The sequence below is a fragment of the Anolis carolinensis genome, chromosome 4 (genome assembly GCF_035594765.1).
Source record: "Anolis carolinensis isolate JA03-04 chromosome 4, rAnoCar3.1.pri, whole genome shotgun sequence".
NCBI classification, from domain to species: Eukaryota; Metazoa; Chordata; class Lepidosauria; order Squamata; family Dactyloidae; genus Anolis; species Anolis carolinensis.
In genome coordinates, this window is record NC_085844.1 from 145,791,013 (window position 1) to 146,052,689 (window position 261,677).

General features: G+C 40.2%; 7 protein-coding genes and 1 long non-coding RNA gene across 13 annotated transcripts; 5 read left to right on the forward strand and 3 right to left on the reverse strand.

The window, feature by feature from the left end:
- Positions 1–2,619: 2,619 nt before the first annotated feature.
- Positions 2,620–125,887, forward strand: cdc14a (cell division cycle 14A). Of its 4 annotated transcripts, none has more exons than XM_062979530.1 (16): positions 2,620–2,946; positions 6,678–6,768; positions 18,308–18,383; positions 23,398–23,490; positions 31,923–32,002; positions 48,779–48,845; positions 49,978–50,040; positions 55,371–55,458; positions 57,056–57,286; positions 60,354–60,492; positions 63,904–64,063; positions 66,862–66,977; positions 68,253–68,300; positions 71,231–71,359; positions 113,605–113,700; positions 125,178–125,887. In XM_062979530.1, the coding sequence occupies exons 1-15, from the start codon at positions 2,817–2,819 to the stop codon at positions 113,672–113,674; spliced, it is 1,581 nt and encodes a 526-aa protein (XP_062835600.1). In that variant the 5' UTR covers positions 2,620–2,816; the 3' UTR covers positions 113,675–113,700; positions 125,178–125,887. The 4 variants fall into 4 exon arrangements, with proteins under 4 accessions (XP_062835600.1, XP_003220091.2, XP_062835599.1 ...); XM_003220043.4 differs by lacking the exons at positions 113,605–113,700; positions 125,178–125,887 and adding exons at positions 72,023–72,347; positions 78,145–80,414; XM_062979529.1 differs by lacking the exon at positions 125,178–125,887 and having other exon boundaries at positions 2,621–2,946; positions 113,605–113,782.
- On the forward strand, positions 87,148–93,070 carry gpr88 (G protein-coupled receptor 88). Its single transcript, XM_062979531.1, has one exon. It carries the CDS (start codon positions 88,247–88,249, stop codon positions 89,345–89,347), a length of 1,101 nt encoding a protein of 366 aa, XP_062835601.1. The 5' UTR covers positions 87,148–88,246; the 3' UTR covers positions 89,348–93,070.
- LOC134298651 (uncharacterized) lies at positions 115,634–130,149 on the reverse strand. The gene is made up of 3 exons (XR_010005747.1): positions 127,203–130,149; positions 125,224–125,354; positions 115,634–120,343 (listed from the first exon to the last, which is right to left on the reverse strand). It is a non-coding gene; the product is annotated as an uncharacterized LOC134298651 (long non-coding RNA).
- Positions 130,150–136,044: 5,895 nt separating this feature from the next.
- Positions 136,045–150,522, forward strand: vcam1 (vascular cell adhesion molecule 1). The gene is made up of 8 exons (XM_008109149.3): positions 136,045–136,402; positions 140,210–140,488; positions 141,512–141,832; positions 143,001–143,273; positions 144,611–144,868; positions 145,229–145,372; positions 146,872–147,117; positions 148,586–150,522. Exons 1-8 carry the CDS (start codon positions 136,351–136,353, stop codon positions 148,744–148,746), a joined length of 1,734 nt encoding a protein of 577 aa, XP_008107356.2. The 5' UTR covers positions 136,045–136,350; the 3' UTR covers positions 148,747–150,522.
- A 34,537-nt stretch (positions 150,523–185,059) lies between these two features.
- On the reverse strand, positions 185,060–198,113 carry rtca (RNA 3'-terminal phosphate cyclase). The gene is made up of 11 exons (XM_003220045.3): positions 197,723–198,113; positions 194,768–194,868; positions 194,221–194,364; positions 193,724–193,847; positions 191,413–191,471; positions 191,106–191,247; positions 189,473–189,597; positions 188,682–188,740; positions 187,907–188,001; positions 186,458–186,562; positions 185,060–185,536 (listed from the first exon to the last, which is right to left on the reverse strand). The coding sequence occupies exons 1-11, from the start codon at positions 197,984–197,986 to the stop codon at positions 185,438–185,440; spliced, it is 1,317 nt and encodes a 438-aa protein (XP_003220093.1). The 5' UTR covers positions 197,987–198,113; the 3' UTR covers positions 185,060–185,437.
- Positions 198,114–198,229: 116 nt separating this feature from the next.
- On the forward strand, positions 198,230–216,203 carry dbt (dihydrolipoamide branched chain transacylase E2). Its single transcript, XM_008109150.3, has 11 exons — positions 198,230–198,344; positions 201,958–202,081; positions 202,464–202,539; positions 203,732–203,913; positions 205,421–205,548; positions 206,769–207,012; positions 207,581–207,747; positions 209,080–209,157; positions 210,114–210,305; positions 210,826–210,897; positions 213,281–216,203. The coding sequence occupies exons 1-11, from the start codon at positions 198,291–198,293 to the stop codon at positions 213,446–213,448; spliced, it is 1,485 nt and encodes a 494-aa protein (XP_008107357.2). The 5' UTR covers positions 198,230–198,290; the 3' UTR covers positions 213,449–216,203.
- A 1,444-nt stretch (positions 216,204–217,647) lies between these two features.
- On the forward strand, positions 217,648–230,097 carry lrrc39 (leucine rich repeat containing 39). Its single transcript, XM_003220047.4, has 9 exons — positions 217,648–217,909; positions 218,150–218,397; positions 219,078–219,183; positions 223,462–223,618; positions 225,153–225,289; positions 225,476–225,621; positions 227,534–227,686; positions 228,213–228,352; positions 229,845–230,097. The coding sequence occupies exons 2-9, from the start codon at positions 218,273–218,275 to the stop codon at positions 229,901–229,903; spliced, it is 1,023 nt and encodes a 340-aa protein (XP_003220095.2). The 5' UTR covers positions 217,648–217,909; positions 218,150–218,272; the 3' UTR covers positions 229,904–230,097.
- Positions 229,653–242,988, reverse strand: trmt13 (tRNA methyltransferase 13 homolog). Of its 3 annotated transcripts, none has more exons than XM_016993111.2 (11): positions 242,729–242,983; positions 240,224–240,270; positions 240,061–240,151; positions 237,807–237,869; positions 236,718–236,790; positions 235,928–236,034; positions 235,203–235,370; positions 234,863–234,929; positions 233,270–233,344; positions 231,276–231,699; positions 229,653–230,381 (listed from the first exon to the last, which is right to left on the reverse strand). In XM_016993111.2, exons 1-11 carry the CDS (start codon positions 242,861–242,863, stop codon positions 230,207–230,209), a joined length of 1,425 nt encoding a protein of 474 aa, XP_016848600.2. In that variant the 5' UTR covers positions 242,864–242,983; the 3' UTR covers positions 229,653–230,206. The 3 variants fall into 3 exon arrangements, with proteins under 3 accessions (XP_016848600.2, XP_003220040.2, XP_016848601.2); XM_003219992.4 differs by having other exon boundaries at positions 240,061–240,127; positions 242,729–242,976; XM_016993112.2 differs by lacking the exon at positions 235,203–235,370 and having other exon boundaries at positions 242,729–242,988.
- Positions 242,989–261,677: the final 18,689 nt, after the last annotated feature.

Genomic DNA, 261,677 nt, shown 5'->3' on the forward strand with positions numbered 1-261,677 from the left:
TGAATGTAAGACCTATGAGTTCTGTGTGAGGATGTCATATTAAAAGATGAATGGATGGCCATCTGTTGGGGGTGCTTTGATTTTGCTTTCCCTGCATGGCAGCCATGTAACCCAGAATATCAAGGCAAAATGACCCATAATATGTGCTTTGAACTGGATTATCTGAGTCCACACTGCCATATATTCCAGTCCAAAGCAGATAATGTGGGATTTTATTCAGCTGTGTGGAAGGTGTCTCGGTGATGGCAAACTGGGAGGATGTGAAGCTGTTAACTTTGGCTAGCTCCAAAAGGAAGGACAAATGTTTTTGCTATATACTTTTAGAAACTTTCTTCTAGTTCCATCCCGCACCCCCCACTCTGCATCCCCCAAAGAGTGCTCTTAGGCCCCTTCTACACAGCTGCATAAAATCCACATTAAACAGGATTATATGTTAGTGTGGATTCAGGGTCCTTCCAGACAGCCATATAGCCCAAAATATCAAGGGAAATAATCCACAATATTTGCTTTGATCTGGGTTATCTAAGGCCCCTTCCACACAGCTGAATAAAATCCCACAATATCTGCTTTGAACTGGGATATATGTGGATTCAAATAGCCCAGTTCAAAGCAGATATTGTTGGATTTTCTGGCGTGATATTTTGGGTTATGTAGCTGTGGGAAGGGCCCTCAAATAACCTAGGCTGGATCTACACTGCAATATAAAATCTAGATTATCTGCTTTGAACTGGATTATATGGCACTGTAGACTCATATAATCCAGTTCAAAGCAGATATTGTGGATTGTCGGCCTTGATAGTCAGGGTCATATGGCTGTGTGGAAGGAGCCTTAATCTACACTGTCATATAATCCAGTTCAATGTGGATTTTATACAGCTGTGTGGAAGGGGTCCCACTCTGATTCTAGCCATCCTGTTTTATTGAAAGGAAACACTTTGGATAGTCAGGGGCCGTCCTTTGAAACCTCTGGAGGCTTGGCCTGAAGAAGAGGGGGGGGGGGGAATCCTGTGTGGAGACTGGCAGGTCCTTTTCCCCTCAGACTTTCCTCCAGAAGGAGGAGGGAGCACAGGCCTCTCTCTCAGGGCCCTTTCACACAGCTAACCCAGAATATCAAGGCAGATAATCCACAAAATCTGCTTTGAACTGGGTTATCTAAAAGCCCCTTCCACACGGCTGAATAAAATCCCACATTTTCTGCTTTGAACTGGGATATATGCCAGTATGGACACAGATAACCCAGTTCAAAGCGGACAATCTGGGATTTTCTGCCTTAATATTCTGGGTTATATGGCTGTGTGGAAGAGCCCCTAATGAATCTCACTTAGGCCTATTCCACACAGCTGAATAAAATCCCACATTATCTGCTTTGAACTATATATGCCAGTGTGGTCTCAGATAACCCAGTTCAAAGCAGATATTACAATATTTACAATATTTATATGGTGCACCTTACCCAGTCTACTTTTACAACCTCTCCATGTTTTAATCCATGTTTTTATTAGTTCTTGTGATTTGTTTTTATTGGCTAATGTTTAAATTTTTATAATTGTGCATGTCTTTTGTCTATTGTTGTTTTATATTGCTATTGTTTTTATTTGGGCTTGGCCCCATGTAAGCCGCCCTGAGTCCCCTTTGGGGAGATAGAGGCGGGGTATAAAAATAAAGTTACAGTAGAGTCTCACTTATCCAAGCCTCGCTTATCCAAATTTCTGGATTATCCAAGCCATTTTTGCAGTCAAGATTTTCAATATATCATATTTTGGTGCTAAATTCATAAATACAGTAATTACAACATAACATTACTGCATATTGAACTACTTTTTCTGTCAAATTTGTTGTATAACATGATGTTTGGGCCTAATTTGTAAAATCATAATCTAATTTGATGTTTAATAGCCTTTTCCTTAATCCCTCCTTATTATCCAAGATATTCGCTTATCCAAGCTTCTGCTGGCCCGTTTAGCTTGGATAAGTGAGACTCTACTGTATTATGATGATTATTATTGTATTGTGGGATTTTCTGCCTTGATATTCTAGATTTTATGACTGTGTGGAAGGGGTCATAGTTCAATGAGAGGTGTTGTTGGGTCCTTCAAGTTGTTTTGGACCTACAGCAACCCTACAGTGAATTTATCACAGGATTTGTTTTCCACAAGGTTTATTCAGAGGGAGGCTTGCACTGGATATATGCCAGTGTGAACCCAGGGCCCTTCCACACAGCCCTATATTCTAGGTAGAAAATCAAGGTAGATTTTCTATATCAAGATAGAAAATCCCACAATCTCTGCTTTCAACTGTGTTATCTGTGGGCCCTTCCACACAGCCCTATATCCCAGAATATCAAGGCAGAAAATCCCACATTATCTGAGTGTGGACTCAGATAACACACTTCAAAGCAGATACTGTGGGATTTCCTGCCTTGATAGTCTAGGTTATATTGCTGTGTGGGAGGGGCCTGTGTCTACACTGCCATATAATCCACTTCAGTGTGGATTTTATACAATTGTGTGGAAGGGGCCTCTCTCTCGACGGGACTCCTCCTCCTCCTCCCTGGGCTCTGTATGTAACAAAGCCCCAGCAACGCGGTTGCCATCGCCGCCGCTGCCTCCGCGGTGCCTGGTAACGGGCGGCGGGCCCTTTAAGGCGGGTGAGGGCGGGGCGGAGGCGAGGAGAGCCCTGCTGCTCCCGCTGCTTCTCCTCCTCCTCCCTCCGGCTCAGAAGCTTTCGCTCCCTTCCCCGGGCTGCCCCAGGAGGATGCGAAGGAGGCGGCGGCGGAGGGGGGGGAGGCAGACGCAGCAGCGGCGGCAGAGGCAGCCATGAGCGCGACGGCGGCGGAGGCGGCTTCCTCCCGCGCCTCCTCGCAGCTCCGCGCCCTCTTCCGCATGGAGCCCGCCCCGCTGTCCGCCGCCTCGGAGCAGCTGGTGGGAGCCTCCGAGCTCCTCAAAGGTGAGCAGGCGAGGGCGCGGGGAGAGAAAAACTTCCATTGAGTTCTCCTTCGGAGCCTCCCTCCCTCCCTCGAGGCACCTGCCCTCCTCCGCCTCCGGAGAGAGAAGTTTCAAAAGTTGCTCCAAGGGAGCCTCTCGAGTTTGGCTGCCTCCCTCTGCACCCCCTGGAGGGGCTCTTCCTATGCATTCTGTTATGCAAATACAGGCGGGCTGCCTGTCCCAAGTTACGAAAGAGATCCCTTCTGTACCTTGGGCCGTGAGTTGAATTTGTATACCAATCGGCTACAAACAGGCACCTTTTTAAAGTGTTATACCAGCCATTTGCATAAGACAAACGCACACACGCTTTGGATACCATAGGGAGGGATTAACTTTTGTTGTACGCAGGGATAGATGCTGTATGTGTATATGTTAAATGAGTTTGTCAAATGTTGTCAAACGCTTTCATGGCCAGAATCACTGGGTTGCTGTGAGTTTTCCGGGCAGTCTGACCATGTTCCAGAAGCATTCTCTCCTGACGTTTCGCCCACATCTATGGCAGGCATCCTCAGAGGTTGAGAGGTCTGTTGGAAACTAGGCAAGTGGGGTTTATATTTCTGTGGAAAATCCAGGTTGGACGAAAGAACTCTTGTCTGTTTGAAGCAGGTGTGAATGTTGCAATTGGCCACCTTGATTATTTATTTATTTATTTATTTACAGTATTTATATTCCGCCCTTCTCACCCCGAAGGGGACTCAGGGCGGATCACATCACACATATAAGGCAAACATTCAATGCCTAAACATAGAACAAAGACAAAGACAAACGCAGGCTCCGAGCTGGCCTCGAACTCATGACCTCTTGGTCAGAGTGATTTGTTGCAGCTGGCAGCTGGCTGCTCACCAGCCTGCGCCATAGCCCGGCTTGATTAGCATTGTAAGGTCTTGAAAATTAAAAGCCTGGCTGCTTCCTGCCTGGGGAAATCCTTTGTTGGGAGATGTAAGCTGGCTCTGATTGAGTCATGTCTGGAATTCCTCTGTTTTCTTTATTTACTGTCCTGATTTTAGAGTTGCTTGATACTGGTAGGGGTGGTCCAGTCCATGTTTTCAATCCTTCACATAATTTAAAAATTGCTTTTTAAAGTTATTCCCCCATTGTGCATGTTTTCTGTTAAACAGGAGCATGCTGATACTGATGTACTGATATGCAAGTATCACAGATACTTGTTCATTTTCATGGTTTCCACCTTTCTGCTGAAATTGTTCACATGTTTGCGGATTTCAATGGCGTCTCGCTGTAGTCTGACATGGTGGTTGTTAGAGTGGTCCAGTAAATAAACAACACTCTGAAAACAGGGGAATTCCAGACATGAATCAATCAGGGTCAGTTAATGCCTCCCACCAAAGGATTCCCTCAGGCAGGAAGCAGCCAGGCTTTGAAGCTGAAAGGCAACATTCACACTTGCCTGAAACAGACAAGAATTCTTTCTCCCACTCTGGACAGATATATAACCCCCCTTCCCTAGTTTCCAACAGACGTCACACCTCTGAGGATGCCCAGGAAATTCACAGCAACCCAGTGTGCATTCTGTTATTTAAATACAGGTAGTCCCCAAGTTACGAACTAGAACTGTAGCCATATACATACACACACAAACACACAGTTTGGATACCAAGGAGAAGGTTTAAGTTTTGTTATATTGTGGTTTGTGTGCTGTATGTGTATGTGTATGTGTTAAATGTGTTTGTCAAGTGTTTTGATACATCCAATGGGCTAATCAATGAAACATTCTATCAGTCAAGAGCATAGGGAAGTGTGGGAGAGGGAGATTATATGCATACAATGCAATTTGAACTGCATTATATGCATATAATTGCCCAAGGGTGAGAATTACAGACTGTTCTCGAGTTACAAACAAATGACTCACCGTTAAGAACAAGGGTGAGACAACAGGAAGTGAGAAATCTACCCCTAGGAAGAGAAATTCACTCCTGAAAGAGTTATCATTGGGAAAAGGTGTCTCCACTGAAGGTTTATCACCAATCCTTGTTACCATAACAAGCCAAATGTTTCAAATCCAATTATCACAGGGACAGAAAGTGAAGGGAAATCTTGTGAACAAGGGCCCAGACAGCAAGACAAACACTACAGGGATGTTAATCCTTCCCTATGCTATCCAAAGCTAGCTAACTATATATATATATATATATATATATATATATATATATATATATATATACATACATATATATACACACACACACACACACACACACACACACACATACATACACACACACACACACATACACACACACACAAATTCACCTGTTCTGACTTACATATAATTCAACTTAAGAACAAACCTACAAAACCTATCTTGTTTATAGCCTGTAATTCTCCCCATTGGCAGAATTATGTGCATACAATATAATTCTTCCTAAAAACACATACAATTATGTGTTTTTGCTATGTTGTAACCCGCCACGGGAAGAGCAGGTAAAAAAAACAAATTATTATTATTAATAATTGGGAAGTTTTGTTGGCACTTCTCTGAGTCTCATTGAAGTGAGGGAAGTGGAGAGATAAAGAAATAGAATAATACCACTATACATTTGGAAGAGTCCACAAGGGCCAGCCAGTCCAACCTCCTGCCATGTCAGAATACACAGTCAAAGCACTCCTGACAGATTATAATTATTATTGTTGGTGGTATTATTATTAATAATATTTAATAATAATATCATCATTTCTCCACTCCACATCTGTGCAGGGCCACAGAAATTCCTCTTGAATTGAATGAAAAACAGAGTGCATCTATACTGTAGAATGAATGCAGATTGATGCCACTGTCACTGTTGTCGCTCAGTGGCATGGGATCATTGTTTGTGTTAAAAGGTGTTTAGAAGAATGTTGGTGGTTTAGATTGTATCCACGCTGCTCCATGCCGTAGGATTCCAGGATTTGTAGTTTGGTGAGATTTGTAGTTTGCTTAGCCTTCTTGACAGAGAGCTCTGGTGCCATAGCAAACTACAACTTGCAGGGTTCTATAGCATTGGACCAAAGGCAGTTAAGTGGTGTCAAACTACTATAATGTTGTAGAAAGAGTTACATGACAACTCCTTCCTCACACCAAAAGTCCCGAGACTAAGGCCATATCTGTCCTGTAGAATGAATGTAGTTTGACACCACTTTACCTGGTCCAGTGCTAGAGAATTCTGGGAATTGTAGTTTTACAAAGTTTTTAGCCTTCTCTGAAAAAAGAGCTCTGGTCCTTCACCAAACTGCAATTCCCAGTATTCCATGGGATGGAGTAATGGTGGTTAGAGTGGAGTCAAACTGCATTCATTGCATCCTCAGTGTCTGTTTTCAAGAATTTTGCCTGGGAGATCACTATGCAGAGGGATCTTTTTCGCATGTTTGAGACCAAGAGAAAGAAGTTGAAACCAGGATACTAACTGAGAAGACAGCCTTTGAGACTGAAAAGAAAGAGCTTCTTTCTCTCAATATCAAAAGGTTGTTATAAGATCCATTTGCTTATAAGTACAGTATTGCTTTGCTTTCCAGTAAACTGTTGTGGTGAATTTGTCCTCTGTTCTTCTGATCACCTTTTGTTGGGACTTTCCAGCTTCAAACTGTATATTCTGGCCAGGGAGGGTACTGTAATAAATGGTATACTCAGGTTGAATTGTGAGAGATTACACAAGCAGCTCGTTGCCTCTCAAAACATCTCTCCCTTTTCCTCCTCCTCAGACCGACTTTATTTTGCTACTTTACGGAACAGACCCAAAAGCACAGTTAACACCCACTATTTCTGTACCGATGAGGAGCTGGTCTATGAAAAGTAAGTTCATTTCTCTGCCTTTTCCCTTGCCTGTTTGGGCTGCCTCCTTGCAATGCTTTTGCTTGCTTTCGTTTTCTCATTTGATGTGTGTGCTCTATTTTCCCCCTCTTCCTTTTCCGGGTATAATTGGTGTAAGTTGCTTCTTTCCTTCTCTTTCATATACAAACAACAAAAGGTCAAAGTGAGGTGAAATACTTTGATCATCACATGTATTGTTAAGATTCGAGGGTGGGTCAAAAGGTTTTGCCTCCTATGTCATCAAAACCTTATGAATGAACATATAACAGCAGAAATTGCTACAGATCATAGCCTGAACCATCCTCTACCCAAAACTACTGTTCAACATAGTCACCATCCATTTGTACACATTTGCGCCATCATTTAACCTAGCCATCAAAACCATTTTGGGAAAAAAGTGTTTTGCTTCGTGACCCATGATTTTAAAGCTGTTTTAGCGTAATTCAAGTCATTGAATCTGAAACCATATAGGTTATCTTTCAGAGGTTCAAACAGAAAGGGCCAAATCAAGGTTTTAAAAGAGCTTTTAAATCATGGGTCACAAAGCAAAACCCTGAAATTTTCCAAAATGGTTTTGATACCTGGGTTAAACCATGGTGCAAATGTGTACAAATGGATGGTGACTATGTTGAATGGTAGTTTTGTGTAGAGGAGAGTTCAGGCTATGATCTGTAGCAACTTTTGCTGTTATTATGTTCATTATGTTTTTATGACACAGGAGGCAAAACTTTTTGACCCACCCTCATATATATTATGTATGTGTCATTTATATAACTCTAGAACTTATCTTTATGACCAGTTTGTTTTTTAAAAGAAATATTATGTTTTTCTGTTCTTCCCTACCCAATCTTGATGTTTGTGAAATGGAGCCTACTGTTCAGTAACAATATAATTTTGTCAATTATAACAGATGGCTAGGTCTTTAAACAAACTCCGTTCACTCATCAGTTTTATATCTTTTAAAAAATTATTATTATGGTAATGATCATCATTATTATAAACGACAGTGTAAGTATACTGTGCCAAAATGCTTTTACACATATCTTTTATCTAGATTTTTTTTTACAGGAAGCTGTCATAGATCTATGACTCTATGAAGTGCGAGATAGTCGCATTACTGCTGGTTAATTGCAGCATTACACATATATTAGAATGGATTATCTCTGGATTATAGGAAGAGAGCTATTAAGTTAGCTTCAAAATGGCATTTTTAACTAAAATCATTATTTTATTAAGCAGCTGTTGCGGCTGAGATTTTTCTTGGTTAATGGTCTGTGGTTGCACCTGTCCTTTTACTTCCTGAGCAAAACAAAAAAACCAAAGCATCCATACAGAATGGAAGGATAATGTGTAGTCGAAGGCTTTCATGGCTGGAATCACTGGGTTGATGTGAGTTTTCCGGGCTGTATGGCCATGTACCAGAAGCATTCTGTCCTGACATTTCACCCACATCTATGGCAGGCATCCTCAGAGGTGTGAGGTCTGTTGGAAACTAGGCAAGTAGGGTTTATATATCTCTGGAAAGTCCAGGTTGGGAGAAAGAGCTCTTGTCTGTATGAGGCAAGTGTGAATGTTGCAATTGATCACCCTGATTAGCATTTAATGGCCTTGCAGATTCAAAGCCTGGCTGCTTCCTTCCTGAGGGAATCCTTTGTTGGGGGTGTTAGCTGGCCCTGATGGTTTCATGTCTGGAATTCCCCAGTTTTCTGAGTGTTGTTCTTTATTTACTGTCCTATAAAAATTCTAAAATCAGTACAATAAATAAAGAACAAGACTTTGAAAATGGGAATTTCAGGCATGAAACATCAGGGCCAGCTAACACCTCCCAAAAAAGGATTCCCTCAGGCAGGAAGCAGCCTTTGAATCTGCAAGGCTGTAAATTGTATCTTATACAAATTTATCTGGCAATAAGTCTCTTTGATCTCTATGGGTCTTACTTCTGAGTAGACAGGTACGGGACTGGACTTATGCCTACATGCAGCAATCTATATATATAAAAGAGTGATGGCATCACGGCGACCCACAAAACAACAAAACTACAGGCCCCCCAACCTCGAAATATGACAACACAACCCATCATCCACGCCTCTAGGTTGATACAACAAAAAAGAAAAATAAAGTCCTAATTAGAGAGAGAGGAATAATTGCTCTTATCCAATTTCTGCCAGTTAGAAGGCTAAGCTCCTCCAACTTGGTCTCCTAGCAACCCAATAAAAAATAATAAAAAACACTAAAAATAACTAAAAATAATACAAGAAAATAATAAAATATAATAAATAAAAATATAACTTACAAGAAAATTAATAAAAAATTGCAAATAACGTCAAATAAAAATTACACAACAATTTTTAACCAATACCACCACCACTTTGCCACAGCAACGCGTGGCTGGGCACAGCTAGTAATATAATAAAATATCAAACCTAATATTGTTAATATTGTGTTGTCAAAGGCCGGAATCACTGGATTGCTTTGAGTTTTCCAGGGTATATGGCCATGTTAGAGAAGCATTATCTCCTTATATTTCACCCACATCCTCAGAGATTGTGAGGTCTGTTGTTAACTAGGCAAGTGAGGTTTATATATCTGTGGAAAGTCCAGGATTGTCCTTAAACAGACAAGAGTTCTTTCACCCACCCTGGATTTTCCACAGACATATAAACCCCACTTGCCTAGTTTCCAGCAGACCTCACTTCTCTGAGGATGCATGCCATAGATGTGGGCAAAACGTCAGGAGAGACTGCTTCTAGAACATGGCCATACAGCCCAGAAAACTCACAGCAACCCAATGGAAGGATAGTTTGGGAGTTATTTTTAGAAAATAGTATTGTAATTTTTCTTTGATAGCAATCATTTAAGTTGCAGCACTGCACATCCATGCCTTGCAGTTCCCTTTTCCAAACACTTTATAGCCGTGGAATCTTGGCACAGGAGGACCATACTTAGTATGCAAAATCTAGGGCAAACAGAGGGGAGGGATTTGCAGTAAAGTTGTTTCTAATAATACTGCTGCAATAATAGCTTGAGTGTAGTTGGCTGGTCAACAGCACTGTGATCATGTTAACTAAAACTTGGAAAGAAGAATTTTAGCAAAGGAAATCTCAGAAATCTCTAGACTATTTGGCTCTCTTAAGAGTAGGAGCCATTGAATCGGTTTCAATTAAGTACAAATTCTTGGTGGTTAGTGGGATTTAGAATTCAATACATCTTGCTCAGAAGTAGATTTCAGTGTTATAAATTGGACTTATTCCCAATCAGAGATGTATAGAATTGCATCTTTGAAAAAATGATTGGTTATGGTTACTGTATATCTTAAACATGCCAAAGCTGGCATCAATGAAAAAGAGGTCTTTAAAAAAATAATTAAAAGAGCTCTTTGCATTTGTGCTCTGCTGTAGTGTATTACAATGTGGTTGTGTTAATTATCCTACATACCTTGATTGCTATTAAAATTATTTATGAAATTGCTTGGTTTAGTTTGCAGACATGATTAATAAAAATGGGTGTATACCACTTGCTAACAGTGAGCATATATCTATACAGTAGAATTAATGCAGTTTATTACAACTGCAAATGTCATTGCTCATTGCTATGGAATGATGGGAGTTATAATTTCCTCTTAAGAGAGACTTTGTTTTTTTTATAATAATATTTATTAAAACATTTGTTATATAGTACATCCTTTGTTATACAGCAGACCCATAATATTCAATATTCAATAGAATTCTACAATACATTTTTGCATCCACTGTTATTTTCATACATACATACATACATACATATATATATATATATATTCCATACCACCGTGCTCTCCTTCCCTCGAGCCATTTCTTTTATACATCATCTGTCCAAAATTTCATTTCCTCTTGTGGAGGTAATTTTCCATCCTTCTTTTTAAACCCTCTTTCAATAAATGTTCTCCATACATCATCAAAATCATTTTGTTTACGTATCCCTCTTTTAACTTTTAATTTACATGTCAGCTTTATCATTTATTGCCAATTTCCATACTTCCTTATACCACTCTTCTATGTGTGTATATATTTCCCTTTTCCAGTTCCTTGCTATCAGCAGTCTTACTGTTGTTAATAAATTTGATATTGCGTCTTTTCCCTCTTTTTTCAACTGTTTATTATTATGTAAAGATAATAAAGCTATACTAGGAGTTCTTTCTATTTTGATACTCATTATATCCTCTATCTCTTTAAATACCTTTCCCCAAATTTCACTTACATATTTACATTGCCACCACATATATATATATGTGCCCACTTCTTGACATCCTCTCCCACAATTTTTTTGAATAATTTTTGTTTATATTTTCTATTTTTATTGGTGTTAAATACCATTTCCATATCAATTATTATAATAATTTTCTTTAACCCATATCGATAAATTTTTCAAAAGTCTCTGTCTCCTTAACTGTGACCACTCCATTTCATTTATTCATTTAAGAGAGTCTTTGTATATTGTCACTCAGCAAAAGAGAAAGAAGGCAAATACTGTACAGGCAGTCAAAGTTACAAAGTAGGTTCTGTAGGTTTGTTCTTAAGTTGAATTTGTATGTAAATTGAAACAGGTACATTTTTAAAGTGTACCTCCAGGCAAACGTGTGTGTGTGTGCGCGCGCGTGTGTGTATGCTTTAGATAGCCTAGGGAAGAGTTTGTTTTGCTGTCTGTGCCACTGTTCAGAAGACTTCACTTTCTGTCACTGTGAGAATTGAATTTTGAAAAATCTGGCTTGTTGTGGAAACAAGGATTGGTGATAAAGCTTCAGTAGAGACACCTTTCCCCATGATAACTTTCTCTTCTGAGAGGTAGATTTCTCTCACTTCCTGTTATCTCACCCCTGTTCTTAACTATGAGTTATATGTAAGTCAGAGTATGCTGTGTATTACAACAACCATGCAAACATACCTGGAGAAATAGAGATGTGACAGAGTTGAGGATACAGAGTTTGGGTAGAGAATTTAAACACAAGAATGAAAGTTTGGAGAGACTGTCATAATTCTGTGGTACAAAGCATGCATAGTTGCATTACGGTGATAATGAAATGCTACTATAACACAATATAGTAACATTTCATTTTGTTTATATATGTGTGTGCTCAGAAAAATCCATAATGTGATACTGAATATGAAAGCTTTCCAAATCAATATTTTATTACACTTTTAGGCTGCATGGTTTTGAGGCATCATTTAGTTATGCTTGAATGTATTAATTGTTTATTATAGAATGTATTGGTTATATTTTCTGGAACCCAAGTGAAAACGGTGTGAAATAAAAATGGAAAAATTAACATACAATTACATTATTAAGCATATACAGAAGAAGATCTAGGAAAGGGACAATAGAAACATTGTCATGTTAATCACTCCTCAGTTCTGATTAATTGTTTAACAAACCTCATGAGACAAGCTTTTGGTATCTGAAGCTTTTTGAATATTAACAGAAATGAAACATACAAAGCATATTGATTTTGCCACCTCTGCCTCATAAAACAATATAGCTTTAATTCTTCTCTTGTTTAAAAGGCACTCGTTCTGTTAAATCATTCTTATGACTGAATCATTCTTAAGACTTTTAATGAGCTGCTTGAATGTTACATTAAGAGAACACAGTACCCCAGAATATTGACTGAACTTTTCAGTTTGCCAGATATTGACTAAGACAGAGTCTTGTTATTTTTATCCCACATTCCTTGATCTCTTTTGTTCTTTTTTGTATAGAAGTAATTGTGCTATCTAAACCACCAATAAGACTCCAGAATGCTTTTCTCGGTTATACAAGGATTACGTCTTTGGTTATCTATCCAGAAAATGCAGGTTTAAAACTTGCAGCTCTTAATTGTACTGTAATGTTGAAAATTTATGTAGTGATGTAAACTTTAGAAATATTCTAGATTAAAATCCAAACCATAGTGTTATTCTTTGCTCTCATTATTGAACTTGGCATTGGTATGGCTACTATTTGCAAGTAGTTGATTGTTTCTATCATCCCAAGCATGGCTTAGTTTTGATTAAATTGTTGTCTGCCTTTAGAGATGCTGAGTGAGGCATAATTTGCAATGATTCAGAAATTTGGCTCACAGCAGAATTACAGTGGACTCTTAGTATTCACTCATAGTTTGGTGAACTTCCCATGGATAACAAAATCTCTAAATGTTCAAGTTCTATTATATACAATGGTATAGTAAAATGGTATTCCTTATGTAAAGTGACAAAATCAAGGTTTCCTTTTTGGATTTTTTTTTGGATTATCAAACCTTGAACAGCAGAATCCATGGATAATCCATATGTAATATGACTTTCGTAGATCCTACTGCAAACATAGAAAACATTCTGACATGTGTGTAGAAGCTTCCTGACAATACCATACCAAAGAACCTCCAATGCTGGAAAAATATTCATTCTAAATTCAGTGATCTGGAATCCTGAAAGCAGAAACAAGGTGACAGCAGAAGGAATGAGCAGAAAACTGAAATGTTTCATTTTTCTTTTGGTCTGTTACATGGCTGATTTGTTGCTCCTTGCTTTGTTGTTTTCTGTATTTTATGCCTGTATTTAACACTGGTAGACATTTTATTGTGTTTAATTGATATTTACATTAAATCATTGTACTTTGATATGAAATGTAAATGAACATTGCTATGTAGCTTCTGCCATCCTACTGCATATTTTAAAACTACATTTGAAGAGTTGTTTGCTGCAGTTTCATTTATCATATGGGCTGTTTTCTACACATGACAAAAAATGTTTTGTGACCGGAATTTGGTAATGGTCCTACCGATCTGCACTTGTTTTCTTCCTATATTTCCAGTTAAAGTAACTGCCTTTTTGGTAATAGGACTGCTTTGGTAACACAGGCTCCAGTTTGTACTGTGACTGCCATGTCTCAAATGCCAGCTATTTCAGCTCTTTACAGTAGCTGTGCCAAATCCAATTAAATATTTTATGTTTAAACATCGGAACCTATCATGCCAAGAAAAATGAATGAACGAGTATGTTGCCAAATGGAAATAAAAAGCTGAAGAGTCTTACTACTATATTTTAAGATAAACCTGTTGGAATTTTGAAAATGGTTCTTTATGTTAAGTTGAAAGATAGCTCAAATGTCTTTGCTCTGCTTCCTTCTTTAATGTTAACATAATAAAGATGGTGGAAAATAAAACTGAAAAGCGATTGGCAGATACAGGGCTGACTTAGACTTGTAACTAATTAATGAGTTGGGAACTAGTAATTGGCTTATTCTTCAAGAAGAATGCTAGCTCTTGTTCTATCCCTTGCAAGCAGAGCTAGGCTTGGCATATCACACTTGACTGCTTAATGCACAATGGGCGTTCATTTGTCCAACACATTTCTCTAGTTGGTTTAAGCTTGTTCCAGTTTGGGATAGCTGATGGTTGCCTTAACTCTTTGTTCCTCACTAAGAAAATAGTTTATTTTACATTTTCTCAACTATATCTTTTTGCTTCTATTTTCTGCACAGTCTCTCTAAAGAGCTACATGAGCTGCTTACCTGTGAAAGAGAGACACATATAACATTATTACCAATGACAGTTTTGGGACTAACTTACTATAATGTTGTGTCGTCACAGAGCAAACACCTGTATTACCAATAAGACTAGCTTCATGCAGTCAGGAGACATTTAAATATAATTTATAATGGTTGGGACAATAAACAATGCATGCCAGCTTGTTTGAGTCTTGCTAGTTTTGATTATAAAAACAAGAATTTTGTGACCATCCAGGTGTTGCTGGCCTGCAACTCACAGCTGCTCTAGCCAAATATAATGCTGAGAGTTGCAGTTCAGGAACACCTGAATGACCATCCCTAATCTAAATGATTTCTGTTTGGTGTTCTGCTCTGTAAGAGTTATTGAAAAGTGAAAGCAAGATTGACCTTGGCATCCATCAGTTTTCCTAGAGTTTGTGGCTTATTTTAAAGGATGAAATTCTTTTGTAATTCAGTACATTCTGGAGATTGGAATAGACTCCATCATGTCATGGACAGGCACAGAGTTTGTATCATCTCAAATACAGACACAGTGGGCAAAACAAAAAGACAGCGTTTACACATGCAGGGCACTGAGGTGGTATTCCTTTTGCTATAACTTTACATCTTGATTTTTCTCCAAAACTGGCAGTCAAGATGGCTTACTAATTAAAACAAAACAAACCAATACTGTTAAATCATTAAACGTAAATTTATTATATACCCTGACCTTTTCAAAGGATAGAATTCAAAGTAAATTTAAAATTCCAATAATGTTAAAATACACAATTAAATATTGTATTAGTTCAATTCCACCCGCCCAAACATCTCTAAAAATGGAGTACATATTAGATTCACAGGTGCTTTTTATATATAAAAATACTTTTTCTGTTGGTAGTAATTGATGGTGTCTTAGAATCAAATAAATGTATAATAAAACAATAAAAACAACATAGCACCCTCTTAAAACCCATTTCTTTACAAGTGTACAATTTCTAATTACTGTTAGAATCAATATTGCTTCACTTGCTGATAGAAGGACAGCAAGGAAGAGGGTCTTTTAAACCTCTTGGGAAGAGAGTTCCAGAGTATAAGGCAGCCGTGCAAAAATCTCAATCTTTTCTTTAAAAAAATACTACTGATAGAAAGCTGATAGATCACAAACCTCTAGACTGTCTTAGCTTTCTACTGAGAGGATCTGTTAATTTGAGAGCATTTTCATAAATAGAACTGCCTTCTGTCTGAAACAAATACCATCTCATGCCTGACGTGGTATGATACATTTCTCACCTTGGAAATCTACTTGATTTCCATCTCGTATGACTTCTCGTTGAGACTGGACTTAGTATTTCTGAATGTAAACGCAGATTAGGGAATTAGACTTGTATAGGTCACTACAACAGTTTATTGAATTTCATAGAGCTTGGAACATTTGGTTTAAAAATTAATTGGATGATAAACTTGAGTCCTGTCCCCTCATGAATTACAAAGCTCATAAAGCTGTTGCCTGGGACCGGTGGGAGCCCAACATGTCCAGGAAACGTTGTTCCAAAGCATGGGATATATACACTTGAAACCTCACTTATCTAAATATCTCTTTTCTTTCCATTATCCCCATAACATGCACCTCCCTCGCCATTCAATTGCCTTGTTTGTTAATGATTAATGTAAAGAATGATTTAGTGTATATCCATACTGCAGCAATAAGTGAGTTTATTTCTAGACTACAGCAGTAAGTGGATAGTTACAAAGATCAGTCAGTGAATTGAGAATGGAGAGTTTATAATATGAAATTTGAAAGTATGAGGATATGAAGATTTATTTTTTATTTTTTTGCAGAACTGAGTTTTTGCATCCTTTCTGTCTCTCTATTCCCAATCTGCATAGATCAGTGGAGGAACACTTGTTTTGCATATAGGGACCGAGGGAGTTCAGTTCAGTCTAATACAGCGGTTCTCAACCTGTGGGTCCCCAGGTGTTTTGGCCTACAATTCCCAGAAATCCCAGCCAGTTTACCAGCTGTTAGGATTTCTGGGAGTTGAAGGCCAAAACATCTGGGGACCCACAGGTTGAGAATCACTGGTCTAGTGTCTTTAGTTTAAACAAGTATCTAACAAGTTTACTTGGGGAAGGGAAGGAGTGGTTAAAAAGTAGAATGAGAGTAGTGAAGAGAGAGAAAGAAAACAAGAAAGAAACAAATAGGGATTTGAACTGAGATATCCTAAGTTCATAACATTGTATATGCAGGATTACAAAGTGATTCATTGCAGCTCACACCAAATAATATTAGCAATGCATTGCTGTGAATTTTCCAGGATGTATAACCATGTTCCAGAAGCATTCTCTCCTGACGTTTCGCCCACATCCATGGCAGGCATCCTCAGAGGTTGTGAGGTCTGTTAGAAACTAGGCAAGTGGTGGAATGTTCAGGGTGGGAGAAAGAACTTTTGTCTGTTTGAAGACACTCCTGGACTTCTCACAGATATATAAACCCCACTTGCCTAGTTTCCAACAGACCTCACTACCTCTGAGGATGCCTGCCATAGATGTTGGCGAAATACCAGGAGAGAATGTTTCTCGAAATCGGCCGTATAGCCCTGAAAACTCACAGCAACCCAGTGATTCCGGTCATGAAAATCTTCGACAAGATAATAACAATATTAGGTTTGGTATTTTATCATATTATTGCTGCACGTCAGGGATAAGTCCAGTCCCATTCCTGTCTACTCAGAAGTAAGGCCCACAGAGTTCAAGGAGACTTATTGCCAGATAAATCTGTATAGGATTCAGTTTACAACCTAAGATTCTTTTTCAGTTGGCACATCATCATTGTGTTTAGCTTCGGGATAACATGTAATCTTGTGTTTACTCAGTCAAATTTCATTTCTCCAATAGAATGTAAGGCAGATCTTCAAAAAAGCAAAATTGTCTCAGTTGATGAACAGAAAATGCATTAGTCATTCTCCATTGTCCTTCCATTATTTCTGTAACTTGTGAACTGACTGCCTGACCTTCTTGTGTGATATGTCCATGTATGTCCAAATGTAGTTTGTCTGGTTTGCACTTAGATGACAAGCATGAGATTCTGTCAGTTTTGTTTGAAAGTATAATACTGTATCAATCAACCTGGGAAAGGCAGAACTAATCTTGACAGTGGGTGCACCTACACTGCAGAATTAATTTAGTTTGACATCATTTTAACTACCATGGCATAATGCTGTGGAATAATGAGAGCTGTTTTATGAAGCACCAGCACTCTTTGGCAGAGAATACTAAAAACCTTGTCAAACCACAAATTCCAGGACTCCATAGCATTGAGCCTTGTGACCTCCAGCTGCATTAATTCTACAGTGTAGATGCACTCAGTGTTATATGCATATGTATGTTGAACACTTAAAAAAGCAGTAAAACATGCACATTTTTTCCTTATAAAGGGGATTTTTTTCTGGATCCTGAAAATGAGTTTGATTTTAATAAACCATTAAAATGTACCATATGTTCAGATGTACTTACTTTTGACTGTAGAAAAGTTGGGGTAAAAACTAAATTAGGTGTTATCTGGAATATAAATGCATCTAAACTCATAATGATATAGAGCTTATTTATATATATCAATGCAAAACTACCTGTAACTATATTGGCTGTGTGTGTCCTGTAAAGTTGTTCATAGCAGTCTATTACTTGCTCAGACAGGGCCATTGGATGTAATCACACCTGGTCCCACTGCTTATCTATGTGTAACAAGCACCATTTCTTTGTTAAAGTCTGCAACTAATTTATTTGCCTACAGTACCTTGAATTACAGAGCAATTTAGAGAGCAGAATTTAGTTTTGCATGGCTGTTGTAGTATCAGTATGTTCTGATTCTATTATGTGCTTCTATGTAAGTCATAGTGGGGATGTAGTTGCTCCCATTTGTAGGGGAGACTTGGGTTTTCAAATAGTAGGTTATAAAATATTTATCTAGTTTAACAAATGGCTTTAAACTACAAGTGTTTTGATAATTGGTGTATATTTCTTTTAGTTTTTATGCAGATTTTGGACCTTTAAACTTGGCTATGTTATATCGATTTTGCTGCAAGCTAAACAAGAAATTAAAGGTAAGAATTGTATATATCTCATAAATATAGTGTTGCTTTAAAAAAAGAATGCAATAGTTGTTCAGTTAGATACAGAATTCAGATTGAATATCCCTTATCCAAAAGTTTTGGGATGAGAAGTGTTTGGGATTTCAGATTTTGGAATGCCTATATTTTCATATATGTACATAATGTTTCACATCCATCTTATACACATAGCCTGAAAGTAGCTCTATACATAATATGTTTAATAATGTCTGGATAAGGGATGCTCAATGTGTAGATGATTCTGTAGGCGAACCTTTGGACTGATGTTACAGTTCTGATCCAGATGCCTAAAGCAAACTGCAGTAGAATAACCATGCCTTGATCTTTGCCCTAGAAACCATTGAACTTCAGTAGAGTGCCTCTACATTTGGATATTCTTTTTGTGTCTAATAGTCATTATCTTGGTCTAATCTGTTTTCTCGGAACTTCTTTTTTCAGTAGTAGCATCTTGTGGCTTTTAAATTCCACAAGTTCATTGGCTACCTTCCAGAAGTTGTCTTTCATGAACTGTTGTCATTTCAACCTCCTCAAACTCGCTGCTCCTTGTTTTGCCAATAACCCTATTGACTGGGCATAGTTGCCTAATGGCTTAGAAGCCATAGATACATATGGGTAGTATAGAAGCCATACTTTCCTATTACGCTTTTCTTACAGCCTCCCTAGCTTTTTTCTGGGAGTAAGAAGGCTCTCCAGAACAACTTGGGATGGGATATATAGAAGAAATGGGGTGACAGGTAAATCTCCAGCACCTTCCACTGGCAAAAGCTGAGTTAGTAATTTTTATTATCATTATGCACAAGGCTTGTGTATAAAGTGAACCTTCTCTTTATTTATTCACTTTCCCAGCATTCACTTAGGGAAAAACAATTTGAATCTAAAAAGCTTGCTTTGACTCCAGCTTTAGGGAATCTTTCAGAATTAGGGTTACAGTTGATGCGTATTTTGGACTTATTTTAGGAGTTGCTAGTCCTTTATACATCTCTAAATGTATTTAATGCTTTTCAAAATGTTGTGTTAGTTGCAGGATAAACATGGCAGCTAGTGATCTTATTTAATATATATGACTTAGTTGTTTTTCACCATGCAAGCTACATTTGAAGATATATGGACAGGAAATCAATTTACTTTTTTTTTTCATGCCAGGAGCGACTTGAGAAACTGCAGTCGCTTCTAGTGTGAGAGAATTGTCTGTCTGCAAGGACGTTGCTCAGGGGATTCCTGGATGTTTTGATGTTTTACTATCCTGTGGGATTGTAAAACATGGGGAGCTAGAGCTGACAGACAGGAGCTCACCCCGCTCTCCGGATTTGAACTGCCGACATTTTGGTCAGCAGTCCTGCCAGCACCAGGGTTTAAACCATTGCGCCATCAGGGGCTCCATCAATTTATTGAAAATCAACTATTTAGGATTGATTTTATATATGAACACACATACACACACAATTTTTGTTTTAGAAAATGCACAAATTTTGATGCACATTTCTGAACCCCCATTTAATTTTTAAAAACTTGAATTTTTCACTTACCTGTGTAATGTGAATTTCAATTTGTACTTGAAATAAATTAGCCATCGTGCCTTTTTATGGTTTCATTTTTTATTACCATAGCAATTGTGTTTTGAAAACTGCCTAATAGATAGATAGATAGATAGATAGATAGATAGATAGATATAGACAGACAGACAGACAGACAGACAGACAGACACATATACACTCACATGGCTGGAGTTACACTTAATATGTAACTATTCCAACTTACATACAAATTCAACTTCAGAACAAACCTGCAGAACTTACGTTGTTCGTAACTTGGGGGTTGTCTGTGTAAGAGTTACAATATAAAACAAGTGTGACTCAACATCTTGTGGGCCTTGTGACCCCCCCCCCCCCCATTTTGTATCCACAATAAATATTTCATCAAATCCTATTTTTAGCATTTTAATTTGATTTTTGGCAAAAAAAAACATAATCATAGCCTCCAATAACTTGCAGTGGTGCAATTTCCATCTAAATCAAGCCATCATCTTCATATATATTTCTTTGATTTTGTTTTTAAAAATGGCAGTGGGCTTGTGGGTCCCAACCCCTTTAATTTTTGGCAAAAAAGATGATCATAACCTCCAATAATTTCCAAGGATGCCATTCCCACCTAAATCAAGGCACCATCTTCTATATATTTAATTGATTGTTTATGTTTTTAAAAATGGAAATGGGCTTGTGGGTCCCAACAGTTGCTCACCTTGGTGTAGCTTCTCCAGTGATATTTTTCTTTAAAAAAAACTTTTTTCCATTGAACTTTCCCAGAACAGAGACTGCAAACTGAATGAATTGGTAATAGATTTGCAGATATCACATTATACCTAGCAGTGCATATTTGAAACAGAGGAAATGTGTATCTCTGTTCCTGCAGATACAAGGCAAGCTGCAACTCAATAGTGCTTTGGATAAAACACAGCTTTCATGGGTGCTTCAGAACAGAGATAGAGAGAATCATCATGATCTTTATATAGTAAATCTGGAGATTAAATTTTAAATGTTGTGAGAGCCAGCACGGCATAGCAGTTTGAAGGTTGGACTAGGACACATGGGTGCCAGGGTTCAAATCCCTACTCCACCATGGAAATCTGCTGGGTGACCTTGGGCCGGTCACAATCTCTCAGCCTCAGAGGAAGGTAAAGGCATCCCTTTGAACAAATCTTTTCAAGCAAACCTTATTACAGGTTTGCAGCTAGTGATCTTATTTAACACCATAAGCCAGAAACAGCTTGAAAGCACACAACAATAATTTCTAGGAGAGTAGCCATACATTTGTGTTGTTCAGAAGAGATTTGACACCCTGAATTCTCATAAATATATGGCAGTATGTGCTTACAAAGAACTGAGTCCACTGTGACAGTGTAACAATAATTGAACCTTAAATTAACAGATAGCTGCGGACTGTAGAGGCTAGGGATGAATTGGGTATACAGTTACTGTCAATTATTGAACAAAACTTATTGGCATCCATCAGTTTTAGCTATGGTTTAGTGTTATGATGACGAAGTACAGTGGGGCTTGACTGTGAGCTCCTTTTCTCTGCACAGAAACAAGGCGGAATGAGTAGTCATGGTTTCACTTTCCAGGCAGTGGGAACGGACTTTGGGCCATGGCTCGCCATTCAAGACTAGTCAAAGTAGAAAATGTTCCATCTGTGACCAGGGTGCCCTGTACAGTAGTGAAAACAGGCACTGTAATGAATTGGAAAGGGGAAATATTCAAGAGTATAGAGTCAGAGGATATGAGAACAGAGTGGGAAAGGAAGAAAACCAGGGAGGAAAGAATGAGGAAGGGATGAGAAGTAGGAGGAGACAGTCAAGCAGAAGGTAGGGAGCTGGGCTCCCGAAGGAATTCACAGAATACAGATCAAAAGCACTGCCAGTTGCATGAACGAGATGACATCTTCAGATATTAGAGCACACAGCTCAACAGCCGAAGAAGGGCAAAGCCTCAGAATATGACTGAGTCAAACCTCACCTGTCCTTGGTCAGGCCTGCCTCCAACTCCGGTATGAAGAGCCACTCTTATGCAGTCCACAGCACGGCTGCTAAAGAATCAACCACAGCTTAAGTGATGCCTTACATTATCATTACTAGGGCCAATTGAAAGAGCTGGACATTATTTTTAAAGACCTAGATGGCTTGAGACAGTCAATTCAGAGACTACATCCATCCATGTGAACCTGTCTAGCCATCAAGACTGGGTTTTGAGCCTCAGCTTATAGGGTTGCCAGTGAGGTTTGTCAGGTTAACATGGACAAGAGACAAGGCTTTCTTTATGTGGCAGCGGAACTCCTCTCTATAGGATATTTGTTTAGCTTTCTCTCTATCTGCTTTTATACAAATTTTGAAGATTTATTGATTTGTAGCTTTGGTCATTTGATGGTTTGTAATAGTTTTAATCTGTAAACATTCTTTACAGGGCCATATTGTTCTGAATGGTGATATGTAAATATCTTTAAATGAATGAATTGTGTTCTTCATTTGGAATTTTTCAGGAATGGAAGCACTCTATATGATCAGTTTAAACCTGTATTACAATGTTATGTAAGATAGAGCTAATCACATGTGGAGTGAGGTTTTGTTTGTTGTTGTTGTTGTTGTTTGTTTGTTTTTTGTCTAATAAATTAGTCACGTTCTCCATTTTGTTTTCTGGATCATTGGAAACAGTAGTTCCTCTCTGTGATGAACGCAGCATAGGCATCATTGCATAACAATTTCTAGGATTGGTATTAGTAACCCCTCCAAATGGTCTTGGACCTCACAGGGAAGGTTTAACAGTACTTGTCAGGACTGTTCCTGGTGATGTTGCTCAAAGCTATAGTCCAGTAACATCTGGAGTCCCAGAGGTTCCCCTCCTTTTTTCTGGAGGTTCAGATGATCCAGCCAGATCCAAGTCTTCTAGCTGCAAATAGCATGGTTACATTAAGACTTCAGTTTGAAAAGGGTGAATGTGTTTGAAGTTTCCTAGGGATCTTTAAAGAAGATTTAAGAACTTTTTACTTCTTTAAGCAGAAGGTTAGCTGTCATGCTCCCATGGGGTAGCTGTGGCAGCAGTCATTGGTTGTTATATTATTCTCTCTAAATGTTCACTTCAGGATAATTTAGGGCATTTAGTTTAATAGAGGCCTGCAGCTCATGGAAGAGCAGCCATAGGAATGTCAAATCCCTGTGGCTAAAGCAATGCCCAGGAAAGGGTGTTTCTGGAGAATATAAGAAGGATAAGCACACTGACAATGGAATTACTCTGTTCCCGGGTGATTACAGATCTCTTCTATCATGCTTTCTCTGCAGTGAGTTTGGTGAAGGAATGGGTTGACTTGAATGAACTATCAAGGCAGCAGATTCAGCTGATCTGGCAAAATTCAGCTGCCAGCATTTGATTCACTGGCTCTGTTTGTTTGTTTATTTGTTTTAATATTTTGCTAACACTCTCTTTCTCTTTTTAAACAGTCATTCAGCCTATCAAGAAAGAAAATAGTGTATTACACCAACTTTGACCAGCGGAAACGAGCAAACGCTGCATTTCTAATAGGTGCATATGCAGTAAGTATCAGTTGATATGTGCGTTTCTAGCAGGAATTGCTGACGTCTCATCCTTTGGCTAAGTATAGATGTTGCAGATGCTAAAATCTCATCTTGCTGGCGTTTTTCTATAATTCATTCCAATATTATTGTAAAGGCACCCGATCCTGTTTGATCTTGAAAGCTAAGCAGAGAAAAATATGGGTTGCTTTTAGTTGATTTTACAAAGTGATGCAAATTAACAATACAGTAGAGTCTCACTTATCCAACACTCGCTTATCCAACGTTCTGGATTATCCAACGCATTTTTGTAGTCAATGTTTTCAATATATCATATTTTGGTGCTAAATTCGTACATACAGTAATTACTATATAGCATTACTGTGTATTGAACTACTTTTTCTGTCAAATTTGTTGTATAACATGATGTTTTGGTGCTTAATTTGTAAAATCATAACCTAATTTAATGTTTAATAGGCTTTTCCTTAATGCCTCCTTATTATCCAACATATTCGCTTATCCAACATTCTGCCGGCCCGTTTACGTTGGATAAGTGAGACTCTACTGTAATTGTAAAAGTCTAAGAGTTAGATGCAAGAGCTAGCGTGGTATAGTGGTTTGGTTGTTGACACTGGGATTCTGATGACCTAGAGTGCGCCTACACTTTATAATTAATGCAGTTTGATACTTCTTTAATTGCCATGGCTCAGTGCAACAGAGTCATAGGTGTTGTATTTTTGGTGAGGCGGCAGCAGCACTATTTGTCAGAGAAGGTTAAAGACCTTGTAAAACTACAGCTCCCATGATTCTGTAGCATTAAGCCCTGCCAGTTAAAGTGTCAAACTAAAATGTGGATCCATCCCAAAATTAAATTCCTTGCTTGGCCATGGAGACCCACTGGCTGGCTTTGGGTAAGTACCATTCGCTCAGCCTCAAGAGAAGGCAAGGGTAAAACCCCTCAAAACAAATCCTGCTGATAAAACTCCATGATAATTTTGCCTTTGGGTTGCCACAATTCTGAAATAACCTTAAGGCACACAATAACAACAGTAAAGAATATGTGTGTGCCATAATATTAAAGAGAGCAGGAATGAAAACAGCCAAAGATCAATTAATATGGGTGTGTCTCATTCATGATTAGACGCTGCTAGGGATGAATAAGCCAAGCAACAACCAAATAAATACCCAAAGGGGAACACTTAGTTTCTATAAGGAATGAGCCACTCCCCGGATTTGCTGGAATCAATCTGTTCCAATTGGAATTTTCTTTTGAAACTTTTTGTTTGAATATGGTAACTATTAAAATATGGGTTGTTGTGCATTTTCCGGGCTGTATGGTCATGTTTCAGAATATGGCCATACAGCCTGGAAAATGCACAACAACCTAGTGATTCCGGCCATGAAAAGCTTCGACAACATATTAAAGTATGCAACAGAATTTGCCTGTGAGATTAAAATGTTCTCCACTAGTGTCTTGTCTTGTCTTTTAGCTGTTTAAAAGTCTGGTATATATGGACCCAGTTGCTTGTATTGAGATTTACTTGTTTGACTAAGAAAATAACAGAAAAATATTGGTGTAAAGGAGTCCATAGGCTTTGATTGGCCTGGGTAGTCAGCTGAAATCATAGAATCATAGAGTTGGAAGAGATCTTGTGAGTCATCCAGTCCAACCCCCTGCCAAGAAGCAGGAAAGTCACAAAGCCTCCAAAGAAGGAGCCGTCACCACACTCTGAGGCAGAGAATTCCACTACTGAACAGCTGGCACAGTTAGGAAGTTCTTCCTAATGTTCAGGTGGAATCTCCTTTCCTGTAATTTGAAGCTTGCCCACTCCTCCCTGTGACTTCCCCTCACATATTTATACAGGGCCATCATGTCTCCTCTCAGCCTTCTCTTCTGCAGGCTAACATGCCCAGCTCTTGAAGCCACTCCTCATAGGGCTTGTTCTCCAGACCCTTGATCATTTTAGTTGCCCTCTTCTGGACACATTCCAGCTTGTCAACATCTCCCTTAAATTGCAGCACCCAGAATTGGACACAGTATTTTTTGGAAAAGTATGAACTTGTTAGAAACCATAACCTTTTGGGAAAAGACATTCATAACCTTTTGGACACATAACCTTTTTGGAAAGGTATGACTTCCAGCGAAGAGCTGAAACTTGTTTGAGTGAATCTTCTCCTTAGTGGTAAATATCCACTAGTATTCATGCAAGGCAATGTGGCTTCAGTTATTAGACTGAACCTATTGTATCTGATCTGCTAGGAACAGAGATATGCAAATGTACAAAAATACATAGTGTTATTTCAGTTGCCCAAAAAACATCTACTCTCCCTTAAAACATCTTGGTTTAAATCATGCTCTCAAGAGACAAAAATAAAGTAGTCTTCATTAAAATAACATAGTTGGTTTACTTACAAACTTCATGTATTTAGCATACAGGTACATTGCTTATCAATCCAGTTACAAGTAAATTTTGAAGTAGTTTCTCTGAGCAAATAACAGGGCATCTTTCTTAGAATCAACGGTCCAAAGTCCAAAGCATTTCTCAGAGTCTAATAGAGTCTGCAGTCTGAGAGTCAAATGAAGTCTCTACTCTAATAGAGTCTGATGAAGTCTGTCTGTTCTAAAATGGAGTCTCAGGTCTGAATAGTCTCAGATCTGGGTCACATGGTCTGTAATCCCTCTCACAATATAGAGTTACGGTAAAATTGCATATATCAGTGCACACATATACAATACAGTAAGCAATCTGAATTATATACATAACAAATAACTAGTATAAGAGGCTTCTAGAAGGTTTCTGTTTCCAACACTACTCCAGGTGTAGTCTGATCAAGGCAGAATAGAGGAGTAGCATGACTTCCCTGGATCTAGACACTATACTCCTATTTAAGCAAGCCAAAATCCCATTCAGGTCACGATACGCTAGAAATCTACAACATCTTAACCTTGCATGGGGAAAATGTTATTAATGTATACATTAAAATAGTTAACAGAATCCAGTAGGGAACCTTTTATTCTCCTAGGATATTTTGTAGCAAACCTGAAAATCTGACATACTGAATTAGCAAACGTTTGGAATCTCCCTGAAACTGAACTTCAGGGTCTTTTTTAAAAACTGAGCTGGACAGGGATCATCCCATTTGTGCAGAATTTTGTTGATCTGTCGTTCATTTCTGAGATCTACCCCTAGATCATAGAGAGGCCCTCACCTCTTTCATTCTCGGGAGCAGGGGGGGGGGGGGAGTTCTCAAAAGATTTATGGACTCTGTTGATGTATATCAAGGTTGGGACATATTGTATAGCTGGTATTGTTTTGATTGAGATGGCATCAAGGTTCATTACTGAGCTTTGTTATGGGATTTCTGTGTCTATTAGGTAATTCCCAATTTACTCTTGTGTGTAAGGACAACATTGCCATTCAAAGCCTGAGAAAGAAAGGCTCATTTTCAAGGATGGATTGTAAATCCTTTAGCAGAATATACATGTTAAACTGAAGTGATATAATTCTTTTTTTCTGTTGGTATTGTCTGTATTAAGTGACTCCTAAGTATCTGGATTATTAATATAAGACTGGATTCCCAGTGAGGCAATTAGAGAAAATGCTCAGGATCCATGATGTCTAGGAGTTTCATGCTTCAGATGACACTTCACATACATATGTGGGCACAAACTACTAAAGTACTATTTTGTACTATAATGCTGTTAAAGAAACACCTGCTCCTAGTGAAAAGGCAACTGTTTATCTTTCCCCAGCCCCACATTCCCCAAGGCTGAGTAGCATTTGTTGCCTATATTGACTCTCATTTTCTAGATGAAGTGTAAATGAAGAGGCAAATGATGCATTAGGGTTGCTACTTCTGAGTCTCTAGCCTTTGTCATGCCAGCTGGGACAGAAACGGGAATGCCTTTCCTTGGACCTGAATGTGGCTGGTTTTAGCTGGAAGGAGAGCTGCTCTTCTTTTAGTAATACCAGCCCCACATTCCCCAAGGCTGAGTAGCATTTGTTGCCTATATTGACATGTGGATAAAGTGTGTCTTCTCTCTGGAAATGCTCTCACCCATCCTGAATTAACCTTGGGCTGTAAGCATATAATGTATCATGACTGTTTGGTTTAAAGAAAAGTGTGTTGCCCTTAAACCATTGTACAGTGATACCTAGCTGCATACACTTACATGTTGTATATCAGAGTTAAATTAATGGTATGGTGGAAGTACCATAAATTAAGTCCTAGTTCAGTTTCCTAAGGTCCTTCCTCTTACATGTCCAGCTGATTATGTTGTTGATTGTTCTCAAAAGGCATTATAAGACAAACTGAGGAAATGCTCTCTCGTAAGTCAGCTAGCAATAAATAAATATGTTGTGAAGCTACAGAGGTACAAGATAGCAGTAATATAGATCTGAAGATACTGCCTGGCCCAGATCTGAACTTATTGTGGTTTGAATCAGCCTTGCAATTCTCAGCAGCTCAGTGTGCTATAGTATCAACAAGCCACCTCTTTGGGTGGGAGCCCTTCTGTATCAAGCTTGCATATCCATGTCAAATAGCAATTTAGTGAGGTCTTTAGGGATTGCAACTTCCTCTGTAGTGCCCTGAAGATTTGTAGAGGTTATGGTTGCAGAAGTGTATTTATGGATCCTGCAGAAGTATGCCAATCTTGGAGATAAGAGAGCATCTACTACATACCAGTTTATAGACTTGGAGTTGCAGATGGAAGATTCTTAGCCAATGCTTCATTCTATCTAGTGTTTTCCCCATGAGTGCAAGGATAGTTGTGGAATTTGTCTCCTATTTTGTAATTTAACTACTTGATGACGACTTTAGTCTCCACTGTGTCAACTTTCCGGCTAAAATGTAGGTATTGTTTCTGAATTGTATGATGTTCTGTAAGGCTGAGATTATAAACAAGCAATGATGCTGCCTTTTTGGCAATTTCAGCCTGAATAAGACAATGGAAGCATTGTGTGTCTGTGTACACATGTGTGTGTGTTCTAAAATCCAATTACTATTGCAACAAGAGGTTCCATAATCCTTAAGCATCTAGAGGTTAGGGCACCAAAAGAGCAATTTTTGATTGACATAGTTATATTGTAGGTATTTTTAAAGCCAAGAAACAGTATGTCCAAACTGCTTGAAACTATCTTATATTTTCAGAGAGATGCAAAGACAAGATAATCCCTACCTGCAATTTTGCAGTCCATGGAGACATTGTTGTGGCTTCTTTTAACATGGATAAGTCTTGAAAGTTTTGTACCATTCTTTCCTTTTCCTTTTTAAAAAAAGTCAGGAGCATGTTCTCATTGGTATTTAAATGAGATTTGGAATCTAGACCCAGTCTGTGCTGTTCTTATTTTAAATTTTGAAGACTATCTGTAGGATTGGAGTTGAACTTGTTTATGTACCTGTGTATCTTTCAAGTCTTGGTGTTTTCTTAGCAAGATTTGTTCAGAAAAGGTTGTTTGTCGAAAAGGCTGAAAGAGTGTATCTTGTCCAAGGTCACCCATTGAACTTCCATGGCTGAGTAGTTGTAATCCAAAGCCCAAGTCAGTACACCACACTACCTTTCCAGCATTGCTATTTTTGTGTGCCTTGAAGTCATTTCTAGCATATGGTGACGTGAAGGAAAATCTATTAGGAGACATTCTTGGCAACATTTAACCAGGAGGGGTTTACTTTTGCTTTCATTTGAGGCGGAAATGTAACCAGTAAATTTCCTTTTGGAATAAAGCCCAGTCTCAATCCTTCTTCCTCATGCAGTAATGCTTGAGTATTAACTACAGTACTTGTATACAAACTAGACCGCTGAGCTTCTGAACTTGCTGACCAAAAGATCGGCGGTTTGAGTCTGGGGAGCGGAGTGAGCTCCCACTGTTAGCCCCGGCTTCTGCCAACCTAGCAGTTTGAAAACATGCAAATGTGAGTAGATCAATAGGTACCGCTCCAGCAGGAAGGTAATGGCGCTCCATGCAGTCATGCCGACCACATGATTTTGGAGGTGTCTACGGACAACGTCGACTCTTTGGCTTAGAAATGGAGATGAGCACCAACCCCCAGAATCAGACATGACTAGACTTAATGTCAGGGGAAAACCTTTACCTTTTCTTATACAGACTTAAGTGATCAGCCAGCACTTACATTTCCTTTCATGTGCTAGGCTTACTAGGCATTGTTTAAATAACAGTCTGCTTCTCTGATGTTCGTGTTGCACATGAAATGTTCCTGGGCATTGTTAGTTTAATGGGTTGTTTTTACACTCCTAAAGCTAAAATATTCATGTGTAAAATGAGACTGGACAAACACCAGATTACATTCCACAAATAGAATGTCCACTGGAAGCTTTGCACTCTAAATAGCCAAAGAATGTGACTTGCATATTTTTGTTCATAACCTGTTTTTCTCTGTTCCCTTACTTTATCTTGGGGTGGAAAACTACAAGAGTTTGAAGGTCTCTTGTATTTCACCCTGTGAAACCCTAAACACTCTCTTCATTGCCATTCCCTAATCCTCAAGTGCGGTCACTTCTGTAGTCCCCCTTGGAAGGGTGTTTTGTGGGGAAGCTTTTTAGCTTTTTATGCCTATTCCAGACCTTAAAAAATAGTGAGGGGAACAAAGGACCCCCAAATTCAGCGACATGGCCAGTAAAAAACCTTTACATCTTTAAATAGGAGTGAATATCCTAGGTCCCCTGGAAATGATAAAAACAGCTCTGTGAGGTATATGCTAAATGCCATGTTTTATTAGTATCAGTTGTGTTATACAAAATGAACATGAGGTCAACAGGGATTTTTTTAAAAAGAAAATTGTTCTCTTATTTTTGGAAAATTTCTTCTACCGGTAGTTCCTCCTTAAACTTGGTGTTCACCAAAATATACTAACATGTAACTCATGGAATCTTTAGTCTGCCCAGTTGGTATACCCTGAGATCTAGTTTCATCCAGGAATCATACTGTATAGATTTTCCAGAAAAATATAAGGACAGCAGTTTATTTCATTCATATAGCATCACTGGAAATACTACTGAGACTGTATTAAATGTTCTTCTGTAAACCCCACAGCAGCCTCATGAAATAATTTTGTTAGCTTCAGCAAAGAACTTTTTAGCAGCTACTCGCATCTAAAATAATGGCGGTGTTATATGTCCTAGAGCAGGGGTCCCTAAATTAAGGCCTGGGGGCCAGATGCAGCCCTCCAAGGTCATTTACCCGGCCCTAGCCATAAACTTTAGACAGGGTCGCCCTAAGTTTGAAAAGACTTGAAGACAAACAACAACAATAATCCTATTTAACTTGGCTATCTCATCAGCCAAAAGCAGGCCCACACTTCCCATTAAAATACTGGTAAGTTTATGTTAGTTATAATTGTTTATTATTTTAAATAATTGTATTGTTCTTTCAGATATGCGCAGTGTTCATAGAAATTTGTTCATTTTTTTAAGATATAGTCTCCACCACCCCCCCCCCCACCCCAATAGTCTGAAGGACCATGAGGCCCTTTGCTTCAAAAATGTGAGGATCCTTGTCCTACAGTGTGTAGAATGAGGCTCTGTTACAATATTGCTTTGGATCCTTTGTATGTTTTTTGTTGATATAGAATTTATGGGAAGAGATGAGAATGGCATCACTGATAGCTATACAAAAGAAAAGTAGTCAGTGAAGCTCTAATTGAAAAAGCAACATACACTGAAAGCAAAAATATCAAGGGATTTTAAGGAAATAATTGATGAGTGACATGCTCTGTCTAAGCCTTTCATTTCCTCCATTTGTTAAAAACAAACAAACCAGAAGGCGTGTTCTTTAAAATACCACTTGTCTCCCAAAATGCCTAAAATGTATGATGTCATTGAACTGGTTAGCATTTGTTATCTAATCATTCATGGAAATGGGAAGGAAGAGGGTGTTGCCATTTCCTTTTTTGTACAGCAACACCCTAACAATGTGACACAGATGGTCTGGGGACAGTTATGAGCAAGAATGGGTAGAGGATGATGGGAGAGAACATAATCTCTGAAGGCTGGATAAATGAGCAAGGATCAGAAGGTAGAACTAGTATGATGTGCTTTGGTTCTATTTGAGCAACCCCCCCTTTTTTGTTGGTTTTTGTTTGTGGGAAGAGCTCACAAATAATTGCTTTCATTCAAAACCGCAGAATTAGATGCTTAATGGATATTTAGAACAATGTGCATCAAAACACGATTTCATGGGAGGCAATTTGGTGGCTCTCATACTACCCTTAAATGTGACATGGACCTGAGTGCTTTCAGAATAATAGGATTTGTCTGTTCTACTGAAATGTAAAAACACTGCACAGCAAGGGCTAAAAAAATGGAATTTCCACAAATCCCAACTATTTTCAGTTTGCATCAAAGCATTATCTTGATATAAATATACTGTAAATATATATATATGTTTACTTTTCTAAGATGAGGTGTTGTTCCATGTTGTTTCTATTCATAGGTGATATACTTGAAGAAAACGCCCGAAGAAACTTATCGAATACTTTTGTCTGGATCCAATCCACCATATGTTCCATTTAGGTATGGCTTTAATTGCTAATGATAATTTTGTATAGTGCTTTCAAATGTTCAAAGTGTTTCACACACATCACCTGGTTATATTCAACACAGCAACATGTAAAGTATGATGACCTTCCTGGCAAGCTTATGACAGATGCAGTGTACATGCAGTCTAGAGATGGGTTAACACTCCTGTGGTGTTCATTTTGCTGCCTGTGCCCCAGTTCAGAAGATTTTACCTCACTTTCTGTACCTGTGATAATTGAACTTTTAAAAAATGGCTTGTGGAAATAAGGATTGATGCTAAAGCTTCAGTTGAGATACATTTTCCCCTTGATAATTCTTCCACAAGTGAATTTCCCTTTCGAAAGGTAGATTTCTCTCACTTCCTATTTTCCCACCTCTTAACTAGGAGTCGTTTATAAGTCAGATGTTTGTAACTTGAGGACTGCCTGTGCTTGAATATTAAACTTTCAGATTCATAGCATAATCTGATCACTACTGTGTTACACCAGGTTTCTTTGCTATTTAAGCAAATGATAGTTTTTTAAATGCAATGTGATTCTGAGTCCAGCAGAATCTGTTACTAAACTCTTCAATCAGCATGTCATGGATTGTGTTGTACACCTCTACTTCTGGTAACAGAGTGTTCCCAGACCATTCCTTGTGATTTAAATAGTATGTTTATATAATTTATTATTTCATTTTTGAGACATTATCATATAATATGTAGGCACTTTCAAACCCATGTTAATATTAAAATGAGTTTTTAAATTGAAATTAAAGTTCTTGAGATACTGAAATCAGTCCCTCAAATCAAATACTGTGTTTCTAAGGAATCACAGAAATGCTTTAATCTAGTTCCTAAGGTAAAGCTCATCAGAAAACATGCTAAAGTTTGCCTAATGTCTGGTTACAGTCTGAACCTTCTCCGTGATTAAGACATTAAGCAAATGACCACTCTTGTGTTGTTCATCCATTAACAGACAGGAGATTTATGTGGTAAGCTGCTACTGCTGAATGACACTTTCATACATGTTGATGTAATGGTTTGGGGCCAAATCTATTTTGTAAAGAAGACCTGGGTGTTGCTTTTCATGATAGCTTTGTTGGAAACAGATGTGTGAAGCATAGATACCAAATAATCAGGGATGAGGACAAAGTTAGATGATGTCGGGAGCTGTTTATATCTCCTAATCACAATGAGTTTGCATCTAGCTCCTGGACATTTAAGAAGCATACTGTGAAAGCTGGCATTTCACAATAATCCTATTCATTATTGAAAAATGTTTGCTGATTCAGTTGCTTAAAGATGCAGGCAAGAGGCCAAGGATCAAAACATTGTCAGGACTGCATTTTCATAGCTGTCAAGAGTTTCATGAGCTGTGGGCATCAAATATTTAAAACTTGAATGGCTTTTGAATGCTAGAAATCAAGACTGAAGGCAGTACTGTATATGCTTACTTGGTGGAACAAGTACCTAAAACAGGTGAATTCATACGTACAGTATATTTACTTACTTACCTTTTAGTTTAGCCTTTTGACTTTTACAGCCTAGCACTTTTCTTCTGAAACTGAATCATTCAGAATGTGGTTCTTGGAGACTGGTTTAAAGGGTTTGGCATGAAATGAAAGAAGGCCTTCACAACGTCTTTTGTTTTGCTGCTTGCTGTTTCTAGGAGCATGAACTCTTAGGACTGCTTTTAACCATCTTGGGAAGGACCCTGTGGGGCATACTTGGAGTAGGCCAAAATTTTCATGTTCTCATCCCCCCTCTCCCAGGTTTAGGGAGAGGTTAATACTAATACATTAAGGATAGTCAAATTGGATTTAACGAACCAGATAACGCATGGGACAGAATTATGCAGACAAAAAAGAAGACAATCTATACAATTTATAATATACTATTAGAGTGGTCAGCAGAGACGGAAGTAATTAAGAATTGCATGGTGAAGTGGGCCAGAAACATTGGACACTCAATTAATCTAGCGGATTGGGAACTAATTTGGAATAAAAAATAAAATATACCTGTGCTTCAGAATTAAAAGAAAATTGGCTTAAGATATTTCACCGTTGGTATATGCCCCCCCCCCCCCCCCAATTAGGTCAGATGTATAAAAATCACAACAACACATGTTGGAAATGCAAGGCACATGAAGGCTCTTTTTAATCATACTTGGTAGACCTGCGAAAAAACTAAGAAATATTGGAAAACAATTCATGAAGAGACTCAAACCATATTAAATAAGAAGTTTCCAAACAAGCCAGAATATTACCTATTAAGAATAACTGACACAGAGATGAACTTTGAAAAAAAGATAACATTTTATTTACGTATAGCACTACAGCGGCAAGAATAATCTTTGCTAAACAATGGAAATCTAATGAAGTACCTACAAAAGAACTTTGGTTACAGAAATTAATAGAAATACAAGAGATGGACAAATTAACTTTCCTACTGAAAGAGTCCAGAGGACAACATATCAGAGAGACAAATTGGGAAAAACTTGAAAATTATATTACAAAGAAATGAATGAAGAAACAAACTGGAAAACATTAACATCTCTAAACAGACAAAGGTAACCGTAAAGGAAGAGAATGGAAGAACTCAACTCCTCCCCTTTTCCTACACCCCCTTGGTGTCCCTTCCCTATTTCCTTTTCTCTACCAATTTCTCCCCTAATTTTCTCACACCTTTTCCCTCCCCAAAATCCCTTCCCGTCCCTATCCTTCCCAACCCTCCCTTTGTTACCCTATACCCCAGCTTTTAATGCATGTAACTGAAAATTCTTTAATAAAAATTTAAAAAATAAAAAATACTAAACTTGGTGATTACATATTCACATACATACAAGGATATACCAGTTTGCTTAATTGCTTCTCTTTCCAGTGAGCACAGTAGGTGAGACTGTAGTTTATTCTAATCTCTTTCTACATTGGTGAAGTAAATCCACATTCCTTCATTTGCCACATGGTTGTATTTACAGCTTTGCTGCTTTTCCTATGTAACAAAAATTGTCCTCCATTAGTTTTCCCATTCATTGTTAAACAACACAAAGTACAAATAAATAAGGGAAGAAAAAAAAAGGTTGTATTGGATGCCAGCCTATAAGACACATTTTGGTAAAAAGGGAAGGAGGGATCTGGGCTGCAGATCTGTATGAGCAGTTCAAAAAATTATATATTTCTCCTGTTGTTACAGTAGGCTAGACTAGTGGTTCTCAACCTGTGGGTCCCCAGGTGTTTTGGCCTACAACTCCCAGCCAGTTTACCAGCTGTTAGGATTTCTGGGAGTTGAAGGCCAAAACATCTGGGGACTCACAGGTTGAGAACCACTGGGTTAGACATTCCAACATGGAAAGGAAAGTGGCTTCCTCAATTCTTTGAAAGATTAGCAAGCAAGGACTTCGCTCTCCAATATAAATCTGTCTCTGGATGGCATGGAGGAAGAATTAATATACTCCTTAGTTAATTCTCTGTGTACCAGTTGATGACGCAGGAGATGTTGCAAGTTTTACACTTGTCTCTACAACTGTGAGAAAGAGGAACCTTAGTGAAAAAGCGACTATAGGATCAGAGATACATTTTTATTTGGGATGAGCTTTTTAAAAAATAGACATAGAGCAGTGGTTCTCAACCTGTGGCTCCCCAGATGTTTTGGCCTTCAACTCCTAGAAATCCTAACAGCTGGTAAACTGGCTGAGCTTTCTGGGAGTTGTAGGCCAAAACACCTGGGGACCCACAGGTTGAGAACCACTGGCATAGATGAATTATTAGACACAGAATATTTTGTGTGTAAAATATATACCAAACATTCCTTTGCTGCTCTATTATGTAATGGTCACATTCTTCATTGACAGATTGCATGTCTTATCCAGAATCTCTCTGGACAGAGATATTGTAAGCTTAATTGTTTGGGGTATATAGAGCATTCATTGCATACGGACATTGCTATAGATCCCAAGGTTTCAGTCAACTCACATAAACTGTTTTAGGATGTCATTGGAAGATATTTATGAAAAAAATTACATGTGTTATATTATGACTTTAGTCAATGAAAAATAGCTACACAACTATTTCTGTTGTTTATTTTTGTCTAAAGATTATTTGGTAGCTTTGTGTGTCTATACTTTTGTATTTTGCTTCTGAGTAGCAGCTGTCATGCCACATTAGATTTGAGGACAATAAAAACTCTGCTTCTACCACTTCAAAAGGCTACACAGAATATTTTTCAAATCGGGATTTGTAAAAAAAAAGTTGGCATTGTTGAAACTAATCCAAACAAACTTACTAAAATTAAAACAAATTCATTAGTAGCTACACAAAATATTCCCATATTGTAGTAATAATCAAAAACTAGTTCTTTTTTTTAAAAAAAAAAACTGCACTGAAATATAACTGCTTAAATCTGTTGTCTAAACCTATAAAGCAAAGAAGGCTGCTAGGTCTTCCAGACTAATTCCAAACTCTTAATGCTGTTACAGAAAAGACCCAATCCTAAGCTTATGCATCTTACAAAGCTGCCGGTCAAAATTGCTATGTGAATGACAGTCTCAATATATATATATATATACCGTATTTTTCGCTTTATAGGACGCACTTTTTTTCCCCAAAAAATAGAGGGGAAAAGTCAGTGCGTCTTATAAACGCAATGTGCCCATTCTCCCTTCCTGGATGCGTCGGCAGACGCATTCCTGGATGCGGCAGACGCATCCAGGCAGGGCCGGTCGGAGATAAATTTAAATATTAAGCGGGGGCGCTGAAAAGCGCCCCCCGCCGGCCCCGCCTCCTGTGCCCTGGCCCCGCCTCCCAACCAGCGTGCCCTGGCCCCGCCTCCCGCGCTGCGTGGGAGGCGGGGCCAGGGCACGCTGGGTGGAAGGCGGGGCCAGGGTTGGCCCCGCCTCCCATGCTATTCGCCCTGGCCCCGCCTCCCACGCAGCGTGGGAGGCGCGGCCAGGGTTGGAAAGAGGGAGGCTTCGCCGCCCGGGGAGGGGAGGAGGGATTTCCTCCTCCCCTCCCCGGGCGGCGAAAGAAGCAGGCTTCGCCGCCCGGGGAGGGAAGGAGGCGATCCCTCCTCCCCTCCCCGGGCGGCGAAAGAAGCAGGCTTCGCCGCCCGGGGGGGGAAGGAGGGATCGCCTCCTCCCCTCCCCGGGCGGCGAAAGAAGCAGGCTTCGCCGCCCGGGGAGGGAAGGAGGCGATCCCTCCTCCCCTCCCCGGCGGCGAAAGAAGCAGGCTTCGCCGCCCGGGGAGGGGAGGAGGGATCGCCTCCTCCCCTCCCCGGCGGCGAAAGAAGCAGGCTTCGCCGCCCGGGGAGGGAAGGAGGCGATCCCTCCTCCCCTCCCCGGGCGGCGAAAGAGGGAGCCACAAGGCCAGGGCGCACTGGTCGGGCGGCGGGGCACCGTCAGAGCGGTGCCCCGCCTCCCTCCCAGCCTGACGGCGCCCCCCGGGACCTGCGCCCGAGGCGGCGGCGTCACTGGCCTCTATGGTGGGGCCGGCCCTGGATCCAGGCAGAGAGAATGGGGCGCGCGCACGCACACATCGCCCCACATCGCTTCCTGAGGAGAGGGAAGCCTCTCTGTGTCTGTCCTTTTCCTTCAGCCTCAACTTAACCCTTGAAGAAGAAGGAGGAGAGGGAAACAACCCCAGCCTGAGCCTCCCTCTCCCTTCGCCTCAACTTTCCCCCTTCCTTGCTTCCTTTCTTTTCGGCTGCCAGACAATCTCCTCCGCGCTGCCCTCTCTCCTTCCCTTCTTTCTCTTTCTCCGGCTCCTCCCAAAGCGAGGAAGAACTCCCCCGAACTTAAGGACCTTCATTCATTTCGCCCGGACACAGAAAAAGGGAAGCCAAGGCATGGGGCGTGCGCACGCACACATCGCAGAGAGAATGGGGCGCGCAGAGAGAATGGCGCGCGCGCACGGCACACATCGCCCCATTCTCCCTTCCTGGATGCGTCTGCCGACACATCCAGGAAGGGAGAATGTGCCCATTCTCCCTGCCTGGACGCAGATCTGGATCTGCGTCCAGGCAGGGAGAATGGGGCGATGTGTGCCGTGCGCGCGCTCGCACGGCACACATCGCCCCATTTTGCCCTTAGTTCCTGGATGCGTCTTATCATCCGGTGCGTCCAATAAAGCGAAAAATACGGTAGATACACACACATTAGTGTTTGTTCGGATAGATCTGTTTTGATTTACTCAATGACCTGAAAAGTCTTAATCTGCTTATAAGTTCAGCCATCATTTCATTTAAGGACTGCAGAAGCAAAGTACTGCTGAAGTATAAGTATGGTGCTTGATCAGATATACCAGGCAGGCAGCTTCAAACCTCTATGCAGGGCGGAAAGTGAGGAGGGGGGCAAGTTAATACTGGCTGAAGAGATTAATATTACATTGATGGCAGTTACATTAGGTTCTTAGTCAAATCATTTTATCACAGCCAGACATTTTAGCTTCTAGGAGGATCTCCTTCAGTAGAATGTGGCTGAATTCATTTCACAGTGAAGAGCAATTCCCATTTCAAATGTTCAGGACCTTATGTTGCAGTTTCTGTATCTGAAAATGCATGATCCCAGTTTATCTACCAGCAGTATTTCTGTCAGTATTTCAGACATTGCAGTCTAGTGGCAGAAATGGTCATGGGGGCTACTTCATATGCATGGAAGGCTTGCCCTTCTTTGCTCTCTATATTTTACCATTTGTTGTCTTCAAATGGTGCCAGACCACAGCAACAAGCTAAGCAAATATTGATAGACATGAAGACTCTCCCTCCACAGGGGGAAAAAAGAATAATGTATGCAGCTGCCCTTCCTGCCCCATGTGTAGTCACTGAGTACTTAGAAAAGAAGAAAGCTATGCATTGTTTTAGTTTTTTATTCTGCATTTTCAGGCAAGTCTTCAAAATATGCCTTATGATAAAAATGTAAATGGCAATGCAGCCATTGAATAAATAGCATGTGATTAAAAGTGCATCTGTTGAAATTATATATAGGATAGTAAAATCAGTGTTAAAAGCTTTAGAGTTCACTGAAAGGGTATTAAAGAAGAGGCCAAATAGAGTCCATCGGGAGGAAGGTTTCTAAAGGTGTGTGACCACCATTGAAAAGTCGCTGTCTCTGGGATTTTTTGTTGTTGTTGTATTGACCGTAGCGTGTCCTAGAAATTATGTTTCTGAAAGCTAGTTAGAAGATAGCCAAAATTGTATTACAAGGTGAGTTAATTACTTAATATTGATTTTCTCCATAGGATGGGTGGGGAGCATGTTACTTCTCCCAGTTGACTGTACCAAGTTTAAACAAACTGGATCATAACTCTAGGTGAAAGTGTTCATGTACATGCCAACGGGCATGTTGGCTTTTTCTTCACATTTCATGAAATAAAGTGACATATTTTTCATAATTTTGTCATTAACTTTGTGCTTTTTTGGCAACAATGTTAAATCAAGAAGGCATCTTGACTACATAGATAAGATCATAAGTAGAATTTGTTACGTCCAAACTATGTCTAACTTGTTTATATTAAACCTTTTTCAAAATCAAAGTTTTTGTGTGAGCAGAGCCTTTTTCAGTTTAGCATTAAGTATGTGGCCAAACTGGAGAAAGAATGAGAAAATGTTTTAAAATAATCTTAACACTTCTTTCTCTTTGACTTGTTATACACTTCCAAATTCCCTGAACATAGACTGATGAGCAAACTAGATTTCAGTCATGATGGCAAAATATTATATACTATGTATATCCAAAATTGTGGTAGGGGATATTTAAGTATGCAGTGTGAATGGGTTACAGTTCCAATCACCACTGGCTGTTCCTTTTAGTGTTGTTGGAAATTGGAGTCCAACAATATTGAGCGAGTCTTACTGCCCCAAATCTTGTTGTAAAGATTGAATTAGTTTTTCAGTCACTTTTTAATGAATACCTGTGTTTCCAGGTTCATTGCTAGAAAGTTCCTCACTAACTTAAAACATATTCTATTGTATATTCCTTTCTAGTATAATGCGTAAATATTTCCTTTAATCATAGTAAATACAGTGATAAGGAGCCCTTAATAATGTGGAACATTTCAGTATTTTGGTGTAATTATCCTTCAATGAGGTTTTTGAATGATCTTTTTTTGTTTTGTTTTTTTGTTTCAAGGCTTCATTGTCTACATGCGAACATTCAGTTCTAGTGAGGTAATTTGACTCCCTCCTGGATGTAATGCTAGCAACCAGCCTGCTCTGCAAAAGAGGCTGTGAACAGAGGATTTGTACTGGGAAACAGGATGGCAACCTTGCCAGCCTTGTAGTTGTATTTCTGACACTTTTCAGTTCAGCGATATCCCCAGCTTTCAAAATGAGCAAGAAGCATCTTTGATACCTCTGTTCTCTCCATTAGATGATATTAAGAACGGCCTTATGCTGAATGGGATCACTTTCATCTCAGAAGGTTTATCTAATGATAGTTACATCTTCTCAATATGAAAATTCCCTCTGTGCTGTATACCAGACTGAAGGGATGCTATTTTACAATTCAGTTTCCCTTGGATAAAATGTACCGTTGTTAATGAGGAGTGCCAACAAAAACTGAAATACTGAATCATCAAATGGGGAAAAAACTTTACAAGTATTTCACTATACCTCCAATTATAATAATAATAATAATAATAATAATAATAATAATAATAATAATAATAAAGCTTTATTTGTATCCCACCACCATCTCCCTGAAAGGACTTGGGGTGGCTCACAGAAACTCAATAGTGCAACAATATACAAGTATAACAAAATACAAAAAGATAAAAAAATTAGTAACAATAAAATTAATCCAACCCTAGGAAGCATGCTATCCAAATACAGCAAAATAAGAATCTATCTGGATAATTACAAATGTAGTTTTAGCATTGCCCTTGTCATTAAAGACAACTATTTCTCTATATCCTTTTTTTCATATAATAATTCTAATATTTGGAAAATACTTTAAATCATTCTTCACTTAAATTGCTTTTATTGGGACGGTTTTTCCAATAATTCCTGGAAATATAATAATTTGTGTATTTTTAATGGCAGTAGTATATTCATTTCTTATTTCTAAAAGCAGAAGGGTAATAGGAAGAAAAACATTTAAATAATTCCTGTACATAAGGATCTAGTCTTCTACAATATTATAGAATACTTGTCCCGCAATTGTAGTTCCTTATTTACGTATCTGCCTACGTTGATATTTTCATTGTGGAAAGGCATAGATGTTGTAACCATAGTTCTGTTAATAATCTACTACAGAGACTTGCCAGAACTTGTTGGGCACTTAAGCAAAGGAAAATAACAATGGCCTCAAGGCTGTGACTCCTGGAAGAGCAAGTACATTTAAGCTTCCAGGAACGGGGGACATTCCATAATATCAGTTCTTTTATTGTGGTTTTAAAAGTTTGTCATGAACAAGTGACCGTGACTCAAAGCATCAAAGCGGATAAGGGTCTTCAGAGCTTTAGGGTAAATGCAGAGGGGCAGAGATGGTGTGTCTCCAAAAATCTTTCTACCAACAATCAGTATGAGGAAAACACCGAGATGAGAGTTATTCCAGGGACAACTTTAGCTTCAAACAGAGAACAACTTTACAGGGGTTTTTTTCACTCATGTATCCAGTTAAATTTGCTTAGTTTGGCATTTTTGTTACCTAAACTCCTAAATTTATAAACAATATTCAGTTGGCAGATCAACATCTGTATCCCCCCTTTATCATCTCTTAAGATTTCACAGTCCTGCCCCCGTCGCCACTCGCTGATCGCCATGGGACTTTTGTAGGTTTGTTTTTATTTTTGTTGGAAGACGCCTGTGCGTGATTTTTTTTAATGTGTGGAGGTCGGTGCACGGCCGGTCAACAAACAGTCTTCACAGAATGAGGTCCCAGCAGTGGTGTGGTTAACATAACTAGAGTGGCTTTTCAGTCTGTTGCAGCCTTCATCCGCCTTCACAGCCATTGTAACATGTACCATGTTATCCTCCGCCTGCTCCGCCGTTGAGGTCTTTGGGTCTTCGGATTATGCTTGGTCTGGAACCTCCCCTGTGGCCACTCCTGGGAGTGCATGACTCCAGTGGTTGTGCCCACAGGTTCATCGGAACACGCAAGCCCCCTCACCACGGCAAGGTGACAATCCATCGAGGGGAAATCTGGAAGCCCCTAGTCACAGACTGGCACATGGGCGGTGGATAGGGACTCAGTCGTTCTACCTCAAGGACCGAGGCAGTTGAGTAGTCCGGCAGCTGTATCCATGACTGAGCAGCCCTTTTTAGGATCCGCTCTGCTCACCCCACACGGAGAAGGGGCTAGAAAAGGTGCCCTAAACATAGTCTGCCTCTCTTACCCTGACTAGACTGCTGCATCCAGAGGGGTCACCACTCTGCGGCCAAAAAAGAAAAATGAACTTTGGAACATGGAACGTACGGACACTGTTGGATAACACTAACAGTGAACGCCCCGAACGCAGGACTGCTATCATTGCAAGGGAGCTGGGAGGCTTTAAGATCGACATAGCAGCACTTCAGGAGACCCAGAGAACAGGAGAGGGGCAGCTGAAGGAAGAAAAAGGAGGCTACACTTTCTTCTGGAAGGGACTGCCTGAAGAAGAGCAAAGAATACATGGAGTTGGCTTTGCTATTAGAAATGACCTGGTGAAGCACCTGACTGAAGCACCCACTGGCATCAATGAACGACTCTCAACCTTCCGAATTAACCTTGCCAAAAACCAACAGGCAACCATCATATGCCTATGCACCAACTCTAGATGCTGACAAAGACATCAAGGAAAATTTTTATTGTCAGTTGGACACCATCCTATCAGAGATACCTAAGAAGGACAAAATCATCCTCCTGGGGGACTTTAATGCCAGAGTCAGACGGGACTCTGACCTGTGGCCAGGGATCATAGGAAAACAGCAACTCGAATGGCATCTTGCTTCTCACCAAATGCGGAGAGCACAACCTTGTCATCACCAACACACTCTTCCGCCGGAAAAACAAGCTCAAGACATCATGGAAGCACCCCCGGTCAAAGCATTGGCACCTCTTGGACTATGTTATTACACGTGCCAGAGACCGCCATGATGTGCTTCTCACAAGAGCCATGACAGGTGCTGATGACTGCTGGACAGATCACAGGTTAATCCGATCCACGATGGCTATCAAGATCGTCCCCAAACGCAGACTCCAAAGAAGAAAAACAAGGCGCAAAATGAACACCCAAGCCCTTCAGGAGCCCTCCAAACAAACCCTTCTCCAAACAACACTCAAAGATCATCTACCCACAGAACACCTCGAAAATGTTGAGGAACATTGGAACAAACTGAAGACCTCCATCATCACAGCCTGCGAAGAAACCATTGGATACCAAACTAAGAAACATCAAGACTGGTTTGATGATAACGACAAAGAGATCCAACAGCTAATTGATAACAAAAGGAAAGCCTTCCAAACATGGCAGAGAGACACCAACTGTGCTGCCAAGAAAAAGATCTGTGCCAGTGCAAAAGCTGAGGTCCAAAGAAGGACCAGAGAACTCAAGAACATCTGGTGGACAAAGAAGGCTGAAGAAATCCAACACCTTGCAGATACCCATGACGCTCAGGGATTTTTCAAAGCCACAAAGATCATTTACAGACCAAGAAACCATGGCATACAGCCCCAACGCTCATCAGATGGAACCAAAATTCTGAAGGACAAAACATTAATTGCACTACGTTGGAAAGAGCACTACCAGAACCTGCTGAATCGCAGCTCCAATGTGGTCGAAGAGACCCTCTCACAAATCTCGCAACAACAAACCAGGGATGAGCTTGCAGCACTGCCTAGTTTGGAAGAAGTCAGCAATGCCATTGGCCAACAAAAAAACAACAAAGCCAGCGGACCTGATGGGATTCCTGCTGAAATCTTTAAAGCGGGTGGACCTGAGCTGATACAACAACTCCACCAGCTCATTGAAAAGGTGTGGATGACCGAGATAATCCCAGCAGACTTCAAGGATGCCACCATCATCACCCTTTTCAAGAAAGGGGATGAACAGACTGCAGGAACTATCGCGGTATCTCCCTTCTAACTTCTGCTGGGAAAATCCTTGCAAGAATCCTTGCAAACCGCCTTCTGCCTGTCTCAGAAGACACCCTCCCAGAATGGCTTCCGTCCCTCCAGAGGAACAATGGACATGATCTTCACTGCACGACAGCTCCAAGAAAAATGCAGGGAACAAAACCAACCTCTGTACATGGCATTCATTGACCTTGCAAAGGCATTCGACACAGTGAATCGCAGCGTTCTCTGGACCATCCTCCAAAAAATCGGGTGCCCTGACAAATTTGTGAACATCCTGCGGCTCCTCCATGATGACATAATGGCAACAGTCTTGGACAGCAACGGCTCCCAAAGTGACCCATTTAAGGTGGAATCAGGTGTCAAGCAGGGATGTTTTATTGCCCCTATCTTATTTTCCATCTTCAGCGCTATGATACTTCACCTTGTTGATGGGAAGCTTCCCACCGGTGTGGAAATCATCTATCGGACAGATGGCAAGCTATTTAACCTCAGCAGACTGAAAGCCAAAACCAAGGTCACCACATCTGTTATAGAACTCCAATATGCTGATGACAACGTAGTCTGTGCGCATTCAGAAGAAGACCTACAAGCCACTCTAAACACCTTCGCAGAAGCATACAAAAAGCTCAGCCTCTCACTGAACATCAAGAAAACCAAACTGTTCTTCCAACAGGCACCAGCTAATCCCTCTGCAAAGCCAGGAATACAGCTTAACGGTGTAACATTAGAAAATGTTGACCATTTCCGCTACCTTGGCAGCCACCTCTCCACAAAAGTCAACATCGACACTGAAATACAACACCGCCTGAGCTCTGCGAGTGAAGCATTTTTCCGTATGAAGCAGAGAGTGTTTGATGACCGGGACATCTGTAGAGATACAAAGGTGCTTGTTTATAAAGCCATTGTCCTCCCAACCCTGCTCTACGCCTGCGAAACGTGGACGGTCTACAGACATCACACCAAACTCCTGGAGCGTTTCCATCATCGTTGTCTCAAAAATCCTGCAAATCTCTTGGGAAGACAGGCGGACAAATGTCAGCGTGCTGGAAGAAGCAAAGACCACCAGTATTGAAGTGATGCTCCTACGCCATCAACTCCACTGGACTGGCCACGTTGTCCGAATGCCCGATCACCGTCTCCCAAAGCAGCTACTCTACTCCGAACTCAGGAACGGGAAACGTAATGTTGGTGGGCAGGAAAAGAGATTTAAAGATGGGCTTAAAGCCAACCTTAAAAACTGTGGCATAGACACTGAGAACTGGGAAGCCCTGACCCTTGAGCGCTCTAATTGGAGGTCAGCTGTGACCAGCAGTGATGCGGAGTTCGAAGAGGCACGAATGGAGGGCTTAAGGGAGAAACGTACCAAGAGGAAGGAGCGTCAAGCCAACCCTGACCGAGACCGCCTTCCACCTGGAAACCGATGTCCTCACTGTGGGAGAACATGCAGATCAAGAATAGGTCTCTTCAGCCACCTAAGAACCCACCCCCAAGACACCAGAGATGGAAGACAATCGTCCTCGAACTACGAGGGATCGCCTAAGTAAGCATCTCTTAAACCAGGATTTTCAGGAACTTTACAGCAGTGGGTTTCAACCTGTGAGTCCCCAGATGTTTTGGCCTTCAACTCCCAGAAATTCTAACAGCTGGTAAACTGGCTGGGATTTCTGGGAGTTGTAGGTCAAAACGCCTGGGGACCCACAGGTTAAGAACCACTGCTTTACAGAATATTCTTGTTTTGTGCCTTCTAACTGACTGATTTATGATTACCCTGTCCTAGGATTTTCTTGACAAGATTTATTACTATGACATTTGCTATCCTCTGAAGCTGAAAAAGTGTTGTCCGAGGTCACAACATGATTAAAGTTACCCAGTGGATTTCCATTGCTGAAAAGGGGTTTGAATCCTTGTCTTCAGAATCCTTGTCTAACACTCAAACCACTGCACCATGATGGCTCCAGAATAAACATGCCGCTGTATAAGTGTTCATATGGTTATTAGAGAAAATAATTAGTTAATGGAATTACATCCCTTTTATGGGAGTTCAATAAATCACATAGGAGCCCTCAGTGGTGCAGTGGGTTAAACCCTTGTGCTGGCAGGACTGCTGACCGAAAGATCGGCGGTTTGACTCCAGCGAGAGGGATGCTTCTGTCTGTCAGCTCCAGCGTTCCATGCGGAGACATTAGAGAAGCCTCCCACAAGATGGTAAAACATCCTAGCGTTCCCCTGGGCAACATCCTTGCAGAAGACCAATTCTCTCGCAAGGTCATGAAGAAAAAAATCACATAGGTGTTTTTGATCTACCTACATTTTCTTCTATAGATATTACTTATTCTAGACCTACAATCTCCTTACGGGGATTTGTTTTCATACTTATACCATAAAAGCTATTCGTTACACAGGGCACCTAAACAAAGGAAGGGCTAATGCTCCTTTGACCTCTTTGTGAGCTATACTCCCATAACATCATGTCTCCATTTTGAGAGAAACTTTAATGAAAGCAGAAATGTTTGGGGTTGTGGCTGTGTCTTCGTGTGTTTTTGTGTTTTTTTTTTTTTTGGGGGGGGGTGTCTATGTAGTTTTCAATTGCAAAGTGCTCAAATGTCATGTTTTCTTTTTTTTCTTTTTTTAAAAAAGGGTTTCAGGGGACTGTCACAATCAGTTTCTAACAAAAAGAATGGGTTTGGAGGGAGACCTGAATACAACTTCTGTATTTCTTTTCTTTGTACTATTCCATTGCCTACTTTTAAAAAAATATTTTATTTCTGCCTTTGAGCAACTAAATAATTGCTTGTAGGTTTTTCTAACGCTAGAAGTCTCTGTGTAGAGACTGTTGGAGAAAAAACTGTTATGTTCATCTTTCTGCAAGTTTGAGAAGTTGTCAGTAAGAATAAAGACTTATCCACTGACTATAAAATCTCATTCTACAATATAAAACATCGATTTGGCATCCAGGTAACAGTATTAGGTGACTGAATCAGACTTTTCAAGCAGAATGAATAAATGGCCATTGTTCCCACAGGAATGAAGGAAGACATGCAACTAGTAATGAAATTTCTGGAACAGTTTGAAAAACTTGATTTCTGGAGTTATGGAGGAAAATTGTCCCTTGTATTCTCGGGCAATTCGTAATTGCTTTATTGCAAGAAGTAAATAGTAGGAAATTACTTCATTTGGTTACGTTTTAACAGCAAGGGTACTATAAAAATATGACACAGCCTCAACCATTCTGGATTTTAGTGACACATACTAGTACTGTTGTTCTAAGGAAGTAGTGTTTTAAAAAGCCGGAAGTGCCTAAAGCAGTCCAGCCACCCCCTCCCAAAAACATAGCAAAATTGCCCCTTACATTCCCTAGAGGACATGGGGATGTGTATATAGGTTTAAGAAATAAAATTGTGGGGAGCATGGTTCCCCATCCCATATGGCCCACTATAGACCACACTTTGCAAACCCATTCTAGTCTGCTAAGAGTACTGTTTTTAAACATAGTTTTAATATTGGTGCATTTCAGCTGTGACTATAAGGTGCTTGGATAAGCATGAATCCCCAATAGAAATATCCAGAAGCACAAGACTTGCCTATTACATGAATAATAATAATAATAATAATAATAATAATAATAATTACATGAAAAGTTCAATTTCTTCTATTTCAGTACTCATAGGCTTAATCTGTAAAATAAAGAGAATTGTCATTTAGTTGAGAAGACATATGTCAATATGTATATGCAATACAAGGATGTTTATGTCAACATTTTCCTTTTTAATTTTAAGGTTTTAACATTCCTCTTTCAAAACATTTTGTTCAGCCCTGTCAAATCCCTTGTGGACTTACAGATGGTTTATACATTTTACAAATACATTGTTGAGGTTTATTTTTTTCCATATCTGAAAATTGAAAAAATTCCTCCTGCTTTTTGCTGAAATGTATATGTGTACACTGAAAACAGATACAGTGAAGACATCTGCCCTTGCGCTTTGCTATTCTGTTGCTGAGTACATATGCCTGTCATGGAATACATCTCACCACGTTAAAACTGTGGATGTGGCTCTTAATGAGACATGCCGCATAATCACAGGATGTCTACGCCCTACACCTCTGGAGAAATTATACTGTTTAGCCGGTATTGCACCACTTGATATCCGCCGGGAAGTAGTAACCAGCAATGAAAGGAACAAGACATTGACATCTCTGGCCCATCCTTTGTTCGGATATCAGCCAGCATGCCAATGCCCTTAAACCAAGAAACAGCTTCCTAGGGTCTACAGAGATACTCGCAGGAACACCTCAGCAAGCGAGAGTCCAAAAGTGGCAGGCTAAAACCTGGAACCTCAATCAGTGGCTGATACCAGATGAGAAATTCCCTCCTGGGCACACAGAAGACTGAGCGACTTGTTAGGCTCTGAAGAGACTGCACTCTGGCACCACAAGATGCAGGGCCAATCTTAAGAAATTGGGATATAGAGTCCACAACATGCGACTATAGAGAAAAGCAAACCACTGACAGCTTACTACAATGTAGTCTGAGCCCTGCCACACGCACAGTGGAGGACCTTCTTACAACAACACCAGAGGCACTCCAAGTGGCCTGCTTCTGGTCAAAGGAAATTTAGCATAATGCCAAGTTTTTAACTTTGTGTTTTTAAATACATTATAGCTGTATTCTCAATTTGCTTCTGAAACACTAAATAAACATGTATATTTTTAATTGAACTATGTGAATGTTTTCTATTTGCAGGGATGCCTCATTTGGAAACTGTACATACAATCTTACTATTTTGGATTGTCTACAAGGAATAAAAAAGGTAATTACTGTGGCAAGAATATAAAACAGATCGAAACTCACACACAAAAGCACTTCCAGAAGGTGGTAGTTTCCATTGAATGCTGTTCAACTGCTAATGACCATGCTATCCAATACCAAAACAATTATAATGATCATAACCCACAGAGGTAAACTTTCCTTCATAGAGCAATGAGATTTCTCTCACAGGGCCCTTCCACACAGCCCTATATCCCAGAATAACAAGGCAGAAAGTCCCACATTATCTGAGTGTGGACTCAGATAACCCAATTCAAAGCAGATATTGTGGAATTTATGCCTTGATATTCTGGGATATAGGGCTGTATGGCAGTGCCCCCAGTGAACAGTACTACTGATTTTGGAGGCTATTGGTTCTGATCTTGAGGGTGTGGCATTGCATTTCCTCATGGGAGCAGAATATACTTTGTATACTTAATTGACCTCATGTATCAGTCGACGACAGGTTTTGGGGTCAAAATAATAGATTTTGCTGTAGCCCATGGATAAGTTGAGGTTCCTTCTGAAAAGGGGGGAAAGCACTGATGCCACATCGGGGACAGTTACCCCTGGCTTCTACCATTTCCCTACCCAGGCATTTATAAAGGCCAGTAGAAGGGGTTGCTGCTGCTGTTATGTTCTTCCGAGATAGACTAAACTCTTGCCTTTTACCACTGCTCTGAGAACAGAATGATTCCTTTCTTGAACAGTATGCTTAGAGACCCATTGATAAATTAATCCACGTTTTGGGTTTTGGGTTTTTTTTTACTAAAACGTTTAGACTTATACCTAAGTATATAGGTCAACTGTGTTTTTCTTTTTGCCCCCATTTCTTACAAAACCTGTGTCTGAAATGATTGACATAATCACAGTTTTCTTCTCTTGCTTCTCCCCTTCAAGAAGAAGAATTAGCTAAACTTGTGAAGAGGGGCAGCAAATTTCAAAGGTTTTTAAACTAAGAAATATAAAGCAGAAAGCTTGATGTTTGGACAATTTTTTAATGGAAGCTGTTAAGAAAAGCTATTTTCAGATACATGTCTGCGTGAGCAGTTTAAGGCGGTTTCTGAGGATCAAAAATGGCAGGTGACTCTTTAAATGGTATTGCATGATTTTATGAAAATTTTATTTCTTTCTAGGCCTTACAGCATGGATTTGTGGACTTCAAGACATTTGATGCAGATGAGTATGAACACTATGAGGTTGGTGTATCTTTTTGCATTAATGTGCTTGCCTAAATTCAACATTGACATTTATTATACACAGCTGTATCTCTTTTGCTAAGTAGCTTGAACTTTTGCTAGACTGAAGATGTTATATAGTGTACATTGCCACTGCTATCTTTGTTGTCATGCAGTTTCTTTATAATAAAAGAACCAAAGCACAGTGATGTTTCAGAAGCTGATCATTTTATGTGATCAGATCAGGAGATAAATTGTTCATTTAATGCTGTAAATGTCCCTTTTGAAAAATAATATACTGCATATACTCAAGTATTAGCTGAGTTTCCAGCCCTTTTTAGGGCTGGAAAAGCCCCCCTCGGCTTATACTCGAGTGAGGGTCCTGGCCGGCTAATATTCGGGTCAACTTATACTCGAGTATATAGGTAATCAGAGTTGGATAGTCTTACATTATTAAAGTCTTATTATTATCTTAAATTACAGTTTTATGTAAATACTAGCGGTACCCTGCCACGCCTTGCTGTGGCCAGTTGGAATTGCACTGAATAGCCTTGCTGCTTCAAAGCCTGGCCGCTTTCTATATAGGGGCATCCTTCCTTGGGCAGGTTGAAGTGGAACAGAGTAGCCTCCTGGTTTCAAAACCTGAGGGCTTTCTACCTTGTGGAATTTTTGGTTGGCCAGGTTGAATAGAAATGAATAGTCTTGGTGCAGCAAGCATGAATGCTGCAATTAGTTACCTTGATTACCACTGATCTGCCCTTTTATTGTCACTATTGTCATTTATAGTACTTTATTGACTATGTCTATTATGTAACTATCTCCTCCCGATTTGACACATTCACCTTTCGGCCCAGACTTGTGTTTGATATACCTGTTTTAACATTTTATCTTGTAAGATTGTCCTTTTCGATTGTTTTACCGATATTGTTGTTTTATTGTTGTAAATTTGTGTTTTTGTTTTGATTTTATATTGTGATGTTGGGTAAGGCCCCATGTGAGCCGCCCTGAGTCCCTTCGGGGAGATGGGGTGGGGTACAAGAATAAATTATTATTATTATTATTGATTAGCATTGAATGGCCTTGCAGCTTCAAAGCCTGGCTGCTTCCTGCCTGAGGGAATGCTTTGTTGGGAGGTGTTAGCTGGCCCTGATTGTTTCCTGTCTGGAATTCCCCTGTCTTCTGAGTGTTGTTCTTTACTTACTGTCCTGATTTTAGAGATTATATTGTTCTGTATTATTATACCACAGTAATTATTACATATTATATTTATAATCTTATATTATCTGCTTAGAACAGGATTATATGAGGCCCCTTCTACACAATTGTATAAAATCCACTGAACTGGATTATATTGCAGTGTGGACTCAAGATAATCCAGTTCAAAGCAGATTATTCTGCCTTGGCATTCAGGGTTATATAGGTGTGTGGTAGGGCCCTGAGTCTACACTGTCATACAATCCAGTTCAAATCAGATAATCTGTATTTTATAGGCAGTGTGGAAGAGGCCTGATTGAAGAGGCCCTGGATGCCATTAAATGGCTAAGTGGGTTGCTAGGAAACAAAGTGGGTAGAGCTTACCCTTCTAACTGGCAGCAATGGGAAAAAACAGTTCTTCCTCTTCCTCTAAGTAGGACTACATGTTTCTTGTTTTTTTTAATTGAAAGACATATTTTGGATGACTATGTCTTTTGTGGCCAAATTTGGTGTGATTTAGTTCAGTGGCATTGTTGTTTACTCCAAAATAAAATAAACATAACATTTATATATATATAGATTCAAAAACATTTGACCTACTATGCTTCAATGTAATTTTATTGTTATCTATTTTTATTTTTGAAATTTACCAGTAACTATTTGAGTCAATAAGTTTTCCTAGTTTTTTGTGGTAAAATTAGGTACCTCGGCTTATATTCGGGTCGGCTTATATTCAATTATACAGTGCTCCCTCACTTATCACGGGGTTTACATTCCAGGACCACCCACAATAAGTGAAAATCTGCGAAGTATTTTAATTTTAATATTTATACATTATATTGAAGCCTTTCCTACCAGCACTGGCGGGCCCTTTGCTTCGTGCCCACCATGTTGCTCTGGCTGCCTCTGCTCTTGTAGCCAGGGAAGAAGGAAGGCTGCTCCACCTGGTAAGTGAGCGAACAAGGGAGGGTGAGTGAGAGAGTGAGGGTGGGTGGCAGGAGCCTGGAAGAGTGCTCCAGCCGGCCACGCTGGGAAAAAGTAGAAGACTCGGAAGAGGGGGCGGGACCCATGGAGCACTCAGCCCCCTCTTCCGAGTCCTCCACATTTCCCGGCATGGCCGGCTGGAGCAGCGACAGAAGGAACCTGGCCGCCTCTTCCAGGCTCCTGCCACCCACCCTCACTCTCTCACTCACCCTCCCTTGTTCGCTTGCTCACTTACCAGGTGGAGTGGCCTTTCTTCTTCCCTAGCTGCAGGAGCAGAGGCAGCCAGAGCAACATGGCAGACACAAAGCAAGGGGGCAGCAATGGGGTAAATAAATTAATAAATTAATAAATAAAAATTTCCTGCAAAAAAGCGAGTCCACCATAAGCGAAGTAGCGTGGGAACACTGTATATGGTATTAGGAATAAATGAACGAAAGATAAACTATCTTTGGGGTTGTTGTATGTCTTTCGGGCTGTGTGGCCATGTTCCAGAAGCATTCTCTCCTGACGTTTCGCCCACATCTATGGCAGGCATCCTCAGAGGTTGTGAGGTATACCTCACAACCTCTGAGGATGCCTGCCATAGATGTGGGCGAAACGTCAGGAGAGAATGCTTCTGGAACATGGCCACACAGCCCGAAAGACATACAACAACCCTGTGATCCCGGCCATGAAAGCCTTTGACAACACATTAAACTATCTTTGTTGGAAAAATGTATTTTTTGCACAGATGACTAGTACTAAGAAACCGTTTTGCTGATATCAAGCTTGTGACATCTGTCTTATTCCAAATTAAGAGTTGTTGCATTGCCTGGCATTTTGCATTTTTGTCTTTTTATTGAGCAGGTAATGTCACTTCCATTTAGTTTGCATGGTGTTCTATACATTCTACATGTGAAACGTCATTGTTTGAAGAGGCTGCTTGAAAATGTGTGTAGTGCAAGCCCAGTCACGTTTCCCTAGCAGTAAACTTAAATGGGTGGATTAACTAGTAATTACTGTACTATATGAAAGCCTTACACTGCATGTTAAATATTAACCTTTGTGGTAACTTGATTAAGAATCCAGAATTTAAAGGGATTTTTGTCCTTCGTTTTAATTTCGACCAAAATTGCTGGAAACAAATTGCTCATCTTTCCTGTGCAATCTTTTACTTTGCTTTAAAACTGTTGCCCTTTTCCCACCTCCATTCATGTACAAGCTAAGAATGACAATATCATTTCAGTCTTTTTAATTTTTTAAACATCAAGCTTCACCTCGTATCCAGACCAGAATTACACAACTGGAAAGCAAAGAGCTACTTCACACTTCTCAATCACTTGTTTTGACTATCAATCCACTATTGGCAGTCCAGTGAAAATACTGCCATAAGGGTACAATAGAAGGACTAAGTGGAAATGAAAACATAACTTGGTATCAAAACAGCTCCAGCATAACAGTGGCATTGTATTCCAAAAATATGATCTAACACCCAGCTACAGATCCTGCAATGTTTGCCTAATGTTTTAAAAGAAAATTAAAGCTCTTTTTAAAAAAAATCAAAGAAAGAAAGCAGTTAATGTTTCTTTTGTGAGGGAAAAAACACCCCATGATGTGTGCAACGAAAGAAAATAGAACCTCTTCATTTGGGCAGAATTCATAGATTTTTTGCAGTAGTTTGACATAGTTAGCTTTTCTACAAATGCATGGACTCTTTCATAAGAATATTCCAGTGCCCTTAACATGTTATAACGGCATAAAATAACTTAACCAAGTCACAATAAGTTATTATCCATGATAAGAGACTCTTCTTGCGACAGAAGGGGTCCAAAATAGGTTGAATTAATGAATTTATTTATTACAATCACAGACCAGATGTTTGCAACATAAAAACTTTAAAATCGGACGTCTTTGAAATATCAGAACCAGAAGGTCAACACATTAAAAGCAGAAAGTCCAAGATATACCACCAACGTAATCGATTTCCTATTTAAAACATATCCACACCAAGTCTAAAACATGGTTTTATACAAATCTAAGCAAAGTCTGAAGCTTGGTTTCCAAATGACACTTGATTAAAATCTGTGAAAATTGATATTAAAATGAGTAGGTCAAAACATTATCCACTAAAAATCAGCTGTAATCTGACTCCTTAATTAGGTTAAGCATTTGATAATTTCTGATCTTTCTTCATGTTAGAGTAAGCAAATTGGACCTCTGGTTGTTTTTGAAGTTGAATATATTTTTTAAAGTGAACAGCAATGCGAAGATGAAACAGCACAGAACAGATCTCTGAGTTCTTGATGCAGGAAAAATGGAACGATTCCTATTTCCTGGAAAAATTCTACAAATTCCTAAATGTATGCCAAAGGCTTAGATAAGCAGCATTTCATTTTTCACAATTCATATTTTGTTTGGGATTGCATATTTAGTGGAGCTACAATATACTAGCTTGATACATGTGTCTTCCAAAACACTATTGTTTGTATATTTTGTGTAACCGCATACATAACATTTCAGAAGTATGCACTTAAAAATTCACATGAATAAATCTTTAGTTCATAATTGTGTGTACTCAAAATATCTAAATCTAAAAACAAAACCATTACTTATGGGTGGGATCTGGTGCAGTTGCCATGTTCATGCTTGGAGAGTTCTAAGCAAAGAACAATCTATCTTGTAAAAGAATGCTTTTTCCATGAATGGAAAACTTATATTGGATCTCACCCAATCACTTCAGCTGGCACACATCTATTTTTCATAGTAGGTTGCTTGCTATAATAAGGGGATGATTCACGGGAGCAATAATTGGCCTGACAACAATTTTATTTGTGCAGGAAAAATTATATATCAAAACTAATTGGTCTTAATTTTGGCTTCCCTTAAAGATTATTTTTGCAAGCATTAATTATGTGGCAGACTACCATAGCCTTTTTCAGTATTGTAAATAAAGTAATTGTTTGCAGATAATTCAAGCACATTTTTTGGAGTCAGCAGAAATGTCTTGAATGTAAAGTTCCATCAAATTGGAGGGGGGGGGGATTCTAAAGGAGCTCTGGCCAAAAACCAGATTTGTATTATGTTAATACATTTTATGATCACGAAAACAGCATCCAATTTTTAAAATTGTTAAACACAGGTGTTTTTTTTACTTTTTTAAAAAAAGAAAACATTTTTGCTTTTATTTTTAATAGCGAGTAGAAAATGGTGACTTCAACTGGATTGTCCCAGGAAAATTTTTAGCATTTAGTGGACCACATCCAAAGACCAAGATTGAAAATGGTATGTATTTTTCTACCTTGCTTTGTTGGGTTATTTTTAAAAGTTTAATACGACTAGCTCTTGACTGGGATCACAAAAGCACATGCATTTAACCAGTCAGTTCATTATGCATGGGGTATATCTGGTCATATATGGGAATTCATTTATTTATGTTATGTTGGAAGTGGTTCTATTGAATTTGAAGTTTTGATACGTATATGAAGATGCCTTGCCTACAGAGCCCCTGGCTTGGGTACAGAAAACAGTCATTTGTGTCTATGTTTAAACATTTCACAAAGTCCAAAACTGAAATTGTTTTATGCATGCATCTTTCGGTAAGAACTTTTTACAAGGTTTGGATTATCCCAGTTCCATGTTTTTGGTAGGGGGTGAGATGAGGAGTAGGAATGGAAATTGTCCTGAGATGAAAAGAGCTTATAAATACATAGGAAAGTTAATGAATCCTCCAGTTTTGGTTCCTTAAACCTGTTGTTTACATTAAGTCTATATACAAGGTCTAAGTATGGGGTACCAGTGAAGACACATCTTTGCTCTGGGTGCATCTGAACGATTTGTCTCCCTAGAGAAACTATTTCAGTAAAAACTGGACACCTAAAAGGGCAAATCAAGATCTTTTTGAATGATCAAAATTTCTAATTGTGAAGAATTCTTGTACATATATGCAGTCTCCCAGCATCGGAAACATAATTGCGATCAAAAATGTTTCAAGTCCAGAAGTTTCAATTATTTCTTCAGTAGTCACTTATTCACAATTGTGAATATTTTTACTAAAGAAAAGTTTTTAAAGGCACATTTTTTCCAAACACAAGCCAAGTGGTCACTCATCCCTGTGAAACTTCTTAAAACAAAAGGTTGAGGAGCAATATAGAAAGTAAGATTAGGGAATAAGGTAGATCAGATAATGAGTCGGTCAGTGCTGGATGGACTTATACTCATTTTGAAAACACAAGTTCATGGTTTGGATATACTGTATTGCCTGATCTGACAGCAACGGCACTTACTTTAGTTGCATCCCGATGGGACAGGTCTTCAATCAACGAAAAGAAAAGATTTTGACCTTTTTATTACTGTTATTATTCCAGTACTTAGAATCATTCATGAGTTGTGGGTGTGATTACAATCTATTGTAATCTAGCTTTGCACTTCGCAAACTTTGGCAAACTTTTTAGTATTTCTATCTTTTTAAAGAATGTTGATTAAATGAGTAGTACAGTCATCCCACAACATTTGTAGTTTTGAAGATTTGATTACTCGTAGATTTGATTTAAAATGTTCTCGCTTGGTCCTTCAATGTAACTCTGTTGTCAGCTTTCTCCAGTCATACTGGAGGATCTCCAGATTTCTAGCTATAACAGCTCTCTGAGATTCTCTAGGTTCTCCAATGCAGTACTGTGGTAGAAGTTGACCATAGAGTTGTACTGGAAGACAAGGGTCTTGTACCCATATCCATAACCCTGTCAGACATGGGGAGCTGACTGTATGTTCATTCTTAAATAATACTATTTTAAAGTATGTTGCTGTAAATAATTTTTGTGAAAAGTTTATTTTCTGTAGGTTCTACTTAAACGCCCCATTATTCTTTCTCTCCTTGTTATAGGCTACCCTCTCCATGCACCTGAAGCTTATTTCCCATATTTCAGAAAACACAACGTAACAACAGTAATAAGACTCAATAAAAAGATTTATGAGGCAAAACGTTTCACAGACGGTGGGTTTGAGCACTATGACTTATTCTTCATTGATGGAAGCACGCCAAGTGACAGTATACTACGACAGTTCTTGAACATCTGTGAGGAAGCAGAAGGTGCCATTGCTGTTCATTGCAAAGGTACATTTTAAAAGCATGTGTGCTTGTTTAATGGGGAAGATGTAGCCAGTTTTGAAAATCACATTCCCAGATTTTAATGTTCTAAATGAAACTCTGAGTTTAGAGTGAATTTTTCTGTTGGTTCCTGTTACATTTTTAAAAAATACTTTTTATTTTAAAAACTTGTCAAAATTAAAATGGGTAAGAATTGTGTGTTGGGGGGGGGGAGGGAAAAGCAAGAAAAAAAGAGAAGGGAGAGGGAAAAGGACAGGAATTGGAGTAGTTTTGAGTCCTTTCAATCTTCTTCATTACTGCAGTGGATTATTCCTCTTTTTTAGTGTCCATTTCCTTGCTTCCCTTCTTTCTGTTACTTTCTCTGTGAGATCAAGTTTCTTAAAGTAGTAGGACTGGCTATATAATTATATCCCTTTACTCCAGTAACAAAAAGTCTTTGAACATTTTCCAATCCATTGCTTTTTCCAGTTTTCCTTCATGTTTTTTTTAAATAATTGTGTCATATTCAATAATTTATCCATATTCATTAGGTTCCTGTTACATTTTATGCAGATTCTTTTTTATTCCACTGTGTGATGCTATTGCTTCTCTCTTCTTTTAGTAATGATTTCATTTAGCTATTTTTTTAAAAAAAAGTATAAACATAGAACATAGCATCCTTCTGCTTGTGTGTTGACAGTGATTTTGCAGTTTCTCCATGATGCTCACCAGAGTTCCTATAAATAAGCAATTCATGCAAATGAAATAATCTCCTTTGAGATAGAAAAGTTTAGTGATTTCCTCTTTTTCCTTAGCAGGCCTTTCTTATTTGCAGAAATCATTTATCTTTTGTTAAATATTATGTGTTGCAATCCAGTAATGTTGTCGTGAAGGGTCCAGAGCCAATCTAGATTGTTGCCCACATTACATTCATTCTTATCTCTTTGCAAATGCTATAGAAAAAGTAAATGAATAAACATCCATATTTCCCCTGGAATAAGGGTGCATAGCAGGATGGGTGAATCCAGTCCTTGCCTACTCTTTTTCATATCCTGAAGCTAATTGTGAATAGGAGCACCTAAATAGCTATCTCAGTGATGAATGTTACTGCAGGTTAGGAGCAACTGAGATGTTGGGGAAGCTTTTACAGGAGTATTTGTACATGTATAATGCTTAGCCCTCTAATTGACATGACGTGGAGCCATTCGGGACAGAAATGTTAAGCATCTTTTAGGTGATGAGGGACAAACTGTTTCCATGTCAGCTTCCTGAGCTGATCATATTTCAGAAGACACATTTCATAGGAAGGTATTTCTCAAAATGCTAAGCTGGTTTGAAAAGGAATTATCTACTAACCAAGAACACCTTTTTGGAAAGAATACATACTGAACATGGAAATGGAATCAAAACTGATAAAGGAATGTACAAAATATCAGACACAACATAGACTTAGATAAATGGGGACTATGGGTTTAAAGAACACTTTGTGTTACAATCTTAGAGAAAATTGTTATGAAATGATTATAGGTGGTCCCTGACCACAGCAAAACTTGCCAAAATATATAAGGGAAGAAACAATAAGTAATGGAAATGTAAAGAAAAAGAACTTCTGCCAGATATGGTGGTCTTGAAAAAAGCAAGGTAATTCTGGGTCAAATTACAAAAACAACACATGAATTTTTTGAATCAAAGATACAAATTAAAGCTTGAATTGATTATATTGGAAATGCAAAATAAACAAAATAACTAAATGACAAAATACTGCACTAGGTGATAGTTGCAGCTCATTTGCTATGTGCACAACTTTGGAAGAAGATCATCCGACAATATAAGACTGGATTGTAAAAGTTTTTAGCGTCACAGAAGTGAATAAATTTGCAGTGATGAACAGAAAAAACACAAAAAGTTAAGCTGGTGAAAGAAACAGGAATAACAGTATTCAACAGTAAGATTAATACTGTGATAGCTGAATGTTACCTTGTTTTCGAGGAATTTTATGTTACTGCAACACTCAAAATTATGGCTTCCCTTCTGGATTTCAAGGAAAACATGGCCTTTCTACACAGAACATATAATGCAGTTCAAAGCTGGCTCAAGTGTGGGGTGTCCACGAAACCTATACCTCCCATGCATGCTGCAGCGCACATCAAACCAGAAACTGGGCAACAACAAAAAAATTAACCAGGAAGTTGGAATAAGTCAGACAATGTGCTGCAACTGACCATAGTATATCCTTGGCTCGAAACCAGAACCGGAAAATGCAGGGCACTTGTCAGGACACGGTTAGGGCTGAAGCACTTTTTAAAACACTAAAGCACAACGAACTGAAAGGTAGACACTCTCAGACAAGGACACATAGGTGGCTAATAACTCCCCCTGGAGAAGATATAGCATTATTCCCCTGGGAATTCTTGCTTTCCACTCCTTTGTTCTCATTTCCTGTACCCTGCCATGGTCCATGGTCCCAAACAGACATGGATATACGCATCAGTGCATCCCAGTGAGATTAGTACCACCAACTATCTTGGTGGAAGTTTCATTAGAAGTCCATCTCAGAAGATTTATTTTGAATAAATTTTGAATGAAAAAATAATACAGAAATGTAACTGATTAAATGTAAAATCAGCCCCCCTATCCTGTGACATGCTCAGGGTCCTGATTGTAGCAGCCAGTGAAGTGTGATACTTTTTATCCTGTATTTTGAAATTCTTGCATAATTAAAAATGATCCTACACGTTGAAAGGAAAAGAAGAAGTTAATAAATCGTTTCTGTGCCACACTTCGCATACAGTTCTACCCTGACATGTGTCTTCAGTTTTTCAACAAAGCAATGTGGTGGTGTTCAGCAAAACTAGGAGGTTATATGTTCTAAATTATCTGGCCAGGAATAGAAAGGCTACTAGAGGTTAAGACAGGCATTAGCAAGGCTCTGAGGGATATAGCAGGATGTTTGCACTGTGATAGACCCATGAGGCTTAAAATACACTCCGCTGGTGTTCTTTTTGTAAAACATGATACAAGGAAACAATTTTATGAAATATTTATCAGTATATCTATGCTTAATTTTTCGTCTTCCCCCTCCCTCTTATTTCAGCTGGGCTAGGAAGAACAGGAACACTGATAGCCTGTTATATAATGAAACATTATAGATTTACACATTCTGAAGCCATTGCTTGGATACGAATGTGCCGGCCAGGTTCTATTATTGGACCCCAGCAGCACTTTCTGGAAGAGTAAGTACAACACTTGTGATTCGCCATTTGTTTTTCATATAGAAAGTCTCTTATTGCAGCCAGGTTCTATGGTGGCTTTCCTGGAGTTTTCCAGGGTTTAATTGTGTATACAGTTTCCAGTTTAAAATTTCTTGAAATCGGAGTGTTGCAACTGTATATTTTCAGCTGTTTAATTTAAGGTGACTCAATATATAAACTAAATATGCCTTCTCTCTGTAATTTGTAAAGTGAATGTTGATGCCATCTGGCTATTAGTTCCAGCTCAAGCTGAAGTATAGGAAAGCTGACAGCAATACAATGAGACCTATCGAAAGACATAACTTCCTCACTGTGCCACCTTGACCCTTCATGTAGCTGGGTGAATCTACCCACAAGTGCTGAAAGATGGTTTTGTTGAGGAAAGTTACTATACAGAAAAACCTATAGACTGGAGCCATGTAAATGTGTACTCGCACTTCCCCTTCAGGTCCTTGGGATCAATAATATTTGATATGCACATTTTGAGCACAGTTCTACCATTCTGCTTTGAAAACTTGCACCATCTATCTATTCATGTTCAATGAGTCCATTTTAATTAAATGAAGCACAGTTGTTGCAATAACTGAAAAAGTATTCAACTTGAAGAAAAAAATTATTCAAAATGAAGGTAATACAAAGTCTACTAAACAGTGGTTTTTCAGTACTTGTGTAGTGACTCCTTCTAGATATTGTGACAGTGCTGACACGAGGAAGACCCCCAACACGAATTATGAAAGGCCTTTTCATTCTCTATAAGTCATGGGACCTGTGCATGACTTCAGCTGTGGTTTTGCATGCACTTGACTCCTGCAGATGTAGTTGCCTGCTGCGGCTAGGCAATGAATTATGAGATGCAGCTTAATATCATTGCGATCTTCATGACTACTTTTTCTGAAAACAAATCACCCAAGAGTAACTAAGTAGAAATTGCAGTAACTCATACATTGCCCATATCTGATTTACAGAATGTGTATAATCTTCAATTATGTCTAGTTAGTGAAATGCATAGAGCCACTTGAGATCATATTGATTTTAGCAAGATTAAATGTAGCAGTTTAATTTCCTGGAATGAAAACATGAGCAGATTGGTAAATCGGCTGAAGAGGAACTTTGAGCATTTATCCTCTTTGCTAAAGGTCACAGCTTTAAATGCCAGAGGCAAGCAATAACCGTCTTATCATGAATGGTTGTTTTAAATATGTATAAATTTAAGTTGTTCCCAAATGTTTTATGCTGTCATTATTTTGTACAATCAATACAGTATAATCAGTAAAATAACAGCTACAGCAGCAATTATTATTAATAATAATAATGTTAATTAATTATTTAGATTATTATTAATAAAATAACATTGACATAAAAATTACAGGTCAAGTGGTTAAAAAAAAACAATGATTTTGCCAAAAAGTAGGTTTTCAATTGAGAGTTCTGTATTCCTTGTTGTAATGAAATGCACAAATGTGCCCAATCTAAAAGTTGAATTATCTTGTCATCTGGTTTTGTTCACTGTGATGCCCACTCACCTTTTTTTTTTTTTTGAAAAGTGTAGTTGTGTTAATATGTGTGAGTAAAACAACCAAGAACCATGTGGTGCTTGTTGTTAGCTTTTTAACTATTAGCACAAACATAGAAGCAGATAAAGTAGATAACACAGAAGCATCTATGTCAAATAGATTCTGTGATGTAAGTTAGAACATCAATAAACAACAGAATTGCTGGAATGGAGATCTCCACTTGACTAAAAGAACCAAACTGACTAATGTCAAAATTAACAAAACAAAATTATGGGGTTCTCAAGCAGTGTTACTTCTCAGTACAGTAGATTAGAAAAGCATCTCCAAAAACTTCACAGGGTTATCTGTGTTAGATTCAAATATTTCTAAGACTGAATGAAGGGGCAGCATTTCAGATATGGAAGGCTGACTTATGTGAATGTTTCTGAAAGGGACTGTATATGTGAGAGCTGAAATAATACAGCATGCATTTTCAAGTTCTTTCAGGTACCTGACTTCAAAGCGGTAGCTCCATTACAAAGAACTTTTAATTCTAAAAATGTCAGAAACCAATTTTAAACCAGTTGTTCACATACACATTGTGGTGTGTGACGACGAAAATCTGGAGCACAAGCAAGTTTCTTTGAAAGGGATAATTGACCTTGCCAATATTATCTGTGTACATGTGACATTCCTAGCAGTCCTTCCAAGGGTTAACTTGGCTTGCATTGTCAGCACTGTAATCTCAGATCACTCTTAATTATACTGGATATCAACTTCCTCACTCTAAGCAGGAATACTTTTTTCAGCTTTCTAATCCTGTTCTCTTCGTCAGTTATATAACCTCCCAATGGGAGCTTTTCTCTGACTCAAAAGTATGTGGATAACACTCTTTCTTTGGGCTTATTGCCAGAGTTGTCACACTTCACTCTACCAAGCAAAACTGCAGGAAAAGATCGCTCATGGAGGAAAACGGTATAATTTACCAAAGCTTGTTCTTCATGAGGGAAAAATAAAGATGTGATGATTGCTTACTAATGCAGCTTCCTTGGCCTCTTTAAAAACAACCTTTATTCATCCATCAGTTTTTCAGAATTTAGTTGGATGTTTTCAAGAAAACTTGGCTGGGGTTCTCAAAAGGTCAGGTGTGTGATTTGTACTAAACGTGCCAAACATTTGGATTCTTAACAATGGTCTGTAATCATTTTTTTTTTTAGATTTGCTGTATTTGCAAGAATGGGGTGGCGAAAGTGCAGCTCCTGGGTCACATTTTGCCCTAAACCCAAATCCTCCCAAACTTTTTCATAAAACATGTGAATAGTTTTTGATAATTTTCCACGGCAAAGGCACCAAAACTATACATGTGTCAAGGATTTGATTTGCTAACATCACATCCTGCCCAAGCATCTTTGTTCGGGCCAATTACCTGTTGCAAGTGGCAGCCGAAAGTGCCATGACATCACTTTTGATGGGCTACGATGCACCAGTGAGACCCAGAGGGCGGGAGGAGGGAACATTAACCCCTCTCCCTCTATTCAGTTAAATATGTTATTGCAGCTTTCTATTTTCTTATTTTCTAAGAGGGTAGAAGATGATTCAGAATTTTGTAAAGACATATTAAAACACTTTTCACAAATTTCTTAGAATATATTTTTGATAATGCTTCCCTGATCAAAAGTGTAAAATACATAGAAAAATAAACTACATTGAATAAATGGCATTAAAAAAACAGTAGCAAAAGGCCTTTTAGATTGGAAGATGGAAGTTCTCCCTCCTATAGAATATGATTTATTTCATCCTACACCACATGCAACTAGCAGTTTTTATTGAACATTATATGTTTACTGTGGCTTTTGACATATTGGTGGTAACTTTGTATTTCTTTCTTACTCTTGAACAGAAAGCAATCAATGTTATGGGTCCAAGGAGATATCTTTCGCGCCAAACAGAAACCGAAAGGAGTAGGTGAAGACAGTGTGAACAAAGTTCTGTCTGGCTTTGATGACATTTCCATCAGTGGGACTTTGAGTAAAATAGAAAATATGGATAGATATGGAGAGGTAAAATTGCACTGGAATTCTCTGCAATTGCTATCTTAAAAAGCAGTACTTAGATGTTACACTTTGAAATGTGTTTAACAATTATTATAATACGTTTGTATTTTATATAAGCTATACAATGATGCAAAACAGTGTAGAGTTGTTTTTACGTTATTAGAAATAGAGTAGATTAGGTATGAGAAGCAGCAACTTTATACCAATTATGTTTGTAGAATGAGAGCTGAGTGTTATAAGTGTATTGCTAACACTTAGCCCCAAGTTGCCAAATTACCTCCACCAGTAACTTTGTATGGATCTTTAACAGCTTGGGAGTGTGTAGGTGGGATCCTATGACAAACGTGTACAGTGTTCCCTCACTTATTGCTTGGGTTAGGTTCCAGGAACACCCACAATAAGTGAAAGTCCGCAAAGTAGGGACGTTATATTTATTTTAATATTTATACATTATTTTAGTAGTTATACACTATTTTAAGTTTTTATCAACCAATCGTGTGTTGATAAATTGCCTCCTTCTCCTCCCGTTGCCGCTTGGACTCCTTTTCTCTCCCTTCGGCTTCTCCTTTCCCTCTTCCTTAGGCTGTAAATTGTAATTTTTTATTATTTATAATAGTCTTTTAGAGTTTATTGAAAAACCGCAAAAAAAACAAATTCGCGAAAAGTGAACTGTGAAGTAGTGAGGGAACACTGTATAATAGAATAGTAGAGTTGGAAGAGACCACATAGGCTATCTAGTTCAACCCTCTGCCATGCAGGAAAAGCACAAAGTATCCCTGACAGATGACCATCCAGCCTCTGTTATAAAGTTTCAGTGGAAGGGGCTTCCACCACACTCCGAGGCAGAAAGTTCCACTGTAGAACTGCTCTTGTAATACATCTATTTGTCTCTTACTACTGTCATTCCAAAATGGAGCTCTTGGCCATTATGGTATCTTCTCACATCTTTGCCAATCAGTATTAAACAATATTAGTTTCTAAATTGAGACATAACAAGGACTAAGCAGAATACTCACTGTGAGGGGAGTGATCAGAATGACTTGACTATGGCATTTGTTCCTGCCTTCATTCCACATGAAATGATCATGCAAACTTGTATGTGTTTGAAGTTTGGATGGTTATTTTTGAGAAGAGATGGGGAAGCAGTGCTTTAGTAACTACCACACATGCATTAAATTCCTGGTTAATAATCCTTTAATGGTGGCTGCTCCCAGGCTTTGGGGCTCCCAACAGAGTGAGATCAGGTTAGTTCAGACTCTGCTGTTCCTTCTGCCAGAAGGCAAAGATATTTTTATTCTAGCAGGATTTTTTCATCTAAGCTGATTTAATATTGAAGTGGATTCCAGTCAGGCTGCTGAATACTACTGATACTATTCTCATTCTCTCTCTGCCTAACTCGGTGTGATTTTATTAGAGCTTTACATGTTGGCACAGATTTTAATTGATGTGTTATAATTTTTACATTAGTTTGTTTACATTGAAGTTATATCCCAAGTTTCTCATGGAATGGGATCCAAGGCAGCTTTGTAATATATATCTGTAATTTTTATTGTTAGTTTTGAGTAGGACTGTTTTAGTAAGGAGCCCTTGGTGGCACAGTGGGTTAAAGGGCTGAGCTGCCGAACTTGCTGACCAAGAGGTTGGGAGTTTGAATTCGGAGAGCGGGGTGAGTTACTGCTGCTAGCCCCAGCTTCTGCCAACCTAGCAGTTCGAAAACATGCAAATATGAGTAGATCAATAGGTACCTCTTTAGTGGGAAGGTAACGGTGCTCCATGCAGTCATGCCGGCCACATGATCTTGGAGGTGTCTATGGACAACGCCGACTCTTCAGCTTAGAAATGGAGATGAGCACCAACCCCCAGAGTCAGACACGACTAGACAATGTCAGGGGAAAACCTTTACCTTTACCTATTTTAGTAAAAAGTTAGGATTTATCATTAATAAATAGTACAGTATTAGAATAGACAGTATTAATATCACCATATCACCTTGAAAACTATCAGTCTTGCCTGATTTTGGGAACTTAGTAGAGTTTGGTCTAGTTAATACTTGATAGAGAGCTCAGAGTGGATTTCCAGGTGTGTTTAGGAAAGAATCCATGCTTCAGAGAACAGTTGCCACTCAGAATTGATAATACTGGACTAGGTGAACAAATGGTTTGAGTCAATATAAGGCAGCATCCTATATTTCAGTCACAAGCCTAGACCTGATCAAAACAATATTGTGGTTTTAGCTTTGTCCACTTGGGAGCTTGGTATAGGATAAATCCAAAAGTGATAGAGGCAGATTCTTTTTTCCTTTTATTATTCCAGTTTATGTTCTAGATTTCTTTTTATTGTGCCAGAAGTGACTTGAGAACATACTACAAGTTGCTTCTGGTGTGAGAGAATTGGCTGCATACAGAGACGTTGCCCAGGGGATAGTCAGATGTGTTACCATCCTGCTGGGAGGCTTCTCTCATGTCCCTGCAAGCTAGAGCTGACAGATGGGAGCTCATCCTGATTCGTGGATTTGAATCGGCAACCTTCAGGTCAGCAGTTCAGCCAGCACAAGGGTTTAACCCATTGTGCCACCGCGGCTCCTGATGTTCTAGATTGACTGGTTTTCAGCCTTCACATTTCAATACGAAACTCTTTCCTTTTATAGTATGAAAAATTGGGACATGAGCCCATGCATGATGAAAAACTGGCCCAATATTCCCTAAGGAGGGAGAGTGATGTGACTTCTTGGTCAAATGGCGGGCTCCCATATAAAATGCTTTTTAGTATATCTTTAATTTTGTTGCATTGCAATTATTTTTCAGAATGATCTGGAGGACAATGCAGAAGTAGAAACTAAGAATGGCATGACTCAGGGAGATAAACTCCGTGCCTTAAAACTTCGGAGACAGCCACGTTCAGCTACAACAGGAGCTCTTAGGTAATTGATTGACTTCTGTGTTTGCGTCCAATGAGTCTTGGCATTGCTTTATTTGTAGCACATGGTCTTGTACTAATATCCATGTATTTTTTGAAAATTAAATCTTTCCTGGTGTGGCTTTGAAATACTATTTGATTGTACTATTGGGGGCTAATCCCCTCCATCCCCAAAAGTATTTATAGAAAGCTGGTACGAAATGATGTAACTGTAAATCTTACACCACCACACTCCAAAATCTATAAAAGTTTCTTCAGTTCAGCAAATGGTGACTTAGCTCTTTTCATCAAGCCTTCCCCTTAGTGCCCTAAAATATGACTAAAGTTCCAATAATACTTTTATTGTAGCACTAAAAAACCATGTATTGCTTAACAGTGACCCCTATTGTCAGAGTTTCAGAAAGATCAAAGTTCCTTTTAGAATTAATGGGGGCATGGTTGAGTATCCCCTTCAAATTCAATGTGGTAAATATTCTTCCCTTAAATCTTAACTGTAAAATAGTAGCAGTAGTAGTAGTAGTACTACTACTAGTAGTAGTAATAATAAAAATTATTATTAGTACAGTATTAGTATTATTATCCTTATATTTGACTGAAGAAATTTATTTTAATGAAAAGGAAGGTTGAAATACTCTGGGAAGGAATGTCTGCTGATATACGAGCATAGGCTATTGGACCGTTGGCCTGCCTGTTCTGTTGCTGTATTGCTCAGTCTTGCAGTGGTTTTCCCAATTCATGCAGAGTTGTTTTCCAGCACCATTCTTCCTGCCTCTGCTTCCCATCCCAGATACACCTGGCACCATATTTATGAAAACATTGTGCTCTTGTCACTGAACCCCTGTCTCTACTTTATCTGTACCTCTTTTCTTTAAGATTACCAGCTGCGTTATAGTGAGTATATGAACATGAGAGTGAAGACCTTGTTGGGAGCTTGTAAATTGTTGATTCTTTCCCAAGGATCGGCTTCTAGCCTCATACTTTCATCTTCTGCTCTTTATGACAGAGTACGAAGATTGCTCCCTTCTCATGAAATATTTGCAGAACTTGGGGAGGGTGACAGTACTTTCCTTGTAGTAAACTACTGTTTTATTATTCTGTTGCTGTGGGTAGTAAACTCCTGTTTTATTGCTGCGTGGATGTGCTTTTAATTGGACTGTTATATAAGATTTTTTTTCATGTCTGCCATATAAAACGGTAGAAATCCAGTAATAAATCAATTATATGTCCTGTGCTTTTCAAGTCTGATGCTTTTGATGTAAAATGCTATTGATTTTTCTAGGTTAGAAGATGTGAAATTGCACACCAGATCCATATCCCAGCCTTTCAGGTACTTGATTCCATAATTTAGAGGGAAGAAATTAGTCTTACAATGTTAATTGACTTCTAATCTTTTAACCTTCTGAATTTTTCCACTCATCCAGTACTGATCGTTAGCTGGATAGAGGTGCTTGTTAGAACTACTTTCCTAGTCAAACTTGTTCAAAGATTTGTGTTTGGTACTTATTCTTATTTATAATATTTTGCATTGTTCAGGTCTAGGTGGTGGAGTTAAGTGTTTGCAAAATTTTCATTATTTTATATTCTTTACACACTGTATGTTGTTAATTAATTAAAAATGAATTTTAAAAATTTATAGTATTTTGCAGGAGGAAAGGTTTAGAGATTTTTATAGTAGGAAAAAGCGCACCTGGTGAATAAAGGTACAACACACTGGTACAAGGCGATTTTGGCCACTCCTGCCATCCTAATAGCAAAGACATTGCAGGATCTCAGGGTATATACAGGCAGTAAACCTGCAGGTTAAGGGTGAAAGACATGGTACATGTGATCCTGAGCCAGTCATTATCTCAGTCCACAGAATTTCCATTTTGGCAGATATAGGTTTCAGTTTAGCTGCATACCATCAGCATTTTTATGGCATTGTATCCTAAATCCTAATTATTTCATTCAGATGTCAAATAGCATGGTACTATAGGGGAATTTTGTGGCAGAGTTTTGAATGCTTTAGGATTTAGGGTTACAACTCTGGAAGTGTCAAACAAATAACACAGCCCAACCCAAAAAAATCTTGGTGTCTTGTGGGGTTGCCTCTTTCTGGGGTTATTTGGGGTGCTGATTTAGAAAATTGCATGGATAGATTGCATCAGCTCTAATAGGAGCCCCCAGTGGTGCAATGGGTTAAACCCTTGTGCTGGCGGGACTGCTGACTAGAAGGTTTGGTTGCTGACCTAAAGGTCCGGAGAGAGCGCAGATGAGCTCCCTCTGTCAACTCCAGCTCCCCATGTGGGGACGAGAGAAGCCTCCCACAAGGATGGTAAAAACATCAAACATCCGGATATCCTCTGGGCATTGTCCAATTCTCTCACATCAGAAGCGACTTGCAGTTTCTCAAGTTGCTCCTGATACGAAAAAAAATCAGCGCTAATTTCTTAGGTATGGTTATCATGATCTTCTGTGGGCCAGCAGATGTCAAGTGGTAGATGGCATATGTTCTGTAGCTCAAAAACTAGAGCTGATAGGGGAAAACGGATGCCATTTTGGAACCAGCAGGTCAAATACCCCCAAAACAGGTCTAACGTTTGAGGCACTAAAATGTGTGTTTGCCAATGAAATTGTTCCAGGACATGTTACCATGATAGCCTATAGCTCAGAGTGTAAGATCACAGTCTCCCAGGAATATGTTCTGAAATATCTCCCAGGAATATGTTCTGAAATATCAGCACTTTTCCCTTTACAGCAGCTCAGTCCAAGAAGATAGTATGACTCCTATATCTTCAGGGGATATGTTCCTGAAAGTAACATGGAAATGGAAATCCACATATAATTAGCAAACCCTATTTAAATGAACAACTTCCAGTGGAAACATATCATAGAATTGTGTTGGAGGACCTAGGAAATGCTGAGAGGGAACAGCTGGATGTTCCTGTGCGAAACTATGATCAATACCATAGAATCATCATGGAGGAGAGTATGTTAACAAACATAATTTCAGTGAATAGTCAAGTACAGTAGAGTCTCACTTATCCAACATAAACGGGCCAGCAGAACGTTGGATAAGCGAATATGTTGGATAATAAGGAAGGATTAAGGAAAAGCCTGTTAAACATCAAATTAGGTTATGATTTTACAAATTAACCACCAAAACATCATGTTATGCAACAAATTTGACAGAAAAAGTAGTTCAATACGCAGCAATGCTATGTAGTAATTACAGTATTTCTGAATTTTGCACGAAAATATCATGATTTATTGAAAACATTGACTACAAAAATGCGTTGGATAATCCAGAACGTTGGATAAGCGAGTGTTGGATAAGTGAGACTCTACTGTATATAGTAAACTACCAGAGAAAATCAAATGGTAGTAACCTGCCCTGTCACAAAAATATAAATGTCTGCAATCTACTGAAGAAATACAAATAACATCTGCCGAATTGCCACTATTCACCATGAATGCTTTGCAAGCTAATCAATGTCAAGCTTGGCTAGCACTTGAATAGGAAACTGAAGAGTGAATGAGTCCTCGGGGAATCTTAGGGAAGAAGGTTTGCTGAAACTCTGGGGAGTCAGTTGGTCTGTGCCCCTGTTCAAAAGATTTCACCCCACTTTCTGTCTGATAATTGGGATTTTGAAAAATGTATCTTGTTTTGGAAACATGGATTCTGAGAAAGCTTCAGTGGAGACACCTTTTACCATTATAACTCTTTCAGGAGTTAATTTCCCTTACTAGGGATAGATTTCACTCACTTCCTGTTGTCTCACCCCAGTTCTTAACTAAGTCATTTGTAAATCGGAGGTTTGTAACTTGGGGGCTGCCTGCATGCGCGCGCGCTCACACACATACATATATATATTATATATAAAATATACGCACACATATATACACACACACACAATATAAATTAGAAAATCATATTTCAGCTGGAAATCCCATGCCACTAAATCTAGTCCTCAATCCATTTGTGGCCTTTTAAGCGTGTGGAGATATTTTCATTTCACTTTCCCTCTCATGCAGTCTAGCTGATCACATCGCAATAATATTATTTGAGCCCTATACAAAAAAAGAACAACCCATTTTAATCAGAAATAAGTAAATAAATATAAACCATAGCCATGAATAAAGATGAGGGATTTTTTCTTAAAAGAATCCTGATAAGTAAGCAAAATATTAAGGCTATTTTATGATGTTCAGAAGTATTCAATGCAGATTGAAGTAATGTGGACTTAGTACTATTTTTTATTTTTGTACTTCTTTCAGACTGAATACGGCCTCTCTCTCTGAAGGGCGTATCTCTCCTCTAAAGTCTTCCAAAGTGACGGCTGCTGTGTCACCTGCAGCAAAGAGAATAAACAGACATACTCCGTCTTCAAGCCCAAATTTAAAAAGGTACACCTTCCTCTGCTGATTTTTTTATTTTGAAAGGGAGCTAGAAGAGGAGAGTGAAAGTAACCAAATTTTGAGGAATAGCTGGTTCTGACTGTCCTGTTATATTGCACTGAATGGTAATAATGATGATAATCTTGACATATTTAACCTTATCCTAAAGTTGACATGTCCTTTTGAACTCCAGATGAGGTTAAATTGATAGGATAAAGAACTGTCCTTGAATACTGATCAATACATGTGATACTGACAACCTTGTGTTTAAAAATCCTTGTGCCAGGATCTTATATGGAGTTTTTTTTCTTATAAACGTATCTCTCACCTGTTAATACAAGTCTAGAAACAGATAGTCAGTTAGGAGATGCCAAAAATTCCAGATGTCTTTGGTCATGTCATTTACTGGTTCTTGGAGCTCATGCTCATATGTACTTATTCAGTCCATGACAATCAACTATCATTACCGCATCACACCTTGTTGTAAAATTTTCCCCAGTGATTGCTCCGTAGTTTACATTACCCCAGAGAGAAAAAATGTAGGCTGTGCTGAATTAATTTTTTTAACAGTGGTTTGTTACTTTCCTACTAGTGTCTTGCATGAGTCATCATCACATGTATGTACATTTTGTGTGTATGTTTTTTTTTACCCGGCATGTGTTTTCCATTCAGCGTTTCCATAAACTCCAGGCTAGCCAATTCTCTAGGGAACCTGTATGCTGCTTCAGATGATGCTGAGAGCAAAATGACATCATCGTCCACTAGGACAGGTTATTCTGTAAACCAAATCTCCGGTCATTTGAATGGCAGCGCACAGCCGCCTGCCAGAAATTACCATGAACTGAACAACAACCTGTACAACAGGAGTGGCTCTAGTGCTACCAACCTCAACAGCTATGCCAATTCCCCCAGCGTCCTGGCAGACGGGTACAGCACCTACAGATCCTTTACGGGGCTCGCTGCTTCTCCAGCAAGATATCTGAGCCGATCGATTCCTGTAAGTTCACAGCCTCAGCTGCTCTCCCAGGGATCTGAGAAAACCTTTCTTCAGCCAGAGCTTCCTCAAAACAATTTCTAATGATCTAGACACTTCCCCCCCCCTACTGATTTCTTTCTATCTTGAGATTTCCTCCTTCTGTGCAAATAGGATCTTAGATTTGCTAATCTCCTCTTAACAAAAGCAATTGGACATCTTCTGCCGCTTCAACGTTCACTCCAAAAACAACTAGATGTAGTGGAAACAGATAGTTTTCTCATTCCCTAACATCTGTTTTTATGGGTTCATCTTTGCTTGTTGGACTATCTGGGTGAAATGATTAAAATAATAAAAATGTGGAAAGTGTGTAACTAGCATACCACTGTAAGATCTTCCTGATTCCTTAGATGTATTCAAAGGTTCATTTATTCAAAAACAACAGAATCAAATAGGTTATAGGATTATTACCACTAAAAGATTTGATAAAGTTTATAGAAGAATGTAACTCAAAAGCAGACTCCTTAACCTAATGTAAAAAATGAGTCCTGTCTTTGTGAAATTTATGAATTAGGTACACAATATGATTACCATCTTTTTTCCAAGATTTCATTGTTAATTTTTTAAAAAAAAAATTGGCACAAAATCACTGGCTTCATAGAATGCTGCTTAATTATACAGTTCTGTGGGAATTCCTGATTCAAGGTTTAATCACTGATGGGCAATGAATTCGTGATGATTTTCTTGGATTGCAGTTCCTCTCACTGAAGGGGATGGAAGCTAGACTCCAACACTATTTGGTCCTCTCTCCTGCAGTAGGGATATACTGTTTGAAGCTGCACCCTGTAAACCCAAGGCTACTTTGACTTGTTTTATTGAATGTTTAGTGTAGTGCAGAAGCAGTAAAATATGCCTGTGTGCTTTCAAGAATTAGGAACTAGTGTTTCTTGCCTTTCACCACTCTACTCAAAGAAGGGGACAGTGCCCTTTTAAATAAGAGTTGAGGTACAGTACAATACATTGGGGAGGGGGTTGATTACACTATGTAACAAAATTTGATTTTTTTGTTCCTGGTTTAAAAGTGTGATTTCATGTTTAATTGTGTAGTACTTACTTTGAAAGTAGTAGTTATACTCCAGAAATTTTATTTTTGTGGCTGCCACAAACTGTAATAACTTTTATTCTTATACCCCCACCACCATCTCCCCGAAGGGACTCGGGGCAGCTTATATGGGGACAAGCCCAACAGTAACATCAGTTAAAACACAATCCATGAATTAAAACAATATAAACAATAAATGTATATAAAACAAAACACAGCCATTTCTTTAAAACCTAAAAATAGCCATTCAAACTATGTTGAATTAGTTGAGACTCTGTGAGATATTCATTGAAAAACTATAGCAAAATGTGCTACAGGATGGCCCGCAAAAACAAAGTTTTTGCATTTAATAAACCTTTTCCATGTATAGAACCAATTAGGAAATGATATTTATAAGCCAGGAACAAAAATCATGTTATATAGTGTTATTTGACTTAAATTTCTAGACTTTCTGTATATGGGTATATACCATCCTAATGTGTAAACAAACATAAAAGTCGGAAAGTAAAATGGGAGTGTTCATAAATGGATCTGTTTATCACAATTTGTAGAATGATTGGCATGTGCTGTCGTACCCAAAGAGATCTAATATGGTCTCCACCTCTGCCATGTTTTTAGAAAACTATAAATTATTCCTGATCTAAACCATTAGGTAATTACTGTGGAGATTTACTACAATTCCTTCACTACCCATATACTTAATTACAAATCAGGAAGACAGGATTGTATAAATTGTGCATGCTTCTTGAGATGAAAGTATAAATCCTGTGTTTTTAGAAAGCAACTTTTATATTTACTTCACAAATAAAGAAATTCTCTTTTAATGAGAGTGGTTTATAATGTTAGGAAGTAATGCATATTTTTTTGGTAATGTTTTGCCCACTACAGTAGTCTTTAAGCATTGTGCAGTTGCATATTCTGCTTTTGGTTTGGGACTCGATTCTGTGCAAAATTTCCACATGGCATTTTTGTGCAGGAAACATTTTATCTGCAAAAAATAATATTTCTGTGCAGAAATTCTGTGCACAAAAATATACGTGTATAGGTCCCAAACAGGAAATTGTTTTCCACAACTGTGCAGTTTTCAAAGGTTTCATTTTTGCAGGTGTAAAATTGCTGAAATTAATTATTGCTTGTTCTGTGTGAGTTTTGCACAGAAGAAGTCCTGTACACTGAAGAGTCCCAGCTTTTCCTTGTCTGGATTTCCCAACACTCAATGAATTGTTTGTGACAATTTAAAAATTATTTTCTGATATGATTTCTGGCCCTAATCTTTATAGACGATATGATGGTGATTCTAATTGTAGGTTGCAACATACTTCATATCAACAATATTATAGTTTTCTTGAGTGTTCTTTAGTGTGGTTTAATATCAGATCCAGGTTAGGGCCTGTATTAGTTTTCAAGACAGTTTAATGCATTAGAACTCTATCCAATATTGATCTTAGTCATGGATGGCAGATATCTTGAATTAAATGCCTTATTCATTATTTTATCTCCAACTTAGTTTAACCTAAATTTGATTACCAAATTTTTTTTTATTACTGTTATAGTTGAGTCTTTGCCTTTTGTTTTATTTATTTTCTGAATCATTGTAAAGAATAGTGTAATACTTCCTTTGGAAGGATTCTGGAAAAGCTCAAAGGTACAATGATGTAAAATGGTTATTTAAAGTATATCTGTGAAGGAGAAAAGAAAAGCAAGAGGGACCCTTGATCTTCTATATCGGACTAATCTCACCCTGTCTCTGTCTAATGCTGATGCAACAAAATGGATGTTTAGTTTTCAAATTGGTCCTCATTTGTGATGTTTTTGTAAATATATTTACGTTTGTATGCATGTAATCTGTTTCTTTCTTTCTTTTAGTAAGCCCAACCCCCAACACAGCCCAACCCCAAATTTCTTGCTATCTTGGTGTTTAGGTTTGTTCCTTGGGTTATTTTGGATACTGATTCAAAAAATTGCATCGGATTGACTACATCAGCTCTACTTTCTTAGATATGGCCATCATGGTCTCCTATGGATAAGCAGATAGCGACTGGTAGATGGCATATGTTCTTGTCTCAAAAACTAGAGCTGATAGGAGAAAATTGGTGCCATTTTTGGAATCTGTCAGGTCTAACATTTGAGGCACAAAAATGTGTGTTCGGCAGTGTTACTTTCCCCAATTTATTTGGCTCTCAGTCTTGTTGGATTCTTTGGAACTTAGAACTAGATACAGGAGCTTAGCACTGGAACAGTATTTTAATAAGATCTTAGCTTTAAGAATTAATATCCCTTCTGACATTGCAATTTGAAATCCAGTTTCTCTTTTCAGACACAATTCTATGTTCAGAGGGGATCTGTTAGTACAACTGTTAGAAAAGGATAGAGACACAAATAACGAAGTAGGGTTTTCATGGCATGCTTTTAAATCTACTAACTCAAGCCTCTTTCTCCCTGTCTTTCTTTGCTTCTTATAATAATTCTGCCCATTGATTTTTACTGCATTCTTCTCTTCTCCTCTGAAGTATATTTAGCAAATGTTTCAGTGTATTCTGAGCCGCTACCTTGATTCATTTCACATGGATTTTGTCCTACTTCACTTTTTTTTAACAGAAATCAGAAATGTGAAGAATGCTTGCCATTGTTGAAGTTAAAATGAACATAATTAGATCGTAATAAGTGCAATTTCATCTTACTGTTTTCTTTGCCAAGATAAATTGTAGAGGTGGTTATGACTGTGTCCTTTGTTTTAAAGCACTTAATGCAAGAGGCAGCTGAAATGCTTAATGACAATCCAAATGTGAGCACCAATGAAGCAGTCAGTTTGTTTCTTTGAATAATTGTCCCACACACCAAAAAAACACCCCCTCACTACCCAGTTTGCCACTGAGCTGTCCTGATATTCAGTTTTCCCAATTTAAATAAATGTTTCATTTCCATAAGGCAGGGGTCCTCAAACTTTTTAAGTGGAGGGCCGATTCACAGTCCCTCAGACTGTTGGGGGGCCGGACTAGGATGAAATAGTCCAAAATTAGGATTGTTGTTGTTGTGTGCCTTCAAGTCATTTCAGACTTAGGGTTGACCTAAGTTTAGGACAGGAACCAAGTAAAGGACCTTGGGTGGCCGCATCCGGCCCATGGGTCTTAGTCTGGTGACCCCTGATCTAGACGATCTCATAAGACCATAGGTAAGCAAAGAGACCTCCAAAGACCATCTAGATGGTCTCATAAGACCATAGATAAGGAAAGGAACCCTCAAAGGCCATCTAGATGAATTCATCAGGCCATTAGAAGACCATAGGTAAGGAAAGGGACCCTCAAAGGCCATCTAGACGGTCTCATAGGACCATAGATAAGGAAAGTGACCTCCAAAAGCCATCTAGATGGTCTCATAAGACTCTAGCTAAGCAAAGAGATCTTCAAAGACCATCTAGATGATCTCATAAGGCCATAAGTAAGCAAAGAGACCTCCAAAGACCAGGTAGACTTAAGTCAACCCTAAGTCTAAAGTTTAGGACAGGGGCCAGGTCAATGACCTTGGAGGGCCGCATCCGGCCCGCGGGCCTTAGTTTGGGGACCCCTGCCATAAGGTGTTCACTGCATTCATTCCCAAATGTTTTGTGAAATATGAGAGAACAAAGAGTACTGTGAGACATAGAAGATTATTTTATAAATGTGATAATAAATTAGTTAATGTTTTAGGACTCCATTCATATTTTCTCCACCAGACCCAACATGGGCAATTTCTTTGGAAGTTGTTGTATCAGGGAATTGTGAGTTTGGTATAAGAACTATGCAAGCCCACCTGCATAGTTTCCAACAGACCTCACAACTTCTGAAGATGCCTACCATAGATGCAGGCAAAATGTCAGGAAAGAATGCTTCTAGAACATGGCCAAACAGCCCGGAAAACTCACAGCAACCCAGTACAGTTATCCCTCCATCTTTTCTGTTTAAACATTTGCAGATTTGATTTGATTTAAAATGTTATTTCTGGGGATCTCTAGGTCCCCCAGTGTGACTCTGTGGTCAACTTCCAGCTGATGTTGACAATAGAGCCACGCTGAGAGGAGTCCTTGCAGGTTAAAAAAAATAGCAGTTTGTTTATTTACATGTTGGACCTGTGTCCCATACCCCAGCAAATATGGAGGGCTGACTATAAATCCTTTAAAGCCCCCCTTGAGCTTAAAGCACTCCTCCAATTGATGTGACTTTACCCTTGCTGTGTTTTTGCTGGAGCATCTTTCTTCCTGATATGAAAATACAGCAGAACTGTTTCTATCCAAAGAAAAACTCTTGCTGTATCTTCACACAAGTCACTGTTCTGGACTTTCTCCTAATTGTAAACTCAGAGTAGCTCTGACTCATGCAGAAACACAGAGGGTAGATCCTTCTGAAAATCTTTGCTGTTTTGCTCTCATAATACATACCTGGGGTTGGGGGGGGGGCAGGAAAAGCAAGGTGCACATAATGTCAGTGAAAGTTAAGCTAATATGTCCATTGGGAATGTGGGAAACACATTACTGCTTCAGTTGTGCTCCCTCCCATATCCGTTTACATCTTATTTTCCATAAACAAATATATTGCCTGGCCTTCTTGTCTCTTTTGTGTTTTTTTCCATCCAGCTTTTGATTGCAATGCAAAACTTTTTAATTTGCAAGAAGACCACATATGATGCTTGATGTATATGTATCTCACTGAACCTTAACTATGGTTTTTGTTTTCACCTACACAGTCCCTTCAGTCTGAATATGTTCAGTACTAAAGCCTTGTTGCTTCGGTAAAAGCCGGACAGCTCTTAAAATCATATTTCTTCAAGAAGGAGCGATGTTGAGGGAAACAAAACAAGCGGCGGGGAAAAGATCTCTTCAAATATGAATAGGACTTAAAGAAATGAAGTCTTTGGATAACCAAAGACACATCACTTAGTGACTACTACAAATGCACTGAAGTTAAACTTCTGGATATTATAGTTTTGTGTACAGATGGAAGATTTTAATATTGAAGGCATTTCTAATTAATGTTAGCAATATGTTTGTAATTATGGTTCTGAATACAATGTTATAATGTCTATGTGTTGAGTATATTAGTGTGTGTATGTGTATACACACATGCGTATGTATCATGGCATATATATATATATACACACATACATACACATACACACATACATACATACACACACTTGTGTACAAAGTAGACTATATTTTGATTTAAGATTAGCTCTTTTTTTTTTACCAAAAATGTATATTTTTGAATATATAATTTTACAATTCAGACATTAACCAGTATCCAGAAATGTTTGTGTGTGCAGGGTATTTTTGCACTTGATTCAAAGAGAAGAGGTTCGCTAAACGTTATGGAAAAGTCTCACCTTACAGGGCTCCTGAATTTTGCAGGATGCAAAGAGAGCGAGTTGAAGAAAGGGGCTCAAAAATCTGTATCCACATTTGGAAGCAACCTTTGCACATCTCTCAAAACTGGCCATTCGTTACAGAGCTGCTTATTTTCATTTTATGACTACATCACTGTGGCTTTTATTTTAAGAAACTTTACTGATGGACAACGAGTTAATGTTGGTCTCATTTTTTATGTTTGCTTTTAACATTGAAATGTTGATGTTCAAAATGGACCATTTTTAAAAGTATATGATATATCTATGGAATAGGACTGCTCTAACCGCGTGGATTTTTTTTTTTGTTCATTCAAAGGGAAAGTAATTTAAAGCAATAGACCAGTCAATGTTTTCAACTGAATGATTTGTTTTACACCCACATTCTTCTCTTAGAGCTTTATTTTTCTGTATTACTGATTGTGAAAACTACTGTATGAAATATAAAACTAGAATGCAATGTTTAGTAGGGAAGGAATTTGTACATTGCAAGAAAAACATCAGTATTCACTGACCCTATAAGGTTTTCATGTCTTTGGTTCTTCATTTGACTGGACCTTTCATTGTGCAAATATTTTTCTCACTACAAGTGTAAATATGGATGCAGAAAGTAACGTTTTCATTCTGGATTATGTAAGTGTTAGAGACAAGTTGCCTGTATACCATACTATATCTGCATATTCAACTGTCTTCTCCTGTACTGTATCCTTCAAAATGCTGTTGCCATGACTAATATCTTAATGCATTTCATTCTTAGTTCATGTTAATCATCAAACCTTTTCAAATAATGTTACAGGAAAAGATATATATCTCCTCAGTTAGAACCCTTCATATCATTTTTTTAATTACTGCAGTTCCCTTATTTTTCTATGTGTATATATACTACTTGTCATTATCATTATAATTGAGAAGGAAATAGCAGTAGAAATTCAATGGCAACACTCGTATCATTTATCATTCTTAATACGCTTAGAAATTGGTGCACTCAAGGTAATGTCTGCCTTTAAACAAACAATCCTATCTCCTTTAAAACTCCAGAAGATGTCCAAGCCTTTCCCCATTTTGACTCCCTTTGGAGCATGAGCATTCAAACTATGCTTTCCGACTTCATTCAGACTGGTACATTGTATTTTCCAGGATATGACATAATTTGAAAGGCATTTAATGATTCTTATAGTGTCCTGGTTTAGGAAAAATAGAAAACTTTCATCTTATGATCTTCCTAGTTTAATTACTTGTCCTCCAAAGAGAAGGGCAAAGGGGCTACCTGTTTTAGCAAAAGGCTTGTATTATGTATTGTGGCTCATGTAGCAAATCATCCGAAGCAGGCCATTCATAAAGAAATGCAGGGAGTGTGCTATATATGTATTAGTTTTTAATGTTGAGCAATTATGATGGCTAAATTCTTGATTGCAGCTGTTTTAATCGATGGATGCAATATTTTATCATATGTACATGAAATGTACTGTATATAAGTGAGCATTAGGCAAATTCTAAGGTAATTCTACCTCTATAAAGTTTGACATGTATTTTGTTACTAGCTTGGTTACTAGAAAGATGTACTATTTTTGAAATGTAGAAATAAAAATGCTAATAAATAATAAACATCCAAATTATGCAGCTTTATTCCTTTGTTTTAATCGCATGACATAAAATATTATTTAGCTTTATGTGTTAAGCTAAGATTCTTTCTAATACTTGGTACAAGGCCAAATGGAAGAAATTTTAGGAAGTTGTTGTGGCTTGATGAATAATGCAGAACTGTCAGAACTTGTCTTTTATTTAATGTTAGAGTGACTTGGAAAGGCAGTCAATGGAACAAACCCAACCTATTTTTGGCATTTATTTCTTGTAATTTTAAGAAATTAAGATGCTCTCAGTATTTTAGTAGCTGCTTTAAAGCAAGTTTAAAGAAGTCTTGGTAGAGAACAACTTGTAGGGGGTGTCTTAGATATTAGATATTGATTCATTTCTAAAGCTCAAAAGTGTTTTATTTATCATGTCAGAGGCAAATTGAGGATACAGTTATAATGTATTTAAAAAGTCAAGCAAAGTTAAAAACTTGACATTATGCTAGATTTCCTTTGACCAGAAGCTGGCCACTTGGAGTGCCTCTGGTGTCACTGTAAGAAGGTCCTCCATTGTGCATGTGGCAAGGCTCAGGCTGCATTGTAGTAAGTGGTCTGTGGTTTGCTCTTCTCCACACCCGCATGTTGTATAAAGCATATATTATGGCATATTTTTCTTCTAAAATTATTTTATGTAGTGGTTTATTTAGGTGTTGGACTAGGACTCTAGGGACCAGAGTTTGAATCCCTACTCAGCCACAGAACCCCATGGGGTGGACGTGGGCAAGTCAACATCAGAGGAAGGCAAAGATAATCTCTCTCTTGCATGAATTTGGCGCTGGATGCTGTGGCACATGGCTCGTAATGCTCATTGCAGCCTTCACAACTACAGTCAGAAGGTCTTATCATCCTACAATGTCATCCTATATTCACTCCCAACCAATCTTCAATTTATCTGATCTAGCTATTTACATGAAATTCCTGTGATAGGTTTGTGTTAGAGTTGCCATAAATTGGAAATGAAGGCACACAGCCTTTTTTCCGATTTTTGAATGGCTTTTGAAATTTATTTTTTTCATTTATATTCTGCATTTTTCCACTGAGTAACCCAAACTAGATCACAGTCTATACTTAAACAGTATGGCTATTGTGTTGTCTCTAGCAGAGCTTTTCAAACATTTCATGTCGGTGAAAGCCTTGAAGCATTTTTACTAGCAAACCAGAGGTTAAACCAACTTATATAAGAGATGGACACATACACACTTCATAATAATGAAAAGTATGGGGATACAATGTATCTCATGAAAACTTTACATTTATACTTTTAAAATATAAAAAGTTTCAGAGATTTCTCATTACGTTTGTACAACCCATCTACACACTGCACCTGGCACGCTCACATGTTTGACACGGTTTGGAAAGCTCTGATCTATAGACAAATTTAGATAAAACAATTATTGGCATGGAATATTCTATACACAGTAGAGTCTCACTTATCCAACATTCGCTTATCCAACGTTCTGGATTATCCAACACATTTTTGTAGTCAATGTTTTCAATACATCGTGATATTTTGGTGCTGAATTTGTAAATACAGTAATTACTACATAGCATTACTGCATATTGAACTACTTTTTCTGTCAAATATGATGTTTCTGTATAACATGATGTTTTGGTGCTTAATTTGTAAAATCATAACCTAATTTGATCTTTAATAGGCTTTTCCTTAATCCCTCCTTGTTATCCAACATATTCGCTTATCCAATGTTCTGCTGACCCGTTTATGTTGGATAAGTGAGACTCTACTGTATTGTCATATTTCAGTGCACTGATATATTCTCTAGAATATCTTTACAGTTTCTAGTAAAATGAAATTATTTTCATTCCCCCCCCCCCCAAAAAAAATCTGTAGTAGCTAGTACATAAACTAGAGGATAAAGTATAATTCCATAAAACATCACACATTTTATTAGTTTAACTTAAAAATGGTGTTTAGGCATCCTATGATTTGCTGTTCAGGAAAGGGGCATTTTGAATTCTCAGCTAGAGACTGCTAATGCCTCATCAAACTGCAAAGTCCAGGACTGCATAGAATGGAACCATGGCAGTAAAAGTGGAAAAATAGGGCTGCAATTCTGTAGTGTGAAAGGGGCACCAACTCTTGGCAGCCCGGGAACCTTACAGAGCTAGTTTTTTGTTCATTCTAAGGATTGCAGGAGGAGGGGAAAGGAAGTAAGTTGATTTGTGCCAATGCTAATTGGCTAGTACTGCATAGGATTGAGGCCCCTAGCAAAGGAAAAATGTGTGCTACAATAAAAGTGCTTTTAAAACAAGTACTGACAAGCCAAGCACTCTTCTCTAGGCAGTGTTTTCCATAATGATGGTGGGTAAGTTAATTCATTAGATTATATGTGGATGCTTTCATCAAAAGAGTCCCTCTTTTCTTCACCAAATGTCCAGATTTCTGTGAACAAAAATAGCAACTTGAGAAGGGTATTGGAGTTTGCCAAATCAGTTCTCATGGAAGGAATTTCTTAGTGGCCCTAGTGCCACATCATTTTGTTCTGTCAAATTTCATATTTTAGACTTTCCACCATGGGGAAACACTCTTAGACATAAAAGAGATATGTTCATGTTAGCTATAGTACATGCTGGAGTGGCTTCCCGTTTTTCATACTGAAGGTATGGTTGTCCCATCCCTTGAGCTACTGCTGCTTTTCATCCTTTTAGAAAGTAACATTTGAGAGAGAGGGTGTTTTTGATTTTAAAAGACAGCTAAAATCCCTGTGGAATTTTATCTTCAAGCCAAGAGACAGGTTGACAATTTGGGGAGACAAAGATGGAGCAGGTGGTGGTAATTCCACATGAGGCTGTTTTTGTCAAGCCTGGTATTTGAGAGCATAAATGCTGTCGCATTTCATAAGGGCTTGTCATGATTGTTGCTCATTATCTCTCTGAGACAATGCACTAAAATGGTCCAATAAATCAGACTAGAGAGCTCCCTTTAAACTAGCAAAACTCAAAGAGATATGAAACGGAGAGCCTGTTTAGAGCTGTGGCTTCAAACTATGCTCCTTGTTTCATTATACTGGGGGATACTGGGTGGTTTTCAGTATTTTTGTTGTGAGTTTTCAAGTTTACAGACCCATGCTTACTTCACACTTCATAGTGTTTGTAAAAACCACTATGGATGTAAATGTACAAGATCTTTCTTGGTGGTCATTTTCCATTGGCATTATTTCTACTGTGTGTTTACAGTCAATGTATAGCATTATGTACTGATAGCACCTCTGAAAATTACAAGATTATATCTATTATTTGGAAATAATAGAGTCAAGCTTCAGAACCCAGTTTGAATGTCAAGCCTTGAATGAATGAAACCTTCTTTTTAGAAGGGGGTTTACTCCTGTAAAGGATACTTTGCTCTCAGCAGGGAATAATAAATCCTGCTGAGATGTGATTTTTGCTGTAGTTTCTGGAGGCAGAAAGGTCTGAACTCCAGAATCACTCCATTTTAGAAGTGAGACATTGCCTTCTTCTTAATCGGTTTGTTGAACAGATTGTAGTCTTCTGAATCACCTTTGTTTTTTATGTCAGGGCTTATTCCCACAATGATTTCATTTCATTTAAAATAAATCAACATTTGGTGATTGTCAGCATTGAAAAGTGTTACTTACAGAGAGAGAGACCTAATGCAGGAAATTAAGATAATTAAGTAGACTGTAGCACTTAAAATGATAAATAGTCTTTGTTCAAGCCAAACAATCACTCTTCAAAATTCACTTTATTACCATCTTACTCCTCTGTGTAAATACAGTAGGTCTTCCACTTTTGTGGGGTTGACGGATGCAGAACCCCTGCAAAAGTGGGGAAATTGCATTTAAAAAAACACTATTTTTTTAATCTGAGGAAACACCTCTCTAGGAATCTCAGATCATCCAGAGCAACTCAATGACCAACTTCCACTATAAGTTGACCATATAATTCTGCTGGAGGAAATACAAATGCCTAGATTAATATGCTGTCTAAGAGACAGGATATTAATCTAATCTGCAAATAAAGTCATAAATGTGGAGGACTGACTATACTGGTGTGTTGGACAATTCATTTTAGTTGACTTTGAGCTGTGATGGCTCATTCACACAAGGAAAACAGAGCACGCCAGTACTGCAGTATTCCAGTAATGCACATACTGTAGGTGAAGGTGAAGGTTTTTCCCTGACCTTCCCTAGACACCTCCAAGGTCCTGTGGCTGGCATGACTGCATGGAGTGCCGTCACCTTCCTGCCAGAGCAGTATCTATTGAGATCTACTCACGTTTGCATATTTTCGAACTGTTAGGTTGGCAGAAGCTAGGGCTAACAGCAGGAGCTCCACCCACTCTCCGGATTCGAACCGCCAACCTTTTAGTCAGCAAGTTCAGCAACTTAGCGGTTTAACCTGTTGCGCCACTGGGAGCTCCACTGCGTATACTGTATTAACTGAACTACCCTATAGAGCAGATTTGTACTTCTAGTAAAAAAGATGTATAGTCTAATAAATGAAAAAAATGATCAAAGCAATATTACCCAATCCAAACTAATCATATACAGTAGAGTCTCACTTATCCAAGCTAAATGGGCTGACAGAAGCTTGGACAAGCGAATATCTTGGATAATAAGGACAGATTAAGGAAAAGCCTATTAAACATCAAATTAGCTTATGATTTTACAAATTAAGCACCAAAACATCATGTTATACAACAAATTTGACAGAAAAAGTAGTTCAATACGCAGTAATGTTATGTTGTAATTATTGTATTTACGAATTTAGCACCAAAATATCATAATATATTGAAAACATTGACTACAAAAATGGCTTGGATAATCCAGAAGCTTGGATAAGCGAGGCTTGGATAAGTGAGACTCTACTGTAATGTTCAAATTTACTATTATAATCACAGCCTTAACAATGAACTATCTCATGTTGCGAAAAGATTAATGTAATGAGCGGAATAATTGATTTTCTTCTTGATTAATTAGACAGTTGGGAAAATGTTAATTGTGAAATCCATTTCCTGCACAAGATGCTTTTTCATTGCAAGGGAAAATTTCTTGGGTTTCTTTCTGGAGAGATCTTTGTGTACCTGCACCTATGACAATAGTTCTGATCAAGGGAATCAAATGTTCAAGACCAGTGGCATCCAACCTTTGGTCCTCCAGGTATTTGGGACTCCAACTTCTGGAAGTCCTGGCCAGCTTGTCCAATGGTCAGGAATTCTGGGAGCTGAAGCCGAAACACCTGAAGGACCAAAAGTTGGACACCACTGGACTAGAACATTTGATGCAATCAAGAATTCTCACCACAGTTCAACTGACCTGGTTACCTGTGCAAACTTTCAAAACTAATGAATTGGGTATGTGCATGTACATCAGCATGGGCAGAACACTTCACAAACATAATGCTGTTGTAATATGCCTTCAAATATTTTCTGTCTTATAGTGACCCAAAAAGTGATCTTATCACCAGGCTTTCTATAATTGAGTGTGTATGACTCAGCCAAGGTCACCCAGTGGGTTTCCATGGCCAAGTTGGAAATTACACTTTTTTTTCAGAGTTGCCTAATATCAGATTGTGAGGGCACGCAAAGAAGAAGCGCCAGCCCATGAAAATGTTGCCACTTGATCACAAGTACCTCCCTGTGCCAAAAAGCAATTCTATTAACATAACTCATAGTTTACTAACAAAGGATTAAGATCCTTGATGCATCAAAGACAAGGCCATTTAAGGTTTTATAGGCACCCAGTGGAGTTGTGGGTTAAACCGCTGAGCTGCTGAACTTGCTGACCAAAAGGTAATCCAGGGAGCGGGGTGAGCTCCAGCTGTTAGCTCCAGCTTCTGCCAACCTACCGTAGTAGTTCGAAAACATGCAAATGTAAGTAGATCGGTACCACTCTGGCGGGAAGGTAATAGCGCTTCATGCAGTCATACCAGCCACATGACCTTGGAGGTGTTTAAGGACAACGACAGCTCTTCGGCTTAGAAATGAAGATGAGCACCAACCCCCAGAATCAGACACGACTAGACTTAATGTCAGGAGGAAAACTTTACCTTTACCTTGACCTAGGCAAGCATCAGCTCTTTGAACTATCCCCTGAAACAAAAATGGCCTTATATTTTATACTTTAAGCTGCCTTACACATTCAATGTGGTGTAGTGGTTTGTGTGTTGCACTCAAATCCCTCCTCAACCATGGAAACACCGTGGGTGAGTCATACTCTTACACCAAGACAATGAATGGTAAGTCTCTCCTGAATAAATCTTGCCTAGAGAACCCTTTGATAGGATCACCATAAGTTGTTGGCTCCAAGTCACACAACAACATAACAAGCAGTCTTGGGTACCAGAGTGGGAAAATGCTGAAACAAATTAATGAAATCAATAATGTTTAGTTCTTATGCAAGTAACAATTGAGCAAGTTACGGGCATCAAAAGCACATCCAGTCATTTCAACAGATTGACATGAGCACTACAATAGGGGTGTCTCATAAACTGCCTCCACAGATAGCACTATCTGCATTTTATCAGATTGGGGCATTTATCTTTTGCATCCCACTTTGGCATTTTATTGTAAAGGCATTTCTAAATAAACAAATGTAGCACTTTAAATGGAAAGAGTATCCAAATATGTGTGCGTGTTTACCCTAAGAAGAGTATGCATTCATATTATCGACACTTTTCCAAATGCAAAGCCCAGCGTGGCTAACAAAGATCATTTCACTGGTGGGAGCTGGAAAGTTGGGGGATCCTTTGTGAAACACACATGTAAACACAGGAGAGATTCAGCTCAGCTATGGGATAAAAGAGCCCGTTGCCAAGGAGCAGCATGCATGTGTTAAGCAACTGTGCTTTTACATATCGTAACTGAAAGATCTCTAAAATTAGATTATTTTTTTTCTTTATAAACCATAAGAGGCGTGAAATCCTTCCTCATAATAACAGACCAGAAGGCACCGGAGACAATGAAGTGTGAGCAGAGGAGTTTCTCTGCCACTGGGGCTGTGTTTCAGTGGTTGGAGGAGAAGCGAATGAAAGGTACGGTGTCAAAAAGAAGGTGATTTGAGAACTCCGGTGGGTGGAGGGGTGGGGGAAAGGGAGAAATATCAGTCTCTGTAATTGCTGCCTTTTCAGAGCAAGCTGCATCCCCCCCTCTTCCCATCCTCCTGCTCCCGCAAGCCTGAAATCTACTGAATAATTCATTCAGATCAGAAGCACCAAATTTTCCCATGCTGATCTCTCCAGTGTGCATCCTGTGAAGCACAAGACGAAGCTCCTAGGTCTTCAGGTGAACCACTAAAGCTCATTGTAGACTGTGCTGGGACTCCTGATAATGTCCTTTCCTCTTTTTGCCAGCTTTTCTCAAGAGGGCACTCTTTTATGCCTTATATTCTCCTTGCCATTGCACTAGCTTCATAGCTGCACCAGTGGAGATGTACAGTTGGATTTTGGTGTGCTCTGGATCTTCCTATCTGCTTGACTGCTTTTGCCACATCTCTTCGGGTCTTGTTGGATCAAAAAATGCCTGAATCTGCCTCACTTGACTTCATAAGAATTCCTGTTATATCCTTTCTTCTACCTGCAACTGATTCTGGATCGGGCACGCTCTGAGAAAATTGTTGGTTTCCATAGCATCGAGTTTCTCTGCTTGTTTGGGATAGAATTGGCCACATTCTTTTAGACATCTTGAATGCTCAGGATCTTTTCAATCATCTGCCTTTGTTGTTCTTTTGTTGTGTGTCATCTCCTGCCAGATGTATCTTGATTTCTTCTTGGCTCGCTTTCTTAGCCACTTCCAAAATCAAGCAGGAATGAAGACTGCCTGATTTGTGTGCACCAGGATGCCCAACACTTCCTCCACTTCGAGTTCCAGATCTTTACAACTGCTGCTTTGCGAAGAAGACACTCTAGGAACCAGGATTTCGTTGTCTCTCGTCTACTTGCTACTGGCTGTCTCTGGAACTTTATCAAACATCATGGTGATCTATCTGGTCTTCACCTTCCGAAAGCTGCGCACCACCAGCAATGCTTTCATTGTAAACGGCTGCATCGCTGACCTTAGTGTCTGTGGCCTTTGGATGCCCCAGGAAGCCGTACAGGGACTTCTACCGCCTGCTTCTCCTACAATTCACTCCGAGGGCTACCGCCTGCTTCGGGTGGGGCTGGTGGGCCTTGGACTCATTGTCTCATTGCTTTCCCATCTCTTAGTGGCCCTCAACCGGTATGTCCTCATCACCAAGCCGCCAGTCACCTACCAGGCTCTGTACCAGCGGAAGCACACTGCTTGGATGATCAGCTTGACCTGGGGGGTTGCTCTTCTCCTTGCCTTGGTGCAGCCCGGCCTGCAGGCTTGGCAGCTTGACCAGAAGGTGTCTGGAAATGCTACCCGCAACAAGAGTTCTAGCTACACAGGCCTGCTGGTAGCCCTAGCTGTGCTCAGCCAGACCATCCTCCTCCTGCACTGCTACATGGGGATCGTGAGGAGGGTGCGGGGCAGTGTCAAGCGGGTCAGTGTCCTCAACTTCCACCTGCTGCAACAGCTGCCCTTCCCAGCTGGCCCACAAGCTCCACGCCGGGCACAACGACGGCTGAGCAGCATTTCTGTCCTCCTCCTCTGCCTTGCCTTTCTCCTGGCCACGCAGCCCCTGGTATGGGTCAGCCTGCTGGGCTTCTTCCTCCAGGCCGTGCCACGAGGGCTGCAGTTAGCCAGTTGGCAGCTCTTCTGTTCCCTCTCTGCCTTCAACCCTCTGCTTTACACGTGGAAGAATGAGGAGTTCCGGCGTTGCTTGCGCTTAGTGCTCCTGCCTGGAGGGGATGCAGCGGCTGTCGTGACGGCCACCGCAACTGCCACAACGGCTCTTCCCACAGTCTCTCTTCCACCACAGGAGCCATTGCAGTTGAGCACCAAGGTAGACAGCATGGGAAGCTTAGTATTTCAATGACCTACCCAAGGAAAAACTCTCACTGAAAGAGTGCTGAGAGGCATTTGTTTGCTGAATTTGACTCACTGAACTGGAGACTCTCCTTCAAGAAAAGCTTTTTAACTCTGCCGTAGAGACACTTATCAGCAGGGGCAAGAGGGTTGTATATATTTGCATCCAGGCTTTTTCATACTCTGTGGATTTGTACAGTGGCTTGGTGCAGTTGCACTGATGAAAGCTTCTTATATACCTCGAATTTTCTGTCAGTGTCTTAGTTGGGGGGTTTTTTCTGACGAAATGTTCCTGGCTTACAAAATGGCATCATAACAGAGGCAGTGCCTTAGCTTAGCCACAGAGCGTGTACTTGCTATGGATAAAGTTTAAAACTCAGTTCCAGACAGGTAACTTGGTTAAAATTATCTGAAGTGGGAAGCAATATTTTGTGTGTAGGTGAGATAAAGACCTTCTGCCTTGACAAACTGTTGTGGAGCCTAATGGGACAATTCCTCGTAACTTCCTTTGCACCCCTAAAATATAGTTTCACAGTGAAAAAATGTGGGAAATATGACTGTAAGCGGCATTTTTCCCCCAGATTTATGTATTGTGAATTTTATTCAGCCCTCTGAGGCCAACAATAAACAATTTTTTTCGTGTCAGGAGAGACTTGCAAAATGGCAAGTTAATTTCGGTTTGAGAGAATTGGCTGTTTTCAAGGATGTTGCCCAGAGGACGCCCAGATGTTTTGATGTTTTTACCATCCTTGTGGGAAGCTTCTCTCATGTCCCCGCATGGGGAGCTGAAGCTGATAGAGAGAGCTCATCCCCGGTCTCCCCAGGTTGGATACGAACCGGCAACCTTCAGGTCAGCAACCCAACCTTCAAGTCAGCAGTCCTGCTGGCACAAGGGTTTAACCCACTGCACCATCGGGGGCTCCTAACAGGAAACTAACTCTTGGCAGCATATTAATGAAAAACTAAAGGAAGAGCATAAAGAAAGATGTTTGCGTTATCAGCCACTTTGGTTTGGTAGCACAGTTCTTTGGACTAGGAAGGACCAAGTTCTTCACATTGCTGCTCCATCAAGCGTCTAACTGGGTTACCTTGGACAACTCACTAACGTAAACAAAAGGAAATGTTTTTGACCACAAGGTGTTTACAATCTAAATTTAACAGGATACAAATGAATGCAAAGGGAGACAGGGACAATAGTGAGGGATAGGTGCCATCTAATGTATTTAGAAGCGCATGTCTTTCTACCACATTTCCATCATAAGATATAGGTTAGGCCAGTGGCTTCCAACTTGTGCTCCACAGAGCCCTAAAGGCTCCATGTGTACTTCCCAGGGGCTCTGCGGCCACTCCAGGAAAATAAATAAAAAGTGAATGAATTTAAAGAATAAAAAACACATGTTATTTTATGTTATGTCTTAATTTAGATCTACTGTTACACCACAGTGCACTCTAGTTCTGTTGTAACGCAAATGGATTGATTTGTTGAATTTTGGAGAATTTTTATGTATAGTTGTGTGGACATTGCACAATTGTTTTACTATCTTTTAAATTTACATTTCCTTACTATCGATCCCTTTTTCTTCACTCCGTAACACTACTCCTAAACACCATTAACATGTAAGACATAGGGTGGGCTTCAGGGGCTCTGCCACAGATATTGATTCTAAAAAGGGGTCAGCGAGCCAAAAAGGTTGAGAACCCCTGGGTTAGACATTATTTCTATATTCCTCAGCTCTGATACTGCCTGTGTTTTGTTGTCATGCATCTTTTGTTTTATTCAAAACACATTGGGCCTGCAGTCAAATGGTGCAGTTGGGATCAGGCCTGTAGCGAGGAAGCGGTTTTAGGGGTTCAACCCCCCCCCCCCGAAATTTTTCAGGTTATAAAAAAAACCTGGTTTACTCATGAATTTTAACTGGTTAACCAAATCCCCATGCTAAGTCTATGAGACACAAAACATTAAGAGTCCCTCCAGGCACTATCTCAAGCAGATATTGACAGGTTTGTAGCGGGGAGGGGTGTGTGCTAGGGGTTAACCCCCCCCCCCGAAATTTTCAAAACCCCTCCCAAAATTTTTTTCCGGCTACGGCCCTGGTTGGGATGCTCCTATTCAAGGAGCCAGCCAGCCATACTCCTTGCCAGGACAATTCATTCTATTTACTTCCCTTGTAGTTTTCTATTCTAAGCAAGTTCCTAATTCCATAGTTGAGTTAGTTGAGTTAGGCAATCTCTCATTGTCCGAGTATGATGGCCTTCCAAGTGTAGTGTCTGGCGGTGGATACATAGGTGACTGTAGAACCCTATTCTTTACCCGCATGTTCTTTCACGGTGAGGAAATTGGTTTCCAGGTGGAAGGAGGTCCCAGTCAGGGTTGGCTTGATTTCCTCTTGGCACATTTCTCCCATGCGTGCCTCTTCAAATTCCACAGCACTTCTGGTCACAGCTGACCTCCAGCTAGAGCTCTCAAGGACTACGGCTTCCCAGTTCTCGGTGTCTATGCCACAGTTTTTAAGGTTAGCTTTAAATCCATCTTTAAATCTTTTTTCCTGTCCACCAACATTCCGTTTTCCATTCTTGAGTTAGGAGTATAGTCATTGCTTTGGGAGATGGTGATCGGGCATTTGGACAACGTGGCCAGTCCAGCGGAGTTGGACTGGCCATGTTCCATAAAAACTGTTATGGAACTATGCTTAGTTCCATAACAACTAAGCATACACAGTGCTCCCTTTAATTGCCCCCCCCTGCGCACGCACGCACGCACACACACACACACACTTTTTTTGTACTTTTGCCAAAGTTGGTGACTTCTTATGTGTGAATGATGCTGTTTTTGGATATATAAGAACAGGCACTAGAAGAGCACCACCATGGCTCCGATAGTACAGTAGAGCCCTGGTTAACCAAGCTCCGGTTAACTGAGGCTTTGTATTATCCGAGGCACCGCCTAGGGTGCCCCTCCCTCTCCCTCTCCTTCTCTCAGGTTCGAGAGAAAACTCTTCCCTCCGGTTATGGCGCTTGCCTGGGCAAACGCGCAAGAGTTGCTCCGCATTTCCCCAGTCTCAGCCTTTTACTGAAGGGAAGAGTTTCCTCCCTTCAAGAAAGGCCTGAGACTTTGGGCAAACGAGGAGTGCGTTGCTAAACAGCAACGCGCCCCGGGTTTCCTTAGGCCGGGCCTCCCCATTATCCAACAGATCCGGCTATTCAAGATGCGGCCCGCTCATTTAACTCTACTGTACCGGAACTCTACTGTACGTATAATAGACACCAGGAATAAAACTAGCACCAATCCGGTATCTGTACTTTCCTCCCTTTAGACTTGATTAATACAGCCTTCTAACCCTTTCTAAAACTGTTTTTTTAATATTTTAAAAATATTTTAAAAGTGCATAATGTGTTGGTAAAAAAACCCCTACCTTTTAATATAAATGCTATCTTCAAATTTTTACAAGCCTTTTTATTCTAGAAGCGTTTTCCTATAAAAACAATATAGACTATTTACATAAATGGAGGCAAATTGCTTTTCACTGCCTACTACCTCTTTGTTCTATTTATTACATTTCTATAATATTTTTTCCTTGCTTTCTGCTGTAAAAATGTAGACTGCTAAACAGGTTTCAGTGTTGTTGTTGTTTTAGGGGAGGGGTAAAGTTACAATTACTGAAGCATGATAAAACAGCCAGCTAAAGTTTGTCACCCTAAAACTGTATTTGGAAATAAACTTTTCTGAATTTGGTGAGGCTTTCTACTTACGAAACATGGAGACTTTTGAGCTGCCTGCAAGGTGAGTCTCAATTTTTGTGTGTGTCAGGAACGACTTGAGAAACTGCAAGTTGCTTCTGGTGTGAGAGAATTGGCCATCTACAAGGATGTTGCCCAGAGGACTCCTGAATGTTTTGGTGTATTACTATCCTTGTGGGAGGCTCCTCTCATGTCCCCGCATGGAGCTGGAGCTGATAGAGGGAGCTCATCTGCGCTCGCCCCGGGTTGAATTTGAACTGGCAATCTTCAGGTCAGCAACCCAACCTTCAAGTCATCAGTGCTGCCAGCACAAGGGTTTAACCCACTGCGCCACCAGAGGCTCCTAATCTCAAATTAATTGCGATGAATTGTTTCATTGCTATTAGCAACTCAGGGCCCTTCCATACAGCCATATAACCCAGAATATCAAGGCAGAAAACCCCACAATACCCACTTTGAACTGGGTTATCTGAGTCCACAATGCAATATATCCCAGTTCAAAGCAGAAACTGGGGGATTTTATGCAGCTGTGTGAAAGGGGCCTCAGTCCCACATCTCATCCATATTGAGATATCATTCTGATACCGTTCCCATGGCTAATCTAGCCAGATTTTTGGACTTCCTTACCTATTTCCCCACATTTTCAAACAAATCTAGCCTGATGAGGAATTCTGTATGTAGAACTCAAACATGTGTAGATTGTTGTGCAATTAATCCATAATAAAGGTATTATCCATCTAGAGATTTTGGAAATCAAGTTAGTCAAGACTCATGCCTCAATGAAATGATTGCGTCCATCAAAAATACTTACACGTGGGATTTGCTTCAGTCTCAAGGTTCACCTTGAGTCTTTTAGAAATTACCAATTTTTGATGCCATAGGTGTAAAGCCTGCTCTCTCCTTGCGCACTTGCATCACTAGATTTCTGACTAGCAACTGAAAGGCCAGATCTGACTCATGAAGTAATTTTAGATGACCGTTGGAAGTACAGCATTGCTATAGTTTCATCAACATGTGCTTGATTTTCTTTCCTTTAAAAGAGGAAAGCCAATTTCATTTTCAAAGTGTGTGTAAGAGCATGAGGAAGGGATAGACAGGTGGCCAGATATCCCTCCCTGCTATGTTTAGTAAAGAGGCAAACTTAGAAGCAAAGTTGATCACCCCAAAACCCAAGTCCCCATGGAAAGTTCTCAAATTTTATTTATATATTTATTTGCAGTATTTATATTCCGCCCTTCTCACCCTGAAGAGGACTCAGAGTGGATTACAATGCACATATACACGGCAAACATTCAATGCCATCAGACATACGACATATAGATAGACACAGAGGCAATTTAACATTTTCCAGCTTCCGGCTTCATGAGGGTATGCTCAATTCTGGCCACAGGGGGAGCTGCCGCTTCACCACCCACTTGTGACACCGAGTCCTTGATGGTAGTATTTCCTCATTCCTTTCCACACGCTGCTAGCAGTTTTATGGTGTCTTAAATTAATTAAATTAGCCTCCCCACATAAAGCGGTACCTAAATTTTCTACTCAACAGATGCAACTGGTTTTTTAGCTGCTTAGGTCAACATTGAGCTCGGCTATTAACGGTCGGGAGCTCAATCTGACTCGGGCTTCAATCCTATGACCTCTCGGTCAGTAGTGATTTATTGCAGTTGGCTACTAACCAGCTGCACCACAGCCCGGCCCGAATGTGTCAATCCATAAACCAGTTCTTGCTGTTTTCACCTTTCCAATTCAAAGATTAGCCAGCTCAAAATGCTGTACATTCAACAGCCACAAGAGTTCAGGAAGTTCCACCCTTATCCTAAGAGAAGCCAATTGTGGCTAAACCCAGAAGAAAAAAAGAAACCTAAGCAGAAAGTAGAGGGGAAACAACTGATCACAAGTCCCAGCAATTCAACTCACGAGAAACAACCTTAATGGAAAGGAGATTGAATTCACCACTCTTCAGCCACTTCTGTAAAAAAAATAATACTGTGGCAAATACACTAAGTAATACAGAGAAGTTTACCCGCTCTGGTCCCCATTGTGCAGGTTAAAACTGGAGACATTAACATAGCACAAATGTGTTAGATGGCACGACCATCTGGCTTCTTCCATCATATGATTCAGTGTATAAATTCTCTTAATAACTGCGGTCGGAATGACTTTTTGCAGGTACAGGATTTGCAATAAGGAAATATGTTTCATCTTTTCTCATCTGGCATTTTCCAGCCTGCTTGAACATTGCTCTCCCCCATAACGCAGAGGCTGGTGACAGTTGACAGTGGGTAGGCTGCCAAATTAAGCTTCAATAGGGGGCATGCTGTCAGTTGGCACAAAACAGTTTTGTCATACACATTCCATTGTTTGTGCTGCAAAAGAAGATCTAAACGTGGGATTACTGTATTATATATAAGCCTGTGCTTCTGTAACTCTAGCAGTCGGTTAGAAGGAACAATTTGGACAAGGTCAGCTTTGAACACAGTGGTCAAAGGAGAAGCTATGCGCCGCACTGTGGCGCAGCTGGTTAGTAGCCAGCTACAATAGATCACTACTGACCATGAGGTCATGAGTTCGAAGCCAGCCTGCGTTGGATTGAGCACCTGACCATTAAAAATAGCCCAGCTCGTTGTTGACCTAAGCAACCTGAAAGATAGTTGCATCTATCAAGTAGGAAATTTAGGTACTGCTTATGCGGGGAGGCTAATTTAACTAATTGACAACACCATAAAATTGTCCAGCAGAGTGTGGAAAGGAATGAGGAAGTAATCCATCAAGGACTTGGTGTCACAGTGGATGATGAAGCAGCAGCTCCCCCTGTGGCTGGAATCAAGCATACCCTCATGAAGCCTGGAAGCTGGAAAATGTTAAATTGCTTCTGTGTCTTCGTCTCTGTCTGTATGTCGTATGGCATTGAATGTTTGCCATGTACAGTATATGTACATTGTGATCCGCCCTGAGTCCTCTTTGGGGTGAGAAGGGTGAAATATAAATACTGTAAATAAATAAATAAATAAATCCTGAGATTCTGCTTTATTGACAGCATTATTACAGATCCTAAAACACTGCCATCTATATATATAAAAGAGTGATGGCATCACGGCAATTCACAAAACAACAAAAGTACAGGCCCCCCAACCTCAAAATTTGACAACACAACCCATCATCCACGCCTCAAGGTTGATACAACAAAAAGAAAAGAAAAATAAAGTCCTAATTAGAGGGAGAGCAATAATTTTTTTTATCCAATTGCTGCCAGTTTAGAGGGCTAATCTCTGCCCACTTGGTTGCCTAGCAACCAAGGGACAGCCAGGTTTCAGTTAGGGGACAGGCAGATTTAGGCCTCACTTAGACTTCTTCCACAGATTATCTCATTTGCACTGGATTATATGGCAGTGTAGACTCAAGGCCCTTCCACACAGCTATATAACCCATTTATAATCTTATATTATCTGCTTTGAACTGGATTATCTTGACTCCACACTACCATATAATCCACTTCAGTGTGCATTTTATACAGCTGTGAAGAAGGAGCCTCATATAATCCAGTTCTGAGCAGATAATATAAGATTAGAAATATACAGTAGAGTCTCACTTATCCAACGTAAACAGGCCAGCAGGATAAGTGAATATGTTGGATAATAAGAAGGGATTCAGGAAAAGCCAATTAAACATCAAATTAGGTAATCGTTATACAAATTAAGCACCAAAACATCATATTATACAACAAATTTGACAGAAAAAGTAGTTCCATGCGCAGTAATGCTATGTAGTATTTACAGTAGAGTCTCACTTATCCAACACTCACTTATCCCACGTTCTGGATTATCCAACGCATTTTTGTAGTCAATGCTTTCAATATATCGTGATATTTTGGTGCTAAATTCATAAATACAGTAATTACTATATAGCATTACTGTGTACTGAACTACTTTTTCTGACAAATTTGTTGTCTAACATGATGTTTTGGTGTTTAATTTGTAAAATCATAACTTAATTTGATGTTTAATAGGGTTATCCTTAATTCCTCATTATCCAACATATTCGCTTATCCAACGTTCTGCCGGCCCGTTTATGTTGGATAAGTGAGACTCTACTGTACTGTATTTACAAATTTACCACTAAAATATCACAATGAATTTAAAACACTGACTACAAAAACATTGATTATGAAAAGGCAGACTGCGTTGGATAATCCAGAACATTGTATAAGCGAATGTTGGATAAGTGAGATTCTTCTTTAATATGAAATAATTACTGGGATAGAATAATGCAGAACAATATAATCTCTAAAACCAGGACAGTAAATAAACAGGGGAATTCCACACAGGAAACAATCAGGGCCAGCTAACACCTCCCAACAAAGTATTCCCATCATCAAAGTCTGGCAAATCCTCTGTTTTCTCAGGGCCACAGACAGTAGAAGCACATAAAATATTGCAAACAACATCACTCTGAAAACAAGGGTATTCCACACAGGAAACAATCAGGGCCAGCTAACACCTCCCAACAAAGTATTCCCATCATCAAAGTCTGGCAAATCCTCTGTTTTCTCAGGGCCACAGACAGTAGAAGCACATAAAATATTGCAAACAACACCACTCTGAAAACAAGGGAATTCCAAACAGGAAACAATAAGGGCCAGCTAACACCTCCCAACAAAAAATTCACTCAGGGAGGAAACAGCCAGGCTTTAAAGCTGCAAGGCCATTATATCCTAATCGTTTTTCCTAATTGCAGCATTCATACTTGCCTCCAACAAACAAAAAAAACCAATCAGAAATATTGTATATTCACAACCTTTAGGAAATAATATCCCCTGATGGTGCAGCGTGTTAAAGCGCTGAGCTGCTGAACTTCTGGACCGAAAGGCCACAGGTTTGAATTGGGGGAGCGGAGAGAGCCCCCACTGTTAGCCCCAGCTTCTGCCAACCCAGAAGTTCAAAAACATGCAAATGTGAGTGCATCAATAGGTACTGCTCCGGCGGGAAGGTAACGCCGCTCCATGCAGTCATCCCACATGACCTTGGAGGAGTCTACGGACAACGCCGGCTCTTCGGCTTAGAAATGGAGATGAGCACCAACCTCCAGAGTCAGACACGACTGGACTTAATGTCTGGGGAAAATCTTTACCCTTGACCTTAACTACCACCAATTCCTCAATACTTTATTTCCCATACCACCATACTTCGCCACAGCAACGCGTGGCCGGGCACAGCTAGTATATTATATTCTAATAAAAACATTTCTTTTTTGGATCATGACTTCCAGAACACTCCAACTAACATGGCCACTTGTGATGGTGGTCCAGAGAGTCTGGAAGTTATATTCAAAATAGCAATTTTCTGAAGCTCCGAATAGCTAAAAATTGTGTCTTTCATTTATATTACATTACACATCCAAACAAAAAATATTTTCTCGGTGTTGTGGTTTTTAGGTCTGTTCCTGGGGTTATTTGGAGTACTGATTCAGAAAATCGCATTGGATAAACAGTATCAGCTCTAGTTTCTTAAGTATGGTTATCATGGTTTTTTATGGGCGAGCAGATGGCAACTGGTAGATGGCACATGTTCTGAATCTCAGAAACTTGAGCTGATAGGGCAAAAATGGTGTCATTTTACATCCCAGTAACTACAGTAACCAAATGCCAAGAGCAATTCCCCCCAAAACCCAACAGTATTCATATTTCAGCATATAGGGTATGTGTACCAAGTGTGGTTCAGATCCATTTTTCTTTGGGTTCACAGTGCTCTCTGGATGTAGGTGAACTACAACTCCTATAAATCAAGGTCAAATCCTCCCAAACCTCTCCAATATTTTTCATTGGTCATGGGGGTTCTGTGCGCCAAAATGTGGTCCAGGTCCATTGTCGGTGGTGGTCACAGTGCTCTGTCTTGATGCAGGGTGAACTACAACTTCCATCATGAGTCAGGCTCCCAAACCCCACCAGTATGTTCAGTTGCTGATCAATTCTGCTCTGTTTGTTGTGCGCCATAGAAAAGAGCAGGAAAGGAGTATGGAAGAAGCAGCGAGAGGGATCATGCAAATTCCACACCAATGGAGAAAGTCAGAAAGACTGAAATGTCTTATGGTGGAGGAAACACAGAAAATCTAGGATGAAATTGTCCCTGAATGAAAGCCTTCACTTGAGTCTTGTGTTTGTGGAGGACACTGGCAGGGGTTGTACATGTTCACGGCACTTGCTATAACCTGCAATGGCATTGGAGGAAGGGCCTTTGGTGGCTTCTCATAGATGGGGATCATAGCTGTTTATGGAAGTGGGAGCCTGTCTATGAAAGTGGGCACGCCAGTCATATGCACACATACATATTTTCACTTTTATTATGTGTATAGATAGATTTCATTTTATTCTCCCAAAGTGGGATCCAAGGAAGCTCACAGCCAAAGTAGAGCTAAAACACAATGCGTGGCAAGCAGTTAGGCATTTATGTATTTATTATTATCAATAATAATGATAATAATAATAATAATAATACCCTATTATTTCTCTCCACAAATGAGACTCAAAGCTGCTGTAATTGTGTACTGATTGATGAGCATGCAAAGATGAATTGAGACAATGCACAATAACCCTATCCTTCTGAAGAAATCAGAGTTTTAGCTATGAGTCTAACACCATTGCACAAGATGAGATAGCAGCATGCCCACTGTGTGATCAGACCCATTGTGTAAAGGAAATCATAGTCCTATGGGTCCCATTATGCCATAGAAATCGCACGGGATGCCCTAGTACACATTGTCACAACTCATTGTCTATCAGGGATGTAGCTACATAATTGCAAAGTTACGAGTTGGAGCCTCTGATAACAAGATTTCAGGCAACAATGATAATTATCCTATTTAAAACAGCACTGATTTAAAACAGTTAAAAAGCATTTAAGACATAACAATGACAGTAAAATAGAGCCAATACCATCTTAATCCTTTCCCTGCCAGTCATGCTTGTGCCCATCTGTTCATTGTTACTCCGGTTCTAGTTTCATTGCTGTGAAAAGGCTCTCCTTTGCCATTAGGAAAAAGGGATGAGACAGATGAAAGGGTGTCAGCATGAAAAGGCATTAAATGTTTGTTTCCCAGGCACTATGTCCCTTGACCTTAAACAATGGCCTCAAGCAACAAAAGGAGCTGGATCAGACCTTTGGTGCAAAAGCGTCTTTGTGGAGGAGGTGTTAATGTCAAAAGTGGCCAGTTTCAATCAAATCAAATAAAAATATTTATTACAGCCATAGACCAGCATAAGGAGAGTGAGGTACAGTCTCATAAAAGCATTGTACATAAAAATCTAAAAGGCTAGATAATAGAGGTATGTTGAAGGCTAAAGCACGAAAACAATTTAGAGAAGGAAAGGGACTAGAAAAGGATGGAGAGAGGGAGAAAGATTGATGGAGGGGTAGGAGCATTCAGGGCACAAGTCTAGGGGGACTGGGGTGAGAAGAACTGATTTATATTTCAGTTAGCTGGTGGCTAGATTATTAACTTTTGGAATCAGTCATCACCCGGCGGATTTTAAGTGCTGCTGCACAAAACTTGACAGCATTGTAGTTTATAACTGGGTTGTATCTGAGAGCAGCAGGGTGGTGTGAAATTGTCCTGAACGGCCTGGGTAATTCCATAGCAAAGGCAGGATGAGTCTGGATCGAATGTCCCTGTAGAACAGGTACTGGAGGAGCATATGCTCAGTTGTTTCTATTTGACTCGAGTTGCAGGGGCAAAGTTTCTCTGGGTAGGGGGGTCTTCCGGTATCGGCCCTCGAATACAGCGGATGGAAGGGCGTGACATTGAGCCAGGGTGAAGGCCCTCCGATAGTTGGGAACCTCTAGATTTGTTAAGTATGCCATAGTGGAGGCGAGATATCTCCTGGCTTCGTTGACAATAAAGGTTGGGGCATAGACTAGATCCAATTGGCACTCTGTGTCTGAGATACGTTGTTTGATGAGTGCTTTGGCTTGATCGTGCTTCATACTGAGTAGCAACCCTGGAGAGAAGCCCAGTGATGAGATTTGTATTGCTACTGCCTTTTTCCGAATAGACTGGAAATCATCCTTCATGGTGAGTGGGGCAAGACCAGGGGGATTGCAGGATATTTTGAGCCAGTAGTTGAGTATGAAAAGGGGCCAGTTTCAATCCAAACTTTACAAGAGCCATTTATAGCATTTTCAGAATACAGATTAGCAGCATTGAACTTGATTATATGAGTCTACACAGCCATATAACCCAGTTCCATGCAGTTAATCAGCATTCTGCCACTGCATTATACGGCAGCGTAGATCCAGCTTATGACCTAAGCTTGTTTGGGTAGGTCCTTGAAAGTTCAAAATAAAAGTCAAAGTGGTTTCCCCACCCCAGAGACACAAGACAAAAGTTCCACAACTCAAAAGAAAGCCATTTCATAGAGGGGAATGCTTTTCATATGTTTGATTTTGATACTACATTTTACTGCTATTTATAGTTGTCAGTTTTAAATATAAAGCAGGCTGTATACAACCGATTAGGAACCCGGTGGTGAAGTATGTTAAAGCGCTGAGCTGCTGAACTTGCAGACCGAAAGGTCCCAGGTTCAAATCCCGGGAGCGGAGTGAGCGCCCGCTGTTAGCTCCAGCTCCTGCCAACCTAGCAGTTCAAAAATGTGCCAATGTGAGCAGATCAATAGGTACCACTCGGGCAGGAAGGTAATGGCGCTCCATGCAGTCATGCCGGACACATGACCTTGGAGGTGTCTATGGACAACGCCAGCTCTTCGGCTTAGAAATGGAGATGAGCACCAACCCCCAGAGTCAGACATGACTGGACTTAACGTCAGGGGAAACCTTTACCTTTACTATACAACTGATTAAGGTAGCATTTTGTTTCCTTTTTAATTCGTGTATGCACAATGCCATGTTCTATTTTACTTCAGAAACTTTTTTTACCTTCTGTGAAAACTCTGAAAACTAAAAAGTTTTAACTTTTACAATAGTAAATGTCAAAGCTGGAAATAAAGAAACCAGAAGGCGTAGCATCTATTCAGAAACTGTGACAAAGCCACAGTACTGTCCTGGTAACTGTTTAAAATAAGCATTTCCAGATTTATCCAACACAGAGAGAGACACAAGAAAGCTTTCAAACTGGCGTCATTTGAACTTTGGTGTGTCTTTTGCTATGACAAGACTTTTGCTATGACAAGACTGAACATTCAGGCATGAATGTTCAACACAAATTGATGGTAACCTTAAATAGATTCATTTTACCTCTTGTATGCATAAGATTACAGTTAGAACATTTGTAATAGCAAGTGTCAACTCAGATCTATTTGCTTTTGTATTAATCAATTTAACATGTTTACCTATACATTCATCAAACTTAGTATATTGATTAGTTAATTCACGCATGCATGTAAAACATCTGAAAAGCGATCAATATTTTATCTTTATGTCTAGGTATGTCTAAAGATATAATTAATTATATATGTATCTTACCGGTAGAAAGAGTTGCCTCACATAAGGATATTTTCTCCCTATTTTGGGTGTGTGCATGTGTTAAGGGTAGAATTAGCTACTGAAACAATGTGCATGAAGCTAAATTTTGCAAAAAGGAAAATCATAACAACGTTATTTTTTGTTTTCCCCCCTCTTTGTTGGGTTTAAACCTCACCTGACTTTTAAAGAATGGTGACCAAGACAACTTGCTAACCATTAAAAAAATACAGATCAAATTAAGAACAGATTTAACAACACACCAAGAAATTAAAAACTAGCACCCACCTGGTTAAAAGGCCCTTCCACAGCAACCCTGCTTAAATACTAAGGAAAAATAATAAAATGGGTGAACAATTTGTATGATCTGAAGAGTTATTGGAAGGATGATGTGGAAATCTGTGATTCCATGTTGTCAGGGTTTATATTCCTGCCATTATTTTGCCTGTTTCACAGATATGCAGCAGTATGTGGAAGAATACATTTTGTATTGTAATTTTTTTCGTATCAGGAGCAATTTGAGAATCTGCAAGTCACTTATGGTGTGAGAGAATTGGCCGTCTGCAAGGACGTTGCTTAGGGCACATCCAGATGTTTGATGTTTTACCATCCTTGTGGGTGGCTTCTCTCATGTCCCCGCATGGGGAGCTAGAGCTGATAGAGGGAGCTCATCCACGCTCTCCCAGGATTCGAACCTTCAAGTCAGCAACCCAACCTTCAAATCAGCAGTCCTGCCAGCACATGGGTTTAACCAATTGCTGCACCAGGGGCTGTGTATTGTAATAAGTACTATACAACATAAAAGTATCAGGTGTATCTCTACTCAATAGTTACTTATTGCAAAATATGGAGAAGTAGCACTTCTGAGTTCATATTATGCTGGGGCAGTGAGAATATTTCCAAAATTGACAAACTCCCTGTCGATCTCCAGTGAAACGTCGGGTCTCATTTTTGGATTTATTTTATCTACACTTTTCGGTTCTTCTGCATCTTCCAAATGCAGCATGAAGTCAAAGACAAATGACATAACTGTCCAAATAATAAACTAGTTGCCCTTGTGGCTCAATTTGTGGGCCCTTGTTCTGAAGACAGCTGAGGATGACCATCTCTTCCTTGCTACCCTGTTTCCCCTAAAATAAGACATCCCCAGAAAATAAGACCTAATAGAGGTTTTGCTGAATTGCTAAATATAAGGCCTCCCCTGAAAGTAGGACCTAGCAAAGATTTTGTTTGGAAGCATGCCCGCCAAACAGAACACCAGAGCATACAGGATCGTACCATAGAGTGTTGTACATGGAAATATTGGTAGTAACAAGAAATTCTTGATAGGATTCATAGTTTGTCTGGTTATGCTGGTTTGTGATGACAACTACTGTACAATATATAATAAATGTTCCTTTTTTTGTTCAACAATAAATGTGAATTCTTCTTCATGGAAAAATAAGACATCCCCTGAAAATAAGACCTAGAGCATCTTTGGGAGCAAAAATTAATATAAGACACTGTCATATTTTCGGGGAAACACGGTATTTGTAGTTTCCAGGGTTCTTGGTTGACCACAGACAACAAGAATATTGTTGTTGTTGTGTGCATTCAAGTCATTTCTAGTATACAGCAATCCAAAGGTATTTCTTGGCAAGATTTTTTCAGAGGGTAATTGCCTTTCTCTGAGACTGAGAGAATTTTGCTTGCCCAAGGTCAACCAATGGTTTTCAATGGCCAAGTTGGGATCCAATACTGGAGTTGTAGTCCATTGCTCACGCACACCACCACACAGGCTCATACTGTTGAACTATTAAAAGGTCTATTCTTGGTGTGATCCAACAATGCAGACTTGTTCATAGGGCCTTACATTCTCTAGTGGTGATATTCTTCATGCCATTAATTCCTAGCACTTTAGGTATCCTTGTACAACGAAAATAACAGGGACCCCTTTCATGTGCAGGAAAGCCAAACAGATTGAAGCGCTCAAAGAATACTCAGTGGAGCCATTCTATGGCATTCAAAAAGTCAACTGAGTTGAAATAAACAAAGGGAATGAAGCTAGATGGCACTGTTCTACAGGCAGATCATGCATAGCAGGTTCACCATGTTGAGATTGAGGTTTTTCTCAGATATTTTTTATTGGGCAATCACACAGCATGATTCATGGGAAATTTAGGGCAAGAGTGGAAATCATGCAGCCTAGCTAGCAAAGCCAGTGGAGTGGGATACTTGGAATGTGGAGATTGGAGAAGGAGGCATTCCTTCAATCAATTTCTTTTAATTTCATTTTTTTAGGATCCCAGCCATCATTTTGAAGCAAGAATAGCATAGTAATAGTCCTTTTACACATGTAGTTTTGACTTTTGAAGATTTGATTTGATTTAAAATGTTCTCTCTAGTCATCCCATGCAGTCTGGGTTCCATGCGCTTCAGAAATGGAGTCCCATGGAGGCCGTACATGATGTAAGGATTTCAAGTGGGATTTCCTGCAGTGCATGAAAACCAAGCCCAGAATGTATTTTTCTGGAGTCGGGTGCTACCCAACTCCAAACAATAAAAGATGGGGAGAGACGGGGAGAGGATGTGGGATGGCTGGCCATACCAAGAGACGGACCTCAACTGCTTCTGCTTTCCCCCCACTAATGGGATGAGGTCCTAGGTCTCTCAGTGTGACTCTGGTCAACTTCTTCCAGTCATTTTGGAGGACCTAGAAGAGCATTCTAGGAATATCTAGACCTTCCAATGTGATTATATAGTCTCCTTCTGGTGAACATTGACCATAGAACCATGCTGGAAGACACAGGGCCCTTCATGTTGTTTATTCGTCCAGTCGCTTCTGATTCTTCGTGACCTCATGGACCAGCCCACGCCAGAGTTCACTGTCGGCCATGGCCACCCCCAGCTCCTCAAGGTCAAGCCAGTTACTTCAAGGATACCATCCATCCATCTTGCCCTTGGTCAGCCCCTCTTCCTATTTCCTTCCATTTTCTTCTGCAAGCTTTCCTGTCTTCTCATTATGTGGCCAAAGTACTTCATCTTGCCTCTAATATCCTTCTCTCCAGTAAGCAGTCTGGCATTGTTTCCTGGAGTATGAAGTGGCTTGATCTTTTTGCTGTCCAAGGCACTCTCAGAATTCTCTTCCAACACCATAGTTCAAAAGTGTCTTATCTTCCTTTGCTCAGCTTTCCTTATGGTCCAGCTCTCAAATCCATAGGTTATTATGGGGAATACCATTGCTTAACTATGCGGAACTTGGTTGCCAGAACCATCTACACAGGTGCAAAACCCAGGACCCATCACAAGTTAACCTGAGGCATCCAAACAACGCTTCAGGTTCTGAAATATCCACGTCTGTTGAGGTGCTGGACTTGTGGGGATTGACTTCCGGGACCGTGTTCCGTGATCCTGGAGGTCAATCTCCATTGCCATCCCAGTTCTTCAGGCTCTAAGAATGGCACCCCCACCCTCCCCTCCCAGCCCTCCACAGAAAACGTCTGATGTGTAAAAATGATATGTTGGAAGGTTTGGAGCTTTCTTCAAAAACACAGGGTTTGAGCTATCTTTGTGGCCCCAATTCCAAGAGTAACTGGGATATTAAATCCCATTTCTTCTTGGGATATGGGCCTGTGTAGAAGGGTCCCTACAAATTCATAGAGATGTATTCTTTCAGGTAAAGAATAAAAATTATTTGCCATCTTATACTTTCATGGGGGTCCGATGCCCCTAAATCGAGTGAATGTGGACAACTGACTATCGTTTTAAGGCGAAACAAGAAAAACAAAAAGAACAGAAAAGAAATAGAAGGGAGAAAAGGCAAATAATATTTCTCATTTTTACAACTATATAATCGATTTGAATTCTGTAAGAAATTACTAGATGCAAAACTGGACAACCATCTGCTTATTTTGTATCTGTTTTTTAATGAGGTCTGAAGGACTAGGATCCAGCTCATATCCCTGGAGGCTGTTTTAACTTTTCTTTCAACCATTTCCTGTGGGAAATCCCCCACCTACATAACTATTTTTTTTCCTACTGGGGGAAAATGCTTTGAAGGGGTAATTTTCATAAGTAAAAAGATTTGAGAGAAGGAATGAACACTCACACTCCACAAATCTTCCTCAGCGTTACAACCTTCATGTCACTCAGGATCAAGTGGTGGTATATAGTTCAACTTTCAGAGAGAATCAGGGAAAAGGCATCTTTTTTAGCTGGGAAGATTAGCTGAGAATTATGGCTTAATCTGAAATAACTTTCCATCGGAAATCCCTGCAAAATTGAAAGTGGCCAAAAGCATCAGAATATTAGTGTTCAAAGTAGGAAGCAAGGAAATGAGGCAAGGGGTTTCCCATGGAGAAAGCTCAGAGGTTGTGACTGATTCAATTTTTGAGCTTGCAAATCTGAAGACCCTACAGAAAGGGTATGGAGTATAATTTATGCAAGCAGGGTTACCTTACTGGAGGGATAGGGGAAACAATTTTTATACAGGGACTACAAACTCATATATTGCATACAGTAAGCAATTTGAATTACATACATAACAAATAACTAATGGAGGCTTGAAGAAGGTTGCTATTTCCAACACAGATGCTCAAATTTGATACCTACGGTAAAAATACAACAGACTCAAACACCCATGGGGATTGATAGATGCCAGATAAATGTAGTTTCTAGTTGCTTGAGAGTTGCTATTAAAATAAGTCTAATATTATACCTCATACTGTACCATACCGCAAACTCTGTGTTGACTTGATATTAATATTGAAATACAGAAATTAAAAGCAAAGTAAGACAAGTCAAGACAAGCTTAATTTAATGTAACATAGCTTTTCTGTATTATGAAAACAGCTTTCTTCTGCCAAAATTTTATTTTATTTTTTACTTAAAGTATTATTTGTTTGATTTTTTTGCCAGTTGCTTGAAGGTTCCAGTTGTTTGAATTCTGGTTGACTGAGAATCTCCTTCAATATGCAAAGTATTGTCATTATGCATATTATCATTTATTTGCATTCTATTATTGAATTTCGGCACAAGTTCAGATTTGCCTCCCTCTGGTTCTGAGAAAGTGTGACTTGCCCAAGATTTCTGGGCAGTTTTGTTGGCTGAGCAGGGATTGGAACCCTACTCTTCACGAACCAGCCCTCAAAGCACTATACAACACTGGTTTATGATTACGGAGTAATAGAATGAAAATAAAGATGGTCTCAACGCTGAGAGACAAGATGGCAAAACTCGGCCTTGCAATTGTATCATCTCAGCAGAAAATAGCTGCTCTTGTAAAGCACAAAGTACTTATTTGACCTAAGGAGCATACTTTCATTCAACTGTAATCAGCTAAGCACTTTCTATGAAGAGGAAACATTGATTTTGGTATCCAACTAAGATTATACATTGTTCCAAAGAAGTACCTTGGAAGTTTCCCAATGTCTTTTGCAGAGGAGTTTCAGTGATACAAAAGGTTAATGTTTTTCAAAAAAAAAAAGCTTAGCGATAAAATCTGCATCAAAGCTGCATCTGGTGAAGAGGTAGGAAGCAAGCAATTCCACTAATCTTGGACAAACAAAAGACTCTGCCAATATCTTTAGTGATGAGAGATGCAAATATTTCCTTGATAAATGGGACCTCTCTTTCCTGGAAATTGTAACCTACCTACACGAGGCTTCCTTCATTTCATGAGCTGTCGCCATTCATACAATGTCTTCCGTTTACATCTTCCTTGACTGCTGAAACTTGTAAAATATATATCCCTTACTATATATTTTTTTCTAGATGTGTCAACTTTGAGTTTGTTTGCTTATGCTTACACTCCATGAAATTGTAGCTGAGTCTGGGTTTCCAAAACAGGTCATTTGTCTTCCTCTTCCCCTAAAGGATTATTTTCACTGCAGAGCGGAGAAGCTAGTCAATGGAATGTCACACCAATGTTGATATATCCTGAAGTGTCGCACAATTATTGGTATATCTTAACCTGCATTGAAATAAACGGCTGTTTCTTCCCACAACACATAAGGAATTGAGTGCAACAAGCTGTCACGTTTACTACTAGTTCCAGTGGATTTAAAAAGGCGAAAGATTCGTAAATTAACAAAGAACTGGTCTAGACATAGCTACAAGACATGATGGCTGTGTAGAAAAACTTGGAAACATTTTGTGGGTTTTTCTGGACTTTGTATTTGTATTTGGAGCCCCCGGTGGCGCAGCAGATTAAACCGCTGAGTTGCTGAACTTGCTGACCAAAAGGTCGGCGGTTAGAATCCAAGGAGTGGAGTGAGCTCCTGGTGTTAGCCCCGGCTTCTGCCAGCCTAGCAGTTGAAAAACGTGCAAATGTGAGTAGATCAATAGGTACTGCTCTGGACGGGAAGGTAACAGCACTCCATGCAGTCATGCAGGACACATGAACTTGGAGGCTCTTCGGCTTAGAAACGTAGATGAGCATCAACCTCCAGAATCGGACATGACTAGACTTAATGTCAGGGGAAATCCTTTACCTTTACTATTCCAAGTCCCCTAGAGTAAGAAATACCTTTAAGAATTTGCTTGCCTCCTTTAGATGCCTTGTAATGGAAAGAGCATGTGGCTGCTGGTGTGCGTGTGTCTCCTCTAGAATAAGAAACAGCTTTAAGAACTTGCTTGCCTCCTTTCAAGGCCTTAGAATGGAAAGAGTGGCTGCTGGTGTGCACACGTCTCCTCTAGAGTAAGAAACAGTTTTAAGAACTTGCTTGCCTCCTTTAAATGCCTCAGAATAGAAATAGTGTGTGGCTGCTGGCATGCACGCATCTCCTCTAGAGTAAGAAACAGCTTTAAGAACGTGTGGCTGCTGGCGTGCAAATATCCCCTCTAGAGTAAGAAATAGCTTTAAGAACTTGCTTGCCTCCTTTAAATGCCTTAGAATGGAAAATGCACGCATCTCCTCTAGAGTAAGAAACAGCTTTAAGAACGTGCTTGCCTCCTTTCAAGGCCTTAGAATGGAGTGTGTGGCTGCTTGCGTGCACATGTATTCTAGAGTAAGAAACAGCTTTACGAACTTGCTTGCCTCCTTCAAATGCCTTGAAATGGAAAGAGTGTTTGGCTGCTGGCATGCGTGTGTCTCCTCTGGAGTAAGAAACAGCTTTAAGAACTTGCTTGCCTCGGAAAGAAAGTGCATGTCGCATTCAGGCCTGAGAGAGTATGTGCACGTGTGTGCCTGCCTGCAGACAAGCACCTCTCCTCTAGAGTGGAACAGCTTTAATGTCTAAAATGATGGAAAGGGGAGCCTGGGAAGCACCACTCCTTAATGGGTAATGGAAAATGGATCTTTCAGCACCCCACGGTGAAAATAGATATCTGCCCTCCCGATCTTGGGAGGCTCCAAAAAATGGATCAGGGCCCCCACCGAAAGCCGGGGCACAAAACAGGTTAAGGTTTACCCCGAATGCACAATCCTACTGCACTTATGCATATATAACTCTGTGTTGCATCTATGGGAGTTGTAGTTTTACAAGTTTTGTATCCTTCTTTGCCAAAATGTGCTGATTTCTCGCCAAACTACAACTCCCATGATTCCATAGCACTGAGCCATGGCAGGCAAAGTGATGTCAAACTGCATTAATTCTACAGTGTAGATGCACCCAGAATCAATCCCTGGGAGTCTGAAGGGTGTCACCTGCTGATTGGAAAAAGAAAATGCTCCCTTTAGTTTCCCTTTTTGTTTTCTATGTGTAAAGAAAGTCCTAGTCTCTAGCAGAGCCACAAGATGCCCTTTTATGAGGACAGCAGAGAACTTGAATAAAATAAATAACTCTGACCTCTCGGAATTGTTTCAGTAAGATGCTAGTGGTTAAGATAAGCATTCTTTCCCACACTGCAATACTGAGTATGGCCTATTTCTAATCTGGCCTATTTCTAATAAAAACATATTTTTTTATCAAAATGTCATTGCAGTGAACAAAAAAGGGACTGGGAAAATCCACTTTGCTTGTGCCACCCTTTGTTCCTGAGAGTTGCTGGTCCCCTAGCCAATTCTGAATGCAATATCTTTGAATAATCTTATTACGCACCTGTGTTTAGGCAACAAAAGACCTAAAATGTGTAAATAAACATGGTGACGATAGCACATAATGAGCAGGCCTGTGAGATTGTTCTTTGAGAATGTTTATATTTTTACAGAGGGTGGAAAATCTTTATCACTTCATATTGTCAGACTTCAAATCTCAGAAGCTGCAGCCAGCATGATCAGTGCCAAGGAATTATGGGAGTTGTAATCCAAAATATTTGGAAGGGGGAAATTCCCCAGCTTTGTTTTACACGATGTTTGGATGGACATTTCTGTGTAGTATTATTTGTAAACATGAGTGAGAGCGGGCCACTGTGAAGTTTTGGGAGTAGACAAGAAAGGTCTATTGGCCTCGGAGGAGAAGAAGAAACATACTGATGTGCTAGCAATCACATCCGTGATCGCATCTCCTCCTATGAGCCAGTGCGGACCTTGAGATCTTCCGGGGAGGCTCTTCTCACGCTCCCACCACCGTCTCAAGTGCGGCTGGTGGGGACGAGGGAACGAGCCTTCTCGGCAGTGGCCCCCCAGCTCTGGAATGCATTGCCAAAAGAGATCAGGCAATCCCCTACATTATCCAATTTCCGTAAGGAACTGAAGACCTGGTGGCGTCGGCAGGTTTTTGAGTAATTATATTGGACTACCGCCTATTTCTGAGCCTGAATATATTGCATAAGATTTCCCTAGCCTAAAATGACACATTTTAATATATTGGGTTTATGGTTCCCGTCCCCTTGATCTGGTCATGTAAGTGTGATTTATTGTTATAATTGTATTATTTTACTTTGTTTAATAATGTGTATTATGTTGTTATGTAATGTTTGTGTTGCTTTTATGATTGTAAACCGCCCTGAGTCCCATCCGGGAGATAGGGCGGTATATAAATAAAGTTTTATTATATTATATTATATTATTATTTATTATTAGCAATAGAGGCTTAACAGCCATGGTGTTGCATTATGAGCATCTCATGTAGTAGTGTTTCAAACTGCTCCTCTAGGATAGTTTTTTTCCAAACTTCATTAATCAACGTGAACTAACAGTTTGCATTGATGTATTCTATGAGTTTGGTCCCATCTACGCTGCTATATAAAATCCATATTATCTGTTTTGAACTGGATTATATGGCAGTGTAGATCTAGTCTTAATGTGCTCCTGCTGTATACCTTTCTTCTCCCATAGACATTTTCTGTTATATTTAATACCATCAGAGATTCACATTGCAGATTTCACTTTTATGGATTTGCATATTCACAGATGTTCTAAGAATCTTTAGGTCCTCTAAGCGTGGCTCTATGATCAATTTTTTGAAGACATTGACCATAAATTCGCACTAGATCAGTGGTTCTCAACTTGTGGGTCCCCAGGTGTTTTGGCCTGCAACTCCCAGAAATCCCAGCCAGTGTTCCAGCTGTTAGGATTTCTGGGAGTTGAAGGCCAAAACATCTGGGACCCACAGGTTGAGAACTACTGATTTATTCCTAATACCTTATATACTCGAGTATAAGATGACCCGAATATAAGCCAAGGCACCTAATTTTACTACAAAAAACTGGGAAAACTTATTACTCTGGGGACCCATGGATAGAGAACCACTGAACTAGAGGTCTGATAGCTTCCTAGAAAGAACATTTTTGTAGAAATCTATAGGTCCTCCAGTGCCATTCAATGGTTGCTTTCCAGTGGAAGTTGACTGTGCAGTTGTGCTGGAGGACCTAGAAATTCTTAGAACTGTATTCTCTCAGGTGAAAAAAGAGCAATTTTTCACATTCATGAGGGTCCTGTATCCTTAACCCCAGTGAATTCAGAAGTCTGATGGTACACGTCCTCATAAAAATTAAATCAGTGGTTTAAGAAGAAGGTGTGACCAAATGTGTACCCTCTAATATCAGCAAGGAGGCACTTAGTATTCTATTTTACAATATATTTTGGAGAGGGAATTGGTGCCATCAGGGCGCCTGGATGCCTTCCATGTAGCCTCTTCTCTATTGTTCAAGATTGTAGAGGTCAGCACAAGAATACAAAAGTGACATGGTATTGTTTCGGGTAAATCCAGGCTCCACATATTGAAAAGATGTCATTTCAAAATCAGGCCGTTGCATCCTGTGAGATGAAAAGCTGCCCCAGAGACTATCAGTAAACATGGAAGCCAAACTGAGGAATTACCGTATTCGCAAAGGTTTCCTGCCAAGGCAAACCCAATATTCCCAAACACAGAGAGAAACTTAAAACGATTTCTCCTGGCCCTGGATCTTGTCACGGAAAACGGAAGGTGCCTGTTGTGTTGTTCTGGTGAGAAAAATAAGGAGGAAGATACTATCAATGCCATCCTATCACCTGCAATACACAAAGGATGAATGTACAAGTCTAGGTTATTTTAGAGTTTTTGTAATTATTTCAGAAATAGGTGTGAGTTATATTCAATACTTAGGCCCCTTCTACACTGCCATATAATCCAGGGCCCTTTCACACAGCCTTATACCCCAGAATATCAAGGCAGAAAATCCCACAATATCTGCTCTGAACTGGGTTATCCGAGTCCGCACTGCCAATTACTCCAGTTCAAAGCAGAAAATGTGGGATTATATTCAAGTGTGTGGAAGGGGCCCCAGATTATCAAATCATATAATCCACATTATCTGCTTTGAACTGGATTATATGAGTCTACACTGGCATATAATCTAGGTCAAAGCAGATAATCTGGATTTTATATGGCAGTGTTGAAGGGGTCATAGTTGCATCTATAAACAGTTTACTACAATGGCCCAAGATGCATGATTCCAGTGCAGATAGTATAGCAGATAAACTATCAAAGAGATTAAATTTATTTCATATCTCAGAACTTGGATCCTAATATATCTGTAAATAATCTCCAAATAACCTTAAAAGAGATTCCTTTGTATCTTAAAATGATAGGCTCCTGCTACCTCTTCTTCCAATACATGCTAGAGAAAGTAAAAGCATCACAGGTAATACAACATGTTATCAAAATGCATGGAGTGATTTGTGCACAAAGTGCAGTAATGAAACTATAATCTTTCATCTTAGGGCAAATGGAACCAGGAGTTCAGGACACGTTGAAAGGAGTAATGGGACACTGCCAAAGATTACCAGGTGAAAGGAAGCATGGAAAAGAAGAGAGAGGTGCAAATGTTACAGTTAGCAGGAAATGGGGATCTGTATCAAAGGTTTATATTAAATTTCATTAAATTAAATCTGAAATCCATTCTGTTGCTTTCGGTTAAAATTTAGGGGAAAGCATAGGAAACTGCCCAGTCCATTCAGTTCAACATTGTCTACAGTAGCGCTACACAAAATGATGACATGTTTCTGTGCCAGTTTCTATGTCCATCCCTAAGCCACCGGCTGCTGGTCCCTGGCAAGTTTCTTTGAAAAAGGAAAGAAAGAATTGTACCCATTGAGCTCAAATTCAGATGCCTGGCACATTAGGAAAAAAAAATTGCGAGTTCCTCACATTGGATAGCTTAAGAAGCACTGGTCTACAATGACTCCTGGTTTAAAATCAAGAGCTTTTACAAATGGACTGAGAGATTACAGGCTTGAAACTAAAATGTCTTTCATACAACCAAATGACCTGTTATTGAGCTACAAGTAGAGACTGCTGCAAAGGACAACATGGTAGCTAGTGACAGAGGCTGGATGGCCATCTGTCGGGGGTGCTTTGAATGCGATTTCCTGCTTCTTGGCAGGGGGTTGGACTGGATGGCCCATGAGGTCTCTTCCAACTCTACTATTCTATGATTCTATGATTCTATGACTTCCACATCAGACCAAGAACCTCATCACATTGAGATCCAAATCCATGGGGGACCAGGGGGAAACTGTTGACCCCAATGCCCCATGGATTTGGACCTCAATGTGATAAGATCCTTGGTCTAATGTGGAAGCTACCAGACCAGTGGTTCCCAACCTATGGTTTGTGGACCACCAGTGGACCCCAAGAACTAAAATATATTCTGCGGCCTCACGGTTACTACACCGTTGCAATGAGAGTGACTGGTCTCATGAAACCCTCTTATAGTGCCGAGGCAATGAGGATGTCGGGAAGGGAGAGGCTGACTACCCACGAAAGGTGTGACAACAAGCTCCTGACTGCTGCTTCTCCTCCTCCTCCTCCTCCTCCCTCCCCCTGAGCAGGTGGCGCCTGGAAGCAGGAACACCTTGGTGTCTTTGTTTTTAGGCCTGTTCCTGGGGTTATTTGGGGTGCTGATTCAGAAAATTGCATTGGATAGACCACATTAGCTCTAGATTATTAAATATGGTTTTCTGTGGGCGAACAGATGGCGACTACTGGATAGCATATGTTTTATATCAGAAACTAGAGCTGATGTGGTCTATCCAATGCAGTTTTCTGAATCACACCCCGGACAACCAAATTGAATCTAAAGTTGACCAAAAACTGATTTGTAACCCTTTTGGTACTAATGTTGGAGAGTGGTCTCTGATCAAAGTGGTCCCTGGTCAAATGCTTCTGGTCAAAAATAGGCTGGGAACCACTGCAATAAACCACTGCACCCCTTACCCCATCCCACATGGGATTGCGTTGCTGCCAAAAGGAGAGAAGAATGAAAGGGTTTAAAATTTGGAGGTGACTTTGTAATGGAGAGAAGGGATCAATGTGTTGACACTGTTGACAGGACAATGACAAGGAGACAGAGGGACAGTACAAGGAGGTCAAATTACTTAAACAGCATCTATAAATCCACAAATATCAAATCCCCAAAAGAGAAACACAGCAAAGGGGGCGGGGCATCTGTACAGCAATTTCTGTGCAAAAAACACAAAGTTTTCTGTGCCTGAATTAATATTTCTGCATTGAAAGTTTATCCAGAATTCTTCTTGAAAGGGTTTTCCAACACCACAAAACACCTTTTTCTAGCCATGTCTAATTATTTTTAATACTCTTTCCATCTCTAAAAGGGAGCTGAATGAGTCAAAGGAATTCGTCTAAGCAGGCATTTTGTTTATTGTGCTTAATAGCGTTGAGATGAAACCTGCTTATTGCAAGATAATAATGTTAGTAAAATAAAGAACAATACAGTGAAAATACCGAAAATAAAGTCAAGCTTTCCTGTTTATTTATTTATTCATTGAAAACATTGTCCCCACCTTTACATCCTTCAAAAAACCCTCAAATCAGCTAACGACCATATGTAAAACATCCAATTGAATAAAATGAAAGACTGTTAGAGCAGAAATATCAAATGGAGGAAAAATGTTTTATTAACACACGGAAATATCAATGTTTTGCCTTCTCAAAACATTGTGATTTCAATGTCATAATCCCTATGTATGGAATTCCACACTTTTGCATTTATTTGCTATTTATCCATTCTCCTTCTCCATCACTCTCAGGAACCTTCCACAGGGCTGAATAAAATTCCAAATTTTCTGCTCTGAACTGGAATATATGGCAGTGTGGACTCCAATAACCCAGTTCAAAGCAGATATTGTAGGATTTTCTGCCTTGATTTTCTGGGTTATATGGCTATGTTGAAGGGACATGTTTGAAGATTGCAGTATTTTTTTATTTTGCTCAGTTTTAAACATTGCTGCGTTTGTGTAAAATTGACAAAAGCTTGTATACAAAGCTTCTTTTTGTTGTCAAAGAAGAAGGTACGCAACAGCCCAGTTCCAGTAACCAAGCATTGCTGATTTTATGTAGGGCAATACCTGCTAGAGTATAAACATAAATTACCTGTGTTACTAAATTCCTGGGAATATGCCTGGGAATATGAAAAGAAACATAAATCACATGTTTTGCGGAATGTAATGTCCAGAAAAATATGCATCACGTAGTTTTGCCAAGAAAAGCATTCATCTACAGACTGTAAAAATGCAAATGCTGCCTGGAAAACACGGACAGATTTAAATGGGGGTGCTGATTGAAAGATAAGAGGGAGTACAGATGTCTTCTATAAAGAATATATAGGAAGGAATTTTTTTTCAAGGTGAGGTTTGCTGGCAGGAATCTATGCCCGATGAGTCTGGTCGCCTGCAAAACTCTTGTAGCTGAATCAACACTTTTTTTCTTGACGTATTCTTGACCGAATGCAATTCTGGTCCCTTCTACACTGCCATATAAAATCCAGATTATCTGTTTTGATAATCTGGATTATATAGCAGTGTAGAAGGGCCTTTGTTTTCCTGTTCAAGCATCTCCAAGAAGCCTGGCAGAATCCCTAAGAAACATCTACTAATGGCTAGCCCTAAATTTGCACCATTGTTTTATCCTGGAATATATTAAATAAAAACCCATTAAAGTGTCTCTAAGGCCCTTTCCACACAGCTGTGTAAAATCCACATTGGACTGGATTATATGGCAGTGTGGACTCAGATAATTCAGTTCAAAGCAGATACTGTGGATTATCTCCGCTCAGTCATGGAAACACACTATTTTTTGTGTCAGGAGCGACTTGAGAAACTGCAAGTCGCTTCTGGTGTGAGAGAACTGTCTGCAGGGACGTTGCCCTGGAGATACCCTGATGTTTTGACCATCCCTGTGAGAGGCTTCTCTCATGTCCCTGCATGGAGCTGGAGCTGATAGAGGGAGCTCATCCGCGCTCTCCCCAGGTTGGATTCGAACCGGCAACCTTCAGGTCAGCAACCCAACCTTCAAGTCATCAGTCCTGCCGGCACAAAGGTTTAATCCACTGCACCACCAGGGGCACACTGGTTGATCTTGGGCAAGTCACACACATTCAGTCCCAGAAAAATCCGTCACCATAAGTTGGAAATGTCTTGAAGGCACACAACAACAACAGCTTTGAGTATGCTGGATTGCTCTGGATTTTTTTTTAAAAAAAGAGAAGCCATATAGAAAATTTGCTCTATGAACCAGGTCCTATCCCTGTAATATTTTTGTCTACTTTCATTTTTATGAAATTGGCTAAATTTTCATCTGGACGGGATCTTGTTTATAGCTTGTTTATTTTAACTTCTTTTGTACCGTGGGTTGGATGTTGTATGTATGTCTATGTGTTAAATGTTTTGATACGGCTGATGGGCTAATCAATAAAACATGATAGTGAAATTGGCTAAATTTAAAAGTGGGTTGCTGTGAGTTTTCCAGGCAGTATGGCCATGTTCCAGAAGCATTCTCTCCTGACGTTTTGCCCACATCTATGGCAGATATACCTCACAAACTCTGAGGATGCTTGCCATAGATGTGGGCAAAACATAAGGAGAGAATGCTTCTGGAACATGGTCATACAGTCTGGAAAACTCAAAGGAACCCAGTGACTCTGGTCATGAAAGCCTTCAACAACATAATTTGGAAATTGTTGAAGATCAAATCGTTCTTAAAGTTAAGGCACTAATAATTTGTGTTTCTGAGTAGCAAGGAAGAAGGTAAAGATTTTCTTTTTGTCTTATAATCATATGGGTATTCAGCCACTTCAGAGAAAGAGGTTAACATCACATTATTGTGTTTAATTTGTGATGGAAAGAATGCGGTTCGAAAAGTTTACAATCTCCAGGGAGAAATCATGTATGGGATAATAGCTTCCTAATGTGTGAAAAGAACATATGAATCACCTTATATATTTCAAAGATAGTAACTCAGCTCATACCATTTCTTTCAGGAAATAGTAATGTGAGCTATTATCTTCACGACAGGCATTAAACAATCAAGTTTCCTCACAAAGAAGGGGATTTTCACTGAGTGGGTGCTGTGGTTTTTTTATGTGTGTGTACGTGTATAAGTTGTTTAAAATGTGTATGTTTTATTCATAATTGTAAAATAATATTTATAAGATGTTTTGTGTGTCATTAGAATAAAACTTCAGTGGATGTGTATATTTAGAACACTTGGGAGAGGAAAGGCTACTTTAGCACAGGACATTATGTACACTTCTTAGTTAATTTATGTCTAAGAGCAAGAGTGGCGAGACATTCGGCTTTGTCACTTTCCTCTGAGGCTGGGTTTACTGCAACCCTTGGTGTGTCCTTTCTTGAGGATTGGAATATATATTAAGAGTTTCCAATCTGTGGGTCAACCTTTTGTTTTTCGTATTTGCTAACATGTTTCCGTAAAAATGTGAGTGAATTCTGTCTCTGTTGCTTGAAACAGATACAGGGATGACACCATACTTTTTTATTGTGTCAGAAGCAATGTGAGAACATACTGCAAGTCGCATCTGATGTGAGAGAATTGGCCGTCTATAAAGACGTTGCCCAGGGGATGCCTGGATGTGTTGCTAGGAGGTTTCTCTCATGTCCCTGCAAGCTAGAGCTGAAAGATGGGAGCTCACCCATTTCGTGGATTCAAACCGGCAACCCAACCTTCAGGTCAGCAGTTCAGCTGGCACAAGAGTTTAACCCATTGCGCCACCATGGCTCCTTGACACCATACTAGTAACAGAAAAAAGCAAAGATAGAACAATTACCGAAGAAAGTCAAGAACGAAAGTGCAAAGTCAGATTTACAGCTGAGTAAGGAAACAAAAATAATTGGCCAAACATGATTTACAAAACTTTAACGCAGACAATGAAAATAGTCAGATAATGAAAATCATGGTACACTGCAGCCATATAATCAAGAGATATTTCAAATTCCATAACCTATTGCATACGCTGTTGGAATATAACTGCACCCAATCTATGGGCACATAATACTTCTGGCAAATGTTAATCTCCATGAAAATGTGGATACCACCTTTTGAAAACCAGTAGTCAAAAAAAGCATGACCTTGTTAGAAATCAACTCTTTGAACAAATGATATTCACAAGCATTAATGTAATGACATACAGGTAACTCAGCTGTTACACTGAAGAACCATGTCTTTAAACTGCCAAAGATAAAGACATGCAACTACAGAAATGTATTTGGTTAGCAGAGGATGGTTATTTCTTTGCAGGTGAAGTTGTCCAAAAGATATACACTCCCTTTAAACCTTTTAGTTAAAATATGCACTCAGAGATAAAAACAAAGTCTTCTTTGAAAAATAACATATCTTGTTTACTCATTAACAACTTTTATTAACTCACCATACAGACACATTTCTTATTGAAATTCAGTTACAAATAGGGTGTAGCTTCTCTGTGTTGTGTATAACGAGTATCATTCTTTATCAATAGTCAATAGTCTTTAGGTATAGTTGTACTCACCAAAGTCCATAACCATACTGTATTCATTGAAGTTTCTACTGAAATCCAAACAGCAACCTGCTTTTATTGAAGATCAAACACATACTTGCATCCAACTCCAGTGAGGTCTGATGCAAGGCTGCCCCCACTGAAGTCCAAACAGATACTGAATACAAAATGGAGTCTTGAGTCTGCACATGCTCAGTACAATCACATGTCTATAACTCCTACCACACCAGAGTCAAATTGGCAAAACAACATACATATAGAATACAGGTTAGCAAATATATACATGAACAAATAAATAGTGGAAGCCTTGGGAGATTACTATTTCCAACAAGAGAAAGCTAGTACTGGGGAGGGCCACCATGAAAGAACTAGACGTGATTGACAGATGTAAAGACCTATTATTGAACGTTGGGCACATGCCATCGTATTTTCAAATTCTATGTCTGCTTCTGAAAGTTGGACAGTGAAGAAGACTAATAGGAAGAGAATCAACTCATATGAGATCCAAGCCCCTTCTACACTGCCATATACAATTCAGATTATCTGCTTTGAATTGAATTATATGGTAATGTAGCCACTGAGAAGTCCAGTAGAAGCAATAGGGACATACTTGCCATGTTCTGATTCCAATGTTGTTGATCCAGATGACCAAAGCTGTCTCATACCTAGGCCTGAAACAAAATTGAAATATTGCTGTGAATTTTCAATAATTTCTGTCTTATGGATACTCTAAGAGGAAGGATTTTCTTATCAACATTTGTTCAGAAGGGTTTGCCCTTGTCTCCCTCTGAGCTCAAAGCCTGGACGCTTGTCTCCAGGGAAGAACTCCAAAGTGAAGCCACTGTCTCGAAAGGTAAGTGAGAAATATATATAATTTTCCTCATTATGTGGAAATGTGGGTGATTCCACAGGCTGATACTTAATGGGATTGGAATGAACTGCGCTTGCTCTTTGCTTAGATTAGGAAACAGTACTCATGAATACGACAGGGTGGCAATACCTTCACCCTTCAAGTAATAAAAGAAAATAATACAGATGAGAATTGAAAGTGTTGAAAAAGCCCCTAAACTACCTTTCCTTTTGCTTTGGGACACATGGAGGAAGATGCCCTTTGTAGCTTAACACAACAGGGGAAGTTCAGCTTTTAGGATACCTCCTTCCTCTGGAAGGGCACCTGTCACTGGCCATTGTCATCAGCAGGATACTGGATCACAAGGATCAGTGGTCTTGCTGACAAAGGAAAACCTCTTTCCATCTCCCTAGTTTGTTTCTCTGGACATAGCAGGTTCTAATGTACACCTTTGTGCAGATAGCCAACTATAGCCAAGTCCTTGCACCAGTGTCTTTTTCAACTGTCCTGGGAGGAAATGGGAAGGGATGGCAGGAGGATAAGAGCTTCCTTCCAAGGATATTTACCTTTGCCATAGCAGAAGATGGGCCAAACTGAAGGCCAAAAACTGGAATGCAAACAATGGAGTCAGAACAAATCCAGGAGGGTCAATGTTCTGATGTGAAGAGGAAAAATAACAATGGACATCTTGTGTATGTCAGGACTTTTGGTAGGTAGTTTATAAACAAAACATCTTCTGGGTCTGTTTTGATTGGACATCCTGTCTGTTTCAATCCATGCCCCATGCGATAAGCAGCTTCTGGAAGAGGATGCAGTTGATATGCTGCATTCTTTGGAAAACAAGATGTCCCCATCCACTGCGATGTTAGAGTATGATGATGGAGAATGTGGATAGGTCAACATACACTTGCCATTCATTATGAATTGAAATTAGTCTATACTAGTCTTCCCAAGATGTGCTGGACTACAGCTCTCACCAATGGTTATTTGGCCAGAATGATCCAGAGCATTTGGAGGTCCCCATGTTTGAACAGTAGGGATATGCGATCTATTTAAAAATGGTTCAAAAGTCATTACAAAATTGAGGTGGCGCTGGCGCTTCGTTTCTAAAGTGTTTCTAAAGTATACTTAGTGAAAATTTTGTTACTATAACAAGACTAACAATATTTCGTTACTATTTCGTTCCAGTACTTGCGCATGCACATAATTAAATGACTCTAATTGGGGAAATTCAGGGGCTCCTTTCTCCCTTGTTTTTAAAGCTATTGGGGTAAAACTTGCTACAATTGTAGAACACACCGACCACTGTTAGCACACCAAATTTCACAATGTTTCACTTATCCACAGAATTTTGGCATATTTTCAAAGTTTTAGGGAGACAGACCTCTCTCTCGACTATCCTGATGCTCTGTGCTTTCTGATGCTGATGCGGTCTTGGAAAGGGCCTTTTGAATTTTCTGGTATAGGGCTCCTCCCTTCACAAACTACATTTCCCAGAGTTCTGTGCTGTTCCCAAAATACACTGCTCCCTCTTTTGCCCGCTGCTAATGCCAAGACTACATTAATTTCACAAAGGAATGGCAAAGCACTAAGTCAGCCTTTGTCTTTGCTTCCTTGCCTTGCATTTAATATGAAACTGACTTTGCGAGCCTTCTGAGATTTACAAAACTCAAACAAAAAAGTTTCGATTCTAAAATATTTGGTGTGGGCCACTCAAACGCTTCGGATATGGCTTCCGAGTTACAAAACTTCTGTTTTTCTAACAATTTCCAAAACTTCTGATTTTTGATTATTTTTTTTTGCACAAGCCTATTGAACAGGTTGGCCTGCACAAAAGGAGCCATGCAATGTGGCCTTGAAAGATTCTTCAGTTCTTCCAAACAGCTTCCAAATTGCAACCACCCCAATTTCCCATAAAATAAAATCAGGGTGATGACATAACAAAGGCCAGCATTTGAAACACTGAACTCAATGTGGCCTACAAAAATAAAACTCTTGCAAGGGCAGCTATAACCAGGGGAAGACGTGTGGTTTGAACAACGGGCACCAAAACTTATTATTTTCAGAGCAGGAAATCTCTCTATATGGCTCAACCAAAACCCTAGGTCATGTGGGTCTTCCTTGTTCCCAGTAGGTCTGTACTTTAAGGATGAAAAAGAACAATAAAACAAGGAGGTTGATTGTCTTCCCTCTCTTCCCACTTCATTGGAACCCCTTGCTTCCAGATATTCTTAGCAGTTAGAAGAGCTTACATTGTTCCTTCTAACACCTTTACTCATACTAGTTTCCAGTCCTCTGGTAGATATATGACTAGGGAGAAAGTGTCTAAGGCAGGTCAAAGTATTTTTGCTCTTGGTGAAAAACAAACATCAATCTCCATTAATACTGAGGTATCATGAAACGTAGAGTAGGTAGGCAAGGGAGAGCCTGTGTCATAAGAAGAATGGTAGTGAGCATTAGACACTTTAAGTACTCACATTACTCTACTAGAGCTATTATATCTATCCCTGATTCCAACCATGGGATGTTTACAGTTATTTTAATTAAAGGTGCTAATCAGTGCATATTCTAATTAGTGTGTTGCGTCCCATTGATTTCATTAATCCTAAGTGGGTATAAGATTCATCCAAAATATGTTGCTGGAGAAGAGTTCTCCAACTACCACTGGCTACTAAAATAAAAGAGTGATATACCGTATAATAAATAGAATGAGTGAGTCTCAGAGTAAATAAAGTCTGAACTCTCGCTTAAAGTGTGACAGTCTAAACTGAGGCTGATATACTTTGGTCATAGCACGGAGAAAGTGGATAAGGCTTGGTCAAGTCGAAGGTTATAAAAAAAGGGAGACTGCAATACATGTGAATTGATTCAAATCAAGAATGGCACAGCCTAAGTTTGCCGAACCTGAGGAAGATAGGTGATGAATAGGGAACTTGGACATGTCCCTTTCATAAAGTCAGTTTGATGGCAAATAGCAACCACAACAATTTAAGATTAAAGTGTTTAAGATTAAAGTTAATTCACTTGGTCTTAAGACAATGCAATCCTATGTAGCCAATACTACCATTAAGATTGCAATTTTTAATTGATTAATTGCTGTCTTTAAAGTGGTGCCTTTAACTAATCAGATTGCTCTCAAGAACTACAGATTATATACACTTTCTTAATTCTTTCACATGACATAATGGCTGCTACAGCATGCATATAGATCATCGGGGATGAAAATAAACTGCTTCAGAATTAATCTTTTCATATGCAAATTTGTTCAGATTTGATTAATTATAAGCAGCCTTTGACTATGATTTCATTAACGAGATGACATTTAACAGGCCAAATGAATTCATTCCTGAATTAATGTGAATTACGACAAAGATAATGAGGCATTAATGAATGCTATAAAAACCCACATTTTTTGTGGGCCTTCCATTCAATAGGTAGAGGAATGAGTACTACAAACTGAAGAATTCATTGTTGCAGACTTGTTCCTAAACTTCATTCCCATTGTTCCTCTGTCAGCAATGCTTTAACATCATTAAGCAGAAAAGGGGGATATTGCAAGAGTGGGACAGACTGAAAAAAGCCTTGGTCCTGAAGAGCCCAAGATGCCCTCCTACTTCTAATAAACCCACAAATTACACCAGATCTGGTTCTGATATACTGAATCTCCCTGCCTTATCCCCACATGCATTTTATTTTTTTACCCCATACAAATACTTTTAAAAATCAAGAGAGACACTCCTCAGCTACCCATCCAGGATGATACACATTGGCAAAACCTAGGCAGTAGTGACTCCTCTCCCATCCTCTGACCTCACATGCACTTTTGTTATTGACTTTCTTCAGTAATTGTTCCGTCTTTGCTTCTTTCTGCTAGTAGTATGGTGTCATCCCTGTATCTAGTTCAAGCAACAGAGACAGAATCCACTCACATTCTTACTAAAACATGTTAGCAAATATGAAAAACAAAAAGACGGCCCACAGATTGGAAACTCTTAATATACATTCCAGTCCTCAAGAAAAGACACACCAAGGGTTGCAGTAAACCCAGCCTCAGAGGAAAGTGACAAAACCAAATATCTCGTCACTCTTGCTCTTAAACATAAATTAACTAAGAAGTATACATAATATCCTGTGCTAAAGTAGCCTTTCCTCTCCCAAGTGTTCTAAATATACACATCCACTGAAGTTTTTTTCTAATGACACACAAAGCATTTTATAATTATTATTTTATTAATTTTATTTATTATTATTATTTTACAAATATTATTTTACAAATATGAATACAAAGTTTAAGCACAACTTAAACGCATACGCACACATCAAAGAAAACACAGCACCCACTCAGTGAAAATCCCCTTCTTTGTGAGGAAACGTGATTGTCTAATGCCTGTCTTGAACAAAATAGTGAACATTACTATTTCCTAAAAGAAAGAGAATCTGAAAATTGCTCTGTTAATCTTAATTTTTACTCACAAACTTGTTGAGTGATTTTAGCTATTTTAAAACTGTGGGTTCAGAAGCCTCCAGAAGGCCAAATCAGACACAAACGGGTTAGAAGACAAAATCAGAGGTCTAATCTTAATGGCCAAAAAAGCACTTCAAAGTACTAAAAAACCACAATTATGAATACAGAGCATTTTTATTTCATTTGACAGCTGTTCAAGAAATCCACACCAGTTCCTGATTTGATGAAAAACGTACCCGCTAGGATCCACACTCTGAGTGGCAAAGAACTCCATGAAGCATCATCACTGGTTGGCTGTTGTAGGTGGCAGAAAATTTAATAAACTGTCATTGGAACATCTGAAGTGTCGGTCCATTTAATGGTCTGCCTTTGAGAGAGTGGAGATCAAAAGGAATGCAGTGTGGCATTATGCAAAAGAGTCTGTTATGGGCTTAATGGGTTAGTTCTGGTGGGCACAATTGGGTTAAACCACACAATAGATACACAATAGATAATTATGGGCAATGACCATCTCAATTGTTGTAGTCCAGCCTTTTATTGTGCCTGTACTTGATCTCACTGGGGATTCTGGGCCTATTAGGCAGCCTGATGATGGCATTGGGGATTCTGGGCCTGCAGGCCAGCAGGAAATTCAAGAGATTTTAAGCCCTGAGAATGAGAGTTCTCTGTCCGAGGAAGGCCATGCTCCAGAAAGGCAGTTCCCTAGAGAAGCAAGGTCAGAGACAGAACTGAGCTCAGAGGATGAAAGTGAAAGTCCAGGATGTATTCCTAGTTTTTGGATGCTAATCTTGTACTTTGAATTGTATAGATTATTTCTGACATTTTGACTTTGACTTTGATTATTTCTGACATTTTGACATATAATATATATATTATTCAATAAACTGCTTTGCAATTTTACCCTGGACTGAGTGTGGTGTTAAATACAGAGGTGCTTCCCAGCCTTGGAGAGCAACATCAATAAGTGAACCTGGCTTGAGGCATGGCTGTTGGATCTCTCACAGGTATCCCCGATCTTATCAATGGGAAAAAAGAAGACTCCGGGAGCTCTGATGTACATGTATTTGGGAACTTGCCCTTGTCTTCCAGTTCATTGTAAGGGGATTATGGAAATGAAAGGCAAGGGTCTTGAGTGTGACCAGACAACATTCCAGGAACAGCTCACACAAAAGTTTAATATAAGATAAAGAGGCACAGCTCATTGGGTTTTGCGGAACTGCAGTTTCCATATTATATTAAATTATATATTTTATAATTTGGAAGTCTGATTTCTTATATTAAACTGAGTAAAATTCTCAGAGAATTCTAGAATTCTATAGGATGCAACCATTTAAAGTGGAATTTGTTGTTCTTATGTCTTTTCAAACACATTCGAACTTATGGCAAAGCTATCTAGGGATTTTCTTGCCAGAATTTGTTCAGAGGGGGTTGCCTTTGGCCTTTTTCTGAGGCTGAGAGAGTGTGACTTGCCCAAGACCATTCAGTGTATTTCCATGGCTGAGTGGGGATTTGAATCCTGGTCTCCAGAATCATAGACCCATGCTACACAATGCTGGGTCTCTAACGTGGAATTACAGTGCTAGAATTGTGACATCTGAAAGGATCCCTGGATCTGGATAGAAGAAACATTTTCAGCAGCTTAGGTGTTTATCTGAAATTATTAATTACAGAAAAAAAGCCTTGTGTGCTTACTTTTATGTTAACCAAAGTAGAGTTTGTTCCCAAATCGGTGAAGGGGGAACGCATAAGCAAGACATCTGAAACATCTCTGAACCAGACAGATCCTTTCAAGAAGGACTGAAATATTATTTAAAATCTTTCAGCACTCTGCCACAGAGTTTGTGCCAACAATTTCACACACGCGTTACATTTTTTCCAAGTTGCTTCTTATCTCCAAAGAGTCCCCTGCACTCTGATAGAGGGTGACAGAGCCATGCAAAACATTTTCCCGAAAATATGTATATATCGGAATACAAGGGCTGTCGCCTTTGATGCTCGGCCAAGCATGCCTCTTGAAAGGGAAGCTCAAACATGGCAGTTCATGTTGCAATTTGCAGGGCTTATCTACAAAACTGAGCGGCCTATATTTCTTATCAAGCATTTAGCTAGCTGTTCATACTCAGCTCTCCTCCCATCTTTGCATTAAGGCACCAGTGAAGCACACTAAGGAGAATTCAGCCTCTAAAAATACACAGAGTGGTATAGATTACAATACCTGTAACAAGACTGATTCGACAACTTAACAATCCAACATTGGAGAGTGCTGAAATCCCAAAGCTGGAAGGCAATGCCGTTTCTTCAGAGTTAAACTTAATAAACTGAAATTTTTACCTGCAAGCAAACATGCGAGCAAATTTAAGACATCTCTCAGGTGGTTTTGATAGAAGAGGTTATGTCGTGTTAACATGAGGTTGAACAAAATGTAATTAAGGCATTTTTATAGCATTTTTCAGATTATATGAGATTCTAGGATAGTGTAACTTTTGATAATCAAGCCATGGCCTTTTTCTTAGTTACACATATCACTTTGCTACAGCCCAATGTTCTGAAATCATGGGATTTGTAATTTTACAAGGTCTTTAGCCTTCTCTAGCAAAGAGTGCTGGTGCCTCACCAAACTACAAATTCCAAGATTCCTTGGCATAACTATAACCAGGGCCTAAATCCCCGCTTAACCATGGAACCCCACTGGGTGGCTTTGAGCAATTCACACTCTTTCAGCCCAAGAGGAAGGCAAAAAACTAGAATAGAGCACTATAACTTAGAGTTGACTTGTAGGCCCATAACAATCAGAACAAGGATTCTGCTCTTCATAACAATCATAATAAAACCTACTCTGTATTTTCAGCATTCTGCAAAACCAGCCAGGCATTGTCCTAACATTTAAACTCTTTTTTAAGGGGGAAGGGAATGGTTTGCCAGTTAGGTCTCATAGATACATACCAAACTGCCCCTCTACAAGGTGCTGTAGGATATACAGGGTGTTTGTAAAAGACCTCCCTAGTTTTAAGTATAGATACATTAAAACTAGGGAGTTCTTTTTCAAACACCCTGAAGGAACTGGCAAAACCACCTCTGAATGTTCCTTGTCTAAGAAACCCTGAGGAAATTAACAGGGTTGCCATAAGTCAACAGGCGAGTTGAAGGCACACACATACACTTTTCCACAAGGCCTGAATACATTAGCATCGAAAATGAAATGTCCTATTGTTAGCAAGTTAGGTCAGTAAAGTTGTAAGTGTACAAGGATGGAGGCAGACTGTGTTGGGACTCAGCAGCAAGGTGCTGGGGGTTTCTCAGTGGATGAGGGGGATGATAGGTTCCCCAATGAGGAGTCTATGTATGATCAGAGTGAATTGCAGGCCTTAGATCAGAAAGAAGTGCCAGCTGCAGTTCAGACAGAGGATGTTTGGGATCCCAATGTTTGTTCCTTAGCAACCGGGGGAAAGTCCGTTTCTTTTGGGAATCAACCTTAAGCAGAAGATGGAGAGGTTTCCTGGGATATCAGATTAGGCCCCACATGAAGGGAGTGAAGGATAGATTAAGTAGTAATTCAGAATGACTCTGTGAGAAATCCTTGAGATCCAGGTGTCAAAGATATGACCTCATGGCTTCTTGGTCAAGGCTGAGCTTAAATTAAGTAATGTTTACTTGGTGTCTCCAGAGCAGACAATGTTGCTGTAGATTTAAGTTCCTGTTCAGCTCTCAAGCTCATAATTCAAATATCTTGTATTTGCCTGTAAGAGTTTTGTATTGAATTGGAAACATTCATGTTTTCATGCTTATGGATTTATGTCTATGATCTTGACTTCTTGGATTCCATGTACAGTAGAATCTCGCTTATCCAACCTTCACTTATCCAACATTCTGGATTATCCAACACAGTCTGCCTCCTGCCCGGATCCACAGATGTTTCTCTAGGCAGCAAAGACTGAAGTTTTTACGGATTTAACTTCTGACAATGTTGTTACTGTAAGTTCATTTTATGCAATTTTATCTTTAATTGTCAATTTTTAAGTAGTCAATGTTTTTGTAGTAAATGTTTTCAATACATTGCGATGCTTTGGTGCTAAATTCGTAAAGACCGTAATTACTGCATAACGTTACCTTGTGTTGAACTTATTTTTCTGTCGATTCGTTGTAAAACATGAAGTTTTGGTGCTTAATTTATAAAATCATAATGTAATTTAACGTTTAATAGGCTTTTCCTTAATCCCTCCTTATATCTAACATTTTTGCTTATCCAACGTTCTGCCAGCCCGTCTATGTTGGATAAATAGGACTCTACTGTACCTTGCTATTTTGGGCTAATGAACTTTGTATATATGGACTACTGCAATTTTATAGCATTTTTCTACTGCTTTTTGGGAAATGTCCTTTTCCCCTTATGTACATGCTTTTGTAAATAAACTGCTGTAGTTAGAAACTACTGGACCTTGGTGTGGTGCTGGGTGAAAAGCTGTACCCAAGGCTATAGTGCAACAGACTGCAATTGTGAAAACTCATGGGGAGAAGTACCACATTTTATATCAGTCTGTGAAATGGCCAAATACAATAAGCTGTATCTACTGTCTGAATTTTTTTTAAAAAGCTACATATGATTTTTTTGCCAGAGGCAATGGTGCCAGCTCAAATACCCATTTTCCATTCCCAGTTCTCTTTGGGCTATCTTTTCCCCCTTTTCTTTGAAGGCTGCTTTATCTTGTGTGATCATCTTCTATGGCAGGGTTCCTTTTCCTTTTTTCAAAGAAAAAAGTCCCAGCTAGGCTGGCTGATGGCCAGAGGTTCTGAGAGTTTATATCAAACAACATTTGAAGTTTTCCTGGTTGAGAACCATTGCTTTCAGAGCTACATAAGGTCATTGCAACTGTTTCCCTATGGGACTTCTATCCCCACTAGGGCTCCTTAGCATTACATTGTCACAGACAGAGCACTGTATTTCTTTGTAAAAATTATAAAATGTCCATCTCCATGGGCAAGAGCATAACTATAGTTTTAATAGTCCTTAGTTTAATGTTTTAAGTTGTATATTGGATTATTTCAGTACTGTTGAAGGCTTTCATGGCCGGGATCACAGGGTTGTTGTATGTCTTTCGGGCTGTGTGGCCATGTTCCAGAAGTATTCTCTCCTGACGTTTCGCCCACATCTATGGCAGGCATCCTCAGAGGTTGTGAGGTATGGATAAGACCAGTTTATTCATACCTCACAACCTCTGAAGATGCCTGCCATAGATGTGGGCGAAACGTCAGGAGAGAATACTTCTGGAACATGGCCACACAGCCCGAAAGACATACAACAACCCTATTTCAGTACTGTTCGCTGCTTTGAGTCTTTTTTAAGAGAGAAAAAGAGGGATATAAATACACATAACAATAAAATAATTATAATTATATTAACTAAAATAATTTTTGAATTCAGTCACATAAAATGTATTTATATTCATCATAATCATAATAATAACAATATTTTATTTCTATCCCGCCCTATCTCCCCGTGGGGACTCAGGGCAGTTCACAACAAACAGAGGCAAACATTAAATGCTGTAAAGTGCAATCAGAAACATAAACGACCATAACTCAAAGTAAAACATATTAAACATCAACATCAAGCAATAGTGAAACATTACAACAAATTAGGCATGACATAACTAAAATTATACTTTAACAAACATTAAAGACAAGACTTGGAATTAGGACTGATAAAGGATTAAACAACAGTGTGTTGTCGAAGGCTTTCACAGCCAGAATCACTGGGTTACTGTGAGTTTTCCAGGCTGTATGGCCATGTTCCAGAAGCAACCCGGAAAACTAACAGCAACTCAGATTAAACAACAATTTAAAAACCAAAGTAGCAGGCCATTTCCATATTCTGTTTTCGTTATATTTGTTATGTATATTTAGGACTTTTGTTCAGAGTAAATTTCCTTCTACTCATTGTGTCATTATTAAAAGTGCATGATTTACTCTGGGAACAAAGCTATTGGAACAAAGGATTCTTGGCCACTCAATAGACCACACTGTGAGCACCACTGGATCCAACAGCAATAATGGAATAAATTAAACATTAAGACAAACAATCCTTGTGCTTAGCCAATTCCCGCTCCTACAATAAGATTTCCTCAGATATATATGCTTCAGAAATCAGATTGGAAGATTTAGCCCTTGTTTATGAAGGGATGAGCCATCACAAAACATTACAATGCAGCTTAAATTCAGTAAACAAAATGATGTTACAAGGGTTTTTATGGAAGTCTCACAAAGCACATGAAATGAAGTTATTCATAAAAGCCACCATTCCTTTGGTTCACTGATGGTGCATATATCTTTTTACACCAATCCTTGGGGATAAAGAGGCAGCTGCTTCACCCTAAGGGCATAAGGGCAGCTATATGCTGCTGGGCTCACTTGCTTTCCATTCACTCCAGCTATTGATTAGCAGGATTTGTTCAGATTCGTTCAGATTTGTTCCTCTGAGGCTATGGTTTGCCCAAGATCACCCAGTACATTTCCATGGCTAAGCATCTATTTGAACCCTAGTCTCCTGAGTTGCCCTGAAGCAGTGGAGGCCCCAGCTACACTGCCATATACAGTAGAGTCTCACTTTTTTTTCCATGTCAGGAGCAACCGGAGTTGCTTCTGGAGTGAGAGAATTGGCCGTCTGCAAGGACGTTGCCCAGGGGACACCTGGATGTTTTGATGTTTTACCATCCTTGTGGGAGGCTTCTCTCATGTCCCCGCATGGAGCTGGAGCTGATAGAGGGAGCTCATCCGCGCTCTCCCCAGGTGGGATTCGAACCTGGCAGACTTCAGGTCAGCAACCCAACCTTCAAGTCACGAGGCTTTTATCCCCTAGGCCACTGGAGGCCTAGGTTCGAATCCCACCCGGGGAAAGTGTGGATGAGCTCCCTCTATCAGCTCCAGCTCCATGCGGGGACATGAGAGAAGCCTCCCACAAGGATGGTAAAAACATCAAAAACATCCGGGCGTCTCCTGGGCAACGTCCTTGCGGACGGCCAATTCTCTCACTCCAGAAGGAACTCCGGTTGCTCCTGACACGAAAAAAACGTTCTTTGAGTCTTTTGAGCAAACCTTCGCTCATCGAACGTTCTGTATTACCAATGCAGTCTGCCTCCCGCCCACATCCACAGGTGTTTCTCTAGGCAGCAATGCACAGCGGGCCAACATGCCCAAAACTAACACAAATACAGCCATGCTCCTAAACAAAATATGATGTTTTGACGCTTAATTTGTAAAATCATAACGTAATGTGACGTTTAATAAGCTTTTCCTTAATCCCTCCTTATTATTCAACATTTTTGTTTATCTAACATTCTGCCAGCCTGTTTATGTTGGATAAGTGAGACTCTACTGTAATCCAGTTTCTGAATTCATATTATCTGTTTTGAACTGGATTACATGGCAGTGTAGACTCATATAATCCAGTTCAAAGCAAATTATCTGGATTCAGAAACTGGATTATATGGCAGTGTAGATCCAGCAAAAATGACCCGAATCTACATGCTTGTTTCTCCAACAAATGTCTACCTTTTGGGCATATGGCAAAGGCATGTTGCCCCTGCAATGAAAATCGTTATTTTCTTCTCACCTCCCCTTTCTATTTTGCTAACCAAGTAAGAGCCTGAAGCTTACAGCAGTTGAGAAATCGAAACTAATTAAACGGTTCCTTTACAAGACATATTTTACTTGAAGTGGTGTTTATCCTGGCCAAGTTGGTAGGAAAACAGGATATAGCCAGTTTTAGACAGAGCATTGTTAGCTCAGATCATGTGGTCATTTTCACATTTTAAAGTTGGGGTTTCCACAGTATGCAGTGGGTGCCAACAATAATAACCAACTGTTTATTTTGGGTGGTGGCTTTTTGAGTGAGTTCTGTTGATTTGGTGAGGAAAGTTTCATATCACCCAAAAATGTCTAGGTCCATAAAAGGGAAATCATCCAAAGTCAGCCAGTTCATTGGATTTAAGTGAAGACTCATCCTGTGCTGGAATTGAATCTAAAAAAAAGTCAGAAAGTGAAGTCTGCTTTCTACAGGAAATCCTGTTGGACTGTTGACTGCCTACAAATAATTTACTCGTTTATGCCCTCAATATATAAATGAAAATCTTGTTATCTTATTAAAGGTGAAAAGGGCCTGATCCTTATCCCCATCTGTAGCTTCACTTTCTGCCATTCTTCTTTTTCTGAACAGAACTAAAGAGAACAGCCTCACCTATTTCACCAAAATAAAATTCAAAAGGATTACGTAAGCATTGGAGCCCCTGGAACTTTTCACCATCTAGCAGTGTCCCAATAGGTTTGGAACGTCCCGATGTTGGAAATGGGACATCCCGGTGGAAGTGGGATATCCCAATGGATGTGGGACGTTTTGAGGGATGTGGGACGTCCCAATGTATTTAGAATGTTCTGATGGAGATGGGATGTCATTGACGGATTTTCTGACATCCCAACAGATCCGACAAATTATCTGCTTTGAACTGGATTATCTGGTAGTGTAGATTCATCTTCCATTACAAAGCAGATAATGTGGATTAGCTGTTTTGATAATCTGGATTATATGGCAGTGTAGAAAGGGCACAAAAAGGTTGCCAAATTAAAGCTAGCAACCAGTGATAATCCTATCAACTCAGTCTCTAACCCATTTTCTGCAGGTCTGAAAAGGCCAAGAGTGAGGGGTAGGAAAACGGATAATCCCACAAATGTAAGGCCCCATCTACACTGCCATATAAAATCCAGATTATCTGATTTGAACTGGATTATATGGCAGTATAGAATCATATAATCCGTTTCAAAGCAAATAATCTAGATTATCTGATTTGATAATCTGAATTATATGGCAGTGTAGAAGGGGCCTAAGAGTAATATCTCCAAAGAACATCCTAGATCACAGATTCTTAAACTTTTACCGTTCATGATCCCTTTCCATCCAAGAATTTTTTACGCAGCCCCAGGTATATAGGTATATAAAATAGGTATAAAAATCAGACCTTTATTGATAGTAAGATTAGCAGATGATGATTTATTAACAGCCTGATTATCCTTTTTGTGGAGTACAACTGAAGCATTTTCTACAGAGTCCACTGAAAACATCATACGTTGTTGCTGACAAATTTGTGTAAATGGGTGGCGCTCAGAAATCTTTTACTATTGCTGAATTTTTTGTGACCCAATATTGAGCTAAGGGGACCCCAACTGAGCTAAGGAGACTCGTCGTTTAAGAAACAGAACCTTCAATTGATCTTACTTTGAAGCAAAAAAATTCTTCCACCCACCTCAATACTCAGCCATTGCACACTGCATTCAAGTAGCCACTTAATCTCGGGATGCAAAACAAAACAAAAATACGAGGAGCTGACTGGTATTATTACTGAATTTCATTTCCGAGGGATCGATTTCTCTCACTTCACCCACATTCTTCACTAGGAGTTGTTCATAAGTTGGATGTTTGTTAACTCGGGGGCTGTCTGCGCAATGCTGATTTTGTCAAATTTTCTGGTATTTTAGCTACAGTATTGTGGTATGGTTTGGTAAGGTAAGGGAAGAGGTCCATGGAGATGGCACCATAATTTACTGCACTCAATGATGATCAACCTAGTGATAGCAATGACTACATTAACCAACATCATATTTGCCCCAAGCCCCATGAGCCATCTTTGGTAGCCCAAAGGCTTCCAGATGAAGCCTTACTTTGGACATAACCCACTGCTTTATTTGCTTTTGCTTTATTGTTTCCTTGAAACAGGCACTTTTTTTGTTGAGTTCCAGGGCCAGAGAAGCAGATGGCGAAAACAGAAAAATGGCCAGCCTCAGGGGAGCGTGCTTGCTCCATCAATGTTTAACATTTACACAAATGATTAGCAACTGCCAGAAGGGACAGAAAGTTTCATCTATGCCAACGATCGTGCCATGACCGCCTATGTAGGGAGCTTTGAAATGGTTGAACAGAAGCTTTCCGAAGCTTTAGGTGCGCTTACTGCCTATTACAGGGAAAACCAGCTGATTCCTAATCCATCTAAAACACAGACATGTGCTTTTCACCTTAAGAACAGATAAGCATCTTGAGCTCTGAGGATTACCTGGGAAGGAATCCCACTGGAGCAGACCAAAATACTTGGGAGTAACTCTGGACCGTGCTCTATCTTACAAGAATCACTGATTGATTATCAAGCAAAAAGTGGGTGCTAGAAATAACATCATATGAAAGCTGACTGACACAACCTGGGGATCACAAGGGATCTGCCCTTGTGCTTTGCTAATCTGCTGAATACACATGCCCAGTGTGGAAGACATATCACAATGTTAAAACAGTGGATGTGGCTCTTAATGAGACATGCCGCATTATCACAGGATGCCTATGTCCTACACCACTGGCGAAATTATACTGTTTGGCCGGAATTACATCACCTGACATCCGTCAGGCAGTAGCAGCCTGTAATGAAAGGACCAAGGCATTGACAACTTCAGCCCATCCTCTGTTCGGACATCATCCAGCAAGCCAACACCTTAAATCATGAAACAGCTTTCTAGGGTCTACAAAGATACTCACAGGAACACCTCAGCAAGCGAGAGTCCAAAAGTGGCAGGCTAAAACCCGGAACCTCAATCAGTGGCTGATACAAGATGAGAAACTCCCTCCTGGGCACACAGAAAACTGAGTGACTTGGAAGGTGGTGAACAGACTGTGCTCTGGCACCACAAGATGCAGAGCCAATCTTAGAAATGGGGCCTCAAAGTGGAGTCCATGACATGCGAGTGTGGAGAAGAGCAAACCACAGACCTACTACAATGCAGCCTGACCTCTGCCACATGCACAATGGGGGTCCTTTTTAGAGGAACTCCAAGTGGCCAGCTACTGGTCAAAGGACATTTAGTATAATGCCAAGTTTTTAACTTGGTTTGTGTTCTTAAATACATTACAACTGTACTCTGGGTTCGCTTCTGACAGGATAAATAAAAAACTGCCTCTTGTATCCTATGGGGATGGGGCAGAACAATAGGATAGAAGGCAATAGTTTTAACCTGGATCACTTCCTCTTGTATCCTATGAAAATGGATCCCGAAGAGGTCCATCCCTTCTTTCTATCCATCCTTTTTCTTCCGAGAGGGAATTTCTCAGCCGAGAAGGGGCGCCAAGGCGGCGGCGACAGGTCGGGGGAGCTTTCCCTCCTGGCCGGGAGTCGGAGGGGGTTTTCCCGCCGTGGAAATTCCGCCCCCTCCGCCCCGGGGCCTATAAAAGCACCAGCCGAGCAGCCACTCTCATCCCGCTCTTTCTTTGCCTTGCAGAGGAAAAGCACTTTCTCCCGCCTCGCTTTCTCCTTTTGCACCGCCTCCGACTCCACCAAGCCATGTCCTTCCTCGCTCCAGCCGCACTTTTCTTCCTCCTGGCCTCCCAGATGGGTGAGTTGCTGCTCTTCTGCTATGTGTCCCTGTATGTGCTTTAGAGATATATATCATCTGAGAGGGCATCTATACTGCAGAATGAATCCAGTTTCATAGCACTTGAACTGGCATGGCTGAGGGCTCCTGGGTTTGCACTTGGGTTTATCCTATGGGGGTTATGGCTCCCAGTATTGTATAGCATTGAACCATGGGAGTTAAAGTGGAATGGAACTGGGTTAATTCCATAGTGTAGATATACACCCTCAAAGGTAGAAACTCCTCGGGTTTGCACTTTGGAAGAGAAGGTTAAAGACTCATGTAGAACTACAGCTCCCAGGATGGTGCGGCATGTCAGTTAAAGTGGTATGAAACTGTGTCAATTCCATAGTGTAGATAGATGCACCTTTAAAAGTAGAAACTCCTGGGTTTGCACATTGATGAGGCCCTAGCACTCTTTGAAAAGAAGACCAAGGGCCTTGTCAAACTCCAACTCTCAGGGTGACATAACATGGCTGAGGGTCCTTCCAGACAGGCCCAATATTCCAGTATCTGATCCCAGGTTTTCTGTTTATCCCAGATAATCTGGCAGCGCGGACTCATACAATCCAGTTTAAAGCAGAAAACCAGGGAAGATAGGGTTCTTTGTCATGCTATGCCATCCTGAGAGTTCTAGTTTGACAAGGCCCTTGGTTTTCTCTTCCAAAGAGTGCTAGGGCCTCATTAGTGTGCAAACCCCAGGAGTTTCTCCTGAGGGTGCATCTATTATAGAATTAACGCAGTTTCATTCCACTTTAACTGCCATGGCTTAATGCTATGCCACCCTGGGAGCCGTAGTTCTACAAGGTCTTTAGCCTTCTCTTCCAAAGTGCAAACCCTAGGATTTTCTACTTCTGAGGTTACATCTACATTGTAGAATTAATGCAGTTTATATCACTTCAAGGCTATGAAATCCTGGGAGTTGTAGTTCTCCACTCTTTATCTCCCAAAGAGTGCTGGGGCCTTAGCAAACTGCAACTTTCAAATTCCATAGCACTGAGCCATGGCAATATAAAGTGGTGTCAAAAATGCATTCTAGAACTTCTTTTAGATTATTTTATTTTTCAGATTTCAGAATATTTGCATATAGGTACACAACCATGTCTACACCCTAAACTCACTTATCTTTCATATGCACACTTACCGTATATACAATATTTAAAAAAATAATGTGCATGAAACAAAAGTTTGGGCACATCGAACCGTTGGCAAAGCTAAACTGCCACTATCTCTGCCAGCCACGTGGCAGCTGATTTGGGAGTCTTTTGAATTTCAAATTTCCAGATAAATGTTTTGAATTTCAAATTTCCAGCCGATAGTAGGGTGTCTGTGGGCTTTTTTTTCCTTCTGAAAAAAATAAGGGTTCCTGTAACGAAAAAAGATGTTAGAGGAGACATTTTCATTGATATGTTTGAAAACCACCTGAAGCTCTCTTTCCTATACAACTGATGATGAAAACAATATGTTTTTCTCTCTCACTTGACAAAAACTGCTTTTAGACTGCAACTCCCATCAGCTTTGTCTAGCATAGTGTAAAGGGGATACTGGGATCTGTCGTCCAACAAAGCCTTTCTCTTACTTGGTGTGAGTTACATACATTCAATTATGTGTCTGCTTTCCTCTTTGTTTTAGCATAAACATTTGTGATCATGAGCATTATACCAGGTCAATAATCAGGGATTCTGCTTTTAAGCATCCTTTAAGAGATTAGAAAGCATGATAATAATAATAATAATAATAATAATAATAATAATAATAATAGGAACTATAGAGTGCAAGCCTAAACATTCAAGAAGAACTCACAGAATACACTTCTAAGTGAACAGGTATAAGATGATGTTTCTTGGAAATCTTCTGTCTGCAATTCATTTAAATTGTTGTGCAATTTATTGTAACTCAGAAAAAGTACCAGTGATATTAAGTGAGTCATATTCTCAGGTAAGTATATAAAGGATTGGGTGGGGAGTGTCATGTATCCTTCTAGAGCAGGCATGGGCAAACTTCGGTCCTTTGGGTGTTTTGAACTTTAACTCCCACAATCCCTAACAGCCGGTAGAATGTTAGGAATTGTGGGAGTTGAAGTCCAAAATGCCCGGAGGGCCAAAGTTTGCCCATGCCTGATCTAGGTGATGCTGGGTATGAACTCCCAGCATCTACCACCATTGGGTAATGCAGTCCAATGATACTTGCAGGGGTACATGATTCATTTTTCTGGACTACAACATGATTCTTACTGAATTTATAGGGTGCATCTACATTGTAGAGTTAATACAGTTTCATATCACTTGAACGGTATGGTTCTGTGTTAAAGAATCATGGAAGCTGTAGTTTTACAAGGTCAAAGAGCTCATGGGAAACTACAACTCCCATGATTGAGCCCTGGCAGCTAAAGTGGTGTCAGGCTGCATTAATTTCTCAATCTAGATGCACCTTTGGAGCGTGTAACTGGATCGCAATGAATGGGTTAGCATCTATAAAGTAAATCTTCTGTAACTGGCAGATAACCATTTCGATGTTTATAAACTATTATTTCAATTGATTTAAAATTTAAATCATCAAAAGAGAAATTGAAAATGCAGTTGGGTTTTGAGAACAAGAGGGTCTTTCTCTATCTTGCTACAACCTGATTCTGAACACATTGGATGTTGGTGCTATTAAACATAGCCAAATTGTGAGTTTCAAAGTGTGATGCCAGTTGTTAGTGGAAGAACCAAATAGGACGAGCTTAATTTTCCCAAAGAAATCGAAGCAAACAGCTGAGCCTATAAGCAAATGACTGATTTAAATACCCCTAAAATCATACCGCATCTTAACATTTTTGATTTAAATGATTTGTAGACAACACTGGAAACACCTGCACTTGGTTCTGAATAATCTTGAGATGCGCTTGCTTTATTTCACTGGCATTAAGTTTCAGATGAATATACAGTAGAGTCTCACTTATCCAACATAAACGGGCCGGCAGAACATTGGATAAGTGAATATGTTGGATAATAAGGAGAGATTGAGGAGAAGCCTATTAAACATCAAATTAGGTTATGATTTTACAAATTAAACACCAAAACATCATGTTATACAACAAATTTGACAGAAAATGTAGTTCAATACGCAGTAATGCTACGTAGCAATTACTGTATTTACGAATTTTGCACCAAAATATCATGATATATTGAAACCATTGTCTATAAAAATGCATTGGATAATCCAGAATGTTGGATAAGCGAGTGTTGGATAAGTGAGTTTCTACTGTATATGGATTGCAGTTGTTAAACATAACCCTATGCATACTAAATTAAATTGGGAGGAAAGCCCTAACGAATCTTATGCATGTATAACAAAGAAATTGACTCGTTTGGACATGCGCTGCCTAGTTGATGATGATGATGATTATGATGATGATGATGATAACAACAACAACAACAACATAGTCCAACCAGAAAAATATATGTTTTGGTATCTTGGTTTTTAGGCCTGTTCCTGAGGTTATTTGGGGTGCTGATTCAGAAAATTGCATTGGATTGACCATATCAGCTCTAGTTTCTTAGATATGGTTATCATGATTTTCTGTGGGCAAGCAGATGGTGACTGGCAGATGGAATATGTTCTGTATCTCAAAAATTAAGAGCTGATAGGGGAAAACTGGTGCCATTTTTGGAAGCAGCAGGTCAGATATACCCAGAAACAAGGCTAACATTTGATGCACCAAAATGTGTGTTGGCCAGTGTGGTGGTAGTAGTAGTCATTATCATCATCATCCAACTCTGAGTATGTTTTCCTCTCTCTTTTCAGCAATGACGTTTGAGATCCTGGACATTGCATCAGGTCATAACATTGCTGCCCAGATTGGAGCCCGCCTGGTGCTAAATTGCTGCACGACTGGATGCGAATCCCCCGAATTCTCTTGGAGAACCCAGTTGGACAACCCATTGGGAGGGATCGTGAGCCGCCAAGGAAGCAACTCCTCCTTAACCTTGGCATCAGTTGGGTTTGAACACGAGCAAAATTATGTCTGTAATGCTATTTGTGGCAGTGAGAGAAAAGAAAGAAGAGTCCAGATTGACATCTACTGTAAGTAACTAAATGAACATGCAACTCCCTAATTCCAGGTGCCAAACCAGTTACAGATCATGCCACATGCAGTGTTTGCTTGTTTACTAATTCCCTTATTTACTAATATACTGTATTGGAATCCCCAGTGGCACAGCAGGTTAAACTACTAAGCTGCAGAACTTACTGACCAAAAAGTTGGCAGTTCGAATCCAGGGAGCAGAGTGAGCTCCCTCTGTTAGCCCCAACTTCTGCCAAACTAGCTGTTTGAAAACATGCATATGTGAGTAGGTCAATAAGTACTGTTCCAGTGGGAAGGTAATGGTGCTCCATGAAGTCATGCCGGCCACATGACCTTGGAGATGATCTACAGACAACGCCTGTAGAAATTGAGATGAGCACCAACTCCCAGAGTAGACACAGCAAGACTTCATGTCGGGGAAAACCTTTACCTTACCTTTACAAATACATTCCCATGATAAAAGTTTTTTTTAAAAAAAACCTCTCTCTGGGAATGTCTAGGTCCCCTGGCACAATCCTGTAGCCAACTTGTGGCAAAAATTGATACTGGGGGGCCTAAAGATTTCTATAGAGACATCATATTAATCAACATTAAAGGCAAAAATATGACCATCTTAAAAAGTGGGAAGACAGAGGATTATTTAGGACTGTCCTTGAGAAACAGGATAGTTGAAGTCTGTGAAAATTAGTACAAAAGGTACTTTCATTTCCTAAATAGATCCTTCTATTTTAAGTGGGATTTACTCTGGACCACTTTCTAGTGTGACTCCTTGTTTAGCAAACACATACAGGACTTCTTTCAGGAAAGAGCAATTGTATGGCGATTCCTACACTTCCTTTTCATTTCCTTTCATCCGAGATTGATCACAGCTAGCCTATACCATAATCTGTTAAACTGCTTATATTCGGAATAGTGGGAGGAAATCTAAAATGTCTGCATCTAGTGGATATATTGAAGTGCCAGTTTGTAACCAGGTGCTATTAAGCCTCTCTTTTGTAACTTTGTTCTGTGTGCTGTTTTAGCCTTCCCCAGTGATCCTATTATCGAGATCAACGGCCCACTTGTTCTTGGGAAACCATCTACTATCAGCTGCCACGTTCCTAAAGTGTATCCGTCTGAACGCCTGCTGCTGTCTTTCAAGAGAGAGGGAAAAGTTCTTAAGGAAGAAGAGTTCTTTCATGAAGAACCCACCAAATCACTAGAAACTAAAACGGTGACCGTTATCTTTACTCCAACTGAGGAAGATATTGGAAAAGAGATCACATGCATAGCTGAATTGCCAATAGAGGAGATGGAGTTCGAGCCCAAGCAGAGGCAGGCAAAACATCTCCTCGATGTCAACTGTAAGTATCTTGAGATAATTGGGCTTCAAAGAATTGAAAGCCTTCAGTCGCTTATATAGTTCCTTATGTCATATGACCTCAAGGTGACACGCAATAAAATCTGTTTGACCAATAATATACAATAGTAAATAATTTAAACAGTTTGAGGCATATTATTTATTTATTTACTTACCACGCTTGTACCCTGCCCTTCTGACCCTGAAGAGCGGCCTTACAAAGGCAACAATTCGATGCCACACATAAAAAGTAAAGGGTTTCCCCTGGACATTAAGTCTAATCGTATCCGACTCTGGCAGATGGTGCTCATCTCCATCTTTAAGCCGAAGAGCCGGCATTGTCCATTAGATGCCTCCAAGGTCATGTGGCCAGCATAACTATATGGAGCACCGATACCTTCTACTAACATATGCATGTTTTCGAACTGCTAGGTTGGTAGGAGCTGGGGCGAACAGCGGGAACTCACCTCGCTCCTCAAATTTGAACCACCAACCTTATGATCAGCAAATTCAGCAGCTCAGCGGTTAAACCCGCTGCACCACATATATATCGGTAAATAAACAATACATTAAAAACCAAACAATGAAAAAACATAAATATTAAAACATCAGTTAAAATCACACAGTCCAAATCATATTCCAGGGTGTTACATTAAAGGAAGCCAGTATGATGTAGTGGGCTGAAGACTCGAATACAACTCTGGAGACTAAGGTTCAAATCCCTTTTTGGCCATAAAATCCACCAGTGACCTTGGGTAGGTCACACTGTCCCAGCCTCAGATGAAGGCATATAATGTACCAAAACACTAAAATATTCATTTCTCTGAGATTGAGAGAGTGCAATGTACCCAAGTTGGTTCTATGGCCAGGTAACAGTTTGGACCCTGGTCTTCAGAGTCATAATCCAGCACCCCCCCCCCCCTCCGATCTCTTGTTCTTAGGGTTTTAAAATATATTTTAGCTTTGGTTTCTATGTGTTTAATGTTCATACATCACTTTGAGGTTTTAAAACTTTAATGTTAAGAAAAGTTACATAGTTATAGGTAGGCACCCAATCACAGCAATTTTCAGATCTTTTATGGTATTCATCAGTTCCCTAATTATAGAGGCATTTACTGTAACAGTGTACATTTCTACTTCCATCATTTAATTTTCTGGGCTTTTGGTTCCAGTTGGTCCACGGAATACACACCTTACTGCATCTCCAGGGAAGACCCTTTTGGAAGGAGAAGCATTGACGCTTAGTTGCAAGACTGAAAGCCACCCACCAGCCAAGGTTGTCTGGAAGAAGCAGCTGGCCAATGACACTGTCCAACAAATTGCAGAAAGTGATTATTTCTCCATTCCAAATGTTCAATTCTCAGATTCAGGAATTTACATCTGCGAAGCCACAAATGATGTAACCAATGAAGTGGAGAAGAGAATGGTGTCCTTATCTGTACAAGGTAAGACAGTTCAGCATTGGAGTTGTGTGAGGAATTTCAGCAATATGGGGAATCACTGAATCAAAAGGGATCACATAGATTTATTGCCCTCACAAGCCCCTAATCCTTGAATGTCTCTTAATCTGGAGAGCTGTTCATGATTGATAGTTCTATCTTCCTAATTACATCCAGATTCATTTAATACTTGAAAGTGTTTGGCATTGCCAATAGTTGTTTTTATTGTGAAAAATGTATTCAAAAAAAGTATGAATTCATTTCTGCAGGGAATGCAATTTATTTATACCTAGAAGTGTGGACTGCTTATCTGATAACTGAGGCCCCTTCTACACTATCACATAATCCTGATTATCAAAGCAGATAATCCACACTATCTGCTTTGAACTGGATTATATGAGTATACACTGCCATATAATCCAGTTCAAAGCAGATAATCTGGATTTTATATGGCAATGTAGAAGGAGCCTGATACCTTCTTGTTAGGAAGCATCTGTATTCTATTTCTAGTTGAGAGTTGTAGTGTGCTGGAATACCTTTTGCTGCCATAGACATACTAATAAAGATTATGGCTTAATCTACACTGCCATATAAAATCCAGCTTATCTGCTTTGAACTGGAATATATGGCAGTGTAGACTCATATAATCCAGTTCAAATCAGATAATCTGGATTATCTATTTGATAATCTGGATTCTATAGCAGTGTAGATCCAGCCTTAGTCCAAATAACAACAATAATAGGGACAGAATGGGGATATATATCCTAGATCTCCTGTCCAGCTGTAGATTACATAATATTTGTTAAACTGGAAAAAAACATAAACTGGTATCCTGCTGAGCCATTATGAATATGCAAGTATGACTTAATGCACTTGTAGCTTTTGGATATTCATATATACTCATGACATTTTTGCCTCTATTGCTAAATTCTTCCCCAAGCCTACCTTCACAACCAGCAGTGACACTAAGTGACAGTTTTTTTCTGCAAGCAGTTGGGAATTACATTGCAGAATTACATTTCCAAACCCTTTCCACCAATGATCTAAAGTATAACAATTAGAATCAAGGCTTTTGTTGCAATCCCTTGCCACACTGCAGAGCACTAGTAGGAAGGATCTGGGAATTTCATCTGTCTGTAATCCATTTCCCAGCAAAATGACCTCTGATACTTGGTGCAATTGATGACAGTTAAGAAGGATTAGGGAAGTAGTGTTAGGTGATGATAAATAGTTAACACGATGTAGGATTTTGACCGTGGCAAACATCAGCTTGACTAACTGTACAAGACCTATAAAATACTCTGCTTTACAAATGTTTTATTTCTCCTTTCCTCTCTATGTAGGTGCCCCTAGACACCTAGAGTTCTCCTTTCTTCCTGGCTCAACAGTGCAAGAAGGGGAAAGTGTGACTCTCCAGTGTTCTGCAGAGAGTGACCCTGCTGCCACAGTGGTGATAAGGAGAAAATTTCCCCGTGAGACTGAAGTCCAGGGTGGATTTGTCCATATCCCAAGAGTGAGCCTTGATGACGCAGGAGACTATGAGTGTCAAGCAGAGAATCAATTTGGGACAATTAACAGGACAACATCACTCATTGTAGAATGTAAGTTTTCATTAATAATATATCTCAGTGTGTTAAAAATAGTTCACCTCTGCCTCCATCCTGAAATATCTTCATCTTTTAGAAAGCATTTAATCTATGATGTTTGCAGTGGAACTGAATATTGGCTCTTGCATTTCTATTTTCATTTAAATAGTACAGTCAGCCCACCACGTTCACTGGTGTTAGGAGCACAGGAGCCTGTAAAAGTGGAAAACCAAGAATTTAAAAAAAATATTGACATCTATGGGGCATCCTGGAGCCAACCCCCAGCAGATAGCAATGGCCCACTGTACACACAATGAACCTTTTCAAAATCACACTGGTCATTAACATGATACATTATATTATTTCACTTTTCAGCCTTTTCACCAACAACTCCAACAGTAACTGATGGACCCGAAATAACTACTGAGGTGGAAGATTTTACTATTAAGACTACAGCTTCTGATGCTCCACAGCAAGAGGCTGATCATCTGGAAAATAGTACTCCACCTGCCCCACAAGGTACGCTCTCTCAACCATATACAACATCCAAAAACAATACAACTACATATGTGGTGGATAATGATGTTAGCAATGGCACGGAAGTGATTGGAATATTAATGGAGAGGTACCTGACTTCTCTCTGCCCTTCAAAGAATATTTACAGCAAATGATCTTAGCTGTTCATGACAGTCTACCTGTCTTATCAGAATTCTTCTGGGGCTTTGGGTAATTGCAAGCCCTTCCATGTGACAGATTGGATGGGGAAATACATAATTTGAGAATTACATCCGGAGCGTGTGGTGACGTTTCAAATGCCAAATGTTCATGGGGAGTTAAAATTTATCTTTCCCTTGCACTGTACCGCAGCAATGCTATTAATAGTTATGAATAGAACAATATAATATATTGCATGACATCAATTGTGGGGGTCTCATACACTTCCCCAAGGAATATGTGAGGCACATGCTTCATTTTCCATTGGGGAGCTTTATTATTTGAATAAAAAGCATTAGCAACCTATAGATCAGACATGATTTTATAGGAAGTGGAAACTCCTGAGGGAAAAAAAGAAATATTCTATAGTGCTTTGAAGAGATTTGTTGTTGTTGTTGTGTTTTTTTGCTCAGTTTTGCTTTAGAGGGGGAAAGCGGGTGCCAAAACAAAAGGTTGTCATTGTTGTCAAAAGCTTTAATGGCCAGAATCACTTGGTTGCTGTGTGTTTTCTGGGCTATATGGCCATGTTCCAGAAGCATTCTCTCCTGATATTTCACCCACATCAATGGCAGGCATCCTGCCATAGGTTGTGAGGTCTATCGGAAACTAGGCAAGTGGGGTTTATATATCTGGAATGTCCAGGTTGGGAGAAAGAACTCTTGTCAGTTTGAGGAAAGTGTGAATGTTCCGATTGGCCACCTTGATTAGTATTTAATAGCCATTCAGCTTCAAAGACTAGCCACTTCCTGCCTGAGGGAATCCTTTGTTGCGAGGGGATATGTGGACAATTTCAACAGAAAGGAGGAAACCATGAAAATGAACAAAATCTGGCTACTAGTATTAAAAAAAACTCTAAAATCAGGACAGTAAATAAAGAACAGCACTCAGAAAACGGGAATTCCAGACAAGAAACAATCATGGCCAACTAACACCTCCCAACAAAGGATTCCCCCAGGCAGGAAACAACCAGGCTTTGAAGCTGAAAAGCCATTAAATGCTAATAAAGTTGGCCAATTGTAACATTCACACTTGCCTCAAACATCCAATAGTTCTTTCTCCCCCTGGTCATTCCACAGATATATAAATCACAGATATAGTCCAAAAAACAAACCTGAATTTTGCCATTTTACTACAGTCATTGTATAATATTGTATGTGGCTTGACTTTTCATGAATTTTGACATCCATGGGGCATTCTGGAGCCAACCCCCAGCAGATAGCAATGGCTCACTGTACACACAATGAACCTTTTTGAAAATCAGACTGGTCATTAACTTAATATATTGGCATTATTTCTCTTTTCAGTCTTTTCACCAACAACTCCAACAGTAACTGATGGACCCAAAATAACTACTGAGGTGGAAGATTTCACTCTTAAAACTACAGCTTCTGATGCTCCACAGCAAGAGGCTGATCATCTGGAAGATACAACTCCACTTGCCCCCCAAGGAACACTCTCTCAATTATATACAACATCCAAAAACAATACAACTACATATGTGGTGGATAATGATATTAGCAATGGCACGGAAGTGATTGGAATATTCCTGGGTAGGTAGCTGACTTCTCTCTGTCCTCCAAAGCATTGCATATATATGGCAAATGATCTTAGCCGGCCATGACAGTATACCTTTCTTATCTGAATTCTTTGGGTAATTGCAAGCCTTTCCATGTGACAGATTGGACAGGGAGATATATAATTTGAGTGTTACATCCAGAGTGTGTGGTGATTTCTCAAATGCCAAATGTCATGGGGAGTTGAAGTTGGTCTTTCCCTTGTGCTGTACTGCAGCAATGCCATTAATAGTTATCAATAGAACAATATAATATTTTGCATGGCATCAACTGTGGAGTCCCATACACTTCCCCAAGGATTATGTGAGGCAAATACTTCATTTTCCATTGGATAGCTTTATTATTTGAATAAAAGGCATTGACAAGCTATAGATCAGACATGATTTTGTAGAAAGTGGAAACTCCTGAAGGGGGGAAAAAGAAATGTTCTATAGTGCTTTCAAGAGGCTGGTTGTTGTTTTTGTTGTTGTTTTGCTTAGTTTTGCTTCAGATGCGGAAAGTGGGTGCCAGAACAAAAGGTTGTCATTGTTGTGTTGCCGAAGGCTTTCGTGGCCGGAATCACTGGGTTGCTGTGAGTTTTCTGGGCTATATGACCATATTCCAGAAGCATTCTCTCCTGACATTTCACCCACATCTATGGCAGGCGTCCTGCCATAGGCTGTGAGGTCTATTGGAAACTAGGCAGGTGGGGTTTATATATCTGTGGAATATCCAGGGTGGGAGAAAGAACTCTTGTCTGTTTGAAGTAAGTGTGAATGTTGCAGTTGGCCAACTTGATTAGCATTGAATGGGCTTTCAGCTTCAAAGCCTGGCTGCTTCTTGCCTGGGGGAATCCTTTGTTGGGAGGTGATATGTGGACAATTTCAACAGAAAGAAAGAAACAATAAAAATGAACAAAATTTGGCTACTAGTATTTAAAAACTCTAAAATCAGGACAGTAAATAAAGAATAACACTCAGAAAACGGGAATTCTAGATAAGAAACAATCAGGGCCAGCTAACACCTCTCAACAAAGGATTTTCCCCCAGTCAGGAAGCAGCCAGGCTTTGAAGCTGAAAAACCATTCAGTGCTCATCAAGGTGGCCAATTCAACATTGACACTTTCCTCAATCAGACAAGTGTTCTTTCTCTTCCCCCCCCCCCCCCCCCCGAACCTTCCACAGATATATAAACCCCACTTGCCTAGTTTCCAATATACGCCTCAACCTCTGAGGATGCCTGCCATAGATGTGGGTGAAACTTCTGGAGAGAATGCTTCTGAAACATGGCCATACAGTCCAGAAAACTCACAGCAACCCATTGCTTAAAGATGATCCACAGGGGTCGAAGAAAGGGGAAGTGAAGAAAAGATTTTCCTCTTGGGGAATTTGTCTTTTAGACAGAGAGCATTGCCAGTTTGCTACATCTTACACTCATGCTTTTCCTTTTTTTTGAATTTTTGTAGATGAAATAAAAGAGCCGGATTATGTGATTCCTGTGATCGTTGTGGTTTCCGTCTTGGCAACGGCAGCCGGCCCCATGACAGCACTGATGATTTACATCTTTAGGAAGGCAAAGATCAATGGGTCCTACAGTCTTGTGAAGTCGCTGAAGCCAGAAGTGTGAAATAAGGAGCACCTACACATTTTGTTCAACTTTGCCAAGCCGGTTGTGTCATGAGAGGACCCCTGTGTTCAGTGTTCTCCACTGCAAAGCTCGCTGGGTCACCCTGGGCCTGGAAAGGGGATTTCTTCTAGACAAGGCCTTTATTGTGCAATTTCCCTGACTTTATACTGGAAAATGGAGACTGGGAAGGGGGAGATGTCATCTTCTGTTTGTAGCTCTCCTATGTTTTCCCATTCTGTTTTATTTCCTTGAGAAAAAAATCTATTGAGGAAGGAAAGGCAGAATAATTGTGCGGTGCCTTTTTGATTGGCAGCACTAGGAACTGTTTGGATGCACCCTGTCTCTCCAGATAACCTACCTCACAGGATTGTTGTGTGATGTTAAAGTAACCTAAGATCCTTCGTGAAAAGCCAGCTTTTCCAAATGCAATAAATAAAGCTCCACTTTTTTGTAAACAAGGAGAAGCGGGAAGACTGTCTACAAGGAGAATTATTTATTTTTCTGGCAGGAAAGGAAATCCTAGAAACACCCAGTTTTCCTTCCTCAAAGATAATGTATAGTTTCCTGGGCAGAGTTTAAGCTTCACATGTGTTGATGCTATATAGAGACATTAAATTCCACAGAGGGGAAAACAACCATTGTCAAATTGCTTAAAAAGCAATATGGGATATTTTCTTTTCAGTAATGGTTCAGCATGATTCAGCAAAAGTTAAAAATTTAACCACTTGATTTCAATGGGAGGCATTTATTCCAATTGGGACCAGTGTTTAATATTGGTGGAAGTGCTCACCTTCAGTGTGTTCCTGGGGAGCCCTCGGTGGCGCAGTGGGTTAAACCAGTGGTTCGCAACCTGGGTTCCCCAGATGTTTTTGGCCTTCAACTCCCAGAAATCCCAGCCAGTTTACCAGTTTTGTGCTGGCAAAACTGCTGACCAAGCGGGGGAGTTCCCTCTGTCAGCGCCAGCTCCCCATGCAGGGACATGAGAGAAGCCTGCCACATAGATGGTTAAGCATCTGGGCATCCCCTGGGCAAATCCTTGCAGATGGCCAATGCTCTCACACCAGAAGCGACTTGCAGTTTCTCAAGTTGCTCCTGACACGAAAAAACAGTGTGTTCCTAGCAAAACATAGAACTTGGCTTTCCAAAATTCGGGGGTATGCTTTTGTATGACCCCCCATTATCACTCATTTGTAATAATATGGCCTCTCTATTTCATAGGACAGCATCACTCTCAGCTGAAGTTTTCAGGAGGATTGGAAGAAATTTCTCAGTGTTCTGATCAAACTGGTTTTTCCAGGATTGAGGAATGGCAAAACAGTTAAAACTGACATAAGTTTCTAATGTAGGGAAAGGTCCTGTGGTTTCATTCCAAGTGTCTTTATGAAGTTAGTCAGTACTCCTCTGCTCACTTAATAGAGCTTGGTCTCCTTGCACTCTATGAGACATCAGTCTGCTTGAAGTCCTGTTTCACAATGTCTTCCACAAATACTAAGTGGAGCAAATAAGATGGAGTTAAGAATTCAGGGGGGGGAGCAGGTTTTTTAAAATGTAAAGTTGTTGTGTTCTTGACTGTATGTTATAAAAAGAAATACCTGTACATCACACAATCAAATTGTCTTAGTTTCTACTGGAGGGATATGTCCATTGTCGTTTTTAAATGTTCTGACAGCTGCAACTTCATGTTCTTGGTACTTTATTACTTGTATAGCATTATTTAAATCTTAGTAGCAACTGTGTGTTTTTTACCTGTGAAATAAAATATTGGTGTTTACATTCCCTCTGTTTTATCTGTAAATCCTTATCTGTAAGTCCCATCACACGACATCTCTGCAATACAAAATACTCACTAAGAGCAGGTGCTGCAGGACTGTGGGTTATACAGCCACAGAAGAAGCTATAGGTCATGATAATTGCAGTGGTGCAATGGGTTAAACACTTGTGCCGGCTGAACTGCTGACCTGAAGGTTGCTGGTTCGAATCTGTGAGACAGTGAGTTCCCATCTGTTAGCTCTAGCTTGCGGGGACATGAGAGAAGCCTCCTAACACATCTGGGTGTCCCCTGGGCAATGTCTCTGTAGACTATTTTAATCAATATTTTATTAGATAAGGAAGTATTTCTCACTCAACCATAAATACTGAAACCTGGGTCATCCAAGAAAGGTGAATGGTGAAAAATGTAGGAGAGATACAAGAAAGAAATTCTTCACATAGTACATAGCAATGGAATTTAATGTGATGGCCGCGAATTTGGGTAGACTTAAAGTGGGATTAGACAGATTCCTGAAGGATAAGGCTATTAGCTATAATAACGATATATTACCGTCAGTATCAGCTACAGTGAGCCTCTAAAGACCAGTAACCAGGGAACCTAAGTGTGTGATTACACACATTTCCTGCTTGTCTTTTCATAAGCATCTGTTTGACCATGAGTCAAAATGCTTGATAGTCCTTTGGTATGAACCAGCATTTATATATATACACACACATATACATATAGGCTATGGATAGCATAGGAAAGGGTTCAAATCTCTGTGGTGTTTATTTTGCTGTTGAGAACATTTCACTTCACTTTATGTCCCTGTGATAATTGGATTTTGAAAAAATTGAGTTGTTGAGGAAACAAGGATTGGTGTGAAAGTGTCAGTGGAGACCCCTTTTCCTCATGATAAGAACTCTTCCAGGAGTGAACTTCCCTTCCTATTGGTAGATTTCTCTCGCTTTCTGTTGTCTCACCTTTGTTCTTAACTATGATTCGCCTGTAAATGGGATGCTTGTAACTCGGGGACTGCCTGTAATCTGCCAACTGAAGTGAATTCAAAAATGCATCCTGAAACAATGATAGTTTTTTTCACCATATTTAGTTAATTACATTACTGAGATCCTTCTTGCACTTGCTTTCTTCTCAGTGTAAACATTTGATTATGTCACTGTATACTGGCTTCAGTAATGTGTTAAAATTATATATAATATAGCTAAATGGAAAATAAGTTGGGTTATGTGACCTGGTTTTCATTAAAAAAGATCCCATAACCATTTTGCCAAAATTCCACCATAAATATATGAATTGATATTTCTGTTCATACTATTCTACCCACCATTGACACCATGTAAGTTATATATGCCACCTGGATAATGGAGCAAGGCTTGAAGCATCTATCCAAGGTGTTATTACCTGTCTCCAGAATAACACCTTGTATGGCTTATTCAAAGTTTGAGAGCTAAAACCTATAGTGAATTCATTATCCCATTGAAGTAGAAGCCACCAGCTGGCACTACCCAAAGCAATTAATTCATATTATAAGCCAAGGGCTTTCAATGAAAGATTAGGACAAACGTCTTGATGGGATGAACAGGCTAATTAAGAAGACTGTGGATGCCTGCAGTTTCTGAATGTAGTTTAAATGCATTGAACTGCATTATATGGCAGTGTATTGGAACCACCAGTGGCGCAGCGGATTAAACCACTGAGCTGCTGAACTGGCTGACTGAAAGGTTGGCGGTTCAAATCCAGCGAGCGGAGCCCAGCTTCTGCCAACCTAGCAGTTCAAAAACATGCAAATGTGAGTAGATCAATAGGCAGGGGTGGCTGAAGATATAAGTGAAGTAAGCAATTGCGGGTGGTGCAAAAATTGCTAGGGACGCTGTTGAGGTGCTGGGGCACTCAGAGCGCTCAGCCTCAGCCTAAGGAGAAGAGAAGCATGTGCGCTTTTGCTTGGGAGCACCATGTTGAGCGCGGGGCAAGCTAGGCTTTGTAGTTCTTGTAGCTCTGTCAATAGGTACCGCTTCTGCAGGAAGGTAACGGCGCTCCATGCAGTCACGCTGGCCACCTGACCTAGGAGATGTCTACGGACAACGGCTTTTCAGCTTAGAAATAGAGATGAGCACCAACCCCCAGAGTCGGACACGACTGGACTTAATGTCAGGGGAAACCTTTATCTTTACTATAAATAATCCAATTCAGTGCAGTTAAACAGCATTCTAAAACTGCATTACATAGAAGTGTAGGTGGGCCCTTTGTTAAAGGTTTTTATGCAGAGGCTAGATTACTACATGTCAGGAATCTTATAGTAAAAGATCCCCTTCACTAAAAGAGGGACTAGAATAACCTTCAAGGCCCTTTTCAGTTCTATGGCTCTGTCTACTTAATCAGCTTCACAGTCTCTGGGGTTTAGCATATTGGTTTCTGCCCCTCACATGAATCCAGTAAATTTGTGAAACACTTCAACTGACTCAAAAAGTTAACTTCTTGATGTCCTCCCAGACATCTCAAACTAAATGCTAATGTCACTTAAAAAAAAAAAGTTCAAAGTTTCCTAGACCAAAACCCAAAGTTAATAACTAGAACGTCCCACAAGTTCCCAAGTGAAATATCACATGATAAGTTACTGTTTTCATATTTTTCCTTTACTTCCCTACAAAGTGCCTTGCCAGTCAGCAAATCAAAGTGCATTTGAGCGACATTTCAATACTGGCCTGATATATAAGTTTTTCTAGATAGTATGGAGATAATCAACCTCTGCATGCTGTCAGAAGAAAGAAAAGCAAAGTGCACAAAATTGGTATCTCTTTTGCCAGAGCAATGATCTTAAAAAAAGTCTAACCTCTATGAAATGGCATTGTCCACAGTGCTACCATGCACGAAATACATTAGTAGATTTTGCAATGAGAGTTTAAAGCATTTTAGACCATTTGTATCCTTTGCATAGAAAAAATTAATGGCTCGAATCCATTTTTGTTTGTCCCAGTCACTGAAGCATTATCTAATCAATCTTTATTCTGCCTTGGTCAGACCACACCTGGAATACTGTGTCCAATTCTGGGCACCGCAATTGAAGGGAGATGTTGACAAGCTGGAAAACGTCCAGAGGAGGGCGACTCAAATGATCAAGGGTTTGGAGAACATGTCCTATGAGGAGTGGCTTAAAGAAGTGGGCATGTTTAGCTAGCAGAAGAGAATGTTGAGAGGAGACATGATGAGGGCCATGTATGTGAAAGGAAGTCAAAGGGAGGAGGGAGCAAGCTTGTTTTCTGCTGCCCTGGAGACTAGGACACGAAACAATGGCTTCACACTACCGGGAAGGAGATTCCACCTGAACATTAGGAAGAACTTCCTCACTGTGAGAGCTGTTCAGCAGTGGAACTCTCTGCCCCAGAGTGTGGTGGAGGCTCCTTCTTTGGAGGCTTTTAAACAGAGGGTGGATGGCCATCTGTCGGGGGTGCTTTGGATGCGATTTTCCTGCTTCTTGGCAGGGGGTTGGACTAGATGGCCCACGGGGTCTCTTGCAACCCTTGATTCTATGATTTTATGATTCTATGATATCTATGAAAGTTACCATGAGTGGAGCCCCCAGTGGTGCAATGGGTTGAACTCTTTGCCGGCAGGACTGCTGACCAAGAGATCGGCAGTTCGAATCCGGGGAGAGCAGATGAGCACCCTCTGTCAGCTCCAGCTCCCTATGCAAGGACATGAGGGAAGCCTCCCACAAGGATGGTAAAACATCAAAACATCCGAGCATCCCCTGGGCAACGTCCTTGCAGACAGCCAGTTCTCTCATACCAGAAGCGACTTGTAGTTTCTCAAGTTGCTCCTGACACACACAAAAAAGTTACAATGAGTCACTGAGAGTACCAATTGAATTTAAAACAATTTGAAACATCCATCCTATGGTAAATTGTTATGGTAGGGACGGAAAAGTGCAGCCTTCTAGACAGAGATATAGACATGGGAGGAGAGACACAAAATGAGGATATTGCTCCTCCAAATAAGAATTATGCTCCCCCTTATTGAATACGTTGTTGAACAGTAGCAGAATTGCAGAAGACAAATCCAGCTATTTTCCTGCAGCTGGAGCCACTAGAAGGACGTTACCTGCAAGGACCTCCATGACACAGAAATGGAGAAGTTGGGGAAGGCTACATCACTTAAATAGGGGAAATATGTATGGAGATGTAGCAATGTGCAAAACGTATAGTATAACACTCAGTGCAGAATCTCAGCCACAATTGGCTAAATGGTTAAGAGGTACATGATGAAGAACACGAAAAGTTTTTAAATCAGTGGCCATCCCCTTTTCTATTTTACAACTGGCTAAAAAGTTATGGAGAAAATGACACATAATGATTTTTTTTAAAAATCAAAGCACTGTCCAACTTTTTTTTTTATTTAACATGTATTGGAAATAGTGTATTGTGCCAAGGTGGCTGAAGGGCAGAAAAATCTTCAAAAAGTTAATAATCTCAGTAAAAGATCAGTCTAATAACAGCACTGATGGGAAAGCCATTAGTGGTCAGTATAAACATTTAGTCTGAATCAAAGGTTTTCCCGAAAATGTTTTCAGCTTCCCACCAGGAAATGTTAACTGTGGTAGACCGGATGAGTTTACTTATCTTTCTGGGTGTTTTATTCAATCAGCGCTTGAGTTGTTAATAGATCAGTGGTTCTATAGGCCTACAAGAACTAGATTGAACAAAGATAGATTAGCTAGCATTCCATGTCAGAAGATCAAAAGGTCTGAAAACGAAATTGTATTAATATTAGATAAATATCAAATAAACCCCATGCCTATTTTTAGAAGCTGAAGGCTTTTTTGTGTTTTCCTGTGCTCTTGTTTCCCCTATTCCATTGCTAATTTCAGTGCTTTTAAACCTGATCTATAGATATGTTGGGAACACCCATTGAACATCCTGACCAAGATCCTGTACTGGGAAACATACAGGTATACTGTAGTTACCTTTCCATTCCCCCCTCCCAACTCACTATTTTAATCAGCACAATACAATTATAGGGCTATTATTCAATTTTGACTGGCATGATTCCATTCCATATAGTTTGGTCTGGCTTAGATTTCTAAATGCCAGTCACAGGATTTCATAGGACAGAACCAAGAGAGGTAAAGTGAAATAATAGCACTATAATTCTTTAGCATAAATGGGCATGAAGGCTTATGATGCATTTACATTGTAGAATTTATACAGTTTGCCACCCCTTGAATGGTCACAGCTCAATGCTACGGAATCCCGGGACTTGTAGTTTTACAAGGCCTTTAGCTGCCTCTGCCAAGGAGTGCTGATACCTCACCAAATGACAACTCCCATGATTCTGTAGTGATTTCACAGAAACTGTGGATAGTAGGTCTGGTGAGCTTTTGCTAACCAGATCAACCAGGACAGAGAATAAAGCTCTCTAGGTTTTAAGGCAAACGACAGAGGTTTATTACAATTTGGCTGAAAGGGATGAAAGTACCAAATCTCCGCTCAAAAATGTACAAGCATACCGACACAGGGAAATACATGACATTTAATTCACTTTGACATCACAGGTAAGAGGAGGAGTTCCCCCCTGGCAGGAAGAACAGCTGATCATTGGTGTGTTTAAAGGTCTAGTCCGTTGTGGGGACATGAAAGACATGAAACTGAGGAAAATGATGATGTGGATATGCGGATGGTTCCTTGATTAACCTAATGTCCAGTTCTGAAGAAGACAATGATGAAGGGTACAGAAAAAGGTTAAAAAGAAAGAAGAAAAGAAAAAGTTAAAAAGAAAAAATCATACATTCATGTGAAGTCTTCCATAGATTCAGATTAATTTGGGAAGGGGGTTGTTGGCTTGATTTCAATTCCATGATATTGAGCCACAGTAGGTATAGTGGTCTACTTAAGGTGCTCATGGCAAAAGGCAACTTCAAGGTTTCTCATCTTCTGGTTTCTTTATCTTTACACCATGCTTTGGCTGGAAAGCCCTTCAAATAGAGTACACTTTCAAAGAAAGAATGAACTGCACCCAGCAACTTCAAGACTTTCTCATCTTCTGGTTTCTTTATCTTTACACCATGCTTTGGCTGGAAAGCCCTTCAAATAGAGTACACTTTCAAAGAAAGAATGAACTGCACCCAGCAACACATTTGACTTCATCACACACAGTTAAATAAGTGTTTCTACACACTTAAGAAACTGCCATCGATAGTGTCCTTTCTAAAACGCAAGCTTCAAATGTGGGGTAGAAGTATCTTGCCATTTCTAAAGTGCAGGTTTCCTCCACAATTCCTGAGTTGATTGGCAAGTGACTTATTTTTCAATTCTCCACATAGAGACATGTAAAAATGCCCAATGTAACATATGATGGGAATCCCCCCTTGCCCGTTTGTAAACAAAATGATGACATGGTCATGGGAGAAGGAGTCAAGATGGATAGTATTGAATCCTTTCTTCTGCCATAATCTTTAGAAGCAAGGAGGTAATTTATATCTTTTTTAAACAATAGATAATGCGCCTTCAGGTGGTGTGGCTCCCATTGAAATAAGTGTTTTAAAAAAGTGCTTTAACTCAGCCTCACTGTTGTGACTCTGCCTTTGCCTTTGTGTGACTCTGATGTGCCTTTGTGTGACTCTGATGAGGATTCTGGGTTATATGTGCATAATGATGGGATTCAGGATGAATTTGAAAATGACTCTGATGTTGGGAATTATAGGAGCATTCCGGCTGTGGGAAATGAAGAGCAGGGATTTGTTCCCATGGGAATAAATCATGATGTTGTTTCTAATGAGGAATTTTAGGTGCAGGAAGCAGAAAGGGAGGATAGCGCTTTGCCTTCGCCTGATAACGGTAATGAGTTCAGTGGCCTTGACTCTGAGGATCTCAATTGGGCTACAAGACTGGAATTCAGAGGGTTGCAAAGAAGTCTTTGCATAGCTAATAAACTAGAGGTCAAAAGGCAAAAAAATGCCTTTATGTCATGCTTTTAAAACAATCTGCTCGTAGAGAGATCTCCGTCAATGCAACTCCATCGCTTGATCTAGAAGCAAGTCTACTTTCCTGTGCCAAGTTTGCTTTCCTGTAATATCTCGTGGATATATTCTGTTTGCTGGGACTTTTGGCTTCTATGAAAAGGACCTTGTTTTATGCTCTATGTTTCTAAGGACTTAGAATCATAGAATCATAGAATAGTAGAGTTGGAAGAGACCTCATGGGCCATCCAGTCCAACCCCCTGCCAAGAAGCAGGAAATCGCATTCAAAGCACCCCGACAGATGGCCATCCAGCCTCTGCTTAAAAGCCTCCAAGGAAGGAGCCTCCACCACAGCCCGGGGGAGAGAGTTCCACTGTCGAACAGCTCTCACAGTGAGGAAGTTCTTCCTGATGTTCAGGTGGAATCTCCTTTCCTGTAGATTGAAGCCATTGTTCCGTGTCCTAGTCTGCAGGGCAGCAGAAAACAAGCTTGCTCCCTCCTCCCTATGATTTCCCCTCACATATTTGTACATGGCTATCATGTCTCCTCTCAGCCTTCTGCAGGCTAAACATGCCAAGCTCTTTAAGCCACTCTTCATAGGGCTTGTTCTCCAAACCCTTAATCATTTTAGTCGCCCTCCTCTGGACGCTTTCCAGCTTGTCAACATCTCCCTTCAACTGTGCTGCCCAGAATTGGACGCAGTATTCCAGGTGTGGTCTGACCAAGGCAGAATAGAGGGGGAGCAGGACTTCCCTGGATCTAGACGCTATACCCCTATTGATGCAGGCCAGAATCCCGTTGGCTTTTTTAGCTGCCGCATCACATTGTTGGCTCATGTTTAACTTGTTGTCCACAAGGACTCCAAGGTCTTTTTCGCACACACTGCTGTCAAGCCAGGCGTCCCCCATTCTGTATCTTTGATTTCCATTTTTTCTGCCGAAATGAAGTATCCTGCATTTGTCCCTGTTGAACTTCATTTTGTTAGTTTCGGCCCATCTCTCTAGTCTGTCAAGATCGTTTTGAATTCTGCTCCTGTCTTCTGGAGTGTTAGCTATCCCTCCCAGTTTGGTGTCGTCTGCAAACTTGATGATCGTGCCTTCTAACCCTTCGTCTAAGTCGTTAATAAAGATGTTGAACAGAACCGGGCCCAGGACGGAGCCCTGCGGCACTCCACTTGTCACTTCTTTCCATGATGAAGATGACGCATTGGTGAGCACCCTTTGGACTTATTGCTTACAGCCTTGGTTTTGTACCTATCTTTTAGAACTGAACTTTTATCCTTTTATGAACTATCTTTTGCCTAGTTTCTAAATAAACTACAAAAGACTACTTCCTGTGTGTGGTTTGGTGTCTTTAAGTTAACCTGAGGTGCGACACTCACTGAAAGGTTGTTGAGAGCAAACAACCCCAGAAAAAATAGCTTCTTAAGTCTGATGCCTTAACTCAGCTGTAGTTGAAGGATATGAAGGAAAATGATCCTAGGATAAGTGGGTTCCTAAGACTGATGTCGTAATTCGGCTATAGTTGAAGGATATGAGGGAAAACGATCCCAGAAAAAGTGGTTTCTTAAGACTGATGCCGTAACTCTGGTCTAGTTGAAGGGTATGAGAGCAAATGATGGGGGAGGAAATAGTTGGAGGAGACATATGTCTCCAGTGTTATAGCAAAGCAAATGGATAAATCTTAAAGAAAGCAGATAATTTCAAAACAGGGTATGGCGAAGCTTAAAGGAAAACTAATGATTTACTTCATTTTACTTATCCTGTGGGATGAACTCCTTAGAATGAAATACTATTCTCTAGAATGGAGAACACATGGTTCCACTAAGGCGATCTAAAAGACAGAATTAAGTATATGGCTCAGATGTACAACCACTTCCTATCTTCATTCTTTGCACTCTTGACTGTACGGCACAACCCTCATATGTATGCGGGACCAGTGCCAATGATTTCACTTTGCTGCTGCTGCTCAGTTGTTTAGTCATCTCTGACTCTTCGTGACCTCATGGACCAGTCCACGCCAGAGCTCCCTGTCAGCCGTCACCGCCCCCAGTTCCTTCAAGGTCAACCCAGTCACTTCAAGGATACCGTCCATCCATCTTGCCCTTGGTTGGCCTCTCTTCCTTTTTCCTTCCATTTCCCCCAGAATCGTGATCTTTTCCAAGCTTTCCTGTCTCCTCATGATGTGGCCAAAATACTTCAGCTTTGCCTCTAATATCCTTCCCTCCAGTTACCCAAATCTAAAACATTCTTCCATCTGGGTATTTTCTAGATTTTCCAACATGATTCTATGATTTGCTTCCACTGGAGGTTGACCTAGAAATGTGTTCTCTCTAGATGATTTCTAGGTCCTCCAACATGATTCTATAGTACTGGTATGTTTCCATCAGAAGTCATTCATTTCAATAAGATTCCAAGATAAATCCGTGAATGTATCCCCCATGCATATGGGTATTGTACTGTAATTCTAAATGCTATCAGGCTAACTATTTGTAAATAGATTTTGTTACCTTTTCAGTATTTCCAATTATTTTACATTTCACAGAAATTTAACTTTGGTAAATATATTTTCTTTCCACACTAAAGCATGATTTGATTCCTTAATCTCCTGTTGTATCAATATGTACCATTTTAGAAACATTTCTTCCCATATAGATCAAGTGGTGTGTTAATGTCCGCTCTGGAGAGTTGACATGTGGTCTTTCATTCCAAGATGTCTCTGCGAAAGAGAGTGTCAGTGAGATGGTTGACACCACAAAAGCGTAAGTCTCTTTCAGTATCATATCAGAACATGCTGGAATGGGGACCATGTGATTTGGAGCTGATATATACTGGCAGGTCAACATGTTTTCTTCATCTCCACAGGCTGGGAATTTCAAAAGCAGAACTAGCAGGGGAAGTACCTGTCTGTTGATCATTACATAGAGGATCAGTGACCAGTATACATACAATCAGATTACTAGAGAGACCTTATTAATCAAATCTGCAAATAACGAAATCTACAAAAAAATTAAACCCACCAACGTGGAGGGCAATTGTAATTATTTTGGCATCTGACATATATCAAAATTCCAAGAAACCACTCTCTCCATCTCCTTAGCTGCAGAAATAATGGCAAAAACTAACAATTTGTTATCTATTCATTACAGCCCAGGTCTCCTGCTTCAGTTTACCTAGAGGCAGCTCTTGAAACCTGTTCTCACAATATCCATGCATATACATAAATTAACTGGATTTTAAGGATTTTTCAAATTTTGTTTGGTGAAACTATATTCCATATGTTCTTTTAAATGTCACGATCTGCAGGATCATTTCTTTTTTGCAACACAAATACCAACAGGTTTAAAAATATAAACACCTGAAAGACGACATAGCAACCATTTATCTATTTTTACAACCATAATGATTAATTGAGGAATGAACTTCAAAAAAAAAGCAATTTTTGACAAATGAATCAAGAACACCCACGACTATTTGTATGAGGGATAATAGCACATTCTCAGTGTTTCTTAATGTAGTTATGAGAAAACCCGCTATCCTTTTAAACCTGTCGGGTTCTCTTCTCCCAGTTGTGCTGCGGGTCCGTCTCCCAAAGAAAGCACCAAGACACACGCGGGTAGACTCCAACAAGTTTTATTGTACTGAATACCAGAACCTTCTTTTGTGCCACATATATAGGGACTCTCACATACCAGAGGGTCATTGATGTTTTATGGCCGGCCTGCTTTATGACTGGCATCTGTTCTTTGTCCGCTGAGCAGAGATGTCAAGGATTGGAGATCCTGACATCACGCCCCCCCCAAAACCCGTCCTCCCCCCTCGTGTGGAGGTTTGTGTGGGTTTTGAGCGTGAAACCTCTTGATGAGTGTGGGTGCATTTATGTCAGAATCCCTGACCCATTCTGATTCACTGAGGGGGAAATGCTTCCACCTGACGAAATATTGGAGAGTGTTTTTCCTGACTCTGGAGTCTAATATTTCTGCCACCTCATAGTGTTGGTTGCCCCCTATCATGATGGGCGGGGGCGGGGGCTTGGCTGGGTGCCACTGGGAGCTCTCGGGAGCTGGTTTGAGGAGACTGAAGTGGAAAACAGGGTGAATCATCCTGTAGGACTGGGGGAGTTCTAGTTCTGCGGTGACTTCATTCACTAGTCTTTTGACCGCGACGGGGCCAATGTATTTGGCTGCCAACTTCTTGGTTGGCTGCCTTCCCTTGAGGTATTTGGTGGAGAGGTATACCTGTTGCCCTGGCTTGAGGTCCCAATCTGGTCTCCTGTGTTTGTCCGCTTGGTGTTTGTAAGCTGCCTTGGCCTCGTCAAGAGCCTGTGTGATGACAGGCCATGCGTCCTTGATTCTTGCCATCCATTCTGCAAAGGGGACTGGGTCAGACTGGATGACCTCTGGGGTTGGCAACGTGCGGAGGTTACGGCCGTAAACTATCTCGAATGGGGAGTGCCCTGTGCTGGAATGTACCGAATTATTGTAGGCCACCTGGGCATAGGCCAAAAACTTTGACCAATTATCCTGTTGGTAGTTGGTGTAACATCTCAGGTATTGTTCCAGCACCTGGTTGAGCCTCTCTGTTTGCCCGTCAGTCTGGGGGTGGTATGCCGTGCTGAGGGCTTGCTTGGCCCCTAATTGGCGTAGGAACGCTTTCCAAAATCTGGACACAAATACGGAGCCCCGGTCCGAAATGACCTTCGAGGGAGCCCCATGGTGCTTATAGCAGTGTTCAATGAACAAATGCGCCAATTGCTCTGCATTGGGCATGCTCCTGCATGGGATGAAGTGTGCCTGCTTGGAGAAGAGGTCTACTACTACCCAAATCACGGTCTTCCCATTGCTGGGGGGCAGGTCTACAATGAAATCCATGCTGATGTGTTCCCAGGGGGCTGCTGGGGTTTCTAGGGGCCTGAGGAGCCCTGATGGTTTGCCCCCTCCCCCTTTCACTGTGGCACAGACTGGGCATTGGTGAACATACGCCTTCACATCCTTTCTCATGAGAGGCCACCAATATTTCCTCCGCACTAAATGCAGGGTTTTTACAAATCCAAAGTGCCCCGCTGTTTTGTTGTCATGATGATCGTGAAGGACCAGTTTCCTTTGGTCCTCGGGGACATACGTTCTGCTGCCTTTCAGCCACACCCCGTCCTTATAATCTAATTCCTGATAGTGTTCCCTGAGCCAGGGGTCCCTGATGTCCTTCTCTGGGGGAGGGGTGGCCTCTGGTCCTGTCCCCTCTTCCTTCGCCTTGCTCCTCGTGACCACCCCCATTCCCAGCTGGGTGTTGGAAAAGATTGTACCCATTGTGTGTTGTTTATCTGCGTGGTACTGCGGCAGCCTGGATAAGGCGTCCGCTAGGAAGTTTTCCTTTCCAGGCAGGTACTTTAGCTCAAAGTCAAATCGGGCAAAGAATTTGGCCCACCTCAGTTGCTTTGGGGTCATTTTGCGTGGTGTTTGGAGTGCTTCTAGGTTTCTGTGATCCGTGTACACTACAAATTTGTGAGGGGCTCCTTCCAAAAGGTGCCTCCAGGCTTCTAAGGCAAATTTGACTGCGGCAGCTTCCTTTTCCCAGATGGGCCAGTGTGACTCTGTTGTGTTGAACTTCCGGGAGAGGTAACTACAGGGGCGCAACATGCCCTTGTCATCCTTCTGGAGTAACACTGCCCCCGTGGCTGCGTCACTGGCATCTACTTGTATGACAAAGGGGTGTTGGGTGTCTGGGTGTTTCAGGATCGGCTCTGAACTCATGAGAGATTTTAGCATTTCAAAGGCCTCCTGGGCCTCCCTGTTCCAGGGCAGTTTTGCGCTTGGTTTGGGCTTGGCGTCTGATTGAGCTCCCCCTCCCTTTTTCTTCGTTTTGAGCATGTCAGTGAGGGGCAGGGCTACCTGGGCAAAGTTGGGTATGAATTGCCTGTAGAAATTTGCAAATCCCAGGAAGCTTTGTAGGTGCCTCCGTGTCCTGGGGGGCTCCCAGCCCAGTACTGCCTGCACTTTGCTGGGGTCCATCTCAATGCCCTGGCTGGAGATGCGGTAACCCAAGTAGTCTAGTTTGTCTTGGTGGAATGCACACTTGGGCAGCTTGACATACAATTGGTTGGCCAGCAGTTTTTTTAGTACTTGTCGTACTAAGGGGACATGAGATTCAAGGTCATTAGAAATGATGAGGACATCATCCAAATAACAGAGGACACCTTTACCTAGGTGTTCCCTGAGCACTTCGTTAATGAGATTTTGGAAGACTGCAGATCCGGATTTTAAACCAAAATTCAAAACTAAAAATTCGTACTTTCCATAGACAGTGTTTATGGCTGTCTTATATTCGTCCCCTGCTCGAATTCTCACACGATGAAAAGCTTCCTTCAGGTCCAGTTTGGTAAAGATCTTACCGGCGCTAAGTTGCGCCAGCATGTCTTTAATCAAAGGGAGGGGATATGATTGTGTGGCGCTGATTGCATTTAGGTGTCTATAATCGGTGACCAGCCTCAGTGAGTGATCTTTCTTTTCCCTGAAAAAGACTGGCGCACCCAAGGGTGACATGGAAGGGCGAATAAAGCCCCTGGCCAAGTTCTTGTCTAGGAATTCTTTCAGCGCAACCCTTTCTTTGGGAGTCATGGGGTAGGTTCTTTGTTTGGGCATGGGGGAGTTGGGCAAGATCTCAATAGCACAGTCTGTATCTCGATGGGGAGGGAGTTTGTCACTCTCCTTGTCATCAAAGACCTCTGCTAAGTCTGCATATTCTGCTGGTATCCGGGGGCACCCTGCCTCGTCCCCCAGTGTTTGAGAGGTGGGTGTGTTGCCCCCTCCCGCCAGTGGGTGAGCTGGGCTTCCTGCCATGTGCCCGGGGTCTTCCCTCCCCCCTTCCTGTTCTCCAGTTGAGGTGTTTGTGTTCCTCTTTGGCCCCCCGACCTGGGCTGTGCTTCCTGCCATTTGCTCTGGGTCTTCCCTCCCCCCTTCCTGTTCTCCTGTTGAGGTGTTTGTGTTACTCTTAGGCCCCCCTTCCTGGGCTGCGCCTTGTGCCATTTGCTTGGGGTCTTCCCTCCCCCTTCGTGTTCTCCTGTTGCGGTGTGTGTGTTGTTCTTTGACTCAGCGCTTCCTGCCATCTGCTCTGGGTCTTCAGAGCCCCCTCTTCCCCCCCCCCCTCCGGTGGGCAAAGAGTGAGTGTGCTGCATCCCTCATCGGCCCCTCCCCTCTCGCTTGCCTCCAGGTCCCGTAAGTGGTCCCTGCATGCCGGGTCTGTGAAACTGATGTCCCCCTCCCTCCATTTCACCATGGGGTTGTGTCGTTTCAGCCAATCCAAGCCTAGGACCAATTTGTAGCGGGCCGTGGGCGCAATTATGAACTGGATGGCCTCCCAATGGTCTCCCACCCGCAACAATACTTGTTCAGTCCTGTATTTACAGAGCCCCCCTTTCATTTCGCTCCCATCCATCTGCACAAAGGTTATTGGTGAGCGAAGCTTCACTTTGGCCAACCCCATCCCAAGCGCGACCTCAGGCTTTATTATGGATTTTGTGCAGCCTGAGTCCAGGATTGCCCGCATGGGCGAGTCTGTTCCAGTCCCTCTTTTGCCCAGCTGCACCTTCAGCCAGAAGGGGGATTCTGTGCCACTCACCACGGTCTTGGAGCGTCGCTTCCGTGCTGCCTGGGGCGGGGAGGATTCACTGCCAGTCTCTGCTGCTCCAGCGCGCCTCCTTCCTTCTGCCTGGACGCCGGCGCGCTTTAATCCAGGCAAACCTCGTTTCCCGAGAGCTGTTCGCTGCCAGAGGAGGCATCTTGGGGTCCGTCGCAGGGGGTCTCCGGCCGTTTCTGCTGCTTTGCTGCCAGTGCTGTTGCGCTGGTCTTCTTCCCTGGGTTGAGGTTGGCCTTGGGCTGGCCTTCTCCTGTCCTGCGTCCTGCAGGTTTCTTCCTGCCTGCTGGGCAGGAGGTGGCCAAATGCCCCTCACCTCCACACCGTAGGCACAGGCCCATCTTCCACCTCCGATCCTTCTCAGCCGGATCAAGCCTGTCCCTGTTCTTCGAAGGGGCATGGCTTCTGCCCGCAGTGCTTCCGGCTGAGGGGGTTTGCTTTTGGCGGAAGTTTTTGATTTCCTCCTTCAGCACCTCCCCCTCGCCAGCCGCTTCCACCCATCTGTCCAGGGTGCCCGGGTTCTCCCTGGCCAGCACCCATTCCACCAGGTCTGGCCTCAAGCCCTCCTTGAACACTTCAATCCTATAGGCTTCGTTCCACTCAGGTAGCAAGGAGGCCAGCCTTCTGAATTCCAAGGCAAAGTCCTGAACGGAGCGGGCGCCTTGCTTCAGGCTCCTGAGTTTCGCCCTGGCTTTTTGCTTGCGCAGGCGGTCTTCAAAGCGGGATCTCAGTGCCCCCATGAAGGCATCCAAGTTGTTGAGCTCCGGTGCCCTCATGTCGTACAGCGCCAGGAGCCATTCAGAGGCTGCTCCTTCGAAGTGGTCGGCCACATGTTGGACCTTGTCCATTTCGCTTTCAAAAGAGCCTTCCCACTTGCTCATGAAGGTAGCCACTCTCATCAAAAAGAAAGGCAGTTTCTCTGGGTCCCCATCAAAGGTGACTTGCAACTTCCTCTCCTCTTTGTAGTGCCGGCCTCGCTGCCCCCCCTCTCTCCCAGTCCTTTGTCTGTAGGGGGAAGGGGCTGCTGCGGAGAGGCCGGGGGAGGTTACCGGAGGGGAAGGAGCGGCCGCTGGGAGGACGGAGCTGGCGTTCTGCCCCCTGGGGCTGCCCTGCTGTTGTGCCAGGATCAGGGAATGGACCATCTCCCGCAGTTGTGCTATTTCTTGCCTCATCTCCTGCATTCCTTGACTCTCCGTCGGGTGGGGGTTGCCAAGCTCCCAGGCGGTGGATGGCTCGGCTCTGTGCGGCCTCTCCGGCCCCGCTGGCGTGACCCTCCATTGCGTGGCCACGGTTGGGGGGGAAGTGGCTGCGTCCACGGGGGTGTGGGATTCTTCCCTCTCCCCTCCATCGGAGCTTGCTTCCTCCGAGAGGCTGAGGGGTTCCTCCCTCGTTTCTCCGTCGGCGCTTGCTTCTTCTCCCCGGGAATATTCCAATTGGTTCTCTCTCTCTCCTCCCTCCATGTTGCTGTAGGTAGGAGCTAGAGAAAGTAGGTGATTCAGTACAAATTGTCAGGTTCTCTTCTCCCAGTTGTGCTGCGGGTCCGTCTCCCAAAGAAAGCACCAAGACACACGCGGGTAGACTCCAACAAGTTTTATTGTACTGAATACCAGAACCTTCTTTTGTGCCACATATATAGGGACTCTCACATACCAGAGGGTCATTGATGTTTTATGGCCGGCCTGCTTTATGACTGGCATCTGTTCTTTGTCCGCTGAGCAGAGATGTCAAGGATTGGAGATCCTGACAAAACCTTAGATTCTTAGCAGAACTATTTGAATCTAGATAGGATTTTACCAGGCACTAAATCTTTCAAAACATCATTTTTCTTTTGCCCTTTAATTTGGTTTTTTTATATAAATACTTTTTATTAAAGTTTTCCATAGTGTTTACAATGAAAGTGTGGGAACAAGTTTCATGTGAAAGTAAGAGAAAAGATAGAGAGAGTAGTAGAAAAATAACAGAAAACAAACTACAAAAAAGAATAAAGAAATTAAAACAAAGATAAAAAAGAAGAAAAAAATTAATTTCTTAACAAGGGATCTGGCTTTCTAAAATGAGTGCATATAAGCCAGTGGTTCCCAACTTTTTTTTTCAACCAGGGACCACTTGACCAGGGACCACTCTTCAACACTAGTATCAAAAGGGTTATGAATCAGTTTTTGGTTAACTTTAGATTTGGTTTAGCTACTTGGGGTGCTGATTCAGAAAATTGCATGGATACACTACATCAGCTCTAGTTTCTGATACAGAACATATTCCATCCAGTAGTCGCCATCTGCTCGCCCACAGAAAACCATATTTAATAATCTAGATCTGATGTGGTCTATCCAATGAAATTTTCTGAATCAGCACCCCCAAATAACCCCAGGAACAGGACTGAAAACAAAAACCAAGGCACCCCCGCTTCCAGGCACCACAAGGAAGGGCTCTGCTCAGGGGGAGGGAGGAGGAGGAGAAGCAGCAGTCAGGAGGTTTGTTGTCATGCCTTTTGTGGATAGTCAGCCTCTCCCCTCCTGGAAGTCCCATTGCCTTGGCACTATAAGAGAGTTTCATGAGACCAGTCACTCTCGTTGCAACTGTTTAGTAATGGTGAAGCTGCGGACCATATTTTAATTCTTGGGGACTACTAGTAGTCCACAGACCACAGGTTGGGAACCTGTGGTCCGTGATATAGGCCTTATGAAAGAAATGTGATGCTCTGATAAAAATACAATTTTCAATAATATAGTCACCTATTACTATAAGTGTGAAATTCGAACACCAGACTTCATGGGTTTGGTACATGGTAAGGGATGCACAATTACCTTTATCTCTGGCACTTAATATTTGGAGCCATTAGGTTCCCAACTCTTGGGAGCTATGCCTTCTTCTTTGGAGAGAGAAGGAAATGTTTCAGAACCAGCTGACATAGATTGACTGAAAGCATACACTTTGAGTCTAACTAGTTCTTACAGATTACTTCCCACCTTTCCATGTGCATCTTCTGATGATTTAAAGGTGTTTAAAAAAACCCCAAAAAACAAACATGATGTCCGGGTGCTGCTTTTTCCCAAAAGAAACTGTGCCAGCAGGCTTGAAAATTTTCTTGGGTGAGAGTATGAATATGCATTTTTAAAACCAAGTTAAAAATAAACCGTTCCCATGGGGACTAAAACAGATATTGGCTCACTCCACCTCTTTATATTTGTATGCTTTCATAGCACAAAACTTGAAAGGAAAACCAAAAGAGAAAAATTCTTCAACCGATACTCATGGATTTGACACCACCCTCTTGTCTTTTTGGTGATGATGAACAGTTCTTGTTATTGTTATTGTTGCTGTTGTGGTGGTGGTAGTGTGCCTTCAAATAATTTCTGACTTACAGAAACCCTATCATAGGGCTTTCTGGAGCTGAGAGTGTGTGACTCAACCAAGATCATTTAGTGGGGTTCCACGGTTGAAGTGGGGCATCAAACCATGAGCTCAAGAGTCCAGTAGTCAAGCCACAACGTAATAGAAAACAGCATATTCTATATTGAGTGGTTCAAGTCTTGTTTCCTGCTGTGAGCTGCAAAAAGTCCACTGATGATATCGAGAAATCGGCCCCCAAATTATTATTATCTGTGGCTCCATTGGAAAACATTGCTATCCACATGGTCATTTCTAATCACCCTAAAAAGGAACATTTTTATGAAATTTCTTGGAAATTCTCCAGAGCAAGAACTCACCTGGCCCTTGCCTCACTCTCACCCAGAGAAAATCACTATAATTCCCACACAATGAATTAGGAAGAATGGGAGACAAACATTCAATGAATTGAGTCATAACCTTTTAGGTTTCCTTTATCATCTCGCATGATATGATCTTAGCTAGTCTGAAAATATTCCCTTTTCCCAGACCTCTGTATCGGCTCCCTGGAGAGAGGTATATTGACTAACCAACAGCTGAAAGCACCTTATTGTGTGTTAAGATTAACCCCATGGTGTGAACCAGAGCCAATCCATTAAGCCCATCATGGATTTATTTCTCAATGCCACACCATGTTCCTTTCTGATTGTGCCCCTCTCAGAGGTGCATCAATAAATGGATTAACTCTTCCAAACATACTCATGATTGTTTATGAAATTTCCAGCCACATGAAAAGCCAACTAGTGATGACATCGAACTAAGTCCTGAGCCATGGAGTCCTGGATCCCAGCCAAACAGTTTTTCAGCCAATCAGGAGTTGGCATGGATTACTTGAATAGTTGTCAAATGAAATAAAAATGCTATGTATATTCAATTGCAGTATGTAAGTACTCTCGAGGGCTTTCTATGCTGACATCCTCTTTGGCCATTGAGAATGAACCTCTACTTTTGCCTACTACCTGTCTGTGTCTGATTTGGCCTTCTGGAAAGTTAGACACACTGGGCCCTCCAACCTCGTGGATTTAACAGCACTGAAATCACTCAATACCAGGGCCTGGAAGACTCTGGGCGGCTAACACAGGGCCAAGTCCAAACAATTACAATAAAACAGAATAAAATACATAAAAAACACATTACAACATCTGATAAAATGCTTAAACAATAACAAAACAAAACAAAACATAGTAACAATCTATATATATAAATGAGTAATGGTGTCTTCCCCCCCCCCCCCCCGCCACTAAACAACAAAAGTACAAACCCCAGAACCTAGAAATTTGGCAGCACAATCCACCATCCTTGCCCCCAGGTTCCGACAACAAAAAGAAAAGAAAAATAAAGTCCTAATTAGAGGGAGAGGAATAATTGTTTTTATCCAATTGCTGCCAGTTAGAAGGCTAAGCTCCTCCCACTTGGTCTCCTAGCAACCGACTCAGCCCAGGGGACAGGCAGAGCTAGGCCTCACTTAGGCCTCTTCCACACTGCCTATAAAATACAGATTATCTGATTTGAACTGGATTATATAGCAGTGTAGACTCAAAGCCCTTCCACACAGCTATATAACCCATTTATAATCTTATATTATCTGCTTTGAACTGGACTATCTTGGATAATAAAAAGGGATTCAGGAAAAGCCGATTAAACATCAAATTAGGTCATCATTATACAAATTAAGCACCAAAACATCATGATATACAACAAATTTGACAGAAAAAGTAGCTCCATGCGCAGTAATGCTATGTAGTAATTACTGTATTTACAAATTTACCACCAAAATATCACAATGAATTTAAAACACAGACTACAAAAGGCAGACTGCATTGGATAATCCAGAACATTGGATAAGTGAATGTTGGATACTGTAATATGAAATAATCACTGTGGTAGAATAATCCAGAACAATATAATCTCTAAAACCAAGACAGTAAATAAAGAACAACACTCTGAAAGCAGGGAAATTGAGAATTCCACAAAGGAAACTATCAGGGCCAGCTAACACCTCCCAAGAAAGGATTCATCCAGAAAGGAAGCTGAGAAGGGAGTGAAGCAGAGTGTATTACCAAAGTCATTATTATTATTATTATTATTATTATTATTATTATTATTATTATTATTATTATGTTGCTGTGAACTGTGAAAATGAATATAATCTTGCTCCAAGTATTCAAAAACACTAAAATCAGAATATATAAAAATGAATGTGGTATAATAAAACACAACAATATAATCTCTAAAATCAAAACACTAAATAAAGAACAACACTCTGAAAATAGGGGAATTCCACACAGGAAACAATCAGGGCCAGCTAACACCTCTCAACAAAGTATTCCCATCACCAAAGTCTGGCAAATCCTCTGTTTTCTGATGGCCACAGACAGCAGAAGCACATAAAATATCGCAAACAACACCACTCTGAAAACAAGGGAATTCCAGACAGGAAACAGTCAGGGCCAGCTAACACATCCCAACAAAAAAATCACTCAGGGAGGAAGCAGCCAAGCTTTAAAGCTGCAAGGCCATTACATGCTAATCATTTTGCCTAATTGCAGCATTCATACTTGCCTCCAACAGACAAAAAAACAATCAGAAATATTGTATATTCACAACCTTTAGGAAATAATATCCCCTGATGGCGCAGCATGTTAAACCACTGACATGCTAAACTTCTGGACCGAAAAGTCGCAGGTTTGAATTGGGGGAGCAGAGAGAGCCCCCACTGTTAGCCCCAGCTTCTGCCAACCCAGAAGTTCAAAAAGGTAAATTTGAATGCATCAGTAGGTACTGCTCCGGCAGGAAGGTAACGGCGCTCCATGCAGTCATGCCACACGACCCTGGAGGAGTCTACGGACAACACCAGCTCTTCGGCTTAGAAATGGAGATGAGCACCAAACCCCAGAGTCAGACATGACTGGACTTAATGTTAGGGGAAACCTTTACCCTTGACCTTAACTACCACCAATTCCTCAAAACTTTATTTCCCATTCCACCATACTTTGCCACAGCAACGCGTGGCCGGGCACAGCTAGTAGCATAATAAAACAAAGTATTAAAAAAGTACAAAATTTTAAACAAGGGCGAGCTGAGCCAGGACTTTGTAGGTGATAACCTGCACCTTGAATTGGGACCAGAAAATGAATGGCAGACAATGGAGTTCCTTAAACAGGAGGGTTGGCTGCTCCCTGTAACTCGCTCCAGTTAGTAGTCTGGCTGCCGTTCGCTGGACCAATTGGAGTTTCCGGGCCGTCTTCAAGGGCAGCCCCACGTAGAATGCATTGCAATAATCCAATCAATCTAGAGGTAACTAAGGTGTGAACCACCATCATACATTTGCTTTTGGAATGAATAGATCACCACTTAGTGTTAAAAGCAACTCTTTTTGAATAGAAGTCCAGAATATTGAAAGGATGTGGAGTACTTGAATCTAGTCTCTTGTCCTCACTGGGTGGCATCCTTGCTATAGTTTGGCCAGCCAACAATTCCTTGGATCATTACCATTGCTAATAATTGTCACTCTTCTTTTCATGGCAGCACATTAAAATGCGACCATCTGGAGAGAATTTCAGAAGATCATCCATAGTCATTTATTGGAGGCATAAACTGACTTATTTATGAGTCATCCCGGGCACGTGAGCAATATTAAAGATAAAGCTCTCAGCTTCCACTGGACACCTGTGGTGCTTTCTGCATGAAATCCAGATTGCCACTAGCTAAACAAACCAATGCACGTTTATAGGACAGCAAAGTCTCATTTTTCGTGCTGAGTGCAAGGTTAATGCATTCTCTAAAGCTGGTTTAATCTGCTTATGCCAATTGTTTACAGGCAGTATAATTTACTTGGGGATTCAGTGTGATTGACTGTAAATCTTCACTTAATGCAGCAAAGTTTAAAAGTCAAAAAGGAAAAAAAATCACATATCAATATCCCACATCAGACTCAATGTTTTAATGAGCTATTGATAAATGGAAGTACAAGTATGCACATGCACACATTGAAAAGTGTCATTAATTGTGGTAAACAATTGCATTGCTTGTAGTCAAAGGCCAGCACAAACCAAGATTAAAGTAAGAATAAACATATAATCAGTAGTAAAGTTAAAAACCGGATCCATAGTATGTATGTAGATATACATAAAATGTGTAAAATATCAGATTAAAAACAAATAACCTACTTCTTTTTAGCACTTAATACCGCTGAAATTAATATCAAGCACAACCATGATCCTGAAAAAGAGGGCAAGCTAAAATAGAAGCAGTTCCACAATTTATTCTTGTTTACTGGAATGAAGCCTACATGATATATGAATCTGGGTTCAGAGTTCCTCTGCCATGCTTAAAGGATTTTGCTTGGCTTTGTTTATGAAATATTATTTTACACACATTTCTGTTTTTAAATAGCACAAATGTAGCAGCTACAGTAGAAGGATGCATGGGGCAAAATCCTTTGCAAAATCCATCACCAGTGAGATCAACCTGTAATCCAGCTCCATTCACAGAAGCGCATTCCTTCCACATTAAGTGTTCCTAAGCCTTAGAGGTTTGTTTGGAATGTAACCAAAGATTTTCCCACACTAACCTTGTTGAGGCTCAGAGTGTGTTGCCAGTAAAACATGTGCTGCCAGGAAGGAGATGGCTCCAAAGCACAATGGTTGGCTCCAAAATAATTTCCATACCAATCTAGCTACTGATACAGGAATTAATCTGTATCATCTCAGATTTAGGTAGGAATTTATTTTTCTCTTTCAGGAAAGGAATTAAAGAACATCCAATCAGTGACAGAGGACATTTGTGTAAATACTAGTATAGCTCAATGCATAGACAGAGCCATCATTATAGATATACAATATGCAATGAGCTATGTAATGATTATTACAGAACCAGAGAATCATAGGCCATGTCTATATGCATTTTTAAAATGAATTTTTATTGATATTTTATGTAGATAAACTTAAAAGAAATAGAGAAAAGGAGAAAAGGGGAAAGAAAAAAGGAAAAAGCAAACAAACAAAACAAACAAAGAAAACAAAAAAATTGTACTTCCATTCTTCTTCTTCGCCGCGTTATCTTTTAATAATATCTTTCCTCCTCGTCTCCTAGTTGTGTCTTAGTCCATAGATGTGTCCTTTTTGTATTGTTTATATGACTAAGGTCTTATTTTCTCTCTGCATATATATTTTTAATGGCTGCCATTCCGTCACTTTCTTAGGTCTTCCTTGGTGTCATTTTAGGAGTTGAGTCAATCTGTTAATGCTTAAGAAGGAACCTTCTACCATATGTGGTGGTCGTGCACCAAAGCAAAGAAATATTGGTAAGAGATTGTAGGGAGCTTGTGTGGCAGAGGATGGAATCCCCTTTGAATCCCACCGCTGCCACCAATTTATGTAGGGAGCTTGTGTGGCAGAGGATGGAATCCCCTTTGAATCCCACCGCTGCCACCAATTTATGTGGAGACTTAATGGGGCAGAGGATGGAATCTCCTTTGAATCCCACCGCTGCCACCAATTTATGTGGAGACTTAATGGGGCAGAGGATGGAATCTCCTTTGAATCCCACCGCTGCCACCAATTTATGTAAGGAACTGAGGTGACAGAGGATGGAATCCCCTTTGAATCCCTCAGCCTTGCCACCAAATTGCACAGAGGTGAGGTGTCTGACAGGAATGTGTGTCAGAGATGGAACCCTTTTTAATCCCACACACACACACACACAGATACCACCACTTAATAAAGATGTTTTGTGAGAGATGATGTTAATTAATGATTTGTTGGATTATCTTCTTCGCTGCCACCAATGGAGACGTCAGGCAGATGGTACTGGTTCTTATAAGATTTCTCTATTTGTTCCACTTCAGGTGTTGATGTTACTTAACTTAATATGAGAGTATGACAGAGGCTTGGTTAGAATAAAATCAAAACAAGTTTATTGCAGGTACAGAGCTTAATGGTTTCAGATAACTTATTAAAGGCACTTCGCTTAATGGTTACAAACAATTATAAGGTGGTTAAACTTTCAAAAATACTTCTTTCTCTGGATTACACTAAACCCTGATCCTACTGGATCCCCTGGGATTAATGTTCCCTAATCCACAGACTCTACAACTGACCCTAGACAAATCACCTAACTTGCCTAGTCTGGTCTATCCTAAATCTGACTCAAATCTCTCTATTTAAGCCAGCCTGATTCTCCACACAAGAATCAGATCCTTCTCTGTGACTAGAGAATCACCAACTGCTGGGTTTTGAAATATTCCCCCTTTTCCTTTCCAGGCGGCGGTTGGCTCCGCCCCTGTTGCTATGGTAACCTGCTCTAGCATTCTAAGATGGCTACCTTCCCCCATACATAAAGTCAATTCAAATACTCACCATTTTAACTTAGCCAAACCTGGCTGTTTAAACAAAAATCAAATACACATATCATCTATAAACAAAATATAATTACACACTTCTTCACAGAGATTCATAAAGAATCCCAAAAAAAATTGGAGATAAATTTTCAAATGAAAGCTGAGTATTATTTACTAGGGATTGTAGACGTGAAGACGGAACCCAACAAAAAAGTACTTTTTAACTATTTAACCACAATGGTGAGAATAGTATATGTCAGGAAGTGGAGACAACAAGAAAAACCCACAAAAGAACAATGGTTAAACAAAACTTTAGAAGTTTATGTGCATTTTTAAAACATAGTTCTACCCTCTGAGGAAGCAAAAAAAAAAAGCCTTCGCCCTCCCCTCTGTGGCAATCCTTTAGATATTTAGAATGTGGTAATGTAACTTCTCAATCTTCTCTTCATGCCCAGCTCCATCAACCACTACTTATATGTTTTGTTCTCCATACCTCTTATTATTCTTGTTTCCCCTTCTTGATATCCTTCTTAAAATGAGGCACCCAGAAAAATTTTCTGGACAATGGTTAAGGGAATTCCCACTCTGTCATGAGAGGCAATGACCATGCTAGCTGAGGGGTTCTGAGAGTAAAATCATTCTTATCTCATGAGATGATCCATGTATTGTGCTAGTCTGCATTTTATAGGCAACAGTACAGAATAATCTTTATGTGGCAGCCACCAGTGAAAAGACTGACTTGAGGAAAGGACTGAGGAAGAGCACATGCCAAGCATTTCCATTGCACATAAAAGACCAAGCATTTCCATTGCATGTAACTGGAAAAGACCTCTGTCTAAAGTTTTGGGCCATCACCACCACTAAAAAGAAAAAGAAAAAGAATGGCTGCTCCCCCAAACTTACAGATCTGTCTGGCTGACTCTTTTATAGACTATAGTTAGAACTTGTGATGTCTCAGTCATCTAAGAGAATGACTCAAAAAGCCAGCCTACGGAAGCCTGTAATCTATTCAATTGTTTAATCATTGATAGCCTGACTGCTTCCTTTCTCTGCATGGAAAGAATTCATCTAAAAGAGGATATTCATCTTCAATGCTCTTTTGAATTTGACAGGGATGAGCCTTATTCTAGCAGGAGGGTAGTCTTTATGTTGAACAAAGTTTCAGCAAGCAGGTCATATTTGCTGCATCTGAAGGTGGCTGCTACAAGGGAGGACTGTTCTGTACATTGGTCCATGGCTTGTCCATGTTGAGGAGATCCCTGATTCATATATGATAAGATCTTTTATCCAGGGAATCACACAGGTAGCAGCACTTAGTTCTGGTGTCTCTTAGCTATCTCCCAACTGATTGAGGAGAGGCAGGATATCAACCAGTGGATTAAACCACTCAGCTGCTGAACTTGCTGACTGAAAGGCTGGCGGTTCGAATCCGGGAAGCAAAGTGAGCTGCCTCTGTTAGCCCCAGCTTCTGCCAACCTAGCAGTTCAACGTGCAAATGTGAGTGTTGTATTCCAGCCTGCATCTGAGCTGTCAGGTGAGCCTGGGGTTGGGCCTGTTCATCCTGTGATAGTACCTGCACCTGACCTGTCAGATGAATCTGGGTTGGGGTTTAGGATTCCCAGGCAGCCAGAGGTAAATGATTCTGTACAGCCAGAATTAGATGAAGCTGCTGTTCCTGGACAGCCAGAGTTAGATGAGTCTCCTGTTCAAGAGGATTCTGGGAGCAGGCATACAATGGTTTCAAGCAGGCATCTTGAACCACATTCCTTGGGAGAGTCAAGGTCAAGTTATCCCTTGGCAGATGGGCATTCCAGTCATGATAAGAGTAATGAGGTTGACAGAAAGAAAGCAATATGTCAACAGAGACAAAAAGGGAGTTTTAAGAAGGAGCAAACGGTTACTAATGAGAAAGGGTTTTAAGCAAACTTCCCAAAGAAAGAGGCCTTGATTTTAGCTTTAGGAGGAACTGCTTCTGAGAGTAAGTTCAGAGGTGGTAACTTTGCTCATCGAGATGTGATTCTGCTTCATGGACTCTTGTTTCATGTTTCCTTTGGACTTTCATGCCAAGTTCCTGTAAGCCTTGTATCTTGAGTTTAGTTCCAGTTCTTGTTCTTTTTTCTGGGTATTTTGGGTTATCAAGTCAAGTTCTTGAAAGCCTTGCATTTTGAATCTCTTGTTCCAGTTCAAGATCCTGTTCTTTGCTCCAGTTCATGACTCTGTTCTTTGTTCTAGTTCATGATCCTGTTCCTTGGACTAATTTTGATTAGCTTGATTGAATTTTATTCTTGTGTTTGGATTTCTATGGACCCTTGCTTCAAGATTCTCAAGTGCCTCTTACCTTGTGGACTAAAGGTAAAGGTTTCCCCTGATGTTAAGTCTAGTCATGTCTGACTCTGGGGGTTGGTGCTCATCTGCATTTCTAAGCTGAAGAGCCAGCGTTGTCCTTAGACACCTCCAAGGTCATGTGGCCGGCATGACTGCATGGAGCGCCGTTACCATCCCTTGTGGACTAAAACCTTGTTTTATTGACTTGAAATTTAATTTGCTGATGCTTACAAATTATTTTCAATAAACAGCTTGCATTGCTTATAGCCAGGGCCGGCCCCACTAATGAGGCACCTGACGCCGCCGCCTCGGGCGCAGGCCCGGGGGGGCGCCGTCAGGCTGGGCGGGAGGCGGGGCACCGCCCTGACGGTGCCCCGCCTCCCGCCCAGTGCGCCCTGGCCCGTCTGGCCTGCTAGAAAAGGCCAGACGGGCGAGCGGGAGTAGCGTGGGAGGCGGGGCCAGCTCTGACGCCGCTCCCCCCCCCCGCCCAGCGTGCCTTGGCCCTGCCTCCCACGCAGCGTGGGAGGCGGGGCCAAGGCACGCTGGGCGGGGGGGGGGGAGCGGCGTCAGAGCTGGCCCCGCCTCCCACGCTACCCCCGCTCGCCCGTCTGGCCATTTCTAGCAGGCCAGAGTTCAGCGGAGGTTCCTCCAGGCCGCAATCGCCTGGAGGAACCTCCGCTTAACTCTGGCCTGCTAGAAATGGCCAGACGGGCGAGCGGGGGTAGCGTGGGAGGCGGGGCCAGCTCTGGCCCCGCCCCCCCGCCCAGCGTGCCCTGGCCCCGCCTCCCACGTTGCGTGGGAGGCGGGGCCAGGGCACGCTGGGCGGGGGGGCGGGGTCAACTCTGGCCCCGCCCCCTCACTATTCGCCCTGGCCCCGCCTCCCACGCAGCGTGGGAGGCGGGGCCAGGGCACGCTGGGCGGGGCCAGGGCGCCGGTGGCGGGGGCGCTTTTCAGCACCCCCGCTTCACATCAAAAAATATCTCCAGCCGGCCCTGCTTATAGCCCGGGGCTCCAGTATGGTTTTAGGGTGCCTCAGCAGCCTAGGTGTGCAACAGTGAGTAGATCAATAGGTATTGCTCCGGGGGCAAGGTAACAGCGCTCCATGCAGTCATGCCGGCCACATAATCTAGGAGGTGTCTATGGACAATGCCGGCTCTTCAGCTTAGAAATTGATATGAGCACAAACCACCGGAGTCAAGACACGACTAGACTTAACATCAGGGGAAAACCTTTACCTTTACCTTTACCTAAGGAACATTGATCCATCCCTACACCAGGGAACGACTAAAACCTTAATCCCTTACTACAGGGAATATAAATTAAACATGTTCCCCAGTCCTGGTGTAAGCACTCCTCCAGTTATGAAATATCACTAATAGGGGAAACAAAATTTTAAACCACAAGTGCCAAGCTTTTAAAGGAATTAGTATACATGTGTGTTTTGACACTAAAATCTATGCAGAGGGCATTTTCAGCTGGATTTGTGATTATTTATTTATTTATTTACCACACTTATACCCTGCTCTTTTCACCCCGAAGGGGACTCAGAACAGCCTTACAAAGACAATGATTTGATGCCACACATATACATATTGGTAAATAAACAAATCATTAAAAACCTAAAAGCTAAAAAGATATCAACATTAAAACATCAGTTAAAATCACGCAATCCAAGTCATACTCCAGGACCATTCCATTCATCGTTGTGTTAGTTCATAATTTCTTATTCCACTGTTCAAATTTACTGACCAAAGACTTGGTCCCAAAGGCCTTGGTCAAATTTACTGACTAAAGGCTTGATTGTACGTAGAGCTCTCTTAATTCAGTTCCAATCCACCTCCGTGTAACTGTCTCTCAAGTGTGCATTTATTTATTAGAAAAGACATTAGTTCTTAACACACAGACACCTCTGATTAACATCATTTCCTTTAATAACAATAGGTGGATGTGTGAGCACTTAAGTTTGGCAGGTAAAGTAGGACAATCCCAAGATTAAAGGAGTGGCTTCTACGTATTCAGGAGATTCCCATGTGTATGCAGAACTATCCCGGACAGCCATGATTCTATCTGTGCAGACTGCAATGTTTCATACCATTCTTGTAGTCTTAGCTGTTCTTATAGTTACTCTGACCAATTTTTACCATTATATATATACAGTAGAGTCTCACTTATCCAACATAAACGGGCCGGCAGAACGTTGGATAAGTGAATATGTTAGATAACAAGGAGAGATTAAGGAGAAGCCTATTAAACACCAAATTAAGTTATGATTTTACAAATTAAGCACCAAAACATCATGTTAAACAACAAATTTGACAGAAAAGGTAGTTCAATACACAGTAATGTTATGTAGTAATTACTGTGTTTACAAATTTAGCACCAAAATATCATGATATATTGAAAACATTGACTACAAAAATGCGTTGGATAATCCAGAACGTTGGATAAGCGAGTGTTGGATAAGTGAGACTCTACTGTAGAAGAAAGATTGGAGTCCCCAGTGGCGCAGCGGGTTAAACCGCTGAGCTGCTGAACTTGCTGACCAAAAGGTTGTTGGTTCGAATTCGGGGAGCAGGGTAAGTTCCTGCTGTTAGCTCCAGCTTCTGCCAACCTAGCAGTTTGAAAACATACAAATGTGAGTAAATCAACAGGTACTGCTCTGGTGGGAAGGTAATTGCGCTCCATGCAGTCATGCCGGCCACATGACCTTGGAGGTGTCTATGGACAATGCCAGCTCCTCAGCTTAGAAATGGAGATAAGTAGCACCCTCCAGAGTGGGACACGACTAGACTTAATGTCAGGGGAAACCTTTACCTATACTATATATGCATTATGCAACAAGGATGTGTGAATTTCCAGGGTTAAAGTGATCTGAATACTTCTGCTTGAAGTGTTTGTGGAGTATAGAGTGAACTGATGGAGAAAAATAAATTTCGTACATCGCCCGCTGTCCTGATTTTCCAAAATCAAATTTCTGATCAAACCTGTGTCACTGGCAGTACTTTACCATGACAAAACAGTATTTCAGATATCTGAAAAAGGAGGTTCATAGAAGTTACAACGCTTTTCCTTGGAAAAGTTATGTAATTGCTTTGGATTCTTGTTTCTTAGACACTTGTCTGTTTGAAGCAGGTGTGAATGTTGCATTTGGTCACCTTGATTAGCATTTAATGGCCTTGCAGCTTCAAAGACTGGCTGATTCCTACCTGAGGGAATCCTTTGTTGGGAGGTGTTGACCCTGATTGATTCTTGTCTGTTGGAGGCAAGTATTAATGTTGTAATTAATCACCTTAATCACCTTAACTCAGAAGACAGGGGAATTCCAGACATGAAACAATCAGGGCCAGCCAACACCTCCCAACAAAGGATTCCCCCAGGCAGGAGTCAGCCAGGCTTTGAAGCTGAAAGGCCATTAAATGCTAATCAAGGTGAGAAATTACAACATTCACACTTGCCTCCAACAGACAAGAGTTCTTTCTCCCACCCAGGACATTCCACAGATATATAAACCCCACTTGCCTAGTTTCCAAAAGACCTTACAACCCCTGCGGATGCCTGCCATAGATGTGGGTGAAAAGTCAGGAGATAATGTTTCTGGAACATGGTTATACAGCCCAGAAAATTCTCAGCAACCCGGTGATTCTGGCCATGAATGCTTTCACAACACATTTGCTTTTTCCTCAATGCAAGATCAATTTCCTATTTCTATTGCTATGTGCCATCCATTTATAAGCTTGAATTTTCACACCTATCTTTAGAAATAAAAAAAACACGAATGCATGGGGAAGCAGTATATTGCAAAGTCAGTTACACTTTGCAAAGTTTGCCTGTATTCTACTTTGTCTGTATTTTAAGGATATATTTTAATTATTTTAATTATTATATTTTAGTTATTTCAATGTCTTCACTGTCTATTTTATATGTATGTAGATAATCTGTGATCATTTTTATACTGTGTCATGGTTTTTTTTGTTTGTTTTATATTGCTTTATGATGTTGTTTATGAATTTTAATGTGTCACATTTTAACTATGTTGTGGAATTTTCCCCATGTAAGACGCCCCAAGTCCCTTCGGGGAAATGGAGGCCGGATACAAAAATAAAATTATTATTATTATTATTATTATATGGCTGCCTACAGTATCAGTGGCAATGCGTCAGTTGCTAAATAATAATAATAAAAAAAAAACTTTATTTATACCCCGCCACCATCTCCCCAACGGGGACTCGGGGCGGCTTACATGGGGCCACAGTAGTGGATCATACTACTTTCTAAGAAAGCAAATGTGATATTCTGAAGTTGCCCATATCAAAATGCAACAAACTGAAGGCCATAGAAACAATTATTTGCAACTGGCGGAAATGAGACATCTTCGTTGCAATTATTTCTTCTAGGCTTAGACATTTAAAAGCAATTGTGTAGCTATCTGCTGCCCCCATCGGGCGCCTCCAGGCATTGGTTGTCTTTCTGAGGATCTTTTGGATTAAACATAAAACCAGTCCAATTCTGTCACTACACAGGAACACATTTGGAAAAACATTGCTGCCAAATATCCGGTAGCTGGGAACAACGGGTGAGACTCAGGTCACATTAATGCTATCAGAACAATTTCCTGGATGTATTTTTAGATCTTTTTCTTGAAGAAAGATACATACCAATTTACAAAAAAATCCATCTGGCAGGACCAAGAGCCTGCAATTTCTTAACTCTGCTTTCATCCAGTAAATAAAACCAGAGGCCAAGTTCCTACAGATTGCTGTTTAATTGAGGAAACTAGGATTATCTTGTCGATTGCTGCTTAACTGAAGGAAAATAGGGTTATCTTTTTGGAAGCTGATAAACACACAAATTCTGAAAGACAAAGAGAACACAATATGCCATATTCCTTAAATTAAAAATGATTAGCCAAATATAAAAGAATTTCCTACAAAGTGCAAAGATGCCATTGCCACACAACTACTTGACGGATGCATGGAAATAGGTACTCTTGCGCAAGGAATCATAGAGTTGGAAGAGACCTCATGGGCCATCCAGTCCATCCCCTGCCAAGAAGCAGGAAAATCACATCCAAAGCACTCCCAACAGATGGCCATCCAGCCTCTGCTTAAAACCTCTAAAGGAGGAGCCTCCATCACACTCTGGGGCAGACAGTTCAACTGCTGAAAAGCTCTCAGAATAAGAAGTTCTTCCTAATGTTCAGGTGGAATCTCCTTTCCTGTAATTTATTTATTATTTATTTATTTAATACATTTATATCCCGCCCTTCTCACCCCGAAGGGGACTCAGAGTGGCATACAAATTAAATTTACATACAATATTATATTATTAGCATAGCACAATACTGGCAATAAATTACCATATTGTACTATATCTATATATTGTAATATTATTAATAATATTACATGTAATATATAACATATAATTAATATTATTATATCGTATTATTAGTATCATATTGCATTACAAAATAATATTATTAATATTAATAGTTTGAAGACGTTGTTCCGCATCCTAGTCTCCAGGGCAACAGAAAACAAACATATGTGGATTAATAAATAGTCTGGTGATATATACATTTTGGAATGAGATGCTTCATGTACTGTCTTATGAATTTGCCCATTCATAGCAGAAAGTGACTTTTAATGTTACTTATTTTCTCCTGAATGTGATAGTGAATGACTATTCCATAAACAGTAGCCCCCGCTGAGCTGCTGAACTTACTGACTGAACGGTCGGCGGCTCAAATCCGGAGAGCGGACTGAGCTCCCGCTGTCAGCTCCAGCTTCTGCCAACCTAGCAGTTTGAAAACTTGTAAATGTGAGTAGATCAATAAATACCACTCCGGCGGGAATGTAATGGTGCTCCATGCAGTCATGCTGGCTACATGACCTCAGAGGTGTCTGCAGACAATGCCGGCTCTTCAGCTTAGAAATGGAGATGAACACCAACCCCCAGAGTCGGACACGACTAGGCTTAATGTCAGGGGAAAACCTTTACCTTTACTATTCCATAAACCTTTGCACACTGGGAAAAAACGCCTTTATTATAGGCAGGGATCTGATTTGGGTTCTTTTTTGTCAAATGTGAGCCCCTGATGCATGGATAGTAAAGCAATAAGTAAGTGCGAAAACGATAAAGCTTTGTGAATTATGAAATGTATGTGTGATGCTAAGATCATAGGTAAGTTCTAACCTAGCACAAACCATGTTTCTTAAAACATGTCAGAAGTGACTTGAGAACATACTGCAACTTGCTTCATGTGTGAGAGAATTGGCCGTCTACAGAGACGTTGCCCAGGGGATGCCGGAATGTGTTACTGGGAGGCTTCTCTTGTGTCCCTGCAAGCTAGAGCTGACAGACAGAAGCTCATCCCGTCTCACGGATTCGAACTGGCAAAAAAAACATCCAGTGGACTGGTTTATAACAAACCTGACTACAAGGTTTGAACTATGTTATTAGAGGATGAGTGGATAATGCAGTCAGGTGGCTGATGCAATCTGATGCAAGGCAGACAGAAATTGGTAATTCTTTGAATGCTAATCAACATTGCTTACTAAGTGGAGGCCATTAGAGATGTAATTGGATTGGATGATTGAAAACTGGGGAAGATATAGAATTGACCCAAAAGAGACAGACATCAGATTGACCTGAAGGCAAAACTCTGCTATATGAAGACAGTTGTTTCCTTATAGTTTTGTTGTCCCTTTCTGATAAAAGAGCCAGACAATGCTGGCAAGACATAAAAGTTCTTATCTACATAGATATATGTGCACTACAAACAGAAGACGTAACTGTTATGGATGTTACTGAGAAATATGTGTGCTATAGTGGTTTGAATACTGTACTAAAACACTGGGAGACCAAAATTCAAATCCAGTTCAGCCATGGAAACCCACTGAGTGACCTTGAGTGAGCCACACTCTTCTAGCCTTAGGGCCCTTCCAGACAGGCCCTATATCCCAGAATCTGATCCCATGTCTTCTGCTCTAAACTGGACTATATGTGTCTCCACTGCCAGATAATCTGGGATGAACAGAAAACCTGGGATCAGATCCTGAGATATAGGGCTTGTCTGGAAGGACCCTCAGAGGAAAGCAAGGGAACAGGAAGAACCTGGAAATAAAATTGTTTCAAACACAAGAAATAAAACACAAGTGAAATGCATTTGCGGCTCCAAACAGGAATAAATTAGGTTTTTTTTATTGTGTCAGAAGCGACTTGAGAACATACCACAAGTCACTTCTTGTGTGAGAGAGTTGGCCCTCTACAGAGATGTTGCCCAGGGGATGCCAGGATGTGTTAGCTGGGAGGGTTCTCTCATGTCCCAGAAAGCTAGAGCTGACAGATGGCAGCTCATCCCATCTTAGAGATTTGAACTGGCAACCTTCAGGTCAGCAACCCAACCTTCAGGTCAGCAGTTCAGTCGGCACAAGTGTTTAACCCACTGCACCACCGCGGCTCCTTCCAACTCTACTATCTAATAGGGACAGAAGTAGCTAACCTTCCAACCTTTACCTCCCACTTTTAGCCCTGCACTTCATCCAGTGTCCCCGTCCCATGGTTACAGCTTTGCATTTATCCCATTCCCCTGCCCTATTGTTTACAGACTGACCATGATAACAGTAGCTTATCTCCATCATGAGTGCCGTTTTAATTGAGTTTTACATTGTTGTTTTATCAATTATATTTTATATTGTGTTTTGTTTATGTTCTGTTTGTAGGAACTTTGTGCCATCTGTAAGCCACCCCGAGGGGAGATGGTGGCAGGATACAAGAATAAAGTTATTATTATATTATTTATTTGACAATTGAAACCTCCCCAATCCACTAATAGTGCCATTATTACTAACCAACGTTGTTATAGTAATTATAAACCTGTGCAAATCTATAAAAAATAGCTGCAAACATATTCATCTGCTGAGATTATTTTATTTTGGTGGAATCATGTCCAACAAATGGTTACAAAAATTTCAAACAAATGTAAGCGGTGGCTGCTGTACTTTTGCGTATATCTTATTGCAATGCTTGGGAAAAAATAAAAATGACTGAATCACAAAAGTCATTTATAAAAAGGCTGAAGTGATTGCTTTCCAGCTCAGCAGCATCTGTAACAATCAGCTACTTCTCTGTGTAAACAAGGAAGACTCCACTAGATGAGGAACCCCAACATCCTTCAGTGGAATTAAGTAAGACCATTTTCTAACCACATTATCTCTTCTCAAATGTCTTGGTGAAATGTAGTGCAATTCGTCACACAGGTAATACTTAAATAAAAAATTAGCAGAACCTATAAGTTGGGATTTAACAGTCCAATTCCTTGGCACTCAATGATGTAGGCATCCTTGGACGAACCGTCATCTTCTGACTTTGTCACCGTAAATTTAGCCTGCAAATTTGGAAAGTCATGAAAATATTTTATTTCGGTTCATCCAAACAGAACCCAGGGCACTGTATAAACCCTAAAGTAACAAATAAGGCAACACTATAAAAACAATACCACTTGAGAGACAGGAAACCATTAAACTTTATAATCTGGGGAAGCAATGCAAGCACTTAAAATGCTCAAGCAAATAAAAAACATCATGACTTAGCATCAAAAAGATTGCAATGTCAGTTCCATCACTTGAACGCCTCTATAGGGAGGAAAAATCAAACTTGGGGAGACACCATAATCCATATCTCCTAGTGATAATGCCCCAAAACAGTTTATTATTTGAACTCCCCCCCCACTTATAATAAATTAATAATTAATAAAGGCTCTGAGAGCTGGGCATTGCTAGTCTGGTTGGCTTGCATACATGCAATAGAGAAGCATGGCCCCTTCCACACAAATGTATAAAATCCACATTCAACTGGATTATATGACAATGTGGACTCAGATAATCCAGTTCAAAGCAGATATTATTGATTATCTGCCTTGATATTCTGGGTTATATGGTTGTGTGGAAGGGCCCAAATATATAATAACATTTCATTCTTTACCAGTACAGTATAACCTCCATATCCACAAGGTAAATACCCACAGTTTCATTTATCCACATCTGACAAAATAGGAACTTTCTGGCCATTTTCTAGGTCCGCCAGCATGACTCTATGGTATTATTGAGTCAGAAGCCCTTCATTTCCGTTAGGGTTATTATTATCCACAATTTTGCGTATTCAAATGAAGTTCAGGAATGTATCCCCTACGGATATGGTGGTTGACTGCATCTTGATCTTATCTTGAACCAGCCCAAGTTTTGCTACAAACATACAAAGGCAGCACTTGGCAGATGCGCTGTTCTTAAAAGAAGCTATATGCACCCACCTTGGTCAGCTGCTCTGCAAAATGGATAGCAGTTTCTGTATGGAGAGTAATGGGCCCTGTTTTCACTCGAGAGATCCCATCTGCCAAAGCCATGAAAATGATCAACTTGGAAGGAAAGAAAACAAAACAATCACAATTAAACGTTGTAGTGTTCAAACACGACATCAAGGTGTTTAATGACATCAATATGAACCTAGTCAAAGCAGGGTCCTTAATTACATGCTTCAGTCATGCCTCCTCTAGGATCTTTTTACATTTAGATGTATTTATTTGTATTGATAGCACTTAATTGCCATGCAGGAGCAGGACAGAGGATGACCAATTCAGGAAAATCAATTAAAGTTGCAACAATGAACAAGGTGGTCCTGTAAAATATATGGAACACCCAACATTTTGCCAGTTTACTCCAGTGTCCTAATGTCGTAGGATATTGGCGATATTCCAAAGAGGAGAAGAAAATCCAGTTTGGGGACAACCATTTAGAAAACTGCTCTGTATACTGTTCTATGTGTCCAAACACTTGTTTATCCTGAGTGAAGGGTTTGTGGGAATTGACCTTGATTTTGGGAGTTGTAGTTCATCCTTATCCGGAAAGCACTGAACCCAGCCAATGTCAGATCTTCACCAAACTTGACACACAGACGCAACATGGCCAACCGTGCATACAGGTGTGGGGTGTGTGTGTGTGTGACTGCCCTTGGCATATAGGAGTTGTTGTTCACCCTTATCCAGAGACCACTGAACCCAGCCAACAATAGATCTGGACCAAACTTGGCAAACAGACCCAACATGCATACAGGCAGGATTTGGGGGTTGCCCTTGGATCTGGGAGTTGTAGTTCACCTTTTTACAGAGAGCACTGAACACAGCCAATGTCAGATCTGGACCAAACTTGGCACACAGACCCAACATGTCCAACTTTGAATACTGGTGGGGTTTGGGGTGATTAGCCCACGATTTTGGGAACTGCATTTCACCCACATCCTTATGCATTTTCTAATGCATTTCAATTAAAAAAAACAGGAAAGACTGGCTTTTTTCTAAGAAACAGAGCTACAAATTACCAAACGGATATTACCTAACACCCCAAAACAAACAATGCCTTTTTCAGATAATCCAGGCACTGCCGGATCTCCAAGCTAGTATTTATATATTAAGGGGTTCATGCTGATTTGTGCCTATAAAAACATTGAGGCAAATTCTGGACACTAGTACAATAAATTCCTAGGATTCAAATCCATGTAGGGAAGAATCTATCCTAATATTCTGGCTTCCTTGTTTTGATGGATGTCTCCTTCTGCCCTGGGCAGATGTTGCTGGTTGTGTGAGACTTTATAGAATTTATGTAATTTTTACTGCTTATGTGTTTTAATTATGCTGTAACCCGCCTCATACAACGAGAATAGGTGGGTAAGAATTATTATTATTATTACTATATGTGCTGCTTACTTGGTCTTGCAGGTAATCATCCACAGCTCCTCCATGTCGTAGATTGCCAAGCAACATCTCTGCTGCTTCCATTCCAACTTTGTCAGCGCTTTTACCTGTTTTTAAAAGTCCAAGCATAACTTAGTCCCTAAACAGGTTAGCCTCTTAAATAAATGGAAAAAGTATATTTATAGGTTGCAACTTTATGTTGCACGTTTCAGAAAATTGTTTCAGCACAACTTGGTTCACCCTCAAATTGTCAGGAAGTAGTATAAAAACTAAGTTATTAGATATAATTGTCATCCCAGCAAATTGAAACAGAGTAGGAAAGTGGGAATTTTTCAATTGTTGAAAAATTGATCTTTCCTATTTTTATTAGCTTCTTTATCAGGGAACATGAGAGAAGCCTCCCACAGGATGGTAAATCATCCGGACATCCACTGGGCAACGTCCTTGCAGATGGCCAATTCTCTCACACCAGAAGCGACTTGCAGTTTCTCAAGTCGCTCCTGACACAAAAAATAAGCTTCTTTGGAGCATACCTTTTCTTTACTGTCTTCCTGCTGTATTTTACATGATGTTTTTCATTTACCTGTAGTACCTGAATCTGTTTACTTAAAAAAATCTTACTGTGAACTACCTGGGAGAAAGGCGGACGATAAACCCGAGAAATAAAAAAAAACTGATCCCAAGTAATATAATAAATAAACCACACTGGTTTGTAACATCAAGGAAAGCCAGGTTTTTGTGAAATACTAAATTCTATAAAGAAATTGCCTCATGCCATAATTCTCACCTCTTTTTCCAAGGGATGATCCTGCTAGTAAACAGCCAGTGGATGTTTCTGCAACAATTCTTAGTTTTTTTTAAAAATGGGGAAAGATGAAAACGAAACAGATCAAAGTAACTATATACAAAAAAAATCATTTGATTTGCTTTGACATTGCACACAAACATATATTTAGGTCCAAGCTGTGCAGTCGCTTTGGACACAAATTATGTCTTCAAAATTGAATATAATTTTTTCTATCTCCTTCCTGAGGAGTTATCAGCCTTTTGATTTTAGTGGATTGATGTTCACTTAACACTATTTTGCACTTTGTGGCCAAAATATATACATACTCTTGCTTCTACTAGGTTAACACCTTTGATTGTGTGTTTGTGCATGGCAGGGGTTTGGACTGGATGGTCCTTGTGATCGCTGCCAACTGTACAATTCTACCTTTGCAATCGTCCTATTTCACAAAATAGTTCTATCCCAATGACTGCCATCTTGTTTAGAGAGCCAAGTTTAGGGTTACCCTTGTAAGTTTTATTCAGAGGGGAGTTCTCATTACTTTATGGCTAAGAGTGTGTGACTTGATCAAGGTGGCAAGTGGGTTTCCATGATCAAGCAGGGATTTGAGCCTTGGTCTTCCAGAGACCAACCCAACACTCAAACCATTATACCATGTTGGATTTCACATCATGGAGCACAAATTCAAGTACTACACATAATCCTATGGGTTTCAGTTGCAGTAAGTCAACTCAAATTCACACTCTTTGCTTTCACTCGTCTGAAAAATACGCTTTTTTGAACCTACTTACATTATTCCAGTTCCAGTCCCAAAAGCCTCATTGTCAGGTTCTCGAACCGCCTGTATATTGACATAGAGATCCCGGACCTCCTTTCTAATACACCTCACTGCTGCTGAAGCCATGTCTTTTGCTATCTAATGACATTACAGAACAAAACAATAGTTAAATCATACAGAAGCTTTGGACTGCATATAGAGGATTCTGCTGAGAAATAATTCTAGAGGCAAAAAAAAAAAATCATTTAAGAAATAGCTTAAGGATTAGGTTCAAATTCCTGGGATGGAAGAAAATACTTCCCTGGCAGGGGGTTAGACTAGATGGCCCATGTGGTCTCTTCCAACTCTGTTATTCTATGATTCTATGAAAAGGGAGCAGAGGAAGAGCACAATTTTCATCAATTCTCCTTCAATCCACTGAACGGGGTTAGGAGATCTTCCAGAACAACACATAAAGTAGCACAGTTATAGGTAAACAAAGTTATCGGTGAAAATTGCCTTTGTCCCTTCCTCCAACATAAGTCTACAGAGGACCTCAATCCCTTCTGTTTGTGGACTGGAAAATGTACATCCAAACTGGAATACAAAATGCTCTCCTCTACTTGACACAATGGGACAGACACATGGTTTGCTAGGTATCTCGTTTACATGCACACAGGGGTAAATTACTCTTTACTTTAAAAAACCCTTTCTCTAGCTTCCTCCAACATAATCAAGTCAATCAAAACTCATTTTTATAAGTAAACTATGTCAGAAATATTAAAATTAACTACATATGTTTAGTTACAAAAAATGTGAGCCCAGCACTGAAAGGGTTAGGAGAAATCCTAAGGAGAGTGAGTAGGCCGAAGCCTGTTAGAGTTAGTGAGCCAAAGCTAGTGTTGTCCTGAGGAGTGTGAGAAGGCCTCGGTGTGAGAAGCTTCGGTGAGAGAAGCCCCAGGTTGAAGGCCTCGTGTGTGAAGCTCCAGTGTGAAGGCTGCTGTCTAAGTTCGGTTGAGAAGAGGCTCTGTGAGAGTGAAGCTGTTTATCTGCATGAGAAAGAAGCCCAGCGTGGAAGCAAAGAAGGAAGTATAAAGAACTTTATTTGTGTTATGGAAATGTTTTTGTAAATAGTGCAATCCATATTATTTTGCTACAAAGAAAAGCCTCCAAAGGAAAAGATAACATTGGTCTGTGTGTGTTTTTGTTCTTTTTATCACTTGTGGATACTGGTGCTGGGTCACCCTGCTGCTAAGTTACCCTTATGGGGAGGGTCTTTGTTAATAAGCCCACTCACCCAACAAACTAGTCTACTAGTGTAAATACCCAGCATTGCCCTGGTGTTGGAGGAGCAGTTGCCTTCCCTTCTTTCTCTTTCCCTCTGCTTTTACCCTCAACTTTCTCTCCCTCCCTCCTTTTTCCTTTCCTTTCCTTTTCTCTTTCCTTCCTGTCATCCACATGTCACCTAGAAAATGTCTAGTGATTCATATTTTGTCAGACATAGATAAATTAAATGGTGAATACCAGGACTGTGGAAACAGGACTGGTATCCAACATGCCCTATCAATTTCAGTAAATTTAATTTCAATATGACCAGGCCTGGATTTCACCCATGATACAGGAAACACGTCTTCCCCATGCCTCTTCAGATTACTGAACACACTTACTTTGACTGGCAAAGCTCCCGCAACAAAGGCTCTTCCATGTATCTTTGTGACCGTGCCACGGTCAGTTAATGTGATTGGGCTTAGCTGCTTAACTGGAGATATTTGGACCATCACTTCACCACCGCCCTTGGGGTAATAGCCTCTGTAGAGACACAGAAATTGAGCAGGTTATATAGAAAAGAACTCTTCCATTGTGCCATGTTGTTCTTGCTCTGATACTGAAAATGCAGAAAAGCTGCTGCTCACAAGTACTCACTGCTTAGAAACTAGACTAGACATGAAACTTTGTTTGATAATGAGTCTTTACCTCCTTTTTATAATACAGTCCAGTGTCAAATTGAACTTCTCAACAATTGGTTTGAAGACCTGGAAGGTAAATAGAAAAACACATATGAAATCTTCTAATGACTAAAAGATTCTGTTCTATGATGGTATTTAAGGAAACAGAGGAAAGTATCTAACTGAGAAGAGAGCAACTCAGTGCAGACAACTGGGCTTGCATACTTCTTTTTCCCACTTCTCTTTCCTTTGGGTGGAGATTGGAAATGATCAAAGAAGCTTTCCCTTCCTTTTGTCCAAATGTAGAAAAATTGAGTTTCCACAGGCAATACTTTACTTCCAAATCAGGATTCCAATTCAAAATATGTAGTTTATAACTGTGGTTAAAAAAATAGTTTATGTTGAATAGTTTTATGCACTTGGACAAAAGTGGCAAATAAAGATTTATTTTCAAAATAAAAGCAAACAATTCTAATGGTTCCTCCTTGCATGATAAAAAAAGGAGAGGCAACATCATGAGATCTCATTATTGACACTAAGCCTAAACTGAGCTAACATTTCATGTATACTAGAGACAGGGCTCTAAACAGTGTGGACTGCTATTCCTTTCTTTCCCTCCAGAAATAGAATTGTAACAATTTGAGTTTATTTTCATTTTATTTTAGGATCTGACTATAGCAAGGATAAATGTATGGACTTCCACACATGATGGGACTGCAATGTCATTATCCCAAGCAGGACAAACAACAGTGAAGGTTGTAGTCCAACACAATCTTGAGTGTCACATGTTCATTATTGGCCTAGACCAGTGGCTCCCAAACTTTGGGCCTCCAGGTGTTTTGGACCTCAGCTCCTACAATTCCTAACAGCTGGTAAGATGGCTGGGATTTTTGGGAGTTGAAGTCCAAAACACCTGCAGGCCCAAAGGTTGGAAACCACTAATCTAGACTCAAGAGAAACTAATTACTGGCCAAATTAATGCATAAATGCCATATAACTAGATAGAATTAGGATTGCTGCCTTTGCATTTTGAAGGCTCACTTGATGTAAACCTTTTTGGACCCTGCCATTTTCCTTTGATCTTTCTTGTATTTTATAAACAACATGCAGAATCTTTTTAATTCAGGTGTACTTCAGTACTGAAAAATATAAGACTAGTAAACCCAGATGGCTCTGAATGGGAAGGATGAAATCCAACTGCTCCAACAGAAGTGTGTGGTACAAAAATAATTGTAATTTTGAAGATCCGTACAATCCCATTCATTTCGACAATGGATGACTGAATGGTTTGAAAAAATATTAATCGACTGGTAAACAAATACTTTACTGGCCAAATTTGTTGTAGCTGTTGTATGACTTCAAGCTACAGTAGAGTCTCACTTATCCAAGCTAAACGGGCTGGCAGAAGCTTGGATAAGTGAATAGCTTGGATAATAAGGAGGGATTAAGGAAAAGCCTATTAAACATCAAATTAGCTTATGATTTTACAAATTAAGCACCAAAACATCATGTTATACAACAAATTTGACAGAAAAAGTAGTTCAATACGCAGTAATGTTATGTTGTAATTACTGTATTTATGAATTTAGCACCAAAATATCACGATATATTGAAAACATTGACTACAAAAATGGCTTAGATTATCCAGAACCTTGGATAAGCGAGTCTTGGATAAGTGAGACTCTACTGTATTTTCAGTTTATAAGCAACCCCAAGGCAAACCTACTGTGTGGTTTTCTTACTATGATTTGTTGAGGAAGCTGTCTCCCACTGTTGACTGCTTCCCTATCAAAAGCATGCTACATTTTCAATGCAAGCCAGCAAATAAAAAGTATTTAAGGCAGGCATGAGTAGGCTGTTAGGAATTGTGGGAGTTGAAGTCCAAAACACCTGGAGGGCCAAAGTTTGCCCATGCCCGATTTAAGGGATAGTAGCATCTGTAGACTTGTTTGACATATGTCCAGGTCCTGTGACGTAAATTCAAGAATATTTCCAGAAGAATCTATATCAAATTTAGTGTACATCTACACTGTAGAATCAATACAGTTTGACACCACTTTAACTGCCATTGCTCAATGCTATGGAATCACATGATCTGTAGTTTTACAAGGTCTTCAACCTTCTCTGCCAAAGGATGCTGATGCCTCAACAAATAATAAATCCTACAGTCGTGGCAGTTAAAGTTATGTCAAACTGCATTAAGTGTACAGTGTAGATACACCTTGAGTGTTCTTATACACTGGCACAGAAATCGACTATGACACTATTATATGTGGTAGCAGGAAAGATTACCTGGAATGTGGGATCAAAGGATCCATCACAGACAAAGCATCACTTACCATCACCGTATAATCAATCTGGGGAGCCATCTCTGCATTGGTGCCACCTTTCAAATGAAGTTCGGAAGGAGCGGCTGCAAACAACACACAGGGCATTGCGACTTGCATCAGCAGGCAAACACTCCTATGGCGGGAATGGGAGACAAGGCAGGATTTTTTATGCCCTGCATTTCCTCCAAGGAACTTAAGAGATTCCATTATTTTATTTTCACAACAAATGCTTTGAGATAAACTAGGATGAAGAGGGCTTGGCCCAACACCACAAGCTGAGCTTCACGTCTTAATGAGGATTTTAGCCCAGGCTTTCCCAGTTCAGGTCACATGTGCCAACACAATCGATCAGTTACTAGTTTGATCAAACTACAATTCCCATAATCCCTGTGGCACTGGCCATGCTGGTAGGGACTGGAGATTATAGGCCAAATCATACAGAGGGTCAAAGATTCTCCAGTTTTTTAACAACACAGATGAGTTCCATCAAATGCACCGAAACATACCCAGCTGTTTTGGTATCTGCGAGATGGGTTCCACCCTTAATCTTTCCAGGTGTGAAAGTTACTTCTGTGGAACCAATTTCTCCTCCTTCCATTTTCCCATCACACAGGGCTCGAACCATTTCCAGTCCAGACAGGTGCTGAGGCCTTCAAACCAAGAAAACTGAGTTAGAGCATAAACACTGCCTGTGTATATGGTCACTGCAGAAAAGCAGGCAACTTTTAATGAGACCACTGTCCATAGAACACTATGGCAGAGTGACTAAGAAGGAATAAATACAGTCTAACAATGAGTATTGTCAAGGCTTGGAGACACTTCTAGAGCAGGGGCAGGCAAAGTGTGGCCTTTACACAGGCATACATCAGATAATAAAGCATCTGATAGAATAGTTCCTTTTCACCAAGTATATTTATATGTGTCTCCCATCTCCATCTTTTTCTTCATCTTCTGGCTGGCTGGACATTTAATTAAAGGTTACTGTCTCACACGCATATATATACCAATAACCTTTCTGTTTTAAAAGTAAACAGTCCCACAAAAAAGTTTTACCTAAGGCCAGGCTGACTCCTTCCAGCCCGAATATTCCTCACCCGCAAAGGAGTGCCAAGGAGACAGCTCAGGGCTGTGGAAACACGCAGGATCTGGCCACCCTGCAAAAGAAAAAGAGGGTCAACCCCTAAAAGCAATGGGCCTTGCAAGGGATATGATCAGGGACCTTCTTTTCTCATTCGATAAGCAATTAAAGGAGCAAGAATGGAGAAACAGGGATGGATTGAGAGTTGAGAGAGTCGTGTTATAATCCACAATGAGCTATGAAACTAACTGGGATTACTCTCAGCATGAGTTAGGACAAAAGGGGAATGAAACAGATGTATTATTATTATTATTATTATACATATTAATATTTTATCTTGCCTTTCTTCCCATAGGGACTCATGGTGGCTAACAATGTCATGGCACAATACAGTAGAACTTTAAAACAAGACAAATACATATATGTACAAATATAAAAATTACAAAATAATTAAATATTTGTGTCATGAGTGCAAAAGTTAAAATACAATAAAATACAATTGAAATTCAATTTACAGACTAGATAGCCCCCCAAATGTTTACTTCCTTTCATTGATGGGAAAGGTAGAACATTAATAACAGAAACAGACTTAATCTATTGCAGTGGTTCTCAACCTGTGGGTCCTCAGATATTTTGGCCTTCAACTTCTAGAAATCCTAACAGCTGGTAAACTAGCTGGGATTTCTGGGAGTTGTAGGCCAAAACACCCGAGGACCCACAGGTTGAGAACCACTGATCTATTGTGAAGTACTAACACAGCATTGTTTTAGGTCCTCAGTATCTACTGGGGTTTAGTTCTATGCATACCAAATTCCATGGATGCCCAAGTCCCGTTATATCAGATAGTATAGTAAAAAGGCATCCCTTATATAAAATGGCAAAAATCAAAGTTTGGTCTTTGGATTTTTAAAATAAATTTTGAGCCTTGGTAGGTTTAATCTAAGGGCCGTTCCACAGATTAAGATATTCGAGTGAGGCTCTGCTCTCGGTCCCGCCACCGTCATAGGTGCAGTTGGCAGAGACAAGAGACAGGACACCAGTGGTCCCCAAGAACTAAAATATGGTCCACGGCCTCACTGTAACGAGAGCAAGACAACAGGAATGTCAAGAGGGGAGAGGCTGTCTATCCACAAAAGCCACAACAAAAAGCCTCCTGACTGCTGCTTCTCTTCCTCCATACCTCTGAGCAGAGCTGTTCTATGTGGCACCTGGAAATGGGGCGCCTTGCTGTCATTGTTTTTAGACCTGTTCCTGGGGTTATTTGGGGTGCTGATTCAGAAAATTGCATTGGATAAACCACATAAGCTCTAGATTATTAAATATGTTATTCTGTGGATGAGCAGATAGCGACTACTGGATAGCATATGTTCTGTATCAGAAACTAGAGCTGATGTGGTCTATCCAATGCAATTTTCTGAATCAGCACCCCAAATAACTAAACAAAATCTAGAGTTGACAAAAACCAATTCGTAACCCCTATGGTACTAATGTTGGAGAGTGGTCCCTGGTCAAAAATTGTTTGGGAACCACTGCATTATATGGTAGGAAACCACTAGACCAGGGCTACTCAAAATGGTGGTCCTTGGATCAGTATTGATCTCTGAGCCATTGGCTGCTGATGTAGACTCTGGAGGCAAGGGTTTGAGTCCTTGCTTGGTCATGAAAACCAATTGGGTGGTCTTGAGCAAGTCAAAGGCAAACCCACTCTGAACAAATATTTTCAAAAACACCCTGTGACAGGGCTGCCATATGTCAGAAAGTAGAGGAAGATAATGCTGTTTCAGCATCCTAGTCTCTCATTTATCATGGTGTAGGAATAAGGTCATACCTTTGCAGAGTGTCCACATGACTGGCACTTGCAGCCAAGGCTGATCCAAGACATTTGGCTGCTTCAAATCAAGCACCTCTCCCATATTCATGAACATCTGACTTGAGCTTGTAAATGTTACTTTTCTGAAACTACAACCACAGAATCCTGTAACGGCGATTCTGGGACTTTTTGGCACACTACATCAACAAAAGGGCACAATACAGCTGTCCCTCCATATCCGCTGATTTCGTATCTGTGGATTCTACCATCCATAGCTTGAAAATGTATTTTAAAAATCCAAAAAGCAAAGCTTGATTTTGCCATTTTTAATGCAGGGCACCATGCTATTAAACCATTGTATATAATGAGACTTGAGCATCCACGGATTTTGGTATCCACAGGAAGGATTCTAGCACCAAACTCCTGTGGATACTAAACATACAATTGGGAAACATAGTCCAAAAAAGGGGGAGTCAGCAAGGGGCCACTCTGGAAGTCCATATCTGAGCGGCTGATCTCCAAATATCCACTCCACTGGGTTCTCAGCCTGTGGGTCCCCAGATGTCCCCTTCAATTCCCAGAAATCCTAACAGCTGGTAAACTGGCTGGGATGTTTGGGAGTTGTAGGCCAAAACACCTGGGGACCCACAGGTTGAGAAACACTGATCTACACTATAGAATGTAGTTTAACACCACTTTAACTGCTATGATTCAAAACTTTGGAATCCCGGAGTTCTAGTTTTACAAGGTCTTCAGCCTTCTCTGCCAAAGAGTGCTGATGCCTCACCACATATCAAAGGTCATGATTCCTTAGCACTGAGCCATCACAGTTAAAGTAATGTCAAACTACATTAATTCCTTAGCAGAATGATACACCCCAACTCTGAGAATGATACACTCCCCCCATCTGTATAATAGTATCTCCCGCCGCATTCATTCATCCACAGCCTACGTTAATTCTATAGAGTACAGTCCAACTCTGAGAATGATACACTCCCCAATCTGTATACTGTAATGGTATGTCCCACTGAATTCATTCATCAACAGCCTCCGTGTCTGCGAAGGTGCCTTCGGGTCCTAGTGCCCTGCAAAATTAGTCTTTTCCTGTCTCCCAGCTCACCCCTTCCATAATGCTGCCATCGATCTCCACCCGGTCTCCATCGCCCATGGTGCGCCGCCGTTGAGAAGCAGGTCTCCGGAAAAGGGCGAGGAAGCTGGGACGGGCCAGGCGCTGAAGCCAGCCCGAGGCCAGGAGAGGGAAGGGGCGCAGCGAAGAGGATAGAGGCAAAGCGCAAAAAGAAGAGCGGGCGGGCGCAGCAACCAAAGCTCCTCCTCCGACACGCCAGGAGTCGCCAAAACAGACGGAGCATGCGCAGAACTGCATTCATTATACCGTGTGGACTACATCAGATCATAGAGAGAAAGTCACAAGTTGACTGTACACGTCCGGTTCGCATTCGACCAGGAAAGAGTTCAGCCCGCTGATTCAATACATACACTTCCGGCTCCCTTCTGTTCCTATCTCAGAACTTTCGCCCGGCTTTCAAACGAAGCACCCCTTCAAGGAGCAAAGGAGCGGGGCAACTTTCTCTCATCCCATTGGCTTGGGTGAGCAAACGCTGCCTTCCGATTGGCTGTCCGGTGGGAGGGACGTAGGGGCGTGCGCAACTTTGCCTCCCCGGTTAAAGATGGCGGCGACGGTGGTCGCGTTGAGGAGTTCTTGTCGGGCTGCGGGGCGCCTGGTAAGCGGGCAAAGGGAAGGACTCGGGAGGGAGCGAACAGGCCTTCTTGGCGAGCCTCCCAAACGCCCAGGGGTCAGAGCATTGAGCCATATGGCAGCTCAAGCGGAATCAAACTGCATTAATTTTACAGTGTGGATGCAACCCTGGTCTCCGCCTGTTCCATTCACTATCACTTTCAGGCCAGTGAAGCTAGTTCTGTCAGATCCCTGCAGTTACACCAGGCACCAGGCCCTCCAGGTGTTTTGGATTTCAACTCCTACAATTTCTAACAGCCAGCCAGTTGAAGTCCTAAACACCTGGAGGGTCCAAGTTTGACCATTCCTTATCCACACTGTAGAATTAACGCAGTTTGATGCCATGTTACCTGCCATGGCTCAATGCTGTGAAATCCTGGGGGTTGCAACTTGCCTTATTTGGCAGAGAAAGCTCAAGACCTTGTGGTTCCATAGTATTGAGCCATAGCAATCTAAGTGGTGTCGAACTGCATTATTTCTACAGTGTAGATGCACCCACTTAATTTCAGGATGCCTCTCTTCCCTTGTATCAGCAATCACAGCCAGTTGTTTCTTTATCACACAGTGACTCCTTTAATGACACTACTCCAGTCTATGGACCTTATCACATCTGGATATAGTCCATCAATATCAGTATGCATCCCATTTTTTAAAGGACCGGATGCATATTGCATTGAGATGGGATTCATACTCTCCTCATCTCTGTTTTGAACTGGATTATAAATCAGGCCCTTTCTACATTGCCATGTAATCCAGGTTACAAAGCAGATAATCCACATTGTCTGATTTGAGCTGGGTTCTATGAGTTTACATGAGGGAGAGGGCCTTCTCGGTTTTGGGTCCCCGGCTTTGGAACGCCATCCCCAGGGAAATTAGGCAAGCCCCCATGCTGCAACACTTTCAGAGAGTGTTCAAAATGTGGCTTTTCAAGCAGGCCTTTGATAGTGTTTAGGTACCAGCTAATCTGATTGCTGTTTACTTTGGCACTTCAATGTTGACATTTTTAAATTGGTTCACAGCTGGGATGTCCATTGATTTTATGGCTCCTTTTAAATTAGGAGCTACTGCCACATTTTACTGTGCAATTTATTTAATTTGAGTTGAGCTTTGTTAATTTCTATATGTTGTGGTTTTATGTAAATTGGCATGCTATAGATTTTATATGCGAATATATTGAATTTTATATGTTGTGTGGTACCATTGTGTGCTGCTTTGTAAGCTGCCACAAGTACATATGAGAGATGGTGGTGGGGTATAAAACTTGTATTATTTTATTATGACACAGCAAACAAGTTAGATGTGCTGGATTTCGTATCACAAAATCACAAGTCGAACACTTCCCAAGTGTCTAGGACTGTGTGATGTATTTTCGGATGATGTGTGCAGATCCTAGTAGGGTGGCCTTTTGCAGTTGGCAGATCGTGATTTTGTCAATGTCTATTGTTTCCAAATGCCGGCTAAGATCTTTTGGCATTATTATTATTATTATTATTATTATTATTATTATTATTATTATTATTTTATATGGCAGTGTAGAAGGGACCTGAGACAATCCAGTTCAAAGCAGAAAATGTGTATTATTTGCTTTTATATTCTGGGTTATATGGCAGTGTAGAAGGGGCCCCTGCTTCACATTTCCAAAACTGTGACTCAGTTAAAAGTATGTTGAAATACAGAATTACCTGCTCTCCCATACAGGTGCTTCAGTTTCTGAATCTGAAGAGAAGATTTTTAATTTTTTCCATATGAACTTCTTGAGGTACTTTGAAGAATCAGATAATTCACTTTCAGCAAAACATTCCACAGCTATCTTTTGTTTTTAAGGCAACAGTTCCTTTTTGGAGGCTGACTAAATGCAGCAAACACTGCCTTTGAGATTATCCTGCAAACATTCTCTGTTTGGGAATTACTTCAGATCTAGACTGGATCTATACTGCCCTGTATCCCAGGATCTCATCCCAGATTATCCCAGATTGTCTAGCAGTGTAGGCTCGTATAATCCAGTTCAAAGCAGATAATCTGGGATCAGGTTTTGGTATATAGTAGTGCACATGCAGCCCTAGAGAGATACATAGTGAGTCATTCCATGCTTGTTTCTATCTATTTCAGCATTGATTAATGGATAGGACAGTGCATCTATTTCACTAAATGCATGTTGCCTCCTGCTTCTCAAAAGAAACTGTTCCGCATTTGATCAATACTTTGATTCCCACTGTAATTTGAATAGCTGAGGGATGGTCTTATGAATTCTGAAAGTAATAAGCAAATACATACAAACTATATCTAAATATACCTGTCTGGAAGTGTATCATCTTAATAATAAGTAAACTTCCATAAAGATTAATCTTTTTTATTTTCACTATGTCGTATTAACCTAATGATAGCACCAAATCTGTTGTAATTTCAAAAATATAGCAAATAAAGCTACGCTGGTTGTTATACTCAAAAATTCTAGTCAGATTTTTTCAAATTTTGTGGATTGGTGGGAGGTTCCCTATTCATTCTCTGATTTCTGCTGAATTGGGTTGTTGTATGTTTTCCGGATTGTATGGCCATGTTCCAGAAGTATTCTCTCCTGATGTTTCACCCACATTTATGGCAGGCATCCTCAGAGGTTGAATTCATGGGGTTTATGATGACTGTTCCTTCACTGCTGGAATATGTTTCAGAGATATGGAGTGAATGTATTTTCCCTTACATTGCCCAACAGTGAAAGGGCAGATTCTGGTTTAGTGGAGCTTTGTGTTGACTCCAAAGTAAAGTACATACCACTTGAAGTAGTGGAATGGGATCTTGGTTTTATTGTGATTATGTATTCTTGTAGAATATATTACTCTGGAAATCAGTGTTTGATTTATGTGTTCTTGTAAAATATATAATTCTGGAGACCTTGCCTGCCATGGAAACCCACTGGATGATCTTGCATAAGTCACACTCTCTCCGTTCCAGAAAATCCTATGATAGGTTCAGTTTAGGGTTGCCATATGTTGGAAATTACTTGAAGGCACAAAATACTAAAGAATGTATACATGCCAGTTGGAGAATCCATAAAAAATTTATAAATATTGTTTTTGTAATTTCAAGTTTTACGTTATCAGTATCTGTCTTCTGACACAGAAACAAAAGACGTAACACCAGTAAGATAAAGGTTTTCCCCTGACATTAAGTCTAGTCGTGTCTGACTCTGGAGTTGGTGCTCATCTCTATTTCTAAGACAAAGAGCCGGCGTTGTCCGTAGACACCTCCTAGGTCATGTGGCCAGCATGACTGCATGGAGCGCTGTTACCTTCCCGCAGAAGTGGTACCTATTGATGTACTCACATTTGCATGTTTTCGAACTGCTAGGTTGGCAGAAGAAGGGGCGAATAACTTTTGGTCAGCAAGTTCAGCAGCTCAGCAGTTTAACCTGCTGTGCCACTGGTAGCTCCAACATCGGTAAACACATGATCAGTTCAAATTATACTCAACCTAATTTTAATTATCAAAACTAACCCAAAAAAAAGAATTAGTGTTTACATTCCTCGAGCAGATTGGAAGACAATAACTAGTCATTGCTGTCTATATTATTCTAATAACTTAATTTTTGTTCGGTTTGACAGTTCTGCACTCATCATATTAGGCCCTATAGTAGTGTTCGTTTGCTGAAGGCAAGATATGTTTATGGGTTTGATAAATCTGCATGGAGACATCGACATCAACACCAGTTGTTCAGAACAACTGTTGGTAAGTTGATTTGTCACTATTTTTATGTTCTATTTTCTATGCATTTTTTCTCCTTCAGAATCCAAAACGAGGTGGGCAGAGCAGGTAATATTTACCATTAGTCTGTCTAGTGATCCAATTTTTGATGAACACACAATTATTCTGAAGCATTGATGTTTACTAAGGACACAGTCCTGTCCAATCTTACATGGATGGCCAGATCCAAGCAATTACCTCTTAGTTTTACCGAGGTGCAAACTGTTGAACAATTCTGGAAGAAATCAGGGTATGATTTGAAGTTTTCTTGCTCTGAAGTCTTAATAGTTTTTCGGTTTGAACAAGACAGGAAAGTTTATTGGTTTGTTAACTCTTGTTTCACACTTGCTCCATTGTCTCTTTAAAGCTTCGAGCGGCCAAATTGTACAGTTCAAGCTTTCTGATATTGGAGAAGGAATCACTGAGGTGACTGTCAAAGAATGGTAAGTTACACCGCGTCCTTCCACAGAAAGTGTCCATGGCCAACTGCTACTTGTTTCTTTTTCTCTTTTTTTTCGTGTCAGGAGCAATCTTTAAAAGGGGGAGAGAGGATAAAGGAAAACTAATAATAATAATAATAATAATAATAATAATAATAATAATAATGATAATAATAATTTTTATTTGTTATTTTCATAGCTCAAGGCGGGGCACAACACAGTTAAAACACACCACCATAAAATACATACAACCAGATGCTTGTATTAAAACACATTGCTATAAAATATATATATATTAAAATACATGATATAAAGAGTAGAATACAATAGAATTGTTTAAAGTTGACTAAGTTGTTTCCAAGATGTGTAAAAGAGAAGTATGTGAATGAAACCCATCAGGCAGGGAAACCCATTATATTGAAAAGCTTTTAAATATTTCTGCCAAAGGAAAAAAGAAGGAAACATTTCTGGTGGTGGTGATGAAGATTATTATGTAATTTTGCCTTGTGGTTTTCTTGATGTTGTATTTCTGCCCATAAATTCAGTGGGGCTTACAATCAGGTGGGTATACAAAGAATTGTCACAGTAAAGAGCAACAGATTAATTAAAAAGTTCATACCTGGAAGATATATTTACTTATTTAAATGTGAGCCCTCCCTCCCCATCTACGTTCTCAAGCTGTTATTAAAGGACATGTACAGAAGGCAAAATTATTTATGTATGAAAGTATGAGCGGATTAAAGCGCTGAGCTCCTGAACTTGCTGACCAAAAGGTCGGCAGGTCACATCCAGGGAGCAGGGTGAGGTCCAGCTCTTAGCCCCAGCTTCTGCCAACCCAGCAGTTTGAAAACATGCAGATATGAGTAGATCAATAGGTACAGCTAAGGTAACGGCGCTCCATGCAGTCCTGCTGGCCACATGACCTTGGAGGTGTCTTTGGACAATGCTGGCTCTTCGGCTTAGAAATTGAGATGAGCACTGACCTCCAGAGTTGGACATGACTAGGCTTAATGTCAGGTGGAAACCTTTACCTTTACCTTATGAAACCAGAACACAAATGAAATGTGATGCTTTTGTTTTCTTTTTCATGGCTTTGAACATACTGTCCTACTATATGGATGCAAAATAGTTTTGCTTTTGATGATGAATTAGCACTACTGCCATGTGTGTTGATGCAAATATCATTTTCTCTAAGGTATGTCAAAGAAGGTGATACTGTATCCCAGTTTGACAGCATCTGTGAAGTACAAAGTGATAAAGCCTCTGTCACTATCACAAGCCGCTATGATGGCATCATTAGAAAACTCCACTATGAATTAGATGAAATAGCCCGTGTGGGGAAACCTCTGGTGGATATAGAAACAGCCACTATAAAAGGTAATGTTAGTTGGTCTTCATTGGGTTTTTTTAAAACTTTTTAATATTTAAATCAAACCTTCCTTCAGAATGAACTGCAAATATTTTTAATACATCTATTTTTACCAGGAGATGAAAAATTAAAATAAGACTTGTATGAGTTTGCACAATCTCCCTTATACGTGTAGGGCAGAAGATACTGGAGATACTTAACTTCCTTTTAAAAAGCTAATAATGTCTTCATTCAATGAATAATTATTTATTTTAAACTATGGTTAGTAAAAACCATCCAGGATCGCACAGATATTGCTAATTCCAATTTCTTTTTAATAATTATTTAAAATTATTAAATATCTGAAACCTAGAGCTGAGAGGGAAATATTTGTGCCATTTTTGGAATCAGCAGGTCAAATATATTTAGAAACAGGTCTAACCTTTGAGGCACCAACATGTGTGTTGCCCAGTGTAATCATACATTAAATTGGAATTGATAGTAGCCAACAATTGGTTTGCTAGTGGGGGTTTCAGGCCAGCAATACCCGGAGAGCTTGATATAAACAAAAAAGCTAAAGTATCCTTCCTATCACAAATAGATCATATCATAAACCTAACCATATCATAAATGGCTTATAAATGTTTTAAAAGCTTTTTTTGTTATACGGTATGAAGGTGGAGTGGTAGGTATCTGATTGGAGAAGCATGTGAAACATAAAAAGTCTTATGAATGTCTGAAAGCAGTTGTAGAGCTTGACATCCTTGAGCACTTATGTTTACTTTTTTACTTTTATTTGATAACTAGGCTACCGTCAGTGGCTTCTTAGACACTTATGCTACAGATTCAGGCACCATCTAACATTGCCAGGTCCAGATTATCTGCTTTGACCTGGATTATATGGCAGTGTAGACTCGTATCATCCAATTCAAAGCATATAATGTGGATTATCTGCTTTGACAATCTGGATTATACGGCAGTTTAGAAGGGGGCCTCAAACCCATATACTACAACAATTCAGAAGGCATCAGTCCCACACCACTCCAATAATATGTGCATGAAAGAACCGTATTTACCTACATTATCTGGCAGCTTGTTAGTGGCATACACATGTCTAAGTTGCATTACATATGCAAAGCGATTTTTTGGGGGGGACAATGTACAATTTATGTGTCCAACTAATAGTGACACAAGTGGACAAGAACATATGGGATTGCTGAGCATGTGGTTGTATATTAAAGTATACAGAGTAGCGTAGGAATGCACATTGGCTTTCTACATTGGCTTTCTGCATTGAGCATTGCAGTTTCACAATACTTAGTCATTGGCCATTGATTTATATAGGTTGTGTTACATTTGTATTCTAAATAGAGGTTGTATGGTATAATGCCATCAGCAGATACTTATGCTGGGCTGATGGTGGGACCTTAGCCACTGTTAGTTATATATATCCCATTTAACACATGCTTAAATAACTGATGTAAAGCATCTTAATGCCACTCAGCACACTTCCTTCATTTTGGGTCCTACCTCCAGATGTTGCTCCTGAAGAGGATGTTGTGGAGACGCCTGCTGTGTCGCATGAAGAGCAGACCCACCAAGAGATTAAAGGCCACAAAACTTTGGCCACCCCTGCCGTCCGCCGCCTTGCCATGGAAAACAATGTATGTGCATTTTGGCTTGAAACAGGCCACCTTGCAGTATATTTCTCATATGTATTGGATGTGTGAGAGCCAAGTAAAAGACATTTATAAAAGGAAAACTCTGCTACCATTAAGGCCAGGCAGAGGAGAAACTAGTATGTAGCAAGGTCTGACAGCTTCTTTGTGATGCCTTATTTCAATCTCTACACTTGAAGCTAGAACAAAATGTTTGACTTTTTGAGACTTTGCAATGTGTTTCACATTGATGGCACCTTCCATAGTTTGGGCTCGATCTGCAGTATGTTTCACCTACTGTACGATGGCAGGGGGAGATTATTGTGGATTAGAATAAATCTGGAAGCCTTCTACACTGCCATATAAAATCCAGATTATCTGCTTTGAACTGGATTATATGGCAGTGTAAACCCATATAATCCAGTTCAAAGCAAATGATGTGAATTATCTGCTTTCATAATCTGGATTATATGGCATTCTAAAAGGGGCCTGAGGCAGCCAGTAAAGCCTCCCTTGAAGATATTGAGTTAACTGAGCATGAGCAGTAGTTTTATTAGGTATACTGGCCACAAGATGTTCAGCTGAATGTGTATCTTTCATGGTACAGTTTGCATTGCATCAAAGAAATGCTTGGGTTAGCTGTGGCACCTTTTACACTGCCATATGATCTCAGGGCCTTTCCACACAGCCATAAAACCCAGAATATCAAGGCAGATAATCCACAATAACTGCTTTGAACTGGGTAATCTGAGTCCACATTGCCATATAATCCTGTTCAAAGCAGATAATGTGGGATTTTATACAGCTGTGTGGAAAGGAACCTCAATCTCAAAAGAGTACAGGCTCCCTTTTCACATTCTAGACAAATATGGCTAGGTATATAAACTGTGTAACATGGAATTGTGTTATTTTATACATTTTAATTACCTTCATATTTACAATACTTGCATCGATGATTTAAGAAATACTTGTCTTGCATTCACTTCTCTTCAATAATCCGGTAACAACAGACACTTCAAAATTGGGAATCCAGACACTTAAAATTGACTCTCTATAGATTAGAGTTCATGGAGATCATATAAATAGTCATATAGATTCTTCAAATATTTCACTAGCCTGCCTTATAACATATTTATTTTCTTTGCAATCCAGCTCAGTACAAGTGTGTATATTTTCCTGTTTGAGCTCTTTATCCAGAGTTCCTCAATTCGATGTGTATCTTTCAGATTAAACTAAGCGAAGTTGTTGGAACAGGGAAGGATAACCGTATCCTCAAAGAAGACATTCTCAATTACTTGGCCAAGCAGACGGGAGCCATTTTACCTCTGTCGCCAAAGCCTGAAATAATCCCACCTCCACGAAAAAGAGACGCAGCAGCAGACGCATCCAAGGAGAAGGAGCCTAGAATCCCTATGCCGATTGCTGCACCTGTAGTACTTTCAGGGAAAGATAAAACAGTGGCCTTATCAGGTAAAGGATTTTTTTTGTCTTAATAGTATGCATTAATTATGTGATAATAATATGAAAAGATAAAATATTAATGGTTTTGTATTCATGTTAAAAAATACTCCTGGTAGAATGCCCGTGGCTGCTCCAAAAACAATTAACACAGTCATGTTAGATTGAATTTATTTATTTATAAGTTACATTTATTTCTTGTTCTTGCTTCACTGAGCTCATGGTGATACCCATAACCCTCCTTCACTCCAATTTTATCCTCACAACTTTACTTGATGAGGAAAGTAAGGCTGAGAGAGAATTAGGCTGATGTCACTCATTGAATTTCATGATGAATATAGACTTAAACCCGGATCTTTCAGCTCCTGATTAAACACTGTTGTCCATTGTACCATATGCAGTCATGTCCTCTGTGATCTCACTAGAAATAACCTACATAGTTAATGAGATTGTTCAATTGTTTTGGCTCTGTTTTTACTCTTTTGATTGTTTGTGTGATGGAAAATGGAAAGATAAGAAGATAAGAAACTCTGTCACTGTAAAAAGCCTTATTTCAATGTTCTATGTTCCCATTTTCCAGGATTCCAGAAAGTAATGGTAAAAACCATGACTGCTGCTTTGAAGATTCCTCATTTTGGTTATTGTGATGAGGTTAATCTTTCTCAGCTCATCCGTTTAAGAGAAGAGTTGAAACCTGTCGCTCAAGAACGGGGAACTAACCTCACTTTCATGCCCTTCTTTTTAAAGGTGAGATATAAAGGTAGGCCTATCTAATGTGCAAAGCAAGAGTTCTTGCTTTTACCTTGTAGCTATATTTTAGCATATAGGGCTATAATGAATAGCCAATTGTTTAAGAAAAGTCTAAACTGGGTTTGCTGCAATCTTTATTCTCCTCCTAGCTGAATATGGAATTGATACAGTCTAGTATAAAAAGTAGTTGGACCACAATGCAGAAACCACTTATTTTTTGTTCTAGACCACCCCCTCACTTTATTTATTTAATTGCCATTAATTAGTGGTTTTGCTTTTATCATTTTGCATTTTACTGTCTTATTGCACTATTTTGTATTTTGTGGTTTTAATTTGTTTGTTTTATCTGTTTGATGATGTTGGTTATATATGCATTTTATTTTGTTTACTGTTTGTTCTTTGGGCTTGGCCCCATGTTAGCCGACCCAAGTCCCTGCAGGGAGATGGAGGCGGGAAAGAAAAATTATTATTATTATTATTGTGTTGTCAAATGCTTTCATTGCCGGAATCACAGGTTTTCTGTGAGTTTTCCGGGCTGTCTGGCCATGTTCCAGAAACATTCTCTCCTGACATTTCACCCACATCAATGGCAGGCATCCTTAGAGGTTGTGAGGTATATTGGAAACTAAGCAAGAGATGTTTATATATCTGTGGAAGGTCCAGGGTGGGAGAAAGAACTCTTGTTTCTATATCTTCCACAGATATATAAACCTCCCTTGCCTAGTTTCCAGTATACCTCACAACCTCTGAGGATGCTTTCATAGATGTGGGTGAAACATCAGGAGAGAATGCTTCTGGAACATGGCCATACAGCCTGGAAAACTCACGGCAACCCACTGCTTATTTTTTGTATTGCTGCTGCTCCCCTATTTCATATATATTTTCCTATGTACGCCCGATATCTCTCATCTACTTAGAAAGATACTGAACTGATTTTTGAGTTGCTGACATCTTCTGATGTTCCAGTTGGAAGATGCCTCCACTAGTGGAAAGAGGGGGTGTGACTTTTGCAAGTTTCCCCAGGATCTTCATGCAGCCTCTCAAAATCTGCTCCAGATTCAGGCGATTCAGGGTACTGAAGCAGGGATCAGTAATAGTCTCCTCACTTCTGTCCATGGGATAGACTTCCTGCTGCATCAGATATCTTCCAATGCTAGATCAAGACATGTCTCCCTTTGGATCTATCTCTCATCTTCTAAGTATATTTTTATATGAATAACTTGATTGTGAAAAATAGATACATGTATTCTTTCAAGTTACATTTAACTGTTTGAACGATATTCTATTTTTTCATTTGCTACTGGTGTTTTGTTTTTATATTTTTAACAGGCTGCATCTTTAGGGTTGTTACATTACCCTATTCTTAATGCTTCTTTGGATGAAAATGGCCAAAACATCACGTACAAGGTTTGCATATGATTTTTAAAAAGAGTAACTTTTTTGCATTTTACAACTCAGGCTTCCTTTAGTTTTATAATAAGAATTTCAGGCAGTCCCCAAGGTACAGACATCCAAATTACATATGAATCATAGTTAAGAACGGGGGTGAGATAACAGGAAGTGAGGGAAATCTACCCCTCGAAAGGGAAATCCACTTCTGGAAGAGTTATCATGGGGAAAATGTGTCTCAGCTGAAGCTTTAGCACCTATACTTGTTTCCACAACAAGCCAGATTTTTCAAAATTCAATTCCCACAGGGACAGAAAGTGAGGTGAAATCTTCTGAACAGGGGCACAGACAGCGCTGCAATTAAACTTTAAACATCTACCTGTTCCAAATTACACACAAATTCAGCTTATAAAGCAAACCTACAGAACCTATCTATGTAACCTGGGGACTGCCTGTATTAATTATTGTAATATAATTTCTTGCACACCAGTTTCTTACACGTGTGCTTCTTTTTAAATAGTTAAAACTCTGTTTTTGTGTCTCTTCTTCCAAGGAAACATACACCATTCTTGCCTGTGTTCCTTTCAATTCTTAGCAACCCTGTGAAAGAGGTTAGGGTGAAAGTCAGATAGCGAATGGTCCAATGTTTCCCAGTGAGCTCTTTGTGTCTGACTAGAGATTTGATTCCATGTCTTTCTAGTTCTGTCATGAATTAAAGACACTAGTTAATATCACTGGAGGGGAAAGTGTCACCCAGAGGTCAGTTTTGTGTGTCCTCCCTGTTTTGAAAAAAATATTATTGCCATAAAATGCCTCCAAATGGTTTGTAGTATTTACAAAGAGAAGTTCAGTGCATATTTGCCTCTGACCCAGTAAGGGTTCCTGGATCTAAAATGACCATGACATTTTGTTGGGTAGTTGTGGACCCCCCAAAATCCTTCTTAACTCCATTTATTTCTGGCTATATATTCTAGGCTTCTCACAACATTGGAGTTGCAATGGATACAGGACAAGGTTTGGTTGTCCCCAATGTGAAGAACATTGAGGTCCGAAGTGTCTTTGACATTGCCTCAGAATTAAACCGCTTACAAAACCTGGGAGCTACTAACCAGCTGGGAACAAATGAGCTCACAGGGGGAACATTCACACTCTCCAACATTGGCACAGTGAGTTGCATAACATTTGACCTCTACTTCGGGAACATACCTGCAGTTATAACATTTAAATTGTAACGATGGCCAAATCCCGTTGTAGGAAATGGGGAAAACCAGGTGTAGCTTATGGTCTAGGATCTGGGAGGAAAGGGATAGTTAAAGATGAGAGGTGTGTATAGATCTCACATTGCTGTTATATGGATATGACTAAGGAAAAGAAAAGGGCAGAGGGGAAAGGGTTCAGTGAAGGTCTGTACTTCATATGCACAGTTGTGCCCACATCACCAGCAGTGGATTGTTAGATTAAGACATATGTCAACAATTTGTGGCTCTCCGGCATATTGTTGGGCTACTGTTGCCATCAGATCTAGTCACCAGATCCACCAGTTAAGAATGATGGGAGCTGCTGTCAAACAATATCTAGAGTGCCATAAGATGCTCTCTCCTTAATGAGGCTACTTCATACAGACAGCAGAAATATTAGGCCTGTTTCTTGCATTACTGGAACCTGATTCCTATTTTGATCTCCTAGATTGGTGGTACATATGCAAAACCAGTGATACTCCCTCCTGAAGTGGCTATTGGAGCTCTTGGAAAGATACAGGTATATTTGTTTTTGGACTATAAAGATCAAATCCTACTTGATATAAAGTAGAGTCTGGGTAGAGATCCACATGGTATAGTGGGCTGAGCATTGAATATGTTTCTAGAGACTGGAGCTTGAAGCCCCTCTTGGCTATAGTAGCTACTTGGCTGACTTCATACAATTTGCTCTCTCAGTGGGAGTTAAAGGCAAACCCACTTTTTTACTAAGTAAGATTTTACTTAGAGAATCTTGTTGTAGGTTCTCCATAATTTGGAAGTGACTTGACAGTACGCAACAATTTCTGAAGTTTGTGTTGATTTTATAGTGTATGTAGTAAATTCAAAATTAGTAGTAGTAGTAGTAATAATAATAATAATGTGTTGTTGAAGGCTTTCATAGCCTGAATCACTGGGTTGCTGTGAGTTTTCCAGGGTGTAATCCCTTGTTGGGAGGACAGTAAATAAAGAACAACATGAAAAAAAATAGGGCAATTCCAGACAGGAAACAATCAGGGCCAGCTAACACCTCCCAACAAAGGATTTCCCCAGGCAGGAAGCAGCCAGGCTTTGAAGTTTCAAGACTATTCAATGCTATTCAATCTGGCCAGTTACAACATCCACACTTGCCTCAAATCGACAAGAGTTCTTTCTCCCACCCAGGACATTCCACAGATATATAAACCCCACTTGCCAAGTTTCCAACAGACTTCACAACCTCTGAAGATGCCTGCCATAGATGTGAGTGAAAAGTTGGGAAAGAATTCCTCTGGAACATGGCCATACAGCCCGGAAAGCTCATAGCAACCCAATAATAAGAATAATATCCCCCCCACCCAAGATTCAAGGCAGAACACAACACAGCTAAAATACATTACCACAAAATACTTATAAATAAATATATAGTGCAAGGATTAAAATACAGTCGTTATGAGGGCACTTTGCTGTAAGAAAGGAACTGTTTTCTTGGTATTCTTTGTCCAGATGCTATGCCCAAAAGTAGTTATTAATCCGATATCTAGAAGACCTTATCGAGTTAAGAAAAACTTTTCAACAAATCAAATATTAGTCTCCCTCATCTGAATTTCCTTCTCAGATGCCTCAGTGCTAAATACAGTTTAGTTGCTTTTATTATTAGCTAGTTCTCTGCTTTTCCAGGAATCCAAGATACTAGGGTTGAGAGTGGAATCATATATAGGATTTTTTAAATGCATGGACTATTTTTATATATGATCTATTAAAAGATCTGCTGCAGATTGGATGCTTTTAACAGGTGCTTGCTAGATTACTTGTAATGTATACAAATCAAGATACCAATGTGCAGTTCAGATGACTGAAGTTTACAATGCTAAGCCTACTACCTACACTAGGATATTTAGTGAGACATTTCTGAGTAGTATACATTTGACATTGTGTGACTGCAGCATTGTATGTGCTTATTTGGATATAAGTTTCATGACACCCATAGAATTGTATTGTAAAAGGAACTTGAAATATTACACTGTGTGACAAAATTTGAAAAATACTCTGTTCCTAGTTTGAAAGGGTTATTTCCTGTTTAAATGTGCAGTACTTACTTTGAAAGTACCATATATACTCGAGTATAAGCCGACCCAAATATAAGCTGAGGTACTTAATTTTACCACAAAAAAATAGGAAAACTTATTGACTCGAGTATAAGCAGCTACTGGTAAATTTCAAAAATAAAAATAGATACCAATAAAATTACATTAATTGATGCATCAGTAGGTTAAATTTTTTTGGATATTTACTTAAAACTGTAATTTAAGATAATAAGACTTTAATAAGATAAGACTGTCCCACTCTGATTACCTATATACTTGAATATAAGCCAGTCAGGACCCTCACTCGAGTATAAGCCGAGGAGGGCTTTTTAAGCCCTAAAAAGGGCTGAAAAACTCGGGTTATTCTCGAGTATATACAGTAGTTGTTATATTCCAGAAACTTAGTTTTCGTTTTTTATCCTTCTATTACCTGAAACCCAAAATGTTGTAATTTTTCTTCATGAAAATGTGCCATTTTTGACTTTTCAAAACCAAGTTTTTGCAGTTTAGTAAATATTTTCCATGTAGTAAACAGAACCAATTAGGAAATGATATTTATAACCCAGGAACAAACATCATGTTACATAGTATTATCATTTCTCTTTCTCATTTTATTTTATTTCTTTGGTTTGGGGAATTTAGAAAATATATCACAATTGTTTTTTGGGGATACCATGAGTTACATGAGACAATTCCATAAAGTTATGGGAAAAACTTTTAGAAAAAAAGAGTTCAGGACTCTCTCAGAGCCAGGTGAAAAGTAAAAGGTGCTGGAAAATTCTCATGTTGTAATTCTCCATTTTCTAAAACTCTTTTCTCTTTCTGTCTCTGCTTTTCTAGGTCGTCCCACGATTTAATAGTAAAGGTGAAATAGTTAAAGCACAAATCATGAATGTGAGCTGGTCAGCGGATCACAGAATCATTGATGGCGCAACCATGTCCCGTTTTTCTAACTTGTGGAAATCTTACTTGGAGAATCCTGCTTCCATGCTGTTGGATCTTAAGTAAAGAAGACTAATGCCTGGACTCAGTTTTTAACTGTGGAACTGCTATCAAGCTGGCACTGCTAGCGTGACCTTAAGAACTACTACATTTCCTAATCTACAATTACCTTGTGTAACAGCTAGGCCTTTCAGACAGTGGCCACAGCGCTGGTTATCTGTTACATTCTGTGCGGTTGAGCAGCTTGATGGTAAATTATTTGGTGGAAGATTGTCGTCAAGTCATGATATTACTCCTTGTTAAGGTAGTGAGAAATCTATGGTGATTTAAAATGCTTTATAGTCACATGACTAGAAGAAGACTGCTAAGATTTCTAGCTTTATAGACTGCTTGTGCTATACACAAAATAAATTATGTTGAAACATATTCCCAGTTGGAAATAAAAGTTTCTAGTTGAAAAATTAAAAAAAAACCCTATACGGATGTTGCCAAATTTCTATTGCATCTAGTGCCATAGAAAAAAACATTGAAATAAAATGCCTTTTATTTTATTACATATTTTAGACATGGACTTTTCTTGGTTAAAAGTGCAAACTTTCCTTTTGTTTTTGAGAATGGCCTTCACACCAAAAATACTTCTTGCTGCAGGTGTCTATTGAAATGTACAAATACTATGTAGCATGCAAACCCACAGTGCTTCCTTTTGGAAGGAAACGCTGTATGCACATATAGAATGGCACATGCATTTGGAAGATAGGACCTAGAGTCTCAGATGTTACGAGGAACACTAAAGCTGCCCATAGCATGCAGATTATATATCTGGTAATGTGTGAAGCTGCTCCTGGTGGGAGAGATCTTTGCATATTCAAGAGTAGGTTGAAAAATCTGTAGATCAAAGAGACTCAAAAATTAATAGCATTTTTCCCCAGATGCTTTAGAGAATGGATTTCTGGAGGATGCAAAGCGCCAAATTAAACTTGGATAATCTTTTCTCAAAGGCTTTCATGGCTGGAATCACTGGGTTGCTGTGAGTTTTCCAGGCTGTATGACCATGTTCCAGAGGGATTCCCTCCTGACGTTTTGCCCACATCTATAGCAGGCATCCTCAGAGGTTGTGAAGTCTGTAAGACACTAGGCAAGTGGGGTTTATAGATCTGTGGAATGTCCAGGGTGAGAGAAAGAACTCTTGTCTGTTGGAGGCAAGTGTGAATGTTGCAATTGATCACCTTGATTAGCATTGAATAGCCTTGCTGCTCCAAAGTCTGGCTGCTTCCTGCCTGAGAGAATCTTTCATTGGGAGGTGATTAGCTGGCCCTATTGTTTCTTGTCTAGAATTCCCCTGTTTTTGAGTATTGTTTTTTATTTACTGTCCTGATTTTAGAGTTTTTTTTAATACTGGTAGCCAGATCCACAAGCATGTGGACAATTTCAATAGAAAGGAAGAAACTATGAAAATGAACAAAATCTGGCTACCAGTATTAAAAAACACTAAAATCAGGACAGTAAATAAAGAACAACGCTAAAAAAAACAGATAAGAAACAATCCAGATAAGAAACAATCAGGGCTAACTAACATCTCCCAACAAAGATTCCCCAAGGCAGGAAGCAGCCAAGCTTTGAAGCTAGAAAAATATTCAGTGCTAATCAAGGTGGTTAATTGTAACGTTCATACTTGCCTCCAACAGACGAGTTCTTTCTCCCACCCTGGACATTCCACAGATATATAAACCCCACTTTGCCTAGTTTCCAGTATACCTCACAACCTCTGAGGATGCCTGCCATAGATGTGGGCGAAACATCAGGGGAGAATATTTCTGGAACATGGCCATACAACCTGGAAAACTCACAGCAACCTAGTACACTTGGATCATTCTTGGTACAAGATACTAAGGTGCAATTGATACTCCTTATGAAATGAAATGAATGTCACAAGACTCTTGAAGTAATGATCATGACACATGGTTTTCCATTCCCTTATACTCTTGTGGACAAATGTAATATATGAAGGAGGCCTTTTCTGTGTTCTCTGACAAATTCTGTCTAGCTGATCTCTGTAGCCATAATCATAATCGCACATTTTCAGCCATAACAATGATGAGATTTCTAATAATTCATATGTGACATCAGGCCAAATGAATGCATAGATGCAAATGCTGTGGCTTCAAAAGCAACTTGGAAACAAAAGAGAGAAGCAAAGGCATAGGCTGCCTTGAATGTACAAACAGAACACTTAAATGAAATATGTTTTTTCAGAAATTCCCTGAAGATATATTGGGCTCAAAATATCTTACTTGATTTCAGATAAAGATTTCCCACAGCATGACTGGAATTCACACTCCATTTTGTTACGTAAGCACATGTTTAGGTCAAAGGTATAATGCAAACAGGCCTTAAGAGTGAATGAAACTTAAAATAAAAGCAGGTTGAAGACAAATAATATGGAAACGCACAGTCATTTGGGAAAATTAAAACAAAGCAGCCTTCATCAAAATTATATTAACAAATTGCTGTACAGTTACTTGCCTTGTTCATTTTTAAACAATTCTATTCTCTTTCTTATAGTTTATTTGGATGAACTGTAAGTATGTTGAAAAAATAATGAAATCTGTGAAAAAAAGTTTGAGGTAAAATACAGTATGTCAGGATAGAGTTTTTCTATATTTGTTTCTCTGGAGAACACAACAGAGTAATGTGAAATGATAGTGCGTGTCTCCTGTGGATCTTTATATTAGCTCTTCCTGATTTTTTAAAAAGACAGTATATACTACCTTAACATTTCTTTTTCATTGTTTTATATTCTGCAATAAATCTTTTATTATTACCTGTCTGGTTTTAGACTTTTATCTGAAGAATTGGGTGGCTTTAGATCCTCCAAGAACATAACTCCACATCCCTGGATATACCCCATTTGTCCTTACTGTCTGTGCAAGACAGGAAAATAGTGTAAAATAAACATTTTCTGCAACACACTATTTTAAATTATGTACACATGTTTAAATTAATGGTTTTGTATGTACTGGACCAAAGATGGGATTGGGCAAACTCGCAGGAAGATTTCAGAAATTGAAATGGTCAACCAGCAAAATTATACATATAGAAGAACAGGACAGAAGAGACACTAATATGAGAACAAATGTGGGAAATATTGGGTATTGCCATCCAATAAAGAGAATATGGCATAACAGTAGCAATTACTGTATCGTTTGTTTCTCCCGCACACACTATCAATACTGTTCCCACTTGCATCCACTTCTCTTTCAACACTATCATTCATATTTACATGTTTTTATTCTTACAGATCTATTTTTATAATTCAGATTTAATGGAAAAGGAGAAGGAGAAAGGGATATAAAAGGTCAGAATGATGAGATAGTTCTTTAGCTTTCATGATATGGTATGCCCCACCTGTTCTGATGCATACTCACCCTGCCCTCTTTTTATAACTAAAATAACTATGTTAAGAGACACTGAGACATTTTGTTTGTTTCGACAAGCCTTCAATCATATTTAAATGCCTCTAATAAATATGTGAAGACCCATAGATGTTACCAAGGACTTTACAATACTAGATTGATTATTGTTATTGCATATCTGCAGCTATTGCTGTATTTTATTGATTTTATCTAAGGGATTTTATGAAGTGAAATATTGGCTGATGTTTTACATTATTGTTTCTGCAATTTTTGCATTTTGTATATTGCACCTTTGAGTGCTTTGTAAGCCGCCCCAAGTCCCTCTGGGAGATGGTGGTGGGGTATAAATAAAGTTTTATTATTATTTATTATTTTTATACTATTTTATACTATTTACAATGGTCATTCAAAGAAAATATCATTGTTTCATGTTGCAGTATCTCTTAATACTCAAAACATGCCACTGTTTCTCCAGAAGAAAAATAATGAACTGATATAAATTAAGAATATTTTAGATAAGTAATCCTAGCAGTGGAAATTCTGTATATATTATCGCTATATACATCCACAGCGATTGGATCTCAGTAATAAGTCTGGTGATGTGAAGTGTCTAAGAATTATGGATTGCTTGCTGTCTGTAAGATGCTCACACTACAATTGATTTGGACTGCTTTATTATTTGGTGTGTGGATGAATCTGCGCAAACACTGTTTCAGATATTGCAGTCATATCACAAAGAGATATACCAAATTCTCAGTTATGCCACCCTTTATGACGTAGAAATATCTTACTGACTATTACATGTAGCAGTCCTTGTCCAGCACAAAGGACTTTTCTTGGCTTCTAGAAACATGATGGCCAGTTCTGAAAAACAGAAAGAGATCTGAAATTAGGAAATATTTCAGGAGTGTATGGCATTTGAATGCAGCAGCACCTACTATTCCCAGCCAGCAATGTGGTTAAAATTAGATCTGGCATTGCATTTCAGTCTGTCCTACTCGGTGCGCGGTTTGTAAATGACTTCAGCAAAGCAGGCAAGATTCATGACAGCTTCCAGTTGTTGCATTGGAACCAATGAGCCATAGAAAACCAGGCAGTAAGGACAATGATTTAGGTAAGGCGGTATAAAATGCTCCTGTGCTCATACTTAAAATGTTCTTATCTTCACAAAGGGATATATTAATCTGTTGATTGAGTTTTATGTTGCTTTGCACTAAAATTGAGAAATGCTTCTTTATATGTCTGGCGGTTCACGAGAAATGTTTTGTGGAGCAATTGTGAGAAGGGCAAACAGGTTGCAAATGAGACTCCAGTGTGAGAACTTGGAAATGGATTGTTTCTCTTTTTATTTTAGATATCTCCTGCTGAAGGACAATTTAAGTACAGGGATTGAAGTCACTTGACCACATGACACTCCTGTATGCAATGGTAACAGAGAAGAAATGATCTAGATGTCGAATCAGAATGCAGACGAGCCATGACAGAAACGACAGTTTGTGTTGGCTTGTTTACATCCGTCAAAGCACTTTGGGAAGTCAGGATCCAGAAGATAAATGAACAGCTTCAAAAAGAAAAGGAAGTTCGACAAAGGGCTGCAGGGAGGTCGGTACTTATTCAAATGTGGGGATTTTAGGAGCAGGAAAATAAGGAGAAAGGTACTCTTAATCTCATTTTGATCAGATTCTGCCTGTCATCGCTTTTTTAGTGCCGAGGGAAAGAAGAAAGAGAGAAGGGAAGGAAGAAAAAGGGAAGGCATTTAACAGCACATCGGTGCACATCAGTGGTCAAGAATTCCTTCAGGATTGTTAACATGTATACAGTCCTCCACATTTGCAGTTTTGACATTTGAAGATCTGATTATTCATTAATTTGATTTAAAATGTTCTCTCTAGAAATATCTATGGCTTCTGGTGTGACGATATGGTGAACTTCAGTACTGCAGGAGGACCTAGACATTGTCAGAGACAACACCTCTCTAGGAATCTATGCAATTCTATGTTGAGCTTCCAGCAGAAGTTGATCATAGAATTGTGCCGGAAGACCTAGAAATTCCCAGAGAGGTATGTTCTCAGATAAAATAAATAGCAATTCCTTCATTTGTGGATTATTCACTTCTATGGCAGTCCTGTCTTTCTAGAAAATTTGAAGTGCTGACTGTATTGATATTTTCACAAACATGCATCCTTACCTGACCTGTACCAAAGCATTTTGGAATCTAAAATTGGAAATCTTGGGAAACAAGGAAGGGGTATATGAAAAGTATGCAACTTTTTCTGCCCTAGGTTGACTGTTGCTTGGGAAGAAAGGGCCAGCTTGGCCAAACTGAAACAAAACATCATCACTGAAAATGGAAGGGCAGTTTTAAGAATTGAACAAGAAGAATGGAAGGTAATGTCTATGTGACACTACTATTTAAAAAATCCCAGCTGTTGTAGTTTTGGTGCTTTGCTCATTTTGTTTGTTCCAGTGGTTCTCAACCTGTGGGTCCCCAGGTGTTTTGGCCTAAAACTCCCAGAAATCCCAGCCAGTTTGCCAGCTGTTAGGATTTCTGGCAGTTGAACACCAAAACAGGTTGGGGATTCACAGGTTGAGAACCACTGGCCATTATTCTATGCAAGAGTCAAGGGTCTGGGAGTTGTTGTGAGTTTTATTTGCTTGGTGGTCCATTTCTTTATAAAGTGTATTATACAACTCCATAGTTTTGTGTAAAGTTATGTATATGTACTGTGTTATGTGGAATAAGGTAAATACGTGTTTTTGTGTGTTGTCCTTCTTACACTTAATTACATTTGTTTGTATTGTCCTTCTTAAAGTATTAAGTGGAATCACATTTGTGTTTCTTAGTGTAGCCTCCGAGGAAGGCCAACTCTGATAGTGACCAAAATGCATTGTTTATTTAAAAACAAGTGACCGTCTATCAGTACATGGAGCTTTGTCCCGGATTTACTGAGACCTTGGTCAAGTCACATTCACCCTCTTAGATGAAGGTAATGACAAGCATCTTCTAAATAAATCTGGCCAAGAAAACCCTAAGGGCCGGGCTGTGGCGCAGCTGACTAATGGCCAGCTGCAATAAATCACTACTGACCGAGAGGTCATGAGTTTGAAGCCCGGGTCAGGTTAAGCCCACGACCATTAAATAGCCCAGCTTGCTGTTTACCTAAGCAGCCCGAAAGACAGTTGTATCTGTCAAGTAGGAAATTTAGGTACGCTTTATGCAGGAGGCTAATTTAACTAATTTACAACACCATAAATCTGTCAGCAACACATGGAAAGGAACGAGGAAGTACAGCACTCGGTGTCACTAGTGGATGGTGAAGCAAAAGCTCCCCCTGTGGCCGGAATCGAGCATACCCTCACAAAGCTGGAAATGTTTAAAAAAAATTGCCTCTGTGTGTGTCTATACTGTATGTTGTTTGTCTGATAGCATTAAATGTTTGCCATATATATGTTCACTAGCTGTGCCCGGCCACGCGTTGCTGTGGCGAAGTCTGGTGGTATGGGAAATAAAGTATTGAGGAATTGGTGGTAGTTAAGGTCAAGGGTAAAGGTTTTCCCCTGACATTAAGTCCAGTCATGTCTGACTCTGGGGGTTGGTGCTCATCTCCATTTCTAAGCCGAAGAGCCAGCGTTGTCCATAGACTCCTCCAAGGTCATGTGGGATGACTACATGGAGCGGCGTTACCTTCCCGCCGGAGCAGTACCTATTGATGCACTCACATTTGCATGTTTTCGAACTTCTGGGTTGGCAGAAGCTGGGGCTAACAGTGGGGGCTCTCTCCGCTCCCCCAATTCAAACCTGTGGCCTTTCGGTCCAGAAGTTCAGCAGCTCAGCGCTTTAACACGCTGCGCCATCAGGGGATATTATTTCCTAAAGGTTGTGAATATACAATATTTCTGATTGGTTTTTTTTGTTTGTTGGAGGCAAGTATGAATGCTGCAATTAGGAAAAATGATTAGGATGTAATGGCCTTGCAGCTTTAAAGCCTGGCTGTTTCCTCCCTGAGTGAATTTTTTGTTGGGAGGTGTTAGCTGGCCCTGATTGTTTCCTGTCTGGAATTCCCTTGTTTTCAGAGTGGTGTTGTTTGCGATATTTTATGTGCTTCTACTGTCTGTGGCCCTGAGAAAACAGGATTTTCCAGACTTTGATGATGGGAATACTTTGTTGGGAGGTGTTAGCTGGCCCCGATTGTTTCCTGTGTGGAATTCCCCTATTTATTTACTGTCCTGGTTTTAGAGATTATATTGTTCTGCATTATTCTATCCCAGTAATTATTTCATATTAAAGAAGAATCTCACTTATCCAACATTCGCTTATACAATGTTCTGGATTATCCAACGCAGTCTGCCTTTTCATAATCAATGTTTTTGTAGTCAGTGTTTTAAATTCATTGTGATATTTTAGTGGTAAATTTGTAAATACAGTACAGTGGAGTCTCACTTATCCAACATAAACGGGCCGGCAGAACGTTGGATAAGCGAATATGTTGGATAATGAGGAATTAAGGATAACCCTATTAAACATCAAATTAAGTTATGATTTTACAAATTAAGCACCAAAACATCATGTTAGACAATAAATTTGTCAGAAAAAGTAGTTCAGTACACAGTAATGCTATATAGTAATTACTGTATTTATGAATTTAGCACCAAAATATCATGATATATTGAAAGCATTGACTACAAAAATGCGTTGGATAATCCAGAACGTTGGATAAGCGAGTGTTGGATAAGTGAGACTCTACTGTAAATACTACATAGCATTACTGCGCATGGAACTACTTTTTCTGTCAAATTTGTTGTATAACATGATGTTTTGGTGCTTAATTTGTATAACGATTACCTAATTTGATGTTTAATTGGCTTTTCCTGAATCCCTTCTTATTATCCAACATATTCACTTATCCTGCCGGCCTGTTTACGTTGGATAAGTGAGACTCTACTGTATATTTCTAATCTTATATTATCTGCTCAGAACTGGATTATATGAGGCTCCTTCTTCACAGCTGTATAAAATGCACACTGAAGTGGATTATATGGCAGTGTGGAGTCAAGATAATCCAGTGCAAAGCAGATAATACAAGATTATAAATGGGTTATATAGCTGTGTTGAAGGGCCATGAGTCTACACTGCCATATAATCCAGTGCAAATTAGATAATCTGTGGAAGAAGTCTAAGTGAAGCCTAAGTCTGCCTGACCCCTAACTGAAACCTGGCTGTCCCTTGGTTGCTAGGCAACCAAGCGGGCAGAGATTAGCCCTCTAAACTGGCAGCAATTGGATAAAAAAAATTATTGCTCTCCCTCTAATTAGGACTTTATTTTTCTTTTCTTTTTGTTGTATCAACCTTGAGGCGTGGATGATGGGTTGTGTTGTCAAATTTTGAGGTTGGGGGGCCTGTACTTTTGTTGTTTTGTGAATTGCCGTGATGCCATCACTCTTTTATATATATAGATTGTAATCCACCCTGAGTCCCCTTCGGGGTGAGAAGGGCGGAATATAAATACTGTAAATAAATAAATAAATAAATAAATAAATATAGTATGGCCAGAACTGACTTTAAGACATAAAATAACACCAACAGACTACTATATTGTCTCTCAACAGCTTTTTATTTAGGTGTACTGACCATCGTTGTCACAGTTAGGCTGTTCCAATTTAGAATTTTTTGATAGAGCCCCGGAAGCCAATATCATTAAGACAAAATTCAAAACCATTTGTCGCTATCATTTTTCTTGAAATTTCCCTGTTTAAGATTAAAAAGCATTCAGCCCTGGTTGTGATGGAGAATATTTCCACTGAAGTGTGTTCACTATACTAGCAATTATTTTGTGAAGCACATAAAAATGGTGTATAAGATACAAAAAGGTTAGACTTTGCTCAGTGGCTTCACATTCTCTTTCAAGTAACAAATAATGCTGGAAATTAAAATAGAAATAAATCTCCAATCCTATGCACAATTACCTGCAGGTAGGTCCCAGGTGAACAATATAAGGATTATGTCTAAATGAATATGAACAGGATGCTGCTGTAAAACTAGCAACTAGAGAAAAAGAAAAGTGAACTGATTGCATCTCCCCCTTACTCACTTGAATTCACTGAGTCTCAGGAACCACGGTAGGGCAATGGGTTAAACCCTTGTGCCGGCTGGACTGCTGACCTGAAGGTTGGGTTGCTGACCTGAAGGTTGCCGATTTGAATCCGTGAGATGGAGTGATCTCCTGTCTATCAGCTGTAGCTTGTGGGGACATGAGAGAAGACTCCCAACAGGACGGTGACACATCCAGGCGTCTCTGTAGATGGCCAATTCTCTCACACCAGAAGTGACTTGCAGTATGTTCTTAAGTTGCTTCTGACACAATTTAAAAAAAGAGTCTCGGGAAGATAATTAACTGATTACTCTCTCTATCAATATTACTTAATTTGCTATTGTTCATCTCTTACTTGGTCTTATTGGTTATTGTATGTGTTGGCTGCAACTTCCCCCATCCCCTTGACCACAATATGGTCAGTTGAGGACTCTGAAATGTTAGAAGATGTATCCTAATACATCTGGAAGGCACCAGACATGGGAAGGCTAAAATATTGTTTTGTTTGGTCTGACTTGATTGATCTGATATACTCAGTGATTCACCCACTCCCTCCTTTTATCTCTTACTAATTTAGACACTACCTTCTTGCTTGTTGAAACTGAACCACCTCCAGGAATGGCAACTTCACAGAGTTAGTTTGGTAAAAATCCCTCAGTTTATTGGCCGCTTTCAAAATCTCCTTGTTCTAGATCTCTCTCGAAATTCCATCACAGACATTCCCAGAGAGATTGGTGAGTTGGAAGATGACATTTTATTCTTGTTGTGACCTCTTGTTTTCTGTCTTGATGCAGCAGATTTGACCGAGTCTCAGATTAAGTTCTTGGGAGGATTTTAAAAATAAAATAAAATTTCACTCCTGAAGAGTGTGTGTTTGAAACAGTTTGGGATTTTGTTGTTTTAATTTAATTGATGAGATTCTACATCAGGAAGCACATCTGGCACAAAGCATTCCTGAGCATAACTCCAAGCAGGTGTCATGGAAAAATATGATGTATGGTTTGAATGGAATTGTATGAAAGATGTATGAATGGGGCCTAATTGGGCTGAAGACACAATTCTAAAATATTGAGGCCTGGAAAACAACTATATTCAGGAACTATAATTAAAAGTTGCTGATGAGATGTGTGACAAATGATTAACTGTTGACATTGCTGACCTGATGAACTTTTGGTGAAAACAATGTGTTTACATTATCAGATACAAGGGCTCTTTAATTTAAGGAAATGTTTACAAGGTTCTTTATGTTGAGAAGGAAATCAACACAGGGCTCCTTATGTTTAACAACACCAATTAAGAAGAGTCAACATCTGTCCAGGGACTGATATGGAATCAACATGTGTCAAGCTGGAAAAACATTTATCATTCATTTACATCTTTGGAACAACACCAGCAGAATATTGTTATATTAGAGACCTTCTCGTATTCCAAAAGTGTGACAGATGGCTGTGCTGTTCGCCCACCATGCTCTGCTCCTTAGGAAGGAGAGAGATATTGTACCTTTGGGATTGGCAGATCTGCAATGGTACGCAGTCTGGTCACTTGCTCCTTTTCTCAAGGGAAGAGAAAGGAGTGTGATTTTGGAGTCATAATATGTTAGGAGGGAGTGGCAGATCTGCTATGGGAAAGCAGGAGTCTAATCCTTGGCATTGTTCTTAGGGAAAGGGGATGCATTTTAGAAGTTTTGGAATTATTGGAAAAGTGGCAGATTTAAAAGGAAGCAGTCTGTCCTAAGAGATGTTCTTCTCCAGGAGACAGCGGGAGAAATGATGATGTATGCATGATGCCGAGTGAACGAGAGTACGTGTAATGTAAATGCTGATTAAAAATGCAATTCCCCTTCCTTTGTCTGTGAGCCAATGTAACTGTAGGTTGTTTGTGGATCCAATTTAGTTACATTGAATCTATATGTCTGTAAGTCCAATGCCGTTCTTTGTGTAAAAGAATAAAAGTTCTGATATATCCTCTCACACTGAAATTGCAATAAAAATAACCTTTGTTTAAAAAGTATCCATGACACATGTATGGTTTTAATAAAACCAATGCCATTAAAACATATTCGCCCTTTAAGGTGCCATAAGGTCTTCCAGGGTTCTGGGAGAAAATAAAAATAAAAATTGAACCCAGTCTATAAAAGCTGGATCCTAATACTCTTCATTTTCTTCTGACATCTTCCTCTATCAGTATGCTGTTTACTGAAAAACAAACTGTTTGCAAGTGGTTATTAGTTCCTTCTTGTAACATTGGTTTTGTCTGTAATTTCTGCAGGTCAGTTGCCAAATCTCCAAGAGCTGAACCTCAGTTATAATAAAATTAAATCCATTCCTAAAGAACTAAGCAACTGCGTCAGCTTAGAAAGGCTGGAACTGGCTGTGAACAGAGACATCTCTGACCTTCCCCATCAGGTCTGGTACAAATATTTTCTCCCAGTTACCCCCAGGGCCAGGCAGTGCTGCCAAGTTCTTTTTCAACAGTCATAAAAAGAGCGTCTCATGTAGTCCTTCCACTTCATTACAATCAAAGCTTTTGTTCTCATAAAAGATTGTTCATGGAGTTGTATGATTACTCAGATACTTTCTTCTTTTCCTTAGCTCAGTGATATGAAGAAACTTTATCACCTAGATCTCAGCATGAACCAGTTTGCCACGTTCCCTACAGTCATCCTGGCAATGCCAAACCTGGAATGGTTAGATATGGGAAGCAACAAACTGAAAGAAATCCCTGATAACATTGACAGGTAAATATATATCTGGAAGAAAAATCCATCTTTGTTACATAAGTCGAACAATTATTTAATAGAAATGGTAAGTTACTGAAATAAAATGTCTTCTTACCTAGCATTAAAATATGCTGCAGTATATTACATTGGCTAACAAACAAACAAAGGGGTGTTACATTTTTACTCAGCATTCACACACGTTCATGCATTCATCCTCATGTGCCTGAGTCCCCTAGGGGAGATGGGGTAGGATATAAGAATAAATAATAATCATCATCATCATCATCATCATCATCATCATCATCATCATGCATACATCACCATTACTCCATCTGTCATCTCCTGGAGAAGAACACCTCTTAGGCCAGACTGCTTCCTTGCAACGCAGTTCCAAAACTCCTAAAACACCAAAATTTCAAAATGCCAAAAAGAACATGACTCCAAAACGCACTCCTTCCTCGTCCCTTGAGAAAAGGAGGCAAAGTGACCAGAATTCTGCTTTCCCTTGCAGATCTGACACTCTCCAAAGAACACCATCTCTCTCCCTCCCAATGGAGCAGAGCATGGCGGGTGAGCCAGACTCCTCTGGTCTGCCACACTTTTTGGATTGTCATAAAGTCTATTATATAGGAATATTTCGCGGATGTTGTCCCAAAGTTGTAAATTACTGACATCCTGGAACATGTTGATTCCATCTCAGTTTTCTGGCAGTTTGTTGACTCTTCTTGATTGGAGTTAGCAAACACAAGCCTTGTGTTGACTTCCAACTTAACATAAAGACTCTTGGAAACATTTCCTTAACTTAAAAGAGCCATTGTCTCTGATTAATGTAAACACATTGTTTTTCCTCAAAAGTTCATCAGTTAATCGTTCTCACAGATCTCATCAGCAATTTTTAATTACAGTTCAGCAAGCAGGCAGTTAGTCATTGCAGGTCTTAATCTTAGAATTATGTCTTCAGACAAATTAGGCCCCATCCATACAACTTTCATACAATTGATTCAAACCATACATCATATTTCTGTGACAGATCTATAGACTTTTTTCTGAATGGCTGCAATTCCACATGGCTCAGCACAGCACAATAGCTCCATATTCACAACTATGCAGTGCTGAGCCATTTATCACTAACCCAACTTACTATAGAGCTGTTGCCAGTCCTTCCTCTGGCAATATGTGACTAGTGAAAAATGAAGGGGATCACAGAAGCATTTGGCTATGTCCCTATAAGAAAGGTAGCAATTTCATAATCCACTGAGGTCTCCTGGATTCTTTTGAAGGTTTCATTAGATGATACAGTCATTTTGCATCTGTGTGTAGAGGCAAAATCAAACACCTCTGCAGCCCCCCCTCCAGTTATATGAACCATATAATTTCCTTGGTTAAAATTGGTTACTGATTCATTTCTAGACATAATTCAAAATGCTTGTAATGACCTATAAAGCAATGCATAGATACATGCATACATAAATACATAGGCCTGGAATGGCCATGTAAAGAGGATCATATAAGTAGCTCTATGATAGGTCTAGTATGCATAATTTATGCCTGCCTAACAAGATGCCAGCCAATAGTTCATTAAAAGAATTCATATAATGCTATTAATGAATGTGATGTTTTACAGACATTTGCTGTCAGGCCATCTCTGCACTGAATTGGCCCATTGATTTGATATTATATCCGCTCTGAATAGGTTATCTCTTTTCTACATCTGAGACAGAGGTCTTCTATGTTAGAAATGAGTGAGTGCAGGGCTCCATATGAATTACACATAAAATTACTCAAGTGGCTACACATGCTATGCTCACATTCTTGTATCATTGCAGCAACACAGAGGAATTACATAGCTAAAGAAGCTACAGCAAATATAGCTACATATCCACACAAGTGATTTCCCATCATAATGAACACATCTGTTTTGAGTTTACAGAGCTGAAAACCTACATACTTTGTGGCTGCAGAGGAACGAGATAACTCATTTACCAGAATCCATTCAAAACCTACAGAACTTGAGCACCTTGGTTCTCACCAGCAACAAACTCCAAGATATTCCTGTTTGTATGAAGGACATGCCAAACCTGAGGTGAGAGAAAAGCCATTGCTTTAACTGGCATGCCTACGCTTTTAAATGCACTTTCAAATGGTTGCTGCTTCCATTCATGTCTGCTCCAGACACTCACTGAGTGCAAGGGCCATTGCTGCTACTGATGGGCATGTCTTTTGTTCAGAGGCATGCTTTAGATGGGATACAGGATTATATATGACAATGTAAAAGCATAGCTTTAAAAGCTGGCTGCTTTTTAAAAAGGAAAATCAATTGCAATACATATTTTGGATATAATGCTAGATCAATGCTAATTTAAAATAAAAACTGGTGTTTTCCTTGAGCTTGTGTGAGCCCGTGACTCACACAAGCATAACATGAAATGAGAGTTTAGTAACACAAAGTTAACTGGGTCAGAAATGTGTAGTTTTCAGAGTGCAAAATGTTTAATCCTAATTTAAAAGTATAAAGCACGAGCTGTTATTTTTTTAAATTGAGAATCTGATTATTAAACCTGAAAGTGCTTCACAATTTTAATTTTTTCCCCTTTAATATCTGTATCCAGATTTGTCAACTTCAGAGACAATCCCTTACAGCTGGAAGTGGAGCTTCCCCCTTGTGAGAACGAAGAAGAGGAGGAGGAACGAGAATTGTACGGAATTCAGTTCATGCATGCTTACATTCAAGAGTCACTCGGCATAAAAGGTATCTCTTTTTACAGTTAAAATGAAACCCAGTCTCAAATCAGTCAAGAAAAGATTTTCCTGCTTTTGAAACAATGCAGTCTTCCATTCTAATCTCTCTCCTTCCTCAAAGAGGAATTGCATAGTGGAAACTAAGGCATTTCTCCCTGAGATATGAAAGATTGTTTTAGGACAGTTAGGGGAAAATACTTGCCATGTGTTAAGTTTTCTTTTCCTCCTTCTTGGATCTGAGGGCACCTAACAATACAAATAAGCCCTCTTCAATCCATGATTCCTTTGCTACAGATCTTGATCATAGCCATTCCCATCTAGTGGAGAGGAGGAAATGCAGAGAATCCTTCAGGTATTTTTCTGTAGCCAAATACACAATGACAGGTGTCCTCCAGGGCCTCTTGCAAGTCCTCCAGAAGTCACAGAAAATGTCACAACTCTGCATCCAACTATAGGAAGATTGCTGGATGCTTCCTTGTGACTCCAGCTGTGGAGGAGGCTCCTTCTTTAGAGGCTTTTAAGCAGAGGCCGGATGGCCATCTGTCAGGGGTGCTTTGAAAGTATTTTCCTGCTTCTTGGAAGGGGCTTGGACTGAATGGCCTGTGAGATCTCTTCCACCTCTGATTCTATGATTCTCCAGAAGCCAGACAACTGTGATATTGAGGAATCTGTGAGTTGTGATTGTGTAAGTTGGATTTGCGACATCATGTCAGGATGCTAGACCATATTTGCTAAAGAAAAACAGTGACCCAAGCCAGCCTTAAGTAACCTGGTGTCCCTTCAGAGGTAGTCCCTTCCCTGTCTCGCAAAGGTAGAGGTGCGATGTCCTGCCCAGCTCCTGTATACGCTGGATTCCAGCCGTTGATGGGTTGTAATTTCCGCTCTCCTGCTTTAACATTTCATTGGCCACATCTGTATTTCAATGAAAACCTTATCTGAAAGAATATGAGTATTTTGCAAAAGGGTTTGGCTTACATTGCTTAGCTTTTCTTGCCAAAGTTACCAAGGGAAGCTTGAAAGCTACTCTTCCCATATCTTTGATTGTAGTAGTTCTAGGGAAATAGTTTTGCAACTGTTTTTGTTTTTTTCCATTTAAAAAGCTACATGATGGAGAGGAATCAGGGGTCTAGTGTTCCCCAGTTAAAGTCACCTTACTCCTGAGACAAATTTTCATGATAGGAAAAAAGATAAAAAATCTATTTTTTAGCCACAATACTGATTGAGTCTCCTGCAGTATCATAACTATGCATTAACTGAAATGTGTGATTTGGCCCATAATTATCAAACAGAAAACAAAACAGAGGACAATCTTCAACAGAAGTGTTTTAATAATTCTATACAGAAGTGGAGTTCAAATGCAGCTAAAATCACGTACAAAAAGGCTTACAAAAGGTATAAGGAAGAAGTTAGATAAAATAATAAATAAACATCTATATTTAAAAATATAAATATAAGTTTCTTTGCATGTGTATTTGTCCCATTATGTTTTTTCTCCTTTTCAGACATGGAAAGTGATGTTGGAATTGGTGCTAGTGGTGCTGCTGATACTGCTAACAAGTGACAAAAATATTCTCTGCCAATTTGGGTTTTCGCTGTTATTGGAAGGCAGCTTTCAGTTCTCCCAAGCAAAAAATGACTGAGTGACAGCTATATTCTCTTTAACCAAAATATCAGGTTGTTTTCTGAGGAATAAGCAGGTGTTTTCATCTTCTTCTGTTACCAGAGTAGATTATAAAAACAATCTGGTAAACAAAATACTGGATCTTAGATTTTTAGAGCCGTTTGGTTCTATTGCTACATTACTGCATGTGTCTAATAGTAAACACCGGGATTTCGCCCACTTTTTAGCAGTTGAGGCAGGCAATTAAGACTGGCATGGCACAGCTGTCAAAAGGACATTTTCTAAAGAAACACTGAGGTCTGTATAGCGCTGCAAAACAGCTTTGTAACCTCTCTGCTGTAAATATTCAATCCGACCGTGATCGATCAACAGTTTGCAACGACGACCTATCTGTTTCCGCTCTTCAGCAGTAAAGAGTCTAAAATCAAAAGGAGGAAAAGTGCATTTTACATCATAATAATACTAGCATTGTTAAGGATCAGAACAGAACATCGGAATTACTTATACACACACACACACTCTCACACACACACAGCTGGAGCTGCACTTTAAAAAGGTACCTCTACCTATATAAAACTGAAATTAGCAATGCAATCTTTGGACACCCTTTATTTATATGGATTATAGTTTACTTTAACACCTTTAACCGTATTTCAGCACATAATATTTGCCTTTTGGGTGGCAAATTTTGTGTTTTTTTGTTCCTCGCATAATAGTTGCAGAGCTGTTTGAGGCAGATTCCCCCTTCTTTCCTCGACAAGGTAGTTTAAAAAAACCTGAAATTGGGGTCTCTGGAACTTGGATCTTCCCTCCTTTCTCCAAAGAATTTAATTTCCAGGATTTGTAAACTGCCTTGCCTTCAGAAAAAGAAGGGAGGGAGGGATCTTTCCTCTTCCTTTCTTTGAGGCAAGGCAGTTTAAACAAACAAACCAAAAAAAGGAGCTGTTTGAGGCTGGATCATAAGGTAAGGTAGCTTATTTAATATTATTTTGAATTCAGAAACCAAAGAATCAAAGGCAGATTTTTTCATCATGTAATAGTTGCCCCAATTAAAAATAGATACAAAGTTTAGACTATTGTGCAATGAAATACAGTAGTTTTCATTAAATCTCAGAATACTTTTGTCACAAGAGAGTTCATCTAACCTATATATCTGAAAGATGCTGGATTCTACATCTACCTGATAAACACTTCTGCAACTCTCACTTTTGCAACAGATTTAAAATAGGAAATGCATATAGGAAATGGGAGAAGAGTGGTATATAAAATAAATAAACAAACATAGGAGTTTGTGCTGAAAATGAACACCTACCCTTGAAGACTGTCCCAATTGCTGTCAGCACTATTGTCATCTTCTTCATGTTCTTCTGCTTCATTGCTTTGCTCTTCATTCTTTCCATTGGTTGCAGTGTCTCTCCTAGCAGTCTCTCTCAGGCCACATGTCGCCCAGCTTGCCATTCTTCTAAAATAATTGAATTCAGTTGCCCCAAGTCCTGCTGCTGTAAAAAACTCCTGGCCAACATAATGCTTCCAATCACACCTGTGATGGCAACACAATGCAATGACAATTCCAGCCACAGGACTCCAGTTCTCACTCACAGAATTGGTACAGGTTTCATCAGGACAAAAAGATGTTTCACTGGTTTCATCAGTCTTCAAGCGTTTTGGCGCAGGGTCTTCCTCTCTGTTATCGTAGTGTTTTGCATACGTTTCAACTAAACATCTCAGTGCAAGATCTGTGAATACATATGCATATGCACTGCTTAAACTGTGTGTGCTTCATCAACAATGATTAATATTTGGAATGCTATATTTGGATCATATTCACATAAACCATGTTTAAAACTCAAGGCCTCAGGGCCAAATTATACCCACCATGTCATTTAATGTAGGCCTCCAGATGCTGGACTACAACTTCTATATTTGTTATAATTAGACATGACTAGAGCTGATGGGAGTTGTGATAAAGTAACATTTTGAAGACTGCAGTTTGTTCTGTTGTGTCAGGATAGTGCAGTTGGAATTTAAATACAAAGTTTGTGGGTATGATGTCAGACATTAAATTGTCCTTTAACCTTTCCCCAACCTCAGAGTCATGTGCTGTTGGGTTGCAATTCACATTATCCTCAATCCGCATGGTGGATAATCAAAAGTAATGACGAGTTGCTGTTCAATAACACCCGGGGACCCAAATTGGGTAAAAAAAAAGAGTGCAACTGCCATGTGAAAAAAAAAACCCCACTATAGTTGGCTCTTTGTATCCACAGATTGTCTGTCCATTGACTCAACTAGCCTTTGAAGGCAAACATAAGGCTGATGTGGCCGTCAATGAAGGTGTGTTTAACAGCCCTGACATAAACCTTTGTCCATTAATATAAGTATACACAGTATAGAAAGGTTATCATTATATTACCAAATAATCTATGCAGTTAATTGGTGTAAATTTTACCTCAAAATTAAATTTAAACAGGGCTGCAGCCTAACATAACATATATATATGAAGCCACTTGTTAAGTCTTGCTAACTTGGTTCCTCACATTATTTACATTACATTTTATATTGCAATTTGTTGTGTGTTCTGAAATAAAAATAAAATAAAAGATATCACAGGATGTTAAACAGCTAGTTTTCTATTTGCTAAAAAGCAAAATCTGTGGATGCAGGCAATATAAGACCACAAAGAATATAGTTTTACTTTGATTACAGCCTGTACATATGTGTTCCATATCGAACCTGCCAACATTTCTGCAATGAACAAATACAGTAATGTTGTTCTAAAATTGTGTCTCATGTATTTGTGCTCTCACATTCTGATTTTATGTAAGCCCCGAAGAAGGCTTTGAGAGCTTCTACAGATTTGTCAACTTTTTTAGCAAATAAATAACAATCCAATTAACATCCTGAGATATGTCTCCTATCGGCTATAGCCAGCATTGTTAATGATGAGAGATGACTGCAACTACATTCCAACAAATCTGGAGAACCACATATCCAACGTACTTTGCTATATATCAATACAAGGCATTGAAATATAGAAGCACCAAACTGTGTGATCTTTGACAATTGTATTACTTTAAGCAAAACTAATTTTTGTGTACATTTTATTGATTAGCCTATCAGCCATATCAAAACATTTGACAAACATATTTTGCACAAACAAAACTAATTTCTTAACACTATCGCTCAGTTTCTGCTCTCTGTCATTGGGCTCTCTAACTCCCAACCAGTTTAGTCAATAGTCAGAAATTATGAGAATAGTCATTCCAAAACATCTGAAGGGCACTAACTCATGCACTGAATTTCTACCTGTTGCAGCACCACACACGTGTTTTCCAATTCCTACGACAGGCAGCTTTTCTTTTGCAAGAACAGGTACCTTATCTAAAAGGCAGAAAAGAAGAAGCCAAATCAGAATTAGTACACCGAGTCAGTACCTTTTGGGATTATATAGATACCCATATACAACAAGCAGTTGAGAAAAACCCTGACATTATATACAAATGACACATCAGATATAATTTCAAGTTATTTCCCATAAAATTTATTTTTGGACTGCATCTCTCTGAATTTGGAAAAGAACTTGATCTTTTCCAGCAGACTCTAGGAAGCATACCAGCAGGTCATGAAAACAAGAGCACACTTTCAGTTCAGTACTATCAAAATGTTTCAACATCATCAACACGTTCTTTGTAAAAAAAACAAAAAAAACACCCTGCATATTTTAGGACAGTGCCTTCATTTTCATGTTGTTGGTGCAATAAATTACATATAACCACATGTGTTTTTAAAATTAAAAATGTATCCAGCAATACACAGGACTGAGGAGATTTACTAGATGTACTATCTGCAAATTATCCTTGTAATGTTTAATTTTTTATTTATATAAGAGTTCACCATAACATTCAAACAACACACAACATATTGCACACCATACATGCACCCGAAACCCCTATCCCACATAAAATAAAACCTCTTCCCCACACCTGTGCACCCTTCAACATGACTTCCAACACTGAAGCACTATGAAGCTTTTAAGCCAATTTATCCTTGTTCATAGCCTAATCCTAAATTCCTAATGGTACTCCACTTTGTCACTGACTCTCCACTCAGATATGCCATGGCCAACTTCCACTTTCCCAAAAAGTCCTCATTTCTTTTGTTCCTATTATTGGCTAGTTTGGCTATTAGAATATTCTGGCATTCTTCCCCTCCAATTCTTTTTAGTAATCCCCCCCCCCTTTCCAGTCTTTGGTTATGGTTAATATTGCCATGGCAAAGCTTTATTGATATATTTCTTTGTCCTTTTGATTATTATTGACTCTATGTAAACCTAATAAACACAACCCTGGGTTTTCTCCCTTATTATGTAGCATTTTATTTGTCTCCTTTGTTACCTTATCCCAAAATGTAACAAAAATGTATGGTCTCACAGGTCCACTACATATGAAAGAATGCCCCTTTCTGTTTCCTACACCTCCAGCAAATCAATTATCCATGTGAAATCAAAACACACAGTTTAATTGATTCCTGGTCTGGTTTGAGTCATAAGATTTCAAAAGTTCAACCATAGGCCTTTGGAAGGCCCTAATCTTCCAGTTATAGAGAAGTACTGATACACTTCACTGAATCATTTAAAATCGCCTTGTTAATTGACTCTAACTTAAAGAGAGTAAACACCATTTTTGCCTAAAAAGAAGCATTTTTAACATGTGATGGCAGAATTCCCTACCCTGTCCTGGCAGATTTTGATCTCAAGCCTTATTTGCTACAATTGCACTGAGGTTAATAGATCCTGCCTTAAGACTTGTTCTCAGATGTTTGCGGTCTTCTGTACTATATTTCAGAGAGTTCATCAAGGCACCTTTAATTGGCGCTTTTGGAAATGAATAAACAACTTACTTAAACACAAATGCTGTATATCAACTTGAAGCCTTTCAAAACTATTTCTGCTGTGCTTCCCATCTACCTGTGTAAAAAAGAGATACTATTATAAAAGTAATGTAAACTACTAAGGTACTCAGCATGTTGAGATTATAGTTTAAATCTGAACACAAACTACTCAATAATGCAAGTTACATGATTAATGTTACTATGTTTTTGCAAGGTTTTAAAACAGAATTATATTTATAATTTTAGCTTTCCAAACTGCATTATTTTATTGTCAAACTTCTTCCAATAAAAATAATTTGGTATTTATTTTATTTTTAAAAGGGGGGGGGGGCTAGTAATAATATCCCACCTTGAACCTTGTAGCTGCCCTCTCAACAAGAAGAAAATGGACATTTTTAGCATCATGTAAAGCTGTATCTACCCAATGGGACAGCTTTCCCCGACCGGCTCCAAATTCAACAAAACAGTTTCCTGGTCGAAGTAATTCCAGTCTTTCCATGTTGCCTAATATAGAGGCCTAAAGAGGTCAAAATATTATGTATGAATGTATTCTCAGTAATATATCCTACAATCAGCCGCACTTGCTAGTGAACCTATTAAATGGTTTATCCCTTTTTACTTTACACACGGCTTAATGTTAACAAAAAGTAACTTATTTGTGATGCATAGCTTTTGACATCATCTTGTCTTAAGTACCCTACTATAGATATCTAAAATGCACCTTGATTAAATTAAATGCTTGAATCATTATTTTATCAGTCAGGTAACAGTAAACTGTGACCATACAGGATTTTCTTTTACATCAATTGATAGAATTTATTCCATTGATTTATTTTAGGTCAAGAGTCCGAACAAATGTGAACAAAAGCTCCATTATGCACCAACAGTTCTCGGTTCAGAGAAGGCCATACATTCAGGAACATTTCTGAAAATTTCTAATAATGCTTTAAATTGACACTATCAAGTCTAATCTCTAAAAATATAAGTACTTTATAAAAAAAACTTTTGACACTACAAAATCAACTAAAAATAATGACAAAATTGTGTAAAATAGGGATCAGAGAGATATACTACCTGTTGCTTCAAATGCTTCGTAGCTGCATCTCCATTTTTGGGGTCACTCAAAGCATTTTGTAAGGCCTGATGACAGAGGATTTGGTCCTTAATTACATTACTTATACCTGTAAATGAAATGCAGCTATTTTATTGAGTCTCAACTGAGGCTACCATTTACTTCACTTTTAATAAATATATTTTTAAGGCTGAGTTGTCAGTGTTACGTCACATATCTCAATCTGGCTTAGGAATTGTTATAAATGGTTAGTGTGACCATACATATTTCTAAACAACCCATTATACCTATGTATAAAACATGTAAATATTTGATTTCTCCTGGGCACCCAGTACTGTACAAGGTAACCTGTAATAATATAATAGCTTGCAGTAACATCTTATGTCAATAGGTGGCAAACATCCTAAGCTTTTCCTTAGAGAGAGAGAGAGAGAGAGAGAGAGAGAGAGAGAGAGAGAGAGAGAGAGAGAGAGAGAGAGAGAGAGAGATAGAGAGAGAGATAGAGATAGAGATAGAGATAGAGATAGAGATAGAGATAGAGATAGAGATAGAGATAGAGATAGAGATAGAGATAGATAGATAGATAGATAGATAGATAGATAGATAGATAGATAGATAGAATGGGGTCAGGAGTAAGGATAAATGCTGACTGGGCACCAAGATGAACAAAAAACCATGAGAAAAAAATGAACAGGAAAGGGGAAAAAATCACTGATGTGAAGAAAGATTAAGGGGTTTAGAACCTTGCAAAGCTGGATAATTCTACCACTAAATAAATAATAACAAACTCACTGGTACTTGCTCTTCTTAGCTTTCTAATTAGGTCTTCTAACTCTTCTTTAGATAGTGCAGAAATTGAAACTTGCTAAAATATGCACAAGACATATGGAAAAATTGGTTATTGTTGATATATCAGAAAGTTTTCTCAAATACACTAGACAGAACAAGCTTTTAAAAAAACTATTTTTCCTGATATTAATTACTGTTACCATTAGATTGAAACTAGTGATCACATAGTTTTACAGATGACATATTATAGTTTTCTTCTATTAGACAATCTGGCTACATAACGAAAGAGAAAAGTGAGCTCAACTTGGTAATAAACCTGGTAGTGTATTCAACCCTAATCTATAGGAACAGGAGGACTTAGTTCTGTATTTTGTATTGTTTCTCTTATAATTACAAGGCTGTAATGGCATCTAAATTTATATACATCTCTGCTTATACAGCATGAAAAAGATAACAGCAGATGTGAGAAGATTGGTGCAATCATTAGAATTTTTTGTTACATCATTATACTGCCATGATTCCACTTTAACTGCCATGGCAACATCCTAGGCAATCCTGGCATTTGCAGTTAAGGAGAGGTACTAAGAATATCTCAATTAACGAGAATTGAACCCTTAATATCCAATAGTATGCTGCCATGACAATTAAAGTGATAATGGAGCATGATTATTTAATGTGCAAGGGCCCGCATGCTTTTGACCTTTACTATAGCAGCAAAACATCAAGATCTATGCTGCAATTGAAGAACAAGAACAGCTCAACCAATATTAGATGTACCAAACTATTTCAAAATTATGATAAAACCCAGGAAACGTGTTCTGAGCTAGACGATTATACAAAAAGGATGGGGGAAATGCAGTCTATGGATTTCATTTATGGACTTCTGATATCCAAACATCAGTACTGAAAAGCCTCCAGTTCCCTGATTTTTGTTTTCAGAAATTATGGGCAAACACAACCTTTAAAAGCCCACATCTAATTGGCGAGATAGCATTTTTACTGCCATATTCTTTCTCCAAAATAAAAATCCATATAATAATTAACAGGTGCTCTCTTTCTTGATTAACTGTTTGTATTTAAAAGAATCCTCACCTCTTCTTCAAGCGATTCAGTTGCATCTTTCGGTCCTGCATTAATGTCTTGGGCAAAGTAGACCTTTAAGTAAATAATAAAACAAATCACATTATTTATGTCTATTTATGATTTAACAACAAAACGGTTTTTTTTGCAATAATATATATGGAGTCATAGAGATTTCAATTAAAATATTCAATATAACGTTCCACTCTTTCACTGGGACTTGATCATATCATGGCGTAAGGCCATCATAATGGTTGCACTGTAGTAATTATTCTCAGTACATATCACATCTGTGAGAAGATAAATCATACCATTGATTTATTTTCTTTAATTAGGGCAAGAACTCTGAGATGAGAAAACTGAGTGCTAACATTACTTTGTTGTTTAATTAAACAAGACTTAATTTTAATGTATTCCATTTCCTTTCCAGTAATGCTCACTACCATGCTTGTTTTTCTTTTTTTAAAAGATATTCCTTTTATTTTTCTCCCATTGAATTCTTATTCAGAGCTTTTGCCCTCCACTCTTTAGATAGTCCTGAAACTTAAAAAAGAGTGACCAGTACGTTATCCAGAGGAAGGCAAAAGGTACTCTCTGTGTTTGGACTACAATTCCCATTACTTCTTTCTATCAGCCAATTACACCATGTAACAAAAATTGAAAAATGTTCTGTTTCTGGTTTAAAAGTGTTATTTCTTGTTTAATTGTGTGGCACTTACTTTGAAAGTAGTTGTTATACTCGAGAAATTTGTTTTCGCGGCTGCCACAAATTATGTTGAATTGGTTGAAAATCTATGAGATATTCATTGAAAGACTATAGCAAAATGTGCAGCAGGATGTCCAGAAAAACAAAGTTTTTGCACTTTGATAAACCAAATAGGAAATGACATTTATAACCCAGGAACAAAAATCATGTTACATAGTGTTATGAGATCTATAAAGCAAAACCTATGGAGAACATCATAAAATACAGTACCATTCACATATGATGTATATGGACTGGGGATGCATCTGCACTTTAAAATTAATAGTTTGATACCACTTTAACTGCCATGACTCAATTCTATGGCATCCTGGGAGTTGCAGTTTGGTGAGGCATCATCACTCTTAGGCAGAGAAGGTTCAAGATCAGTGGTTCTCAACCTACAACTCCCAGAATCCCAGTCAGTTTACCAGCTGTTAGGATTTCTGGAAGGCCAAAACATCTGAGGACCTACAGGCTGAGAACCACTGTTCAAGACTGTGTGAAACTACAACTCCCAGGATTCCATAATACTGAGCCATGGCAATTAACCTGCACTGATATTGTACCTTAATAAGGGAATATGTTTTATTGATTAGCCTACTGGCCGTATCAAAACATTTGACAACACATTTAACACATACAACATACAACCCATATCACAACCAAAGTTTAAATAAATAAGCTGTTAACAAGGAGTCAAATCCTGATCCAGATCAAATATCTGCATTACCCCTAGAATTTACACCAGTCAACTCAGCACTTCTCAGCTGAGTTGCTTTAAATAGAAAAGGGACTGTTTTGTTTGTTATTTTAGCATTCTGGATGGCCAATGAAAATGTAGTTTTAATATAAGGATCCCAGTGTGTCTTTTGTATAATGTATGGCCCAAAGTAAAGGTTTTTCTTTCTTACACAAGTTACAACTAAACAGTACACATGTGATATCTTCTACCTCTGCCACTCCAGAGATACAACATTGTTTTTTATATGGAACTTGGTTAAACCTTCCATCTTTGACCATTGTATCTAGCTGTTCAAATCTAGTTTTGGTAAATAAATACCCATCTGAGGTGTTTAGTCATTTCTGTCTTTAGAAATTGGACTGCTTGAAAAGTACGTTTTAAACGACTTAGCAATTTCAATGAGCCAGCTTTACTAAGGGTAGCAAATGTCTTCTAGGAGATTTGGATATAGGGTCGGAAGTCCACAACTCTTAATGTGTTTTGTCAATTGAACTAGCCAAGAGGTCTGATGTTGATTTTCTATCTGCTCTAACAGGCACAGTTTTGGTAGTTTGTCACATGCCATGGCATTCAATTTTATCCAATAGTTTTATGCCCTAATTTTTGGATAAACCATCAACTGTATATACTCCCAGTTCTGCTCTTACTGCGGCAGCAGGGGGCCTTGCACCCTAGATCTCCATGGAGTACTAGCCAATGAAAACCGGTGAGATGACAAGGATGTTTTGCTTTTAAAGACCACTTCATTTATTTTTTCAAACAATTCCAAGTACACTCACAGGCTTTGGTTTCTCTCTTGAGTTACACTTCTTCAAGTGTTTCTGTAGCTGATCTTCATACACAGTGCTAAATACAGAAATGAAAAGGAAACTAGTATTGTAATTTTAGACATATTCTTTTTTTCTCAACATATAACAGACAAAAACCATTAAGTTTCCTTACTGCTTTGGATCCAAAGGGCAGGGAATTCGTTTTCTGCTTTTTTCTTCCTGGTTAAAGAAAAACAGTTTAAACTTAAAATCACTGTACACAATCTTTGTTCAAATACGTAGTTTAAAAGGGTATCTGTGAGTTTTCCGGGTTGAATGGCCATGTTCCATAAGCATTCTCTCCTGATGTTTCGCCCACCTCTATGGCAGGCATCCTCAGAGGTTGTGAAGTCTGTTAGAAACTAGGCAAGGGAGGGTTATATATCTGTGGAATGTTCACAGTGGGAAAAAGAACTCTTGTCTGCCTGAGGCAAGTGTGAATGTTGCAATTGACCAGCTTGATTAGTATTGAATAGCCTTGCAGCTTCAAAGCCTGGTTGAACTTTTCACAGATATATAAATAAAACTTGTCTAGTTTCCAACACCTCACAACCTCTGAGGGTGCCTGCCATAGATGTGGGCGAAACATCAGGAGAGAATGCTTCTGGAACATGGCCAAACTGCCTAAAAAATTCACAGCAACCCAATGAATCCAGCCATGAAAGCCTTCAACAACACGTTGTTTAAAAGCTTAAAAAATCAATTCCAGCCATGGTGTAACTTTGAAAATTATTTCCAGTGACGTATCTCTTTTAGTAGTAAAACTGTATCTAAATATTGCATATAATTGGTCCTCGCTATCCACAGCTTGGAAATATTTTTGGTAGTCCCAAAGGAAATCTTGATTTTGACCCGTTATATTAAAGGAGCCCCTGGTGGCGCAGTATATTAAACTGCTGAGCTGCTTGCTGAACATGCTGACCGAAACGCCGGTGGTTCGAATCTGGGGAGTGAGGTGAGCTCCCACTTTTAGCCCCAGCTTCTGCCAACCTAGCAGTTCGAAAACATGCAAATGTGAGCAGATCAATAGGTGCAGCTTGTATGGGAAGGTAATGGCACTCCATGCAGTCATGCAGACTGCATGACCTAGGACAATGCTGGCTAATCGGCTTAGAAACGGAGATGAGCACCAACCCCCAAAGTCAGACATGATTAGATTTAATGTAAGGGGGAAACCTTTACTACTTATATTAAAGGACCATGGGTGTATTAGACTTCAATTCCCACAATTCCTGACAGCTTTCCAGGCTGTGTGGCCATGTTCCAAAAGCATTCTCTCCTGACATTTCACCCATCCTCGTCCTCAGAGGTGTGAGGCCTGTTGGAAACTAGGCAAGTGAGGTTTATATATTTGTGGACAGTCCAATCTGCACTGCCATATAATCCAATTCAAAGCAGATAATCTGGGTGTAGAAGGGGCCTTAGAGTCACAGAAGCATTCCCTCCTGACGTTTCGCCCACATCTATGGCAGGCATCCTCAGAGGTTGTGAGGTCAGTTGGAAACTAGGCAAGTGGGGTTTATATATTTGTGGAATGTCCTGGGTGGGAGAAAGAATTCTTGTCTGCTTGAGGCAGATATGAATGTTTCAACTGGCCACCTTGATTAGAATTGAATAGCGTTGCAGCTTCAAAGCTTGGCTGCTTCCAATATACCTCAAAAGTGCTGAGGATGCCTGCCATAGATGTGGGCGAAACGTCAGGAGAGAATGCTTCTGGAACATGGCCGTACAGCCCGGAAAACTCACAGCAACCCAGTGATTCTGGCCATGAATGTCTTCGACAACACTCTAGACCAGGGGTCCTCAAACTTTTTAAGCCAAGGGCCGGTCCACAATCCTTCAGTCTGTTGAGGGGCCGGATTATCATTTGAAAAAAATACAAACAAATTCCGATGCACACTGCACACTGCATATGTCTTATTTGTATTGCAAAAACAACAACAACAAGAACACTGAAAGAACAATACAATATTTAAAAATAAAAACAATTTTAACCAACATACATTTATCAGGATTTCAAAGAGAAGTGTGGTCCTGCTTCTGGCCAATGAGATAGTCAAGTTAATTAGGGTTGTTGTTGTTGTTGTTGTTGTTGTTGTGTGCCTTCAAGTCATTTCAGACTTTGGGTGAGCCTAAGTCTAAAATTTATTTATTTATTTATTTATTTATTATTTACTGCATTTATTTACTACATTTGTATCACACCCTTCTCACCCCAAAGGGGACTCAGAGTGGCTTACAAATTATATGTACATACAATATATTATATTATTAGCATAGCACAATATTAGCATTATATATTACTATATTGAACTATACCACTATACTGTAATATTATTAGTAATATTATATGTAATATAGAATATATAATTAATATTATTATTATATGATATTATTATTAGTGTTCTATTGTATTACATTATAATATTATTATCAATATTATATGTATATACAATATATTATATTATAAAACTGAGGGCGGGGGCCAGGTAAATGACCTCAGAGGGCCGCATCCGGCCCCCGGGCCTTAGTTTGGGGACCCCTGCTCTAGACACTTTGTCAAACTACAACTCCCAGGGTCCCCAAGCACTGAGTTAAAGCGGTGTCAAACCGCGTGAACTCTCCAGTTCGGCCGTACCTCGTGGACGCCGTGCTCCCCACAGAAGCGCCTCCCTTGGGCCGGGACCATCTTGCAGAAGCGCTTTTTCCGCTCCACGAAGAAGGAGCAGCGCCCCGGCGGAGGGGAAAGCGACGAGGCCTCGGCTGCCGCCATCTTGCCTGGCTGTCCTTCCCCGCCTCCCAACGCCGCCTCCTCCAATCCGCCTCCATCCTCCTCCCTTTCTCAGTTCTGGGCGCTCAATTCAACCGAAGGCGAGGAGTTCATAGTTCCCCGCTGTCCCCTTCCCTTCCTGAGGGAATCATTCGTTGCAAGGTGTTAGCTGGCCCTGGTTGTTTCCTGTCTGAAATTCCCCTGTCATTAAATCACATGGAAACAGCCAGGCTTAAAAGCTGCAAGGCCATTCAGTGCTAATCAAGTTGGCCAATTGCAACATTCACACTTGACTCAAGCAGACAAGAGATTTTTCTCTCACCCTGGACCTTCCACAGATATATGAACCTCATTTGTATAGTTTCCAACAGACCTCACAATCTCTGAGGTGTGGGTGAAACGTCAGGAGAGAATGCTTCTGGAACATGGCCATAAGTAAAGGGAAAGGTTTCCCCTGATGTTAAGTCCAGTCGTGATTGACTCTGGGGATTGGTGCTCATCTCCATTTCTAAGCCGAAGAGCTGGCATTGTCCATAGACATCTCCAGGTCATGTGGCCGGTATGACTGCATGGAGTGCCGTTACCTTCCCGCTGGAGCAGTACCTATTAATTTACTCACATTTGCATGTTTTTGAACTGCTAGGTTGGCAGGAGCTGGGGCTAACAGCGGATACTCATTCCGCTCCGGGGATTTGAACCTGGCACCTTTCGGTCAGCAAGGTGCCAGGTTCTCAGCTCAGCAAGTTCAGCAGCTCAGCGCTTTAATACACTGTGCCACCAGGGGCCATACAGCCCGGAAAACTCACAACAACCCAATAAAATTATTATTATCATCATCATCATTATCATCATAAGAACTTCTGTTCAAAGGCTGTGTTTTTAAAACAGCTGCATAAATACCAAATCAAAAGAAAATAAATAAACAGAAGAGGAATCTTGTTTTACCAAGATGGTTTCTGATTAGGTATTTCGATTCAAAACTTGCAAAATATTATAGAATAAATTTCAATTTCAGATTTTTAATATTTTATATAAAAAGCTGAATTAATAAACAGAAATTGATGTTGTAAAACATCTATATACGTTTCTTAACAGTGATGAACAATTTCTTTGATTCCATGAGAGGGAAAATTTAGTACTTTTATTATCATTTGTAGATTAAGTCACTGTGTTGTGTAGATTGTCTGTTTATAGTGGTCAGCTCACACAAACCATGCTGACTGCACCTTTCTTATTTATTTAAATGGGGACCACACTGAAGACCCACTGAGACAAATGGAGGTGGCATAGTCACCCATGAAATCATGTTTGTTCTCATACAGGTTGAGGATCCCTTGCCCTGAAATCTGAAATATTCCAAAATTGTCCATATGAGTGGTCAAGATAGTAGCACCTTCGTTTTCTGGTTTTTCAGTGTGCATAAACTTTATACAATGACTTTATATTGTGTATAAATTACCTTCAGGCTATGTGTATACGAAACATAAATGAATTGTACATTTAGACTTGGGTCTCATCTCTCGGATATCTCATTATGTATATGCAAGGATTCCAAAATCTGACAAAAATCCAAAAGCACTTCCGAAGGGGATGCTCCGTCTGTATTGAGAAAATGGCCAAAGTGCAAGTCATGGTGCCATTACTGATTCTGAACATGGGTCTGTTTGTTAAAAAAAAATTACTTTTCTTGACAAGCAAAAAAAATGTAATGAACATACAGTACCTTTTGTTGTTTACAAAATTTATTTGAAAATATTTTAAGGTATTTTTGAAATTTGCCATGCAATTGTTTACAGGTACTGTATTATATGATTCCTTTTGGAGCTATGGTTATATATCACCTGTATATATTGTACAATATTACAGAGCTTTCAAAAAACATGGGATGGTGTAATTAAAGTAATTCAGTCCACTTCTTAAATTCCCTTTTTAGAATACATGCCAGTTGCATTAACCAAGAAATGAAGACTGTTATTGTGCAATAATGACTAGTTTCCTCCTGGTGGGAGCCAAGGGGCAACTACGGGACCCCGTGCCCTCTGTGAGCATTCATGTTGGGAAAATGTTGAATAGGTTCCAGTGCCAAGTAATTGAGACCAGTAAGGGCTTCACTGGACATATGATAATCCTTATAAACACGCATAGTTTCATTTTCATACCCATACTTTTTAGGTGGCTTCAGCGATGAAACTTGATGCAGAAGTAATCTGTTGCAATAAATGTATATTGAGTGTTTCCATGCATTTGAATTGAGAGTTGCAGTTTGTGAGCCAAGCCCTGTTAAGAATTGATGCTGGGATAATGTGGCCAGACCCATGGGAGGTTTGTCAACATGATGTGATTTGTTGTCAAAAGCTTTCAAGGCTGGAATCACTGGGTTGTGTGAGTTTTCCGGGCTGTATAGCCATGTTCCAGAAGCATTCTCTCCTGACGTTTTGCCCACATCTAACATGATGTGGTTTGCTATGTATATAAATTTATACACCCAGAACAGAGGATCACATATCTTCTCTCTTGGAATGTGCTAGGTCCTCCAGGTGATTCTTTGGTACAGTTCCTCTGGGTCCTCCAGCACAACTCTGTAGTATGATGGGACCAGAAGTGGGATAATTCAGTGATGTAACTACAGTCTAGGAGCCTCTGGTGGCTCAGTGTGTTAAAGCGCTGAGCTGCTGAACTTGCAGACTGAAAGGTCCCAGGTTCAAATTTGGGGAGTGGAGTGAGCGCCCGCTGTTAGCTCCAGTTTCTGCCAACCTAGCAGTTTGAAAACATGCAAATGTGAGTAGATAGGTACCGCTCCGGCGGGAAGGTAACGGCGTTCTATGCAGTCATGCCGGCCACATGACCTTGGAGGTTTCTACGGACAATGCCAGCTCTTCGGCTTAGAAATGGAGATGAGCACCAAGCCCCAGAGTTGGACACGACTGGACTTAACGTCAGGGGAAACCTTTACCTTTACCTTTACCTAACCACAGTCTGTCCAACAATGTAGTTCTCATGGATACAGGGGTCTTACTATATGTCCTTGGCTTTGCTAGGTTGCATTGTGTGACTCCCCTTTTTAAAAACGTGGCCCAGTTAAATATTGTAAGCAACCTCTTATGAAATGTCTTACGGAAACATATCAGAGCCAGGGAACTCACACCTATTTAACATTTCATTTAATCTGGAACATAACAGCAAGAACAACAACAACAACAATACTAATACTTTTTATTTCTTATCCATTTTTCCCGGCAGAGTACAAAAGGATTAAAATACAATAGATAAATACAAAATCAACATGGATGAAAAACACATAAACAAGATTACAGCATACATTAAAATCAATCATATCTATAAAATCAACTTAAAATGCATAGATTAAACACATGTACATCTAAAAGCATGAGTCTTAACTGAAACGTCATCTATTGTTTCATGTCATAACTAGTCAGGTAGTACAGGTAGTGATGACACAACCCACAGAGCACTGGTGTATTAGATTATTTATTTTGGGTGCTTTCCTGGAAGTTTATTGTCTAACTGGCAATTATCTTCGAGAATTCTTGGAGAACGGGAGAAGTCCCGGAAGATTGGAGGAGGGCGAATGTGATCCCTATTTTCAAGAAGGGAAAAAAGAACGACCCAAACAATTACTGTCCGGTCAGCCTCACATCGATACCAGGCAAGATTCTGGAAAAGATCATTAAGGAAGTGGTCTGCGAACACTTAGAAACAAATGCGGTCATTGCTAATAGTCAACACGGATTTACCAAAAACAAGTCATGCCAGACTAATCTGATCTCTTTTTTCGATAGAGTTACGAGTTGGGTCGATAAAGGGAATGCTGTGGATGTAGCCTACCTGGATTTCAGTAAGGCCTTCGACAAAGTCCCCCACAACCTTCTGGCAAACAAACTAGTAAAATGTGGGCTAGACAAAACTACGGTTAGGAGGATCTGTAATTGGCTAAGCGAACGAACCCAAAGGGTGCTCACCAATGCGTCGTCTTCATCATGGAAAGAAGGGACAAGTGGAGTGCCGCAGGACTCTGTCCTGGGCCCGGTTCTGTTCAACATCTTTATTAACGACTTAGACGAAGGGTTAGAAGGTACGATCATCGAGTTTGCAGACGACACAAAACTGGGAGGGATAGCTAACACTCTAGAAGACAGGAGCAGAATTCAAAACGATCTTGACAGACTAGAGAGATGGGCCGAAACAAACAAAATGAAGTTCAACAGGGACAAATGCAAGATACTTCACTTCGGCAGAAAAAATGGAAATCAAAGATACAGAATGGGGGACGCCTGGCTTGACAGCAGTGTGTGCGAAAAAGACCTTGGAGTCCTCGTGGACAACAAGTTAAACATGAGCCAACAATGTGATGCGGCAGCTAAAAAAGCCAACGGGATTCTGGCCTGCATCAATAGGGGAATGGCGTCTAGATCCAGGGAAGTCATGCTCCCCCTCTATTCTGCCTTGGTCAAACCACACCTGGAATACTGTGTCCAATTTTGGGCACCGCAGTTGAAGGGAGATGTTGACAAGCTGGAAAGCGTCCAGAGGAGGGCAACTAAAATGATTAAGGGTCTGGAGAACAAGCCCTATGATGAGCGGCTTAAAGAGCTGGGCAGAAGAGAAGGCTGAGAGGAGACATGATAGCTGTGTACAAATACGTGAAGGGAAGTCATAGGGAGGAGGGAGCAAGCTTGTTTTCTGCTGCCCTGTGGACTAGGACACGGAACAATGGCTTCAAACTACAGGAAAGGAGATTCCACCTGAACATTAGGAAGAACTTCCTCACTGTGAGGGCTGTTCGGCAGTGGAACTCTCTCCCCTGGGCCGCGGTGGAGGCTCCTTCTTTGGAGGCTTTTAAGCAGAGGCTGGATGGCCATCTGTCGGGGGTGCTTTGACTGCGATTTCCTGCTTCTTAGCAGGGGGTTGGACTGGATGGCCCATGAGGTCTCTTCCAACTCTATGATTCTATGAACTGCCACAGTTTGATGCTAAACACCTGGTACACCTAACTCTGGTTATGGAACGGAATGGGCTGCAATTATTTACATGACTTTTGTGTTCCCTGGTCTCAGGTGGTCTGAATACATAAGACTGGGACCGTCTCCCACTTCACTTTGAATTGATTTAATCCTCGTACTGAAATGGCAGACAAAGGCTTGAGGCAATGAGACAAAGAGAGTTCCGGAGGTTGTAGAAAAAATGACTTTTATTCTCAGTGGCCAGTGAGAATACAGCAATAAAGAAAAAGACCTTCCCCTGTCATCAGGAAAGCGAAGGTACGGGAACAGAGAATCACAGGTTCTTATATACCCTTTTCCCTCCATCTACTGCATCACACAGGTATTATCAATCACCAATTAGTGTCAAAAAAAGTCTTACTGGGCACCTAACTAAAAGCTATCTTGGCATTTTCCTAAAATATAGACTACTTTCAAGACCCCTGACCCTCCATTAGCCTTATCTTTGGAATTCTCGTCTCATCCATTAGGGGTTCTCATCAATTAAGGAGAATCCCAGTTATCTTAGCTGTCAGAGACTTATTAGCACTTCCCTCATGGCGCCAGGTCTTATCTTGACATCCCAAAAAGCCTTAATTTGTCTCTAGTCCATTAGCTTATCTATTCTTGTTGACACTTAACATATGTCTCTAGCACTCGAGTGAACTTTGGTCTGCTAGGGGTAGACAGTCATTTTGCTGAGCAGAGTGTATTTTTAAGGCTAGCCCACAATCTGCTGGTGATTACATATTTTTCTATATCTATTTCTTTAACATGATTACATTCAATATATGGTTTCCAATACAAGTATTATATTTTCCCAATACACCCTCATCAGTACTAGGTTTCTTAGATTTATTTACAGTATTTATATTCTGCCCTTCTCACCCCGAAGGAGACTCAGGGCGGATGTGATGTCTCATGGGCCATGTAGTCCCGTTCCTAGTACTATTGTGGCAGATGAAGAGGAAAACTTGGGTTTCCCACCGTTTCAGCCAGAATTGGAGTCTTTGCACCTGCAAGATGTTTGCCCACAAGAAGTCAGCCAAACAAGCCTTGAGCAGAAATCTCCCCCGTTTTCTCGCCGGGATAATTATAATCGAGATAGAGGCGCTAGGGAGGCGAATCGCAGAAGCGCCAGAATTGCTGCCAGACAATTAGCTGATTAAGCCTGTTTCCCTTGGGAAATCTTAAGGAGTCATGCATCTGGACACAGTATGGGTTTCACTTCTTGTTCCCCAGGGAAAGTGTTCCTTGGCGGGAAAACAAGATCCTATATAGGTGTTTAACCGCAAGGGAATCTTTGCGGAGTCAATTCGTCAGCTTCGGGAGTGAGATCGTGTGTGGACTACGCTACTCCTGTTCCTTGTTTCCAGGACCTTGTTCTTGTTCCAACCCTGCCTTGTTCCCCGGACCTTGCCACGGACCTCGCCACGGACCCTGTTCTCGTCTCTTGCTTCTTGTTGCCTCGAATCAAGCCTTGTTTGCCAAGAATCTAGTTTGCTCTCCAGCCTTGTTGTCAAGCTCTATTGGACTAAAGGACCCTGTCATTTCCCCACACTTTGCGCGGCAGAGTGTGTGTTTCGGTTATTGGATTATAACTTTGGACTCTAATATCTCATATTGGACATTAATTTCCTGGACTATATTTGACCTTTCCTGAAAGGTCTACTTCTGAACTTTATTCTTCACCTGTTTTTATTGACTTTATATATTCCTTTAATAAAGATATTAGATAGATTCTGGTCTCTGCGCATGGTTATTGGTGCTCTGCAGCCTGGGTCTTGACAGCGGATCACATTACACATATAAGGCAAACATTCAATGCCTTGACATAGAACAAAGACAAAGACAAACGCAGGCTCCGAGCTGGCCTCGAACTCATGACCTCTTGGTCAGAGTGATTGGTCTCAGCTGGCTGCAACTGGCTGTTCACCAGCTTGCGCCACAGCCTGGGCCTTTCTTCTCGTTCTTAATTCAGATTTCAGTAATTTCCTCTCATAGCGTAGGACATACTTCATGTATTTGTTCATCTTGTGGGTGTTTTTCACCAACTGTTAAAGCATTTTTATATGATCCTGGGTCCATTCGTTTTTCACTTCTAAAGCGGCTGGTGTCTTCTTCATGGCCTGACTGGGCTGGGAAAAATGACAAAACAAGAAGGAAAAAAAGAAATAGAGGTATATCAAAATGGCCGATTTTTTTTACTCTCCCTATCTTTGTGTCTCTTAACAGAAGCTTGATGTTTAGATAGTAAGCATAGAAAGCACAGACTAAAGTGACATTTTCTCAAAGTGACAGTCTGCTGTTAAATACAGGGAGGAGACCTGTAAAAAGTGCTGTAACCTTTTTGTAACGTTCTTCTTGCAGGCTTAGAGAACAATGCAAATACGTTTTCATTAGAAATATGCAAATAAAATAAAATATGTGAGACACTCAAATGGGTGGACCATACCGTTCATTGTATAATGCATACATATAAATCTTACCTTAACATTTTTCATGAGTTTCAGTGAAATGTAGAGTAGAGATATACCAATCACTGTGACGAGGAGCACTGCACTACTAATAAACAATGTCTCTAGGGTCCTTTCTGGAATGTCTAAGCAAAAAATACTATAGACATTAGATGGCTCTCTCTCCAACAGTTGCTCCGTTCCTGTGATGGCAAGTCGAAGCCAGTTGTTGCCCAGGCTGGTTTTTCATAACTGAGAACATTCTGCAGGAAGACTACAGTCCCCAAGAGAAGCGTATAAGAGCAGCCTCCAAGAATCATCCTTACTGTATGGTAGTCAACCAGAAGTACTTGCGTTAGAGAAGCTTCAATATGAGAACATCAGGCATGGAGAAATTCTATGAGGTCATAAAGATCACCAAGCTATGAATCCCATGATTCCATAGCCTATAACCATGGCAGTTGAAGTGTCAGACTGTATGTCATGGTTTCAATCCACAGGAAAAGACATTCCGATTAAACCTAAGAGCGATCTTCTTGACGGCAAAACTACAACTCCCAGGATTCCACAGCTGCGGCAGTTCAAGTGGTGTCAAACTGCATTAATCCTAGCATTATGTAAAGAGAAAGTTATAACAAGTCCAAAGAACATTAATGATAATAATAATAATAATAATAATAATAATAATAATAATAATAAACCAAAGGGACTCTGGGCAGGTTCTAACTATATGCAGAGCCGGCCCTAGGTATTTTTCAAGTGTAGGCAAACAGAATTTGCCCCCCCCCCAAACCAATCACTGAAAAATAAAAGCGTTGGATAAGTGAAAATGTTGGATAATAAGGAAGGATTAAGGAAAAGCCTATTAAACATCAAATTACATTATGATTTTACAAATGAAGCACCAAAACATCATGTTTTACAACAAATCAATAGAAAAAGCAGTTCAATACATGGTAATGTTATGTAGGAATGACTATATTTGCGAATTTAGCACTAAACATTGAACAGGGATATAGAGCAGTGTGGACTTAGATAACCCAGATAGCCCTCAGTATTTAAAAAAATCTCTAAAATCAGGACAATAAATAAACAACAACACTCTGAAAACAGAAGAAATCCAGACAGTAAACAATCAGGGACAGCTAACACCTCCCAAAAAAAGATTCTTCCAGGCAAGAAGAAGCCAGGCCTTGAAGCCACAGGGCCATTAAATGCTAATCAAGGTGATTAATTACAACATTCACACCTGCTTCAAAGAAGACTTCTTTCTCCCACCCTGGACTTTCTACAGATATATAAACCCCACATACCTAGCTTCCAAGTTCCCACAGACCTCACAATCTCTGAAGGTCCCAAAGGTGGGCTCACGTGGTGTGAAGGCGGGCCCGCGCTGGCCGGAAGGCCCAGCGCGGGCAGTGGGAGGCCCAGCGCGGCCGCCAGGAGACCTGAAGGAGAAGGAGGCGGAGAGTGGCGCCCTCCTCCCAGGACGATGGTGCCCCCGGGTCGATGGCGCCACAGGCAAATGCCTAGTTCGCCTTATGGTTGGACCGCCTCTGCTATATGGCAACCATTCTATGCTAAAAGAAACCCATACAAACAGTATTACATCAAGACAAGGCACATTAGACAATATATACAAAGTAACTGTAACTTAATAAACAAAATTAAATAAAATAAAGACTAAAAAAATAAAAAATAAATTAAAAAACATCACAAAAGATAACATCTCTGATAAAACACACTCAAAATAATATATATTTAAAACCGAGTATATCAAAAACTTCATCAGGCGAGGTTCAGGAAGCTCCTGTCCCTTTAATAGGTACATAATAGAATTCAAGAGATGTAGCTTGTCTATATTGTAGCGGAACCTTTGTGCTACGGTCCTTGTTTGAGCGCAGTGGAGGAATTTGGAGACGAACAACTGAAGGAATTCCAAGAAAGCAGTTTTATTTCGCTAATGGCCACTAGGGTTCCCCCTCGCACAAAGTAAGTGCTTCTCCAGGGAGAACAACCAGTGGCGGGCTGAGTAAATATTTATACACACTACAGGGTTCGGGTTATGCCCGCCCACAAGCAAATTCATTGGCTTAGAGTTGTGACGCTGCTTGACTTGGACCCAATCAGTGCTTACCAGCGGGCCGGCTGCACCCTTTCTGTGCCGTGCTCACAAATCATTCAGAGCGCCTGCGTACGCATGCGCTGTTTGTTTATCTTTAGCTTTCATTTCTTCAGAAACACATGATTTCCCAGAAGTCACATGTTTCTGTGAGTTTATGCACCCGGGTCGCTAGCTGTCGCCATCTCTGCCCATATATGGTATTTCCTGGGGTTCTTTAACCTCCCGCCTCACTCCCCCATTTTCTTTTTGCGAAGCGCATGTACAAAAGCTGAAGCAAAGCATTATGGTTCCATCCAATCCCGCTTGGCTTGGAGTATGGCTATCTTTTCTCCAGGTAAAGATTGTGTGACACACCTAGTACACATTTGCATCATTATTGGAGTGCAGCACATAACTATGAGAACAATGAACAATCCTAAAATCCCTACCAACAATATGTTCTTCAACCATTCTATTGAGGGTAACCAGCTAGTCACCCAGGAGAAGGGAGACCAACCTTCTATCTCCTGGACATTATTGTAAATTAACTTTTGTAATGACTCGATGTCATCTTCAATAGTACTATTCAAGTTATGAAATTTCACTACACAACGCCCTCTAACCATGGCGCATAAACCCCCCCTGGCCGCCAGTAGGTAGTCAAGGGCCAACTTATGCTGTAGGGCCATCTGGCTGATTTCTTCTACTTCAGACTGGATTTCCCGGAAAATTTTACCAGTGGCATTTATGGACTTTTCAAGGCGGCAAGTCAGGCCTAGAACACTTCTACGATTTGCTTGAGCTACAATCCCTGGGTAAGCACCCAGGGTCAACAAGCCTGTGATCAGGCCTCCTCCTACACGGGAGGCTTCTGAACCTGACAGGGCCTTGTTAATAATGACCTCATCCGAGCATTCTGGTCCTAGAGGGCCTGTTTGCACAATGTCCCATTTCAGGCGCTGATGCCTTTTGTGTAAGACCTGAACTGGGAATGTCAAATAACCCACACCGACACACTGGTAGTTGCCGGGGTGATAATTTGTGGCCCATTTATCAAAGAAAAACCATAGATTTGGATCCCTAATTTGCCATAACGGACAGAGGCTTTTACCTAGGCTCAGTTGGGTTAATTGTTGCAGTATGTTCATATAAGATTTTAGGCCCTCAATAGAATCATTCACACTAAATGTAGGATAATCTGGATACATGCTAGCCCACTCGGTTGCGGTTAGATTTAATCGTGAGACATAAGATATATTAAATCGTCCATGTAGATAGAACCGGTCTCGACAGTGGGAGTAATTGCCTAATCGGGAAAAGAACGCCTGCCTAGTTCCCCAGTGTTTCCACTCAGAATTCCATATTCCCGATCCTCCACAACAGAAGCACAAACCCCTGGTGGAGGTATGGTATCTAAACCGTCGAAACCGAGTTTTATTTATTTTTTGCGGTATGCTAGAAAACACGGTAGGTGGACCCTCCTGAGCCTTGGACAATCCCTCCAACACAATCTGTGGTTCATCAATTAAATCGGGAAGAAATGAAAAATCTCCTATGGTGAGGGGGTGTTCATATATTAATGCTACCTCTTTCCCGTGCTGCTCAAACATATAATTGGCATGTTCTTTTATCCAATTCCCATGTGCTCTTTTTCCAAAAGAGAGAATAAAACTCAGCACAAATAATATACCAAACACAGTGCGCTTTCCTCCCCTCCTCATAACTTGTCTCCCACTTTTTCCTCTCAAAACGTCTAGCCACCATCTCCCGGAGAGCGCCTTTGTTGGGCCATGCTGCGACATACTTGACCACCGACGCTCCGTTGCACCCGAAGGGATCAGCTTCATGGCCTTGTTGACCCCTTAGGGAGTTGCCGGATGATCCTGAGTCTCAGGTCCTCACCAGGAACTCGCTCCGTCCGCCACTCCTCAGGTGCTAGTTTTACACGGGTGTAATGTATCCACGGCTTAATCTCCTTCACCTTCACTGCAGTGGGGGTAGACAGGAGCACAACATAGGGTCCTCGCCACTTGGGTCCCAATGGCTCAATCTTCCAATCCTTGACCAGAACCTCGTCACCTGGTGAAAAACAATGTAGAGGTGTGGTAGGGAATGGTGGGTTCAATTCAGAAATGTATTTTTCTAACTGCTGCATTTGTCTGCCCAAAGCCTGAACCTGGGCCAATGTCTGTTTCTCTCCTATGAGGTGTTGCTCAGCTCCTGTCTCTAAGGCTCCCTTCAAGTTCAAAGGGGGTCGTCCATAGAGTCTTTCAAAAGGGGAGAGTCCTGTCCGTTTGTGTGGTGTACATCTGATTCCTAATAATGCCATGGGCAAAACCACCGTCCACGGCAATCCTGTCTCTTGGCAAAGTTTCCCAAGCTGAGCCTTTAATGTCCTATTCATTCTTTCCACTTTTCCAGAAGATTGGGGTCTATATGCACAATGTAACTTCCATTTTATGCCCAAAATTCTACATAATCCTTGCACAGCCTGTTGAATATATGCGGGGCCATTATCTGATCCAATTTCTAAGGGTATGCCAAATCTGGGAATAACATCTTTCATTAGAGCTGTTGAAACCTCTACAGCCTTCTCAGTCCTTGTAGGGTAAGCCTCCACCCATCCTGTGTATGTGTCCACGAACACCAGTAAATATTTGTATCCTTTGTATGGGGGCATTTCTGTAAAGTCAGTGACTAAAGCTTCAAAGGGTACCCCACCCACATGTTGGACTCCTGGTGGCTTGAGGGGTCCTTCTCTGGGGTTATTTTTTATACATGTCCAGCATCCTCGGGCTGCTGCTGCCGTTAGGCTATGTAATCCATCGATATACAACTGTCGTCCTAGCAGATTTGCCAATGCCATTTTTCCTAAATGTGTGTTTTGGTGCATGTGTTGGACTAAGTGCCATGCCAAGTCCTTAGGGACGTAGACACGGGCGTCTGGCATCACTATGAGTTCTCCTGACCACTGACCCTTCTCCTTTAAGGCCCATTCTTCTTCCTCTGGTGTATATGTAATGTTATGTTCAGCTAATTCTACCTGTAGGGCCATTACCTGATGTTCAATATAGGGCAGCCTAGCTGCCTCTTTGGCTGCCAGATCAGCCTGCCTATTTCCTTGCACTACGGGATCGTCTCCACGTTGGTGCCCTTTACAATGCATCACAGCCACCTGCCTTGGCTTCCAAACCGCCTCCAGGAGATCCACAATCTCTCCAGCATGTTTCACGCACTTTCCTCCAGACGTGAGGAGCCCGCGCTCCTTGTACAGTGCTCCGTGTGCGTGGAGGGTGGTGAAGGCATATTTTGAGTCTGTGTAGACGTTAACCCGCTTTCCGCTTGACAATTCCAACGCTCGGGTCAGGGCAATCAATTCGGCCTTCTGGGCAGAAGTCCCCGGGGGCAGTGACCCTGCTTCCAGCGTCTCTCCCCCCCACCGGACAACCGCATAACCTGAGTGTCTTTGATTATTTTCCATAAAGGAGCTTCCATCTGTGAACAGAGTGTCGTCCACCTTAGTTAGTGGCACATCCTTCAAATCCGGTCGACTGGAGAATACCTCATCCATCACCTGGGCACACTGATGGATCGTGGTGTCTCCTGGAGTCGGGAGCAAGGTGGCCGGATTCAGAGTGGAGCAAGTCTCCAGGGTCACCAGTGGGTTGTCACACAACAATCCCTCATATTTCATTAACCTCTCACTTGTGAGCCAGCGCGGTCCCTTAATGTCTAACAGTGCCTTAACGCTATGGGGCACCTTAACTGTCAGTGGCTGTCCTAGGGTCAATTTATTCGCTTCTTTGATTAAATCTACTGATGCTGCCACAGCCCTCAGGCAAGGTGGCAATCCACGAGCCACTGTGTCCAATTGCTTTGACAAGTAGGCAATCGGCCTTTGCCATGAACCTAGTGGTTGGGTCAATACTCCAACCGCTGTTCCTTCCCGTTCTGCAGCGAACAGAGTGAATGGTTTTTCCAAATCGGGCAGTCCTAATGCTGGAGATGACATCAATGCTTCTTTTAATGCCTTAAATGCCTGTTGACATTCTTCTGTCCACTCAAATGGATCTTCTCTTCCACCTCTCGTAGCCTGGTACAGTGGCTTAGCCAACACGGCGTAGTTGGGGATCCACTGTCTGCAATATCCTGCTGATCCCAAAAATTCCCGCACCTGTCGCCGGGTACTGGGAGTGGGGATGGCACAAACAACTTCCTTTCTTTCAGCTCCTAACATCTTCTTTCCTTCGGTCAGATGGAACCCCAAATATTTCACTGTGGGACAGCACAACTGGGCCTTTTTCTTTGACACTTTGTAACCCTTTTCTTCCAATGTCTTGAGTAATCTCAAAGTCTGCTCTCTAGTGCCCCCTAGTGTCCGGCAAGCGATAAGCAGATCATCTACGTACTGAAGCCAAATTCCTTCTTCTTTAGGTATTACAAAATCCTGTAAGTCTTTGGCCAGGGCTTGACCAAAAATGGTCGGGCTGTCCCGGAACCCCTGAGGAAGGCGTGTCCAAACATACTGGGTCCTTTGCCCTGACTGCTGAGATTCCCACTGGAAAGCAAAGATCGGTTGGGATACAGGGGCCAATCGAATGCAAAAGAATGCATCCTTTAAATCCAATACAGTAAACCATTTGGCAAATGCTGGTACTAGACTCATCATGATGTATGGATTTGGCACTACCGGGGTTAGGGGAACGGTGACTTGATTTACAGCCCGCAAATCTTGAACTGGGCGATATTCTCCTTGTCCTCCTGGTTTCTTGACTGGGAGCAGGGGCGTGTTCCATGGGGAACTGCATGGTACCAATATCCCATGCTGCAGAAGTCGCTCTAGATGCTTTCTGATCCCCTGCACTGCCTCTCGACTAACGGGATACTGTGGCTTACATATGGGTCCCATTCCTCTTTTCACTTCCACCACCACCGGTGGAACATATTTAGCTAATCCTGGAGGATTATCTTCTGCCCACACTAAAGGAGTCTCATGCCATGGCCATTGTATTTCTTCAGTAAAAATCCTAACTTGAAACAGTCTCCATTCCTCTTCCATGGGAAATGATAGTTCCATTTGTCCATTCTTCATGAACTGGAGTTGTGCTTGTAATTTTGATAAAATGTCCCTTCCCAATAAAGGGACTGGGCAGTCTGGGAGATATAACATCTTATGCTTGACCTGATGTCCGGCCAGATTGCAGGTGCGTTCCTTAAGGAAGGGGCACTTCTGGGTCTTCCCAGACACTCCTATTACTTTCGTAGTTTCCCGAGTTGGTGGACTAATTTTTGTATTTACTACTGATTTTTCGGCACCTGTGTCCACTAAAAAGTCCAATTGTTGGTCCCCGATTTCAAGTGTGACCATCGGCTCCCCGGGGTCCAACAAAACAAGAGCCTGGCTTCCTCATTCCTCTCCTCCATCCATATCTTCCCATTCTTCTTCCATCACAGCTGCTGCAGCTATCACCTCTCTTGCAGGAAAAGGTACGTAGTTCCCACGTCCTCTTCCCCTTCCTGGGTTTCTTCCTCTCTCAGGCCTTCCTCTTTCTCTCGGTCCTTCCTGACTTCCTTCTCTTCCTTCTGGGCATTCACCTTTCCAGTGTCCAAACTTCTTACATTTAGCACATTGGTCTCGACCTAACCTCCGAGGGGGCCCTCTTCTTCCTCCTTGTCCCCCTCTGGCATATCCTCCTCTTCCTCTCTGTCCACTTGCACTTTGTTCCATCATGGTAACTAATGCTTGGTATTCCTGCTTCTTCTTCCTGTCCTTCTTCTCTTCTTCTACCTGGTCCCTCGCCATATAAACTTGATCTGCGAGTGCCAACAATTCATTCATAGTCTTTCCTAGAAATCCTGGTTGCTTTTGAATCTTTCTCCGGATGTCAGGAGCCGCTTGACTGATAAAAGACTGTTGAATCGCCCTCCTACCGTTTTCATCCTCCAAATTATACGGGCTATACTTTCTATATGCTGCCTCCAGCCTTTCCAAAAAGGCTGTTGGTGACTCAGATTTTTCCTGTACCACTCCCTGAATTTTTACAATGTTGACGGGTCGCGGCGGGCCCCTCTTTACCGCTTCTACCAATATACGCTGGAATCCTTTCAGTCTCTGCAAATGTCCTTCTTCTGCGGTGTCCCATTGGGGATCTATTTCCACAGGAAACCTCTGTGCTCCCCACTCGGCTGCATCACCATCTTGTGGGGCACCAACCTGGGCTATGGCTACCCCATTATTCAACACTGCTCTTCTCTCTTCTGATGTGAACAACATATTCAACAATTGTCTGCAATCTTGCCAGGTGGGATTATGGGTTGCCATAATCCCTTCCAATAGCCTAGCCATAGCTTGGGGTTCTTCACTATAAGGTGGAGTATTATTTTTCCAATTCAAAATGTCACTACTACTGAAAGGTACTACCTGGTATGCTTGAACTATCTCATTCCTGTTGTTTATCACAGGCACCGTTCTCAAGGGCATCTGGAGGGCCGGTCCGGTCGGTGAATCACCAGGCCACACCGGAGCTCCATGTCTCCGAGTTTGTGCCGGAGAAGCATCACTGGGCATCCGTTGTGACTTCTTCTTTTCCTTTGTTTCCTCCTGATATTTTTCTAGGCTAGGGTAGTGTTTCTTGGCTGCTTCGGTTGACTCTGGAGAGTAGGGTGGGGGTCTCGTTCCTAGTGTAGGTGCACCGGGGGCTGTTCCCTGGGGTGAGGGGGGCGGTGGCAAGGGTGGCGGCAATAATTCCTGTTGTCTAGCCTGTACACTCAACTGTAAATCTGGGTAGTCCTCCTCATTGGATTGGAAAACTTTCTTCTTTTTCCCTTCCTTCTTCACCACCATACATTTGCCATTCCTGCACTGTCGAACCCAACCTGGATCTTCTCTAACTACCCGTTCCCACGTAGCAATATAGACCCACTGGTTCGGATGATTCACAGCACAATATTCTTCCACTGTTCGGATCAGTTTCAGATCCCACGTTCCTTCTACTTGCCAACCTAACCCAAACTCTGGCCATTCTCCCTGACACAAATTCCTCAGTCTATAATCTCTCAGGTCCCTTGGATTCCCTGCTACGGCTCTGATAGCAAAAGAGCCAAAATTATCTAAGATGCATTGTAAGGGAGTGGAGCTCTTTGAATTTTTCCCTCCCATCCTGCCTAATAGAGGGGACTGTCCTGGCCTGGGCACCCGGCCACTCACGGCATACGTCAGGAAACACAAGACAGAGCCCCTTTCTACCTCCCTGGGAACTTTTTGTGTCCCTCCCAGCGCTGGTGTTCCCTTAATGTCTCATGCAAACCACTATACTTGCCAGATTTCTGTAGACGTCGGACCAACCTTCGCCCCTGGACTTTTCCCTGGATCCTTTTCCTCCCGGCTGGTTTCTATGGAACCTCGCTGGTGTTGCAGCTCCCACCGTCAGTCGGCGTTGGCATCAGAGGCAAGCACCGCAGCCGGTCTTGTAATATTCAGGGGCCCCTTCTCGTCTCACGGTAGTTGCCTCAGGCCCCCACCGCTGAGTTGAGGCCGTCCCGCCAACGGGATCCGTCTCCAATCTCCTGGCCCGTCTTATAGGGAATCACGTCGGGGTCACCAGAAAATGTAGCGGAACCTTTGTGCTACGGTCCTTGTTTGAGCGCAGTGGAGGAATTTGGAGACGAACAACTGAAGGAATTCCAAGAAAGCAGTTTTATTTCGCTAATGGCCACTAGGGTTCCCCCTCGCACAAAGTAAGTGCTTCTCCAGGGAGAACAACCAGTGGCGGGCTGAGTAAATATTTATACACACTACAGGGTTCGGGTTATGCCCGCCCACAAGCAAATTCATTGGCTTAGAGTTGTGACGCTGCTTGACTTGGACCCAATCAGTGCTTACCAGCGGGCCGGCTGCACCCTTTCTGTGCCGTGCTCACAAATCATTCAGAGCGCCTGCGTACGCATGCGCTGTTTGTTTATCTTTAGCTTTCATTTCTTCAGAAACACATGATTTCCCAGAAGTCACATGTTTCTGTGAGTTTATGCACCCGGGTCGCTAGCTGTCGCCATCTCTGCCCATATATGGTATTTCCTGGGGTTCTTTAACCTCCCGCCTCAATATGAGTTTCTCTCTTCATTTATTATCAAAGGTGTAGAAGTCCTATTTTTTTTTTTTTGCATTTGGGCTCTTGTTGCTGCTTGCCTTCAAATAGTTTCCAACTAATGGTGATCCTATTATGTGTTTTTCCTGATGCTGAGAGTATGTGGCTGAACAGGATTCGAACTCTGTTCTCCAGAATTGTAGCCCAGGGCCCAATGTGACACTGGTTCCTATCCACACCTTTACTTTATTACAGAGTCAAGGATGGAGAGAACTTGGGGCCCTCCAGATGTTTCCTGAACATCATCCGTCATTACTGTCTATTTTGGATGATGGGAGATGCAGTTCAATATACACCCCAATATACACTTTACCTGACATTGTTGTGAATCGTGCCATCATCGCCTTCACAAAATGGTCCCTAGTCTGTGGATGCATCTGTACTGTAGGGTTAATACAGTTGGATACCACTTTAATGACTCAATGCTATGGAATCATGATGGAGCGGTAGCTTTGCAAGATCTCTCATCTTCTCTATCAAAGAATGCTGTTGTCTCAGCACACTACAACTCCCAGGATTCAATTGAGCATTGGGCCAAGTGGTGTCAGACCGGGATCACTGGGTTGCTGTGAGTTTTCCGGGATGTATAGGCCATGTTCCAAAAGCATTCTCTCCTGACGTTTTGCCCGCATCTATGGTAGGCATCCTCAGAGGTTGGAAACTAGTCAAGTGGGGTTTATATATCTGTGGAAGGTCCAGGGTGGGAGAAAGAACTCCTGTCTGTTTGAGTCAAGTGTGAATGTTGCAATTAATCGCTTTGATTAGCATTGAATAGCCTGGCAGCTTCAAAGATTGGCTGCTTCCTGCCTGTAGGAGTCCTTTGTTGGGAGGTGTTAGCTGGCCCTGATCTGTAATTCCCGTTTTCTGAATGTTGATCTTTATTTTAATACTGGTAGCCAGATTTCGTTCATTTTCATAGTTTCCTCCTTTCGGTTGAAACTGTCCACCTGCTTTTGGATTTCAATGGCTTCTCTGTGCAGCCTGACATGGTGATTGTTAGAGTGGTCCAGCATTTCAGTGTTCTCAAATAATATGCTGTGCCCAGGTTGGTTCATCAAATACTCCCCTCTCCGTGTTGTCGAAGGCTTTCATGGCCAGGATCACAGGGTTGTA

Coding starts and splice junctions, on each gene's coding strand:
- cdc14a (XM_003220043.4), top strand. CDS start 2,817: ATGAGCGCGACGGCGGCGGAGGCGGCTTCCTCCCGCGCCTCCTCGCAG. Junction 32,003..48,778: donor CCACCATATGTTCCATTTAG/GTATGGCTTTAA, acceptor TTCTATTTGCAG/GGATGCCTCATTTGGAAACT. Junction 60,493..63,903: donor CAGCAGCACTTTCTGGAAGA/GTAAGTACAACA, acceptor ACTCTTGAACAG/AAAGCAATCAATGTTATGGG.
- gpr88 (XM_062979531.1), top strand. CDS start 88,247: ATGCCCAACACTTCCTCCACTTCGAGTTCCAGATCTTTACAACTGCTG.
- vcam1 (XM_008109149.3), top strand. CDS start 136,351: ATGTCCTTCCTCGCTCCAGCCGCACTTTTCTTCCTCCTGGCCTCCCAG. Junction 143,274..144,610: donor GGTGTCCTTATCTGTACAAG/GTAAGACAGTTC, acceptor CTCTCTATGTAG/GTGCCCCTAGACACCTAGAG. Junction 144,869..145,228: donor AACATCACTCATTGTAGAAT/GTAAGTTTTCAT, acceptor TTCACTTTTCAG/CCTTTTCACCAACAACTCCA.
- rtca (XM_003220045.3), bottom strand. CDS start 197,986: ATGCAGTTCTGCGCATGCTCCGTCTGTTTTGGCGACTCCTGGCGTGTC. Junction 188,741..189,472: donor GGGACTGGAACTGGAATAAT/GTAAGTAGGTTC, acceptor AAAAAAACTAAG/AATTGTTGCAGAAACATCCA. Junction 185,537..186,457: donor TTGCAGAGCAGCTGACCAAG/GTGGGTGCATAT, acceptor CCAAATTTGCAG/GCTAAATTTACGGTGACAAA.
- dbt (XM_008109150.3), top strand. CDS start 198,291: ATGGCGGCGACGGTGGTCGCGTTGAGGAGTTCTTGTCGGGCTGCGGGG. Junction 202,082..202,463: donor GTTGTTCAGAACAACTGTTG/GTAAGTTGATTT, acceptor GTCTCTTTAAAG/CTTCGAGCGGCCAAATTGTA. Junction 210,898..213,280: donor GAGCTCTTGGAAAGATACAG/GTATATTTGTTT, acceptor CTGCTTTTCTAG/GTCGTCCCACGATTTAATAG.
- lrrc39 (XM_003220047.4), top strand. CDS start 218,273: ATGACAGAAACGACAGTTTGTGTTGGCTTGTTTACATCCGTCAAAGCA. Junction 225,290..225,475: donor TCTCTGACCTTCCCCATCAG/GTCTGGTACAAA, acceptor TCTTTTCCTTAG/CTCAGTGATATGAAGAAACT. Junction 228,353..229,844: donor AGAGTCACTCGGCATAAAAG/GTATCTCTTTTT, acceptor TCTCCTTTTCAG/ACATGGAAAGTGATGTTGGA.
- trmt13 (XM_016993111.2), bottom strand. CDS start 242,863: ATGGCGGCAGCCGAGGCCTCGTCGCTTTCCCCTCCGCCGGGGCGCTGC. Junction 240,152..240,223: donor TGCCCTTTGGATCCAAAGCA/GTAAGGAAACTT, acceptor TTACAATACTAG/TTTCCTTTTCATTTCTGTAT. Junction 233,345..234,862: donor TATACAGCATTTGTGTTTAA/GTAAGTTGTTTA, acceptor TCTGCCTTTTAG/ATAAGGTACCTGTTCTTGCA.